General features: G+C 42.0%; 4 protein-coding genes, 1 long non-coding RNA gene and 5 other non-coding genes across 16 annotated transcripts; 8 read left to right on the plus strand and 2 right to left on the minus strand.

Moving 5' to 3' along the window:
- The first annotated feature begins 9,584 nt into the window (after positions 1–9,584).
- Positions 9,585–15,263, plus strand: FZD7 (frizzled class receptor 7). The gene has a single exon (XM_069574486.1). The coding sequence runs from the start codon at positions 11,445–11,447 to the stop codon at positions 13,167–13,169; it is 1,725 nt and encodes a 574-aa protein (XP_069430587.1). The 5' UTR covers positions 9,585–11,444; the 3' UTR covers positions 13,170–15,263.
- A 36,375-nt stretch (positions 15,264–51,638) lies between these two features.
- Positions 51,639–184,779, plus strand: KIAA2012 (KIAA2012 ortholog). Of its 2 annotated transcripts, XM_069577997.1 has the most exons (23): positions 51,639–52,105; positions 53,453–53,737; positions 69,883–70,042; positions 71,762–71,917; positions 74,986–75,128; positions 76,670–76,856; positions 77,671–77,813; positions 80,234–80,402; positions 83,699–83,848; positions 87,361–87,531; positions 89,853–89,963; positions 100,232–100,300; positions 109,358–109,434; positions 127,974–128,111; positions 137,217–137,286; positions 164,357–164,447; positions 167,207–167,372; positions 173,149–173,263; positions 175,697–176,034; positions 178,332–178,534; positions 179,478–179,650; positions 180,436–180,655; positions 182,508–184,779. In XM_069577997.1, exons 1-23 carry the CDS (start codon positions 52,022–52,024, stop codon positions 182,644–182,646), a joined length of 3,558 nt encoding a protein of 1,185 aa, XP_069434098.1. In that variant the 5' UTR covers positions 51,639–52,021; the 3' UTR covers positions 182,647–184,779. The 2 variants fall into 2 exon arrangements, with proteins under 2 accessions (XP_069434098.1, XP_069434099.1); XM_069577998.1 differs by lacking the exon at positions 89,853–89,963 and having other exon boundaries at positions 51,680–52,105.
- Positions 184,770–213,026, minus strand: SUMO1 (small ubiquitin like modifier 1). 3 transcript variants are annotated; one of them, XM_069578031.1, is made up of 5 exons: positions 211,768–213,026; positions 198,089–198,163; positions 193,417–193,494; positions 191,147–191,218; positions 184,770–185,594 (listed from the first exon to the last, which is right to left on the minus strand). In XM_069578031.1, the coding sequence occupies exons 1-5, from the start codon at positions 211,777–211,779 to the stop codon at positions 185,526–185,528; spliced, it is 306 nt and encodes a 101-aa protein (XP_069434132.1). In that variant the 5' UTR covers positions 211,780–213,026; the 3' UTR covers positions 184,770–185,525. The 3 variants fall into 3 exon arrangements, with proteins under 3 accessions (XP_069434132.1, XP_069434131.1, XP_069434133.1); XM_069578030.1 differs by having other exon boundaries at positions 211,717–211,915; XM_069578032.1 differs by lacking the exon at positions 198,089–198,163 and having other exon boundaries at positions 211,768–211,925.
- Positions 187,627–187,711, plus strand: LOC138434880 (small nucleolar RNA SNORD103/SNORD85). Its single transcript, XR_011254939.1, has one exon. It is a non-coding gene; the product is annotated as a small nucleolar RNA SNORD103/SNORD85 (small nucleolar RNA).
- A 10,456-nt stretch (positions 213,027–223,482) lies between the features above and the next one.
- LOC138434127 (uncharacterized) lies at positions 223,483–234,205 on the minus strand. 3 transcript variants are annotated; one of them, XR_011254656.1, is made up of 3 exons: positions 232,483–233,845; positions 230,003–230,084; positions 223,483–223,636 (listed from the first exon to the last, which is right to left on the minus strand). It is a non-coding gene; the product is annotated as an uncharacterized lncRNA (long non-coding RNA). The 3 variants fall into 3 exon arrangements; XR_011254655.1 differs by lacking the exon at positions 223,483–223,636 and adding an exon at positions 223,966–224,475 and having other exon boundaries at positions 232,483–234,205; XR_011254654.1 differs by lacking the exon at positions 223,483–223,636 and adding an exon at positions 226,129–228,034 and having other exon boundaries at positions 232,483–233,846.
- A 586-nt stretch (positions 234,206–234,791) lies between these two features.
- NOP58 (NOP58 ribonucleoprotein) lies at positions 234,792–258,034 on the plus strand. 2 transcript variants are annotated; one of them, XM_069578002.1, is made up of 16 exons: positions 234,819–235,089; positions 239,406–239,482; positions 241,453–241,505; positions 241,707–241,827; positions 245,192–245,313; positions 246,468–246,604; positions 248,292–248,356; positions 249,167–249,301; positions 250,317–250,462; positions 251,030–251,156; positions 252,718–252,881; positions 253,737–253,871; positions 254,312–254,373; positions 255,130–255,263; positions 257,167–257,333; positions 257,731–258,034. In XM_069578002.1, exons 5-16 carry the CDS (start codon positions 245,206–245,208, stop codon positions 257,779–257,781), a joined length of 1,431 nt encoding a protein of 476 aa, XP_069434103.1. In that variant the 5' UTR covers positions 234,819–235,089; positions 239,406–239,482; positions 241,453–241,505; positions 241,707–241,827; positions 245,192–245,205; the 3' UTR covers positions 257,782–258,034. The 2 variants fall into 2 exon arrangements, with proteins under 2 accessions (XP_069434102.1, XP_069434103.1); XM_069578001.1 differs by lacking the exon at positions 241,707–241,827 and having other exon boundaries at positions 234,792–235,089.
- Positions 240,739–240,827, plus strand: LOC138434917 (small nucleolar RNA SNORD70). The gene has a single exon (XR_011254974.1). It is a non-coding gene; the product is annotated as a small nucleolar RNA SNORD70 (small nucleolar RNA).
- On the plus strand, positions 241,601–241,687 carry LOC138434916 (small nucleolar RNA SNORD70). The gene has a single exon (XR_011254973.1). It is a non-coding gene; the product is annotated as a small nucleolar RNA SNORD70 (small nucleolar RNA).
- Positions 250,516–250,601, plus strand: LOC138434934 (small nucleolar RNA SNORD11B). Its single transcript, XR_011254990.1, has one exon. It is a non-coding gene; the product is annotated as a small nucleolar RNA SNORD11B (small nucleolar RNA).
- Positions 251,300–251,383, plus strand: LOC138434930 (small nucleolar RNA SNORD11). Its single transcript, XR_011254986.1, has one exon. It is a non-coding gene; the product is annotated as a small nucleolar RNA SNORD11 (small nucleolar RNA).
- Positions 258,035–288,358: the final 30,324 nt, after the last annotated feature.

Here is a 288,358-nt window from a genome sequence, read left to right on the forward strand (position 1 = left end):
TCATGGGGTAGCAAAGAGTTGGACACGACTGAGCGACTGAACTGAACTGAAGCCAGCTTTTTCGCTCTCCTCTTTCACTTTCATCAAGAGGCGTTTTAGCTCCTCTTCACTTTCTGCCATAAGGGTGGTGTCATCTGCATATCTGAGGTTATTGATATTTCTCCTGGCAATCTTGATTCCAGCTTATGTTTCTTCCAGTCCAGCATTTCTCATGATGTACTCTGCATAGAAGTTAAATAAGCCGGGTGACAATATACAGCCTTGATGTACTCCTTTTCTTATTCGGAACCAGTCTGTTGTTCCATGTCCAGTTCTAACTGTTGCTTCCTGACCTGCATACAGATTTCTCAAGAGGCAGGTCAGGTGGTCTGATATTCCCATCTCTTTCAGAATTTTCCACAGTTTCTTGTGATCCACACAGTCAAAGGCTTTGGCATAGTCAATAAAGCAGAAATAGATGTTTTTCTGGAACTCTCTTGCTTTTTCCATGATCCAGCGGATGTTGGCAATTTGATCTCTGGTTCCTCTGCCTTTTCTAAAACCAGCATGAACATCAGGGAGTTCACGGTTCACATATTGCTGAAACCTGGCTTGGAGAATTTTGAGCATTACTTTACTAGCGTGTGAGATGAGTGCAATTGTGCGGTAGTTTGAGCATTCTTTGGCATTGCCTTTCTTTGGGATTGGGATGAAAACTGACCTTTTCCGGTCCTGTGGCCACTGCTGAGTTTTCCAAATTGGCTGGCATATTGACTGTAGCACTTTCACAGCATCATCTTTCAGGATTTGAAACAGCTCAACTGGAATTCCATCACCTCCACTAGCTTTCTTCGTAGTGATGCTTTCTAAGGCCCACTTGACTTCACATTCCAGGATGTCTGGCTCTAGGTGAGTGATCACACCATCATGATTATCTGGGTTGTGAATATCTTTTTTGTACAGTTCTTCTGTGTATTCTTGCCACCTCTTCTTAATATCTTCTGCTTCTGTTAGGTCCAGACCATTTTTGTCCTTTATTGAGCCCATCTTTGCACGAAATGTTCCCTTGGTGTCTCTCATTTTCTTGAAGAGATCTCTAGTCTTTCCCATTCTGTTGTTTTCCTCTATTTCTTTGCATTGATCGCTGAAGAAGGCTTTCTTATCTCTTCTTGCTATTCTTTGGAACTCTGCATTCAGATGCTTATATCTTTCCTTTTCTCCTTTGCTTTTTGCCTCTCTTCTTTTCACAGCTATTTGTAAGGCCTCCCCAGACAGCCATTTTGCTTTTTTGCATATCTTTTCCACTGGGATGTTCTTTATCCCTGTCTCCTGTACAATGTCATAAGAAATCCTAAAATAACACTGGCTTAAACAAGACATAAGTTTATTTTGCTCTCATATTGGAGAATCCAGAGGGAATTCATCATAGGCTGGTATAGTGCACCACAATGCTAGAGACCAGGGTCCTTCTATCTTTTTCTCCTTTCAAGGTCACTTCATGGTCTACAATAGCCTCCAGAGTTCCAGCCTTTGAGGGGAGGGGACACAGTTCCAGGTGTGTTGTTGCACACATACAGCTGATATTCCACTGGCCAGACTTAATGGAAGGACCCAAGGGAGGTTTTTTATGGAGTCTTTATTCCAAGTGGTCATATGTCTGGCTAAAGACTGGGGTCTCCACTATTGTGAAAGAAAGGAAAAGCATATATTGAGGAGCAACTAGCAGCCTCTGCACCATGCTAAGGACTTTATATTTTTTTCAGTTCAGTTCGTTCAGTCACTCAGTCGTATCCAACTCTTTGTGACCCCATGGACTGCAGCACACCAGGCCTCCCTATCCATCACCAACTCCCAGAGTTTGCTCAAACTCATGTCTATAGAGTTGGTGATGCTATCCAACCATCTCATCCTCTGTCATCCCCTTCTCCTCCTGCCTTCAATCTTTCCCAGCATCAGGGTCTTTTCCAAAGAGTGAGTTCTTTGCATCACATGGCCAAAAGATTGGAGCTTCAGCGTCATCATCAGTCCTTCCAATGAATACTCAGGACTGATCTCCTTTAGGGTTGACTGGTTTGATCTCTTGCAGTACAAGGGACTCTGGAGAGTCTTTTCCAACACCAAAGTTCAAAACCATCAATTCTTTGGTGGTAACCTTTCTTTATGGTCCAACTCTCACATCCATACATGACTACTGGAAAAACCATAGCTTTGACTAGCCAGACTTTTGTTGGCAAAGTAATGTCTCTGCTTTTCAATATGCTGTCTAGGTTGGTCATAACTTTTCTTCCAAAGAGCAAGCGTCTTTTAATTTCACAGCTGCAGTCAGCATCTGCAATGATTTTGGAGCCCAAGAAAATAAAGTCTCTCACTGTTTCCATTGTTTCTCCATCTATTTGCCATGAAGTGATGGGACCAGATGCTACGATCTTTTTGAATGTTGAATTTTAAGCCAACTTTTTCACTCTCCTCTTTCACCTTCATCAACAGGCTTTTCAGTTCCTCTTCACTTTCTGCCATAAGGGTGGTGTCATCTGCATATCTGAGGTTATTGATATTTCTCCCGGCAACTTCGATTCCAGCATGTGCTTCATCCAACCCAGCATTTTGCATGAGGTACTCTGCATAGAAGTTAAATAAGCAGAGTGATAATACTACAGCCTTGACATACTCCTTTCCCAATTTTGAACCAGTCCATTGTTCTATTCTGGTTCTAACGGTTGCTTCTTGACCTGTATACAGATTTCTCAGGAGGCAGGTAAGGTGGTCTGGTATTCCCATCTCTTTCAGAATTTTCCACAGTTTATTGTGATCCACAGAGTCAAAGGCTTTGGCATAGTCAATAAAGCAGAAATAGATGTTTTTCTGGAATGCTCTTGCTTTTTCTATGATCCAACAGATGTCAGCAATTTGATCTGATTTTAGAGCATTTATTTCTCTTTCTTATAATAACTCAGAAGAAAGAGGTTTCCTGTGCCTTTACAGATAATTCCTATCTTAAAACTTTTGCAAGCATTCAATTGAGTCTCAAATGCTTTACTCAGGCCATTGAGCAAGATGAAGGTGACTACAAGACTGAGCCTTGTTAGTCAAGCCTGAATGGATGCCTCTCCTGGGTTGGTGCTGATACTTGGAGGTCAGCCTTCCAAAAGCTATGGGTCCATGCCCCAGGAAAAAGCCAGAAGAGACCTGTGTTTTCACCCTTTTGCAGACCCTAGCACTATGGTTAGAAAGGGTCTCTCTAGTTGCTAGAGCAGACAGACAGGCAGGTGACTTCATTAATGGGGATAGTGGAAGTCCAAGGTAAGGAGCTAGGAACCAACTCTGTTTCCTGGTTTCTGCTTATTCCTTTCTCACTGAATGTTTCTCAGCTCTTTGCCTATATGTTTTACACTCAGATTCCCCAAATGAAAGGATCTGATTGGGTGGCCAGTGGGCATATTTGTTGGACAGAGGTCTCATGCCAGACAACCTCATGGCTAGGTCAGATGCTTGCTTATTCCTGGCTCAGTCATCTGAATTGAGGGTTCATGTGATATAAGGTACAAGGATGGCAACATCATCTGAGGAAATGCTATGAGTTAGCTGTTGGGAACCGAAGCTGTTACCTTTTAGAATAGCCACTGGGAACTCATTGAGCTTCATAAATGAAGTCTCAGACCCAACATCACACCCTGCAACCAATCAACCAGCAACACACACACCCCACCCCTACCCCCGCGTTTTCTCTCTCTGTGCACAAACACACACACACACACACACACACACACACACACACACACACACCCCACATATCTCATCCTCATTATTTCATCCTTCAGTTCAAAACATCATCATGTAGAGGGAGGAGGACTCTATGCAATGCCAAAGACCTTCTATGAGCCATCAGCAACACAATACATTGCTTTGCAATATGAGTCTGGGTCAGAGGTTCTCACATCTGACTGATTCAAAAGATTCACTTGATGAGCTTTTAAAAATTAAACTCCAAGTCCAACGCCAGAGATTCTGACTCAACATGTTGGAGGTGGAGCCCAAACTTTTGAAAAAGACTCTTTAGGTGGTGCTGATGACCAGCCAGTTTTGAGATCTACTGCCCTAGCTCTCATCTTCACTTTTCTAGAAGGTACTGGGGCTTTTATTACTACTGTGAGCAATTGTTCTTGCAGCTTTTCCTAGCTCTCTGCTGACTGTCCTGGCCTGCCAAAATGGGAAGGCCTGGTACCCTGTCAAATTTTCCATCTGCCCTAGTGGGCTAGGGCAGAACACCAACATCTCCTAATCTAGAAACCCACTGGTGCAGTTTCAGTGATGGGAATTAAACTGCTCCTTGGAAAATTAGAAAAAATTAGTGGTCATTACCAAGCGGGTTTGAAACCTGTATAGGTATAATATCCAGGGGGTCATCACCAATCTGGACTTGATAACCTAGAAACCTTGATAAGCCTAGAAATTCTGGCTAGCATCTCTAAATTTTGGGATGGCTTTTGATTAGATATACAAAAGGACCAATATTAGTGAAATTTGCCATGAAGACATCAAGTAGCAGTGCAATGTGAAGTGAAAAATGTTTTATAGATCAGGTTTTAGTCCAGGCTTTGATTCTATAAAAAGGAGCTTATACCTGGAACCATGAAGGATTGTTATAAAATTTGAGTTAGTGTACCTAAAGCAACTGGTACCTTATAAATGGTTGTCATTCTATTAAAAATATAACTATTTTTGATGCTTAAAATCATCTGAACAGAATAAGTCCTACAAATCCAGTGGTGTGACAGGATCAGCACTCAGGGACTTGTGAGAGCTGATTATGTATATCTTTTCCAAACTCCAAGTTCAGTGATATTATGTGACATGAAATCAGCCATGGTATCAGTATTTACACCATGGAAATTGGCAAATGTACATAGGTCAGGGCTTTTTTCCCCTAGAGGGCTAGTTGGTAGACACTTCCCAGCATACTACTGTAAAAAATCACAACCTCAACAAAGAGCCAGCACCAGAAAATATGCACCTGACTTGCTCTTTTATTTTATATCTATGATTTGCATCCATATAACTAAACCAGGATTCTGCCCTCATGATTTTTTGCCCATAGATTACAAGCATTTTGTAAATATTATCTCATTATTTCTCACAACACCCTGGAGAGCTAGGGATGTTAAGTGACGCCTGAGGCAGCACAGGAAATCAATGGTGAAAAGCAGAACTAACCTAGTCTGTACTAACCACCTTTGGCACCCTTCCCACACATCATTATTGTCCAAACTGACCTAAAGACATGGGTAAATTCTTGCCTGGAAAATCCCATGGAGAGAGGAACGTGGTGGGCTATATAGTCCATGGGGTTGCAAAGAGTCAGACACGATTTAGAGACTAATTCCCTGGTGGCCCAGAGGGTAAAGTGCCTGCCCGCAATGTGGGAGACCTGGGTTCGATCCCTGGGTCGGGAAGTTCCCCTGGAGAAGGATATGGCAACCCACTCCAGTATCCTTGCCTGGAGAATCCCATGGATGGAAGAGCCTGGTGGGCTACAGTCCATGGGGTCGCAAAGAGTCGGACACGACTGAGCGAACTCACTTCACTTCACTTCAACAACAAAACAATTACCAGTGGTACTTTAACCTCACAACCCAGATAGCCAAAGTCTCTCTACAGATTTGGTCCAAGTCCTTGATATGTGTGTTGTGCTGCGCTTAGTCACTCAATGGTATGCAACTCTTTGCGACCCTGTGGACTGTAGCCCGCCAAGCTCCTCTGTCCTTGGGATTCTCCCGCAAGAGTACTGGAGTGGGTTGCCATGCCCTCCTCCAGGGGATCTTCTCAACCCAGGGCTCAACGCCAGGTCTCCCGCATTGCAGGCAGATTCTTTACCATCTGGGCCACCAGGGAAGCCTTTGGTCCTTGAGTACCAATCTGACTTCCCAGAATGGCTACCTTCTGCACTTGGAGGTTTTTCCTCAGGGCTGCTGATAGCCTTGTATTAATCAACTGTCCCACATTCTTTCTCCTTCTAGTCCAAAGACATGTGTTTGAAAAAACAGTTGACCAGAATTAGGATTCTGTTCTGACTTCAGCAGATGCAAGTGGCATTATAATCAACCAACTCATGTTATCTGTGACCCTTTCTCTGAACATTCCAAAGGCAGAGACCCAAGAGTTGTTTTTCTCTGAGGCATTATCTCCATAATACTTTGGGAAGGAATAAATAACCCTAGTGGTGAACCATCTCTACAATGGCTCACCCTCTAATGGGTTTTCACATTCTAGAGTAATTTCTACTACCCTTTGATTGTGGATAGGCCTAGTTTCCTGCTTCCAATGCATAGAGTAAGGCAAAATTGAGAGGATGTCACTTCCAAGATTAGATTACAAAAAGACCATGACTTCCATCTCGGGCCAGGGAGGGAAGGCAGGAGTCAAAGTGGGCCACATGAGAGGCAAACATTGTAAGGGACCACGTCTCAGGCTGACAACTAGAAAGAAGATGTGGTACACATGCATGATGGAATATTACTCAACCATTAAAAAGAATGAAATAATGCCACTTGCAGCAACATGGATGGACCTAGAGACTATCATACTAAGTTAAGTAAATCAGAGAAGAAGAGGCACTGTATGACATCCCTTATATGTGGAATCTTAAAAAAAAAATGATACAAATGAACATACAAAACAAAAAGAGACTCACAGGCTTAGAGAACAAAATTATGGTGCTGGGGGGAAGAAAGGGAGGAAGAGATATTTAGGGAGTTTGGGATGGACCTGTACATACTGCTATATTTAAAATGGGTAACCGACAAGGACTTACTGTATAGCATATGGAACTCCTCTCAGTGTTATGTGGCAGCCTGGATTGGAGGGGAGTTTGGAGGAGAATGGATGGATACATGCATAGGTATGGCTGAGTCCCTTTGCTGTTCATCTGAAACTATCACAACAGTGTTTGTTAATCAACTATACCCATACAAAATAAAAAGTTGTTTGTTTTTTTTTTAAATAAAAAGAAGCTGAGGCCTGCCAGAAGCCTTGTTATGAGCTTAGAAATGGATCTCCCTCCAATCGAGCCTTGAAATAACTGCAGCCATGACCAACACCCTGATTGCAGTCTTGTGAGAGACCTCAAGCTAGAGAATCAAGCTCAGCATATCCAGATTCCTAACACACAGAAACTGTGAGATATTGAATATTTGCTGTTTTAACCTGTTGTGTTAGGGAGTGATGTGTTATACAACTACAGATAACTAATACAGTCCTCAACCAACAAGGAAAATGGTGGAATAGACATAATCACTGAATCTGCCACACAAACCACCTCCACATGTAGGGTCTAGCATACCTGAGAGAATTTCAGCATGGCCCCCCTCTAATTCCCCTAATTCAATCTAGACATCTCTAACTTTCATTAATACTTGAAAGTCTGCCTTAGGGATCAAAATGTTCCCGTTTTTTGAATGATCCAACACTCCCAACTAAAGTGAAAAGAAGCCAAAGGCAACCTGGCCATTGGTAATCCCAAATCCTCAATGTTATAAAGTCACAAATTGTCTGGTAAAAGAGAGGCCAAAAAGTATATGCTTAAAGTTGCCCTTTCTGGTCTTGCGTGAGTAATTCCTGCAGCTGGAGCTTCACTACAACCACAGGATTGTGGCACTACGAAGGTGGCCATTTTCAAATCTGGCCTGACATCAGAATGAAATTCAACTAGATAAACCTGGGACTTGGCCAAGATAAGTAACATTTAAATAACTGGAGCCAATGAATAGCCATCACTTTTCTATGGAACCATATGACTATGATGTGAAGAAATAAAAGCCTTTGTTGTTTTAAAGGGCAGAGGCAATTGGAAGTTTTGCAGCAGACGATTACAAAATTTTCCACCCTTAGCTTTCCAAGGAAGATACCAGTTAGTGGCTTTGGGAGTTGGGTGTGGAAGGTGTTACTTGGAAAAGACAATTAAATTGATTCTGAACAGATGTGAACAAATGTTACTCCATCCATCACAGAGCCTAAAACAGAATATTTAGCCCCCTACACGATGAGCTTACTTTTCTGAACTACTCCATGTTATTACTTAGCTCCTTGAAATCAGCATTCTATGTCAGATAAGGCACAGAAAGCTACCACACCTCTCTCATAAACAGTGAATTTTTATTTTCCAGATAATTTTGGAGTGGTTTTTTTTTTTTAATCCTCCTAAAAAACACAAAACACTCCCCCCAAAATTGGCCTTTGCTTCTGTTTTTTGCGCTTGTCTACCTGAGTCAGAGCAAGACTCTTATCTGTGATACAGTTCATCAAGATAAATGGGGATGGGTTTTCTGCATCTAATACACAGATTGTTTTAAAAAATATTTCATTTGTCCCTTGAATTTTTAAAAGGCTATTTTCCCCCCTCTTTAAAAAAAAATTATCCCTATTACCTCATCAGGCAGCTGTCTGAGGCTATGAGGAGAAGCTCATAACTAAATTGGTTTTAGCTGTATTTAAGACAGTATTTTATCCTGTCGGTTTTCATTTTATTACATGACAGTGCTTGCAATTTCTCCCTCAATAAGCAAAGATGACTTAGATCAGTGGCCTGATGAATAAGCATGAAAATTTGATTTAGAAAAGGAGAATATCCTGGAGCTCACAGAGAGAAAAAAGGATTTCCAACCCCCCACCACACACACATTTTAAATGACAAAGCAAAGAAGCTGCATTGTCTTTAAACAGCATCTTTCAATGCAATCAATATCAAGGCTCCCCAATGTTAAGTGATAAGAATAATAATTTAGAAAGAAAAAGAGGAGCCCTTGAAAAATACAAAGAGAGAAGAAAACATGTTTAAAGAAAATATTATTAATCTTTCATATTACCTTGAGGCAGACTGCCCAAAAGAAAAAAAAAAAAAAAAAAGCCCTGGGTGTGAAGGGAAAACTGATCCTTTGGAAGAAAAAAGACGAGGATTCCTGTTGAGGACCAGATGGAGAATGTGAGCAGTCTGACACCCTACCTTGGCCTAAATGATTCAACCTTCCAGGCCCATTAACAAGAGTGGAGGACAAAGAACTGTGAAGTGGAAGAACAGATTCCCCATAAAGCAGTAATAGAAAAAAAAAACAGAGGAGGCCAAAGTCTCCTATGGAAGGGAACCCAATTAATTGTCTTCGGTTTCAGGATCTGTCTTTTCTTGCTGGAGAAGAGGCTCACTCCGGGCAGCAGAGACAGCAACTTCTAACTTCTGCAAACTTGCATCCTGATCAGAATCCCTCAGGGCTCTAGCGCCTGGAACTGAGCTGGCAGGAGGAAGGGCTAGGCCAGGAGTAACGTTTTTTAAGGCAGAGGATTGGGGGGAGGGCGGAGAGGGAGTGTCACAGAGAAGATTTTTCCTTGCTTAGCATGTCACTTTGCTGCATGGGAATTCATGCTATTCCTCGCGGTCCGGTGAGAAGGTAGGAACATCCCCCACCTCCACCCGCTGTAACTTCTGATTTCGCTGTGAGTAACCAGAGAGCGCGCGCCAGGGCCCAGTGCCTTCAGCGGGGCGAAGATTTGATCGAGAACAAAAGAACGCTTGCCAATCAGAAAACGCTACCCGAGAACAAGGATAACTTCTCTTTGTGTTTTGGAAACTCTTTAATTAGCAAATGCCTTTGGTTTCTAATATGCATTAAAACTTTTCTACGCAGATTCCAAGAATCAAATCATTGCTTCCGCGACGAAGGTGGGACTCCCAAGGGCCACACGCCACGGAACTAAAGAAAATAGGCAATTAAATACTCGCTGTAAACCTGTACAGTGTTCTGGGCACTCGGCAGCAGGTTTTTTTTACAATAATTTCCCGCACTAGTTTTCTTACGATTTCACTAAAGCTATACCAAATCCCTAGACTCTGGGCCGTGCGTGCGGGCAGGGTGGCCTGAAGCCTGAGTCCCCCGCGCCCGCCGCTCGTCGGCCCTGTCCCCTTGGAGGGGTCGACACTTCCTCCTGCCTTAAGCCGGCCCCCTCTGCCCGACTCCTATTTCTCTTCAGCCTGGGCCCCTCCTCCTTTTTACAACCCGGAGAGGGGGTGAGCGGGGATTGTGGCCTCACGTGGTCTAAGTCTGCCGAGAGAAAAGCAATCCGCGAGGCGCACCCATTTCTTGCCCCATTCCGAACCCCGCATTTAGGATCCTGTCACCTAAAAGCCCCCCTCCAAATCCAGCATTTTCAGCCCAAGGAGTGCTAAACACAACTCCGGGTCGCGTTTCTCTCCGGGGAGGTGCTATTCTTATTCTCAACCTCTCCATGCAAAAGCCTTGCCCGGTGCGCCCTTCTGTTCAGGAATCTGTATTTTAGTGTACCCGGAACACTAAGGAACAAATATTTCAAGCAAATTCCCTTTCTGGTGCGCTTCTCTACCCCCTCCCCCCAGTGAATTCAGGGTAAAAGTTTTTCTTAACTTTTCCCTCCCAGCCCCCTGCCCCTCCCCTCAGGAATCCGCCCAGAGCTCCGCAGACCTAGCCTCTCTCGTTCCCTTGCCCGCCCCTTCCGACTTCCACCCAATCCGAAGACAGTCACACAGAAAACAAAGGCTGCTATTGGGCCTCCCTGGAGCTCGAGGGCCCGCCCCCGGAGTGGTTTGTGAATGGGGGGAGGGGAGGGGGCGGGGCGGTCCGGAACCCTGAGAGCCCGACGCTTCTTCTGTAGAGTTGCGCGGCTCCGAGGCGTTACTCTGCGCTCCCTCCCGGCGGGCAGCGCTCCCTCACCGCTCAGAGTTGCGCGGGGCTGGAGAGGCCAGGCCCAGGCCGCGGGCACCAGGACCTCGCAGCCTCGGACGCAGTGTGACTGGATTTCTTAAAAGAACTCGCCGAGCTCTTGGCTCCAAGACGCCGATCGGACTCAGAGCGAGAATTAGCCGTTTGGCTGAAAGTTGGAGCCAAGCTTCTGGGGCTGAAGAAGGAGCAAGGAGCGGAGAAGGAGGCGAAGGAGGAGGCAGCGGAGAGCGGAGCCTCGAGGAGAGGAGGCGGAGCAGCACCGTTGAGGCGGCGGCTTTGGCTAGCAAGCGGGGGCGCCGGGGTCTCGCCTGCCGGGGCCAGACTTAGTGTGGGGGTGCGGCGCGCGCCCTATTGAGCTCAGTGAGTCGGGAGACTTGGGCAAACTTTGAAGGGTAACCGGAGACGCTTGTTGCTCCTCGCCGCAGAAAAAGCCGCACCGTTACGTCGCATCAAGAGGAGAAGGCGGCCCCCCATCTGCGCCCCCAGCCCAGCGAGACGAGTTTGGACCCCCGGCGGCTGCGCCAGTGCTGGGCGGAGGCGGCGGCGCCCCCGTGGCGGGAGCACCCCAGCTGCAGCGCCCTCTGTTCCGCGCCGCCCACGGCCCAGCCCCGGCGCCGGGAGGACTCTCATGCGCCCGGCGCAGCGGCGCCTCCCCCGATCCCAGCCTCTCCCGGCTGCCTGGTCGCGTTTCTCGGGCTGAGAGTGCCGCTGCACCCGCGGCCGGCGATGCGGGGCTCCTGCGCGGCGGTGTCGCGCTTGCCTCTGGACCTTTGCACCCTGGCGCTGGCGCTGCTGGGAGCACTGCCCGCGGGCGCCGGGGCGCAGCCGTACCACGGAGAGAAGGGCATCTCAGTGCCAGACCACGGCTTCTGCCAGCCCATCTCCATCCCTCTGTGCACGGACATCGCCTACAACCAGACCATCTTGCCCAACCTGCTGGGTCACACGAACCAAGAGGAGGCGGGCCTCGAGGTGCACCAGTTCTACCCGCTGGTGAAGGTGCAGTGTTCTCCCGAGCTGCGGTTCTTCCTCTGCTCCATGTACGCACCCGTGTGTACGGTGCTCGACAAGGCCATCCCTCCGTGCCGCTCTCTGTGCGAGCGTGCCCGCCAGGGCTGTGAAGCACTCATGAACAAGTTCGGCTTCCAATGGCCTGAACGGCTGCGTTGCGAGAACTTCCCCGTGCACGGCGCTGGCGAGATCTGCGTGGGCCAAAACACGTCGGACGGCTCCGGGGGCGCGGGCGGCGGCCCCACCGCCTACCCTACCGCACCCTACCTGCCCGACCTGCCCTTCACCGCGCTGCCTCCGGGGGCCGCCGACGGCCGGGGCCGCTCCGCTTTCCCCTTCTCGTGCCCCCGCCAGCTCAAGGTGCCCCCCTACCTGGGCTACCGCTTCCTTGGCGAGCGCGACTGCGGCGCCCCTTGCGAGCCGGGCCGCGCCAATGGCCTTATGTACTTTAAGGAGGAGGAGAGGCGCTTCGCCCGCCTCTGGGTGGGCGTGTGGTCTGTGCTGTGCTGCGCCTCGACTCTCTTCACCGTGCTCACCTACCTAGTGGACATGCGGCGGTTCAGCTACCCGGAGCGGCCCATCATCTTCCTGTCAGGCTGCTACTTCATGGTGGCCGTGGCGCACGTGGCCGGCTTCCTGCTGGAGGACCGCGCGGTGTGCGTGGAGCGCTTCTCCGACGACGGCTACCGCACGGTGGCGCAGGGCACCAAGAAGGAGGGCTGCACCATCCTCTTCATGGTGCTCTACTTCTTCGGCATGGCCAGTTCCATCTGGTGGGTCATCTTGTCGCTCACTTGGTTCCTGGCGGCCGGCATGAAGTGGGGCCACGAGGCCATCGAGGCCAACTCGCAGTACTTCCACCTGGCCGCCTGGGCGGTGCCCGCTGTCAAGACCATCACCATCCTGGCTATGGGCCAGGTGGACGGGGACCTGCTCAGCGGGGTGTGCTACGTGGGCCTGTCCAGCGTGGACGCACTGCGGGGCTTCGTGCTGGCGCCCCTGTTCGTCTACCTCTTCATCGGCACGTCCTTCCTGCTGGCGGGCTTCGTGTCTCTCTTCCGCATCCGCACCATCATGAAGCACGACGGCACCAAGACTGAGAAGCTGGAGAAGCTGATGGTGCGCATCGGCGTCTTCAGCGTGCTCTACACGGTGCCGGCCACCATCGTTCTGGCCTGCTACTTCTATGAGCAGGCCTTCCGCGAACACTGGGAACGCACCTGGCTCCTGCAGACTTGCAAGAGCTACGCGGTGCCCTGCCCGCCAGGCCACTTCCCGCCCATGAGCCCCGACTTTACCGTCTTCATGATCAAGTACCTGATGACCATGATCGTCGGCATCACCACTGGCTTCTGGATCTGGTCGGGCAAGACCCTGCAGTCGTGGCGCCGCTTCTACCACAGACTCAGCCACAGCAGCAAGGGGGAGACTGCGGTATGAACCCCGGCCCCTCCCCCACCCTTCCTTCCCGCCGCCGGGGGTGGGAAAGGGGAGGTAGGGAAAGAACTGCGGGGTGGGGGGACTTGTTTCTGGAACCTCCTTCCGCTCCAGTGAGAAGTCACCTGGAAATGAGAAGATATATGTAGATATATGTGGGTTGGGAAAAGAGGCCTGGGTGGAAATACGGTTTGGATGAAAAGACTTCTGGCAAAGACTTGCAGGATGATGCTGGTGATGGTAACAGTGATGTTAATCATGTGCGGTACGGGCCGCCTTGGGCCTGTCGGAAAAGATTGAGATCAGAAGGTTGCTGTGAGTTCTTCCCGGCTCTGGGCCGAACTGGGACTGTGAGCGATTTCCCTGCTGCAAGACAAGTGGCCTGTCCTCACTCCTGTGAGGCCCGGGTGAAAGGTACAGCTGTCTGAGGCCGCTGCTTTGTTAGGAAAAGGGAGGACACCCTGCAGTGTCCTTGTCAAGCGGTGGTCAAACCATAATCTCTTTTCACTGGGGCCAAACTGGAGTCCAGATGGGTTAATTTCCAGGGTCAGACATTACAGTCTCCACCTCTGCCTCCTCCCCGCCTGTTTTTCTTCCTCTACTCCTTTCAAGTCTTGTAAAATAACCATTTTGAAGTCTTGGGAGGCCAGCCTCCTAGAATCCTGATGTGAGGATGCAAAAGAAATGACAACATTTTGCAACAAGGAAAAGGAGGCAAGTAGTAGGTATTTCTACTACTTTTTTATTTTCTGGGGAAGCAGAAGGAAGAAAGAAGCCTGTTTTATTTGGTTTAATATCCTGAAAAGAAGTGATGACTTGTTGCTTTTCAAAATAGGAATGCATTTTTTTCCCTTGTCTTTGTTGTAAGAGACAAAAGAGGAAACAAGTGTCTCCCTGTGGAAAGGCACAACTGTGAAGACAGCAACTTTTATAGGCAAAGCAGCGCAAATCTGAGGTTTCCCTTTGGATGTTAATTTGGTTGTAATAAACATTCCTTTTTAAGGAAAAGTGAAGGGCGGTGTGCTTCCATACCCCTTTCTGTCAGAGGTACTGACTTGGCTAAAGGAAATGCAAGGGGTTTTGCTGTGTTTAAGTAAATTTAATTCAGAACACATGATCCAACAGGCTCTGTTAAAACATTCAGGGAAATCTCTCCCTTCATTTTCTTTTTCTTCCCTTAAACCTGCATTTAGGTTTTGTTTCAATTTTTTTTTCCCTCCAATTTGAATCCTTCAAGATAAAAGGAGAAGCATAATGCCTTTAGCCTCATAATAAAGGAATGTTAAATTTTTTAAAAAGTCAAAGGAGCATTTTGTCCTGTTTTCTTTGTTCCATAAATCCGTTTATAAAATATCATGTGTATGCTGACCCTGTCTTTGTGTGGCTGGGTGGGGAGGTGACCTGCAGAAATGACAGTGAGTGAAGAGGACAGTTCAAACCATGGGCCCCATTTTTAAGGAAAGTCATTAAAAGAAGGTAAACTTCAAAGTAAGTCTGGAGTTCTTTGAAATGTGCTGGATGACTTAAATTTATTAATCTTAAATCATGTACCTTTTTTTCCTCTATAATAGGACTCCAATTCCTTTGCATAATGGTCTAAAGCTGAACAGAGAATCATGGGAGCTAACCTTTACTCCACCTTTGACATCACCCTCCAATCCAGCAACACTATCCTGTTTCTCAAAACGGTCTTTAAATGCTGTTTGAAACCGTTTTTAAATCATAGAGGGTACTACAAGAGTACAAGTTGCTTTCTACGTGTAACGTTCAGTTGAGTGAAGCTGCTTTTTATATTCAAGTTTAACATTGACCTTATGTTTCTTAAACCTCCAAAACTGTCTCATTTGTCAGATTTTTAAAACTCCCACTACACAGTTTTTGGCATCTTTTGTGTTATATCTCTTGCATGTGAAATTTGTAAAATAGAGATGAGTGCAGTATGTATATTTTGTAAATCTCCCATTTTTGTAAGAAAATATATATTGTATTTATACATTTTTACTTTGAATTTTTGTTTTGTTTTGCCTTTTAAAGTCTACAAGGAAGCCCCACTTTATCACATGTACAGATCACAAATAAATTTTTTTTAAATACAAAGTGAACGTTTATTTAGTTTATAGTTCCTATATAAGCCAAAGAACAGAATTTTGTATTATGGAAAGATGGTATGGAGGGACATCCACTGAATATGTCCCTCATAAAAGAAGATGTTATATATATGAAGGTCTTTTTTCCTTGCCTTTTAAAATACAGAGTTTAATGAATGCCTTAACTGTCCTTTAATTTTTTTTTTTTCTGTTGTTGTTGCTTCCTGCCTCTCTTCCCACCACCCCAGTGCACACACACCCCTAAGCATTTTCACATCCTGCCCTGAATCATCTACTGAAGGTACAGAATAAGCATCTCTTTTAGAGAGGTGCTATCTGATCCATGTTTTTACTACACTTCAGGCATGGAGTCCGTATCTGAAAGAGGACTAGACATTTTTGGTCCACTTTTCTGGAGATATTTTCCTTGGAGAGAATTCTGTGAATGTTTTTTTCACTGGTCAGTGTCTTTATATTCTAAGGCCCCTTACTTGAATTGTTAGGGCTTAAATCCTTTGGGTTCAGGTGACTGGAAGGTCTGTAGTTGATTCCAGAGATTATAATGGGAGCATTGCTCTGGGAGCCTCCCCGGCTGTAGGCTTCACTCTCCCTTCTAGGTCAACTGAGCTGGAGGTCAAGTGATTCCCCGAGGTGGCAGTGACTCAGCAGCTCCAGCTGTAATAGACTCCACGCCTGACCCCTGCATGGCCTCAGAAGCCACTGAAACTATTCTTTCCTCTTGCCGGGGAGGCTAACTTTGGAATCAGATTAGACGAAGAAGCCTTCACTATCCAGGCACTTTGATATTCAACAGTCCCTCAGGGAAATGATAAAGGCATTCTAAATACTTCCATTTTCAAGCCTCACCAGATTCTTTTTTCCCCACTTTAATTCAGGTGTCTGTCTAGAGTCCACTCATTCTCCGCAGCCATCACAGCAATGGACAGGACGCTGCTGTTTCTCCTGCCCTCCCTCAGCTCTACATTTCTGCACTTCTAAAGCTCAACAGAAACAGTTCTGTTTTTGTTTTAATTAACAGGCTCACACACACATGGCTGGTGTGTTTTACAAACACAGGGAATAAAAACCAGTGACAGACAGTCCTCACCAGGAGGAGGAAGGCGTGCGGCTACACAGTGTGTGCTAAGCGGCTTTAAGATCCTCCTGGGTTTTGAACATCACAATGGGTGTGAGGTCATCTTAAACTGTGAAGATTTTGGCGTCTAGGGAAGAAAAAAAAAAGAAAAAAAAGACTTCAAGTCTCTTAAGGTTTATCTAGTTTTTGCTCATAAAATGACACCTTTTAGGTTAAAGCATGCCTCTTTTAACACCACACTAATACTGCCTGTTAAGAATGTTTGCTTTTAGAGTCGATGGAAGGCTCCCAATGGGGTTTTTGCTCTCAAATTAACTGCTAAAGGCACTTAGACCCTTCTGTGGGGAGAGCAAGGTGGTTGTTCCTGTAAATGTGTCCCCTTCCTCTAGTCAGCACGGCCTCGTCCTTCAGAGCTCTCGCAGATTGAAGAGCCCTGGTCTTTAGTGAGGGAACAAAGACTGCGTATGAATAAATTACTACCTGCTTTTTTGAAAGCAAAGATGAAAGTGTTCCGTTTCGTTCCTTTCACACTGTGGTGCGTCCTGAGGTAGCAGATTCTTACCTAAGAATTTTAGAGGCTCAAGGATCTTTCAGGAGGTGCATCTTCGCAGAAAATAGGTGAAAGAGAGAGTGTGTATGGAAGGGCATGTGTGGAGTTGAGGAGAAACACTGGTGGGAGTTTGGTGTTAATCCCTACGTGAGGAGCAGAAAGACTTGTGAAAATTGACTTCAGTTTATCAAACAAAATTAGTCTATACAATATGCAACACCTAATCTTTTAAAGTAGGTTTGTGAGAAATCTTGGTGAGAAACAAATAAAAGCCCTATTGACAACATCTTACCCATGAAAGGTAGGTTTGTTTTTTTTTTTAATGTGCTTGATAGAAAATAGTGATATTAGCAATAGTGATATTAGTTCTCTGGACAGAACTACAGGAGTCTAACAGCTGTAGGTTTGAACCCTGTAATTATACTGGGAAATTCTCTTCTAACTCTCCCATCTTTAATTTCACTGAAAAGGCAGGTGGCTATTTATAGATGGTATATTTTTATGTATGCATATGTGGACGGTGAATAACAGTCTACAGGGCTTCAGGAAATCCTACATGTGGGTCTGTTCTATTTTTCTCTTATTTCACTCTCAGTGACATTAATGTAAATCGATAAAACTTGGTTCTTCAACTCTTACTTTTCAACCTGTAACATTTCTTACCTCTGAATCTATATTCCTCACATTTCATACAAAAGTAAACTAGTTAAAAGGGTACCATTAAAATGTCAAGTCTTTGGTAAACACACATTGTGCCTCTTACTCTCTGGTTGAAAAAAAATGTTCTAATTGGAATTTTCTCAATTAGCACCACAGTGGTGGAAAAAAGGAATTTTGACCAAGACAATTGTTTATTATAAGTGATCCAGCCCAAGAAGTACTAACCAAACAGCCACTATAGAAAAGGTGCTATACCAGGGGCTGGAGGGATTCAGGATTAAAAAAAAGACACTCCACCTGAAGTAACCTGGAGCCTAATTCAGGGTGAATGAGCACAGCCTCCCCAGTGGAGGAATAAGTAAATAATTATCTTTCTAGACAGAACGTGGTAAATCATCACAGAGGCTCAAATGTTATTTGGAGTAATATTACTTGACATTTGGTGGCATTTACTGTTTTAAAAGCTGCTTTCACACTCATTATTTGACTTTATCCTCAAAATTATTGTAACAATCTTATGACATGGAATAAATCCTATTATAAAAATGAAGAAGCTGAGGAGCTTAGTGTGTTGAAGTGACACGGGAAGAGAAAGGGATCACATCCCATCCTTAGATTCTGAGCTCAGCCCACTTTCTGTAACATGTCACATAACCCCTCTCTAAAGGTACTATGAGGGTGAGTCATGGGAAGGACGCTTCTAATGGCAGAGGGTGGGTATCCAGAAAGACTGCCTTTCCCAAGAACTCAGATTATGTGATTCTCCATAATTTTCATCCTCTTAGATCAGTTCCTTCATCTCTGGAGGCCTTTCTTTCATTAGCTGATGAAGATGACATCTGAGATGAAGACCTTCCTCCAGGGGCCTGTGATTCCATGCAGCCATTATGAATGCCGAACTGACTCATCCATTTGTGGACTGTCCACAGCTATTTTGAAATCCCAGACTAGTTGTTTTACCCTCCTGTAGACCAGTGTGTCCCACCTCTCAGCCAGCCAAGCCAGTGTGTGCTCAGTGAAGGAAAATGAACTTCCCATTGGCCTTTTTAAGCCCAATTCAAAAAGTAAGATCATCACTGTATTACTGTACACTGAAGTAAAAATACAAGTTTGCTGCTGCTGCTGCTGCTGCTAAGTCATTTCAGTCGTGTCCAACTCTGTGGGACCCCATAGGGGGTCAGCCCACCAGGCTCCCCTGTCCCTGAGATTCTCCAGGCAAGAACACTGGAGTGGGTTGCCATTTCCTTCTCCAGTGCATGAAAGTGAAAAGTGAAGGTGAAGTTGTTCAGTCGTGTCCGACTCTTAGCTACCCCATGGACTGCAGCCCATCAGGCTCCTCCGTCTATGGGATTTTCCAGGCAAGAGTACTGGAGTGGGGTGCCAAGTTAGGGGGCTATCTAATCTCTTGAGCTAGCTACCGTGCCTTTCCTCATGCCTGTTTGTAGCAATTGCTTTCTGCCACTGGAAGCATGCCTTCCTCAACACCAAAGGGCTATGTTGAATCATATCTTCCTGGTTTCTTTCAAAGACCACATCCATATTTCCTGGTTGGCTGCAATCTTCTATCTTGGAATTCCCATTACTGGATATTTCACAGCCAAGTCAACATTCTATGTGGCTGAAATAATATGACAAAGTTTTTGATTCTGAACAGTTATGCCAGCCAAAACCTTAAATGCTTCTCTAGGTCATTGTCCCTAAAGCCTCTTTCAGAAGTCTTCAAACTAACAAAATAAAACTGAAGCTACTGTGAGGGATTCTATCGTGCCTTGGCTGGGGGTCTACCTCACTTTGGAATGGTCCTTTTGGGGAGCTCAAGTCCACCTCTTTTGCTATTGACCTTCCTTTAAACTGCTTCCCACCTACAAATCTGTTTCTGTGGTATAACCCAGGCATCAGTTCAGCTTTGAGTTCAAGAAGTGGGTCTCTAAGAGATGGGCATATCAGAAGCAAGAGAGGGCATTTAGGAGGCAGAAACAAAGGGAGGAAGAGTAAGGAGATAAAGCGCCCTATACTCCATGAATGGAAACAAACTGCTCAACTGGTTTCAGCAAGACAAACTAATATTACTCACTCTTAGAAAAAGTGATCCTTCAACTTCAGCGTGGTCCTGCAGACTCTGGAGGACAATTCACTGAACGAGAAAAGCATCTTGGGGAGGGTATGGTGGGATAGCAAATAGGAAGTGTAGTAACCAATAATGAAACATGTGTGGCATAACCTAGCACCAGTTATATATTTTCATTTCCAAAGGAAAACAAATGGCATGTAGCATTTAGTTCCAGATTCCAAATCTGGGATAACTGGAAGGAGAGATGAGTGGCAGCTGGTCCCTGAGTTGCTTTTTGCAGCAGAAGTACAGAATAAGCCCTCAAGTTAAAATCATGGATTATCTTCAATGCCAACAAATCATTTCTTGAGGACCTAGGACATGCCAGATGCTATGCCAGGCCCTGGGTATAGCAGACTGACTTCTGGAAATTGTTATCCTGAGTCTTAGCCAGAACTAAGCACACACTTCTTACCTCACATATTTCCCACCCCAGCCTCTAGAATAGGGAATAGGCCAGAAAAACCATTCTTAGTGTTTACAAATTCTTTCTCCTCACTGTACCAAAGTACAATAAGTCGTTAATGGTATCTTGATCTTGCTCTGAAGATGGAGAAACTGATGAGGCTAAAAGCAGCTTGAGTGTCACAAGTAAACAAAAGCCAGGCCATAGTGAAGGACACACTCATGATTCCCAAAGACCCTGAATGTGGCCATCTTTTCCACCAGAGCAGTGTGCTTCAAGATATGATGAGGCCAGAGGAAAGGGACCATAGGAGGTCAGGGGAGTGATGGGTGACTTCCCAGCTTTGGGAAAAGGAGCATGATTACCCAAACACATTGCTAAGGGCAGTGAAGGCTGGCTTTTTGTACTTTGTTGGTATCATCATTGTCTTTATCATTGCTAACATGTATTAAATATTGGCCATGTGCTAAGCTCTATGTACAATACAGCACAGTATAGCAGTTAAGATAATCCACACACAGCCCAGAACCACAGTACTTGACACCTAAGAAGTGATAGATAAATGTCAGCATTACTATTATTAATATATAATTATTTCATTTATTCTTCACAATAACTCTGAGAGGTAGGTATCATCCCCACCACCACCACCACCCCCCCCACCCCGCCCTCACTTTACAGGCTCTGAAAGGTAAGCCTCAAAGCAGAAAATTTATATAGCCGTGCCCCCAGTCACCCAGCTACAGATATTTACTGAGGTCTCAAAATCTTCTAAGCATCATTCTTTTTAATTTAAACCAGGATTGAAGTGAGGGTAAGCAATGAGAATAAGTTACATCAGGACAGAATGGAATCAAGCAGGACTTTTGCAGTGCTAGTCCCAGGAAGTGTTTGTTTGTTTTGGTTTTTTAGTGAGAGGCAGAAGACTCATAAGTGCTATTTAAATTCTGAGGGCTGGATGCCCCCTTGTTCTTGCCTGAGTTTCTAATTTGGGGTTCAAGGGCCTGGCAGCAAGAAGGAACCTGTGAAAGTGCTTCCCAAACCACTCCCCACCCCAGATGCAGCCCCTCAAAAGGCTGGTTTGAGTCCCTCCAGAGGCTTCCTCAACCTTCCGTGCCAGTTCCAGCCTGAGAGTTGGGACAAGGGCTTAGAGGGAAGACTCCTGCTCCTTGCTAACCAGGGGTCAGTGAGTGGGAGCATAAGGACAACAGCACTCGTGTGGCAGAGACCCCCTAAAGCCCTATTGCAAGAATCACAGGAGCCTCCACAGTACTGTTACCATGGATATTATATCAGTGTTATCATATCAAAATGATAATATGGTAGCTTACTCTGTGCAGGTTCTTTGTGAAGCACCTGCATTAACTCGATCTATACAACAACAGTATGAGTTGGAAACTATTCTTTTTCTCATTTTATAGACTCTCAGTATGGGATTCTGGAATCTCACTGAGCATCAGAATCGAATAAGAGAGCACGTGTGGAAGCATCCTACCCTAAATACCCTTGTACTGTCTCCAGGTTACAGAAGGGGCAACTGAGGCACAGAGAATTGATCTGGGCCTTAAGGATGTAGTGCATGTGTGCGTGTTAAGTCACTTTAGTCATGTCCAACCCTTTGAGACCCCATGGACTAGCCCTTCAGGCTCCTCTGTCCATGGGATTCTCCAGGCAAGAATACTGTTGTGGGTTGCCATGCCTTCCTCCAGAGGATTTTCCCAAACCAGGGCTCAAATTTGCATCTCTTATTATGTCTCCTGCATTGGCAGGCGGGTTCTTTACCACTAGCACCACCTGGGAAGCCCTTAAGATGTTCAGTTCAGTTCAGTTCAGTCGCTCAGTCGTGTCCGACTCTTTGCGACCCCATGAATCGCAGCACGCCAGGCCTCCCTGTCCATCACCAACTCCCGGATTCACCCAAACACACGTGCATTGAGTCAGTGATGCCATCCAGCCGTCTCATCCTCTGTCGTCCCCTTCTCCTCCTGCCCCCAATCCCTCCCAGCATCAGGGTCTTTTCCAATGAGTCAACTCTTCATATGAGGCGGCCAAAGTACTGGAGTTTCAGCTTTAGCATAAGCCCCTCCAATGAACACCCAGGACTGATCTCCTTTAGAATGGACTGGCTGAATCTCCTTGCAGTCCAAGGGACTCTCAAGAGTCTTCTCCAACACCACAGTTCAAAAGCATCAATTATTCAGCGCTCAGCCTTCTTCACAGTCCAACTCTCACATCCATACACGACCACTGGAAAAACCATAGCCTTGACTAGATGGACCTTTGTTGGCAAAGTAATGTCTCTGCTTTTGAATATGCTGTGTAGGCTGGTCATAACTTTTCTTCCAAGGAGTAAGCATCTTTTAATTTCATGGCTGCAATCACCATCTGCAGTGATTTTGGAGCCCCCAAAAATTGAGGCATATTTTAGGTCGTTTCCCCCTTGGAGTGCTCTTTAACAAAACGAGATTGAGTGGAAAGAATGAAAACAATTCCAGGGACTGTAGTTCAATTCTTCTTCCTCCCACACCTTGCTCTGAAAAGTGTGAATTCTCAGGGAACACTCTGTTTGTTGTTGCTGTTCTTTAATAAAAAAATAAAACAGCAAAAATAAATCCAGTGCATTTGCAGAGAAAGAAGTAAGAGAGCAGTGCCTCTGCCCTGACGGTGAACACCAGGAGCTCTGAGCCCACTGCACCTCCCCTGCCACATTTCTGCAGGCTTACGACATGCGCCTGTGAGATAACTGGATTTCCGACCGGGAGAAGAGTGTAGTCATAGGGGACTTCATAGCAGAAACTGGTAAATAAGAAACACAAACAGTTTTGCCCAGTGCAATTATCTGCCAGTCTTCTCATCAAACCCTGATAGTTAGATATAAGGAGAATCCAGACCCTCTTCATTAGTTTATGGGACTAGATGAGCTTTAGATTGCTTAGAAATTAAAGAGTCTCACAGAAAATCAAGTCATGCATAAAAGAAATGACAGGTAGGTGGTGGTGGTGGTGGTGGTGGTTGTGTGTGTGTGTGTGTGTGCACACGCAGACTATTGTAAATAAAAGGAAGCTTGCATGTGAGAGATAGTTCAAACTGAAATTTGATGCTCTAATGGGAGGCTGACTTGAGGGGAAAATCTAAATGTTAAGGTAAGATCTTTTTTAAATGTAATATGTTATTTAAAATGTATCTTAAATGTATTCTACCCCCCACCTCCTCTTTTTTCCGTTCTCAGTCCTTCTTGATTAACACTGAATACTGTGGTAATAGCTGCATTTCTCATTGTTAACTTCTGGGTCTCATTCAGTGAGGGCTGACATGGATGTCAAGTGGCATCCATTTGACACCCTCGCACAAAGGCACATACCAGCCTAGAAGGAAACTAATTTTTAGCAGAAAGGATTGTTGCCATTTTCCTCACCATCTGCACTTAGCATTTCCAAGGAATAAAACTACTAAATAACATATTTTCTTTAGGAAAAAGTCAATGCCATATTAATTTGCCACCAGTACTTCCGGCTTCCAGCAGAGCACGCATTTGCCAGTGCTTCTAGCAGCTTTCTTAAAAAAGCCAAAAGGCTTGATAAAGTCAGAAGAGCCCCAGAAAATGAGAACAAATGTTCAAACCAAATCATCCTCTCAAGTCACAAAGACGTTTCATTTTACTGCTAGAACCAGTGGCTGACAAAAAGGAAGGCTAAAAATTAAGCTTTCAAGTTCTCCGTTCGGGGTTTGGGGTTCACTTAGGGGAAATCCCTCCACAAAAGCAGATTCACAGTTCATCTAAGGTGGGAATCTATTTCACTCTAAGAGGTAAGTGAAACAGCAAGGAAATTCAGTTAATTCATCTCTGATGAGAGGAAGGCGACACACAGTTCCTCCGTTCACCAAGTGGTTTTTGGTCTACAGATTATACCAGTGTTTACTCCATATAACCAAGTTCCCTTTCAGTGCACACCACCGCTATTATGTATTTATAACTGCTCTCTGCTCGTCTCTCAGCATCGCCCAAATCTGTCTGATCCGTTGCAGTGGTGGCTGAAAAAAATCTGAATCGATCTCTGCTGTCCAATCAGAATCTACCTGAAATGCCTTTCTTATTTTGAAACCATAAAACACAATTTTTTTGCTAGTCAGACCACCAGCTTGGGAATCTGTTTATGAACAGAAATACTCAATGGGTTCCACCTCCAAGATAGATACAGCATGGGTAGGATAAACATTACGGTGTCTCTTAATCCTGGCTATTTGATTTTTAAAAATGAAAGAACTTAACCCAGGGTTAGCCTTCTGCATAGGACCAGCCTTTAAGAAAAAGCAGAATGGAGTTAGCCTCATTTTCCTCAGGGACACTTCTTTTAACCTAGAGATCCTTCTTACCTGTCACTCTGAACCAAGAAAAAGGAAACACAAAGATGGAATGAGTTTGAGGGGAAAAAAAAAAAAAAAGATCAAAGGGAAAACCCAGAAAGGAGAGAGAGCAAGATAGTAAGAGAAAATTCTGAACACAGCCCTGCTTCTGAGCCACTGACACCTCAATTCAATCATTCCTTTGACAACTACAGTTGACTTCCCATCTTTAGTCTCATCCCCTGTGCCCCCAGAATTATGATAAGCAGTAACATTGAGGGTTTTGATGTACCAAGCACAAACTCAGAGTATACTAAGCACATCTTATCTCATTTGATTCTCTCAACAACTCTCTGAGATGGATACTATTATCCCAGTTTAAAGATAGGGAAAGCTGAGTCATCAAGAGGTTAAGTTACTTGCTCAAGACCTCTTGATTCCTGTGCAGTACTGCATTCCTCTTCCTGCCTTTTTTTTCCTACCCTGATACTGAATTATTGGTGTGCATAGAATAGGCTCTGTTTCTTTGAAATATCTCTAAAACTGTGATTAGCTTTTCTCAGGATTGTGAAATATATTTATTCCAAGTCATGTGTTCCTGGTTAGCAGGGTATTAGACCCTGTTTTTTCCATGATCTATGTTTAATGACTTCACCCCACATGGCAGGGTATCACAGGAGAATCGTGGCCACCAGTGGGGGAGCTGATGACTGGTGGGGCCAGAGTGGATTTGGACTGAGTTCATCTCACTGTGTTCTTACTTTAAAGGGGTTGCAGGGGAGCCCAATAAGAGCCCCCCTTGGGCACAGTGATTCCAGAAGATCAAGATCCAAGTCCACATGACAACTGTGTGTGCTCCCCAAGTGTTCACTCTGAGTCCAGTCTCCAAACCCCCCCCCCCCATGGAAATGAGTGATTTGAGAAATAATGACAGGTTCCCTAAGGAGTTTGGGGGTTGTTTGGGAAAATGAGTTAATGGCTCCCTCACAACATTAAAAAAAAAGAAGTCAGTGCTATTATTCCAGTCTGGGGGAGTAACTTGGGCTCAGCTGTTTAGGGCATGATGCTGAGATGGTCAAAGGACAAAAGGATGTCTCCAAGCCAACGAGGCTCTGCCATCTTCTATCCTGACATATCCTCTTTCTCTACCAGAAGCATCCTGAGTAAGAGAGCACTGCTGGAAGAATAAAGTCAAGCAGGCACCTCTCTAGAGAGATATAACTAGTCATCGTAACTCCTCTATGGGACTCTCCTCAGGGGAGAAGAGGTAGTTATAAGGGAAATTGTGCTCCCCTGTTGTTGTCAGGGCTGGCTGGCTCCGCTGTCTTCTCCTGCCGTCCTGCAGGCTCTTAACATTTAAGAAGCACTGTGGCCTCCACAACACGGTCGGTATTTCGCTCTGCCAGCAGCTGCAACTTATCTTTGGCTCTATCCTCTCCCTTAACCTCGAGTCAGCCAACCAACCTGGATTCCAGTTCCCCTATGACCACCATCTCTTTCTTAGATACTGTAATGTCCCCCTAACTGGGCTCCCAGCCTTCACTGTGATCCCTCCTCCAAGTCATCTCACCCCATGCCAGAGGGAAACATGGTAAACGCAACTATGTCTCTTCCTTATTGAAAACCCTAAACTCAGCATACAAGTCCTCCGTGGTTTCTAACTCTCCCGCCTCAGCTCTCAGCATTTCAGCTCTGCGAAGAGTACACTGGTAGTGCTGATCTACCTACACCTGTCCTACACACTCATGATTCACACAATTCTTTTTTTTTTCCACACAATTATTTTTTTACTATCACTATTAGAGTATGATTGATATACAATATTGTGTTAGTTTCAAGTGTACAGCAAAGTGATTCAGTTATATTTTTTCAGGTTATATTCCATAATGGGGTTATTATAAGATATTGAATATAATTCCCTCTGTGTGTGTGTGTGTGTGTGTGTGTGTGTGTGCGTGTATACTCAGTCCCTCAGTCATGTCTGACACTTTTGCAACCCATGGACCGTAAGTTGCCAGGCTCCTGTGTCCATGGGATTTTCCAGGCAAGAATACTAGAGTGGGTTGCCATTTCCTGTTCCAAAAGATCTTCCCAACCCAGGGGTCAAACCCGCATTTCTTGCATCTCCTGCATTGCAGGCAGATTCTTCACCATTGTGCCATGCATTCCCTGGGCCATAGGGAATCCTGTACAAGTAAACTTGTTAGGGAATTCTAACAAGTAAATCCTTGTTGATTTTCTATTACAAAATTATTTGTTGATGAAAGGGAGAATTAGTAGCTATTTCGACTGCTGAAAGTTTCATGCCCCTTATTGGATGCATTCCAGCTCTCTTCAAAAATAGACAGGAATATAGATTCAGAAGGAAATCAGAGTGGAGACCAAAATACCTCCACCATCACCCTGGGACTCCTACATCACTCCAGGACAACTAAAGGAATTCCAAGAAGAAATACTGGTGGACTTTAAGCAAGGTCATTATATATTACTAGTACCTAGGCAGTGATTTGCCTTATATTTAGTTTCTGGTGCCCAGTGTAATATCCAATATAGAGAGATGCTCAGTGTACTGGGTTGGATAGTGTCCCGCAACCCAATCCATGTCCTTTCCAGAACATCAGAATGTGACCTTATTTGGAAATAGGGTCACTGCAGATGCAGTTAATTGAGTTAAGATGAGATCATACTGGAGCAGGGTGAAACCTTAATCTGGTTTGAATATTGTCCTTGTAAGAAGAAGACAGACGCACAAAGAGAACATCTTGTGATAACAAAAGCCGAAACTGGAGCGATGTATCTGCAAGACAGGAATGCCCAGGACTGCTGGCAACCACCAGGAGCCAGGAGAGGCAAGGACAGCTGTTCCTCTGGAACCTACAGAGAAAGCACGGTCTTGTTGACATCTTCTTTCAGACTCCTAACCTGCAGAACTGTTAGAGAATACATTTCTGTTGTCTTCACCCACCTAATTTATGTAACTTGTTATGGCAGACCTAGGAAATTGGTATACTCAGTGAATGTCTGTTTTGATGAAACAATGAATGAATCACAGGTGGAAAATTATTTGGAGCCAAATAAAGTGTTAGTACCCTTAGAAATATGACTTACAGGTTATGAGGCAAAATCAATTTCTCCTGCTCCATGGCCCATGATCAGAGCTGAACACATAGCTGGAACTCTACTAGTTTTGCTGTAGACTGGCTACAATACCTCACTCCAGTAAGAGAACAAAACTAAGAACTTAGAGGTCCTTTGCAAGGAAGCATAGATCATTTTGAAAATCTGATGTAACTATGGGCTCAGTCTCCAAAAAGATGCATAATATGGTCATATATGCCCAAGATTGCAGATAATCTCCGCCTACCCAAAACCCATTGAATCAAGATTAAGAACCCCTGAATTAGAAGATACAGGTAGACTATTTAGGCTTTTTCACCAGTTCTTTGGACACACTGAAAACAGAGAAAAGCAAGAGTTGTTTTTCCATTTTCAAAGGCCTTGCCAAATCTGAAGGCCTCCATCATTTGCTTGGACTTCAGGGCCTCAACAAAGAGTGAAGACAGGCTATGGGCCAGCAACCCAGTCTGGAAATATAGAGACCTGAATTCTAAAGCTTTGCCATTTAATTATTTTGTTCTTTCTCTCTTCTGTTCACACTCAGCTTTAGTAAAATGTGGATGATTTTGGGGGTCAGAGGACAGGTTAATGAGATAATGCTGGTAAAGTACTTTGCCCCAGGGAAAGGTTCCTATGTAAACATGAGATATTATTAGACATTATCAAACTTCAGCCATGCCAGCATTGACCTAGCCAGTGGTGAGTCCTTTTTCTTATCTACTGTTTGGCCAAATTGGGCTCTTTCTCTAAGGCAGAAAGTATGGGAGGTCTCCTGCAGCTAGTGTTAGGGATTCTGATAAGTGGGCCCTATCACCTCCCCTTGAGCAGTGCAAACAGCTCATTTGACTACATTTGATTAAAGGCTCCATCCTTTACTAACAGTTAGCCCTAAATCTCTTTGTGCATATGAATTAAAGCAATAATCTTTAGGGAGTTCTTCCTTTGCTGTATTAACTTCGATGCAAATTATTCAAATACATCAACAGGAAAATAAATGTTATTTCATGTTTGGTGGTTGCAATTTTTTATCACCTAAAAGGAATGATTACATAGAATTTCCCCCCTTTATTTCTGGTGGTCTTGGGCAATTTGAAAAAACAGAGAAATGTGATGACCATTGGTTTCGGGGACATTGGTTTTAGAACTAATAAGCATAACAAAAAAAGAAGAGGAATTTCTACAATTAGTAAATTGTTGTTATACTCAAATGTTTCAAGCTAACATTTTTTTACGCTCCAAAAAGAGGTAAAAGAAAAAAAGGGCAATCGCTTGAGTTCTATGGGAATTTGTTTAAAAAAAAAAAAAAAAAACCTCAAGGGAGCTTTTTTCATCATCAGAATTGACAAGGACATGGTGAACTAAGAAACCTAAAATGACAGCAGTAATTTTCATCAATATGAAGATGACATGGAATTTTAACTCAGACCCTTAAGAAATCCCACTACAAAGGGAAAAGTGTTCACCCACAATTACCCACTCCTCATGCCACATACTAAGTGTATCTGACATATGATATTAGTCAGTGCTCTGCATTTGGTCAAAATACATATTACCAAAATTCACCAGTCATGCATTTCAACCAGAAGAATGGTCTTTCAAAGAGATTATTGAACCCTAACAACGCAGAGTTTGAGCAATCTTCTCTCCTTCCTTCCTCCCTCTCTCCCTGCCTCCTTTCCTCCAACTTTCCCTACTTCCCATTATGTATCAGGCACTGTGCTAAGCAAAGGGGATTGACATACTTCCTACTCCTGTAAGATTAGGAGGTTTTGGCAGTTATCTGAAATTTGGATAGACAAAGATGCATTTTGGGATGAGGAAACTGTCTTTGATGTGGGGGGGGGGGGCGGGCAGGAAGTTGGAGGAGCAGAAGAAAGATAATTGCTAAGAATGATTGCCCTTGGGAGGTCCTATTTCAAGGTCCTATTTTAAGACAGTTTTGAAAGGCATAGTCATGATCTACTGCTCATATTCCCACCGTGTTACTTCCTCACTTTCCCTCCAGTGGATCAAACATTTAACTCAGAACTTAAATGACTCCCCTCAAAAACCTATGATATATGTTTGTATCCAGGATACATGTGTTGATATCATAGGTTAAATTATGAAGGTACGGTGTTCTCTTTTCCTCTCTGAATAGTGTCATAGGAATATTCATGCCTTATCAAAAAGGAAAAAGGATGAATGAAAAGGACCCCAAAAAGGTTTTAGAAGAGGTATACATTGAAGTTGTTCAAATACATTTTTAGCATTTACTAAAGATAGCTCTGTTTGCAGGAGAAAATAAAGTAGATGAAAAGCTTCTAATCAGATTTATGCTATCTGATCATGTAATTACACTCGGCTTTTAGGCCATTCTAACAAGTTTATTTGAAAAGGAAGAGAGATCATTGTTTATTGGAATGGCAATAATTTGGGTTTCTTTAATTGACTCCTGGTGTGAATACGTTGATGCCTGCTGTTCTCTAAGAGGCAACATGGAAAGTTTCCAGGAAAAGTTCACATTCCAGGGACAGCTTTGGAATCTACTTTCCATTGCAACCCAAGTCTGCCACTGGGGCTTAAGTTCTTCCCGAGGAAACACCAGCTTTCAAAGGCAATCTCACCAGGTGGCAGTCACTGCGGCTGAACCAGGGGTTGGACAAGGAGCCCAGCATTAAGCAGGGCCATCAAGGCAATGGAGGGCATCTCTGAAACCTCACCTTCCTGGTGTCCAAAGCACGGAGGGTGCCAGAGGCTGTGACTTCAGGAGCCAACAGTGAGCATTTGGAGACCACATTAACAATTTGACACTGAGTCAGTCCAGAGGGGCTACAATGAAGTGGGGGAGGAGAGTGCAAAATCTTTCTCCTCCCAGGGCTCTCAAATGCCCAAAAGCAGTCTTGCCAGGTGCCTGCTAAAAATGAGTACATTCCAGAGGAATTTAATAAAGTACAAAATAAAACTAATCCATACCTACTTGAAAGCAGAGGCACGTTTTGAAGTCCCTCACTGCTCTAAGCTCTAGTAAACTGACATTTTCTTTATGGGAGTTTCAGGTAAGAAGGAAGGTAGCCAGCCACTGGGGACCTGAAAGAGGAAGTGGGGGGTTCAAAGCCTGGTTTGATCCTTAAGGCCTAAAAGGTGACCGGCTCTGGACACAGTTCTAACAGCTGCCATGTGCTTGGCACACCTGTGGTGAGTTCTGCCTCAGTTCAGTCTTACAATGACCTTGCAAGGTTCACGGTATTATTGCAATTCAGCAGATACGGAAAAAGAGGTTGAAGAAGGTTAAGTAACTGGTCCTGAATCTTCTGACCAGTATTTGAGTCTAATATCCCAGTTTCCTTTTTTTTTTTTCTATTTGCTTTTACCTTTCCATTAAATGAAGAGTCATCAGCCAAAGGAGAAAAGAAAGCTTCCCCCATTTCTCCATCTGGCCCACATGGTTCTCTTGAAGGATGTGCTGAACCAGGATAGGACCAGAGCAACTTCTCTTTCCTCCTCTATTTCTCTCAGCACCTGCCAAACAACCTTCAAAACACACACTCCTACCCACTTCCGTCAGACAGAAGATGGAACACTCCTAATAGTCAGAACCGTCTTTTAAAGCACAAATTGCAAGTCGTGCTGCTGCTTCAAAGCTTTCAATGACTTCCCATCCCAAACCCCTTAACACTAACTCACAAGACCCCACTTGACCTGGGTTTTACCTCCCCCACCCTCATCCTTTACTATCCTCCCTTCGCCAACTGCTCCCCCCACCGCACACCACACTGGCCTCCTCCCCTTGGTCAGACCCATCAGACACTCTTACACAAGGCTTTCAGCGAGGGAACGCCGTGCCCCTATGGCTTCCGCTTAGCCCAGCAGTCTCCTTTTCTCTGAGGGGCTCAGCTGAAACGTCCCCTTCAAGACGATCTCACCAACTCTACTATCTAATCAGGTGCCTCCCTACCCCCTCATTCTCCATCCACACTCCCTGTTTAATTCCTTTTTGAAACTTATTATAACCTATAATTATGTATTTTTTGTTTTCTGTGTACTGATGGTCTGTCACCCCATCTGGGATCCTAACACAGTGCCTGGCACATATTAGATATTCAAAAAATATTTGTTAAATGAACAAATGTGCTAGCTCCAAAAACTGTTTTATTATTCTTGACAGAATGGCAGTAAAAACCAGTCTCCTCCTGAGAGGTTATCGAGCTCTCCAGAGAAGAGCAAGGTCTGGGTGTTTATACATGGCTGAGCACTGGTGCAGGAACACACACTGCAAACATATTCTACAGTATAGAAACGATTTTATCCTCTCAGCAACCCTCCTTCCTTCTGAGAACTTCCACCTACATGGAGTGACCGTGAACCCCCCATGTTGGTATAATGTGGACCATCACAGTCTCTTCCCTGACCCAGTCTCCATGAACATGGCTGTTCGTGGTGAGGGTGCCCATCTGACCCAAGCTGGGCATGGCACCCCACTCCAGTACTCTTGCCTGGAAAATCCCACGGACAGAGGAGCCTGGTGGGCTGCAGTCCATGGGGTCGCTAAGAGTCGGACACGAATAAGCGACTTCACTTTCACTTTTCACTTTCATGCATTGGAGAAGGAAATGGCAACCTACTCCAGTATTCTTGCCTGGAGAATCCCAGGGATGGGGGAGCCTGGTGGGCTGCCGTCTATGGGGTCGCACAGAGTTGGACACAACTGAAGCGACTTAGCAGCAGTAGCAGCAGCAGGGCCAAGTTGAGCTTTCCCTTGGGACTCAGAATGGGAACTGAAAAAGGAAATCAGTCTCTTTTGGGGTCTCTGGGTTGCAGGATGTAAAAGGCCAGAAGCCATTAGTGGCCATCCGATGGTCCTCAGAAATGAGAGGCAGCAATAGCATCCGACTGCCATTCAGATTCTGCTTGTCCCTGAGATGCAGGAACTCAATATCATCAGCATCACGTGTGCTTAGTCTCTCAATCGTGTCTGACTCTTTGTGACCCTATAGACTGCAGCTCCTCTGTGCATGGGGATTTCCCAGGCAAGCATACTGGAGTGGGTAATCATTCCCTTCTCCAGGGGATCTTCCCAACCCAGGGATCAAATCTGGGTCCCTTACACTGCAGGAGGATTCTTTACCAGCTAAGCCACCAGGGAAGCTCCATCAGCATCATAGTTCACCCTTTTTTGTTTAATCTAGTTTGCCTTAGGTTTCTGTCATTTGTAATAAAAAGAGTCCCAACTAACAAAACAAACCTTTCTTTAAAAAAAAAAAACTCTATTTAAATAAATAATTGGCACAATAAGAAAAAATTAGGATGCCTTTCTAATCATTCTCTAGGTCTGCTTCCTTTCCTCTGAGAGACTTTCCTATATGCACTTCTTACTGCCAAAAGTATCGCTCACCCTGGCAAATACCCAATGGCGCCAACTTCTAAAACACAGTGGTAATTGGAAAAGGAGTGAGAAATATCGAAGCAAATGCAGCAACAGATTTGGAACGCATTGAAGACACTCACCTGGCACCTCCACAAAGACTGGGTGTCTGTCCAGGTCCTCCAAGGAGCAGACACCACGAGGGCATTAAATGTGCAAGGGATTTATTATGAAAAACGCCTGTGAGGGAAAATGGGAAGGGAGCCAGGAGAACTACCAGGGACAGGTCTGACCACATGAAGAGGGGAGAAGAAAGTTTGCATTGGAAGCATCTTAGACTCGATGCAGTTCTGAAGAAGCAAGGCTGCCAGAAGTCCTGGAGCCAAAGTCACCCCCACCAACAGAGCCTCCCAAGAGCTAGCCTGCCTGCCACACCAACTCTGCCATTCTCAGTCCTCCACGAGGAACGGTCTGTGGGAAGCTTGGCCTCGATCCCAACGTGATGATGGAGCTCAGAGTGCACAGGCGGGGTCCTCAATCGGTTATGCTCCGCACAGTCGGTGCTTCTTCATGGCCACAACAATTGGCCTGTTTTCTTCACCAGACCCCACCCAGTACCTATTTCTCCAACCTATTTCAAGAGCACTTGAATATCCTCTGCTTCTCTGCCCTGATCCATAGTAGCTGAGGTACCCTGTCCCTCTGAATTCACATAGCATCTCTCCACTCGTCTCTTATACAACTGAATACTTTCTATATTGTCTTACTTTCTTGTAATATTTTCCATTTTGTGTTGTGTGTGTTATATGCAGCACACCCAGATACAACTAATTCCTGGAAAACATGATTCTGTAAGGGGGAGGAGGCTACTTGTCCCTTTGCTAACCCTGAGCACCAGAATCCTAAAACACATATTGCGAGTTTGCTTCCCTCAGATATCCGCCGTATTCCCTTTATTCTCAGACTCTATTTGTTCACATCTTCACCTTTCTAAAATTGGGATGCTGCTTATAACACGGCAAAGAAATTTGCCACCTGCTGGCGGGAGAGTGAGTTGAGACAGAGTTGTCATTGTCTACCCATGGGAGAGCTTAGCGAGGCATATTTACAATAAGTGAAGCAAATGTTTATTGCTGAAGGCATGACTACACTTTCATGTTTTCTAGCAAAACAACAGCCAAGCATTTCAGAGGACACAGAAAGGGGATTTGCCAGTCTACACAATGGGCACTGTAATTACATACAATAAAAACCGACACATCTCTCAGGAGAAACAGAATTTTAAAAGTTAAAGGAGGTTGGAACGATCAATTCATTCATTGCAAAGTCACCCACAGGTGCCAAATATCTTTCTGAACCTTCTGGATGACTTTCAAGACAAGCTGTTTACCTTCCAGAAAGGAGTAATTTAATTAAGAGTAGGACAAAACTATGAGTTTAATTGAACAAGAAATACAAATGAATCCCTAGTAGTCATTTGTTGTTGTTGTTATTGTTGCTTATCTCTAAGACATGTCTGACTCTTTGGGGACCCCCATGGACTGTAACCTGCCAGGCCCCTGGTAGTCTGCAATATGACTAACAGTGAAAATGCCTGGCCTGCACTTGCTCAGGAAGTCAAGATCACTAGGCAAGGTGATAAAAAGCAGAGAATCCCCATAATGCTATGTACAACTGCCAGTGGTCAAAAACGATTCAGGAAGAATCATCAGGCTGAATTTAAAAAATGTTTATCCTCATAAGTTGAATGGAGTACTGAAAAAAAATGTTGAGATAAATGTTATTTTTAGTGTTTAGACTTACAGTAGTTTTTTTATCCTTAAAACCTGTTATTAAATCAGGAATATATCTTAAAATATATGACATGTTGGAATTGAGGAATTAGGTTTAACATACTAGTAAATGGAATGGTTAATTTTTGATTCTGTGTTAACACCCAAAGAATTTGTTAAGAATAATGAAATCTACACCCTGTAATGAGAATCTGTACAGCTTACGATATTGAATTGGCAAAGCTCAGTATATGTATCACAATTTACTCTTTCTCCCTCACCTATGGAAGACATAAGTAAAATCAGCTATGGAACTCTTTTTTGCTAGGCTGGGGTCCTGTGGAATTATTTTCAATCAAGTGTTCTAGGGAGCCACTACCAACTGCTTCTACTTAACATAACAGTTAACCTATATGCCATGCCTGTGATATACTCTTTTGTAGACTTAACTCCAAAGAATATGTAAGGAGTTTTAATCCCAGTCTCCTCTTTCTCCATCCTAAGGATTAATGAAAACTCACAACAGTGTGGCCAAAAGGACCATGTGGGGATCAGCGTGGAATCTTCTTGCAAGTTCTAGAATCTCTAGACCTCATGCCCTCGTGTTGCTGTGGCCACCCCACCTTGTTAGTAACCACAAAAAATTTGTTTACATATTTACTCCTATACAGCTTTTAAGTACCAAGCACCTTTCAGTTGTGGAGTAGGAAATGGTAACCCACTCCAGTATTCTTGATTGAGAAATCCCACAGACAGACGAGCCTGGCAGGCTACAGTCCACGTGGTCACAAAAGAGTCAGACGTGACTGAGCGACTAAACAACAACAAATCTTTCACTTGATGCCTATGAAAGATTTTCTTCCTTAAAATATGCCATACTAATGCTTGTTTACTACCTGGTCTGCTAACTAATGAAAATGGCGGTACAGTATGTCATAAAGCTGACTGCACTAACCAAGGGTTCTATGTCTTTATTCTCTTGGTCTTTAACCAGTGTGCACTATCCTTTGTTAGAAAGGATAAGAATTACTTCCTGCTTATAATCCAAGCAGAAAATGTGTTCCCACTTCAGAGTGTCTTGAAACTTCCTGTGTCACACCATTAAGATTCCCCCAGGCAAGAGCAGCTTGGAGTCTTAATACTTAATCATGCCCAGCCCAGTAATGTGTAGACTCACTGAAACATGTCTTCTTTTCCATTGCTAGGATGTACGCTTCCTGAGCCCAGGAACTATATATTTGTCTATTTACCCATATCACACTATCTTTTATCAAAGCCTTCATGAAGATGCTCCATAATTTTTTCCTTGTTTTGAATGTAAAAACTATTTGGAAAAGGCTCAAAGACAGAGAACATTTCCACTGTACCAGACTACACCTCCATTCCAATCTGTTGTAAGTCCTGGATCTGAAGAAAGAGCTAAGGAATTTTGTTTCTCTTATTACATCCTCTTCATCTCCATCCCCAGTAATTCCTCAGTCTAAAAAATAAATAGCCATGGAGTCTCCTACCTGCTGCACGTGGTTCTCAATGCTGGCTGAACATTAGAATCACCTGAGGAGCTCCTGTGAATAAAAATGATCAGTGTCAGGACCCTACTTCAGAATGATTTAATCAGGATCAGTGGGGGTGGCACATCATTTCTCCTAGTCCTTGCACAGCCCCACGTGACAGATGCTGTCTCCCCATTTTCCAGATGAGGAAACTGAGGCTCAGAGATGGGAGGAATTTTTCCATTACACATCTAACAAGAGTTGGCACAAGCCTAGTCCCCAAATGACTCTCAAATATATGTTGTTCTTGTTAAGTGTCCTCAATAGCATCTTTTAACAACTTGTGAGGTAGCACCACCCAGAGCCCTCACTCGGCTAAGCTGCAGGCAGGCTGGTATCAAACACAGAGACCCATTCATCTGCACACACAGCTGCAGAGGAGGACTTTGACTTGCCAAGCAGAGCAGCCACAAACCCTAACTGTCTCTGAACTGTCAACTGTCCCATTACATCTTGGCACCATGACCAGGATGACAGTTTTCTCCTGAGAACCAGAAGGTTAGGGCAGCACAAATATTAGGATGGATGGCCAAGCCAAAAGTCAACATCTTTTCTAAAGATTACTGTGCATTTTGAACACTTTAATTCCTGAATGATGCTATGTGTTTAGATCAATAATTAATAATTATTTATATTTATAATTATTTAATAATATTAATAATTATTAATTATAATTAATTGATAATCATTAATGGTTAGTGTTTATTATTAATAATTAATAATAATTAATGTTATAATCTAAATAATAATCCTTAATAAATCAATAAATAATAATTTAGATTAATAATAATAAGAGTATAATAAGGACATGGGATGACATTTGATTAAAAAAATGAAAATGAATTAAATGGATTGGTATAGGTGAGCCAAAAGTGAGAACAGCTTGCCTTCTTCCTCATCTCTATTGATTTCATCTATCCATTCACTAGACAAAACAAGAAAACTCAAAAACGATTCTCTGTAAGATTAAAGGATTCCCCTATAAATGCCCATCTTTATCAGTTAGAGAATCTTGTCAACTTTCTTCCCCCTATATGCTGCATGAAGAGCTACTTTACCCTGTTCTTAGCAAATCTGAAGCTGCTAAGACATTTTGGGGTGGGTGAAGGAGACGCCAGGCTCCCTGGGTTCTATTGGAGGCAAACTTCTTTCCCCAGCTTGTGGCAGACTGGGGACAAGCCTTCTACAATATGGATTTCGTTGTCTGAACTCCCTCAATTCAACAACGCCCCTTGTCAAAGCACAGAGCCTGCAGTTATATCACAGATCAGCCCAGGAAACAGCGAGTCATGAATCACAGAGGCACATGGATTTCTGCCGAACAAAGAAAGCCAGCTCTGGGAAACTTTCTGGCCCTGGCTTTCCCTCTGTTCCAGTGGAAAAGCAGGTAATTTCCAACTGGTCCTGTAGAAAACCAGTACAAGGATCATGCAAGGCAGGTGTATCCAACCCAGTCCACTGCTTTATCTTCTCACATACACAAATACTATTTTTCATACCAGCTGCATCCTAAACCCCGAGTTAAGATGGTGATTAGTGGTGGTGGTGGGCGTCTCAGTAGGAGCTTTCTTAAGAAGAAAGGGCTTTGATTGAGCCAATGAAAGCTGTTGCCAGGGAACCAGATGCCATGAACAGGCCACTCCAGCAGCATAAGAATACAAGCCTGGAGTGCTGGACTGAGCATTAAGTGTACTTGGCAGCCGAGTCCTACGAGGCCAGTTAACCCTTTGTGCACCTAACCATGTCTAGACAGTGAATCAAGACGAGGATTTTGGTAAAATCTGAAAAGTTGCCCCTCCTCTCAGCCAATCCCGTTGGAATGTACTCTTTCAAAGAGGTTCTTCCTACCTAACAACTGCCCTGTGAAACCTGCTTTAAAAGGGGTTGGCATCCAGTCTATGTCTGATGCAGGATGCAGCATGCTTGGGGCTGGTGCATGGGGATGACCCAGAAAGATGTTATGGGGAGGGAGGTGGGGGGGGGGGGTTCATGTTTGGGAATGCATGTAAGAATTAAAGAATTTAAAATGTAAAAAATAAAAAACTAAAAAAAGAAAATAAAATAGCTCAACTGGAAAAATAAAAAATAAAAAAAAAATAAAAAAATAAAAGGGGTTGGCATCAGAGGTGAGTGTGCGCAAGGACTGATTAAGGCCCAAGGTTCTGCAGAGGACATGCTCACATCTAACCACACTTTTTGTAACGCTAGTGGGTCCTCTCGACTGGCAGTAGGCCTGCATCCGGGCTTTGGACTCTGAGAAGGGACTTTGCTGCTCTAGGTGGGTCTGCTCTGTGAGATCAGAAGGAAATGTATCTTCCCTCCTTAAACACCTACTTACAGAGCTTCCTAGGGCCAGTCAGAGGTTGGTAACCTCTGCCCCACTTTAAGACTGTTGCATGAAGGAGTGTAGGAACAGGCTGGCTTTCTGGGAAAATGGGGAAACAGGCAAAGCCACTGAGGATGGGCCTCGTGAACCCACTTCCCAAGGGAGACTTACCCACCGTCTTGCCCCAACTCTTCCTCTCCCTCATTTCTCCCCCACCAGTCCCAAACCCAGGCATGTGCTCTGGGTCCCCTTCCTACACAGTATGGTTAATTCATCTCTGCAGAAGGACTTGCATCTGAACTCAGCTCTCCAGAAGATATGAATGCTTTTCCAAAGGAAACTATAAAGGTTGAGTCACAGGCAGTGGGCTTACCTGTGGTCCAGGGGCTCCTGGGTTTACAAAGTGAACACTAGCAGCAAGGGCCTTGAGGGGAAGTTCTCCCAGAACCCAGGCTCCCTGATGCCCCTTCCTCTTTCTCAGACTGTCATCTCCAGCTCCCTGGCAGCTCCCCTCCTGGACTAAGAGTGAGGACACTGATTGGTACATCAAAACCTCACTAATGTAGGCAAATAGGGGGGAGGTATTTGTGTACCTTGGGTTATACAATACATATGTCCCTGGAAAGATACAAATACTTTGTACATCAAATTAACATTTTGCTAAAATGATTAGCAGACAGCTCACAATTTTCACTCCATAGTTGTTAGAAAGTGTAAAAACCATTCCCATCACAGAGTTTGAAGAGTGAACTGGGAGCCAGGTGACAGAGAAGTATCTGGTTGTGCAGCCCAGTAACTTACTGTGAACAACACATGAGATTCCCTAGTGTGAGAAAATGGCTTTCAGGGCATCCTTTTGTAAAACAAAGCTTCACCACTGTGTGCTAACGGTGGGGAGAGAATTTCTGTGTATTCTCAATTGTGTGATGCCATTCAGTTCAGTTCAGTTCAGTCACTCAGTTGTGTCCAACTCTTTGTGACCCCATGAACTGGAACATGCCAGGCTACCTGTCCATCACAAACTCCTGGAGTCCACCCAAACCCATGTCCATTGAGTTGGTGATGCCATCCAACCATCTCATCCTCTGTCATCCCCTTCTCCTGCCCTCAATCTTTCCCAGCATCAGGGTCTTTTCCAATGAGTCAGCTCTTCACATCAGGTGGCCAAAGTATTGGAGTTTCATCTTCAACATCAGTCCTTCCAATGAACACCCAGGACTGATCTCTTCTAGGATGGACTGGTTGGATCTCCTTGCAGTCCAAGGGACTCTCAAGAGTCTTCTCCAACACCACAGTTCAAAAGCATCAATTCTTCGGTTCTTAGTATGGACCTAACAGAAGCAGAAGATATTAAGAAGAGGAGGAAAGAATACACAGAAGAACTGTACAAAAAAGATCTTCATGACCCAGATAATCATGATGATGTGATCACTAATCTAGAGCCAGACATCTTGGAATGTGAAGTCAAGTGGGCCTTAGAAAGCATCACTACAAACAATGCTAGTGGAGGTGATGGAATTCCAGTTGAGCTATTTCAAATCCTGAAAGATGATGCTGTGAAAGTGCTGCACTCAATATGCCAGCAAATTTGGAAAACTCAGCAGTGGCCACAGGACCGGAAAATGTCGGTTTTCATTCCAATTCCAAAGAAAGGCAATGCCAAAGAATGCTCAAACTACCGCACAATTGCACTCATCTCACATGCTAGTAAAGTAATGCTCAAAATTCTCCAAGCCAGGCTTCAGCAATACGTGAACTGTGAACTCCCTGATGTTCAAGCTGGTTTTAGAAAAGACAGAGGAACCAGAGATCAAATTGCCAACATCCGCTGGATCATGGAAAAAGCAAGAGAGTTCCAGAAAAACATCTATTTCTGCTTTATTGACTATGCCAAAGCCTTTGACTGTGTGGATCACAAGAAACTGTGGAAAATTCTGAAAGAGATGGGAATACCAGACCACCTGACCTGCCTCTTGAGAAATCTGTATGTAGGTCAGGAAGCAACAGTTAGAACTGGACATGGAACAACAGACTGGTTCCAAATAGGAAAAGGCTGTATATTGTCACCCTGCTTATTTAACTTCTATGCAGAGTACATCATGAGAAATGCTGGACTGGAAGAAACACAAGCTGGAATCAAGATTGCTGGGAGAAATATCAATCACCTCAGATATGCAGATGACACCACCCTTATGGCAGAAAGTGAAGAGGAACTAAAAAGCCTCTTGATGAAAGTGAAAGAGGAGAGTGAAAAAGTTGGCTTAAAGCTCAACATTCAGAAAATGAAGATCATGGCATCCAGTCCCATCACTTCATGGGAAATAGATGGGGAAACAGTAGAAACAGTGTCAGACTTTATTTGGGGGGGCTCCAAAATCACTGCAGATGGTGACTGCAGCCATGAAATTAAAAGATGCTTACTCCTTGGAAGAAAAGTTATGACTAATCTAGATAGCATATTCAAAAGCAGAGACATTGCTTTGTCGACTAAGGTCCATCTAGTCAAGGCTATGGTTTTTCCTGTGGTCATGCATGGATGTGAGAGTTGGACTGTGAAGAAGGCTGAGCGCCGAAGAATTGATGCTTTTGAACTGTGGTATTGAAGACTCTTGAGAGTCCCTTGGACTGCAAGGAGACCCAACCAGTCCAATCTGAAGGAGATCAACCCTGGGATTTCTTTGGAAGGAATGATGCTAAAGCTGAAGCTCCAGTACTTTGGCCACCTCATGTGAAGAGTTGACTCATTGGAAAAGACCCTGATGCTGGGAGGGATTGGGGGCAGGAGGAGAAGGGGACAACCAAGGATTAGATGGCTGGATGGCATCAGGACTCGATGGACGTGAGTCTGAGTGAACTCCGGGAGAAGGTGATGGACAGGGAGGCCTGGCGTGCTGCAATTCATGGGGTTGCAAAGAGTCAGACACGACTGAGTGACTGAACTGAACTAGGTTGGTCATAACTTTCCTTTCAAGGAGTAAGCATCTTTTAATTTCATGGCTGCAATCACCATCTGCAGTGATTTTGGAGCCCCCCAAAATAAAGTCAGCCACTGTTTCCACTGTTTCCCCATCTATTTGCCATGAAGTGATGGGACTGGATGCCATGACCTTAGTTTTCTGAATGCTGAGCTTTAAGCCAACCTTTTCACTCTCCTCTTTCACTTTCAAGAGGCTCTTTAGTTCTTCTGCGCTTTCTGCCATATGGGTGGTGTCATCTGCATATCTGAGGTTATTGATATTTCTCCCAGAAATCTTGATTCCAGCTTGTCCTTCCTCCAGCCCAGTGTTTCTCATGATGTACTCTGCATATAAGTTAAATAAGCAGAGTGACAATATACAGCCTTGATGTAGTCCTTTTCCTATTTGAAACCAGTCTGTTGTTCCATGTCCATTATCTATTGAAAAAAATTTTTTTTCTATTTACTGAGCTGGTACTGCGTGCCAGGCACTACATCCAGTGTCTTGCATAAGTCATCTTATTTGTTAATTAAAGAAACATCACTGTGCCAATAATTAATGAAAATCAAAGGAAAAAATTTTTAAATTTTACCCACCACCATATAATGACATAAATAAAGTATTTTACCTTCTTACTCTAATATTCAATGTTTCTAAATTATCAGAATCTGTGTACTTTTGATGAACAACATTTGCTCTGAGATTCTCCACTTAGAATTAAAATCACTGTTCTCATCACCCCTCATTGCCCCTGGTGACTGAGCCGCTAGCCAGAATGATTGATTTTCCACATGCTATGAAAGAATCAAGAATGTGTGATTTTTATTTCTTCTCCAACCTTACTATCTCTCCATCTTAAATTTAAATGCTTGAAATTACTGTGACCACTCCTACTAATAAAATGAAGCCTTAAGCAAAAACAAAGCTAAATATTTTAGACTCTCAAAACAAACTGTTCAGAAAGACCTGAAGTAAATAGATCTCCAGCCCCCTAGCTCCTCAACTAGATGGACCGTGTGGTCATAACTTATCCATAAGAAAAGGAAGGGAGCAGGGAGTCATGGCTGATACTTTCTCCCTTGCTGTGATTCTAGAGTAGTCTTTATTGCCTTTTGCATTTAATTCTTTCAAACCTGATCTGGACCACATGAGAAATTAACCCTAGCCTCTGAACAAGCCAAGGAAGACATCTTCAGCAAGTCTGTGCTTCTTCCAACAAATTGAGAGCTCTGTATCTCCCGCATTAATTCTCTTGGTGCCCTGTCAGCCTCTAAATATCAAGGTTTTTGTTGGTCAGTGACTTTCACCTATGACCCTAAACTTTGTTTTTGTTGTTGTTCAGTCATTAAATCATGTCCGATTCTTTGCAACTCCATGGACTGCAGCACACCAAGCCTCCCTGTCCCTCACAGTCTCCAGGGATTTGCCCAAGTTCATGCTCATTGAACCAGTGATGTCATCGAACCATCTCATCCTCTGCCTCTCTCTTCTTTTGCCTTCAATGTTTCCCAGCACCTTCAATGTTTCCTAAGCTTTATAGTACAGGCGTATTACTAACTACTGAAACAGGCTTTAACCTAATTCTCTCCATATATCAGTCCTACTGGCTCAAAGATCATCACATATCTCTCTGTACATGTTAAAAAGCAAGTCACAAATGTTTATTCAACTGTTACTGTATATAAGGGGTGCTAGGGGAAGTACTGGTGTCCCAGACAGTAAAGAATCTACCTGCAATGCAGGATTCCTGGGTTCATTCCCCAGGTTAGGAAGATCTCTTGGAAAAGGGAATGGCAACCTGCTCCAGTGTTCTTGCCTAGAGAATCCCAAGGACAGAGGAGCCTGACAGGCTACAGTCCATGGGGTCACAAAGAGTCAGACACGACTGAGCAACTTTCACCTTCAGGAACTATAAGACGTGGTCTCTACCTTCCAAAGATTTCCAGTCTAGTCGGGAGTATAAAACACAAGCAAACAGAGCTTTTCATAATGCAAAGCCATGCTGATTGTGACATACACAGCCCACATTTTTAATATTCTTTGTTTGGACTTTCTTGGACAATTTATCTTTGGTGCTTGTGGCAGATGACCACGGATGGCTTTACCAACCTTCATTCCATGTCCCTTCAGTGCAGGATGCTGAAAAGCTAAAAATGTGATTGCCTGGACTCCACTGCAACTAGATTTGAAAGGTCAAGTGAAGAGAAGAAAGGCTGAAGAGATATGACTATTTTGAGGTTATCACAGCTGCTGGACACAAATCCAGTGTCCAGTCACCAGTTTGATGGTAGAATGGGGCCGTGTGATGGCCTCAGTTAGCAGCTTCCAGACTGGGGGATATTAGCCAGGATGTAATGTAGCTTCTTATGAATCATTGCTGCTACTCTGTTGCAGAAGCAGGATGACCAATAGGCTGGGATTAGGGTTTCCCAGGTGGTGCTAGTGGTAAAGAACCTGCCTGCCAATGCAGGAGACAGAAAAGCCAGAGTTCTATCCCTGGGTTGGGAAGATCCCCTGGAGGAGGGCATGGCAACCCACTCCAGTGTTCTTGTTTGGAGAATCCTATGGACAGAGGAGCCTGGAGGGCTACAGTCCATGGGGTCTCAAAGAGTCAGACCCGGCTGACTGACTTAGCACTCAGGCAGGAAGGACCAAATTGGGACTAGGTCTTATGTCACCTCTGGTTTGTCTGTGGCTTCGTGCAAATCATTTTTTTTTTTAAGTTTTTTTTACATGTACACACTGCTTTTTTTTTTTTTTTTTGGCTGCACTGGGTCTTGGTTGCTGTGCAGGCTTTTCTCGAATTGTGGCAAGTGAGGGCTACTTGGCCACAGTGTGGCAAGCCTGGGATGCTCAGGCTTCTCACTGCAGTGGCTTCCCTTGTCGTGGAGCACAGGCTCGAGGCACATGGGCTTCGGTAGTTGCTGCACAGGGGCTCATCAGTTATGGCTCATGGGCCCTAGAGCGTGCAGGCTTCAGTAGATGTGGCATACGGGCTCAGTTGCTCCACCGAATGTGGGATCTTCCCGGACCAGGGATCAAACCCCTGTCCCTGGCATAGGCAGATGGATTCTTATTCCTGCACCACCAGGGAAGTCTTGTGCAAACCATTTCATTTCTCTGTGCCCTGGTCTTGCCTTATGGAGTAACTAAGACAGCAGTGATGACTGCAGTCTTGTAGGCTGCCTGAGCAGGTAACTAGAATTCTTGGAGCACATTCTCATACTGCCCTTTAAAGGGAGATGAGGACCTGCACCATCCCATAGGCTACTTCACCCATGTGGCATCCATTTACTGCAAAACACTCTGGAGCAAGGGACAAATTCCTGGACGTGCTGGGGACATGGCCACTGAATAACATCTCTTTTCTTTGTTTCATGTGGTTTCTATTTATTTACAGAGCGCCATGGTTATTCGTGATGCTTTACAAACCATAAAAACAAGGTCTCCACCCTATAGAATTTACAGTGTAATTTAAACAGACATGCTGCATGGGCTGACAGGTCAGGCATGCCAGGAGATGGTGTTGGTGTTATATAACATGGGTGTGGAGGGTTTCTTCTTGAGTTATAAATACTTTCCAGTTACAAGGGCCTTTCATCTGGGATCCCCTAGCACTTTAGAATAGCAATAACCTCGATTGCTTTCTAAATGCACTTTCCATAAACTGCTGTGGGGACTGAGTAAATGCTTTTAAATGTCTATTAATTGATCTGTACATCTGTTCATTGTCTGTATTAAACAGCATGGATGTAAACACGACAGTTCAAGAGAGGCCCTCTTTGGGCTATGGTTTGGCTGCTCCCAGACTACCATCCCAGCCTTGCTGCACAGCACTGGGAGAGCCAGATGGGCTCCCGGCTATTTTTCCAGGTGAGATGTTCACTCAACCTAGGCTCAGAAAGACCACTTCCTGGGGACTGGCTTCACCACCTATGCATGAGTTAACATTTCCAAGTCAGGTGAGCTCAGAGAAAGAATTGCCAATGGAAACCTTGAAGTTATTCCATAGCCAACAACAATGGATCTCATCCAAGTTCCAATCACTCCATCACTTTCCTCTTATGCTCCTTACTGTCTCCCTTGAGCAGCAGCATTTTCAAAATGCTATTGTTCTTCTTCAGTCACTAAGTCATGTCCGACTTTTTGTGACCCCATGGACTGCAGCATACCAGTCTTCCCTGTCCATCACTATCTCCCAGAGCTTGCTCTAATTCATGTTCATTGAGTCAGGGATGCTATCTAACCATCTCATCCTCTGCTGTCCTCTTCTCCTTTTGCCCTCAGTCTTTCCCAGCATCAGGGTCTTTTCCAATGGGTTGGCTCTTCGCATCAGGTGGACAAAGTATTGGAGCTTCAGCTTCAGCATCAGTCCTTCCAATAAATATTCAGGGTTGATTTCCTTTAAGATTGATTGGTTTGATCTCCTTGCTATCTGAGGGACTCTCAAGAATCTTCTTCAGCACCACAATTTGAGAGCATCAATTCTTTGACGCTCAGCTTTCTTTTTTGTTTAATTAATCTATTTTTAAATTGAAGGATAATTGCTTTACAGAATTTTGTTAGTTTCTGCCAAACATCAACATGAATCAGCCACAGCTACACATATGTCCCCTCCCTCTTGAACCTCCCTCCCATCTTCCTCCCCATCCCACTCCTCTAGGTTGTTACAGAGCCCCTGTTTGAGTTCCCTGAGTCATACAGCAAATTTCCATTGACTATCTATTTTATATGTGGTAATGTAAGTTTCCATGTTACTCTCTCCATACATCTCATCCTCTCCTTCCTCCCCACCCCCACGCCACGTCCATAAGTCTGTTTTCTATGTCTGCATCTCCATTGCTGCCCTGCAAATAACTTCATCAGTACCATCTTTCTAGATTCCATATATGTGAGTTAGTATACAGTATTTTTCTTTCTCTTTCTGACTTACTTCCCTCTGTTTAATAGGCTCTAGGTTCATCCATCTTTGCATTCCTTTTTATGGCTAAGTAATATTCTCTTGTATATATGTACCACAGCTTCACTATTCAGTCATCTGTTGATGGACTGCTAGCTTCCATGTTCTAGCTATTATACATAGTTCTGCAATGAACATTGGGGCACATGTCTTTTTCAATTTTGGTTTCCTCAGAGTATATTCCTAGTAGTGGGATTGCTGGGTCATATGGTGGTTTTATTTCCAGTTTTTAAAGGAATCTCCATACTGTCTCTTCCATAGTGACTGTATAAATTTATATTTCCACCAACAGTGCGAGTTCCCTTTCTCCACACCCTTTCCAGCATTTATTGTTTGTAGACATTTTGATGATGGCCATTCTGACAACTGTGAGGTGATAACTCATTGTAGTTTGATTTGCATTTCTCTAATAATGGGTGCTCAGCTTTCTTTATGGTCCATCTCTCATATCCATACATGACTACTGGAAAAACCATAACTTTGACTATATGGACTTTTGTCGGCAAAGTGACGTCTCTGCTTTTTGCTGTGTTGTCTAGGTTTGTCATAGCTTTCCTTCCAAGGAGCAAGTATCTTTTAATTTCATGGCTGCAGTCACTGTCCACATTGATTTTTAAAATAAAATCTGGCACCATTTCCATTTTTTCCCCATCTATTTTCCATGAAGTGATAGGACATGGTGCATGATCTTAGTTTTATGAATGTTGAGTTTTAAGCCAGCTTATTCACTCTCCTCTTTCACTCTGATCAAGAGCCTTTTTAGTTCCCTTTCACTTTCTGCCATTAGAGTGGTATCATCTGCATATCTGAGGTTGTTGATTTTTGGCGATCTTGATTCCAGCTTGTGATTCATCCAGCCTGGCATTTCACATGATATATTCTGCATGTAAGTTAAATAAGCAGGATGACAATATATAGCATTGATGCATACCTTTACCAATTTTGAACCAGTCCATTGTTCCATGTCTAGTTCTAACTTTTCCTTCTTGACTCATATACAGGTTTCTCGGGAGGCAAGTGAGGTGGTCTGGTACTCCCATCTCATTAAGAATTTTCCTGTTTGTTGTGATCCACATGGTCAAAGGCTTTAGCGTAGTCAATGGAGAAGAAGTAGATGGTTTTCCAGAATTCCCTTGCTTTCTCCATGATCCAATGAATGTTGGCAATTTGATCTCTAGTTCCTCTGCCTTTTCTAAATCCAGCTTGTACATCTGAAAGCTCTTGGTTCACATATTGCTGAAGGCTAGGTTGAAGGATTCTGAGCATAACCTTGCTAGCATGTGAAATGGCAACATTATATTTCATTACACTTGGTATGGAATTTTCCCTTCTATGTCTCACTCAAAGGCTATTTAGCAAGTGACTATTCCTGGCCTATTTAACAAATTCATTCAAATCCAGGGGAAGTTTAGCATGGGATGCAAGGTCCTAAAAGTTCACCCAGAAGTTTATGATAAGCTAACATCCCTCATTCTATCCATCCTTTATACTGTTCTTAGAGTTATCATTCTAAGATCCAGGTAGAATCACAACAACCCCCTGTTTTCAAAATCCTACTTGAAGATTGAAGTCCAAGGTGCCTTCACAGGGACATGTTGCCTTCCTGGTCTTGGCTAGCTGGCCTGTCTTTCCAGCTTCATCTCTGTCCATGGGAGCCAAAGCTGTGGCTACAGCAAAGAAGCTAGCCCTCCTCTAGAGATCTCAGACTTTCCTGTCCACGGCTCCTGCCCCCTCACCCTCCCTGCTCACCATCCATGAATGTCCATTAAAGCCTGTCACTAGTACCCCTCCTCGTGGCCTTCTATAAGGCCCACCACCATGTATCACCCAGCCATCACCATGCATCACCCAGCCATCACCACGCATCACGCCATCACCACCACGCATCACCCAGCCACCACCACGCATCACCCAGCCATCACTACGCATCACCCAGCCATCACCACGCATCACGCTACCACCACCCTTGCTTCTTTTCCTAGAGCACCTGCTCATTTCCACCTCCAAATCACTGTTGTCACATCATCTTTCAGATGCTGGTCCCCACACGCCTGTCTTCTCACCCTGATGGGAGCTTCTTGAGGGCAGAGACCACATCTCACATGTAGAATCTTCTAGTTGAGTTTTGTTGAAAGGTCCTTTTGACCTTTCAGGGATGGAGAAGATGATGGGAGAGAACGTGCATGCACTTCAGTTGTGTCTGACTCTTTGTGACCCCATGGACTGTAGCCCACCTGGCTCCTCTGTCCATGGGATTCTACAGGCAAGAATTCTGGAGTGGGTTACCATGCCTTCCTTCAAGGGATCTTCCCAAACCAGGGATCCAACTCATGTCTCGGCAGATGGGCTCTTTACTGCTAGCACCAACTGGGAAGCCCATGGGAAAGAACATCAGTAGCTTAAAAGCACTGGAAACTATTTGGAATCTTCACTTCGTAGAATTTTGCCTCATCTGTTGTAAGGAGTTCACTCTATAATAATGCTGACCAATGGCTTTCAGATTACAAAGTGCTAAATTCAGTCTTTTATTTTCTTTGCTCTACATTTTTTTAGATTTTAGCTCAAAATCTAAAGTGTGCATAACATAAACAGTATCATTTTAATAATTTTTAAATGTCCATTCATTGACATTAAGTACTTTCACATTATTGTACAGTTATCACCAACGAACCATTGCCAGAACTTTTTCATCTTCCAAAATTGAAACTCTGTACCCATTAAACACTAACTTTCCATTCCTTTTCACACATCCCCTGGGAAACATCATTCTAGTTTCTGTCCCTATGAATTCAACTATTCAAAGTATTTACTTCATACAGTTGGAGTCATGCAATGTCAATATTTGTTCCTTTGTGACTGTCTCATTTCATTCAGCATAATGTCTTCAAGGAAATCCAACCAGTCAGTCCTAAAGGAAATTAACCCTGAATATTCATTGGAAGGACTGATGCCGAAGCTCCAATACTTTGACCACCTGATGTAAAGAGCTGACTCTCTGGAAAAGATCCTGTGCTGGGTAAGGCTGAAGACAAAAGGCGAAAGGGGTAGCAGAAGATAAAGTGGTTAGATAGCATCATTGACTCAATGGACATGAATTTGAGCAAACTCTGGGAGATAGTGATAGACAGGGAAGACTGGTGTGCTGAAGTCCATGGGGTCACAAAAAGTCGGACACAGCTTAGCAACTGAACAACAACGTCTTCAAGGTTCATCTATATTGTAGCATATATCCAAGTTTATTTCCTTTTCAAGGCTGAATAATATTCTGTTTTATATATTTGTCACACTTTGGTTTTCCATTCATCTATCATCTGTCAAGTGAACAGCTGAATTTTTCCCACATTTCAACTATTGTGAATAACATTGCTATAAACATGGATGTTCAAATATCTAAGTCCTTGCTTTCACTTCTTTTGGGTCATATACCCAAAAGTAAAATTGTTGGATCATATGGTAATTTATGTTTAATTTTCTGAGTAACTGTCATACAGTTTTTTGTTTATGTATTACGCCAAATGGCTTGTAGATGTTAGCTCCAATACCAGGGATTGAATCCGATCTTTGGCAGTGAAAGCTCAGAGTCTCAGCTACTGAACCACCAAAGAATCCCTGACATACTGTTTTCCACACCTGTTGCACCATTTGATATTCCCACTAGTAATACACAGGGATCCCAATTTCTCCACATCTTCAGAACACTTGTTATTTTCTGGACTTTTTCTGTTTGATTTTATTTTTTTAATAGTCATTCTAAGATGGTGCTAGTGGTAAAGACCCTACCTGCCAATGCCAGTGCAGAAGACGTAACAGACCTGGGTTTGATCCCTGGGTCAGGAAGATCCCCTGGAAGAAGAAATGGCAACCCATTCCAGTACTCTTGCCTGGGGAATCCCGTGGACAGAGGAACCTGGTAGGCTATAGTCCACGGAGTCGCAAAGAATCAAACATGACTGAAGAGACTTAGCACATAGCACGCAAGGACTGTAGAAGTGGTATCCACAGTGGTTTTGACTAAATTCAGTTTTGAGCCTCTACATTCACTGCCTTGATTCCCCATGATAAATCCAATCTCATTATACACCATGACCTCTATTTCTTCCTTATGAGACTTGAGACTGCCTCCCAGAAAAGTGACAGCCACAGAGGGAGATGGAACAGTGCGTGGGCCTGGGTCCAGCTGTGCTTCTTCCTCCAGGTCAGCAGGGAGCACTCCCACAGGACTGCCCTGAAGACTCTGATGACAGATGACAGGACCAGTCACTCTTCCAGACTAAAGTAGAGTCCCAGATCACCTGCAAAAGGGTCTCTTTTTTCCCTGGCCACCTCCCCTCAGTCCTGTCCTCCTCATGGTGTCAGCATCAAGGAGAACAAGCATCCCAGGCCACAACAGTGTTTCTCAAAGCTTTGGCACTCAGAGTGAGACATTTCTTCATTAGGCAGGACAGCAGACAGTCGTTGTGACAACCAAAATGCCCACTACCCACATCTCCCAAGTACCCCCTCCCTCTAGAGATGAAAGGGAAAGTGTTAGCCACTCAGTCATGTCCAACTCTTTGTGACCCCACGGACCATAGCCCGCCTGGCTCCTCTCCTCTGTCCATGGGATTTCCAAGGCAAGAATACTGGAGTGGTTTGCCATTTCCTCCTGCAGGGGATCTTCCTGACCCAGGGATCAAACCCAGGTCTCCTGCATTGCAGGCAGATTCTTTACCACCTGAGCCACTACGGAAACCCCTCTAGAGATGGGAGTTGCCCAAGTGAGACCCAGGTGTGCAGAGGAATCGCAAGAGTCCAGGTGACTTGCACTCATTCCTGCAAAGCAGCAACTACCAGAAAAGGGGGCCTCATGTCCAGCTGAGAAGACGCTGGAGCTCAGCCAAGGAAAACGTCACAGGTCACTTTAGGTGACCTAAACGACTCCTCTGAGTCTGTTAATGCTTGGTTGACAGTGAAAGGCTCTATATCCGAAGAAGGGGGAGACACTCTCTACCAGCAGGACAAGTCCTGTAACAGAAAGAATATCCCAACATGCCCCCCATCCCTGAAATCTGAGCCTGGTCTCTTCAATGTCCATTTGACCCTCCGTCCCCACAGGGTGTGAACCCTGCCCTCAACAGTCCCTGCCTTGCCTACTCCGGCTTAAGCGACTTCACGTCCCTGTGCTACCATAGCAACCAGGAAACAACCTCCGGTCACAGTGAGAAGGAGGGTGCCTGTGGCCCAGATCTGCCATTGCACACGGGCGGTACCCGAGCAACAGGACCAGGCACAACAAGGGTGCAGGCGAAGAGGAGAGAGAGGGCTGCCCAGAGAGCAGACAATCCAGGGCTTGAGGAGTCTGGGTGTGTGGTTTATTTTTTCTCCCGACAAAGACACACACTGTCTAAACTGTGTGGCTAGTTGTTATTAAGAAGCTGCTGTATGAGTGAAAAAAAATGTATTTCATAAAAGGCCCAGTGTTTGTGGTCTTCTTGGGCTCACTGCTGAGCTCAGGAAACCCTGAGGTGTGACCAGTTTTCAGCCTTCAAAAACCAAGATGAACTGCCCTTGAGAAGGGTGCTCAGAGGAAAACCATGTTCACCCTCTCCCTCCTGAGCCGGGGACATGGAAAGCTGGTCCAGGACAAACAGAAGCTAGAAGTCTATTTTGAACCAGAGGTGAGTCTTACCAACGAATAAAAGCATATCTGGGGGATGGGAGGGGAACGTTCTGTTTTTCCACTTGGGGCTGAGCCCTGTGTGTTTTGGTTGGTTTTGTTTCTGAGGTGGTGGGGGTCACCGAGAGACCATCCCTCCTCCTTGGTGAAACTCAAGAAAATAAGGTAGTTTGCTTGACCCACGGAAGTTGCCACCTGGGCCCTTGTCCTCCCCCTCCTTCACTGATTTATGGCCTCATTTGCTTTAGACTGGAAGAGATTCCACGTGGTCTAGAATTGGGGCAGTTTGGTACAAGACCAAAATTTCCACCTGGGTTCTAGGCAAGCTGATGGCTATTTGGGTTTTTAGACATCATGTTCTGTGGTTGAAATGATGAGTGTGTTCGTGCCAATTCAATGGCTTCCTTGAACCTTCTGGAATTCAACCCACAAGGACTCATATTTAATATAAGAAAAAAAAATTTTTTTTTTTTCATTTTAGAAGATTTTTAAAGAGGTGGCAAAATTCCTTTGTTGTACTGGAATTTTATTTCATTGAATCCTGCCAGGAATAAGAAATCCACTGGGGGTGCTTTGAAAATTTTTGGATCACACAGAGATTTCCATTGTCATGGTAGTTTGTCATGATATTCGACCTTCACTGTATTAAAAGACATATAAAGTTTCAAAGGACCTCTGTGGCCAATGGCATTCACTTACTTACAAGATATGTAACTGGTTTATAGGCTCCTAAACAGCCAAATTAGGTAACATTACATAGCATCTGGAACGTATAGAAATTCTCCCTGCATACAGCTGAAGCGATGAGTTGGAATGGTTTTCTCCCATTTAAACTGCCAGCTACTCCAGGTCTAATTTCAAAGTTATCTACTGCCCTTGGTAATTCTTCCTACTTCCTTGCATACCAGGAAATTTTAACTGGCCTAGAAGCCACATTCTACCCTATGCAAGCCTCTAGGCATAAAAAGGCTCTCTTGAAAGTTATATGGGGTAAAAGAGAACCATGCCCTGGGTTCTACTAACTCTGAGAGGTGGAGAAAAAAATCAGTTGCTAAGAGGAGTGTGGGGGTGTGGAAAAGAATGGATACATGTATATATATGGCTGAGTCCCTTCAACTGTTCACCTGAAACTATCATAATATTGTTAACTGGCTATACCCCAATACAAAATGTTTTCGGTGTTAAAAAATAAATAAATGAAAAAAAAAAATACTGTGTTTGTGACACCATGTGAGCAATTCAGAGAAAACCAGTCACAGACAACATGTTAAACACTTACCCAGACAGTATTTGCCGTGAAGGGGCCTTCCACAGTGGACCAATTTAAGGAGTTTTGTTTCCACTGCAGGATTACTTGAACTGGAAGTCCCCGGAAGATTACATCCTGGTCAGAAAACCACAGGATGAGGGCAACGCTGACCAGCATACATGGAGCCTCTTTCTTCCTAAAACATTCAGCACTAGAAAAGGCGCCCTCATCCTCTACTCGGAAGGTCTGGCTATTTCAGCATGGACCCCCGAAGAGAAGAGAAAAGGCCCCTACCGCCCCAAAGGCTGCAGGAAGAGGCCAGATCTTGAACTGCGCACACTGCAGGACCTCAAAGAAGCCATCCTGGCATACGGAAGGAGACAGGTAAGCAGAGCAGGGTCCAAGGCTCAGAGAAGGCCCTGTTCTGTGTGTCTAGAAGTCCAGCTACAGACTTGGGTATAACTTCTTCACAGATCCTAGGAAGCTCTGAAACCCTCAGATTTCCATTTCTTCCTCTCCAGAATAGGATTGTACTCATGGCACGCCACTGTCATGAGGCTTACATGAAGTAATCAACATGAAAGGGCTCTGGAACACATGTGAATTGAAGTGAAAGTCGCTCAGTCATGTCTGACTCTTTTCGATCCCATGGGTGGTAGCCTATCAGGCTCCTCTGTCCATGGAACTGACCAGGCAAGATTTCTGGAGTGGGTTGCCATTTCCCCCTCCTGGGGATTTTCCTCACCCAGGGATGGAACCCCAGTATCCTGCATTGCAGGCAGATTCTTTACTGTTTGACCCACCCGGACTATTTTTTTATCGTTTTGTGTTTTCCTTTCCATTATATAACACAAGGTCCTTTTCAGAATTCAGACAGGTCCTGCCAGCAGACATTTCATCAGCATCCTTGAAATCCTGTCTCATAGCCACAAGCATCATCTTCACACCTCTGATATTCTTGGCTTTGTGGAAAGGAGAATATTTTAAATATTTACCTTGAGCCCTTCAGCATCTGCAGGATAAGTAATGACTTTTTCCACCCTGAATTTAATATCAAGGGGAAACCCTTGTGCTCATTCTTCTGATTCATGCTTTCTAATCCCTTGTGAGACATATATATATCCCCTGCTTTATACATCAGCATTGCATCAGCCCTTTGGTTGAGGCCATGAGAGAGACTGGGATGACGTGCCACTTCATGAAATTTTAGGTCATAGACGGTGGGAGACTCCCTAGTTTAAAAGTCTCTGCTGGCTTTTCTTTCTCCGTAGGATAAAGTCGTTAACTTCTATGCCAGGCCCTTCATGCACTGGCTTTCTCTTTCCTTTCTAGCCATATCTGCCCCTTGTTCTAACCACCACCATGACCATGGACCCCTCAAGGCCCCATCCATGTGAAGAGCTCACCATTCCACTAATATCTTGTGCCCTTTTGTAACTCTACATTTTCGCACATGCCTCTACATCTGGAAAACTCCCCTTCATCCTTCAAAACACAACTCCACTATCATCACCCACTGAAGCTTCTCCCACTTCCCTAGACAGAGCTATCCCATTGCTCCCTCCTCTGTGAGCATTCCCATACCATCGTATATCGCAAGTCATCTCTGGTCCATCAGTTGCCATCTCCTTGAGGGCAGAAACCACATCTAAATCTTAGTTTCCAGAAAAAAAATAGCGAGTACTCATAAATGTTTGTGAAATGAATGAATCAATCATGCATGATACCCTCAATGTGTTTTAAATCATCCCCCAGTATCATTATAGAGCAATTTATCATATCCTCCAATACAGAGCTTCCAAAAGGAAAATTTCTCTGCCCTTCTTTCAAAATATTTCAAAGAAGCTTAATGACCTTGACCAAATGCCCAGTTGACCTTGATATTAAAAATCATAAATTCTTGGATGAAAGAAAACCAATTGTTGTTGAATACTTATTATTATATTACAACTATTATTGCATTAAATCTTCACAATGACCTGTGAGATGTGGTTTCTCTTGCCCTCGTTTGTAGATGAGGAAACTGAGGCTTGGAAGAGTTAACTGACTTGGCCAAATTCTCAGAGCTAGTAAATGACAGAGCCCAGATTCACACCAAGACTGCCTACCTCTCCATGCTTTGCACTTCACCCTGTTGTCTGTGGACTGGAGTGGGGGTGGGGGGCTTCCAGGAATCTGTGTCAGACCTTGGCCTGTTTGCACTCACATCCTCTCCTCACTCTTAGCTTACTCCACTCTGTATCACAGTGGGATTGGCCACAGGCTGCATGTAATTCCACAGACATCTGTGTCAACTGGCTGATAATTGAATTTGCCATTGGGTGACATTGGAAGGAGGTTGGAGAGGGAGAAGAGAAAAACCTGGGTATTTCTCTCCTCCCAGTCCACCCATGGTGGTGAGAAGTACCTCCATCACCTCTGTGATCCAGCTCCAGGAAGGCCCATTGTGGCTCCAGGTTCTTCCAGGTGACCTTGCCAGCTACTCCTTCTGTCCTTTAGCATAGGGGTCAGACTGGCTTCCTGGTGTTAGTAATCTCAGTGTTGCCTTAACATCTTTTTGGCTTCTGAGCTTTCTAGTCACTGGTGTAATCAACTCCCTGAATTAAATTCCTTCTTTGTTTAAATATTTAGAGTGGTTTCTGTTTTACTGGGTGGACACTGATATGTAGGCTGACTTACTGCCCAGAGCAAGAATACCTTCTACAGTTTTCAGATGCTCATCCATATGGCTGAAATATTCCAGGCAACAGGAATCTTATTTCTTTATAAAGTAGATGAATCTTTGGGGGATGGATTCCTTTTTAGTTAGACCTGGGCTCAATGGAAAAAAGAAGTTCCCATCTTCCTGAGGTATCCATCTACCATATTAACCACATTCAGTTCAGTCCCTCAGTCGTGTCCGACCCTTTGCGACCCCATGGACCGCAGCATGTCAGGCTTCCCTGTCCATCACAAACTCCGGGAGTTTACCCAGACTCATGTCCACTGAGTCAGTGATGCCATCCAGCCATCTCATCCTCTGCTGTCTCCTTTTCCTGCCTTCAATCTTTCCCAGCATCAGGGTCTTTTCCAAGGAGTCAGCTCTTTGCATCAGGTGGCCAAAGTATTGGAGTTACAGGTTCAACATCAGTCCTTCCAATGAACACTCAGGACTGATCTCCTTTAGGATGGACTGGTTGGATCTCCTTGCAGTTCAAGGGACTCTCAAGAGTCTTCTCCAATACCCCAGTTCAAAAGCATCAATTCTTTGGAACTCAGCTTTCTTTATAGTCCAGCTCTCACATCCATACATGACTACTGGAAAAACCATAGCCTTGATGAGACAGACCTTGCTGGCAAAGTAATGTCTCTGCTTTTTAATGTCTGCTTTTTAAATGTCTCTGCTGTCTAGGTTGGTCATAGCTTTTCTTCCAAGGAGTAAATGTCTTAATTTCATGACTGCAGTCATAAGCTGCAGTGATTTTGAAGCCCAAAAAATAAAGTCAGCCACTGTTTCCACTGTTTCCCCATCTATTTGCATGAGGTGATGGGACTGGATGCCATGATCTCAGTTCTCTGAATGTTGAGCTTTAAGCCAACTTTTTCACTCTCCTCTTTCACTTTCAAGAGGCTCTTTCTTCTTCTTTGCTTTGTGTTATAAGGGTGGTATCATCTGCATATCTGAGGTTATTGATATTTCTCCCAGCAATCTTGATTCCAGCTTGTGCTTCTTTCAGCCCAGCGTTTCTCATGATGTACTCTGCATAGATGTTAAATAAGCAGGGTGATAATATACAACCTTGACGTACTCCTTTTCCTATTTGGAACCAGTCTGTTGTTCCATGTCCAGTTCTAACTGTTGCTTCCTGACCTGCATACAGGTTTCTTAAGAGGCAGGTCAGGTGGTCTGGTATTCCCATCTCTTTCAGAATTTTCCACAGTTTCTTGTGATCCACACAGTCAAAGGCTTTGGCATAGTCAATAAAGCAGAAATATATGTTTTTCTGGAACTCTTTTGCTTTTTCCATGATCCAGCGGATGTTGGCAATTTGATCTCTGGTTCCTCTGCCTTTTCTAAAACCAGCTTGAACATCTGGAAGTTCACGGTTCACGTATTGCTGAAGCCTGGCTTGGAGAATTTTGAGCATTACTTTACTAGCATGTGAGATGAGTGCAATCGTGCAGTAGTTTGAGCATTCTTTGGCATTGCCTTTCTTTGGGATTGGAATGAAATTGACCTTTTCCAGTCCTGTGGCCACTGCTGAGTTTTCCAAATTTGCTGGCATATTGAGTGCCACACTTTCACAACATTGTCTTTCAGGATTTGAAATAGCTCAACTGGAATTCCATCACCTCCATTAGCTTTGTTCATAGTGATGCTTCCTAAGGCCCACTTGACTTCTCATTCCAGGATGTCTGACTCTAGGTGAGTGATCACACCATTGTGATTATCTTGGTCATAAAGATCTTTTTTATACAGTTCTTCTGTGTACTTTTGCCACCTCTTCTCAACATCTTCTGCTTCTGTTAGGTCCATAACACTTCTGTCCTATATAGAGTCCATCTTCACATGAGATGTTCCCTTGGTATCACTAATTTTCTTGAAGAGATCTCTAGCCTTTCCCATTCTATGGTTTTCCTCTATTTTTCTTTGCACTGATCACTGAGGAAGGCTTTCTTATCTCTCCTTGCTATTCTTTGGAATTCTTCATTCAAATGAGTATATCTTTCCTTTTCTCCTTTGCTTTCACTTCCTTCTTTTCACAGCTATTTGTAAGGCCTCCTCAGATAGCCATTTTGCTTTTTTGCATTTCTTTTTCTTGGGGATGGTCTTGATCACTGTCTCCTGTACAATGTCATGAACCTCTGTTCACAGTTCATCAGGCACTCTGTCTATCAGATATAGTCCCTTAAATCTCTTTCTCACTTCCACTGTATAATCATAAGGGATATGATTTAGGTCATACCTGAATGGTCTAGTGGTTTTTCCCTACTTACAAATGTACAAACAGAACACTGTTGTCTAACTCCAGTGAACAGAAGGAAAATAGTGTGAGGAAATCAGAAAGGAAAGAAAATGTTTGGAATAGTAATAAGGCAGGAATTTAAGATTAGAGGACATGGTAGATTAAAATAGAAGAAAAATAACTCAAGAGTGAGTTGGTATTAAAAACAATGAACACAGTCAGAAGCGGAGAGCTCTGGAAACTACAGAGCATCATCTGATTACAAAAGCTACAGCCTGGCAAAAAACTTTTAAAATCATAATATCCACTACTGAGAAGGCCATGGGGAAATGAGCTGTCTCATACAGCAGAAGTACAAATTCACGTGACATTTCTAGAGGGCATTTTGGCAAAAACCTGAAAAGGGCTAATCACTCTTTGATTCAGCATTCTATTTTTATGACGTTGCCTTAGAGATGTGGCCAAAGATTCATGCACAAGAATGTTTGCTACAGGGTTATTTATCATGCAAAACACTGAAAATAATACATAGCCAACAATGGGACATTGATTAAACACAGTCATACAGTGATTTTGGGGTCAGGCAATAAAGTCATGTATTACTCATGAATAACACGTCATGAGTAAATAATAAAGTCACGAATAACATGAGAAAATAGTGTATTTTTTTAAAGCAGGTTAAAAAATAGTACTCAGTTAATAAAAATACCAATAGGCATTAACATTTTTTAGTATTTAAAATGTTCCAGCCACTGTTCTAAGTACTTTCTATTATATAACTCAATATACCTTCTATCAATTGTAGAGGTAGGTACTATTACTATCTCATTTTAAAAGTAAGGAAATTAAACCATAGAGAATTCATGTAATTCACTCAAAGTTATACAGCCATGTAGATAATTACACCAGACTTCAAGACTAGACAGTATAGAAAACATCACCTCTCAACTATAATCCCAATTTTTTAAAATTAGTTATATAAACAGGAAGATACACATCAAAATTTAACCATGGTGGTGAGATTATGTCATACTTTTATTTTTACATATCCTTTCCAAAAAAAAATTTTTAAGTCATGGGATTTAAAAAATAAGAGCCTATGGCCTTGAAATGGTACTGACAAGTAGTCTCCAGGTTGACCGTAGAGAGCCAGGAAGGATTGGGCAGGGAACCGGAATAGAAACAGTGCTGTAAATTGAGCCCTGCGATCATCACACCATCTGTTCCCCGGGGCCAGCATTTCATCATCCAAATAATAGAGTACAAGAGTTAAAAACACCACACTCAAAGCAAAAGAGCCACAATGCGGAGGGGGTAAAAGTGAGGGTGGGCAATCTATAGAGCAGTGCTGCTCACAGAGAGAATTCTCCTGGCTGAGCTGCGAATCAGGAGAGCCACACAACACAGGCTCCACTCAGACCCATGAGAATCAAGGCTGTCGCAGGAAGGTGAAATCAAATTTTAAAGCATCTCACACCATCTCCAGTGCTATATATGTATCTAAAGACAAGCATGCAGCAATCCATCTGAGTTTTATAGCCCAACACACCTACTCTTTAACTTTCTTGACAGCCCAACTTCCTAATGAGCAAAGATAAATGCTAAGTCAAGACATTAGATGTCAGAGTTCTTACTCTTCTAGATACACACAGATACGTTGTTTTGGTTAAATAAAAAAAAAGAAGAAGGAAATACTGTTCAAATATTCTCAAAGTTAAAAACCATGAGGCTTCTAATTCATCCAGCTTCCCATCATGTATTTAAAAATCAAATAACTATGAAATCTAAATAACTGTAATTTGAAGTAGTATCTAGATAACAATCAACATGATGCTTTTGAAGCCTAGCAGAAACCTCAAGTACCTCTCAAATCATCAGAAAAGGTAACTAATTTTCATTGGTTTAGCATTTATTCTTCTTATATTTTTAGAATTTTATAAGTCCAGTAATATTTTAAATGTCTAACATGGTATTTGACTAAATAATGTATTAAAAATAATTTGTTTAAAAGTTCATTTCACAGAACATCTCATTTCTTTATCCCATTGAAGGATGAACAGGATTCAGTTTACTATAACGGGTTTCAACCAAGGTTGTATTGGGTCTGTCATCTCCCTTATAAATGTGGTTACACTCCCTGGAGGAGGGCACAGCAACCCACTCCAGTATTCTTGCCTGGAGAATCCACTAGACAGAGGAGCCTGGCAGGCTATAGTCCACAGGGTTGCAAAGAGTTGGACACGACTGAAACGACTTAGCACACACGCACACTTAAAAGCATTGTCAACCTTGCTCTGCTGATTCCACACTGCCTAATCTCTGTACTCAAGGCGCTTAACTATCCAAAGGGTATTTACAGTCAGTATGCCGCCCACAAAGGTAACTTCAGGCTTCTATTTTATCAAGTAATATTATGATAATGTTTTGTGAATGAAGTTTATTTTCCCATCCTAATCACAATGTTAGCTCGTTATATAAAATAGAAAGATACAGAAAAGTAGGAAGAATAATACATTATCCTTTCAGCCAGTGATCAGGAAAACAAAGTCCGTTTGCAAGTCCTGAATAATTACCTGCTGCTGGTTTGATGGTGTCCCTAAGAAATGCTCTGATGGCTGTTAACAAGGTGTCAAAGTGTAGTCACTTAACTCATGTCTGACTCTTTGCAACCCATGAACTAGCTTGCCGTGGAATTCTCCAGGCAAGAATACTGGAGTGGGTTGCTGCTCCCTTCTCCAGGGGATCTTCTGGACCTAGGGATCAAACTTGAGTCTCCCGCATTGCAGGCAGATTCTTCACCATCTGAGCCACTGGGGAAGCTAACAAGGTGTCAAGAGAGGCACCAAAGCAGCGAGGGGAGTATGACCTGACTTCACTTCTTCTTCTAAGTGTGCTCCATTTAGGCAGCTCCTGAGCAGCTGTACTTAGAGCTTTTAACAAACTAGAAGTAGGAAACATCAGAAGAGATGCACGGGTCATCCGTGATGAGGAGGTCAAAGGTTTTATCAATAATAGCTAACATTTACCGAATGCTTGCTGTAGGTCAGCCATTTAATCTCTATAACTACACTCAATCTGCACAAGTTTATGAGTGGTGTGCCACCATTACCTCCATAGTGTAGCAGGAGAAATGGGGGCTTGAGCTTGACTAACTCTCCCAAAGTTATATTTCTAAGTGGTGGAGCTAGAATTAGAGCTTAGACACCTGATCCAAAGCTCCACTCTTAATACCTAGAGGGCCTGATTTTGAAGATTCTACATGCTCCAAGGGAAAAAAACATCTCTCCTGCCTTAAACAGCATTTTTTTAAAAGGTCTCTGGTTCTTCCAATGCATCTTACAAAACCCTTTACTATCCTTCTAGGAACACAAATCAGATTTTCAATAAAACCAACCTGGGTTGCAGGTAACATGTTCAAGTAAGCCATACATATGACCCAGTAGGCTTGGCTGTATGTATTTCATCCATTGGCTCCCTGGTATAACCATCTGATGGACAGTATGTATAATAACAGCTAATACCTAAGTAATAGGCAAACACTTAAGTAACAGTATTGTACCCATCAGCATTCTAAGCACTTAATACTAATTATCTCATTTAATCCTCACAACAACTTTATGTGTACTTTTTATTGTTGTAAAGTATACATAAACATAACATTTACCATTTTAATCAATTTAAGTGTACAGCTGAGTGGCGGTAAGTACATTCACCTTGCTATATAACCATTACCACTATCCATTTCCAAAACTTTTTTATCTTGAAAAACTGACACTCTGTACACATTAAACAGTAATTCCCTATTTTCCATTGTTCTAATCTTTGTGTCTATGAATTTGACCATTGTATATACCTCATAAGAGTAAAATCATATGGTAGTTATCCTTTCAGTATTTTGTGATTGGTTTATTTCATTTAACATAATGTCTTCAAGGTTCGTTCATACTGTAGCAGGTATCAGAATTTCCTTTCTTTTGAAAGCTGAATAGCACTTCACTATGTGTTCAGTTCAGTTCAGTTCAGTCGCTCAGTCGTGTCTGACTCTTTGCGACCCCATGAATTACAGCACACCAGGCCTCCCTGTCCATCACCAACTCCCAGAGTTTACTCATGCCCATCGAGTCTGTGATGCCATCCAGCCATCTCATCCTCTGTCGTCCCCTTCTCCTCCTACCCTCAATCCCTCCCAGCATCAGAGTCTTTTCCAATGAGTCAACTCTTCGCATGAGGTGGCCAAAGTACTGGAGTTTCACCTTAAGCATCATTGCTTCCAAAGAACACCCAGGACGGATCTCCTTTAGAATGAACTGGTTGGATCTCCTTGCAGTCCAAGGGACTCTCAAGTGTCTTCTCCAACACCACAGTTCAAAAGCATCAATTCTTCGGCGCTCAGCTTTCTTCACAGTCCAACTCTCATATCCATACATGACCACTGGAAAAACCATAGCCTTGACTAGACAGACGTTTGTTGGCAAAGTAATGTCTCTGCTTTTCAATATGCTATCTAGGTTGGCCATAACTTTCCTTCCAAGGAGTAAGCGTCTTTTAATTTCATGGCTGCAATTACCATCTGCAGTGATTTTGGAGCCCAAAAAAATAAAGTCTGACACTATTTCCACTGTTTCCCCATCTATTTCCCATGAAGTGATGGGACCAGATACCATGATCTTCGTTTTCTGAATGTTGAGCTTTAAGCCAACTTTTTCACTCTCCTCTTTCACTTTCATCAAGACGCTTTTTGGTTCCTCTTCACTTTCTGCCATAAGGGTGGTGTCATCTGCATATCTGAGGTTATTGATATTTCTCCTGGCAATCTTGATTCTAGCTTGTGCTTCTTCCAGCCCAGCATTTCTCATGATGTACTCTGCATAGAAGTTAAATAAGCAGGGTGACAATATACAGCCTTGATTGTACGCCTTTTCCTATTTGGAACCAGTCTGTTGTTCCATGTCCAGTTCTAACTGTTGCTTCCTGACCTGCATATAGGTTTCTCAAGAGTGTATATACCACAATTTGTTTATTCATTCATCAGTTGATGGACACTTAGCTTGCTTTCACATTTTGGCCATTATGAATAATGCTGCTATAAATATGGGTGTACAAATATCTGTCAATTTCCCTGCTTTTAATTCTTTTGAGCATATACCCAGAAGTAGAATTGCTGGATCATACATAATTCTATTTTTTCGTTTTGGGGGGAACCACAATACTGGTTTCCATAGCAGCCACTACATCATTTGACATTCCTATTAGCCTTGCCCAAGGGTTTCAATTTCTCCAAACCTTCAATAACCCTTGTTATTTTCTGTGTGTGGTTTTTTTTTTTTTTAATAATAGCTCTTAATGAGTGTGAAGTGGTATCTCATTGTGGTTTTGACTTGCATTTCTTAGTAACAAGTAATATTGAACATCTTTTCATATGCTTATTGGTCATCTATATGTCTTCTTTGGGAAAATATCTGTTCAAGTCTTTTGCCCACTTTAAAATCAGATTGATTTTTATTTTTGAGTTGTAAGTGTTCTTCATACATTCCGCATATTAATCCCTTATCAAATATATAACCTGAAAATAATTTCTCCCATTCTGTGGGTTGGCCTTTTCACTCCTGATAGTGTTCTTTGATGCAGAAGAGTCTTTCATTTTCTTTTCTTTTTTTGGCCACATGGCATGTGGGATCTTAGTTCCCTGTCCAGGGATCAAACTCGTGCCCCCTGCAAGAGAACCATGGAGACTTAACCACTGAACCACCAGGGAATTTCCAGATTTTACATTTTCATGAAGTCCAACTTATCTACTTTTTCTTCTGTTGCCTGTTCTTTTGGTGTCATATACAAGAAATCATCACCAAATCCAATGTCATGAAGCTTTTCCCCTAAGTTCTATCCTAAGAGTTTTATAGTTTTAGCTCTTATATTAACTATGAGTGAGTGAGTGAATTCACTCAGCCATATCCGACTCTTTGTGACCCCATGGACTGTAGCCTACCAGGCTCCTCCATCCACGGGATTTTCCAGGCAAGAATACTGGAGTGGGGTGCCATTTCCTTCTCCAGAAGATCTTCCCAACCCAGGGACTAAACCCAGGTCTCCTGCATTGTAGGCAGACGCTTTACCGTCTGAGCCACCAGGGAAGCCCTGTATATTAACTATATTTTGAGTTAATTTTTATATATGGTGCACGGTAAGGATTCAACTTCATTTTTTTTGCATGCAGAGCATGTACTTTCATCATCCTTATTTGACAGAAAGACTGAGGCACAGATGGGTCAAGTAATTTCCCCAAAGCCAGACAGCTAGTAAATGAACCAGACAGCTACAGGAACTGAAGCTTCATATTTTCTGATTTCAATTCCAGCTGTTTTGTCTTTGCTTTTGTGGCATATGACTAGTCAAATCTTTGATACTAAATGGTTTGGTCAGGAAGCAAACCCTGTTACAACATTGCAGCTATGGGAAAATTCAAACCACTTTATGATTCTCTTCTTAACGGCCTGATATTCAGTAACACATGACCACCAAAGATATTTGGGAGAGATAGTATCATTTGCACAGACTCTCAGAAATTAAACCTGCAGAGAAAGAGCTGGCTGAAAGTGGCACTGTTTACACAAGACTGATGAAAGTCAGGCTGGGGTTGAGAAGTCTTTTCAGGCACAGCTTTAAGTGGACACACACCTCTCCCCTCCCCACCTTACCCTCACCTTGACTCTGGTTGCCCTCCCCTGGCAGCCCCAAGTCTGGCTACTACACATGTGCAACAACGATGATGGTCACTCTCTGTCCTAGGCCTTGGTCTTTGCCAGAGCACACAAACTCTACGTCTCAGAGCAGGAGACGACCGGCTTTGCTCCTCTGGATGGAAGGACTTCTGACTGGAGTGGGCAGCTTGAGGAGACAAGTTGTCAGCAGAAAAGTACAGGGATATTTGGGGGATTTCCATTCCTCTGAGTTAACATCTTGAATAGTTATTAAATAATGCCTCGAACATTGCCTGACACATGGCAAATTCTCAGCAAATAGTTGTTAGATGAATATAGTAGTTGCCAGGGTGTGGCGGGGGGAGGCCATGAACCCCTGCTGGCCCCACCCAGCAGGGGTTGGGGTACAATGTGATCAGGGAGGCAGATTTGTGCCCCCGTGACACTTGATACAAGGCAGCCTAGGAGAGGATCTAGACTACAATTTATTAATATGCACTTAACGTATAAAGATGGTAGAGACTGTGATTGCTTCTTGCTAGGAAAATCTAGAGTGACATCTTGGAGGAGGCAGAATTTGAGCTGAGTCTTGTGGTAAAAATAATTGGAGAGAGTCTCTCTGGGCATACGTCAGTGAAGGCCCAGAGAGGAGAGTGGCAGAGGAAAGTCAAGAGTAATTAGACAGGTGTGGCTCTTACCTGGAGACATGAGTAGGGTCAAGTTACAGTTGGCTTTGCCTGCCAGCCCTGGGATATCTGAACTTACCTCTTCATCTCTCTGTGGACTCCTGCACACAAAGGCTGGCCACCCTCTGTGGTACGATGGCAGCTGGCAATCCGGGTGTTTCTTGTCTTCCTGGGGACACTGGCACCCTGCCACCCCATATCTGCAAGGCGGGAGCATTGCACATATGGGCTCCTTCCATCTTCTGAAAACCCTCGCCTGCCAGGAGTGGAATAATGTGGCCAGGACAGCCAGGGGGGTGCTGGGGCCAGATGCAAGGGAACCCCCTCACCCCTCTGCACAGGGGGGCCGGAGGACACCGAGGAGACGGCGGGCGGGAATAAGTTCCTCATTAGAGGATGCACTCCTAGTGGCGTGTGGATAAGAGAGCCCTCTGGGCTTCCCTGGTGGCTCAATGGTAAAGAAGCCACCTGCCAGTGCAGGAGATGTGGGTTCCATCCCTGGTCTGGGAAGATCCCACGTGCCGCAGAGCATCTGAGCCCCTGCGCCACAACTACTGAGTCTGTGCTCTAGCGCCCTGCTCCACAATAGAAGCATCACAGTAAGACGCCTGAGCACTGCAACGGAGAGCAGCCCCCACTTTCCACAACTAGAGGAAGCCCGCACAGCAAGGAAGACCCAGGACAGTAAGAAATGAGTGAGTGGATGAATTTTAAAAGAGCAAGAGAGCCCTCTGTACACACTAATCACTCATTTCAGGAGAAACTGAAAGCTGGGGTTGATCAGCAAAGCCAAGGCAAGCCTGAGAAGTCTGGAGCCATCGGCAGACACCCTCCTGGTGCTGTGTATTTTCCCGTTCCAGGAACTCCCTTCCTAGATCCCTTCTGCCTCCTTTCATGTTTTAGAGTCGTCTTTGGTAGTTAGAGGTCCAGGATCATGTTGGAGAAGGAAGAGAGAAGTATGCAGAAACTATATAAGGGCGGTGGGTGCAATAAAATATCAATACATCAATTTTTAACATGTTTTCCATTTATAATCTATTTTATGGAAATTTTGATTCTATAAAAATGAGAGAAGAAAAAGCTATCTGCAATCTTATGCCCAACACTCTAATACCACTGTTATTAAAATTCTAATGTATTTTCTTCCAGTGTTTCCACCATGATTATACATTTATAAAATAAACTTTTATGAGATTGCCAATATAATAGACATTTACTCCACTTTTTGCCACTTTTTGCCACTTTTTGCACATGTTGGAAATGAATGAACAGGTTTAACCCTGAGTGAGCTTTTCAGTAACCTAAGCAGGTCTTAGGCCTCTGGCAGTGCTTCAATTTATGCAATGAGATGTGAACTTTATCAACCAACTTCACAGGCATAATTTGAGAAATTACCAACCGGAACCAGAAAACTAGGGATAAAAAACTTAAAGGAGCTGTGGTAGGCAGAATAATGCCCCCCCCCAAAGATGTCCACATCCTAATCCCTGGAATTTATGAATAAAGTAGGTTAGATGGCAAAGAGAAGTTAAGGTCACTAACCAGATGAGCTTGAAACAGTGAGGTTATCCTGGATTATCTGGACAAATCCAGTATATTCACAGGGATCCTTAAACATGGAAGAAGGAATCAAAAGAGAGAACCAGAGGGATGCAGCATGAGAAAGACTCAGCCCACTGTTGCTGGCTTGGAAGATGCAGGAAAGGGTCACAAGCCAACGAATGCAGGCGGCCTCTAGAAACTGGGAAAAGCAAAGGAACAGCTTCCTCTCTACAGCCTCCGGAAAGCCCTGTAACACTTGATTTTATCCCAATGGGACCCATTTCAAACTTCTAATCTCCAGAACTGTAAAATAACAAATTTGTATTGCTTAAAGCCACTATAAGGGGAATTCCTTGGTGTCCAGTGGTTAGGACCCAGTGCTTTCACTCCACTACTCTAGGTTCAACCCCTGGTCAGGAAACTAAGTTGAGTGGCATGGCCAAAAAATAACAATAATTTAAAAATAAAGCCACTGAATGTGTGGTAATCTGTTACAGCAGCAACAGGAAATGAACACAGAGGCCAAGATCAGTGTTCAAACTTGAAGCAAAAATGTACCAAGATGTGCCAAATTCCAGGATAAGGAATTTCCTAAATCTCTGCCCCATTGAGCAAGCAGCCCAGTAAAGCTCCAGAACCAAGCAGGAGCTTCAGAAATGCATACTGCTGAGAAACAAGGAGCTCTTGTCCACTTCAGACAGTGCATCGTGCAATCTGCTCAGGGCCACAGCATCTCAGAGGAGCTTTGGTCTTATCACATTTGGAGGAGAATCATTGAAAGCAAAGGTTTATGGGAGGAAATGAAGTTCCGGTTCATCCAGAAAAGGCCTTATTATGATGGCTCTATATTACAGGGTTTAACACAGTGCCTGGCACATAGAAGGTGCTCAACAAATTCTTGCTACATGACCAATGAAAAAAATGGAGTGAGTGAAAGAACTTAAGTCATTTTGTGTTCACTGACCTCCCTACAACTCACCCTCTCATGTTCTTCGGAAAAAGCCTCAAATGAGGCTGAATTTTTCAGGCTCTGTTTGCACTTGAAGTAAACTCTTTTTTTGCCATATAAACTGTCTAGACATCAAGGACCACTTGATGTTCTGTGCTTGGATTCCAAGCATTCATTTAATTAACAAATTCCAAGAAAATAGAGTTAATTGAATAATAAGCCATGTTTTCTTTTACCTTTAACTGCATTTATTTATTAGTTATCGATCTGCTTTTTTTGTTGCTTTTTCTCCAGTGCTTGGCATTAGAATTGCTTGATAAGTGAATGAATGAAAGAATGAAGGCCTTAGATACCTGTTTACCTCTTCCCAGCAGAGGAATTCCTTCATTTTATGGACTTTGGCATTCTAGCCCTCTCTTAAGCTAAAGAGAAGTCCCTGGTGGTCTTGAATCCTCAGCGATGGCTGTGGGCGTCCACTCCGTGGCATTTCCATTTCCTGAATTAATCAGAATGCGAGCAGATCACAGCTTTGTGTAGCAGGGCAAGCACCCAGACCCTAAAGACTTCCTCTTACCCATCAATCAGGTTTTAAATTGCCATATTTTTCTTGTTTCCTTTCTCTTTTTTTGTTAAACTATAAACCTTCACTGGTAAATTTGCCAGGATATAGCCAAGAAACTCAGGCCAGTATCTGACTAACCACATCTAAGAATGGTGATTACCTGGTACATATGGAGACACTGACTAGAAAGTGGCATGAGGGAATTTTCTGGGCTGATGAAAGTGTTCTATATTTTATTTTGTGTGGTGGCTACAAAGGTGTATAATTGAATTGTCAGGTTGTATTAAATTGAATATTTAAGCTCTATGCATATTATTAAATATAAATCATGCCTTAGTTTTTAAAAGAGAAGGATGCTGAGATCAAAATCAATCACTTCATCAGTCAAGAGTGCTGTGATTGATTGGTGATGTCTGCCAGGCACCAGGGGGATGAAAAGAGATATCAACACAAGTACCACATGTTTGCTATTCTTGTGCTTGAAGGAGTTCTGCCTCATCTTAGTGGTTATGATATTAACTCATCTACCATAAAGGATTATAATGAAGTAAAAGTTATTTGTATTTATATAAAGCCCTACCTAGCCAAATGTAAGATGTTATTATTCACATTTATCTGCCATGACTTACAGTGGCTTTGGCAGGTAGGTGCCCAGAAACTTCTCCCTGGCTGAAATGAAATGCTGCAGAGCCAGATATTTTCAAAATGCAGTGCTCCCCTTGAACACGGACAGAGCTTATCCGTCCCATTACTCATATGGCAAACAGAATGCTAACACTGACTTGTCAAGCTCTTTCCCACCGCTGTACAGAGCTACTTTTAAGGTACTGATTTCCACAGGCTAAACTAAATACTCTGTTTTCCTTTGAGGCTCTTTATTCTTTTCTGATGCTCTGTCTCAAGATGGGGTCTGGTAGTTCTCATTTCTCCCTCTCCTTCCAACTGCAAATCCTCAGGGGACTTTCAGAGCTTTGCTCCTTGGGCTCTTGGTTTATGTCTGTTGGCCGTGGCGTCCGTTTCTGGTGTCTTGCAGCATCTATAAGGAGTCCTCGGATTACTGATGAGGATGGTTGTGCTAGCAAGCCTGTATCACTGGGGGGCTCCGGGCTCAGCAGCCCTGCTGTTTCCTGACTGGTGTCCCCACAGAGAGAGCAGGACAGAGCCTGGCAGCCGTACCTTCACTTCCGAAGCCAACCAGAGAGCCAGGGCCTGAGGCAGATCCAACCTGGGTACTCAGCCAAGAGATACCTCCGCGGCCTCTTGCGGACGTGGCCCCCTGGCACCATATACAAGCTCCAGTGTGCAGGTCAGTGGGGACGTGGGGGGAAGTGTGCCCTAAACTGCCCCGCCCCGCATTCTGGTGCAAGCGTGTGTTTTCCATGAGTGTCTGAAACATCAGAATTTCACACCCAATTCTGTGTTAAAAGTGCTCGATCTTGTTAGCTTGCAAGCAACCATCACACCTTTCGCCTCTCCTACATTTGCGGAGGGACGGCAGCCTGAAGTCTTGCCTTCCCTCTAGCGCCCCTCAGCAGCCTCAGGCTCCTCATCCGGAGCAAAACGCGCTTCCCAGGCCTGCCCACTCAGAGACTCCATGTCCTCCAGTTCAATCTCGATCTTTTACACGAGAAGGAAAAAGAGCCTCAGGGGGTAAAGTAATATGTCCAAGGTCATTCAGCCAAAAGCAGTGCTGAGACCGGAAGCCAGGTCCTGCCCACACCTCCGACACCACAGTCTTCCCAACACCACTGCTTCCCCTTCGGGGAGGACCTCAGATCCCCTAGGACGGAGAAATGTTAGATTTTCTCCTCGAAGATGGTGGCTCTCCAGTACTACCCACCAGACAGGCACCCTGCTGCTGAACAGACACCCCAAATGCACTCTGTGAAGGCCTGAAAATAAAAGCAGGCAGTGGCTGGGAATTAGAATGGCCAGTTTAGCACCTATATATGTGCACATACACACCCACACAGGCACTAACCAAAAAAAGAAGAAAAGTTAAGCTTACAATATTTGTACATATTCCTACTTTTTAAAAAATGGTATTCGTTGTTTATCTGAAATCCAACTTAAACTGTACATCCCATATTGTATTTGGCAAACCTATTGGAGAAGACAAGGGTGAGCAGTAGGATCTGCCAAAGCCTGCCTGGCTAGTTGCCATCTCTTCAGCACCAACAAACAGAGAGGACCAGGGGAAGACTGACTCTCTTGCTTTATAGGTTTACTTTGGGAGAGAAGAGAAAACAACTCTCTCCCCAGTTAAGTGATGACTTGAAGGAAAATGGGAGTTGTGGGCTTGCCCAGTAATTGGTTTACCCTTCATGGCCGGCCCACGGTTCCAGGCAGTTCCATTTATCTAAGGCTTGTGAGAAAGAGCCTTTTAACCAGAGATATGTTTATTGTTAGGTGCTGCAGAGGGCAAGACAGGCCACTGCCCCATAGCCCAGGCCCAAAATCTTCAAGGAGGAAAGCCCTTCTTGATATCAAAAGATATCTCAGACCCTTCTGTGAAAGTCATGTGGCTACAAGGTGTGGTTTAAGGAAAGGTCTGTGTGTCTGTGCATTCTTGGGCCTCTTGCCATAGGTCCTACCTAGCAGAAGGTGGGACCATTGGTAATCCATTCTATAAATACTTATAGAATGGATTGAGAATCACAGGGGTACAGAAGCAAGCCAGGTACATCCAGGAGAAACCTTGAGACTTCATCTAAGGCAGGAGGAGCCTTTTACCCAATCCCAAAGAAACAGCCATGTTCCTTCCACCAGGGGAACCCAATTCCTGGGAATGGTGAGGTGGAAGAAGCATATATATGGTACAGAACCTGAGGCACTGAAGACATTGGCTAGAGAACCCTTTATGGGTTCTATCTGATTTTTTAATCTCTTCCATCTTCTAATTGTCTTTCTTAATGGGCAATGTCCAAAGCTAAGACTAATGCAAGTGGGGAAACCTGTAGTTACCATCAAGACCTCTAGACTGACAACCATTGTTTCTACCAATAACTCCTGACCTACTCTTCAGGATACATCAAGGATTCTGTGCTGCTTCAGGACAGTCAACATAATGTACCAAAGAATCTCAGGCCACAACAGGACCTTTCAGGTGTACCGCCCAAATACCATCTCCTGCCTGTCTTCCCTCCATTTTGGATTCAACAGGGAAAATCTTTTGGACAAGGTACATGTTGATTTTATCAAACCAGATCTCAAATATTGGGATTTTTAACAGCATAAAATGAAGTTTTTCAAAATAAGATCTAGAGAGTCTTGGTTTCCTTGTCCTCACCTATAAACGGAGGGAGTTAGTCTAGACCAGCACCATCCAATAGTACTTTCTGCAATGATGGGATGTTCTGCATATATATATATATACATATGTGTGTTCAGTTCAGTTCAGTTGCTCAATCATGTCCGACTGTTTGCGACCCCATGAATCACAGCATGCCAGGCCTTCCTGTCCATCACCAACTCCCAGAGTTCACTCAGACTCACGTCCATTGAGTCAGTGATGCCATCCAGCCACCTAATCCTCTGTCGTCCCCTTCTCCTCCTGCCCCCAATCCCTGCCCGCATCAGAGTCTTTTCCAATGAGTCAACTCTTCCCATGAGGTATATATATATATATATATATACATATATATATAGTGTCCAGTTCCAATATAGTAGTCACCTGCCACCTCTGGCTACTGAGCACTTGAAAAGTAGGTAGTATGACTATGAAAATGAGTTTTAAATTTTTATTTACTTTTAATTAATTTACATCTAAATAGCTACATGTAGTTAGTGGCTACTGTATTGGACAGTGCATGTCTAGAGTTTGGATTTTAGATTATTTCTTATGCCTTTTTCACTCTCAGAAGAAATATCAATAGCCTCAGATGCAGATTACACCACCCTTATGGCAGAAAGCAAAGAGGAACTAAAGAGCTTCTTGATGAAAGTGAAAGAGGAGAGTTAAAAAGAAGGCTTAAAATTCAACATTCTAAAAGCGAAGATCATGACATCAATCCCATCACTTCATGGCAAATAGATGGGAAAACAACGGAAACAGTGACAGACTTTATTTTCTTGGGTTCCAAAATCAGTGCAGATGGTGACTGCAGCCATGAAATTAAAAGACTCTTGATCTTTGGAAGAAAAGCTATGTATTCTTGCCTTAAGAACCCCGTGAACAATATGGGCCTCAATTTCTTCATTTATAAAATGAAGATGACCATACCCACCTTGGGACTCAAATGGGATATGCAGTATCTGGCATACAGCAAGTGCTCAATAAATGTTAGTTATAGACATCCCTACCTTGTGTTTTTTAAACATAATTGTAACACCCAATTGCCTATGATCACAAGGACCAAAAACCAACTTGTAAAGAAGGAAAAATAGCTCAGACTGTATCTCGAACCCTGACTGATGGTTTTATAGGTTTTAATTTTATCTCCCCTTGGCCTCATTCTCCTTGCCAGACACTGTACTGGAGAAAGTAGCAAAAGCCCTGGCCACAAATCTCAAATCCCCCAACAGTGTGATGTTGACTAAGTTACTTACGCTTCATGCAGCCTTAATTTGCTTATCTATAAAATGGGAGTAATGCTATCTGCATTCCACCCTCTCTGGGTTGTTGTAAAAAAAATCATAGGAGAAGACATAGGTGCAAAGCTGTCTAAGAGCTCTAAATTATTACTCCCATTCACACTGTTTGAGTAAGCTGAACCCATATTTGAGATAGAGGACATGGCGTGGTCTCCTTTCAAAACTGAAACTTCCCATACCTTGCTTGCTAACCTGTTTCTTTTAAGCGTAAACAAATGAGCCAGAGCTGACATTTGCTGAGAAAAATCTTGGTTTCCCTCACATAGATTGAGTCATATATTCAATATCACCTGGGATACAGCCAAAAGGAAGAATCCCCCTCTGTATCCTCCTACACAAAACACCCTGCCCCAGGTTAAGCAGTCTGCCATGTAAGACCATTCAGCAGGTCGGCAGCCATTTGCCCAGAGTTTCACTTTCTAAGGGTATACCCTTAGAAATGCTGGTAGAGGCTACCAAGTGCATCTGACCATAAAGGATGGCCCTGAAGCCTGGATTGACCTCAAAGGATCATTCTAAACACATAAAAAGGTCTTTAGTGCTGCATCCTATATGCAGCTTGGTCTTCTTGGGGACAGGCAGATCGAGGGGCTCCCTGAGTCACTAAGCTGAGCAGAGCCCCCAAACCTAAGCGTGAGTCTGCATCTGCTCCACCAACACTCTCAGCATCAGCTCTGAGCCAAGGTCGCCTTCAGAAGCCAGTGGGCAGAGGAAGGGGAGCTGCAAGGAGGGAGTGCTCCATAGGTGGGCACTTGGCTGTTGACCCAGTGACACCAAGGATGAGGATGATGTAGGGAATGACAAAGGTTGGGGAATACAGGGGGACGGTGAGGCTGGCCGAGAGCCTCCAGAAGTCCAGTGCTCCAACATACACAGAGCCCCTGAGGGCTTCCAGAGCCCCTGGTTGAAATACAACCTTGCATCATGCCTCAGAGCCACAAGCAGAGATTTGAGGTGTTGCTACAGCAGCTCCAAACAAGGAAGGTTTGCCAGACTATTTCAGCAATAAATCTACCTTGAGTAAGTGATGAAAATAGCTGCAGGACCCTTTAAACCATTGATGAAAGATTTGTTCACTATGCTGGAGTCATCTGTTGACTCAGATCCTTCCTGGGGGTTGCACAGACAGGGTAAGTGCAGCTTGCTAAGCAGCCGTCCCACCACAGAGGATCGTCTGAGTTTCTCCACAAGGAAACGACCAGTAGACAGCCCCAGAAATCAAGTGCTTCAGACTGAGCATCTCAGTAACAACAGAGCAGAGCTTCAGGTCATCCCACCATCGTCACACCTTGGTTATCCCCTAGCCCCTCACAGTTGGCAAAGGGCTGTCACATGCATGATCTTATTTGAGCTCCAGACAACTCTGCAGGGAAGCAAGGGCAAGAAATCAGTATCCACAACTTACCGATGAGGAAACTGAGTCCAAGAAATGACTCAACCTTGAGCTCCTGACTCCCAGAACAGTCTGTTCCACTGAGCTGGCTGCCACTTCCATAGAGACACTAGCAGAAATACAGAAATCAGGAGGGCAGAGGAACAAGGGCCTTGATCAACACTGTTGCTCTGAAAAGCAGGAAGGGAGGTAGTTTGGAAGCAGCTAAGAGCGTCATACTCGTATTTGGGCTTGCAAAGTTGACCCACTGTTCACCTTTGCAGGTCAGCAGGACCTGGATGAAGGGGAAGCTGGGGCTGGTGGACAAGTGGACACAGGCTCTGTAGCCAAGGACAGTGGCAGCCAGGGGACTTGCTTGCCACCACTCAGGAAGCAGCCCTGGCAGGAAGATGAAACACAGACAGAGGTACCGTTTCTAATGGGGGTCCCCTTTCCCTGATGGCTCAGAGGGTAAAGAGTCTGCCTGCAATGCGGGAGACCCAGGTTCATTCCCTGGGTCAGAAAGATCCCTTAAAGGAAGAAATGGCAACCCACTGCAGTACTCTTGCCTGGAGAATCCCCATGGACAGAGGAGCTCGGCAGGCTACAGTCCATGGGGTCACAAAGAGCCAGACAGGACTGAGCGACTTCACTTTCACTTTCTGTCATTGTTCTTCTTGACTTTGGAGATGACACTCTCTCCTGTCACCATTTCTTGGGGTCCTCCAGAGAAGAGAAAAGTACTAATACTTTGAGCCTATTGCTCCCTGTTTTTCAAGGTGCAACTGGTAGAACCCTAGCGCTGCCAGATGCTCCATAGGAAAAAATAAATAAATTGGGAAATGCTGTGCACCACATTCTCCTCCCAGAGAGGCACAGTGCTCATTTAGCCATGGACCATTTGAGAAGTTCTATAGTAGAAGAGCTGATTTAACTTTAACTTGTGGTTTTCCAATCTCACTCAACCACAGATCCTCCCTACACTCTTCACTCCATCTAGGCATCTCTAGCCATCTCTAGAAAAAAAAGAGCTTTTGGTCTTAGAGTTGGAAAAGCCTTGTTTTGAGTCCTGTATCTTGCTAGCTGTGATGAGCACGTCCAAGAAACTTAACTTTGAGCCTGAATTACCTCTTATGTAAAATAGAGCTGTTATCACACACACCTCTCAAGTTTGCTGTGAGGATTAAGTCAGTAAAAATGTAAAAATGCTTTTTAGGGACTTCCTTAGTGCTCCAGTGGCTAAGAAACTGTGCTCCCAATGCAGGGGGCCCAGGTTCAACCACTGGTCAGGGAACTAAATCTCACATGCTGCAATTAAGAGTCCACACGGCACAGCTAAAACTCGGTGCAGCCAAAGGGAAAAAAAATAAACTTCTGCAACTCTAAGGCCTGTGTGTGTGTGTGTGTCTGTACAACAGAGAAACATAGATAACGTGTGCTCCTATCTTGAATAAACACACATGACTTACAAGAAGGTCATGTGCCAATGAGACAGGAAAGGGGGAGAAGAGAAGTACCACCTAGTGAGAGGGAAGAGACATTTTATGATGGATAAAAACAGTGATGCTAGCATGAATATACTTGATGCCACAGAACTATACACTTAAAAATGGTTAAAATGATACATTTATGTTATGTATATTTTACTGTGATAAAAGAAAGAAGTCTGCCAAAAAGAAAAGACAATGATACTAGAGCTCCATTTTGATTTTTAATTTTTTTCAAGAAAGCACTATACATCAGGCATAGCTAAATGTCATTCTTTCTATCACCAGCAATAAAACATTTTATGAATGTAATAAACAGCATTAGAGATCTGGCCACGATAACCATGTTTTTCCTCCCAGGCTGCTAAGAAGATTTCATCCTTGGAATCACAAGTCTAGCCACAAAGTCTGACTGTTAGAGGAACCGGCTCTGTTCCTTTGCAAAACCTGTTTTCAGGAATGCATATCTGTTGTTCCCTAGGACACGTCAAAAGACAATCACCGTTGTATCCACGCTTCAAAAGAAAGCCACCATGAAAAAGCACAGCAAACCTCCAGGAGGACCCTCGGGCATGCCCTCTTCGATCACTCTTGGCTCCTGCATGACAAATCCCACACGGCATTCTACTACGGAGGCATCTTCCCCAACAGGAAGGCAGACCTCAGCGGTAAGAAGCCGAATGCCTTGCTTGTTGATCTGGGTAAACGTGATCCTGCAGAGAACATTGAGCATGCTGGGTGTCTCTTCCTCATGCCACTCACCTTAGAAAATAACCACTGAAGTCCAGCCAGAGGTGGGAATGAGACTAGCCCTCAACCACACACGTTCCACAGTCAGACTGCCTGCGCTCAAATGACCCCCACTTACTAACTATGACCTTGGGCAAGTTATTTAATCTCACTGAGGCTCCATTTTCTCATATGTGGAATGGGAATAATAATACCTTCATAAGGCTATTATGGACTTCCCTGCGTAATAGCCTGCAAGGATCTGCCTGCAATGCAGGAAACCTGAGTTTTCCAGGAAAATCCCCTGGAGAAGGGAATGGAAACCACTCCAGTATTCTTGCCTGGAGAATTCCATGGACAGAGGAGCCTGGGAGGCTGCAGACCATGAGGTTGCAGAGAGTCGGACATGACTGAGTGACTAACATATTACTATTAACACTAAGGCTATTATGGGGATTCAGTTAATACATGTAAAATACTTTGCACAATTCTCATCCCACAGTCAGCACTTAACACGTGGTAACTATTAAGATCATTATTAGTCTCTCCATCACCTGACTCAGCCATCAAGAACCCAACCCAGATCATGAGATTAGGGCTCCCTGAAGCTGCCTCAGCCACTGTGGCTCTCCAGGTGTCTCAGCATCTCCTTGCCTCTCTTCCCATTAACCCAAAGGTGATTAAAGTTGAAAGTCAACTGTTCATCCCCATGCCTACAACTAATAAGCTCTTGTTGCCATCCTATCTCTACAGACAAACAAAGGACTATGAAGCTGCACCAGGGCAGAAGCAGCCACTTGTTCAAGGAGCCTCCTGCTGAACGATGTCTTTTCCCTCCTGTAGCATCTGCTGCTGGCTCAGAAAAAAACATGCCTGGGGACATGAAGAAGAAAAAGGTGTGTGTGTGTGTGTGTGTGTGTGTGTGTGTGTACACGTGCATGCGCACACACATGCTTAAAAGATTCTAGGAACGAGTTGACTCAAAGAGACGTCTCCAAGAACTAGCCTTACTTGCTTCTGAGCTCACTGTGTGGAGTTGGGCTAAAGGGGTAGTAATTCACTAAATGTTGAAAACAGTGAATAAGAGGAATTTCAGCCACCCCCCATTAAAGCAGATGGTGTTACCACACTGATGGCAGCAGAACCCTTTGCTCTGTTAAGGGGCTGAGGGTTCTCTGTAAGCATGTAAGGACAGAATTTGAGTTTGTAAGCAGCTGACCCACTTCAAACTTAAAATGCTTGGAACCTGGCAATGGTTTTGCTTAACTGAGGGTCTGTCACCTTCGAAAATGTAGGATAAATTTTGCAGGTTTATCAACCCCTTCAGAAGTTTCAGGTGAGAGTGAAGGGGCTTTCCCCTTCAGAAGTTTCAGGTACATCTTCCTGAACTTGTGGTGAGTGAGACTGATCAGGGGCTCTGGAATGTCCAGCCATCATGGCAGCTGTATGACTTGAGCAAGTGGTTCACCGCAGAGCTGCTCCTCCTCTGTGCACGGGGATAATAATACCAGCCTCACAGGGCTGATGGAAGGATGAAAGGAAATGAAGCACTTATGTGAAAGTACCTTGTGTCTGATAGGAACCAACAACGTTAGTGGGGATTCATGCCATCTGCAGTGGCCCTGAGTAGCCGTGGGCACGCCAGGTGGTCCCAGTGCCAGTGAAGAGGTTGTTTTCCATCTGTTCAGGATTTTCTCAGATTCTCTATGTCTAAGGTGATCTAAATCTTTCCATTCACACCAGAAGGACCTCTGGCTTTTCAGGTTCCTTTGGGCCAGAAGTAAACAGCAGGCCTGACCTGCCAAGGTCACCCAGGCCCAAGGAAAGTCCTCAATCTCACACACAGATCATCCCAGAACTGAGCCAGGCTCAGAGGATAGGAATCCCTCCCATCAACCCATGTATACGATTTAGCAGAGGAAAGCAATATTTTCTACTATATTAAAACTCTGTAAATTTTTAATTACAATGGAGAAATTTAAGGCGTGGCTTGTCAGCCATATCTCACACAAACCATTTGAGTTTCCACATAGATTTCCCAATGCAAACCTTGTCAAACAAAATACAAAGGTCGGTATTCAGAAAAGGGCAGTTGGTGGGCAGCTGGCACCTGGAGAGTGGAGATCTCTAGGAACAGAAAGATCCTATGTGCATGCATTGGGTTAATCATTTTCTTAACGTCTCAAAACTATACATATTACCCTGAATGTTGCTGGGTGAATTTCCTCCTCATTCAACTCTAAACACGTAGGATGCTTGTGTGTGTGTCTGATCTTTTTTTCTTTTTGAACACTAAAAAGTGAGAAACGTTTTTATTTTTCCTCCTGTGAAATTGAACTCCCTGAAACCCAGCACACATATACATTTCATAGAGCCGAGTTCATATGTTAAAAGCTGCAAACTAAAAGGAAAAATTTTTAGCAACTTCTGAATAATTGGAAACAGGAAGCTCTAAGCACTACCCCTAGTGCCTCTCTCTCCCCCCACCCCCACCCCCACCGTGCATACACACACCTATGTTTTGGAGCTTTTTGGACATAAAGGAAACTGGGTTAAAACTGTGGTTGATCCTGACACACAGTGATTTTCTTTTTCTAGATATCTTCATGTTTCAGATGTGTGGAGACACCTAGGTATTCTGCTAGTGGCAAGATTCAGTATTAAACCCTAATGACAGAAGAGTCTTCTCTCAAAGAAATATTATAGAAATAAGCCTAGTTCCAAACACTATTGTAACTATGTATAATTAACTCATTTAATCCTCATGGCAATTTATGAGGTGGGCAGTATGATTACCCCCATTTTACAGAAGGAGAAATTGAGGCTTAGAGAGATTACACAAGGCCAGCAAGTATACAAATGTGTGTTCCTATTTCTGCCCTTTCTTACCTGAAAGAAAAGTCTGAGCCTTGCCTTTTTCCCCATAACGACACAAGTTAAGATTTTTCCCTCTCCAGACATGGAAATCTCAGCTCCAACATGTAAGTCCGGCTGTTTCTGGGCTACAAGAGAAAGAAAGAGCCTTCCTCACAAAGGCTCTTGAATTTACCACATTTATACTTCTCAGAGCAGTTGGAGACTGGGTTAATGGGGACATAACCGAGTCCCCACCAAGCAAAGCAGCCCCACTCTAATGAGTTGACCGGCTTCCAGGTTGGTCAGTTTTCCTTTTCAGCCCTGGATACAGAAGCAATATCACACCCAGCAGCTTCTGATACTGGAGAGTCAATAAGATACTATATCATTTGTCCCTTGCAGGCAGCAGGATTTAGATACCTGCCATATTGGGGTCTGTTTGTTTTTACATTTTCTCCAGGCACCTAAAGCTTTGAAATTACCTCTTATCTCAGAAGAACCACCCAGAGTTCTGGACCCCCTGAGGAGTCAACTTAAAGCCAGTGAGCCCCCAGCAGAGCTCTTCATCTTCCCTGTGGAGATTCATTATCATAGCCAACACCCGCCAAAAGGCAAGGCACAAAGAAGAGGTGGGTCCCTGTGGACGGGTCTCCTGAGGGAATGAGGCAGGCCAGGAAGGACTGGGTTGTGGGACCCGCCCATGCGGGTCCTAAATCACAGCTGACCCTCTCCAGGGTCACCCCCTTATGAGAACTCTTTTAAAAAGAAACAAAAAGGATAAATCTGCAAGTAGATCTCTACTGGTCATACTCAACTCAGTTTTTAAAATATGCATTGAGTCCTTCATTAAGCAGAGCATTTTGCTAAACTGTGGAAGAAAATGGCAGTCAGCCATACACATAAATAAGTCCAGGGCATCATAGATGTTATAAAGGTACAAGAATTTTCAGGCAGTTTACAATAATTAAGTGCCATATATAACTGAAATTGAAAAAATAAAAATCTGGTTAAAAAGAGTAGAGAAATAAATTTTATCAGACATCTGCAATGAATTCATTGCCTTTGATAAGCACTGGATTTAGATGAGCTACCTGGCAGCCAGGATATTTGGATCTTTGGACTTGGTTCTATGAAAGATCAAAGTTTGTCTGAAGAGCCACTTTCCTGATTTTTTGTAGTTTATTTTATTGAAGTATAGTTGATTTACAATGTTGTGTTAATTTCTACTGTACAGCAAAGTGATTCAGTTATACGTATATATATATAGAGAGAGAGAGACATTCTTTTTCACATTCTTCTCCATTATGGTTTATCACAGGATATGGACTGCAGTTCCCTGTGCCTTACAGTAGGATCTTGTTATATATTCATTCTATATATTGCAGTTTGCATCTGCTAACTCCAGACTCCCACCCCATCCTTACCCAACCCCTTCTCCCCCTTGGCAACCATCAGTCTGTTCTGTATGTCTCTGAGCCTGTTCCATTTTCCTGATTGTGAATTAGGTAACATTATTATGTAACATTAGATGATTTCTACAATCCTTGTCAGGAAAGAGATTTTGAGCTTCTAAGCGAAGTGCTGAAAGAGTGCGGGTAAGGCAAGTCAGTTCCAACCTACGACTTAGAAAGAGGCTTCTGAGTGACCACTCAGTTCACCCTGCACACAAGCAGAAATTCTTTCGGATCTTCCCAAGGCATTCCACAACACCCTGGCCAAAGACACATTATTGCCCCTGGGAATTTTCTGGGCAGCCTGAGGCAAAAGGCAACTCTCTAAACAGCTGACTTCAATTTTGAAAAGTCCTAGTTCTGAGCTTTCTAGAAACTTCAAGAAAAACTGCCACTGATTTCTCAGTTTTCACTCTCCAGCTGTTTGGAATTCTCACTATGAAGAATGTCATAACTGTTAAGCTTAAAAGACTGGTCAATGGGAGGATGCATAAAGAAACTTTCTGAGATGATGAAAATGTTCTAAATCTTAGTTGGTTGCATGGATATATACATTTATCAAAACTCATTGAACTGTTTACTTAGAATCTGCTTGCTTTCACTGTATGTAGATTTTACCTTTCAAGAAAAAAAACTATGTAGCTCCTTAAAACACACACACACAGTATTACAGTATTTTTAAGTGCAGAGTTTATTAAATTATTATTCAGGTCTAATGAGGCCAATAGATCAGGAGACACTTGCCAGTGAAAAGATAGTCTGTTATTCACAGTTCCCAAGAGCAGAGGGCATGCCATGTCCCACAGGGCCACATGGAAAGAACCAGGGTCAGTTAGGAGGCAGAAGTGCTGGCGGGGGGTGCACAGTGTGTGTGTGTGTTGGCAGGGGGCAGGGGGCAGTACAGGGAATGAGCAAGAGTTTTTATTCCATTTTTGGCAGGAAGAAATGGGCGAGGCAGGGCAAGCAGGCTAAGCAAGTTTGGCATTGGCTAGTTGGAATAATTTGGGCAGTGCATCAGGGCTGTCCCTGGTTGTTGGATACCTGGCCCTGGGGTCATAAAGGCAGGGTGATAGTGGCCTGGCAGGGACAGGGAGGCCTGGCGTGCTGCAGTCCATGGGGCTGCAAAGAGTCAGACATGACTTGGCGACTAAACAAGGACAACATAGTGTCCTGGAAGTGTAAGAGCTGTTTAAAGGGGGTCATGCCTGGGGAGAGGGGGGAGGGGCTCTACACGGGTTAGTTGCCATAGGAGATTTGCACTTGCCTTTACTATCTCAAGGGCCTGGCTAGCCCTGGGAAAGACAGTCTCCCCAGGGTCAGTAAAGTCCCAGAAGTCAAAACACTAGAATAAAAAGACATGCTCACTGATTCACTCTGCTGTACACCTGAAACTAACACAGCACTGTAAATCAACTATACTCTAATTTTTAAGAGCACATGCTTAATGCACGTAAAGACAGGACTATCAGCAGGATTCAGTTGAACCCTGGTTATCTTCCATGATGACCCTGGAAGGAAGGTCACCAGGACATCATGCACCAGATTCTTAAAGCTATTAGATCCACTGAGCTTGCCAACACACTGCCAAATGAAAACCAGGAATAAAATACACAGAAAGTGAATCCATTGAGTTCTTCCTTCTTGTGTACGTCTGTGAGGGCTCTTTCAGTAACAAGTGTTAGAAGCCTAACTCAAACTCTCTTAAGCAAAAAAAAAAGAAATGTATTCGCTCATGTAATTGGATAGTACAAGGATCAGCCAACTCCAGGCTGAACTGGATCCAGGTTTCAGAAAATGTCCTCTGGACACTATTTGTCTGAGTCTCTCAGCTCTGTTAGTCTTTCCTCTCAAGTAGGTTGTCCCCATGTAAAGATGGCCTCTTGCAAATCCATGATAGCTTGTTAATCCCAGTAGGATGGATATACCTCTTAAAAGCTCTTGAAAAAAGTACCAAAATTGCCTCTGATTGGCCAGGCTTGGGCTCTGTGTCCTCCCTGGACTCAATCACTGTGGCTAAGACAATGAGATGCTCTCATAGCCAGGCTTCAGTCACATGCCCATCCCTAGAGTCAGAGAACAGACCACCCAAAACCACATGGAGTGAGTGACAAAGAGATGGGTCCCCAAAAGAGAAGAGACAGGGACTTCCCTGGCAGACCAGTGGTTAAGACTCTATGCTTCCAGTGTAAGAGGTGTAGGCTTGATCCCTGGTCAGGGAACTAAGATCCCTCATGCTGTGGCCAAAAAAAAAATTTTTTTAAAGGCTGAATGTTTAAGAATTTCCTGGTGGGCCAGTGGTTAGGACTCTGTGCTTCCACTGCTGGGAGCATGGGTTCAATCCCTTCTTGGTGGATTAAGAAAAATAAAATAAAAAGCATTGAAAAAAAAACAAAACAGATTTTTTTTTAAAAAGGAGAGACAGCTGGCAAAACCCACGGATGTCTGCACAACTTGGCCTTCTGTCTGTCTCCTAGGTGCTCCACACCCTGAGTCAGCACCAGAAGCAGAGGAAGAGTGCGGGCCGTCGTGGAGACCTCCCCTGAAGCAGGTGTCCCTAAGGAGGTCAAGGGCGTTAAGAGTGCATCTCCCAGTGGACACAGACAGGGACACACTCTCGCCTCAAGGTAGCTACTCCTTCCCTCCAGCGTCCCACAGGATCCTGCTCCAGAGGAGAGCAAGGCAAGACATGTCAGGGTCCCCAGCCACGAAAAACGAAGCTAGAAGGGACAAAGCTTCTCCCCAGCTACTCGAAGGTTCTTCTGCTCAGACAGCAGCTGCCGTAATCAAAGTGCCATAGTGAAAACAACGTCGTATCTAGCTCACTAGTAACTAATGAAGCCCCCCTAAGAATATATTCTATGGGCTCCCCAGGTGTCACTGGTGGTAAAGAACCTGCCTGCCAGTGCACGAGACATAGGAGACGTGAGTTTGACCCTCTGTCAGGAAGATCCCCTGGAGAAGGAAACGGTAACCCACTCCAGTATTCTTGCCTGGAGAATCCCATGGACAGAGGAGCCTGGAAGGCTACAGTCCATGGGGCTGCGAAGAGTCAGACACGACTGAAGAGACTTAGCACACAAGAATATAATCTGATCGCAGATGTAAAACAGCACCAAATTACTAAACATTCACTGCATGCTCTATAGCTTCTCCTATCTTTTTAACCTAATCTACTTAGGAATATGTGTTTATTCATTAAAAGTTCATAATATCAATAAATGTCTTCATTTTTTTCAAAACATCATATGAACCTCTGAACTTATGTATATATCAAAGTATATATTTTTAGGTGTGGATAGGTTGGAAATAATGGGCCATATTTAGAAAGCTCTTCACTTTTAGAAAACAACCTCCTTCCCCAAGGGCAAGATGACAGGATCACAGATGCTAGGTGATCTCTGACTGGTGGTAATCAGAATAGAAGGAGGCACATTAATATTTAAGTTGCTCCTCAGTACCAGGCACGCTCCTCAATTTTTAACACCTCTCATCTCATTTGCTCCTCACAATAGTCCTACCCTCGCTTCACAGATCAGAAATCTGAAGCCCTGGGAGATGAGGAACTTGTCTGAGGTCACACAATTACAAGTGGCCTCACTGGGCTCGGAGCTGCCTTCCAGGCTCAGCACCTGTGCTCTTACTCATCACACTGCACTGCCTCTCAGAACAAACAAAGCAGTGAACCCAGGTCACAACATTCTTGACACACTTCAGTTTTGAGAATGGTCCTTCGGTTTTTCTAACTGTGTATTATTATATATATTATTTTATTTTGTCATTTTAAATATTAAGACAGTAATAGTATATAGGTAGTTTCTTTATTTTTAATGTTCAACTTCATTTTTTTAATGAAGTATAATTGCTTTACAATGTTGTGTTAGTTTCTGCTGTACAAATGAAGTAAATCAACTATATGTATACATACATCCCCTCCCTCTTGGACCTCCTTCCCATCCCCTCATCCTGCCCCTCTAGGTCATCACGGAGCACTGAGCTGAGCTTCCTGTACTTTAGCAGGTTCCCACTAGCTATTTCAGTTCATGGAACTCAAAATCAAAAAGGCAAACAACCCAATCAAAAACTGGACAGAAGGCTTAAATAGATATCTCCCCAAAGAAGATACACAGATGGTTAAGAGGCACATGAAAAGATGTTCAACATCACTAATTATTAGGGAAATGCAAATCCTTTGATTTTTGAGGCAGGGGCTTGTTTACCATATTTCTTAAATGAGAGTTAATCATCCTAAAGAATTTGAAATTTTTTGTAAAAAATCCCAACACGGCAAGCGTCACTCTGTGAGCAGACAGGTAAGAAAGCAGCTTCCCCTGTGCACCACAATGTTCAAGGCACAGCCTGAGCCACCAGGATGGATGGCAACACCAGGGAATTTTGTCTTCTGTGCTGCTCACCTCACCAGCCCTCCACTTGTTTTGAGCTGCTGTGTCCACTGGGGACAGAGGATCTAGAACTTGTCCATCCTCTAGATCTACGAGGATCTACTACCCTGCCAGAAGGAAGTTGGCTAAGAAGTCCCTGATCTCTTGATTAGTTAATATGTTAGTTCAGTGTGTAACTCAACTGGGTAGCAGATGCATTAAAAAAAAAAAAGGATGCGGGGGTTCAAACAGGCAAGATTTCCATGGAAATCTTTCTCATCCAAGGGTCCCTGAGGCAAAGGTGTTTAAAGCTAGTAAGTGAGACTATTCCACTGTCCAGAGGTTGCACAGACCCGTTTACTTGCCTAGCCCTGGATTGTTTCACTTCTCATATCAAAAATGAAGCCAGATTTTATATATGCTCATACACACATACATATTTTATTTTATTGCTGAGCCATCTGAGACTTAACTGCAGACTTTGTACAATTCATTCCTTATCAGCATATGTCTCCCAAGAGCAAGGATTTCTCCTTCATAACCACAGTGCAATTATCACATTCAAGAAAATTAACATCGATGTCATACTATTTTCTAATATATAGTCCACATTCCAATTTCTCTAATTATACCAGTAACATTTCTTATAGCTGTTTTCTTCCCAATCAATCCAGGATTCAACTCAGAATTATGCGTTGTATTTAACTGTCACATCTCTTGAGCATCTTTTTCTTTAGAACACTTCCCCAGTCTCATTTTTCATGACACTGACATCTTTGAAAAGGATAGGCTAAGCTGCTTTACAGAATTATCCTCAATTTAGGTTTGTCTGTTTCCTCATAATTAGATTCAGATCAAACATTTTGGACAAGTATACTAAGTTGGTTATGTGTTCTTCCCAGTGCATTACATCAAGGGACATAAATATCCCTTTATATTTATCCCATTTGTTATAATTTGCTCCATTATAGGTGATGTTAAACTTCTTTATTTGGTTAAAGATGTGTCTGCTAGATTTCTCCATTGTAAAGACACCTTTTCCCTTTGTAAAAAAGTGGCTTATGGTACTTTGAGACTGTGTGTGAAGCCAGCTTTTCAATATAAACAGCAAGAGTGCGTTGAGCATGAAATAAAGACCACTCTCTCTGAGATTAAGACAAGGTCTCAATCCCTTTTAGATTCCTGGGTTTCACCCTCCCTAGAGTAGTCCCTGCTGACTTTAAGAAAGAATAAAAGAGAGAGATGGAGGCCAGGATGTGCTTTGTGGAGTGTTATCGTCCCTGCTGTTACCCTCTACCATCTGGAAGGGGCCGCTGTGTGCTTTATGACCCAGAGGAGCCATGTGATCACTGGTCTGCTTAGGAAAATTGCTTTGTGGTTGAAACTCTGTAGCCAATAGTCCCATGAGCTTGGAGGCTGGGTCTCCCCAGTTAGGGAAGGACCTTGCAGCCTCCTTCGCCTTTCTTCTATCTCAGGAGTCCATCAGCAGAACAAGAATAAGAACCACTGTCCGGCTCCTCCCAGTTCTTAGAGGTTCCCCCCAAGGAAGGGACAAAAGTAATCCCCCCTTGGCTATGGGAGATACCTGGCCTCTGCTCCTTAGCAGGGCTGGAAAAAAGAGAGACCAATGTGAGAATGTGGGGAATAAACAATTCTAGACACCAGGAACCTTCACTCGGAGAGTTAGCAAAGAGGTTCCCTCTGCTTCTTGCTGATCCTGATTCTCACTCATGCTTCTTTTCCTTTTGCTTTTGAAGAGGATGTTGCTCCACCCCAGAAGGGGACCTCATCACCATCCCTGAGGAAAGGAAAGAAAAGTCCAAAGAGCCAGAGAGGCCCAGACAGCCCCAGGACATCAGGCCGCAGCAGCCCCACAGGCCCCCAACGTGAGAAACCAGCTGGGGGGCCACTTCCAGCAGCAGGACAAGGTACTCACTCCTGGGGTATACGGATGCGCCCCTTTGGCTTGTCTGTGACTCTGGGCTCGTTTTAATCACCTTCCAGGGCCACACATAAGCTGTCTGAAAGCCACCCCACTGAAGAAGGGAAATCAGCAGTTTCCGACCATGTCAGTGGGATTAACGCTCACCATGCTTATTCCTCAAGAGTCAGTACACATTTTTAAAAAGGGTTTTCTGCACCAGCTCGCACTGCCAAGCTGTTTTGTGTTCCCTCCCTCCTGGCAGCACCCGTGATGACGCTGTTCCCTGCACTCATCACAGAGACTCCCTACTGGGTTTACAGGGCATTCTCCACACTGAGCCATCACCCTGCCTGCCGGGGGACCTGGCTAAGAGGAAGAGTCCCCGGGAAGGAATCACCCTCCCCAACCCAGGGCAGGGCCTGAGGCCTGTGAACAGAGAGAGGACTCCAGATCTCTTCTGAAGGGTGAGGCAGGCAAGACCACACCCTCTGTGCTTTAGACTGACTTCTCATCCTTAAGAGCCGACAGCTCAGGAGGAGATAGTGCAGTGACAGCTTCTGTGGGGGCGGCACACAGAGCAAAAATTGCTTAGAGTCCAAATCACCCCTGAAATTCCCTTAGGGAGGGTCCAGGCTCGAGACCTATGAACCGACAAACTTCTAGAAAGTGCAGCCCAACCAGCTGTTCCTCCCTCATCGGAGGATGGGCAACTTTCTCAGGTTGAGCAGCAGATGAAGGAGATGGAGTGTGTTTGGTGAAGAAAATGCCTCTGTTAACAGTAGAGCCTCACTCGGGGCTTCTAGAAGCTCACACTCAGAGAGGAACATGGCAACTGAGAGCCACCAAGAAACAACAGGCACCTCCACTTTCGTCCCATCCCACACTCACTCAGGGACAGACACCTCGCTGTTCAAACCCTGCTCGCTCTCGCTCTCCCTGCCTCAAACCCAGCATGTATATTTGAAGCCTTGTAAGCATAAATTCAATACATGGATCAATAACCCCATTATGTGCTTGCAACTTCTCTGTTTAAGGCTGAAATGGTCAAAATCAAATCCTGTCTCCCCCCCCACCCCCCGACCTCTTTTCTTTCACCAAAGAGACTTCCAAACTGTTTCAAGGTGGAACGTTTTCTTACAATTCCCTCCCTTTTATATTTGCAGGGCAATGATGCTGTCTTAATTTGGAGCTAATTACCTAAACTTTAGGTACCATAATGTCACCACCAAGGGTATTCCTAGGAGGTTTCGTTGCCCAGGACAAATCACACCAAACACACAGACAGACAGACACACACACACCCCTAATCGGACACCCTTACAAAAGGAGACTCTGATTAGAATAAACAACAGGGCCGTGACTATGAGAGAGGTGTAGCCGGAAGCCTCAAGGGCATAGGTTGAGTGTGTGTAAATGAATGTGCGGACAAGGGCACACGTGTGTCTGAGGGCATGTGTGTGCTTATATAGCTATGTGAGTGCATGTATGTTCTCGTGTGCTCACGTGTGTATGTGTGATTAAGCAGGCATGCATGTTTGCCTGTGCTTGTGTTGCTGTGCGTCCCTGTCCACGCATACACACCTGCATGTGTGTGCTAAGTGTATGTGTACACGTGCATGCAGACCTCGGTGTAAGTATGTGTGAGTGTGTGTTCCCATGTGTATCAGGCCTCAGTGTATGTGTATAAAAACACACTTGTAAGTGTCCACTGTGATTGATTGCCAGCTCTTCTCCTGACCTCTTTGCCTTGGAAATGGGGAAAGTCAAGTCATAGAAATATCTTCAATCTTTCTAAGCAACAGGGAGAAATACAGTTGTCTTCTCCTCCTTGGCCGGAGCCCCTGGAGTCACTAAGAGTGGCAGCATTTGACCGTCAGGGCACAGCTATGCTGCCGAGTAGGACACAAAGGCACATGGCAGAGCAGGAAGCAGAGGCTGGAATCTCTGATACCTGCACCGAGGGTCTGGGCTGCATAGATGCTTGAAGGATGGGGCTCCATTTCCTTCACAGAAGATGCCCCCACCAGCCTCACCTTGTCCCTGCAGTGATGCCTGAAACCAGAGGACCCCCTCTTTTCTAGACCTTCACGGTCTAGAAGTGAAGTGGCAGCCCCACCCCATTCATCCCACACTGACTTTAGACAATGGGGCCCAAACATGGCGCAGCTCTGGAGAACCCCAGGAGAGAGGGGGCGGCTCTGCACCCTGGCAAGCTCCTGAGCATAGCCACCAGCAGCTCCCCGCTTGGGAGAGCAGGCCGCATTCGGCCTCCCTCCCCTGCTCCAGTGCTGACACTCACTGCTGGTGCCTGTGCTTATTTTCAAGAAAGATCCGGAGACCCTACGCCGGGACACTTCTTGCAAGGTCCAGGTGGAGAAAATGTCTGTCTGTCCCTCCCAGGGCCCACCCACACCCAGGAGCTTCCGTCAGGGGAAGGTAAGATGAGACAGCCCAGGTCAGCCCTGTTTCCTTGGGGGAAGATTCTACCTGCAGCTTCCAAAACTTCCCAGCAGCAGAGACATCATTAAAAACAGACGCAAGTCAGCCAGTTTCTCTCCTCTCGCTGACACAGAGGTGCTTCTGTAGTTCAGACACAATAACCCAATGTTTGCACAACAAGTTCGCTCTTGCATCAGGAGAGAGACGTTCCTGTGGAATGGCTCGGAGGAGGCCTAATGTGCTGTGCTGATGCCTGGATGAGGATGATAAAGCCCTCTTGGTATTTGCCCAAACTAAACACCATCTTTCCTCTTCTTTCCAACCACCCTCCAGAGGTGGAGGTGGCTAATTGGTAATCCAATCAGGTCTCCTTGTTATGAGCATTGGTTCACTGCTGCAAATCATCTGGCTCCTGACAGATACCAAGGCAGTTTCCAAAAACCCTTCTGGCAATGTTCACTTTTTGGAAAAGGGATGTTGGCTCTGAGCAATAACCATCTTGCAAAGGGGAAAAAAAAAAATTGAAGTCAGAGGGTGATGAGTGTCAACCACCCAGGATCCCTGATGATGTGTATGCATGAGTCGTACAGCCATCAGGCCTCTTAATGAGGAAGATTAAAATCTGCACTTGTTTCCTGGGTGATGTCATGACTGCCTCAATAAAAAGAGCACGGACTCAGAGGCAGGAGATTTGAGTAACCCTGGCTGGTCCTCTGTATTTTCAGACGACTTTGGGTCCAGTCCTTCCTTGTGTCCAAGGCCCCTCATCCCATTGAAATAAAGGGATGGACTCTGCCACCTGCAGCTCTTGATTATTACTTCATGTTATGTGTTGTGTCTGTTGCTGTGGAAGTAGCCACTTAGTATTAATACATGGATTTCTAGAAACAGGAATGCATTCGTTCCAAATTCAGCATTGAAGAACTTCCATCACGACTTAGTCTGTCCCATGATATAAGCATAAAAATAACTTGGTTCTGAACTAAAGGAAGCAGGAGTTAGACAGGTGGAGGCCAGCGTCAGTGCCACCCAGCTGGTACAACAGCTGGAACGCAAACGCGATTCTGTTCATCTGCTGCACATTTGTCCACTCTCTTCCAAGAGAAGTAGCCCTCCTTCGGGCAAAGCAAAAGCCAGAAGCAAAAGGGGACATCTTCAAGTTACATATTGAAGTGTGTTATCACATTGTCAATATCCTGTTTCAGTCATTTTGGTGTCCCTGGCACTTAGCGCAGTCCCTGACACCAGTGTCACAGGGTCACAGCAAATGTTTACTGAAAAAATCTTTCAATGATTACCACACAAAAGAAAGAAAGAACGAGAGAGAGAAATGAAATCTATGCTGAATAAATCGAGACTTGCTCTGAGCAATAACCGTCTCGCATAAGGAAAAAAAAAAAATCTACTAACTCGTCCTACTCCCATGAACAGTGTTATTTAATCCTACTTGCCTCTCAAACCTAGAGACATCCACTGTGAGCTAGCTAGCTAATGAACAAATGAACCATCAGTCCGTCAGTCAGTCGCTGGCCTCTCTCTATCCCATCCTCCATATACTGCAGGCTGGTGGGCCTGCAGTCTTGATGGTGACTGGCTGGGGCCCAGGGTGGTGGACGAAACCCTTAAACCCACGTTTCCCACAAGCGCCCGTAGAACAGGTCCAGCTCTCTAAGAGTCTCTGCTAATGGGAAAGCCTTGTTGTTTTATTTTGAAAAGCAGTATACTGGAAAAAAAATTTCAATTCCTGCAAAGGATTTCCTCCAACCACACCAAATTCTTTGCAGCTGTTTATTCAAATTCATCTTGATCACCATCCCCATCCTGCTCTTCCAATCTCACCTCCCACTGTATTCAGGCCCACCCTTTTCTCATCTGTCCAATGACTCAAACATTCAGTCTCCCTTCTCTTATCTCCCAGCCTTGCCTAAACTGCCCTCAAATATTTAGAATTATTTTAAGTTCCAGAGGAAGGCTCATCATTTCTGGGATATTGTCCTAAATAAATCCTCCTCAACTCACTGAACTGCCCCAGTGTAGCCTCAGTCCATTTCTCTCTCTCAACCCCACTTTTTTGATTACTGCATTTATCTACATCTGTTTTTCCTTTGAGCTCCCAAATACATTAGAAGAGTCCTAGAGAACTTATCTTTATCATATGTCCAAGAAATGCATGTTGATTGACGCAATACCCCAGGTGCCACAAAGTTTTTGGAGATCATAGTTGTTGTTTTTTAATTAAAAAAAAAAAAAAAAACCTTGGGTAAAAGTGGGAATATGATCTGTCTGATCTTTCTGAAACTTTCAGACTCTGTCAACATCTATTTGGAAATAAATTCTTAAGCAATTAGATCATGATATCTTGCTTTCAGATAGCATAGGGAAATGAGTATAAACCTTCAGAAGAAGGAAAAAAAAGATGTGAAGACTTGAGCTGGAATTTGACCCTCTTGGTCATGTTGAGATATTGCTACACTGAGAAAATTCAAAGGCTTAAGAAAGGAAATTTTAACTTGGAAGGATACAAGTCAAAACATTGGATATTCACTTCAAGTTGCTTATCCTTGATTCAAGTCCTTCATTTATTCCCGTAGTCACAATGGCAGCAATAGAAGTTTTCTTTCAGAAGATCTTTAATTGAGTTCTTTATTGCAAGAAGTTCAATGATCTCTGTGCCCATGATTCAGTATGGGACTCCAAGCCCCATGCAAATGTAAAATTCTTCATTTCTTTCAGAGTTTTCAGTTAACACTTTCTTTTGTCCTAAATGGATTTTCACCCCCAAATCATGTCTTGGTTTTTGGCCATTTAATTAGCATCTTTCTCTCTTGCAGCTCTTTCTTGGTGTGGTGGTTTGAAAATATGTCTCCAAATTCTTTGACACTTGTTTCTTCAAAAAGGGGAGTCCAATTTTCCTCCCTTTGAGTGTGGGCTGGACATAGAGTCTCATTTCTGATAAACTGAAGTGATGGTGTGTGACTTCTGAGACATGAGCTACACATGAGAGGAGATGGTCATGCCCCAGTGAAACTTCCAGATGACTGTACCCCTGGTTGATACTGTACTGAAGCCTCACAAGAGACTGTACCAGAATCACAGCCTAAGAGTTTCCTAGATTCTCATAGCAACTGTGTGAGATATAATAAAGGCTTACTATATCACTAAATATAGTAAGTCACTAGATTTGGGGATAATTTGTTTTCATAATAGATTATATACTGGTGCCATGTCCTGATGGTCTGCAATTTGGTAAACAGAAAGAAGGGTCCAAGAATATCCCAGTTTCTCTCAAAACACTGATTATTTGAAGGCAAACATATGCAAAGTGGTTGACTTTCTCTGTGTTCTCCCCATTTGTCCTTTGTTATAAGGTTGGTTGTAGGGACTCATGGATAAAAGGATCCTTCCACATGGGTGGGATATTTGACAAAATGTTCTTTTCCCTGAGTAGCCTATCTCTTAGCAGCTATTGCTTTAGCAAAAATGCCTGGAGACTTGAAAGTGGAGAAGTCCATTAGATGAGACAGCATGAAGAAGAAGAAAGAACTCTGGACTAAATGTCCACAGTCTTGGGTTTTATCCGCAGCTCTATCACCCTGATTTCTGTGATCATTGCAAATGAATTCACTGCTTTGGCACTCAGCTTCTCTGTATGGAAAAAGAGGAACTGGAATTCAATCCAGTTCTCCCAGTGTATGTCCCATAGAAATTCAAGTCCTCAGAAGGTTAGCAGGCATTCTGTTTTTAAAAAAAAATTCTGAGACTAAATAAGTTGGAAACCAGTGGGCCAAAGTGAAGCAGATTCCTCCCTGCAGGAGCCTCTACTATGTTAATATGGGTTATGGCTCCTCAAGAGGAGAATATGCAGTGTTTCCCAAATTTATTTGACCATTGAATTCTTTCTTGTTTGAGTAAAGCGTCATGCACATCTAACTAGTTTTTGGAACACACTTTGGAAAATGCTAAACTGATGATTTCTAAGGTTCTTTCCAGGTATAATGCTATATGTTAGTAAATAACCCCATTTCCCAAGGAGACTCCCTCCATAAAGGAGTTCTGTTGTCTAAATCCTAAAGCAGGATATCAGCTATTCAGTAATTCATGATTGTTCTTGTTTTCATTTCCCAAACCTCAGTTCTGAATCCACAATCCTTCCATCTCCATGTAAAAAGGAAGGTGGAGGAAACCTGGGTGGTGATAAGGCCCTTTTGCCCAGTCAGTGTTTGTTAATAAGCAATCATGTTGGTGGATTTAGCAGATCTCAGATGTTGAAATAAAGGAAAACATGGTTGGATGTGGTTATTTGGCACCCAACAGTTCCTTCCAGGGCACCCTCCTATACTCCGGAGGCTGGCAGACTGAAAACCACGTTTCCCAGATAACCTTTGCAGTGAGGGAGGCTGAATGCAAATTGTGTGTGTGTATTAGTCGCTCAGTCATGTCTGAATCTTTGCAGCTCCATGGAATGTAGCTCACCAGGCTCCTCTGTCCCTGGAATTCTCCAGGCAAGAATACTGGAGTGGGTTGCCATTCTCTTCTGCAGGGAATCTTCCTGACCCAGGGGTCACACAGGTCTCCCACATTTCAGGCTGATTCTTTACCATCTGAGCCACCAGGGAAGCCCTGAATGCAAATTGCTGCTGCTGCTGCTAAGTCGCTTCAGTCGTGTCCAATTCCGTGCAACCCCATAGATGGCAGCCCACCAGGCTCCCCCAGTCCCTGGGATTCTCCAGGCAAATTAGGTTCTGCCAGATAGATGCACTTGCATGAGGCTTGAAGGGCAGAAATGAGGCAGAGGCACTTTGGCTACTTACTGCCAGCAAGCCAGCTGGTGAAGACTTGGTATCAAGAGGCAGCTGCTGCAGCAACTTTGGAAACACCAAGTTTTCTGTAGCAGCTTCGTTTCCTCTTAAAATACCTGGTGGTTTCTGTTCTCTACTGAGTCCTGACCCATATACTCTCCTCCCCTTGCAGAAATCATGGGCAGTTCCCGGGAGGCCGGGTGTGAGGCTAATTTGGGTCTGTCCCATGGACCACAGGGCAGTGATCACTGGGTTTGTTAGGACTTCAGAGAGAAGCGGAGTTCCTTGCCTCACCGCAGTGAACCCAGTGCAGCCTCAGCAGCCCACGCTGGACGGTGCTCTGCTGGCCACCTGCAGAGAGCCACTGAAAACCACTGGGCGGTCTCCTCTCCTTTGACAGAAACCTCTCATGCTTTCTCTAAGTACAAAGACTCCCCTCCCTTGTATTTGGCTGAAAATGTGATATTATCACCACTTTATGCCTTCCGGAGAAGAAAAATATTAAAAATAACAGTTCTTTCTGAATCTGCTGGAAATTCTCTTTTTTTAAGAAGAAATTCAATATGAAGTGTTGAAGAATACTTAATTCCTCTTTATTTTTTGCATATGTACTTATATGTTTCTTTCAGGGCCTGCGAGGCTGTAAATTCTACTCCCCTCCCAGTTTTTCATAGAACCTTAGGGTTGAGAGGGAATGTAGGCATTACGTTCATCAGCGTGTAAGTAGGGATGCATTTTATCAAACAGATTTTTCTGGGGATACCTATAGAGAAAACAGGTAGAAGCAGGGCTGCCTGGTTAAAGTGAGGATGGCCTGACTGTGCGCCCACCCCCACAACTTCTTCAGAGCCCAGCTAATTCTTTCCCTCCTAAATGATTCCTGGCTGTGGGGTCTGTGCAGAGTCACTAGAACTATGAGACCACAGTTGAAAACTCATTTTATGGAAGGGAAACGGAGGCCCAGAGAGCTATGGCGACTTGCTCAAAGTCGCACAGATTCTATGTGACAAATCTAAGGTTCAAGCCAAGATCTTCCTGCAACAACTTAGGCCAAAGGTCTTCTCCTTAAAACTTATTGCCTCTAGTTTCTAGGCTTTAAGGACTAGGTGAAGTCCCGTCTTCATTACACCACCTCACCTGACCATCAAAGCCCACACCGACTGCTACTATCTTAGGTTCTGCTGATTCTCACTACCTGGGTCTCTCGCCAGGCATTCCCTCACTTTTTTATCTTTTTCACTCTTTTTCTTCATTCTCCTCTGAGATTTAAAATTCCTGTAGATATCTCCCCCACATCTACTTCTGAATACACCAGAGAAAACCGTAGGTACTCCCAGAACACTATCCATAAATATTGATTAAAACCATGAGTAGCAAAGATTTTACCTGTTCCCCAATATATATTTTTCCATTATTCCTATTATTTTTAGAATCTCCTACCATGAAGTTGGCTTCCCTGGTGGCTCAGACAGTAAAACATCTGCCTGCAATGTGGGAGACCCAGGTTCGATCCCTGGGTTGGGAAGATTCCCTGGAGAAGGAAATGGCAACCCACTCCAACACCCTTGCCTGGAAAATTCCATGGACAGAGGAGCCTGGTAGAGTTGGACACGACTGAGTGAATTCACTTCACTTTCACCATGAAGTTTAATTGAACACATGGCTGCCTAGTTAGAAATTACATTTCCCAGCCTCCTTTGCAGCCAGGTATGACAGGTGTGGCGATGAAATGTGAACAGAAGTAATGTGTACAATTCTGGGTCATCTCCTTAAAAAGAAACCACTGCCCTCCTCCTTCTCTTCCTCCTCTTCTTCCTCTTCTTTCCCCTTGGACTTGGTTGTAGTGGTGAAGGAACTTCAAACATGTGGAAAAGGGCAGTGCTCTAGGGGATGATGAAGCCAAAAGATATAAGGAACCACAATGCCCAGATAACTTCGTGGAACAGTGCCACCCCAGTCTACCCACCTCCCTCAGGACTCTTATCTGAAACAAAAAAAATGTTTATCTTGTTGAACCTCTTTGTTATAGCAGCTTGCATGTGTGCTCAGTCATGTCCTAGTCTTTGCAACCCCATGGACTGTAGCCCGCCAGGCTCATCCATCCATGGAATTTCCCAGGCAAGCATACTGGAGTGGGTTGCCATTTGCTCCTCCCAGGGATCTTCCCAACCAGGGATCGAACAAACATCTCTTGCATCTCCTGCATTGGCAGGCAGATTCTTTACCACTGTGCCACCTGGGGAGCCTACAGCAGTTCACTACCTTCCCTAATATAATGCAACTATGACAATACCCACCATCCTAGTTTGCTTTGCTTTGTGATAACCAAACCAGATCATACATACAGTACATCTTGTAAAATATTAAGTAAAATTTCAATATAAAATGTCATTGGACCTAAAACAGAAAAGACACATTACATTGTGCCTGACTCCTCTATCAATGGACAGGATGCCTACCATGTTCAAGGGATGGAAAAGGATGTTAATACCAAGAGCAGACATCCTCAGGCATCTATGTCATCTCATTCCATCATCCCAATAATCCGATGAAGGGAGTATTTTCATTCACATCACAGGTGAGGAAACTGAAAGACAAGGTTAACCCCCTTGTGCACATTAATCACCCCTGGGGAACAGCTCAGCATAATTGTTCCTAGGCCCATCTGCTCCAGAAACGGTGCTCTTCTCTTCCCACTGCCCAGGGCTCAGCACCAGGCCTTGTGGCTGCTGCCTTCAAAGACCTCGCAGCCCACATGAAAACAGATTCACACGCAACTGACTCTCCCACAAGGCAGAATGAGGTGAGCATTGTAACAGAGGCCTAAACAACAGAATGCAGGGGCCTTGGTGGAAGGTGTGATGGATTCTAACCTGGGGGATGAGAAAGGATTTTTGCAGAGGAATTCCCATTTGCACTGACCTTTAAGAAACTGGTAGAAGTAGATAAACAAAGAAGAAAGACATGACCCAGTGAGGGACCAGCATGAACCAAAGAGATAGGAAAGCAGAGTCCATGCGGGAAATGATGAGTGGCCTGTAAGAAGGCTCTGTGGGGCAGGGGTAGGGGGTTCACGCAGGGATATGAGGCTGAAAGGTAGGCCAAGACCAGGCCAGGGAAGGCCTTGTGCACCAGAAAAGAGCTGAAATGCTGCTTTTTAGGCAACAAGAAACTACAGATGCCTGAGGAGGGATGTCAGGAACAGGGGTGCCAGCAGCAGGCAGGAGAAAAAGCCAAGTGCTCAGACGACTACAGAGCCATCCAGACAGCAGCTGCCAGGGGCGTGGATGGCAGGCAATGGGCAGACATAGCAGACGTGGCCCCTCAGGGCCACCAGCCGCATATGGGGAGGGTCACTGGCACATTGAATCTGAGCAGCCAGTGACAAGCCTGTGTGTAGAGTCTCTTCACAAAATTGGCTACAATTCTCATCTCCCAGGTGGCACTAGTGGTAAAATACCTGCCTGCTAATTCAGGAGACTTCAAAGACTTGGATTTGATCCCCAGGTTGGGAAGAGCCCCTGGAGGAGGGCATGGCAACCCACGCCAGTACTCTTGCCTGGAGAATCCCCTTGGACAGAGACACCTAGTGAGAAACAAGTCCATGGGGTTATAAAGAGTCAGACACGACTGAAGCGACTTAGCACATCCTCATCTCCAATTATCTACTCAAACTACCATGTTCTGTTTTCACTTTCAGTTAAAAGGATTACTTTGGGCTTGGGGGGGATGCACATGCATCTTGTGTGCTATAATTAAGGTAAAACAAAAATCAAGACCTTGGAGCCCGAGTCTCCCCACGGGGGCACACACAGACCACAGTCCTTTCCCGTGTGGCCCTCAGTTCCCACAGCTTCCTTGATTTAAAGTCAAACTCCCACCAACACACATAAAAAATAAATTCCACAGTAAAAATAAACTGCCTCTCCACTTGTCATGCACCGTGGCTGTTTTGAGGCGTGTGTGCTCTTGGGGAACTGGTTGAGCATCCCTACAGAAGACTGTGGTAAATAACAAGAGTTCTAAGGAAAGCCCTGATCACAGATTCCCTGGAGCTGTGAGTGAGGAAGGGGCAAGCCGTGATGGAGAGTGTTTGTATAACCCTCCTGCACCCTCTCACCCTGACACACATTGAGCTTTCTCTTTCATGATTGTTTTAGCCTCTTTTTCCCTTCCAACCACCGACCACTCAATTCTTTGAGGGAAAATTAACATTCATTATGCAATTTATCTCTCTCCTTTTAATCCAGCGTGCCTGTCTCCAAGGTCCCTACTCAATAATTAATGTTTGTTCTCATTTCCCATTCTCCAGAGCATCTATTCTTGAACTGTAGGGTCAACAATTAACACTAATTATGGCTTTTTCTCTCTCCAGTGTTGCCTCTCAGAATCCCAAGTTGCCCTGCTCAGCCTAGGATATGTGCATGCTTGTGGCTGCATGCGTGCAATGACGGGGTGGGAAAGCGCCAAGGAGCAGGCTTTTCCAAGCCCCACCATGGTTTAGCAAATCAGCAAAACCAAACATTCTCTTCTGGCAGTGTCTCTGGTATATGTATTATCAGTAATGAGATGATGAAGCATATAAATACAAATATGTATAGGGAAATGAGTGGGGGCGGGGGAGTTAGATAGGTCTCAAAATCTCTTTCAGATGTGTTTGATTCTCTATGACCTTCTTCCTCCCTGTTTCTATCTTTCTGTTATCTCACACCTTTGTCTCTCTGACAAAGAGACACACACACACACTTCTCATTAAAAGACCCGTTTCCGATCCACTCAGCTGATCTCCTTGCTATCCGTTACCTCTGCCCTAACTGCCTTTCTCTGGCCAGTTATCCTAACCCTCTTCAGCCATTGTTTTAACTAGCTTTCATTTTGACTGACAAGGGCAGCTAGGAGAATATTTCTCATCCAGAGTGACTCTGAAGAGATTGCAAAAAAAAATTCATCAGGGCTGTACAAAAGCCTGTCTTGTCTTTCTGGCTGGGATCAGATGGGCTAGAAGCCCTCCTGTCTCCCTGGTCCAACCCTTGAATTTGGCTACAGCTGGAGGCGGGGGCTCCTCACGCCTGTCTGTCATGCCCCCATCGCTGTCTGCACTGGGGCCCCCACGGCACATCTGCTGTTCAGATCTGGGCATCTCCTCACAGCGTGTGTCAGGAGTTAACTGTTTCATGTTCTTGTTCTGTTGCAGGTTCGCCTCTCCGAATTTACACGTCACAGTACCTACAGCGTTTCACCCCCAACACCTCAAATAAAAATATTATTATTTCTTCCATGCTTTTTAAATCCTAGATCAGCCTTCCCTCAGTGATGGCATCTAAGGGTTTTCAAAACTATTTAATTCATTAGGAGACCTAGACATCAAGCCATCCCACTGTATTTTCCCCTGTCTTGGGGTAAGGAAAATAGCTTTTTTGCAAGATTTTTTTCATAGACTTAGGTAAAACCCTTATTGTTTTTCAGCCTATGAATCTGTCAGTTCAAATGCCGGCCACAGAGAGGAGGAATCTAGTATTCAACATCTACTAAAAGGTAAGATTTTCCCCTAAAGAGTCACTTCTACTCCTCTGTGTTATTGCACTCATATACATTTTATTTCATACCCAGGCCTCCAGAAGCACACAGTTTCTCCTCAAATATAGCAGTAAGTAGGAAATAATATTCCTTTCATAGAAAGTCTGAGAAATACAGCATCCTCTAGAGTTACTCATGGGCAGTCTTGGTGCTGTGGTCTGAGTGTAAATATTAGGGGAGAAGAAAAGTCAGACCAAATGCCTGTGCTGAGCTGGCTCCCAAAGGAGAATTTGCACACATGTCCTGTAGGTTTCGCAGACCAAACGCTGCACAGTTCACGTTATAACAAGGTGAGTATAGCCTCCCAGGGTTGGGCACGGTTCAAATTTCACATCCACAAACTAAAAAACTATCCGGAAAAGGTTCTCCGGCTTGTGTTCTAAATGCAGGAGTGAGGTCAGTTCTGCCTCTTCCATGCTTCCTTTTCGATTTCGTTTCCCCCATGGAGAAATAAGCAAAAACTGGGGGTGTAGGTCTGACTTTGAAGCTCATCTTCCAGCTGCTGCGACTGCTGCTTCTGCTTCAAACTAGGGGGAAGGATGATTATGTAAAGATTTTTCTCTCACTCCTAAAAATAGTCTTTGATTAATAGAGAAATGTGTGTGGTCTTCCTCACTGCTTATTTTGGGACAGGCAGGGATGAATCCTGCATGAGAGACCTGCTATAGCAACAGGAAGCGAGGCCACAGACAGAGGGCTGGAGCCAGATGGGTGGAGGGCACTGGTTTTGCTAGAGACGGCAAAATTTGAAGGAGAAAAGCACTGTCACATGCTTGCCAATGTCAAAATAAGTAAGCAGAGGAACACCAGAGAGCCCGGCATTAGTCCTCTCGCCATTCTCCTTGGGGGGACATCCTGATCATGGTGGGAAGAGTGCCAGGGCCAGTTCTGTTCATTCTCACTTGCTGGGCTGGAATTGGGCCAAAGCAGCTCTTCAGGAGCCCTCCAGGGCAAGATGAGGACGATGAAGATGATAACTACCATGGCTGTCTATCTTCCACACGCCGAACACTGTGATGAATGTTTCACATTCATTAGACCACTTCATCCTCAGAGCAATGATAAGAGGTAAATTCCAACATTGTCCTCACTTTTCATCTAAGACAAGGTGGCTCAGAGAGGTGAAGTGACTAGCCCAAGGTCATACACCTAACTGGTGAAGCTGGAATCTGAACCATAGGAACCTGTATTTTTAAGACTATGCATGGTTAGTGGTGACGTCAATCTAAACAGGCATGTTTCCCAGACTTACAGGTACAGAGAACAGACTTGTGCTTGCCAAGGGGGAGCAGGGGTGGGAAAGAAGGATTGGGAGTTTGGGATCAGCAGAGGGAAGCTATTGTATAGAGAGTGAATAAACAACAAGGTCCTACTGTATAGCACAGGGAGAAACCCTGTATAATCTATGAGAAACCGCAATACAAAAGAATATTGTGTATGTATATATATATAAACACACATATACAATCACTTTATTGTAAGGTGGAAATTAACACAACATTGTAAATCAACTATACTTAAATAAAATGTAAAATAGAATAGACAGGTATGTTTCCACCTAACATACAAGAGTTTAGGAAGTTCCTGACTTAATAATGACTCACACTAATAAATGATTTCTGTTGCACATCCTTTTCACCTTTCAATGACCGTTACTCAGCATCAGACACTTTTTTGTGGATAACACCAAAAATGATTTACAACTTTTAGAGATATGGAAAGAAGTTGAAACAAAGTCAGAACAGTTTGGAAGAACCAAACTCCCAAGATAGATTATCAAGCCAGATAAGCCTGTTTACAGGGTAGCTCTCCAGATCAAAAATATTCTTCCTAATAAGGCTGAAAATGGTACAGTTTCACTTCATACTACTGTTAAAATCTCACTAATAATAGATTCACTTCGAATTCTGAAGTAGTCTCTTGAAAGGTTGATACTTCTGAGAAGCTAACAGTCATTCACACTTTAGTAAAAATGTGTTTAATCAGGTAACTGTCCTCTCACAACCTGGTAAGAACAGCTGCCCTGAGGGACTAAAAATTCTGATGAGATGGAAACAAGGTTGGAGAATTTGGGAATAAGTGGAGCTTTAAGAGTTGAAACATTCCTGGTAGTTGTGGTACATTGGAGGGCTTGGATGAATAGGAAAATATTAGCTAAATGGAAGAAGAGATTCAAAAAGAAAAGTATAGGAAGGGAAATGGTAAAGTGCCAAAGACAAACCTGAGCTATTTCAGAACAGCCCCATGGCAAGCTTTGTATCCAGAGGAAGGAAAGAAAACTTTTAATTCCTTCTCTTCTCTATTGCTAGTAACTGAAAGACCTTAGGCTAATGCAAATCTCTTTCTCATTTCCAAGCTTTTGAACACACCGTTCCCTTTGCCTGGAGCATAATTCCTCATCTCCTTCTGTCCCCTGACATTTGTTTAACTGTGGCAAAATACACATGAAATAAAATTTGCCATCTTAACAATTTTTAAGTGTACAGTTCAGTAGTGTTCAGTAGATTCACATTGTTGTGTAACCAGTCTCCAGAACGCTTTTTATCTTGCAAAACTGAAAGTCTATCCCTATTAAATGACAACTCCCATTCCGATGGGCCTACCCATAGAAGCACAGAGTACCTGCTTTGGGGCTTAGAATAGAGGCAACTTATTTGTTCCCTCGATTTGCTCAAAGACCTTAACAAAAAATTCTTACATCTCTTTAAGCCTAACACTGCCCATTTGTTTTTAAGGAAAGGGATGTAACGCTACTCTGAATATACCAGATACCCGCTGGGATTGAGTTTAAAGAGCAATTTAAAACATCTATTTATTGGAATCTATAGAGCTTTAACAACTTTTTGTTTTGTTGTCCATTTGGTTTTAAGGAATAGTTTTTATGATAATTGTTCCACATATAGATGTAGTTTTGATGTGTTTGTGGGAGAAGGTAAGCTCCATGTCCTTCTTTTCTGCCATCTAGATCTCCGCCCCAAGGAATATTTTCAGATAAAAATGATAAGATTTTTAAAAATTATATAGATGACAGACTTCAGGTATTTGTGTACTTGAAGGACAGTTTTGACTATTTGCAAATGACTTCAGAAGTCAAGGACACATACAATCTATCATTTTACAGAGGTAAGAAGTCAAATTATAGATATGGCCAGGCTAGGAGACAGAAGCTAGTGAGTACGCTAAAGCAATCTCAGCCTTGTGGTCTATATTCATTGTAACATCTGCAGGAGCTCTTGGAAAGTTAATTTTTTTTTTAAAGAAGAACATTGTTTGCTTGTATGGGGCTGTATTGGGTCTTCGTTGCTGCCCACAGGCTTTCTCTAGTTGCGATGAGCTGGGATTACTCTTCACGGTGGTACACAGGCTTCTCACTGAGTGGCTTCTTTTGTTGCCAAGCACATATTCTAGGCTTCAGTAGTTGTAGCACGTAGGCTTTAGTTGGGATTCTCAGGCTCTAGAGCACAGGCTCAGTAATTATGGCACATGGGCTTAGTTGCTCCAGGGCATATGAAATCTTCTGAGACAAAGAATCGAACCTGTGTGCCCTACATTGGCAGGTGAATTCTTTTATCCACTATACCACCAGGAAGTAAGTTCTTGATTTTTTTTTTAACGGCCCTAAAAAGTATACCAACTGCTGTGACTGGTAATGGGATTAAGAGAAAGTGAAGTGGTCTAACAATTTGATGATTCTCTGCCAAATAATAGTTTTATAAATCATTCAAACCCTATATATCTATCAACTCATTAAGAGTCTGAAGAGCTCCCCCTCTTTCTTCATTTTTAGTTTAGTTTTACTGGGGATGTGATACACACTAGGAGCATTCACAAATTTAAGGATTCTTGGAATGCTCAGGAAGTGTCCTTTCTATAGGAGCAGGATCCACTGTCCATTAAGTGTATGACATGCATGAGGGATCAGGGGCTTGCTCAAGCAGTGAAGTCATGCTTAGCACAATGCACTTTAAGGCTGGTATGGATTTCAAGATGTCTGTGTGTATGTGTGTGTGTGTGTGTGTGTGTATCGGCTATAATAAAGTTAAGAATATTAAGTTTTGTCCTGTCAGAGTGATAAAAAAATGATAACTTTTATTAACTAGTAATCCATAAATACTGTTTTCTATTTCATCACTCTCCAGACATTTGTGTTACCTTCTCATTAAAAAGATGATAAAGAAGCATGAGGTTTTCTTAAGGATTTTTTTCCTCCTGGTTTCTCTCTTGCTTCTTTCACACATCTCCCTATGGCCTGAGGATTTACATTTCCAGTCATCTTCATTCCTAGAAATCCCTCATTTGAAAATTAATGAAGACACCAGCATCAGAATATGTCCAATGGAAAGAATTAGTGCATCTATTTTATAGGACACATAAAGATTGCTCATTCATTCATCCAACAAACACTAATAGACCCTCTACTAATGCCAAATAATGTGCTGGGCATAAGAGTTGAGAGATAAAGTCCATGCCTTAAAGTCATCCAGACTAGTGGAGTGTGCTGAGAGCACATGAGGGAGTACATGCTAGCTCCACCTGGGGGTTAAGAAGGCTGAGTTTCTAAGGATATAGATAGGAACTAGCCATATCAAAGATGAAAGAATGCTCCAGGAAAAGGGACCACAAGAAGGTGAGAAAGCATGGTGGCATGGGAGAAACGTAAGTAGCTTGTAGTGCCTGGACCTCAGGGTACATTTAAGAGAGGAAGTGGTGAGAAATGCAGCTGGTGGGATAGACAGGAGCAGATCAGGAAGGCTCATAGGTAGCAACTGAGAAATTTATCCTAAAGGCTGTGAGATCCTGTTTACACACAAAGTGACATAACCAGGTTTTTATTTTAGAGAAATGGCTCTCCCAACTATGCAGACAATGGATTGAGCAGGGTAAGACCAGACATCTACACTTGCTTGAGAGCAAGTGTCCAAGGACAGTATTTTCTGCAGAATATTGAACAGAACTGATTGGCCGCTCTGTGTGTAGCTCCACCTTCAGCCTTTTCTCTGAATTCCCTTCTTGCATGCCATCTTCTACCACAAGTATCCTTATTAGTCATATGATGTATGTCAATTGGAGGATTTCTAGTGCAGTTGATATTTTATTGCTACACAACTTGAATTTCAATTTGCCTTCCATCTGGGGCTTGGTAAACTGCCACGCACCTTTGGACCTCTCCATAAAAAGTAATTTATGAACTTTTGAGAGAAGTTAGTATTCCCAAAGCTAGACTCTTGAGACTGAGTTAGCCTTGGTCTAAGAAGATATAAGTAAGTAAAAGAAGTTATTTCAAATTGGAAGAAAAATAATGTCCTTGCATTTAACTAGACATTTCCATATTTAAACCCAGACTGACTCATATCTTCTAGATCTGTCTACTTGGCTCCTTTAATAGAGCTCCCTGGGGTATGTCTTTAGGCTGGAGACTTTAACAGGTCTTAAACAACTGTTTGATATGCCCATCTCATCCTCCTCCTCATCCAGGAAGATTTAAAGTGAAAATGTGTAGCGTAAACAAGACCTTAAATCTTGTTCCAAGAATTTGATAATGACAATACCAAAAGGCCATCTTGGGTCTTGATCTCCTGCATTAAACAAACAGGTTCAAGATTTATTATAACACAACAAAAGCTCTACAGGTCATAGGCATCTTGAGTCATATCATATAAAATAAAGTATTTTTAGATACTATTCTTAAGGAAAGGTCAGCAGGGCTATGTAAAGGGGCCAGTATTATCCTTCCTTTTATGGTTTCGTTTATACTGGAAAGAATGTTTTTTAACAATCTGGAATTTGCCTTTGCATTTTCCATTTTTGACCAAAAACACAAAACCATGAAGGTACGAAGGCTGACTTTTAAGCCTCCTCCCACTGGTTTCTGCTGCAAGTCCACATGCAAAGCTGTGGGAAGGCAAAAGTACTTTCTGAGATCTGTTTGGCATTGGATACATCCCCTCAACGACGAACCACTGCAAGTTATAGGGGCAGTTCCATGAGTGAACATTAGCGGTCAAAGGGTACTCGCCTCAGGAACAGCATGGTGGAAAAAGACGCTATGCATAATTTAAAAGGCTCCCGCCAGCACTTTTGATAGCTCCTGCCCTTGTACCCACCAAGCGTTTGACCCCTTTGGAGCCTGCAGGTCTGACATTCTCTCACAAGAACTGACACACAACTGGGAAGGAATCAGGTGGCCCACTCTGCCTGATAAGGTGACTTTCAGTCTCTTGATATCAGATGAGCATCCTATACCAAGAGAAATAAGTATTCTGAAACAATCAGAATAAATATAGCCATGTTTCATTTTTATTTAAAACAATAAACAACAACTTGGGAATTAAACATGGCCAACATAGGTTGAGAAGGCAGTGGCAACCCACTCCAGTGTTCTTGCCTGGAAAATCCCAGGGACGGAGGAGCCTGGTGGGCTGCCGTCTATGGGGTCACACAGAGTGGGACACGACTGAAGCAACTTAGCAGCAGCAACATAGATTGAACAGCAACAACAATAACATAGGTTGAAATTGCAGGAAATTTTTAATATATTTTTATTTGTAATTGAAGGATACTTGCTTTACAATATGATGTTGGTTTCTGCCATACATCAACATGAATCAGGCATAGGTATGCACATGTCCAGGGCTTCCCAGTAAAGAACCCACCTTCCAATACAGTAAACATAAGAGACGTGAGTTGGATCCCTGGGTTGGGAGGATCCCCTGGAGGAGGGCACGGCAACCCAGTATGCTTTCATAGACCATCCCCACAGAGAAGCCTGGCAGGCTATCTTTGATAAGGTTGCAAAGAGTCGGACATAACTGAGCAACTAAAACTTTCACTCACTTTCATCTGTTTTACCTATGGTAGCGTACAGTATATATTTCCATTCTACTCTCAAAATTGAGGGAAATTTTAAGCCACCTATACTGCATGCTAGTATCAGATGCTCTTTGCTGCTTTTCAAGTTTTGAGTGCTTGCTGAAGGATCCCATGATTTGAAGAAAGCAGAGGAGGTTTAGCATGAGACCCCACCTAGTAAGGGTCATCTCTGAAATTGCCTGATTATCTGGCAGGAATGCTATCTCCTTGCTAAAAGCCTGCCGCTAGATTAATGCTAGCATTTGAAAATCTACTTGGGCCCAATGGTGGGCAGCAGGCGAAGGAATGTGTTTTTTGTTTCTCTCTTTAGTGGCAGAAATGGTCACCACGAAAAGACTCTGGGCTCCCAGTTTCAGGCAGGTCTGGAAGTTGTGTAGTCTGTGGTCTGTGAATGTACACACCAGCTCAGGAATAATGGGATAGAACTGTGCCTGTATTCACAGCCAGTTGCCTGCGATGGTTGATGGGTTAGTCAGTTTCTTCAGCTTGATAAGATCCCGCAGATCCCGCAGGTCCCGCCACATGGTTCAGAGAGGAAGTGTTACCACCCCCATTGCTCTATCTCCCAGGAATGCAATTTGAGTTGTGTCTCCTCGACAGCTTGGACCTCAGTAAATTACCAGGGTCTTGACCCAAGAGATGGAGAAGTCTTAAGCAATTTTTCAGTCTCCTATCTAAAAACGTGTTTACATTTCTTGAACTCTGGCTGACTGATTCATTCTCCTGGTGTTGCAAGAACTTTCCTTATGCATTAGTATTTATAAGTTTCTTTTCTAAGAGACTCATGGTTCCTTCCAAGCCACGGTCAAGTGAACCTCATCGCAACGCAATTTTGTTGGGCTGGATTTGTCCAGAGGATGGATCAGGGCCAAACAGCTGTGATGTGGCAAGATCAAGTGAGGCTAACAGGAGGAGGCATGAGGTGGAGGGGAAAAGTAGGAGATACTAAGTCAGGAGGTCTGGGTTCAAGTTCTGGTCCCGCGCTCTTTCAAGGTATGGCCTTGAGCCAATCACATGAAATCACTCTCTGGGCCTCGGTTTCCCTAGTTATCTCAAATAACAAATGTTTTCAGTCTGTGCAGAAGCCATTTTCCAGCAAGATAGAACAGCTGAGAAACAACAGAAAAGGGAAACGGAGTCAGCCCACAAAGAAAGAGTAGAGGCTTCAGGTCAAAGAAGCAAAGATGCAGAATTGCATGTGGCCAGACTCGTCACAGAACTACTTAGGACTAGCAAGTATGTAAAGAAGCTTGTGCTGGACGCTAGTCCAGTACCAGAGACTAAAATCCTTTTCAGAGGAGCCATGCACTTAGCTGAATCTGTTCCTCAAATAAACATTCCTTTACAGACATGAAATTTACTTTCTTAGGGGAAAAAAGGAAAAACAAAATAAATCCTATCCTCTAGCAGCATGAAGTTTGAGTCTGGCAGTCTTGGACTCAAATCCTTACTCAAAACCTCACTAGTTGCACACCCTTGGGTGGATTACTTTATCTTTTGAGCCTCAGCGTCCACACCTACAGAGAGTATGACAGCACAACCATGGAGGAGAGTCGTGAAGGTTACATGCCAGCTCCATGTGGTTGTCCGTATGTGCCTGCTTCTGGGTGAGCGGCAAGATTTCTGTTAGTCCCTTCCCACCAGCCCCGTTTTGACCTTTGCCTTTGTTTGCTTGTGTTTCCACCTCTCCTATTGCCCCTCCACATAATGAGGAAAAGGGAAGGCTCTGATCTCTCTATCTGGAAGGTTGCAGAAGCATTTTCCTACTTCAGTGAAGTAGGATCATACAAAATTTATATTCAACAGTATCAGCAGATTTTTTCCATCAATATTTCCTTTTTAATTTCAGCTTTATCTGAATTTTAGTAGCACAAAGAATTTACTTTTGTTCTTTTAAAGAGCAACCAAAACAAGAAAAATAGAAATTTGAATATAAGGTCTATAACACTTTATTAAATGGAGCGTTTAGACTGTGCCTATAGAGGTTACATGTGTTATTTGGTAAGTAAATACGAATGCCATAAGCATGTGTGTGTTTATAGTCTTACACATATGAACTAGGTGTGTAGGTGTATGTTATATATAAAATTTCATGAGACCTATATCTGACAACCTTGACCCTTTTCCCTCTGATTTTCATCATAGTAAACACTGAGTCCAGAACAGATCTTCATATGAATCTTAATGAGACCTCACCTTTGACTCAAAAGCCCGAGAATCAGGTACAGTATTGATTCTTCATGAGCAAGTGAGTGGGAGTCGGGACTTTGAGCTTCTTGTCCCTGCTTGCTGTGTGACCCTGGGTGAGATTCTTCACCTCTCTGGGCCTCATTTGCTTCATCAGTTAAATGAGACAAGTAGACTATAAAATCACAGAGGTTCCTTAACTCATAGACTTGGAATGTCTTAACTCAACTTGGACTGTTTTGTCTGGCTCTTCATAAGCGCGAATAGCTGAATAGGCCTTTCCCTGACTTCTGCAAAGTCAAAAGGGAACAGGAAAACACAGAAAGGCATCCTCCATGGAGGCAGTGGGGACTAAGACTTTGTGCCAATGGGCCCGTTTTTTTCCTACTCTAATTCTCATTCCTGAGAATGAGAAAAAAATAGCAACCAAGAAAAAAATGCAAGGAGACTGTGAAGAAAGGAGAAAAATGCTTTATCTGGGTGGATTAAGAATACTTATTAGTGATTCGAGGACATATGTTCACAAATATTTATAAATTGGTTCCTTAAAATTAAAGATTTGAAGCTGGCACTGCCTTGAGATTCACTCTAGAGAGACAACTCAGGGTATTTCCTAGAGCTCTGTGGGTCTCAGCAGATGCAGCACAGCCCAGGGCTCTCCCTGCTGAGTGACAGCAGCTGGGGAGGAGGGGGTGGTGGGGGAGAGGCGGTGGGGGGGAGGGGCGGGGGAGGGGCGGGGGAGGGGACGGTTGGGGGGGGCGGTGCTGGTGGTTGAGAGATGAACCAACATGGCCTCTATTTCTCCCTTATCTCCAACTTCCTGGCTTTCTCCTCCTCCCTCACACTCATTAAAAAACAGTAAAAATAAAAGTAGCTTTGTTTCCCTGTGTGTGCCTAGTTGGTTCTGAGGAAAGACCTGAACTCTCACTGTTAGGACCCCAGGCCTGGGTCAGGCCTCCCCTGAGCTGAAACACAACCGAGTCAACCCTTCCTGCTACTGAGGAGCCACACAACCAACATTTGCATTTTTTTTTAATATGCCTGTTTTGAAGCTACCCTTTATATGGAATGTGAAAGGTTTTCTTCTTCAAGAGAGGCTGTGACTGAGGAAAATATGCTGTATTTCAATAATTCCACAATTCCAGAGGCCTTGCAAACACCTCATGTACTCCAAATTCACACAGCCCCATCGTTATATTCCAGGAGACCTCATATCACCTGCAATAAGAGTGGCTCAGCTATGTCAAATTAAATCCTAGACTGAATTATTAACCTTGCATCCAGAAAGAGGAACACCAGACCCAGGGTCTTCAACTCTAATCCTGGGTTTCCCCTGTGAGGCTCTGGCAAACCCACTCACTCTGAGACCTGCCCGCATCCCTGCTTTGTGAAAGGATGGGAATTGTTCCCACCAGAACCTGTTGGATTGTTCAAGTTGCAGTAGTCTTGCTTCCTTGAGAAGTAATACCAGAAAGGAAAGCCATCAAGGAAATGTCTAGGCAGTCTCAGTTCAGTTCAGTTCAGTCGCTCAGTCGTGTCCGGCTCTTTGTGACCCTATGAACTGCAGCACGCCAGGCCTCCCTGTCCATCACCATCTCCCGGAGTTCACTCAAACTCACGTCCATCAAGTTGATGATGCCATCCAGCCATCTCATCCTCTGTCATCCCCTTCTCCTCCTGCCCCCAATCCCTCCCAGCATCAGAGGCTTTTCCAATGAGTCAACTCCTCTCATGAGGTGGCCAAAGTACTGGAGTTTCAGCTTCAGCATCATTCCTTCCAAAGAAATCCCAGGGCTGATCTCCTTCAGTATGTACTGGTTGGATCTCCTTGCGGTTCAAGGGACTCCCAAGAGTCTTCTCCAACACCACAGTTCAAAAGCATCAATTCTTCAGTGCTCAGCCTAGGTAGTCTCACCAGCCTCCAAATCCAGAGAAAATGGGGGTAAGGTCTGAGAGGGGGAGGTGCCTTCCATGCCTTCCTCACCCCCTTACTTCTTGAGGCTAATGGCTCTTTATTAGATTAATCACTGACTTCAACTTTAACTACTTCCTCAACCTACTCCATGTAAATGGCTAATTTCATGTTTACTATAAAGCATCTGGAAAGGATTTAGAAACAAATTTCTGCCCAGCGGATTTCAGTTATGAACCTTGATGGGCCACTGACAAACATGGTAGATTCCTTCCACTGTCGCCTTCCCTCTCTGAAGCAGGCTAGGATATCACACAAAATTGATCTTTATCAGCGCCAGCCGTTTGTGCTCTTCTTTCCTCTCCATGAATCCCCACTCCCACCCCCGACTCCCGCCCCCTACCCCGCCCCCTCCCACCACTGGGATCTGACCATATTAGGAGTTCAGTCACATAAGATACTTTTACTTTTTTATCAGTGTGCTGAGAGGAGGAGGGAAAAACCCAAAGGTGGAATCTTTTGGCATCACCGTGCTTTAAATGAGAAGTCACACACCTCGATTTGGAAAAAAATTTCTGACGGGTGGGTGAGAAAGACAGACAGACAGCGCTTTGCAGGACATGCCTGGGTTCCTGGATTTACCCAGTTCTGGATGCTGCCTCTGGTACCCCCTAGTGGTTGGATTTTAAAACCTCCGCTGTGCGTTTCCGAAGAGGCGGTGGACGCTATGAGGATAAGAAAGAGGCAGAGAGCTCTTGCCTCTAGCACACAGGATGGCAGACCGTGGGCTCGCTCCTGAGGCACCTCTTTCGCACCTGGCCTAGGCGGTAAATCCATAAATAGAGAAGAGTAGCAACCGACATCAACAACTTCCTAGGAGCTGAACGAGGGGGTTTAGTGGGGAAGAAACAAACCTACAAGAGGAAATTGGGAGATGAGAAATGAAGAAAAGAAAAAGGAGACAAGCAGGCCTGTTTCAACTCCAAGCTCCTATTTCCTCTTTCAAATGAGCTGCTTCCCCACTGTGAACAGAATCAAGTATTTATGAAGGCATTTTTTGCATATTAATAGCTGCATGTGGAACATTTCCAGTTCTGAAGTCCTAAAGGTATGGTGCCCTTTTTTTTAATGCAGGTCCTTCAAACTCCTCACAGAATTTGGTATTCGTCTTCCCATGTATTTTCCTTTCTGCCTTGTGGCTCCTCCTAAGGCATTTCATTTGATTAAGGGAAATTAGTTCCTGGGATACCATCAGAAACGAAGCACTGCTCTTACCTCGGTGGCTCACCTCAATCACTAGAGATTTTCCTCTTCCCCAGGGCCTCTCTATGTAAGAGGCCAAAGGTTGAGTGAGGTGAGCAGAACCTAAAAAGATTATTAAACGTGTAACTTGAAACTCTATAAGGAAGGGTTAACATATCTATCTTGAGAGGGGAGAAAGTAAAACTTTCTTTAAAAAGTAAGAAAAATACTTAAAATTGCAGTAACTACAACAGTATTACTATCTATGCTTGGTAAAGATCACATTCAATTTTAAAAGAAAAACATTGGGCTTCTCTGGGAGTCTGTTGGTTAAGAATCTGCCTGCCAATGCAGGGGACACAGTTTCAATCCCTGGTCCCAGAAGATCCCGCATGCCGCAGAGCATATAAGCCTGTGAGCCCCGGCTACTGAAGCCTGAATGTCCTAGGGCCTGCGCTCCGGACAAGAGACGCTGCCGCAATAAGAGAAGCCCGAGAGAGAACCGCAACTAGAGAGTAGCTCCGGAAAGTCTGAGACTCAAAGCAGCCAAAAAAAAATAAGTAAGGCTTTTTTAAAAATAAGAAAACAAAACCAATTAGAAAAATAAGCAAAAGACATAAATAATTCATATCAAAAATGATAGTAATAGAAAACATATATGGAAACAATATTCATTTCTGAGTAGCAATTTAAATTCGAATTGAGGCAAACTGGAGGTGCAATTTTATATCGGAGATATGTGCCTCCTCTCACCTTTTTTTAATGATAACACGCGGTACTGTTGAGTTTTTGGCAAAACTGGTACACTTATACACTTCTGGTGGGTTGTAATTTGATTCAAACCATTTGTAAGGAAAAATGGCAGTATAACTTGTATAACATGAAAAATATTCATACCCATTGATTCAGTATTTCTGACTTTTGGGGACTTATCCTAAGGAAATAATTCAGCGGGGGCGGGGGGGGGGCGGGAATCGAGTGAGGATGTCCTAGAGAAAAACTGGAAACAATCAGAGAAACGATTCAATTAATTGTAAGGGGTTTAATTCGACATTAAAAAAAATGATGCTTGTTCATCCTAGAAATGTGATTTAGTACAAAAGGTTTAACACAGGGTTTCTCAACTTCAGCACTTTGAGCCGGATAGTCTTTGTTGTGGGGCACTTTCCTGGGCATCGTAGGACGTTGAGCAACACCACTAGCCTCCACCCACTAGGTGTCAGTAGGACAACCCATCATCAGTGACAGTATCTCCAGTCTTTGCCAAATGGCCCCACGTAAGGTGAAAATTACACCACAGCCCCGACTCCACGTTGAGAACTACCAATTTCATTTTAAAAGTGGAAATCAAAGTGATGTCAACTATGACTGCAACTATATTTTAAAAATTACCATATCTATAAAGACTTGCAAATAACACATGCAAAAGAGCACAGTCATACTTGTTTGAAATTAGGAATATGTTGGGTTTTTTAATTTTTATTTTATCTTCCTGGTTTTTTTTTTCTTTCTTTTCTATTTTTTCAAAATTCTTGCTATAAGGAGGAAAGGTGCGACTATGAGCAGAGCTGGTTTTTTTCAAGCCTAGCTTAAAATGATCAGGAGTCACAGTAAACAGCAAATATACAGCAAGTGAAACAAGGGTCAACACTGTAGTGCCATTATTAACTACTGTTAGTTGTAGTTATTTAACATTAATTAGGTTTTCATTAGATTATTAGATAGGACCATCAAAATTCTCCTCTTAAGAATCTCAAGCTCTTGTCAGCATTTTATCCCTCTGATCCTAGACTTTGGGGAGGCAACGAAATTCACCTATTTTTCTGAAAGGTCTGGATCTCAAAGTATCAAACTCTAATCATCCAGATCCATCTTTTTAAGCTGGGATCTAGACAGGCCCTGAGCCCACTGATTTATGGAGTTGTCAGGGCAGAAAGGTTGTCAGTAAAAGAGTATCAGAGTACAAGCTCAAACTTTATTAGATTCTCCAAGAATCACTGTGTCTCTGTTTAAAATAAGAAAGAAACCATCTCACCAGTTTTGACATTGTCTGTTCTCTCCCTTTGTTAGGGAGAGCAAACATCCTTTCTCACTTGCTTTATCTTGGGTTTTGTTGTGTTGCTTTGTGGGGATTAGAACTTTGGTAGTATCCTAAAAATCCTGTTAAACAAGAATTATGTCTCTTTTTCCCATTTCACAAAGCCACTTCTATTTCCACCTATACTGTATTCTTGAGTTCAGATTTCACGAACGTACGACAGTATAAATTCATATTTGATCTTGTGTGTCCTAAATTTACCTCTTTCTGATTTCAAAGAGCAGCCTGTAATTCTAGTGCACTAAAGGATTTAGGTTGAATAAACCTATGTTTACCCCATCTGCTTCCTTGGTGGTTTCACAGATGGTGTTCATATCCCCTTTCAGCCTTCCTCTTTCAGGAGAAAAAAAGAACACCTGTAGACACACTAAGTTTTTGTGCAAGGGTACAAAGGTAACCTTTTGTTTCAGTGTCCTTCTGAACCATAGCCTGCCTTTTGTTGAGCTTTTTAGCTGTCGTCTTAGAGAACAAGCTACTACTCTTTAAAGACAGACTTTTATTTTTGTATTCTGCTCTACTCACCATAGCATCTCACATGTTTAGGACAGTTCTTGGCATATGCTACCGCCTCAAAAAAAGAAAAATTGACAAATAAATCTCTTACTGACATTAAGGTCCATGTCCTAGATGGGAAAAGCCTCTAAATAGGATTCAGAGATTGCAGGGTTTTTAATACTTATTGATGTATTTTATTTGGCTTTGGCTGTACCAGGTCTTAGTTGCAGCATTCAGGATCTTCCATCTTTCATTGTGGCATGCAGGATCTTTAGTGACAGCATGCAAATTCTTTTAGTTGTAGTGTGTGGGATCTAGTTCCCCAACCAGGGATCAAACCCAGGCCCCTACCACTGGAGGCACTGAGTCTTAGCCACTGGACCACCAGGGAAGTCCCAGGTTGCACTTGTTTTATTTCCAAGGAAATGATATGGAAGTTCAGCTCCCATTTCTCTAATAACTCACACCATCTCAGAATACTTCCTGCTGTTGGTTGCCATGATTTGGCATTTCATGCTCTGAAAACTTTTGGTCCTGTGCACATTGGAGATGTCACTAGGCATACTTCTTAGAGTCTTTTTGAGGCTGAGAAGTGAGATTGGACCTAGCAGGAATGCCTGGGAGAATTAACCATCTGTATCTCCCCATCCAGAAAAGCACACTTTACTGCTCACCTTCTGTTTCTCATTTCTGATGGCATGGCACAGCATTTCCGGAGCTCCGTGCTCTTCCTCCCCACCCCAGCCAGCCCCTCTCTTTTTCTTCCTGCTTTCGTTCTCCCTGGCTTTGTAAATGGCTTTGGTTAGGAAACTTGATTCAAAGGGTTTTGTGTTTTTTGTTTTTTTTAATCTAAGCGAACTTCATCTTCTAGTTCAGTCTTACTCACAGGATTACTTTGTCAGCCCAAAAACTCTGTTGACAATGTAAGGATAATTTACTGAGAGGGATTTGTTTTTAATTACCAAACTGAGGCTTTTGTTTGTTGAATTATCACTGCAGCTATTATTTATTCCAGTAATTCTGTATTTATTGATATGTTGGCTACTAGCCTGACCAGACTCAATATGCGTCTGATTTTCTTTTTTATTTTTATTATGGAAAATTTCAAATGCAGGGAAAAGTAGAGAACAGTATAACAAACCTCCATTTACCTATCATGCCTGCATTCATTCATGCTTAGTCATATCCAGCTCTTTGCAACCCCATGGACTGTAGCCCACCCAGCTCTGCTGTGCATGGAGTTTTCCAGACAAGAATACTAGAGTGGGTTGCCATTTCCCAGTGGTCATGTATGGATGTGAGAGTTGGACTGTGAAGAAAGCTGAGTGCCAAAGAATTGATGCTTTTGAACTGTAGAGTTGGAGAAGACTCTTGAGAGTCCCTTGGACTGCAAGGAGATCCAACCAGTCCATTCTGAAGGAGATCAGCCCTGGGATTTCTTTGGAAGGAATGATGCTAAAGCTGAAACTCCAGTACTTTGGCCACCTCATGCGAAGAGCTGACTCATTGGAAAAGACTCTGATGCTGGGAGGGATTGGAGACAGGAGGAGAAGGGGATGACAGAGGATGAGATGGCTGGATGGCATAACTGACTCGATGGACGTGAGTCTGAGTGAACTCCGGGAGTTGGGGAGGGAGGCCTGGTGTGCTGTGATTTATGGGGTCGCAAAGAGTCAGACATGACTGAGCGACTGAACTGAACTGAACTGAACTACAACTGTACCTGTCATAACCTTCAACAATTATCTCTCCGTTATCAAGAGGGTCTTTTGAAATGGTCATAGCAGCCAGCGTTTTTGAGGTTTACTATGTGCAGGATTTAGGATTATCTCCCTTAATCCTTACAACAGCCCTATGAGATAGGTGCAGTTATTGTCCCCATTTTACAGATGAGGAAACAGATGTCATGCCAGACACGGCCCCATTTAACACGCAACCTGCAGTTGCCAAAAGGCCTACTGGTTTGGGAATCCCTAAAAGCTGCTTTTGATGCTTGGACAGCAAGGAGATCCAACCAGTCAATCTTAAAGGAAATCAAGCCTGAATACTCATTGGAGGGACTAATACTGAAGCTGAAGCTCCAATACTCTGGCCACCTGTTTCGAAGATTGGAAAAGACCCTGATGCTGGGAAAGATTGAAGGTGGGAGGAGAAGGGGACGACAGAAGATGAGATGGTTGGATGGCATCACCGACTCAATGGACATGAGTTTGAGCAAACTCTGGGAGATGGGGAAGGACAGGGAAGCCTGGCGTGCTGAAGTCCGTGGAGTCACAAAGAGTTGGACACAATTTATTGACTCAACAACAACAAAGCTGATTTTAGATCCCAGCTTCTTCTATACTGTCTGTGACTTCAGGGGGGTTATTTAACCTCTCTGAGGCTCGATTTCCTCATCTATAAAGGAAAATGACAGATCTTCCTGATGACCGGGTGGTTAAGACTGTGTTTCCAATGCAGGGGGCGCGGGTTTGCTCCCTGATTCCATATTCTGCACAGTGTGGCAAAAAAAAAAAAAAAATTAAAGGACAGTGGTAGTTCCCTCATGGGGTCATGGCAAGGATTAGATGAAACAACATATGGAAAAGGATTAGCACAATGTTGTCACTAGGCAATCCTGATAAATTACAATAGTAATTATTACTCTAGGCCCTTGTTCTCTGCTTGAAAACTGCTATACAGCTGAATTTGGAGCTTGTAAGCAATCTAAGTGTTCACGTGTGGAAAAAGAGAAGTTTGAATGGCAGAAATAACCTAAAGGACTATGAGTCAATCTAACTATGGCTTACCCACTCCACGCACCTTCAACCCCCAAGGCCAGACACCCCCAACCCTGCAAGTATCCTCCATGCTGTCTGGAATTTTTTGTTTCATTCCTTTATGTAATCCCAGCTGTTGCACATCCCTTTGGGTGTCTCCTATCCCACTGTGGATTACTATTTATTTGTTCTCCCCCCTGCACCTAAGGGAGCACAGCAGAATGCCAGGGGGAAGGGGAAGCAGAGATTTTGTAGGGGGGGTGAGGGATCCTGTATCCAGCAGGGCCCCAGATCCCTCAGAAGGTGGCTGCCCAGAAACATTGAGAGGTCAGAGGTCAGGAGGGCAGTGGAGGGGAAGGGGGCAGGAAAGAAAAGGAAGGATGCCTTTCTCTTCTCCCAGCCCCGGGCTGTACCAGCATTACTAGACTAGTTCAGCTCCTCAGCCCAGCTAAATTATGGGTTAAATAAGTTTTTATTGGATCCACGTGGGAATCAAAGCACCACAGGTAACATTTCTTTTTTAGTGAAAGTTTCAGTTTTTACAATGAAATCAGTTTGCAAGTTGAGATCCCCTGTCTCCCAGCTGCCAGGTTGGAAAAGACACACCACGGTCAACATAAGACAGAAGGCACACAGTCGGGGGTTAAAGTTTGGGGTTAGAAGGAGCTCGGAACTTCTTCAGATTGCCTGCCCCACAACCCACCACCTCCCATCTTCCCATCTAAGTCTAAAATAGGATGTGTCATGTCTCAAATACAGGCAGAGTTCCAGCCTGAATGTGGCCAGACATCCCCTCACAGAAAAAGCTAGTTTCCATCTCCCTTGGGGCAGAAGAGATCACTATTTTGGCTTAAATTTTTTCTCCTCCAACCCCTGCTAAGCCAGATAAACAATGATTCTGTTGTGTCAACAAAGCACTTAATTAAACTGAGGACAATATCAATTAGAACTCCCGGATAAGATTTTCTTCCAGATAGTTGAAGCCTTGGAATTCAAGGGTCCTGTGTTTCATTATTCCAAAGCTCCTTGAGAACTGAGGTAGGGAATCTGAGGCACAGAAAGCTTAACGAGTTGACCAAAGTCACCACCAGTCTCTCCCAGAAACTGAACTAGACATTGCTGTATTCTCTTCCTGGTCTGCTGTTTACCAGCTCTCAGGCTAATTTGTAAATGCGTGTGCTCAGTTGTGTCCAATTCTTCGAGACCCCATGGACCCTGCCAGGCTCCTCTGTCCATGAAATTTTCCAGGCAAAAATACTGGAGCAGGTTGCCATTTCCTACTCTAGGGGATCTTCCCAACCCAAGGATCGAACCGCAGTCTCATGTGTTTCCTGCATGGGCAGGTGGATTTTTTTTTTTTACCACTGTACCACCTGGGAAGCCCTGTAAATGCTTCAGTTCAGTTCAGTCGCTCAGTCATGTCCAACTCTTTGCAACCGCATGAATTGCAGCCTCCCTGTCCATCACCAACTCTAGAGTTCATCCAGACTCAAACCCATCGAGTCAGTGATGCCATCCAGCCATCTCATCCTCTGTCATCCCCTTCTCCTCCTGCCCCCAATCCCCCCGAGCATCAGAGGCTTTTCCAATGAGTCAATTTTTCAGATGAGGTGGCCAAAGTACTAGTGTTTCAGCTTTAGCATCATTTCTTCCAAAGAAATCCCAGGGCTGATCTCCTTCAGAATGGACTGGTTGGATCTCCTTGCAGTCCAAGGGACTCTCAAGAGTCTTCTCCAACACTACAGTTCAAAAGCATTCTTTGGCACTCAGCTTTCTTCACAGTCCAACTCTCACATCCATACATGACCACAGGAAAAACTATAGCCTTGACTAGGCGGACCTTTGTTGGCAAAGTAATGTCTCTGCTTTTCAATATGCTATATTGACCATGCTATATATGACCATGCTATGCTATGGTCATAACTTTTCTTCCAAGGAGTAAGCGTCTTTTAATTTCATGGCTGCAGTCACAATTTGCAGTGATTTTGGAGCCCCCAAAAATAAAGTCTGACACTGTTTCCACTGTTTTCCCATCTATCTCCCATGAAGTGATGGGACCAGATGCCATGATCTTCGTTTTCTGAATGTTGAGCTTTAAGCCAACTTTTTCACTCTCCTCTTTCACTTTCATCAAGAGGCTTTTTAGTTCCTCTTCACTTTCTGCCATAAGGGTGGTGTCATCTGCATATCTGAGGTGATTGATATTTCTCCCGGAAATCTTGATTCATCTTCTGCTTCTTCCAGCCCAGCATTTCTCATGATGTACTCTGCATAGAAGTTAAATAAGCAGGGTGACAATATACAGCCCTGACGTACTCCTTTTCCTATTTGGAACCAATCTGTTGTTCCATGTCCAGTTCTAACTGTTGTCTCCTGGCCTGCATACAGGTTTCTCAAGAGGCAGGTCAGCTGGTCTGTTATTCCCATCTCTTTCAGAATTTTCCACAGTTTATTGTGATCCACACAGTCAAAGGCTTTGGCCTAGTCAATACAGCAGAAATAGATGTTTTTCTGGAACTCTCTTGCTTTTACCATAATCTAGCGGATGTTGCCAATTTGATCTCTGGTTCCTCTGTCTTTTCTAAAACCAGCTTGAACGTATTGCTGAAGCCTGGCTTGGAGAATTTTGAGCATTACTTTACTAGCATGTGAGATGAGTGCAATCGTACGGTAGTTTGAGCATTCTTTGGCATTGCCTTTGTTTGGGATTGGAATGAAAACTGACCTTTTCCATTCCTGTGGCCACTGCTGAGTTTTTCATATTTGCTGGCATAATGAGTGCCACACTTTCACAGCATTCTCTTTTAGGATTTGAAATAGCTCAACTGGAATTCCATCACCTCCACTAGCTTTGTTTGTAGTGATGCTTTCTAAGGCCCACTTGACTTCACATTCCAGGAAGTCTGGCTCTAGGTGAGTGATCACACCATCGTGATTATCTGGGTCCTGAAGATCTTTTTTGTACAGTTCTTCTGTGTATTCTTGCCACCTCTTGTTAATATCTTCTGCTTCTGTTAGGTCCATACCATTTCTGTCCTTTATCGAGCCCATCTTTGCATGAAATGTTCCCTTGGTATCTCTAATTTTCTTGAAGAGATCTCTAGTCTTTCCCATTCTGTTGTTTTCCTCTATTTCTTTGCATTGATCACTGAGGAAGGCTTTCTTATCTCTTCTTGCTATTCTTTGGAACTCTGCATTCAGATGCTTATATCTTTCCTTTTCTCCTTTGCTTTTACATACTGTACTAACAGTATGAACAGTATGTAAATGCTTAGGAAGATGTAAAATCTCCTTCCACAGGAGTGAGGATAAAATGAATGAAGACAGGCAGGGAACAAGAAAGCTCTTCTCTGGCCTCCAACAAAACTGTACCTCCACCATGCCTCCTTGTGGAGAACTAGTAAAATACCATCCACTTGGCCCGTTTCCCCAGCACAAATTGCCTTGAGAATGTAAAAAGAGGGCCAGGATGTCAAGTGGCCCAGCTGGGCAGGATGACCACAGGTCACGGGCACGCGGACCACTGAGCAGACTTGTGGTGGGTGGAACCACGCTGCCATTTGGGGCCCCATGTGTTCCTCAGAAAGAGGCTGTGCAGGCAGACAGGGTTGTTCAGGGGCTTTGGGGGCAGGGGTCTGGCCATACACCATGTGGGCTCTTTGTTCCCCAACCAGGAATCAAACCCTCACCTCCTGCAGTGGAAATGCAGAGTCTTAACCACTGGACCACTACCAGGGATGTCTCACAGCCCGGGTTGTTGAATTGAGAGTCTGGTGTTTCCTCTGGCCTCCTGAAGATCGAAGGTCTCCCCATCCTCCAGGCCAGGGAAACCTAGACAGACAAGGTCTCAGAGTGGGACTTGGGGAGGCCGAGTGGCTGGCCTTACACGGCTGGGTCCCTCTGCGTCACCCTGAGTTGACAGTGTATACAGGGCTCAGATCCCTCCCCAGGCAGTCCAGCCATGGGGGGCCCCATTCAGCCCCACCTGTGTCCCCATTCCTACTGCCTGCTTTTATAATAGCTCCACAGGCTGCCAAGGGCAAGAAAGAGCCTGAGAAGGCCAAATGCAGGGGAACTCGCCAGGCCCTTCAGCTCATAACTCCAGGCAGGAGTGACCTTTTCCAGGATTTGGTCCCCATCCCCAGTGACTTACCCATCCCCACTGGGATTCAGAGCCACCCCCCACCCCCACCTTCCAGGGAAGCGGAGGGACAGATTCTCGGCCAAGGAGGGGGCCTGGTGGTCCAAAGGAGCCTCTGACTCTTTTCCTTTTGTTTGCTCACAGGAGGGGGACAAACGCCCAGTGTGCAGAGAGGTTTGATGTGACAACTTGATAGACCACATGAGGGTTTCAGCAAAGGCCTCCCGACCCCGCTCTCCATGCACTAAGATAATGCTGGGGTGTGTAGCATATTTCAGATCTTGCCTACAAAGGCCCTCCTTCCTTCTGTTTTCCTTCTCCAGCCCAGCTGGCCCACAGGTTCCCAGAGACTCTTGGCAGCTTGCTCTCAGGCAGAACTGAAGTTGTGAACTGCGTGGGAGGCGGTGAGACAGCCAGAGTGTTGCAGCCTCCTTAATGAGGGACAATAGCTCCTCTTGGAGCCACAAAGCTGCAGCTACAGAGATGGGGGACCCCAGTTAGGTAGGAGTGGGAGAAGTGAAGAGACGCCCCCAACAGACCTGAATCTGTGTGGCTCTGTGGGACCTATAGAGGGCGGGACAGTCTAGCTGGCTGTGTTAGAATCTCCTTCCCTTCTTAACATAAGACGTTCCTGTGGCTGCAGCCCATGGTAGTGAACCCTCGAAAAACAACTTGAAAGGAGGAAGGAAATTATCTAAGAGAGGGTTTCACCTTGAGTTTGTGGCTCAGATATTATAATCCCAGAGTAAGAAAGGAAATGATATTTGTTTTATTTGATGGACGTCCTTTGTTGGTTTTCCTACTTTATATGTGTGTGCAAATGGATATTTGTACACAGCCAATAGCTGTCTTTTGTTCTGGCTTTCAAGTGACTCCCATTATGTTTACAGCATGATAATAATCCTGGATTTTCTATGGCTCAGTCTGTCAGAGCATAAGATTAGCTCTTGAATTCATTAACAGTCATCTCCTTTTAAATGTCAGATAAATTCTTAAATGCCAAGCACTTAACACAATGGCTTCTGTGCAATTCAAATCAGCTTTACCAAATTAGCTCATTAATCTTTATTATTTCATTTCCTGAAGAGAAAGGCTTCCTGGGGTTTTCAGCAGAACATAATAATATTAAAGTATTTACAGTACAATACAGGTGAAGGAATGGGTTTTGATTTTCTGCTAAACATTTCACCCTTGCCTCAGTTTTGTAATCATTCTCACTGAAGCAGACACATTAAAAAAAAAAAAAAAAAAGCTTCAGGCATCTCTGCTTTCTTCTGCTTGCCCTGTTTTCCTTCTCTCAATTTGTGTTTTCTCCTCCCCTCTACTCCCTGAGACCTTGATTCCCTGTGACTATTTATTCTGTGATCTTTAAGAGCCTAGCGTGTGACTCTACCACCCAGAAAACAGAGCGGTGCCTCACAGGGTCCGGATGGAGTCAGAAGGCTGGGCCAAACAGGCCTGGATATCAGGAACTCTCCTTTCCAAAGAACCCTTCTGAATAATCAGATACAGGCTATGCTGACTGCCAAAGATAGATCCTTCCAGGACTGGCTTCTTCCTGTCACCCAGCTCTCTGCTCAAATGTCATTTCCCCAGAAAGGTCATCCCTGCTCACCCAGAGGAAAACCCCACTCCTCCCCCACCAACCTCCATCCTATCACCATTTCATTGTCTTCATAGATTTATCACCATCTAAAATCACTCTGCTTGTTTATGTGTTTTTCTGGCACACACAGTATCACTCAATAAATAACAGTTAAATGAATAAAGCTTTCAAACTGTGGTACTAGAGAAGACTCTCTAGAGTCCCTTGGACAGCAAGGAGATCAAACCAATCAATCCTAAAGGAAATCAACCCTGAATATTTATTGGAAGGACTGATGCTGAAGCTGAAGTTCCAATACATTGGCCATCTGATGCAAAGAGCCAACCCATTGGAAAAGACCCTGATGCTGGGAAAGATTGAGGGCAGGAAGAGGAGAAGTTGGCAACAGAGGATGAAATGGTTGGATGGCATCACTGACTAACTTGATATGAGTTTGAGCAAGCTCTGGGAGACGGTGAAGGACAGGGAAGCAAAGCCTGTTGTGCTGCAGTCCATGGGGTCACAAAGCATCAGACATGATTTAGCAACTGAAAAATAGCAAATGAATAAAGTGAAATGAAAAACCACCCCAATGCATAGCTTTCCTTTTCCTCTTATCACTACTTTCCAGAATTCTATTTATGTATTTAATCTTCTTTCCTCTCATCTCCCAAACGCCCTTTCTCTATCATGTATTTGTTAGAATACCTGAACGTAATAAGCAAAAACAGTACTGCGTGGACTTCCCTGGTGGCACAGTGGATAAGAGTCATCTTCCAAAGTAAAGAACACAGGTTTGATCTCTGGTCCAGGAAGATTCCACATGCCGTGAAGCAACTAAGCCCGTGTGCCACAACTCCTGAGGCCCACGCACCTAGAGCCTGTGCTCCACAGCAAGAGAAGCCCTCACACCCCAGCTGGAGAGGAGCCCCCGCTCTCCGAAACTAGAGAAGGCCTGCGTGCAGCAGCTGAGGCCCCGTGCAGCCAAAAAACAAATAAATTTTAAAAACCAGTACTGCACATTCCAGTGACTGCAGAGTCTCACTGGAAACATTCCATCAAGCTAGAATTGATGGCCCCTGAACCTTAGGGAGATGAGCCATACAGTCAAGAAACTTGTTTTATCAAATGATTTATAGGCTAAGTGATTTGGAGAGACTTCTCAAAGTCTCTCAGCTCCCTGCTCTTTAATCTGAGCACCGCATAAGGAGTTAAAATAGTTCCAGCCATTGGATCGAGTCTTGGCTGTGTCTTTTGTCCTCCAACCTAACACAAAACCTCTTGAAGATCATGAAGAAACTTCCCTCAAAATCAGTGTTGTCTGATTTCTGTTATTCCACCCAGTGACTCATGTATGGTTTTGGAAGCTAGAAAGCTTCAAATGCTTTGTTTGATTCTTATTTGTACCAAATGCTTTCATTTGATCTAGAAACGGGGAGGGGAGGTCTCACTTGGAGAAGCTAATCAGATATATAACTGAAATGACACGCACACACACACGAAGCGTATATATTTGTCCAAAAAAATCTTTATCTCTAGCCCCATTTCAAAACAAAGGAAAAGGGTGTGGATGTTCATCGGAATGATGGCTGCTTATGGGGGTTCACTGACTGTTAATTCATCATTAACACTTAAAAGTAATACAAATGTGATGGGAGGGAGAGCTATGCCCAGAGACAGCCTTCCGAGAGTTAGTCTCTTAGAAAATATGGAAATGATCAAATCCACGCCCAGGGTGATCTCATAGCACACTAATGTATGTGACCCCAGGAAATCAGCCCTGAAAAATAACACGTCACTTTCCTCTGGGAATGAGGAAGCCAGTGCTACGCAGAGGACAGTCCTCGAGGTCAGCACATGCTTCCTGGATGTCTCTCTTGCCCTCCCCAAGCAAGTTGGGCCATAACATGTAGCTTGTGCACAATGTTATCCTTACTTTTTTTTTTTTTCCCATGCTTTTTTATGGTGGTAAAAGTCATATAATATAAAATATACTTATTTTAACTGTATTTAATTGTACAGTTCAGTGGCACTAAGAACTTTCACATTGTTGTGGAGGTCTCACCATCATCCATCTCCCAAATTTTTCACCTCTCCTAAACTGAAACTCTGAGCCATTAAACACTAACTCCCTATCCCCCACCCCACGCCTCTACTCCCCAGCCCCTGGCATCTACCAATGTACTTTCTGACTCAATGAATTTGTCTATTCTAGGTACCTCGTATGAGTGGAATCAAACCTTATTTGTGTGCACCTAATGTTTATTGGAATGCATTTTAAGGTTAATTTATGTCCTACAGATTGTACCTTCTTTTTCTGTGGTAGGTTCTCATTAGTTACCTATTTTATACATGAAGTAAAGTGAAAGTCGCTCAGTCATGTCCGACTCTTTGCAACCCCATGTACACAGTCCATGGAATTCTCCAGGCCAGAATACTGGAGTGGGTAGCTTTTCCCTTCTCCAGGGGATCTTCCCAATCCAGGGATCAAACCCAGGTCTCCCACATTGCAGGCGGATTCTTTACCATCTGAGCCACAAGAGAAGCCCTATGTATGTATTTTATATATAGTGTATATGTGAATATATATATATAAATCTTAATATCCCAATTTATCTCACCACTCTCTCTCCTCCCTTGGTGTCTATACGGTTGTTCTCTTTGTCTGTGTCTCTATTTCTGCTTTGCAAAAATGTTCTTCTGTACTATTTTTCTAGATTCCACATATACGTGCTAATATATTTGTTTTGTTTGGCCAGTATGTAGCAAGTGTGTATTCATTTCCTGACCCTGTGCAGGGCACAGCAGACACCTGGGAACAGGACAGCCATGGTTTCCGGCCCTCGTGGAGCTTACAGTCAGTCTGGCGGGGAGGAAAAGGTGGCTGCACATGCATGAGCATCTCTCTGGGCAGTGGTGGGAAGAGCTGTGTTCTTTAAGATGTCACGGGAGGCACAGATGAGCCAGACCCAAAGGATGGGGAGGAGTTAAAAGGGAGGGGTGTGTTCCCCAGAGATGGGGGGCATGTGGGCAGCCTTGCTCCCAGAACTGAAAGGTCAGAGCTAATGGCAGCCCTCTGAACTTGCTTTTCCCACAGTGAGGTCAAAGCTTCCTATAGAGAGCCCCACCAAAATTCCCCTCACCTCCTTCAGAGTTTTGCTCAAACACTGCTTTCTTTAGGGGTTATGGGGGTTGGTGGGGGGGGGCAGTCCTTGACTACTTAAAATTGCAACCTCCGTCACCTTGCCCAGCTGCGCCTCACTCCCCTCTCTGCTTTATTTTTCTCCATATCACAAGTAACCTTCAGATGTAACTGATGTTCCACCTATTTTCTTGTTATCTCATTTCTCTCAGTGGAATGTATGTGCAGTTTTCCTGAGAGTGAAGCCTCTGTCTGCTTCTTACACTGCCCTATGCTTTCTCCTGGGCATAGAACAAGCACACAATAAGTATTTGTTGAATGACTGAATGAGATAGGAAAGATAGTCCAGGGCCAGGCAAGAAGAGTCATGTAAACCTTTTAAGTGGGTTGGCCTGCATCCTGAAGGGAAGGCCTTTGAAGGTCTTAAGCAGAAGAATGATATGGTCCAGTTTGCACCCGGGAAAAGCACCTAGGTTGCAGCACAGAGCATGGGCTGGCAAGCAAGTTTAGGCTATACTTTGTCATGCTCTGTGGGGTGACAGCATTTGCATGTTGTAGCCACAGGAGATCAGAAAAGCCCCCGGACACCTCCACCAGCCCATTCTTCCTTCCCTCTCTGCTAGATTTGTTCAAATCACTCTTTCTAACACATCAAATACATTTTAAATTTGGAGATAAACTGAAGTTTTTATATAACTGTGTTTGCTGAAAGGCAGATTTAATAATTGTTTATGGAAGCTGTAGAAGTAGCAAAAAAAATCTCATCAAAAAAACGAGTTTGAAAAAAAAAGGAGTTCAGGGCAGTCCATGATTTCGGCTCTGTATTTACCTGCTGTGTGACTTTGGGCAAGTTACTTAACCTCCAAGAGCCTCCAGTTCCTCATCTGCAAAATGGAACTAGCAATACATGCCTCACAGAGCCGTTGGGAGGATTATATAAAGTGACTCCTACCCAGCAATACAGTAGGGTGCCTTTTCCCAATTTCCCATCATGCCGACTCCAGGTGTGAATTCATAACCAGCCTCAAGTTAGCCTCCACACATATGAGCCCCCTGTCTCTTCCATGGTAAAAATAGGTGTTACTATTAGTGTTCCAACGATGAAGAATTGCTTTCTATAAATATTTGGGAATTCGGACGAGCTCTTGTCGCACTGTATATCATTCCTATGAACGCTGGGCTTTCTGCTTCTCTTCACAGGGAGCCCAGCAGTCCTTGGAGGCAGCAGCTCAGAAGACAGGAGAGCCTCAAAGTTGTATAAATAAAGGGCTGATATGTTCAAACAGAAAAGAATTTTACACGCGCAAGCTGCACCTCGACATGACGCCGTTCCTGAAGGTGATCTCACACTGAGAAGACGAGGGGTTTTATAGACACATACACAGGAATTCCAGTTAATACACTTCTGCATGGTACAAAAAAACAGCTTCAGAAGTCCCTCAGAGTTCCTGCTTTATCAGAAAGGACAGAAAATAGGCAGCTTGTAGCAGAGGAAGATAGAACAAATTAGGACAGTAATCACAGGCAGCCATCGGGGACAAATCAGTTGGGTGTCTGGTTTGGTTGGTGGAGGACAGGGAAGAGAGAGGAGAAAGGATAACCTTGAACCACTCATAAAACAGGTAAATATAACTCATTTTATCTTGATAGTCGTTACAATAATTGTTACTGTTTTACCACTGCAAGTGGGTAGAGCTGATAATCCTACCATAGAGAAGGCTAACTCTTGAGTTAACTATTTAGAAGGCAGCAGCCAATCCTCTTCTGGATGTCTGACCCTGTTTTCCGCTCACTAGGAGTTCATTACTTTCCCAAGCTCAGCTTCAATTCAGCTAAGGGTACTGAGAGTTCCTGTGGTGGGGATGGCACTTGTCCATCTTTGCAATACACCCTCCTGCCCTGGGATCTAACAGCAACTGGCTCATGGAAGATGCTTCCTAAATGCTCCATAAGTGGATCCCTTTTTAATCCCACAATCCTCTGGCTTAAGAGCCTCTTTCTCCCCATTATTTGCCCCCCTCAGAGGTGAATGAACAAGAAATAAATGACCTAGGAGTGAAAGAAACTGATCAGGAACAAAGCAAGTCTTGGCCTGGAAGGATCTCAGATCCTTCATACTGCCCTCAAAAAACAAGATCCCGGGTCCTTGATAAGAAGTGGTGACTAAGAAAGACAGAAACAAAGGTGAAGACGTCAAACATCATGGGGCTCGTGATGGGAGCACTTCCCCGTGCTGTAGACTGGCAGGGACTTCCAGGTTCACGTGGGTCACCCTCCTAACCTCACTGGTCCAGAGTTCTTAGGTTCCAACTGCTTTGAGTGGTCCCAGTCCCAGCTCTGCCAGGTGGGGCTTTGATTCAGAGTCACGCATTTGCCCCAAATCTGTCTCTCTCCATGGCTGGGCTCTTCTTTCCTATTTCCTCTTAGATAGGCTCTTTCCCCATGGTTTCAAGATAGCCATGAGCTTCTGTTTTCTAAATCGCTGGCCCAGCTTGAGTCACATGGCCATGCACAGACGAATCACTGTGGCCAGAGGAACGGAAGACACTGACTTTCCCAGCCTGGAGCCACAGGAACGCAGAGTGGGGAGGAGAGGAGTGTTTCCAAAACGAAAACTTGAAAGTAGAAGAAGAGAATGGTTCTGGGAAGCAAAACTAAAGATTTTCCTAGAAGTATTCAAAATGATTACTTTCACTCATTACTCATCGTATGCCACCAAAACAATGTACCACAGTCTGGGTGGTTTAAACAACAGAAATTTATTTTCTCACAATTCTGGAAGCCAAAAGTCCAAACTCAAGGTGTCAGCAGAGGTGATTTATTCTGAGGTCTTCTCATTGCTCCAGAGAGCCATCTTCTCTATGTGTCTTTACGTGATCTTTCCTCTACACATGTCAGTGTCCTAATCTCTTGTTTAAAGACACCAGTCGTATTGGCTTATAGACCATCCACACAACTTCATTTTACCTCTTTAAATATCCTATCTCCAAACACAGTCACATTCTAGGGTACTGAGGGTGGACTTCAACATACGAATTTCAGAGAAACACAATTCATCCCCAAACACTTATATTAATGAAACTATGTTTTTCTTTTCCTTAGCAATGCTTTAGTTTCCCTTAGGGCTTGATGAATTATGGTTGATGCTTCCTGGGAGGTGATATTGTCATTAGCACTATTCATTCATTCAACTCATAATGAGCATCCACTACCTACTATGTGTCTGGCATTTTCTGGGCCTTTGAGATATATCTACAAACAAAACAGATAAAGCCTTGTCCAGGCAACATATACAGTACATTAATAACTGCTATGTAAATAAGAGAAGAACACATTTATGGAGCCTCCAGAAGCTGCAAGTGAGGGATTTTACAATATTTTTGTATTTAGTGTCCACAGTGCTTTCCTGTTACACGTTTTCATTCAGCAATTTTGGCACCATGTAATAGAAGGAAAGGCATTGTCATCCCCAAGGCCCACTTTCTAGTCTATCCTTTTCAGGACTCACAGAAATTATAACTCAGTCTGCTTCTGCATGAGACTGATGGGGACACTCTAGACTTTCTGACTCCCAGACCAGTCCTTGCCCCTCATACGACATCTTTCCTTGCAAATGTTCAGTGTTAACAGCTCTCCCTAGATAGACCTTCTGCTTGCTGATGTGGCAGCTGCCAGACTCTTAGGGGCTGCCTCGTGGAAAGACTCAAATCTCAGGATGGTACATCAAAGGATGGAAAGCTCAAATCAAGAAAGGCACACAGGCTGTTCAACTCAGTCTATACTTTTCATCTCTGCACTTCCTGCCTAGTCACAAGGCATTTCATTCATTTTTGGCTGGTGCATGTAGGAAGCAGTATACATTTCAGGGGATGAGGGTAAGAAATAAAAATATTGGAGCAGAAAAAGGAAATGGAAAGGGATATAAATAATCACAATTGCTAACATGAATGAACAATTATTCTGTGCTAGGCTCTGTTATAAGTTTTACATGCAAGTACTCATTTAACTCAAAGTGAATCTAAGAATGAGGTAGCATTCTCCCATTTTACAGATGAGAAAAGTAAGGTCTTGAGAGGTGAAGTGAGTTCTCAAATGTCATACAGTTGGTCAGGCAGCCCTGCTCCAGAGTCCATGTTTTGTTTGTTTGTTTGTTTCTTGGGCACACACATGGCCTGAGTAAACTAGCACCCTCTGTAGTGAAAGTGTGGTCTTAACCACTGGGCCACCAGGGAAATCCTGGGACCCATGTTTTCAACCACTTCGCCATGAAACTTCCCTGCACACCTCAGCTGAGTCCTATCCAATCAAAATCAGTGCCTACCAAAGTAGATAAGCATCCAACACAGCTCCTTCTAGAAAATTCCATCCCTAAGCACTCATCCAGTCTTTTGCAGGAAGATTTTCTGATTCTGCGGGACTCGGCCATTCCCCTCCGTTTCACCTGCATTCCGTGGAGTCAGCGTAAAGCTTTCTCTCCCCCATGATCGCTCATTTCCCTTCAGACAGGATACACTGAGCGTCCACTGTGTATCAGACACTGTTAGGCACTAAATGTACAGAGATGAATCATCGCCATCCCTGGCCTTCCAAGGAGTCTGTAATCTAAGAGGCAGATAAACAACTAAGTGGAGAGTATCCGCCCAGTTTTGTGCAGAGGTCGGCCCAGGTTGCTACAGGAGAGACTCCTTCATTTATGACATGTGGAATCCTTTAACACTGAAGGCAATGCTGTCAGCCCATTTTATAGGATAATCTGTATCAGGCTTAGATTTGGGGAAACATGATCAATCTAGAGTACATCTGGGTTCACATAAAAATTGACCCATGTTTTTTCTTTTTAAATCTATTTTTTGTAAAAGAAATGGTAATTGATGAATAAATTGAGATAGAGATTTTTTTCCCCTGGGAATTTTAATAAATTACAGGGTTAGGTCATGGTTGTGGGGAAGAAAATAGCAATAATGGCAATTAATGATAGAGACAGAATTGAATATGCTTAAACTTGACACTGACATCAAAGGGTATGTACGTTATGCCCAGAAGATATGAAGAATGAGAAATAAGCCTTCGCCTCACAGCCATCACACAGGCAGTCATTGCTTGGTGCCTTTGAATCCCGACAGAGGGACCTGCCTGAAATGGGGTACCCTGAGTTGTCGCCTGTCCTCGGTTGGGAGTCAGGTGCCACCTGGATGTGACTTACGCAGGCAGGTGTGGGTCCATCCCACCAAGATGCATCTGGCTGTCACTACCCTGCACCCTGTGGCCACGTGGGGAAGAGACAACGTGGATTTCAGTGAGGAGAAGTAACGGCAAAACAATCCTGGGCTCGGGACGCTGTCCAGAGGTGGAGTGGGCCCCTGAGGAGGGAAGTGCCGGTGCCCAGAGTCATTGAAACCTGCTTTGTTGACCACCAGCAGGCAAGCTGCAGATGAATCCCAAGCTGGTTTCCAGATGCGATGACCCCAGGACACTTGAAAATGATTTTGCCAGCAAGAATATTCAGGGCATTGAGTCTGTGACAGTTCCCCCAAAAAAACAAGCCCGAATTAAGTGGACTCTTATCAACATTAAAGTATCTGACCAGCAGTTGGGAAGCCCTGGGTGTTCTTGGACTCTGAGCAACCTTGCCACGCCTGTGGGACTCCTCTTCAGCTGCCTCTTCAGTAAGATGGAAATAATAATACTGGAACCTCCCTACCTACCTCTCAATGGTGAGGTGAGAATTAGATAAAATAATAATTTTCAAAGAGTGTTCACATCTATAAAGGATTCAATTCACAAAGAAGAAAGAACTATTCACTGATCCCTGCTAAGAGCAGGCCTCCCACATATTAAACCTTATTTAATTTCCCCCACCCCCTTCCTGGGGGTGGTAGAGTTCACCACTGTGCAGATGAGGAAACTGAGGATTGGTGAGGTGAGCAAACCAAAGGGTGATGTAACTGGCGGGAGAGGGAGCTAGTTTTCAAAGCCACCAAACGCACAATTCCTCTTATTGATGAGGTTTACCTGTGCTGTTCCTGAGAAGAATTTAATTGTAAATCTTTGTGCAGGCTTTCAGTACCTGGAAGAGGAACAGAGATTTAACACTTTCATCTTAATAATGCAAGATACCTTATGATTTTCATAAATCCATTCAGGTTATTAAAGAATGAATATGAGATCTTTTTAATACATGAGAAAAGTTGAACAACCTTGCAGTTGAAACTCACAAATGAGACCTTGATTTCCTTCCAGCATCAATAAGACATTGAAATTGGGTCATGTAGATGCATGTGTTAAATGATATGTTACAAAGAATTTCCAAATACGTTTTCCTAATTTAGCTTTTCAAGAACTCTCTACAAAATGTATCATTACTCCCACTTCACAGATGGAGAGGCTGTGACCGTTCATTCAGCGCGAGGCCAGCTGGAGCCCCACCTCTGGCTCCTGCTCCCCAATTCGCCCTGTAGTTCTTTCCTGGAGCCTGCCATGGGCCTAGAAGTAACATGCTCAGATAGTGGGCTGGGTGTGAGGGGAGAGGGCAGGGCCCGTAGAAGTTTCTCCAAGAATAGCTGAGACCTTCAGGACACCTGGCCCAGCCCCTGTCTGTTGCAGAAACTGAGGCTCAGGAAGTAAGTACCTCCATGATCTGTAAGGCCTGAGATGTAGGATCCGAGCTTCAGCGCACAAGGTCTGAGTGCAGGGCCTGCATCCCAACCCCTCAGGCAACTGTCTCTCATCTGGTTTTAGCGCTGCAGTTGTGCTTACCAGGTGTCTGTTACCATCCTCTCACCCGCACCCCTCCTCAACCCTAGAATGCCACGCTGTTGCCAGCACTCTTTCTAAATACAGCTCAGTCATGCCACTGGTTTGCTTGAAATTTCCTACCACGTCCCCATTGGCCTTCCGGTTAAATCCTGGCATCAAAAAATGTATTTCTTTTATAAATAGAAAAATAGAGCAAACGAAAAATTTTTTTTAAAACTCCATACTGCAATATGCAAGATCTGGCTGGCCAGAGTCTGATCCCCACTGTCTGGGCACTGAAGCCATGCCGACCATCCCTGGCGCCAGCACAGCCTCCTTGCTCCACGGGAACTGCCTGCCTCCCCTTCCCCGCAGGACTTAGCACCACGTCCACTGGTAAACAAACCTCCCCAGCCTAATTTAGCTTCACCTCCCCTGAGGTCCTGCAGAAATCTGTCATATCACTACATTTATCATACTGCATGGCAACGGTGAGATTTCTTGTTTCTCTACTGAGAAACAAGCTACTGAGCTTCTCACAGATTTTTTCAGCTCGGTGCCCCCAGTGCCCAGCACAGTCCCTTGCACACAACAGACACTCAATATATAGTCGTAAGCTGAATGAACAGATGAAGAGTGAATGACTTGGCCAGAATAACTGAGCTGGGATCTGAATTTTCTTTCGGTTTGTTTGCTCACTTAACGAGTACTATTGCCTGTGTTTCAATCATTGCCTTTGTAACTCATTAAAAGCAACGGCATTTTATTTAGTTTTAGTTTTTTCAGTTCAAATCTTGAATTCAAAATATATTCAGGAGGTTTAAAATATTTAACTATTAAAGGGCATGTCTCCCAGCTGGGCTCCCTCCCCATCAGACACCACTATGGCCTAGTTTCCTGTGTACCCTTCCTGGGGTAAAGACATATTTTATATATGTTTTCACATATTGTACTGGAGGAGGAAATGGCAACCCACTCCAGTATTCTTGTCAGGAGAATCCCATGGACAAAAGGAGCCTGATCCATAGGATCAAAAAGAGTCGGTCAATACTGAAGTGACTTGGCAGGTTACATATTATACACATTGCTTAGGGTCTTACTTTTTTGTTTTACTTAATATATCTTAGAGTTCTACTTAAATTCATTAAGAGATCCTCTTTAATGGTTGCATTGTATCCCATCATGTAAATTACCATGATTTACTTAATACCTCCCCAGTTGATGAGGCATGTAAGTTGTTTCCAATAGGCTGCAATGAATGATCTCAGATGTCTTTTCACATGTGTGTTCATATATGTAAAAAATGATAGGTTTTTGACACCTTTCTAAGCAACAGGCAGAATTTTTTTCTTAAGGCCATACCACATGGCTTGTGGGGTCTTAGTTCCCAGACCAAGGATTGAGCCCACACTCTTGGCAGTGGAAGCAGGAAGTCCTAACCACTGGACCACCAGGGGACCACCACCCCGCCCCCACCCCCCGAACAGAATTTCAAATTAAAACTATTTTTCTAACAGGGACTCATCAGAAAATTCTTTCCAAATCCCCAATTCTGTCTCCATCTCTCCATCTGTGAAAGGAGAAGAGTATTTCTCGCCCCTGAAAGCTCATAGCTGCTTGCTATTAAGACTGAAGGTTTATTCTTCTGGGTTTTGAAATTCTTCCAAAAGAGGAAGCTTGTTTTTCCCTTTTAATCCAATTTCCTGTTAGACTAAAAGGATTTATAAACAGGATTTTTTAAAAATTTATCTCTTTTCTAGTCTTCTAACTTAGCAGTTTACTAGACTGAGGCAGGTTTTTCCTGCAATCTTTTTTTAAAAAAACCTTTCCATTTACTCAGGGATGAATTTTTCTTTTTGTCTTTTTTTTTTTTTTTTCACTGCATCAGGCCAAATCTGCTTTGTCTCCAAAAGGACACATGCAAAAGAAGGAAAGTTACTTACCTTCTGTAGGTTTTCTTAGTCAGAATAGCTTAGCAGCCACAAACACTAAGGTAACAGGTGAGAAGCACACAGGGTGAAAAGCCACCAAACAAGCAGAGAATGTCCAAACAAATTAGCAGATAACTGCCTCTTCTCAAAGCAGCTTAGGTATTTGATAATAAAGTGGAAAACTGACTGTCAGCTAAAGGGTGAGGAACTTGAGTCCCAGGGGAGGCTTCTAGGCCCTTCAGATTCCTTCTCCATGGCTGAAGTGAAGCTGTGTATTAAGCAGATTCAGGTGACAAAGGCCAAGAGCTGGCCTTATAGGACACTGGAGGCTTTATTTGAGTCATTGACTCTACCAGCCACACTTCCTTGGCAACTCAAGGACTGCTCTTCCTGCCCTCTAGAGAAGACCCATGGTTCTCAATCCTGGCTGCATATTGGAATCAGCCAAGAAGTCTTAAAAATGCTCTAGCTCCAGAAAGTCTGATTTTAATGTTTGAGGTTAGGGCCTAGGAATCTTCAATCCTAAAGGAAATGAGTCCTGAATATTCATTGGAAGGACTGATGCTGAAGCTGAAACTCCAATACTTTGGCCACCTGCTGGGAAGAGCCAACTCATTGAAAAAGACCTTGATGCCGGGACAGATTAAAGGCAACAGAGAAGAGGGTGGCAGAGGATGAGATGGTTAGATGGCATCACCAATTCAATAGACATGAATTTGGGCAAACTCCGGGAGATGGTAAGGGACAGGGAAGCCTGGCATGTTGCAGTCCATGGGGTTGCAGAGTCAGACATGACTTGGAGACTGAACAACAACAACTGCCTAAGAATTTTTTTGTATAAGTTCCACAGATAATTCTCAGATGCAGCCAGTGTTGCTGCTGCTGCTGCTACTGCTAAGTCGCTTCAGTCGTGTCCGACTCAGTGTGACCCCACAGACGGCAGCCCACCAGGCTCCTCTGTCTCTGGGATTCTCCAGGCAAGAACACAGGAGTGGGTTGCCATTTCCTTTTCCAGTGCATGAAAGTGAAAAGTGAAAGTGAAGTCGCTCAGTCGTGCCCGACTCTTTGCGACCCCATGGACTGCAGCCTACCAGGCTCCTCCGTCCATGGGATTCTCCAGGCAAGAGAATTGGAGCGGGGTGCCATTGCCTTCTCCTCAGCCAGTGTTGAGGACCATCATTATAGAGATTTCTGGGTTGTGGGACTGCAAGCAGCTTGTATCAGTCAGAGAAAGAAGAAAGGGTTTCATGTGATAAGAAATTCAATCCATAGTTATCCTGGAAACCCTACAAGCCTGACCCTTTCACTCCCTCACTTCAATCCCTCAGTACCTTCCATCTGTTTTCAAGGTAAGGACTAAGGTACTGAGAGTCGGACTTGTCCCCAGCCTTTCCACTTTGCCCCATCTCTGCAGTGGTCACACTGGAACCCCCTGGAGTCCCTGCGGGTACCTCGCTGCCTTCTGTCAGTCAATCTTTGCCAGCAACATTCTTTTCCCCAGGTATGCCAGGCATGGAGCACAGCTTGGACACATAGACAAGCCTTCCCCAGAGAATGACAGATGAAGACAGTGCTCAAGGTCACTGCTAAGCCCACCTGGCTCTTCAGGGCCATTCACCCTGGCAGCAGACTTCTTGGACACTTAAGTTAAAATAAACTGACAAAGGAGGAGAAGAGACCACTAAGAAAGCTGGATTTGTTGTAGCAAAGGGCATGGACCCTAGGAACACTTGCATTTATTGGATCTTATGTGTCTTTTGTTGTTGTTACCTAACAGGCAAGTAGAGAAGAGATGGACGATCATGAGGAAGGCGGAGAACTCAGAGAAAATCATCCAGACGCTCCAGGTAGAGACAGTTGGGTTGGGTTTTATCATAACTGATTACGATAATTGTGGGATGAACTGTGCATCTGTGCATTGTTCAAAGATGTCAATGAGGAATGACCGTTCCATTTCCTGTCAGGCCATGGGCTGGAAGTCAGAGTATAGACTCTGATGCACTCTTAATGCATCCCAAGCCAACTGATAATGACATGCTTTTATGTCCTTGGACTTGAGAGATTTATTGCCTGCCAGCGGCTGCAGATTGATGGAAGGCAGTGGAGACTTTGGGGCCTTACAAAAAGACCCCACATGCACGTCTGTCTCTGGCTTCCCCTGCTTTCCCCAGCACCTGGGTATACAGGTGAGGGACCTGAGATTCCCTGTCTGGAGGGATGACCTTACAACAAAGGTAGACCAGCCTCTTTGGAAACCCAGCCCCTGACACCCACGGCTCTGGGTGACCAGAGCTGTTTGAATGTGGCTTCCTCCAAAAACGATGCTGCATTTGATAATGATGATGACTCTGGGAAAGACTGGGCCCAGAACTAGGCTTTGGGGCATAGCTCATATTCTGATACCCTGAACTGGAAGCTCTTCCCTGCGGGGGAGCACCTGGGCTTGCTACAGGATGCTTCAGTTAGCTAGGCCCAGGTCCACAGAGGTGGTATTTATCTTGCAGGAGTGGAAACAGTTGTGTGAGAAACACTTGTATTCTCAAGGAGTGGATGCAGGGTCCGCCAGAATTGCTTTCATGGATTGCTGTATAAAAGCGTCCAGCAGAGGGAGCGAGAAGGTGAAAGTGAAGTCGCTCAGTCGGGTCCGATTCTTTGCGACCCCACGGACTGTAGCCCACCAGTCTCCTCCATCCGTGGAATTTTCTAGGCAAGAGTACTGGAGTGGGTTGCCATTTCCTTCTCCAGGGGATCTTCCCAACTCAGGGATCGAACCCAGGTCTCCCGCATTGCAGGCAGACACTTTACTGTCTAAGCCACCAGGGAATCCCTAGGGGGAGCCAGGGGGGGCTGAAATCCCGCCTCTGCTCTGTTCCCAGGCGCTCCACCCCTGGGTGCATCCACCCAGGGGAGGCTCCTTTCCCTACTTGGTCCTTCTACTGGGACACCTTTCTGTAAGTCACATAAGGTTCTCTGGATAGCCGGTCAGCAGCAGATCTGAGCAGATGAGTGGAGAGCCTGGACTCTGGAGATGGACTACCTATTTCTTAACCTCCGCACCTCAGTATCCTCAGTATCCTGTTTTCAGAGATGAATAAGGGACTGCCCTTGGACTTCCCTGGTGGTGCAGTGGGTAAGACTCCTAGCTCCCGCTGCAGGGGCTGCGGGTTTGATCTCTGGTCGGGATACTAAGATCCCACATGCTGCATGGCTTGCCCAGAAAATTGTCAGAAAAAAAAAAAAAGAAATAAAGTACTGCCCTGCCCTCATAAGTGTGTATGAGGGATAAATGAAGTAATTCATGTACCATAGCCCTTTAAGGAATATGAATCTCAACTTGGATATCTCAGTGAGTAACGATGTACGTTCTCACAGCCACATTTTCAGTTCAGTTCAGTCGCTCAGTCGTGTCTGACTCTTTGCGACCCCATGAGTTGCAGCACGCCAGGCCTCCCTGTCTATCACCATCTCCCAGAGTTCACTCAGACTCACGTCCATCGAGTCGGTGATGCCTTCCAGCCATCTCATCCTCTGTCGTCCCCTTCTCCTCCTGCCCCCAATCCCTCCCAGCATCAGAGTCTTTTCCAATGAGTCATCTCTTCACATGAGGTGGCCAAAGTACTGGAGTTTCAGCTTTAGCATCATTCCTTCCAAAGAAATCCCAGGGCTGATCTCCTTCAGAATGGACTGGTTGGATCTCCTTGCAGTACAAGGGACTCTCAAGAGTCTTCTCCAACACCACAGTTCAAAAGCATCAACTCTTCGGCGCTCAGCCTTCTTCACAGTCCAACTCTCACATCCATACATGACCACTGGAAAAACCACAGCCTTGACTAGATGGACCTTAGTCGGCACAGTAATGTCTCTGCTTTTGAATATGCTATCTAGGTTGGTCATAACTTTCCTTCCAAGGAGTAAGCATCTTTTAATTTCATGGCTGCAGTCACCATCTGCAGTGATATTGGAGCCCCAGAAAACAAAGTCTGACACTGTTTCCACTGTTTCCCCATCTATTTCCCATGAAGTGATGGGACCAGATGCCATGATCTTTGTTTTCTGAATGTTGAGCTTTAAGCCAACTTTTTCACTCTGCTCTTTCACTTTCATCAAGAGGCTTTTTAGTTCCTCTTCACTTTCTGCCATAAGGGTGGTGTCATCTGCATATCTGAGGTGATTGATATTTCTCCCGGCAATCTTGATTCCAGCTTGTGTTTCTTCCAGTCTAGCATTTCTCATGATGTACTCTGCATAGAAGTTAAATAAGCAAGGTGACAATATACAGCCTTGACGCACTCCTTTTCCTATTTGGAACCAGTCTGTTGTTCCATGTCGAGTTCTAACTGTTGCTTCCTGACCTGCATACAGATTTCTCAAGAGGCAGGTTAGGTGGTCTGGTATTCCCATCTCTTTCAGAATTTTCCACAGTTGATTGTGATCCACACAGTCAAAGGCTTTGGCATAGTCAATAAAGCAGAAATGGATGTTTTTTCTGGAACTCTCTTGCTTTTTCCATGATCCAGCAGATGCTGGCAATTTGAGCTCTGGTTCCTCTGCCTTTTCTAAAACCAGCTTGAACATCTGGAAGTTCACGGTTCATGTATTGTTGAAGCCTGGCTTGGAGAATGAAATAACGGCACAATTCTTTCTATCCTGTCTGGACCCTCCTAGGGTGAGAGACACCATAGAGCTACTGGAGATAAAAGTGCAAGTCATGGATTTGGGGGTTGCACCCTAACTTGATCTTTTTCTAGTTTACATCTTTTGCTATTTTTTTCAAATGACACTCCACTCCTCAAATTAATTTTAATATTCATTATAATTTTATACTCATTTTAAAAATTTTCATTGCTTCTGAATATCAGACAATAAAATATTACAGTAGCCTGATCCCTGTGTTCAGTCAAACTTTTAAGCAAGGTTTCTGCTGACCTACATCTCCTGCCACCTCCATTTTAAAAGCTGAGTAACAATAGCCAGGGAAATGTATTCCGGTCTTCAGATCTTCCATATCGTAAATCGCATGTCCAGATTGTGAACACTGATGAGGCTCCAAGGTCTTGGCCAAGTGCAGTGGAGGTTTTACGCAGTGCAGAACATGGCCAAATCTAAGCAATGACCAAGTCAGTCAAAACAGATTTCCTGGGAGGGACAGGCCCCGGCTCAGTTCCATAAAGATTACTCAGACAGTCTTTAACCCAATGAAATATCACCACAGAAAATTAAAGAAAGCATTTGCCTGTCCCAAATGATAAATGCTGATGTTCAAAAAGGATTTCAAATCTTTGAAGGGAAATAAAGGAGGGAATGCCAAGGAATTTTTTTAAACTATTTAAGGATCAGTTTTCCCCTCATAGGTCTTATAACTAATTGTCAGGACTTTTTTCCTCCTCTAAATTAAGTAGTAGGCTGCAAGATTAACTATAAGCAATGAGCCAGGGCCATATCCAGTGAGAATACCCTGAGTCTTGGACTTGCTGAGAACACAGCATGCAAGTTTTCACAAGACAGGTCAAATCAGCAACCCCCAAATCAGAGAGGGCTTGGGAAACAGCTCTTATTTTAAATACGAAACTTTTCTTTCTGCCTCTCTTTCTCACCCCCAAAGTCCAAGGAAGGAATGAAATTTCCATTCTTTTGTTTTCTTTGTGGCTGCACTGGGTCTTCTCCCCTGTGCACAGGCTTCTCATTGTGGTGGCTTTTCTTGTAGCAAAGCAAGACCTTCAGTAGCTGTAGCCCAGGGTCTCAATAGTTGTGACTTTCGGGCCCTAGAGCATGCAGGCTTCAGTGATTGCAGCAGGTGGGCTCAGAGGTTGCGGCACTTGAGCTTAGTCGCTCTTCTGCATGTGGAATCTTCCCAGACCAGGGATCAAACCTGTGTCCCCTGCATAGGCAGGAAGATTCTTATCCACTGGACCACCAGCGAAGTCCAAAATTTCCATTCTTCTTTCAATTCTTGTTTATTTCCTAGGCCAACTGCTCTCAAACTTCAGTGTGCCTCAGAACCATGTGGAAGACTTGTAAAAATAAAGATGTCTGGGCCTCCAGAGTTTCTGACTCACTAGATCTGGGCTGAGGTCATAGCATTTACAATTTTATTAAGTTCCTCAGTGACTCTGAGGCTAGTTGTCCAGGGACCACACTTTGAGAACCACAATCTTGGGCCTTGCTTCGAGGATTTATCTCTCTGAATTTTGACAGTGATTCCGTTTAATCTGTTCTTTTGGACATGATAGGAGTATAAACATTGGAGGGCTCTGTTTAGGCAGCATCACAATGATCAAGAGCATCTATTATTGGGAATTCCATGGTGGTCTAGCAGTTGGGACCGTGGGCCGTGGGCCGTGGGCCTGGGTTTAATTCCTGGCCAGGGAACTAGGATCCTGCAAGTCTCACAGTACGCCCAAAAGAAAAAAGAGCACCAATTATCAAATCTGAGTCCCAGCGTTCAAATCCTGGCTCCACCATTTACTAACTGTGCAGCTTTGAGTAAGTTACTAAACTTCTCTGGGTATCTTTTCTCTTCATCTGTAAAACGGGGATACTATAGTACTTCTCTTGTGGGGTGGTTGTGACATACAGGAGTTAATACATATAGTGTGCTTGCAAGAATGCTCAGCCCACAGTGAGTACTCACTGAAGGTTAGATACCAGGCTACTTCTTAAATACCTTATTTTAGTAGCCCTATCAGGAAAGACTTGTTCTCGGTTTAATGTGATGTAACACAATGATTTACTTACTTTCCAAATCCATCTCATTTGCAGGGAGGCAGGGTGGGGTTGCTGGCTCTCAGGGGCTGACTGAGTCCTCTTTGAGAGTCCTTCTTCTGCTGAGGTCCGGGGCTAGGTAGCAGACCCAGTCTGAATGAGGTCATGTTGCAGTCGTGACAGAACCCCTCGGAATGTGGCAGACCTTAAAATAGTCTCAGGAGCTTTGAAAGATCTGGGGAGCCCCTGCATGAGTGCAGGGGCTCCCCAGTGACTAGCCTGAAACAATATAGGGTGGGAGACAAAAGGCAGATCTGGCAGAAAGCCTTAGAGACCAACCATTTCTATTCTACCAGGAAAAAAGGCCCAGAGCATCATTGTTCTGTCATGCAAGAGATAGACGCGCAGTAGTTAGGATGTTGGTTCTAACAAAGACCAAACAAGAGGGAAGGCTTATTTCTCTCTCAGGGAAGAATCCGAGCTGGCAGGCAGGGGGTGGGACAGCTCCGCTCCACAGGGCTGTCCAGGGACCCAGGCTCTTTCTTATCATCTCTCTGGCACTCCATTTGCTGTCACCCCTGTCTGCCTGGTCAGAGCTGGCTCAGCTTCCCCCTCACCCTGCAAGACACGGGAGGGAAAGGCTCAGCTGCCTTGTAAGAGCCTAATTCAGGAATTGCACCTCTTCCACCTCTGCTCATATCCCGCTGGCTTACCTGGCTACAAGTGAGGTTGGGGAATGAAATGTCTTGCTGTGTGTTCATGTGTCGAGCTAAAATGTGAGGGGGTCTGCCACCCAAACACAGGGCAGAATCGACATTAGGTGGGACTTAGCATCTCTGCCAAGGTGGGTAGATGGCTCTGTCTGGCAGATGCTACCACTTCCCCTACCTCACAGACTCAGAGTCACCATGGTGGGCCATTTCTTTCTTCCTTTTTTTTTTTTTTTTTGGCTGTGCCACACAGCATGCGAAATCCTAGTTCCCTGACCAGGGATTGAACCCATGCCCCCTGCTTTAGAATCTCAGAGTCCCAGTCCCTGGACCGCCAGGGAAGTTCCATTTCTCTCTCTGCTGCAGACACCATACATGTTTTAGCCACCTCCTCTGTGACTGGCCTGAGAAGAGGAGCTTGTGTATCCCTGTTTCCCATTGGTCTTTACAGCGTCAAAGGGAAAACTAAAAATTACAATGCATTTGAGAATTTGCCTGATAACTTTCAAGTGCAGAGACTTCAGTAAGGCTTCAGTGCTCTCATTTCCAGCAACCCCAGTAGGAACTGCCAAAGGAGCCAGACCTCCTTCTTTGAAAATAAGCCCCTTATTAGGGAGCGGCCAACACCAGCTGCTCTCCTTCGCCCTCTCTATCATTTGATGACGCTGCCACTTCCCCCAGAGCACTGAAGTCTAATCCAGTTTCACACATACTTATTGCTGCTGCTGCTGCTGCTAAGTCGCTCCAGTCGTGTCCAACTCTGTGCAACTCCATAGACGGCAGCCCACCAGGCTCCTCTGTCCCTGGGATTCTCCAGGCAAGAATACTGGAGTGGGTTGCCATTTCCTTCTCCAACATACTTATTGAGCAACCTCTAAGTACCACATTATAGCCCACATGTTAGGTATATTTCTTGAAGGCAAGGATGTGCATTATTTAGCCAGGCCTGAAGCGACTTAGCAGCAGCAGCAGCAGCAGCAGCAGCAGTTCCATAGATGCATCAGTCCAGTAAATGGAGGAATGAGTGCCTGAGCATTCAGGAGATTCAAAGAAGACAAACCAAGCTCCTACCCTTAAGAGCTTACAAGGAAGACTCAACTTTGGGCTTGGCATACTTGCTGTGAAGAAACAGTGCCTGCAGGGGCTAGTAAGGTCCAAGTCCTCCAGAAGGACTGCACTTACATACCCACAGCCACCAGTCAGGACCTGCATCTGCACAGAAGACACAGAAGCAGCCAATAGGGGTGACCAATAAGGATGAGCCAGTGAGGAGGACCTGGCCCCACTGGCTTCTGTGTGAAGGGCCCTATAGCTGGCATGCTTTCATTAACCCAACAGTCTGGTCTAACTAATGGCTAATGCACTGAGTAGTTATATCATAGTAGAGCTGGCCTTTCTAGCCCTGGTTTTTGTGAGAATCACTGGCCTAGACCCTTTCTAGCTAGAACCTGGGACTTGTTTGAAATCTGGGCAGAATTTGGGGTCTCCTCCCAGACCTTGCTGTTGTTCAGTTGCTCAGTCCTGTCCAACTCTTTGCGACCCCATGGACAGCCAGGCTTCCCTGTCCTTCACCATCTCCCAGAGCTTGCTCAAATTCATGTCCATTGAGTCGGTGATGCCATCCAACCATCTCATCTTCTGTTGTCCCCTTCTCCTCCTGCCTTCAATCTTTCCCAGCATCAGGGTCTTTTCCAAGGAGTTAGCTCTTCACATCATGTGGCCAAAGTATTGGAGCTTCAGCTTCAGCATCAGTCCTTCCAATGAATATTCAGGGTTGATTTCCTTTAGGATTAAAATCCACCTGGGACTTATTAGAAATCTGGGCAGAATCTGGGGTCTCCTCCCAGGCCTACCTGTGCCTTAACAAGATCTTCAAGTGCTTCGTGTGTCCATTATTATTTCAAAAACCCTGGAATAGCCTCATTGAGGAGACTGAGTTTCAGATTAGAAAGATATGGATTCAGTTACCAGTTCTGCCTTTGATGAGGCCCCAGAGCCTAGAGAACATCAATTCTCTGGGCGGTAGATTCCTTTCCCTTAAACCAAGGAGGAGGGCTGGATAATCTCTGAGTCCATGTCCCACCCTCACTCTCTCTGCATCTGTGAGTCACCAGGCTTGGTGATAAGTGATAAGGAGCTCTTCTTGGGAAGAGCTCCTTCCCAAGCTCTTTCCACCACACCCACTCCCAGGGAAAGCCAACCACCATTCAACACATAAAGCTCTGCCGCCCAGTCAACCTTGGGTGGGCCCTGACCCAGAGAGTCTGGGAGGAGACCAGCAGCTCCCGTGCTGCACAAGGAGCCCAGGCTCAGCCACAGCAGCTGGTGAGTGAGAGCCCAGCAGGTCAAGAATGAGAGTACTGGCTTCACCATGGTCCTCCTGTACCAGCGTGAGGCAGCCAGGAACCTGCTGGCTTCTAGGCTTTGACTTCCTCCCTCATCAGGAAATACCAGGGCTCACCTTTCAATCTCTACTGCTCATTTCCTGTGATTCAGTGATCTTGGGATTGTTTCTATTAAAGCGAAGAGCGGAAGTCTCAGTGTTACCACCAAGAAGCTCCAGGGTTCAGACCCCAGATTTGGGCCTTCTTGAGTCTTCAAGCACTCACTACACAAATGGGGATTTCCTTCATTTACTTAGCAACTATTTGCTGATTAGCAGGGTGCTAACTGCCAGGCCCTCCATGACTGGATAAGACACACTCTTTATGGAACACCTACTCTGATAGAGGACCCAGACAGGTGCAGGCATGGTTTAAACCATCTGTGTCTTCAATGTATTTAGCACTCCAAGAGAGCTGGTGCAGACCAACATGGCAGAGATGGGGAAAAGTCAGGGAGGGCTGCCTGGAGGAGGTGATGCCAGACATGCTGGAAGGAGTTTACTGAACCCAGAGTGCATTCACCCATTTGCAATGAAGCCAGTGAGACAGGGGCAGCAGTTTACTCTCACTGTGTGCCAGGCATCAGACTAAGCATTTTCTGCAAATTGCTTCATTTAATTGTTATAACAATCTTGTAAAGAAGGAGCTCTTATTATTTTCATTTTGCCAAATGGGAAAACTGAGGCACAGCGAAATTAGGGAATATGTCCTTGCTCGCGGGTCATGGTGGAGAGATCTGACAGAATGTGGTCCACTGGAGAAGGGAATGGCAAACCGCTTCAGTATTCTCGCCTTGAGAACCCCATGAACAGTATGAAAAGGCAAAATGATAGGATACTGAAAGAGGAACTCCCCAGGTCAGTAGGTGCCCAACACGCTACTGGAGATCAGTAGAGAAATAACTCCAGAAAGAATGAAGGAATGGAGCCAAGCAAAAACAATACCCAGCTTTGGATGTGACTGGTGATAGAAGCAAGTTCTGATGCTGTAAAGAGCAATATTGCATAGGAACCTGGAATGTCAGGTCCATGAATCAGGGCAAATGGGAAGTGGTCAGACAAGAGATGGCAAGAGTGAATGTTGACATTCTAGGAATCAGTGAACTAAAATGGACTGGAATGGGTGAATTTAACTCAGATGACCATTATATCTACTACTGCGGGCAAGAATCCCTCAGAAGAAATGGAGTAGCCATCATGGTCAACAAAAGACTCCAAAATGCAGTACTTGGATGCAATCTCAAAAACGACAGAATGATCTCTGTTTGTTTCCAAGGCAAACCATTCAATATAACAGTAATCCAAGTCTATGCCCCAACCAGTAATGCTGAAGAAGCTGAAGTTGAACGGTTCTATGAAGACCTACAAGGCCTTTTAGAACTAACACCCAAAAAAGATGTCCTTTTCAATATAGGGGACTGGAATGCAAAAGTAGGAAGTCAAGAAACACCTGGAGTAACAGGCAAATTTGGCCTTGGAATGCAGAATGAAGCAGGGCAAAGACTAACAGTTTTGCCAAGAAACTGCACTGGTCATAGCAAACACGCTCTTCTAACAACACAAGAGAAGACTCTACACATGGACATCACCAGATGGTCAACACTGAAATCAGATTGATTATATTCTTTGCAGCCAAAGATGGAGAAGCTCTATACAGTCAGCAAAAACAAGACCGGGAGCTGACTTTGGCTCAGATCATGAACTACTTATTACTAAATTCAGACTTAAATTGAAGAAAGTAACCACTAGACCATTCAGGTATGACCTAAATCAAATCCCTTATGATTATACAGTGGAAGTGAGAAATAGATTTAAGGGACTAGATCTGATAGACAGAGTGCCTGATGAACTATGGAATGAGGTTCGTGACATTGTACAGGAGACAGGGATCAAGATGATCCCTATGGAAAAGAAATGCAAAAAAGCAAAATGGTGGTCTGGGGAGGCCTTACAAATAGCTGTGAAAAGAAGAGAGGCAAAAAGCAAAGGAGAAAAGGAAAGATATCAGCATCTGAATGCAGAGCTCCAAAGAATAGCAAGAAGAGATAAGAAAGCCTTCTTCAGCGATCAGTGCAAAGAAATAGATTAAAAGAACAGAATGGGAAAGGCTAGAGATCTCTTCAAGAAAATTAGAGATACCAAGGGAACATTTCATGCAAAGATGGGCTCGATAAAGGACAAAAATGGTCTGGACCTAACAGAAGCAGAAGATATTAAGAAGAGGTGGCAAGAATACACAGAAGAACTGTACAAAAAAGATCTTCACAACCCAGATAATCACGATAGTGTGATCACTCACCTAGAGCCAGACATCCTGGAATGTGAAGTCAAGTGGGCCTTAGAAAGCATCACTACGAAGAAAGCTAGTGGAGGTGATGGAATTCCAGTGGAGCTGTTTCAAATCCTGAAAGATGATTCTGTGAAAGTGCTGCACTCAATATGCCAGCAAATTTGGAAAACTCAGCAGCGGCCACAGGACTGGAAAAGGTCAGTTTTCATTCCAATCCCAAAGAAAGGCAATGCCAAAGAATGCTCAAACTACCGCACAAGTGCACTCATCTCACACGCTAGTAAAGTAATGCTCAAAATCCTCCAAGCCAGGCTTCAGCAATACGTGAACCATGAACTTCCAGATGTTCAAGCTGGTTTTAGAAAAGGCAGAGGAACCAGAGATCAAATTGCCAACATCCGCTGGATCATGGAAAAAGCAAGAGAGTTCCAGAAAAACATCTATTTCTGCTTTATTGACTATGCCAAAGCCTTTGACTGTGTGGATCACAATCAACTGTGGAAAATTCTGAAAGAGATGGGAATACCAGACCAGCTGACCTGCCTCTTGAGAAATCTGTATGCAGGTCAGGAAGCAACAGTTAGAACTGGACATGGAACAACAGACTGGTTCCAAATAGGAAAAGGAGTACATCAAGGCTGTATATTGTCACCCTGCTTATTTAACTTCTATGCAGAGTACATCATGAGAAATGCTAGACTGGAAGAAACACAAGCTGGAATCAAGATTGTCGGGAGAAATATCAATCACCTCAGATATGCAGATGACACCACCCTTATGGCAGAAAGTGAAGAGGAACTAAAAAGCCTCTTGATGAAAGTGAAGGAAGAGAGCAAAAAAGTTGGCTTAAAGCTCAACATTCAGAAAACGAAGATCATGGCATCTGGTCCCATCACTTCATGGGAAATAGATGGGGAAACAGTGGAAACAGTGGCAGACTTTATTTTTGGGGGCTCCAAAATCACTGCAGATGGTGACTGCAGCCATGAAATTAAAAGACGCTTACTCCTTGGAAGGAAAGTTATGACCAACCTAGATAGCATATTCAAAAGCAGAGACATTACTTTGCCAACTAAGGTTCGCCTAGTCAAGGCTATGGTTTTTCCTGTGGTCACGTATGGATGTGAGAGTTGGACTGTGAAGAAGGCTGAGCACCGAAGAATTGATGCTTTTGAACTGTGGTGTTAGAGAAGATTCTTGAGAGTCCCTTGGACTGCAAGGAGATCCAACCAGTCCATTGTGAAGGAGATCAGCCCCAGGATCACTTTGGAAGGAATGATGCTAAAGCTGAAACTCCAGTACTTTGGCCACCTCAGGTGAACAGTTGACTCATTGGAAAAGCCTCTGATGTTGGGAGGGATTGGGGGCAGGAGGAGAAGGGGATGACAGAGGATGAGATGGCTAGATGGCATCACTGACTCGATGGACGTGAGTATGAGTGAACTCCGGGAGCTGGTGATGGACAGGGAGGCCTGGCATGCTGCGTGCGATTCTTGGGGTCGCAAAGAGTTGGACACGACTGAGCTACTGAACTGAACCGAACTGTCCTTTCTCACAGAACTGGGCAGAGGCAAGGCTGCAGACTCCATCTGTAGAGATCAATTCTCCTGGTTGTTAACAGTTACCAAAAGGAACGTTTGCAGACCCTGGAGTGCTGGCAGGTAGAAGGGGAGAAAGCAGAAAGGTCAAGGGGAAACGGAGAAGAAATGCTTCACACACACACCCAGGAGAAATTGGAATGAAGAGAGTCTTCAGGCCGGGGAGAGGGAGGAGAGGCCAGAAGGGCCCAGCAGCAGCTGTCTCTGCCTCCCAGGGTGTGGCGGCTTCTCTGGTTCCCGCCCGGTGCGCCCACCAGAGGCTCCCGGACCTGCAGTGCCGCCAGCATCAGGCCTTCCCCACCTGTCCTTCCTGACCTCCTTGCAGCGAGGCCGGGACTGCAGGCTTGCTTGGCCCCTGAGGGTCTGTGCTCCAGGCCTCCTGTGTCGGTTTTGTCCTCTCCCAGCTGTGGTGTGTGATGTCTCTCCCTGCCAAGACCTCCTGCAGATCCCAGGCCTGGGTGAACACCCTCAGAGCCAGACGGTCTCAAAATCTGCCCAACAGGCCGACTCAGACTCTAGGAAGAAGGTGGAAGGCAGGCAAATGGGCAACACTCTGAAGTGCCAGCCACAGTAAAAACTTTGCCATTTATAAAGTTTATCTTTTGGCTAGCTTTCGGGACATCGTCACTTGGGTAGAGAAAAGGGAAGGAATGTTTGACACTTACTCTGAAGCAGATCACTTTACAAGGTGCTTTTTTTTTTTCTTTTGGTACTTTTATCTCATTTTATCCTCACCATAACCGTATAAGATAAGGTGCTTTATCCCTGTTTCACAGAGGAGGCAAATGAGGCTGAGAGGTTAGGTAACTAACCCATGGTCACACAGCCCTAAGTGAAGGAGCTGAGCCATGAACCCAGGTTTCTATACTCCAAGCCCCTGGCTCTTTAAAAGTGGTAAAAGCCGTCCATGTGTTTCTGATTAGGAAATAATTACAAGGTCGGAGAAACACCACAAAATTATGGAAGCATTTTTTCTTTTTTAAGCCAGCATGAAACTTGGAGATTATTTAGAATCTCTATTGAAGGTAAAGGAACTTGAGGTCTAAAAGCTAAGAGAATCATGCAAAACCGTGGCTAATAATGAAAACCCAGGTAACCCAAGTCTGTCTCAACTCAGTGTCCCTAGGTGTTTCATTTAGTTTAGATCAATTTAGTTTGGTTTTGAAGGCGTTTCCTCAGGAGCAGTTCCCAACCCAGGAATAAACAGCTCCGAAAGGAACAAGAATAACGACTACCTAATCTGTGCCAAGAAGTGAAGCAGCCATTGATGAAAAGTTTCTCTTACCGCTGGGGATAAAATAGGGAGACCAGAAGGATGTACCCAGGAGAGGAGGCACTGCTCCTGCACCAGCATCCATAGCCTGGAAGGTGCTTCCCACTGCAAAAGGGCCGCCTCGCAAGGTGGGTCTCGGCTCCTCACTTCCAGAACTGCTCTGCCTTGGTCTGCACAGTCTCCCTACACTGCCAGGCTCCGCTGCCTGGAGCCCTGGCACCTGGTTCAGCGTAGTCTGCTAGCTCTTAGCAGCCTAGATGACCTGCACACTCTATCACTCCTTTATTTTTCCTTCTGGAAAGGATTTCAAAGTTCTCTTCTATAGTGAGAAGTGGCTCACTATAAAAGACCGTTTCTGGCTCACTCCACTCAGCCCAGGATGGAAACCCTCCAGAATCCCAGAATATAGCTGTTGCCCCTTGATCCTGAAAATCCTCTTCACCTCCCAGGAAGTAAAGCTTATTTCTAACTTGACACTCAAATTCATCAAAACCAAAAAGAAGTTGAAACTAGAGACAAGAACAGCATAAGAAAGAACATTTATAGACCAGTCTCACTCATATACGTGTATCCAAACCTACCACAACTGAATTCAGTTTACCCCACAAACTGAAAATGGTCTAACACTCAAAAATCTGTATCTGTACTTAGGATCATCTCAATAGATGCAAAAGGAAAAATCAATTTATAAAATTCACCCATTTGACTGAAAATGATCAAACTAGGAATGAAAGAGGAATACCTGACTTTGTTAAAGAGTAGTTTACATCACACTTGAATGCCTCATTAGAGGCAAGACTAGGATAAGGACGCCCTCTATCACTGCTTCTCTTTCACCATCGTTCCAGTACAGTAGAGAAAGCAAAATAAGGGAAACAGAAGAGAATACAAAGGAGGAAATGACACTGTCATTATTCTCAGACAATAGTACTACTTAGGTAAAAAGTCTGAAGGCCTCTAAAGACAAGCTATTAAAAGACAAACAAAATTCAGCAAGATTACTAAACGTAGTTGTTCAGTCTTGTGTCTGACTCCTTGCAGCCCCATGGCCTGCAGCACACCAAGCTTCCCTGCCCTTCAATATCTCTCTGAGTTTGCTCAAACTTATGTCCAGTGAGTCGATGATGCCATCCAATCATCTCATCCTCTGTCACCCCCTTCTCCTCCTGCCCTCAATCTTTCCCTAACTATAGATCAATATACAAAAATCAATTGTGGAAAACATTAGTGTTTGCAAAATAAAGTACAATTTATAATGCAATTTTAAAATAATTCTTATTATAAAAAAAGTCAAACATGCACAAAGATGGACAGGACAGTGAGTCTCATGTACCCATCTCCTGGCCAATACTGTTCACCCATACTCCCAATCCCTTCTTCTCTTCCATAGTATTTGAAACCAGTTCCAGGCTCATACCCTTTTACTCATATACATGTGAGTACATATCTCTAAAAGACAAGAAAAGACTCTTTTGACATAACCATAATACCACTGTTGTTCTAAAAATTAGAACTATTCTTTAATATAATTGGATATCCAATCAGTTTTTTCAACATCCTAATTATCTCAAAATTATTATAATTGTTTTTTATTTTGTTTGTGGTTGGTTAATATGACTTTTTTTGGTTGACATATGGCTTTATCAGTTTTCCTCATTTATTTTTCTCCCTCATTTAGTTTATTTTTAGGAAATTGGGTCACTTGCCCTATAGAGTTTCCCACAATCTAGACTTTGCTGATTGTGTTCTCATGGCACAGTTTTCCATGCTTCTCTGTCTTCTGTATTTTCCGTAAATTAGTACTTAGCTCTAGAGACTTGATCAGAGTCAAGTTTGGTTTTTCCATTTGACAAGACGACTTTACGGAGGAGGGCACTGTGTTCTTGTTCTTCCCTGGGGAGGCATGGTGTTTACTGGTCTCTTCATGATGCTAGCAGCTGCAGATCCCTTAATTCATCAGAGGTTATGGAATAGTAATATTGAAATCCTATCATACTTTCTTCTTTTATTACTTGGGAAACTCCTGCCAAAATTTTTTTTCCTTCTACTGTTTAGTTGTCCAGTGGTATCGATTATAAGGGAAGGCAGAATAAATGTAATTTTAAGACATATATAGTATGTATGTATTTTATATTAATATACATATATAATTATTATAATATAAAATATTGTATATATCCTATGTATATAAAATACACACATATATATATCCTAGCAATAAATCAATAAATCTAAAAAAGTATTAGACTTTCATGAAGAAATTATAAATTTTATTAAATTAACTAAAAATAGGCCTGAATAAATATAATATTCTGTATAATGCTACATATAATATTCATAGATTTGAAGGTGACAGTTCTCCCTAAATGTATCTATTAATTAAATGAAACTCCATTTAAAAAAATCCCCAATAGGGTTTTTGGTGGAAGCTGATCCCAAAATTCATAAAGAAGGGCCCAAAATAGCCAATACAATTTTGAAGAAAAGCAAAGAGGAAGAGTTTTCCTAGTCAAATATCAAAAATTACTTTAAGGTTGTATGATGTTGACTTAGGGACAGACAGAATAAAAAATCTAGAAATAAATGCACCCCTATATATTGGAGAAGGAAATGGCAGCCCACTCCACTGTTCTTGCCTAGAGAATCCCAGGGACGGGGGAGACTGGTGGGCTGCCGTGTCTGGGGTTGCACAGAGTCAGACACGACTGAAGCAACTTAGCAGCAGCAGCAGCAGCATATAGAAATGATATGTGGAAAAGTATTATAAAACAGTGGGGAAAGCAAAAACTATTATTCACTATATAATTTTGAGATAACTGGTTATCCAATTTTTAATCCTTACTTCACAAAGTATCAGATATATTCAGGATCTAAGTGTGAAAAGCAAAATTCTTAAGCCTTAGAAAATATACAAGAATATATTTATGAATTCAAGAAGGGAAAATTTTCTTACACGTGATTCAAAATACAAACCAGAAAGAAAATTATTGACAAGCCCAATTATATTAGAATTAAAGTTTTTGACATGTTACAGTTGAAAAAAGAAATACAGAAGACAATTTCTGTAGTGCATTTAACCAACAAAGTATTAGCACCCCAAATGCACCAAAAACTGCTACTAATAAAGAATGATAAAGACAATGAACTCAAATGAAAAATGGGTTGTTGTGGGGTTTTTTTGTTTTTGTTTTCTTTAGGGGGGAACCTAAATAAATAACCATTTATTTATTAGTCAAGCTTGCTAATCAGGAAAATTCAAATTAAAACAAAAAGAGATATCATTTCATAAAGATCAGATTAGCAAAAAAATTTTAAGTCTCTAAACACTCATTATTTATAAAGGTATGGAGTTTTAGAAACTCAGAGCAATTTGGAAATGCCCAATAATACCCAATAAATTGAATGGATGGACAGAGGATGAGATGGTTGGATGGCATCACCAACTCGATGGACATGAGTTTGAGCAAGCTCCAGGAGTTGGTGATGGACAGGGAAGCCTGGTGTGCTTCAGTCCATGGGATCACAAAGAGTCAGACACAACTGAGCAACTGAACTGAACTGAACTGAATAAATTGAAGATGCATGTACTCTGCAACCCAGCAAGTCCACTTCTAGATATACCTTAGAGAAACTCACATGTAAACAGTTACTCACTCAAGAAGGTACCTTGCAGCATTGTTTGTAATCACCAAAAAAAAAAAAAAAAAAACAAAATAAAACAGCCATCAACACCAAAATGGATAAATAAATTGTGGTAGGTTTATACAACAGAATGGGCTTCTGTGTGGCTCAGACAGTAAAGAATCTGCCTGCAATGCAGGAGACCGAGCTTCTATCCCTGGGTCAGAAAGATCCCCTGGAAAAGGGAATGGCAACCCACACCAGTATTCTTCCCTGGAAAATTCCATGGACAGAGGAGCCTGGGTCACAAAGAGTTGGACACAACTGAGCAAGTAACACCATACAATGAAATATGGCTTCCAAGGTGACACTAATGATAAAGAACCCACCTACCAATGCAGGGGACATAAGAGACATGGGTTTAATCCCTGGGTTGGGAAAATCCCCTGGAGAAGAACATGGCAACCACTCCAGTAATCTTTGCCTGGAGAATCCCATGGGCAGAGGAGCCTGGTGGGCTACAGTCCACAAGGTCACACAGAATCAGACGAAACTGAAGTGACTTAGCACGCACATATACAATGGAATAAGGTACAGCAGCTTAAAATAAATGAATGGAAACTACGTGTATTAACAGGGATTAATCTCAAAAACATGGACTTCTCAGGTAGCTCAGAAGTACAGAATCCACCTGCCAAGCAGAAGACACGGCTTCAATCCCTGGGTTGGGAAGATCTCCTGGAGGAGGGCATGGCAACCCACTCCAGTATTCTTGCCTGGGAAATTCCATGGACAGTGGAGTCTGGCAGCTACAGCCCATGGGGTCACAAAACAGCAGAACATGACTGAGTGACTAAACAACAATAACAATCTCAAAGACAAAATGATAAGCAAAATAAAGCAGGTTTCATAAGTGATATAATACTATTGATACAAAGTTTTAATATGCAAAATAACATCATCTGTTGTTTATAGGTACATTTATATGTGGTAAAGATATAAAAATAAACATAAGGACTGTGTCAATCAGTCCCCTGGTCTCACTTGCAGTCAATACAACAGTACTATCCAGTGTAGCTCTGCTGCTGCTGCTGCTAAGTCGCTTCAATCATGTCCGACTCTGTGCAACCCCATAGACGGCAGCCCACCAGACTCCCCCATCCCTGGGATTCTCCAGGCAAAAACACTGGAGTGGGTTCAGTGTAGCTCTCAGTTCAGTTCAGTTCAGTCGCTCAGTTGTATCCAACTCTGCGACACCATGAATCGCAGCACGCCAGGCCTCCCTGTCCACACCAACTCTCAGAGTTTACCCAAACTCATCGAGACAGTCTGTCCCCTTTTCCTCCTGCCCCCAATCCCTCCCAGCATCAAAGTCTTTTCCAATGAGTCAACTCTTCGCATGAGGTGGCCAAAGTATTGGAGTTTCAGCTTCAGCATCAGTCCTTCCAATGAACACCCAGGACTGACCTCCTATAGGATGGACTAGTTGGATCTCCTTGCAGTACAAGGGACTCTCAAGAGTCTTCTCCAACACCACAGTTCAAAAGCATCAATTCTTCGTCACTCAGCTTTCTTCATAGTCCAACTCTCACATCCACACATGACCACTGGAAAAACCATAGCCTTGACTAGACAAACCTTTGTTGGCAAAGTAATCTCTCTGCTTTTTAATATACTATCTAGGTTGGTCATAACTTTCCTTCCAAGGAGTAAGCATCTTTTAATTTCATGGCTGCAATCACCATCTGCAGTGATTTTGGAGCCCAAAAAAATAAAGTCTGACACTGTTTCCACTGTTTCCCCATCTATTTCCCATGAAGTAATGGGACCAGATGCCATGATCTTCGTTTTCTGAATGTTGAGCTTTAAGTCAACTTTTTCACTCTCCTCTTTCACTTTCATCAAGAGGCCTTTTAGTTCCTCTTCACTTTCTGCCTTAAGAGTGGTATTATCTGCATATCTGAGGTTATTGATTTCTCCCGGCAATCTTGATTCCAGCTTGTGCTTCTTCCAGTCCAGCGTTTCTCATGATGTACTCTGCATATAAGTGAAATAAGCAGGGTGACAATAAACAGCCTTGACATACTCCTTTTCGTATTTGGAACCAGTCTGTTGTTCCATGTCCAGTTCTAACTGTTGCTTCCTGACCTGCATATAGGTTTCTCAAGAGGCAGGTCAGGTGGTCTGGTATTCCCATCTCTTTCAGAATTTTCCACAGTTTATTGTGATCCACACAGTCAAAGGCTTTGGCATAGTCAATAAAGCAAAAGTAGATGTTTTTCGGGAACTCTCTTGCTTTTTCCATGGTCCAGCAGATGTTGGCAATTTGATCTCTGGTTCCTCTGCCTTTTCTAAAACGAGCTTGAACATCTGGAAGTTCACGGTTCACATATTGTCGAAGCCTGGCTTGGAGAATTTTGAGCATTACTTTACTAGCATGTGAGATGAGTGCAACTGTGCGGTAGTTTGAGCATTCTTTGGCATTGCCTTTCTTTGGGATTGGAATGAAAACTGACCTTTTCCATTCCTGTGGCCGCTGCTGAGTTTTCCAAATTTGCTGGCATATTGAGTGCAGCACTTTCACAGAATCATCTTTCAGGATTTGAAACAGCTCCACTGGAATTCCATCACCTCCACTAGCTTTCTTCGTAGTGATGCTTTCTAAGGCCCACTTGACTTCACATTCCAGGAAGTCTGGCTCTAGGTGAGTGATCACACCATCGTGATTATCTGGGTTGTGAACATCTTTTTTGTACAGTTCTTCTGCGTATTCTTGCCATCTCTTCTTAATATCTTCTGCTTCTGTTAGGTCCATACCATTTCTGTCCTTTATCGAGCCCATCTTTGCATGAAATGTTCCCTTGGTATCTCTAATTTTCTTGAAGAGATCTCTAGCCTTTCCCATTCTGTTCTTTCCTCTATTTCTTTGCATTGATCGCTGAGGAAGTCTTTCTTATCTCTCCTTGCTATTCTTTGGAACTCTGCATTCAGATGCTGATATCTTTCCTTTCCTCCATTGCCTTTGCTTCCCTTCTTTTCACAGCTATTTGTAAGTCCTCATCAGACAGCCATTTTGCTTTTTTGCATTTCTTTTCCATGAGGATCGTCTTGATCCCTGTCTCCTGTACAATGTCATGAACCACCATCCATAGTTCATCAGGCACTCTGTCTATCAGATCTAGTCCCTTAAATCTATTTCTCACTTCCACTGTGTAGCCATGAGGGGATTTGGTTTAGGTCATACCTGAATGGTCTAGTGGTTTCCCCTACTTTCTTCAATTTAAGTCTGAATTTGGTAATAAGGAGTTCATGATCTGGGCCACAGTCAGCTCCCGGTCTTGTTTTTTGCTGACTGTATAGAGCTTCTCCATCTTTGGCTGCAAAGAATAGAATCAATCTGATTTCGGTGTTGACCATCTGGTGATGTCCATGTGTAGCGTCTTCTCTTGTGTTGTTGGAAGAGGGTGTTTGCTATGACCAATGCGTTCTCTTGGCAAAACTCTATCAGTCTTTGCCCTGCTTCATTCTGCATTCCAAGGCCCAATTTGCCTGTTACTCCAGGTGTTTCTTGACTTCCTACTTTTGCATTCCAGTCCCCTATAATGAAAAGGACATCTCTTTTGGGTGTTAGTTCTAAAAGGCCTTGTAGGTCTTCATAGAACCGTTCAACTTCAGCTTCTTCAGCATTACTGGTTGGGGCATAGCCTTGGATTACCGTGATATTGACTGGTTTGCCTTGGAAATGAACAGAGATCATTCTGTCATTTTTGAGATTGCATCCAAGTACTGCATTTCGGGCTCTTTTGTTGACCATGATGGCCACTCCATTTCTTCTGAGGGATTCCTGCCTGCAGTAGTAGATATAATGGTCGTCTGAGTTAAATTCACCCATTCCAGTCCATTTTAGTTTGCTGATTCCTAGAATGTTGATGTTCTCTCTTGCCATCTCCTGTTTGACCACTTCCAGCTTGCCTTGATTCATGGACCTGACATTCCAGGTTCCTATGCAATATTGCTCTTTACAGCATTGGACCTTGCTTCTATCACCAGTCACATCCACAGCTGGGTATTGTTTTTGCTTTGGCTCCATCCCTTCATTCTTTCTGGAGTTATTTCTCCAGTGATCTCCAGTAGTGTGTTGGGCACCTACTGACCTGGGGAGTTCCTCTTTCAGTGTCCTATCATTTTGCCTTTTCATACTGTTCATGGGGTTCTCAAGGCGAGAATACTGAAGCGGTTTGCCATTCCCTTCTCCAGTGGACCACATTCTGTCAGACCTCTCCACCATGACCCCTCCGTCTTGGGTGGCCCCACATGGCATGGCTTAGTTTCATTGAGTTAGACAAGGCTGTGGTCCCTGTGATCAGATTGACTAGTTTTCTGTGATTATGGTTTCAGTGTGTCTGCCCTCTGATGCCGTCTCGCAACACATACCGTCTTACTTGGGTTTCTCTTACCTTGGACGTGGGGTATCTCTTCATGGCTGCTGCAGCAAAGTGCAGCTGCTGTTCCTTACCTTGGACGAGTGCCCCTCCTGACCTTGAACGTGGAGTAGCTCCTCTCGGCCCTCCTGCGCCCACACCGCCGCCGCTCCTTGGACGTGGGTTAGCTCCTCTCGGCCGCCGCCCCGACCTCGGATTTGGGGTAGCGCCTCTCCGCCGCTCCTGCGCCATCGCAGCCTGGTAGCTCTACTGGTTGTTAGAATCTGGAAGTTCTGTTAGTGTGTGCAATCAGTGTGTCCAACTCTTTGCCACCCCATGGACTGGGGCCCGCCAGGCTCCTCTGTCCATGGGATTCTCTAGGCAGGAATACTGAAGTGGGTTGCCATTTCGTCCTCCAGGGGATCTTCCCAACCCGGGGATCGAACCCACGTCTCCTATGTCTCCTGCATTGGCAGGCAGACTGTTTACCACTGAGCCACCTGGGAGAGACCTGTGTAGGAGAGGAAAAACTTTTCTTCTACTCTCTTTGAGGCCCTCGCTGGGCCTGAAAAATTAAGATGACAAAGACAGACTAATAAGAGAAAAGCACACAAATTTATTTGATACAAGCTTTATGTCACAAGGGAGGTTTTATTAAGAAATAAGGACCCGAAGAAGTGGTTAAGCCTAAGCATTTTTTTAAGTAGGTTTGATGAAGAGTGGAAAGTTGTGGGAAAATGTGATAGGAGAAAGGGGTAAGTACAAAGGGTAATCAAGTGGAGGAAAGAGAGCAAGGCTTGTTTGTCTGCTTTCCTCTCAGAGTCCCTCTGTCTTCAGAGATAAGGGTGCTCCCTTCCTCCAGATATTGAGTTGGCCAAAAAGTTTGTTTGAGTTTTTCCATAACATCTTACAGAAAAACCCAAACAAATTTTTCAGCCAACCAATAGAACCTACCTCTTACATGAGTAGCAGGTCTGATAATTTGCACTCCCCTTTCTCAGATTCCTTCAGCTTAAAGTAGTCAATATGCCAAGGTGCAGTGTTTAGGGGGTAGCATATTCTGAACTCAGTTGATAAATCCCAAATTTAAGGGCTTCCATGGTGGTTTAGTGGTAAAGAATCTGCCTATATTGCAGGAGATGGGGGTTCAATCCCTGGGTCGGGAAGACCCCCTGGAGAAGGAAATGGCAACCGACTCCAGTATTCCTGCCAGGATAATCCCACGGACAGAGAAGCCTGGCGGACTATAGTCTATGGGGTCACAAAGAGTTGGACATGACTTAGTGACTCCCCTCTGGGGAGAGAGTGAGAGAAATAGGATTTTATGTGATACAATAAAGTCTTAGGTGATATCTGAATTGTTTTATCTCTTCAGAAAAAATGTGCATCGAATACGGCAAAATGTTAAGATTTCACAAAGGTAGGTGGTAAGTACATGGGTAATCATTATACAGCAGTTTTTCTATGCTCTGCTGTTCTAGATTTAAAAAAAAAAAAAAACAGTTAAAATTGTACGTTATTAGTCAAAGTGCTGACTTGGTTTATTCCAATACTTCCTAAAGATAAGGTTGTTTTACTAGAGAAGCAAAACAAAACATCCTTCTATGGTCCACACCGCAGTGACAGGATATCAGTTCTAATCAAAACCGTGAAATCACACCAGTTGTAAACCCTCAGCTTTTGGTCAATACAAAAGCGCCCTCTGCTGGTCATTTAGTGCTTTGTCCCAAATTTCAAAACAGTGGTGAAGAGCAGTGAAATACGTTCCAGGAGACAGATTTTACTGAGCCGGCAAGTTAGGGAAAGAAACCCTCACAGACTTCCTCTTAATCACAAAAATACTTAAATCAGTTCCCACTCTCTATTAATATTTACATGTTATCCAAGACCAAATAAATTCTGGGTACCAAGCCAATCAACCTTTCCAGCTTCCTCAACAACCTCATACATTGACAATTTTGTCCCCACTCCAAAGTCTGGAGATTGATGTATGAGACAGTAGATGCCATCCTTAACATTTGGCAATAGCAGAAAGGAACCCAAGTGCCTCTGCATGGCAGTGCGGACACCACTGAACACTGAAAAATGAGTAAACTATTACTAGTATTAAGGGAATAATGCTGGTGGGATAACAGGTACATTTTTTCTTTTCAAATCCTTTTTTGAAGTTACCAGTTCAGTTGCTCAGTTGTGTCCGACTCTTTGCAGCCCCATGGACTGCAGCACACCAAGCTTCCCTGTCCATCACCAGCTCTTGGAGCTTACTCAAACTCATATCCATTGAGTCAGTGATGCCATCCAACCATCTTATCCTATGCCGTCCCCTTTTCCCCCTGCCTTCAATCTTTCCCAGCATCAGCGTCTTTTCCAATAAGTCAGCTCTTCTTATCAAGTAGCCAAACTATTGGAGTTTCAGTTTCAGCATCAGTCCTTCCAATGAATATTTGGGACTGATTTCCTTTAGGGATTGATTGGATCTCCTTGCAGTCCGAGGGACTCTCAAGAGTCTTCTCCAACACCACAATTCAAAAGCATCAATTCTTCGGCGCTCAGCTTTCTTTATGGTCCAACTCTCACATTCATACATGACTACTGAAAAAAACCATAGCTTTGACTACATGGACCTTTGTTGGCAAAGTAATAATGTATCTGCTTTTTAATATGCTGTCTATGTTGATATAGCTTTTCTTCCAAGGAGCAAGGAACTTCTAATCTAATGGCTGCAGTCACCATCTGCAGTGATTTTGGAGCCCAAAACAATAAAGTCTCTCACTGTTTCCATTGTTTCCCCACCTATTTGCCATGAAGTGATGGGACCAGATACCATGATCTTAGTTTTCTGAATGTTGAGTTTTAAACCAACTTTTTCACTCTCCGCTTTCACTTTCATCAAGAGGTTCTTTGAAGTTATGATATCTTTAAATAAACAAAGTTGAGGAAAAATCAATTAATTCATGCAAGAATCTACTGCTCAAAGAGAGAGGGGATTGAATAGTAGAGTCTTCCTTTCAAAAAGTTTTTTAACTTTTTAAATTATTTCATTTTTCTTTGCTTTACTTTGTGCTAGTATCCATCTTCCCCACTAAAATTTAAGCTTCCTGAGACCAGGGTGTGTATCCATCCTACTCACCACTATATTCCCAGCACCTAATATAATGACCATCATGTAGCAGGTATTTAATAAACATGGGATAAATGAAGGGATGAATGACCATTTCTTTGGCATGTAAATTGGTACAAATTTTCTGGGAAGAAATTCAGCAATAGACATTTTACCCTTAAGCCTGTACACTCTTCAATAGTAATAGATGTGGACAAAGAATTAAGTCCTCTGGTAAGCAGAAACATTCCTGATAAGTATATGCTATATAAAGTACATTTTAGTTATAAAAATTCAAAACAACTTGAATTTTAAAAGCTACATGTTTGGTTAAGTCAATTAAGTTATCCATAGGATGAAATGCCATACTGGTATTAAAATCATTTTTAGAATATTTAATGATATGGGAGATTCTAATAACATAAAAGTTGATTTGAATTATATGTATTATTTCATTAACTTATTAAAATATGAGTGTATATTTACTATATATGCATGAAAGTATATACACCAAAATATTTGCTGCAGTTGTATGTAAGTAGAGGGATCATGAGTCAAGGTTTTTTGGGGTTTTGGGGGTCTTGTTGTTGCAGTGGTTGGGTCTTTTTTTTTTTTTTGATTCTTGTTTTTAGCAGGTGCCAGCACTGTTTTAAACACTTTATTTGTATTAATATATCTTCAGTTCAGTTCAGTCGCTCAGTCGTGTCCAACTCTTTGTGACCCCATGAACTGCAGCACGCCAGGCCTCCCTGTCCATCACCAACTCCCAGAGTTCACCCAAACTCATGTCCATTGAGTCGGTGATGCCATCCAGCCATCTCCTCCTCTGTCTTCCCCTTCTCCTCCTGCCCTCAATCCCTCCCAGCATCAGAGTCTTTTCCAATGAGTCAACTCTTCGCATGAGGTGGCCATAAAACTTCACTTTGTTAAGCTTTTTAAACAGCCTTATAATAAATTACACCTATTTAAATTGTACAATTAGATAAATTATCTTTAAGTGTTAAATATTGCTATTTTTCTATAATGATTTTAATGCAATCAACTTCACTTTTCCTTAGATTTTAATTATATATAATTATTTAGCAGAATATAAAATTATTCAACCATCAGTTTTCTTCTATAGAAACATTAAATACTGCTATGATTTGAAGGGGCAGCTTCTAGTTTTCTGGAGATATAATTGACATATAACATTATAATTAGTTTAAAGGGTACCACATAATGATGTGATATATATTGCAAAGTGGTTACCACAGTTAACATCAGTCAGCACACATAGTTACTTTTTTTCCTTGTGATGAGAACTCAAGGTCTACTAGGTAAGTTCTGATACATGTCTGTACTCATGAAACTCACCACAGTCAAGACAAAATATTTCATCTTTTCCAAACGATTCTTCTGCCTCTAGTCTCTAACACCAGTCTCTCTCATTTCCAAACCAATCTGCTTTCTGGCACTATAGACTGGTTTTCACTTTCTAGAATTTATATAAATGGAAGCATACCATATATACCATTCTTTGGTTGCTTTCACTCCACATAATTCTTTTGAGATTCATCCATATCACTGAGTGTATCAATATTTCCTTTCTATTTGCTACTGAGTAGTATTGCATTGTATGTATATACTAGCATTTTATCCATTCACCTGTTGATGGGTATGTCGGTTGTTACAAGTTTTTGACTATTGCAAATAAAGTTGCTATGACCATTTGTGTATAAGTACTTATGTGGACATATGCTTTCATCCTTTTTGAGTAAAATACCTAGGAGTATAATGGTTGGATGATATGGTATATTTAATATTTAATTTTTCAAGAAACGGTCAAACTGTTTTCCTAAGTGATTGTACCATTTTACATTCTAACCAACAGTGAATTTGCATTCCGGTTCCTCTGGATCTTTGTTAATTCTCAGTATAGTCAGTCTTTTTAGTCATTCTAATAATTACATGTTGATGGGGAGGGTTCTTATTTATACTTGTGTTTTCCTATATTCTTCAATGAAATATATCTTTCATAATTAAAAATTGTTTAAAGTAACTGAAATTAAAAGTATCCTAGTCTAATATGAAGTCAGTCTGGAGACTCTTCTCATTCTAAAACCTATCCAGTATGGTCTTCAGAGAACCCAGCAATAGCTGTGTAGCCTGCATAAACCTTCCTCAAAATATAAGAATTTTTTAATCAATTTTCTTTTCAAGGTTATAACAATGCTGGGGTTTTAAGAAAAAATTTAAACACCCATAAACCCCTTTAACATATTATTTCCTCCTTCTGTTTTCTCTTCCAGCTCTTATCCATCTACACACATATTTTATAGAGCTTTAACACACAATTCTATAGTCTACTATTTTTCACTTGTCATTATATCATATTTTCCATACTGCTGATTTATCTTTTCAACCATAATTTTAAATGTCAAAATAATGCATTGCAAATTTCCCGTTGTTTGGCTGTTTCTAATTTTTTATTATTGGTGATGTTGTAATGAACAACTTTGTACAAAAAGCTTGTTTCTTCTTTTAAATTATTTCCTTATGATAATACCCAGGAGTGAGATTCCTGATCAAAGACAAGAACGTTTTTCTAGATCTTGGTATGTACTGTCATATCGCTTTCCCAATGGGGCTTACTGATTTTAATATCACTTGCCATGTGTCAGCTCTAGTTTCTGCAGTATTTGTGAATTTCCTAGGTATAACATACCCTATTGTTCTAATGGGCATGCTGTTGACTGCTCACCAGGTAGATGTATTTTCGTGTCTGGGATCACGGCCTGCTGTCCTTTGCTGATTCAGGATGCTCTTTGTCTTTGCAGACCCAGTGACGAGGAATATGACCCTTGACCCTCTTTGTGCTTCCCTGGCTGAGCACATGCAGACCCCTGAGGCAGATACTGTCCAAAAGGCGTAAGTATCCAAAGGCATCCTAACATGGACTTCTCAACTTTTGGTTTTCTTTGCTTTTAATGAACCTCATTTCTGTTTTTTCCTAAGACATGAAGATTCTCAGCTAACCAACCACAGGCTCTGGCAGCCAGAATCAAATTACTGGCTAAGAAACAAAGATTTGGGGGAAGGATTATATCGTGATGTGTTTCCTACTTTTAAACCTGTTCTTTGGCTGGGTGGGTGAGAAGCAAAGTTGAACTCTAAACCGTGTGGAAGCTGCTTTCTCCATTTCTCCACGTCTGAGCTCTGCGGCCATGCCCAGAAAGCATGGGCAACTCAACCTTGGTTTCTCCTCTCAGCATTCACCCAGCCCTGGGTAAAATCAATAATACCATTAATACTAATAAATTGCTAACATGTATTAAGTGCTTCCTACGTGCTGACTATGTGCTAACTATGAGCTCCTCAGCCAGCAGCTCAGCCAGTCAGGCTTAGTCACTTGACCTAAGCCTTGTTTGGCAGAAGCAGCTGGAACGACAGCCTCTTGTGACCTCCCATGAGCCTCAGTGATATGCGAATCTGCCCTCACCTGCTTTGTGGTATAAGGATTCCCTCCTGGGTCAAAAAAAGGCTGGGTGTTCCCTAGGAATAAAGAAGGACGAGCACTTGGGTGGTGAGGCAGCTATCTGAAGAATTCCACTTTTTAACTTTTGTATTTCATCTTCTCCAAAATGGATTTAAACTGCTTATAATAACACACACCCCCAGCCTATCCACACACACAAAAAAAGACTAGATAATACCCCCCCCCCAAATTTTTTTAATCTGGAGGAAAAGAAAAAAGGACATCAACAATCTTCAATAAGTGACTAAAGTTCAGACTTTCAAAAAAAAGAGAAAACTGAAAATTTGAAAACTTCAGACTTTCAGACTGGATGTGAACGCAAAAAAAGCCAAAAAGGAGCAACTCAGTCAGGTTTTGTGGTTTTCATTTGCAGCATGCTTATTCCTCAGGGGAAATAAAAGTTTTCCTACCGCTAAATTCTAAAGGATACTTCTATGGGTTTTTATAGAGTGACACTGAATGATTTAAAGACTCCTATATTTATAGGAAATTCCATTTACCTCATTTGACAAGTATTTCTCAAGTTTCTATAGTAAGGCACTGTACTAGCCCAGCACAGTAAATATAATACTGATTTAGCTAAAAAATAAAATATTCAGGACCAGGCCTGACACAACTGTAGCTGCTGCAGCAGCTGTTACTGAATCCATGTGGCTCTGTCGTAGTGACATTTTTACCTGGAGAACATAAGTCAGCTGCCCTCCAGGCACATGGTCTATGACAGTGGTTCTACACAGGATCATACTCAAACAGCAATGACCTTTGGTGGCTGAATTTGATCAAGAATAGAATTCAGAGGGTGTAAAAAGTGGATATACAGGTAGGTTCATGTTCTGATGACACTTTCTTAAAGGTCACTTTTTCTTCAACTAAGCCACTGATAAAGATGGTAAAGCATCTGCCTACAATGCGGGAGACCTGGGTTCAATCCCTCGGTTGGGAAGATCTCCTGGAGAAGGAAATGGCAACCCACTCCAGTATTCTTGCCTGGAAAATCCCATGGATGGAGGAACCTGGTAGGCTACAGTCCATGGGGTCGCAAAGAGTCGGACACGACTGAGCGACATTTACTTTACTTTACTAAGCCACTGATAAAAGAAACTTGAGCCTGAGAGAACCCCAAAAGTGAAGGCTAAACTTTCTAATCTCCTTTATTCAGGGATGTGTTGAGAAAAAGAGGGCTGATCAAGTGTGTAAAATGCCCGCCACAGTGCAGTGCCTGGCAGAACACAGTTGTTCAATCAGTGTTCGTTCATTTTCCCTCTTCCTGTTCACTAGAGTTTTTCTTTTTCTTTTTAATTGAAGTATAGTTGATTTATGATGATTTTGAATGGTTTGCTTAGAAATTACCCGAGCTCATTCTGTCACTTTTGAGGTTGTACCCAAGTACTGCATTTTGAACTCATTTGTTGTCTATGAAGGCTATTTCTTCTAAGGCATTTTTGCCCACAGTAGTAGATATAATGGCCATCTGAATTAAATTCTCCCATTCTCGTCCATTTTAGTTCACTGAGTCCTAAGATGTCGACGTTCAATCTTACCATCTGCTGCTTGACCACGTCCAGTTTACCTTGATTCACAGACCTAACATTCCAGGTTCCTATGCAATATTGCTCTTTACAACACTGGACACATCCACAACTGAGGATTGTTTCTGCTTTGGCCCGGCCGCTTCATTCTTTCTGGAGCTATTCGTAATTGCCCTCTGCTATCCCCCATAGCATATTGGACACCTTCCAAACTGGAGGTCTTATCTTGCCGTCACATCTTTTGCGTTTTCACTGTTCGTGAGGTTCTCTAGGCACGTATACTGGAGTGGGTTACCATTTCCTCCTCCTGTGGACCACATTTTGTCAAAACCTCCACTCTGACCCCCCTGTCTTGGGTGGCCCTGCAAGGCATGGCTCACAGCTTCATGGGGTTATGCAAGCCCCTTCGCCAAGACAAGGCTGTGGTACAGTTTCAGGTGAACAGCAAAGTGATTCAATTGTACATAGCTCTTTTTTTCTGCTTCTTTTCCGTCATAGGCTGTAACAAGGTATCGTCTAGAGTTCCCTGTGCTATACAGCAAATTCTCTTGTTTATTTTACATATAGTGGTGTGTACACCAGAGTTTTTCTTTAGTTTGGTCCTGTTTTACTTTTTTTCACAGGGGCAAAGATTATAATGTACACCATCGGCACAGAGGACTTCCAGGACATGGGCCTGACTCACCAGAAGGGCTGGATCCTATAGACACATCTTTTCTTCTAAGAGGAAAAGAAGGGAAGACTGAGCCAAGGCTGTTCAACCAGCAGACATCAAACGACGTCAGTAACGTGAGTGCAAACACCTCAGTACATGCTTGGTCCAAAACCCCACCTGGAAGGTGCTCCCAGCAGGGTTGCCATGTCCAGTTGTATAGACTGCTTAGTAGACAAGGGCACCTGCAAAGGGGGCAGTGAGACCTCAAATCCACTCTGTGGTTCACTCACCATGCCCTGCATCCCAGTAATGGGTTGCATCTTTCTGAAGCATGGGGTACCCTTTTCTAATTTCTACAAAGGTACTAGAAGAACGTTTAGTTTTCCTACACTTTCATATCACTTCTGACATGAAATGTGTGAAGGGTTTTCCCACATCAACCAATTCTGCAGCTCTCTGGACACCAACCAGGGGTCCTACAACTCTACTCTGACGCTGACTACCAGGAATTAGCACAGGCCCCACAGGTGAAGGGTTCAGTCCCACATGCCTGTTCCACTTCAGCCATCAAGTCCCAGGTTGTCACCTATACTTCTGATCAAAAAGCTATACATAGGGGGTTCCTACAACCCATCCTCAGGTTCAGTAATTTGCTAGAACAGCTCAGGAAACATTTACTTACTACTACTGATTTACTACAAAAGATATTTTAAAGGATACAGTAAGTCCCCTACATACGAATGAGTTCAAGAGCGTGTTCATAAGTTCAGTTTGTTCATTAAGTCCAACAAAGTTAGCCTAGGTACGCAGCTAACACAGTCAGCTATATAGTACTATACTGTAATAGGTTTGTAATATTTTTCACACAAAGTAAAGTGAAGTCGCTCAGTCATGTCCGACTCTTTGCGACCCCATGGACTGTAGCCTACTAGGCTCCTCAGTCCATGGAATTTTCCAGGCAAGAGTACTGGAGTGGGTTGCCATTTCCTTCTCCAGGAGATCTCCCCAACCCAGGGATCGAACCCAGGTCTCCCACACTGCAGGCAGACGCTTTACAATCTAAGCCACTAGGGAAGCCCTTTCACACAAATAATACATAACAAATACAGAAACAAAACATTTTTAATCTTCCCTAAAATTGGCCTGCAGTCCTGTAGACGTGGGTTCGATCCCTGGGTCGGAAAGATCCTCTGGAGAAGGGAATGACAACCCACTCCAGTATTCTTCCCTGGAGAATCCCAAGGACAGGGAGGAGCCAGGTGGGCTATAGTCCATGGTGCCCCAAAGAGTCAGACACAACTGAGCGACTAACACTTGAAAAGTAGACTAGTACAGTGCTAGCGTACAAGGGCTGGCATTGGGTGAACATCCTGGTCTTGAAGTAAAGATACTGTACTACTCTATCAAATTGTCAAGTACACCAAAGCACAACCACTTGTAGAGGATACATGCATGTGACAATGTACACCGGACACGTGAACTACCTTATGTGATTGGACATGCAAAGGCATGTCCACATCTTTGGAAGTTCACAACTTGAAGGTTCATGTGTAGGGGACTCACCGTCCAAGTGAACAGCGAGGAAGAGACACACAGGGCAAGGCCCTGACGGGTCCCAAACACAGGTGTTCCCGTCCCCTTGGAGTTTGGGATGTGCTACCCTCCTACCACACAGATGTGTTCACCAGCCCTGGAGCAGTCTGAACATGTTTGGTTAGAGCTTTTATAGGGGCTTTGTTACAAAAGCACGATTGATTAAGTCACTAGCAAATGGTGATTAATGCAACTTCTAACACTTCTCCCCTCCTCTAAGGTAGTGGGAGGGGCAGTGGCTGAAAGGTCCAACATTCTGATCATGTGATTGGTTCTCCTGGTAACCAGTGCCCCTTTTTAGGGGCTTTCCAAAATAATGGTATTAACATAATCTCAGGTGTTGTTGAAAGGGGCTTGTTAATGAATAACAAAAGACAATCCTTTCATGCTTATGCTCCAGAAGTTACAGGCAGGTCTCTCATTTTATTGTGCTTCACTTTATCGGCTTCACAGATAATGTGATTTTACAGATTGAAAGTTCAAGCAAGTCTATCAGCACCATTTTTTCAAACAGCATTTGCTCATTTCATTCTGTGTCACATTTTGATAATTCTCGAAACATTTCAAGCTTTTTCATTATTATTGTATTTGTTTTGGTGATATATGATCAGTTCAGTTCAGTCGTGTCCAACTCTTTGCAACCCCATGGACTGCATGCAGCACGCCAGGCTTCCCTGTCCATCACCAGCTCTTGGAGCTTGCTCATACTCATGTACATCGAGTCAGTGATGCCATCCAACTATTTCATCCTCTGTCGTCCCCTTCTCCTCCTGCCTTCAATCTTTCCCAGCATCAGGGTCTTTTCCAAGGAGTCCGTTCTTTGCATCAGGTAAAAAAGTATTGGGGCTTCAGCTTCAGTATCAGTCCTTCCAATGAATATTCAGGACTGATTTCCTTTAGGATGGACTGGTTGGATCCCCTTGCAGTCCAAGGGACTCTCAAGAGTCTTCTCGAACACCACAGTTCAAAAGCATCAATCCTTTGGCACTCAGCTTTCTTTATAGTCCAACTTTCACATCCATATATAACTACTGGAAAAACCATAGCTTTGACTAAACAGACCTTTGTTGGCAAAGCAGTGTCTCTGCTTTTCAATATGCTGTCTAGGTTGGTCATAGCTTTTCTTCCAAGGAGCAAGTGTCTGTTAATTTCATGGCTGCAGTCACCATCTGCAGTGATTCTGGAGCCCAGAAAAATAAAGTCAGTCACCATCTCCACTGTTTCCCCATCTATTTGCCATGAAGTGATGGGACTGGATGCCATGATCTTAGTTTTCTGAATGTTGAGTTTTAAGCCAAATTTTTCACTCTCCTCTTTCACTTTCATCAAGAAAATTCTTTAGTTCTTCTCTTTCTGCCATAAGGGTGGTGTCATCTGTGTATCTGAGGTTATTGATAATGATACTGAAGTGTGATCAGTGAGTGATATTTGATGTTACCATTGTAATTGTTTTGGGGTATCATGAACCATGCCCATATGAGATGGTGAATTTAATCAATAAATGTGTGTGTTCTGACTGCTCCACCAACCAGCCGTTCCCTCTGTTCCTTTCCTCAAGCCTCTCCCCCACCCCCATTCCCTGAGACACGACAACATTGAAATCAGGCCAGTTGATAACCCTGCAGGGGCCTCTAGTTAAGTTAATTTAAGTGGCTCAGTCATGTCTGACTCTTTGAGACCCCATGGACTGTAGCCCACCAGGCTCCTCCGTCCATGGGATTTTCCAGGCAAGAATACTGGAGTGGGTTGCCATTTTCTTCTCCAGGGAATCTTCCCAACCTAAGGATCGAACCCAGATCTCCCACATTAGAGGCAGACGCTTTAACCTCTGAGCCACCAGGGAAGCCCATAGGGGCCTCTAAGTGTTCAAGTAAAAGGAAACGTCTCACGTGTCTCACAACAGCCAACACCAACTCATGTTTCCCAATTTATATCAAAAGCTAGAAATGGTTAATGAGGAAAGCTGAGAGTGGCCAAAAAGCTTGGCCTCTTGCACCAAACGGTTAGCCAAGTTGTGACTGGAAAGGAAAAGTTCTTGAAGGAAATTTAAAGTGCTACTCCAGTGAACGCATGAATGGTAAGAAAACAAAATGGGCTTATTGCTGATATGGAGAAGGTTTAAGTGGTCTGGATGGAAGATCAAACCAACCACAACGTTCCCATAAGCCAAAGCCTAATCCAGAGCAAGGTCTTAACTTTCTTCAAGTCTATGAAGACTCAGAGAGGTGAAGAAGCTGGAAAAGAAGAATTTGAAGTGAGCAAATGTTGGTTCATAAGGTTTAAGGCATGAAGGTGAAGCAGCAAGTTATCTAGAAGCTCTAGCTAAGATAATTAATCTTCTATGTTGATGAACAGGCTTACATTGAAAGAAGATGCCATCTTGGACTCTCAGAGCTGCAGAGACATCAATGCCTGGCATCAAATCTTCAGAGGACAGGCTGACATCATGTTAGGGGCTATACAGCTGGTGACTTGAAGTTGAAGCCCATGCTTACCATTCCAAAAACCCTAGGGCCCTTAAGATTTATGCTAAATCTATTCCACCTGTGTTCTGTACGTAGCCCAACAAAGCCTGGATGACAGCTTATCTGTTAGCAATGTGTTTTACTGAGTATTTTAAGCCCAGTGTTGAGACCTACTGCTCAGAAAAAAAAAGATCCATTTCAAAATATTACTGCTCGTTGGCAATCAACTAGCCAGCCAAGAGCTCTAATGGAGATGGACAAGATTAGGGTTGTTTTCATGCCTTCTAACACAACATTGTGCAGCCCACATATCAAGGAGTCATTTTGACTTTCAGTTCTTATTTTTTAACAAATACACTTCTTAAGACTATAGCTGCCACACTTGGTGATTCCTTGGATGGATCTGGGTAAAGTCAATTGAGAACCTTCTGAAAAGTATTCAGCATCCTAGATACCATGAAGAACATTTGTGGGGAATTCTCTGGTTGTCCAGTGGCTAGGACTCAGCACTTTTACTACTGTGGCCCAGGTTCAGTCCCTGGTAGGGGACCTAAGATCCCACATGCCTTGTGACACAGCAAAAAAAGAAAAAAAGAGATTACAATTTGTTGAAGGCTCAGATGATAGTTAACAGTTTTTTTGCAATATAGCATTTTCAAATTCAGGTATGCACACTATTTTTTTAGACATAATGCTACTGCACACTTTAATAGACTACACAAGTAAACATAATTTTCATATGCCCTGGGAAACAAAATATTCATGTGACATGCTTTATTTCCAGTATTCACACTGTTGGGGTGGTCTACAACCAAACCCACACTATCTCTGAGGTATGTTTGTGCAAGGGTTTTAGGAGCTCTGTGTCAGAGGCTAGGTTCAAAGACCAAACATATATTTCTTATTTTGTCACAATATTACAGGTACTGAGGGGGTAGTCATGGCCTGACTGTGCCATCCCCTGTTAGGAAGAAACACTATATTGTCCCAATCCTTGGAGAAAGGCGAAAACTGACATAGCCATGGTCATAGGCTTGAAGTTTCCCAAAAGCTAGCAAATGATGCAACAGGGAATAAAGCTGGCTTTGATTTAAACCAGTTAATCATTAATTGTGGCAACAGCAATCTGTCAAAGGTGAAAACTGCTTCACTTTGATCCAGCTCTGTAGATGATGGTTTAGCATCAAAAAAGGGAGCAGGTCTTCCCTGGTGATCCAGTGGTTAAGAATCCTCCTGCCAATGCAGGGGACATGGATTGGATCCCAGTCCAGGAAGATCCCACATGTCACAGGGCAACTAAGCCTAAATACTGCAACTACCGAAGCCTGCACTCTGAAGCCCAGCTCTGCAACCAGAGGGGCCACCCACGAGGAGCCCGCTCTCTGCAACTAGAGAAACACCTTTGCGGCAACGAAGACCCAGCACAGCCAAAAAGATATAACTAAATAAAATTATCCTTTTATAATTATTTAAAAGGGGGGGGGGAGGCAGATCATCAAGTACGTTCTATTTCTCTTTTCTTCTATGAAATTATACCTGAAATTATATCAAAGGATGAATCTTAGGATCTCCCCTCCAGCTCCACACTGTCTGTCTCATCCATTTGCTTCATCTGGAACCCATATAAATTCCATTCTAAGCCATTCTGTCTTGTTCAACATAATCTCCCTTTTCTTCTGTTTTCTATTTCTGTTTGTTGGCAATTGGGATCTTAGTTCCCTGACCAGGTATTGAAAGTGCTGAGTCCTAACCACTGGACTGCCAGGGAATTCCCAAAATAATCTCCTTTTGATTTTTTTTTCCCTTGCTTTCTACTTTAAAATGTTCCCTTTCCTTAATTTTTCCCCTTTAGGAGATGGAGTTGATTGAAAAAGCCAAGAGCAGGAAAAGGGCCAAGACAGATAAGTCCAAGGCACCCAAGAGGGAGAAAGAAGGAAAACTCCATGAGGAAGCAGAGGCTGCTGTTGGTAAGGGTCCATCCGGGAGAAGACACCTAATGGGAGCTGGAAGGTGTTACGGTGAATCAGCATGGATCCTATCAGACAAACTGTCTGTGCTGAGTCTCCTTGACGACCACAGCTAAGATGGTGTTGAGGCCTTACTTGATGTCAGTATCTTGGGAGACAGGGATAGAGGAAACTGGGGGAGCCTGGAAGCCTGTAATTAACAAGAAAGGAAATTACAATAATAATACCAACACCTACTAAATGAACTCGCATTGTATTAGTGATAGCTTACGGTGAACGGTGTCGGATTCTTGATCTCCAAAGAACACTTAGCTTCAGGACCAGGGACCAGGCTTGATCACTCAAAGAAACAAAGAAAGCTTCTGACATAGACATCAGAAGGGGGATGGAGAGTGCCCCACTCACTAGTCTTAGGAAGGGAATTATATACTTTTTAAATTAGTTATTACAATAAATCAAACGAATATCTCATGGTTGTAAAGATCTTACTAGACCCACTCCCACAGTATACATTTTAAGATAACAGGATTAGTCAGAAGGTTTTCAGGAAGGAGAAACATGTCCTCAAGCAAGATACATTATTGTTATATAGTCTTTACTAAGGAATGTAGAAAAAAAGTTGTCCTTTCCTCCTCCTTGAGAATTCCAGGCCCCTGTCTCCTCCTTGAGAGCCCCAGACCCCTTTCTCCTCCTCAGGGACCCCAGACTTCTTATCAACCTGCCTAGGAATTGACTCTCTCATTAGGAGCTCTGCATTTATGATGTCATGAAATCCCCACACATCCTTAATCACCATTATTATATCATGTGGAGAGGCTGGCTGATTTGAGTAACATCGAACAGTAAAAAGTGGTGGACCCAGGGTCTGAACCTGCCATTTGATTCCAAATTCATGCCTTTCAAACCCTGCCTCTATGAATAATAAATAAGTCATAAGCTGAGAATTGGGCCATGAGAGCATTTGGGAAGAAGTTTGCAGCATGCTCTGAATGGTTACCGGAGAAGGCAATGGCACCCCACTCCAGTACTCTTGCCTGGAAAATCCCATGGACACAGGAGCCTGGTGGGCTGCAGTCCATGGGGTCTCTAAGAGTCGGACACGACTGAGCGACTTCACTTTCACTTTTCACTTTCATGCACTGGAGAAGGAAATGACCCACTCCAGTGTTCTTGCCTGGAGAATCCCAAGGATGGGGGAGCCTGGTGGGCTGCCGTCTATGGGGTCGCACAGAGTCGGACACGACTGAAGCGACTTAGCAGCAGCAGCAGCTGAATCATTACTCCAGCTACCATTTTTCCTCTTGGTTCATTGTGTTGCACCTCACTAGGAATTCAGGTGCCTATGCTTCTGAGGACCTTCTTTCCTTTTAATTTTTATTGAAGTGTAGTTGATTTACAATGTTGTGTTCTGAGGACTTTCTTTAACCTGAAACCTACACTCATTCTTTCCTGGCCATATAAAGACCCTCTAAACAAATCAAAGGCCGTAGCAAGAAATGACACTGGATAGCCAGACTCCTGGGACAGATTTTTTTTTAACTGAAGTGTAGTTGACTTACAATGTTGTACCAATCTCTGCTCTACAGCAAAGTGACCCATTTATACAATATAGACATTTTTAATATTCTTTTCCATTATGGTTTATCACAGGATATTGAATATAGTCCCCTGTGCTATACAGTAGGACTCTGTTGCTTATCCAGATCTATTTTTGAGGTCTGCTTTTTAAAGTCTTGCTGAGTTTACATTGCTGTAGCCTGTAACTTGGATAGCATTGGCAGGACTGGAAAAAGAAATACTTGTGGCCCTGAGCAGTGAATTGAGAAAGAAGCCCTAGAGTATGGAAGACTCAAACTGTGCCAGGTTACAAAGTTGCAACCTCAAGCCAGACTCTTGAGGCATGATTTTCCAGCTGTGTCTATAGGTCGTCTTCCTTCCAGAGAGTCTTGTCCCCACCACAGGTCAGGGTGAGTCAAAAGTCTTTTTAGTAGCAAGACTGCCAATCACAGTTGAGGCAGGTTCTCAAAGGGTGGTCTATGGGCTGTGCTGTGCTAAGTGGCTATAGTCATATCTGACTCTTTGTGACCCTATGGACTGTAGCTGGACAGACACCACTGTCCATGGGATTTGGGTTGCCATGCCCTCCTCCAAGGGATCTTTCTGACCCAGGGATTCAACCCACGTCTCTTATGTCTCCTGCACTGGCAGGCGGGTTCTTTACCACTAGCACCACCTGGGTCTATGGACTACCCTTCTCAAAATCTTTGGAGTGATAGCTAAAATGCAGATTCCTACAAAATCAGACTCTAAGGGCAGGGCTCAGGTATCTGCACACAGATGATTCCATTGCACATGGGAGTTTTAAAGTCACTGAAAAGGATACAGAGATCATGTTTATTAGCTATGTCTCTATCCCCAATTGTTCTCTCCTAGGAAAGTCAAAGGAATCAAAAGCTGAAAAGAAATCACAGCTAATTCCCAAAGGAAAAAAAACAGGAGCCAAAGGGAAAAGGACACGGAAGGAAGGGAATCTGGAAACAGCTGTGGAGCTGAGTGGGCCTGCTGTCATTAACTCTAAGGAAACCAAAGACCGCTCAGGTGGAGGTTTCTTCCGCTCAGGCTCTGGGGTAGAGGACCCTTGGCTCTCTTCCAAAGTTGAGGCTCCTGAGAGCCAAGTTTCTATAGATGGAAGGTCATCACCCACCCAGACTGCAACTGTCCCTGGAAACATGGAACCTGAAGAAGAGAGAAGCCACGAGGACCCTTCCAAGGTAGGCTTCAATATTCTCACCCTGGCCAAAGGGATCTCTGTCCTCACTGGTACAACTGCAGAGGTGGGGAAAACTGCCCTGGATTATATTAAACTGCCTAATGATTTTATTTATTCTACTTTGTTTTTTTCTGACCCTTTAAGATGCCAGATCTGATAAAAGACACTAGGGTGGCAAAGTCCCTCTGAAATGAGGCATTCTGTGAGGCTCCTGAACTGCCAGGGCATGTACCCACCCCCATGAGCAGAAAGGCGGCACAGCACTCGTCTGTGAGAAGTACAGGCCTCACAGTTAAAAGGAAAGGTGAATTCAGGCCTCAGAGCCAAGCACATATTCTTGACTTAGCCAGGAGTTTATGCATGGCTTGCCTACCCAACACTGTAGAAATTCCTCCATTCCTAATCTGCTTTACTGCGGCACAAAGCTGGGCCACAGGCAACTTACACACACACATCTATCTGCCTTTTTTTGAACACTGCAAACATACCCACAGCTAAACCACTATGGTTAAACTCACAGAAGTTACGTGCAAATAGGAACAATTCTGCTGATTTTCATTTAATCTCTACAGCCACACTCGTGACCCAGGTATGATGCACCCCGCTTCATACACCTACAAGCTAAGATTAAAAGGGTTAGATGTTTGCTGCCAGAAGTTGGGCAACCATCAAGTGGCAGCGTCAAGACTTAGATCTTTTGACTCCAAAAGAGCTCCAGAGCTCTTGCACTATTTTTAATTATTATGTATGTACTTTATAGCCCCTGGTCTTCCAAAAAGGATTTCAGGAAGCTTTTTTCCTTTCTGGTTCTCAGTCTTCCCAGCTGCCAAGGCTACAGCATTCTACTCCATATAGCAGATGAAAATTTTAAGCTGTGGGCAGAACTTCTCTGAGCCTGCTCTAGACTCAGAATTTCTAGATTTATTATCAATATACAGTACTGCATTGCCTCTGCAAAGGCTAAATAAGATAAGGAAGTACCCACCCCCATACTGGATACACAGAGCTCCCACGGGACAGCGGCCATCCAGTGTTCCCCTCAGAGGCATGCTTCTGACTGAGGAGGAGGCATCAGGAAGAACAAGAAATCTAAGACACTCTTCACAGAAACTGAGAGAACGTTTCATTAGAAAAGTAGATTTGCAGAGGATTAAATAGGAGTCTGACACATCTACACCTAAGACTGCTCCTAGAGGAGCCTTTAGCTAGAACCTGTGGTTATGAGCCCTGGCTTCACATTAGCATCACTGAAGATGTTTTTTAAAACCACCAAGAAAAATAATATATTTTTAAGTAGGTGGTTGGGGTGGAGGAGAAGTTTCCTGGCAGTCCAGTGGTTAGGACTCTGTGCTTCTACTGCCAGCCATGCTCAATCCCAGGTCAGGGAACTAAGATCCCACAAGCCTTGCTGAGTAGCCAAAAAAAAAAAAAAAAAATTTAATTAAATTTTAAAAACCTGCCAAGGCCTCCCACCTGAGTATTATTAAATTGGTCCAGGTGGGGCTTTGGCCTCAAGTAATCTTTAAAAGCTCCTTGGGTGATTATTAGACACATGTAGCAGACATGGTCGGAGAAGGCAATGGCACCCCCCTCCAGTACTCTTGCCTGGAACATCCCATGGACGGAGGAGCCTGGTAGGCTGCAGTCCATGGGGTCGCTAGGAGTCGGACCCGACTGAAGCGACTTAGCAGCAGCAGCAGCAGACATGGTAGCTCAGCTGGTAAAGAATCTCCTGGGTCAGGAAGATCTCCTGGAGAATGGATAGGCTACCCACTCGTTTTCTTGGGCTTCCCTGGAGGCTCAGATGGTAAAAAATCCGCCTGCAATGTGGGAGATCTGGGTTTGATCCCTGGGTTGGGAAGATCCCTTGGAGGAGGGCATGGCAACCCACTCCACTATTCTTGCCTGGAGAATTCCATGGCCAGAGGAGCCTGGCAGGCTACAGTCCATGGGGTCGCAGAGTCTGACAACTAAGCGACTAAGCACAGCACAGCAGGCATTATGTTGGCACTTTCACTGTTTGAGTTAATTCTGGTAATAGCCAGCCAAGAGGAAGATAGTTCAGAGAAATTAAGTTGTTACCCTTGAATTCTGAAGCAAGTAAGAGAGAGACTTGGATCCAGGTCAGTCAGAGCCCAGAGCCCGGGCCAGTGGTAGCAGAGTTAGTACGACTGTGGTCAGAGTGTGGAAACCACCTTACCTCTGATTAGAGGCCATGTGGTGGGGGTGGAGGAGGGTGCGCTGCCAAGACGAGGTCACCCGCGATCACTGCTCGCTGACAACACTCTGGCTCCTCAGGCCTTCCTCATCACGAGGGAACAAGAGAAGGCTTCCCGGGACAGGCTGCGAGCAGAGCGGGCTGAGATGAGACGGCTGGAGGTGGAGAGGAAGAGAAGGGAGCAGGAGGAGCAGAGGCGGCTCCAGCAGGAGCAGCTGGAGAGGGCAGAGAGGATGAAGGAGGAACTGGAGCTGGAGCAGCAACGCCGCGTGGAGGAAACCCGGTGGGTGGCGAGGTCGTGGCCAGGGCTGTGATGGGACGCAGAAGACAAGTGGGGCTGACCTCCTCTGGGCGTACATTGGCTCTGAGGCTCGTTGTTGTCATTCAGTCATTTAGTCATGTCCAACTCTGCGACCCCATGGACTGCACCACTGCCAGGCTTCCCTTCACCACCTCCCTGAGCTTGCTCAAACTCATGTCCATTGAGCCTGTGATACCATCCAACCATCTCGTCCTCTGAGGTTCCCTTCTCCTTCTGCCTTCAATCTTTCCCAGCATCAGGGTCTTTTCCAATGAGTCCACTCTTTGCATCACATGGCCAAAGTATTGGAGCTTCAGCTTCGGCATCAGTCTTTCCAATGATATTCAGGGTTGATTTCCTTTAGGATTGACTAGTTTGATCTCCTTGCTGTTCAAGGGACTCTTTAAAAGAATCTTCTCCAGAGGCTCATGCCCTAAGGGAAAACAGCACATTTCATTTTATCCTCAGTTATCCCAGGGACAGTCTGGACCAAAGATAAGACAGATGTTTGTGGATCTTCCCGGGAAGGCTTTGAGATCCGTTCCAGCAAACATTTGTTATGCCTCTTGCCACACTGTCTGCATTGCGCAAGGCCCTTCCATAAGCTTCTGGGCTCATTTAATCTTCCCAACAACCCAGTGAAACAGGAACTTCAAAATCCATTTGATAAGAATGGAAAATGAGGATCTGGGAACTGAAGGCCGGGCCCCAGAGCACAGAGCTGTCGAAACTTTCAGGCTTCTAGTCTGTCCTGTTGTGTTCTGGCTTCTGCTGTTCAGTCAGGCTTCCCTTGGAAAAGGAGTCTCTGCATGAGATGCTGTTTGTGAACTACAGCCTGCAAACCCTTCACCAGAGGCACAGCTTGTCCTGTAAGGACACTGCAGTGTTTCTGCCATCTCCCTTACCTGTTTATGGGTTTTCTCAGCTTGAGGAAACAGAGACGTGAGGAAGAACGACAGCGGCAGGAGGAGGAGGAGAGAAGGCAGTGGCTCCAGTTGCAAATGGCCCAGGAGAGAGCTCGGCAGCAACAGGAGGAGTTCCGGAGGAAATGTCAGGAGCTGCAGAGAAAGAAGCAGCAGGAGGAAGCTGAGAGGGCTGGTGAGAGGTGCTCCGCTCTCTGCAACTCCCTCTATCTGGGACAGAAATATTTTTATCCCCCTGTGGGTGTTCAGTTGATTCTCCCCAGTTATTCCTATCCTAGGTCTCAGTGTGAAGCACTCTAAATGGGTAAGCTGATTTTTTTTTCAAAGTGATCAGTAGGTGTGACTCTAGTGAGCTGAGATAGAAGATCAAAATAAGAAAGACTTGTTTGTAGCAATGACTCTTGTGGTCCCAGTGATCTCCTGGAGTGGGACCCAGCCCCTTGCACTGCCCTTCCAGCATTGCTCAGAAGCTGCCTAAATTTCAGACACAGCTCTCCTTGCCTGCTTCCCTAGAAGATGGAAACAAACACCTGGATGGCTGCTGGGCAGCCTTTCAGGTGATGTATGGATTTTCTGTAGCCTCATATTTGAGGAATAGGAAAGTGCTTCAGCAGATGATGCCACTGTAGAGTGGTCAGACCAGCTGAGTAAGCACCAAGGTTCTCCAGACCCTGCCCTGACACCTGTCTCCAACCCATCTGCATGCCAGATTCTGGAAGATTCTTCCCCAAAGTTTTGTGTTCATTGCACAGTGCACTGCACACAGTAGGTACCTGATAAAGGATTCAAGTTAGTAAATGAACACAGGGTAATACCCACAGAAGATCTGGCAACCAGCTCTCAGGTAAACCATAGAACATCTCATTGGGAGTCCCTAGGAATCAGACTTGAGAGTCAGATCAGAGAGTTGTTTTCTTGAATAATGAGACCCCTGCTGAGCCTACCTGTTCTGTTCTGCAGAGGCAGAAAAGCAAAGGCTGAAGGAGCTGGAAATGCAGTTGGCAGAAGAGCAAAAGCACCTGATGGAAATGGCTGAAGAAGAACGGCTGGAGTACCAGCGGCAGAAACGGGAAGCAGAAGAGAAGACTCGGCGGGAAGCAGAGGACAGATGGCAGAAGGAAAAGGAAGCGGCAAGGCTGGCTCAGGAGGAAGCCATGAAACAAGCCCAGGATCAAGCCAGGTATTTGACATTTGAACAACAGTTGCAAAAGTGGGATTGTTCAAGGACTTGACTGCCTGCTTCTAGTACTAGCTTTGAGCTGCTTTTGGACACGTGTTTTCCCACTTCCCATAGTATGTTTGGAAGAACTGAAGATTCTCCTGCTGCAAAGGTGATAGAATTTTTTGATAACTTAAAGAACTGGCATTGAAGCTAGACAGGGTTTAGAGAGTATCTAGCTCAGCCCTTTGCTTCACAGATGAGAAAAGCAAGTCCGAGAGAGAAGGACCCTGATCAGGGCTATCAGTGAACTAGGAGCAGTACCAAGACTAGACCAAAGACTCCACCCCTACCCCTGATTCTGAACCACTGCCTTTCTCAGTATGTATTTACTGGGTACCTGTTATGTGCCAAACATTGTTCTGGACACTGGGAACTCAGGATGCAGACAGACAGACATCTCTTCTCCCATGGCATTTACATTCTAGGGATGGGAATGGGGAGACAGACTCTAAACAAAGGTTAAGTTGGCAATAAATGTTATTCAAAAATTTTTTAAAGAGATGTAATAGGATTGCGGGAGGTTTGGTTTAGACAGGTTGGCCAGGGCAAAACCTTACCAGAGGCGATATATAAGGGTGGGACCTGAATGACAATGAGTTAGTCACATAAACATCTGGAAGAAAAATATCCCAGGAGGTAAACACCAAGTGCAAAAGTTCAAAGAAAAGAATCAGGCTGGGATGGCGAAAGAATAAAAGAAAAGTTAGCATGGCTGGAACCAAGTGAACAAGGCACAAAGAGTACTTGTAGATGAGGTCAGAGAGGTAGGCCTTTTCAGTAGAAATAGCTCAGAATCAGCCATTACAATAATGATTATTACATCTTTCTGATAATAGAATCTCTTTAGTAATGTGCTTTCAATTGACTCCTTGAAAACCAGGTCCTCCATAGTGGCTATTATCATAAATTTCCCCTCCTTAGTGAAAGCAACAAAGTCATCCTTGTTTAGAACCATCACAAGTGAAGTGTAAAGAAGTCCGACAAAGAAAACCATGTGATTCCAATCTTAACTGTAAACAATTTACCCCCTTGAAATTTATTTTCTACAACTTAAGCTGAATCTAAGCTAATAAATACTCTTCAGGGGACAAGAAAAAAAAAGAAGGAAACCAGAATAACTCTATTTCAGGGGTTTCCACCTTACCTTGAGTTGTTCTCCTGGATGTTCCTCAGCTGTTATGGGAATTACAAAATAGATTAAGGGAAGTCTTGATTCAGTTTCAAAATTATGTGTTCACGTATCACAACAGTAGGACTGGTTCATAAGTATGGAAACCAAAAGCAAAGCTGAGTTGCAATTTTCCTCAAAGAAAACTGGCTAGAAATACAAGGGGGAAGTTGAGCTACTGTGCAACGCTAATCCAAGTTGCTTTGAAGAAACATCTTCATCTCCACCAAGAATAAGTAAGTAAAGGGGTATATGAAGGGTGTGAAAGAGCCTCATTCCAGCAAGTGTTAGAACTTAATGCCAGCTGGCTTGATTTCATGTTCACTTGTGTGACATTGGCCCAGGTATACTTTCTCTGGCCTATTTCTTCATCCCTAAGACAAGAGAGTCCCTTCATGAATACAAATTTAAGAACTGTTACACCCTTCAACATTTCTAGTAGGAAGATCATGATCCTTGAAACCTCATATCTAAAGTTACTGTATGAAGACAGTATGACCTTCCACTAAAATGCAAGTCAGTAGCCCCAAGTCTAATGATGATTACTGAAATTCTTAGTGAAAATTATTCAACTATCTTATAAAGACAGTTTTCTAGGATGGTTTATCAGTGCTGTGATCATGGGTGTGAATTGTTTCTTAGGCAAAAAGATGCTTTGAAGAAACATCTTCATTTCCACCAAGAACTCCATAAGGAAGCCAGTGGCCTACAGTGGACACACAACATTTCCAGACCATGGGTCTACTCTTACTTCCACTTCCTACAAATACCAAGACCTTGAAGAAGAAAACTTAAAAGTTGAAAGACAGTGTTGGAAAAAAAGAACCTTCCTTCTATAATGAAGTTCCATACTGAGCTCAATTAGTTCCATTTCATCTGGTTCACCCCACTGTACAGCTAACTTCACTCTAGGACTTCCATCCACACCACTGTCCAGTAAGCAGCCACATGTAGCTATATAAATGTAAAACATTCAGTTCTCCAGTCAGACTAGTCACATTCCAAGTAATCAATAACTGAATGTAGCCACTGGCTACAATACTGGACAGCAGATACAGACCATTTTTATCACAGAAAGTTATATTGGACAACACTGTATTCTTGAGCCCTGAAAATTAACCAGCCTTGAGGTTTTGCTCCTAACTGTGCCTTGAAAAACCAGCCACTCACATGATTTCCCCATTTTAAAAATCACACTGACTCTATCAAGAGTCTTGATTAGATAATTTATCTTTAACATCTCTTTAATAAGTATCTACTACAGATCTATCATTAAAGGGGATGAAGAACCTTTAAGATACATAAAGCAAGCAGTATCTGAAGCAAAATTTTCCCACAAATTTCCTTTAGCCCTACTCTATACTTCAGTCTGCATTTAAAAACTTAATACTTGCAGATATTCCCTGGAAATCTCACACTAATGCTTGTAAGGTGCTTTCTACAGGAGCTGCCACTTCCACAAACCAGAAGTCAAGCTCTGTGTCTGTCCTGCTGTGTTACTGGACTTGCTTAAATTTGATATTCAACTCCTTGCTTTATGTAACATAGAAATAAAATGGCCAAAATACTGGCTATCATAGTGAATATGTCACAGTCTTCCTCAAACTTGTTGACCCTACTCGTACATTCATTCACTATTCAACTGATTCAATAATACTTAGATGAGAAACAAGCATCTCAAATAATTCAACCAAGAGAAGAAAGAACACTCAAGGGAAACATCCTTGCGGGGAAAATTACCATTCCTGATTTTATTTTCTCTGTTTTACAAATTTCAGAAGTTGCAGTCAAGCACCAGGTAAAGTAGCTACACTGTTATTCGAGGTGCCTTCCAAATCCGATATTCTATTAAACTGTTGCTGTTAAAGGCCTATTTTATCAGCACTACTAACCAGATAAGCACATTTTTCAGTTAACCATAGCAGAATGCACAGCATTTTAGAAGAATCCGATAAACTAAAATCAAGTATCCCCCATAGCTAAGCTCCACCACCTAAATGCCAAGTCTTCAGAGATGCAAACAAAGCTAAGATCCCAAACTACATACACACGCATTCTGGATAGCTCAAAGAGCCTATCAGCTTTCTCAGGCCTGACAGAAACATGCAACTCAATGAGGACTTTCTGGAAATGGGCCTTATTTCTATTTACTATTCAATACAATGGTCTAAAAGTTCTAATTTACCTAGACTATATATATATGTACAATACAAATAATTTTTCAGGTATGGTCAAATAAGAATTTATATGACAAGCCAATTATTTTTCAACAGGAAATTTGAGAAGGTATTCAAACTATAACAGTTTCCATTAGAGATAGGTTTTATTTGCTCTTCTAAGGAAGCTTAGATGACATTCTATTTGGAATAATATGAAATTGGATTACATATGTGCATATATATTCTGAATTCTGTGATTCATTAAGGAGTTAAAAGAAAAAGTTAAGCCCTCTAATTTAGGAACTAATTTAGTATTTTAATTTTACAGTTGAAAAGACGATATAAAGAAAGAAAATACAAACAACCTTAACTATAGAGAACATTTTGAAACTTGTTAAGGGAAAAACTGAAATTATCAATATCAATTAAGAATTTTTGATGTGCCCATTTATTCAACATATTGGGTAACTGTATCATACAAATGCACCATACAGGAATATCAAGTTTTTTTAAAAAACAACAGTGGGTATTTAAGAAGGTATTGTGACCTTAATTAAATCCTTAATTCTGAAGGCACTTCAGTAACTTTCAGTGCTTCAAAGTCATGATCATCACCGCACAATCCGGAAAAAAATCTGTACCATGTATGAACAATAATTGCCAGTATGATGCACAAAAACCTTATGTTTTAAGCATTTTCTTTTTTCCTTCTGTACAATTAAAAATAAAATAAACATGGGTACAGTTTTTACAAATATTTTGTTTATTTTAATGAAGCTGGTACAGACACTGTCCATTTAAAACCCATATCCCAGGCCAAAAAGTACAAATAAAGTCAAAAAGAGCAGTGTTCTGTTGTATACACTTCTGCATGAATAACTTTAACTGCTAATGAAAATTAGATCTTTTCTGGGATCTTCTGACAAGACTTTTCTTTCACCTTAAAATGCTTCTCTTCAGTGAAGCCATCTTTGGAGTTAGTCATTATTCTCTGTCATTTTGACTCCAACTGGATATTCCTCTTCTTTTGGTCCAGACCCTCAGATTTTAAAAGTAGCTTCAAGTTAAGGAAAGGTCATTTTTCCACAGTTCTGTTTTCCGAAAAACTTCCATCTCCCACTGAAAGTCATAGTCCAGGAGTGAAGCAATCACATGCTAGAACTTCAGGGCCAATTGGAAAGTCATTAAGAACACTTGCATTAGTTGATCTTATTTATCACAAGCCTGCAAATGCACAGTCCTGGAAAAGGCGGGCTCTCTATGCACACATGTAATTTTTAAAAAGGAGAGAGTGATATGAAGGGGGCTGAGGTTTGATCACCAAAAATCAGCACAATGAAAAGAAACAATAATGAATAATGGGCACTAGAATTCAAATTACCAGATGTTTTAAAGAGATGGGGTGCCAGTTTTCAATTATGTTTTGAACACCACATTACAAAAGAACTATTTTTAAAAATAAAAAAGGATTAAGGGGAAAGAAAAAAAATAAAAAGAATATCTAAACCGTTGAATGACCCCCTGTTTGTTCCTGATAAACTTCAATCACATCTTCTTCCTCCATTCCCAGCTGTAAGAGGAAAGAAAAGTGTTAGTAGTAGAATAAAAAGTACTATTTTTTTAACTGGCTGCAATTAAGTGGCAACTGTGCAAAAAAGATACAAAAATAATCCATAGTTATCCTGTTCTGAAACTAACAATCTTGTTTCCTTTAATCCAAAGAACAGAAAGGTATATTCTTTTCTTCTGATACTATGTGGATATGAAATCATTCATGTTACTGTGCTGAGCCAACTTCACTTCCCAGTTTATTCACCATGTAAAACTTAAAGTACCTTAAAGGAGTTTTAAATCTACTGAAACATGTATAGAATAGTTTTTAAGTAATAGTTTGATGCCATATTTTCTAAAAATCATTTTACTTCCAGATGTAATTACTCGATAGAATCTCTTTCTTCTCTTTCAAAAAACCTGACTTCAGTTAAAATTTATCTAGGTTTTGGCTAGAAAAATACTGTCTAAGGGTTCATTTCTATTATTTTCTTTGATAGTGACCACTCTCAATGAAGAGTTACTATACATCTACTTTTGACACTTCAATTCTATAGGCTTGATTTTTCAGGCCAATTCTCAATTCTTATAGAAAAGGGGGAAAAAAAAAAAAAGACCCTTTAAAATGCCCTTTACAGAACATTAAGCAAAATATATGCAATTTTTTTTATATGCGTGAAATATTCTGGAATGTTTTCTTAAAGACATTATTAATAATGGTTGCCTCTGAGAAATGGGAATGCAGAGATATCTAGAGTGTATTTCCCATTTTATATACTTTGGTAGTTTGGTTTTTTAATACTTTCGTTTTTAACTACAAGTGTTCCTTATTTAAAAAATAAAAGTGTACAGAAGGGGGCTGGTGTTGCATAGAAACCCATAGACCCCTCAATGAGGCTTGTAAAGAATTGCAAATCTATTGATTCTGGTGTGCAGCCAGGTTAAAGAACACTGAAACAGGCAGACTGAAAACAAAACTCAGCATTGTTTCCAATGAACTACAGTGAATCACAAAAGCAAATGAAGAATAACAGTTCAAAGGAAAGTTCAAGTAATCTCTAATGAGACAAGTTCTATATTTTATACAGGACAATTTTATGCAGAATACAAAATATGAAAATTAAAATATGCTAAGAAATCGAAAAATAAGTGAGTTCAGAATTTTTTAAAGTGATTAATTGGTTCTGGTGTCACAGATATCTTGACTGTGATAAAACATATGAATGTTAAAATAGTTATTAATTAAAGGTGCTATTAAAATTTAATTTTAATTGCACACATAGCCTGGTAAACACTGCAAGGACTAGAATTCCAAATATTACAAGGAACCCTTGAATTGGGAAGGTAGCATATGTCCTTAAACTATGGTGAATATGAAGCCATCAGCTTTAAGTACATTGGCGGATAAGAGTAAATAAACAACAGTACAAAGAGGTCACTCCCTAAATACCTACTCTCTCCACTGCCCCATTATTCTTCTAAAAAGATAAATCTTTTAATGACAGTAAGGGAGGTGTCACTAAAATGTATTAAATAACCTTCTGTGTTGCTGAGATTATGGCAAGCTTTTGTTGTTCAGTCACTAAGTCTGACTCTGCAACCCCGTGGACTGCAACATGCCAGGCCTCCCTATCCCTGTGCCTTAGCCAAATTAAGACAGGGAAAATATAAAATGAGTTTGGAATATCTTGTGCCAGACAGTAAGGAAGTACTCAAGAAAGTAGGTGGATACTAAACCAACAGGGGAAAGTTTGATGAGAAAAAGGGTAGTCACATAGTTTCAAAGTATGTGCCCACATATTACTCAATTACAACAGGAAAAATGGTTTAACTACACAGGGGAAAAAAAAAACAAAAACGGTAACTGTTAAATCCAGTGATAAAGGACTTCAGATACTCCAGATATTACAGCCTGAGAAAGACACATCACCATTTACATAATAATCCAGCCAAACACACGTGATCCAAATCTAGTCATAAGTTAACAGAACAGCCCAAACTGACAGTCTTTCTGGAAAATAACTGGTTTGTACTCTTCAAAAATGTAAATGTCTGGCAGTGATGAGCCACTTGCCCTCTCTGAGAACAGAGTTCGGTAATGAGAATCTTTACTCTGGACTCAAGTTCTGAGCCAGACGAGGCACCCACCACCTCCAGTTCAAAACAAAACACCATGCTGGTGTTGACAATGGCAGTTGAAGGCTGGCGAGTCAAGTCCTTAAGCTGTGAGACTCAGATGGGCCTGTCAAAATACTGGTGAGGGCAGAGGGAATGTTGAAGACTCACAGCAGGTTGGGAGTTCATTCCATTCAGTGCCCAGCGCAGGAGGTACAGAGGTAAGAAGAGGATGTTCTGTGTACGTGATCAGAAGCAGGGGTGAGGCTACTAGTTTGTTTTCTCCTAATGTTCAGATCGTTATCAGCTTTAATTTTCCCTGGGATGTTCCAGGATGAAAATGTGATAACTGAATCTTTCCTTGTTAATTTTCTTGTTTCTTTTGAACATGGAACTTTTTCCCCTCTCTTGATCATAATGCCCGCTTACTGAAATCAAGCAGGAAATTTTGATTTCCCAGGTATTTTCCACATCTTTGCTCTCTCCCACGAACATGACACATTGTTGATTTTTATATTTTACTATATTTTTGTGTTTGTTTTCTGATCCAGTGGCTACATTGTAGTAGTTTTTTTCTCCCTTCTCTTCCCTGCTCTCTACCCCTCGCCATTGTTCTTTCTACCCTATATATTCCTGAGTACCTTCTCCTGATCTGGTTTCTCTGGGATTCCTGTTCTGGGTCTAAACTACCTTTCCCAGTACAAATAACTTAGTGTTTTCCACATGTAAGTGTATTTTAGGTGAAATAAATTGATCTCCAGTCGAGCCGGGGGGGGGGGGGGGGGGGGGGATATGTAAATGTCATGAAGACAAAGACAGTCTGAAGAACTGTTCCAAGTTAAAGATAATTAAAGTGCAAATGAAAGTCACTCAGTCATGTCCGACTCTTTGCGACCCCATGGACGATAGCCCACCAGGCTCCTTCCTGTCCACGGGATTCTCTAGGCAAGAATACTGGAGTAGGTTGCCATTCCCTTCTCCAGAGGATCTTCCCAACCCAGAGATCGAACCCAGGTCTCCCACACTGCAGGCGGATTCTTTACCAGCTGAGTCACCATGTGTTCATACTGACCTTGATCCTACAATGAGGGAGAAAAAGGGAAAATTGGGACAAATGACAGAACAGTATTCTAACAGTATTAAGTGTCCTGAATTTTAACAACAGTACTTTGGTTATGTAAAAGAAAATACTTGTTCTCAAGAAATACACATTAAAATATTTAGTAAATGGCCATGGTGTATGCAACCTACTCCCAAATGGTTCAGACGATACACATACACACACATATGGCGGGGGGGTGGGGGGGGGAGGCGAATAATAAAGTACAGGTAGCAAAATGTTGAAAACTGGTAAATCTAGGTAGAAGAGAGTACAATGTTTTGCACTATTCTTGCCACTTTTCTATAATTTGAAAATCATCACAAAATAAAAACTTTTTAAAAAGATGAAGGGATGTCAAAAAGAACAGATGTGCCACCTTGAAGGGTTTCCCACTGGCTAATATCTAAAGAACATCACTCATACAAAGTATCTCCCCACAAATTACTTATTAATTACAAAATAACTTGGATAAATTGATACAATGCTACAGTGGATAAAATGATACAATGGATAAAATATCTGGCAGTTACCATCTTAACTAAGTGATCAAAATTAGTATTACCCATAGAAGACATGGAAGTGAAGTGAAGTCGCTCAGTCGTGTCCGACTCTTTGCGACCCCATGGACAGTAGCCTACCTGGCTCCACTGTCCATGGGATTTTCCAGGCAAGAATACTGGAGTGGGCTGCCATTTCCTTCTCCAGGGAGTAAGACATGGCCATCATATAATTCCTGACATGATGCACTTGGATTTCCATAGCTTCACTCGGTGTTGCTCCTACCAAATGTTCAAACCTGAATCTAATCATGAGGAAACAACAGACAAACCCCAACTGAAGGACATTCTTTTTAATTAATTTATTTATTTTAATTGGAGGCTAATTACTTTACATGCAGGACAATCTAAAACACAGTTGGCCTGAATTCTTTTTTAAAATGTCAGTGTAATGAATCAGTCAGTCCTAAAGAAATCAACCCTGAATATTCATTGGAAGAACTGATGTTGACGCTGAAGCTCCGACACTTTGGCCACCTAATGCGAATAGCTGTTCACTGGAAAAGACCGTGATTCTGGGAAAGACTGAAGGCAGGAGAAGAAGGGGACCCCATAGTTGGATGGCATCATCAACCCAATGGACATGAGTTTGAGCAAACTCCGGGAGACGGTGACAGGCTGGGAAGACTGGCGTGCTGCAAGACTGTTGTGTGCATGGGGAAACAAAGAGTTGGACGCAACTTAGCGACTGAACAACAACAGTATAATGAAAAACGAAGGCTGAGGAACTGTTTCATATGAAAAGGAAGCTAAGAGGCATGATAACCAGTTAGAATGCATATCCTGATGAGATCCCAGGTTAAGTTAAAAAAAAAAAGGCAGGTGAGCTATAAAGGACCTTACTGAGACAAACTGCAAAATCAGATTATTTTGATTGTATATTCAATTACAGTATTGTATCAAGGTAAATCACCTAGATAATTTAACTGTGACTCTGAGGAGAACAATAACACTGAAATATTGAGGGGTAAAGAGCCATATCACCTGCAAATTAATATCAAACAGTCCACCAGTAGTGAGAATCTGTACATACAGAGAGAATGATAAATCAAACACAGCACAACGTTAATAAATGAAGAATCTACAAAAAAGGTTATACAGGAGAATATTGCACTAGTCTCATTATTCAATAAGTTTGAAATGTTTTTAAATAAAAAGCTAATAATGACCATATATCGTTCCCACTATCAGAAATACCAGAAATGTTATTTTGTATGTGGAAGAGGGGAATCTGTATAATTGTAAATACACACATGCTCTTTTTCTCACATTTTATTACTTTCAGATATCTGGGGGTGGGAGTGAGAATAAGGGTAGAGAGGGTGAAATATAGAAACAGGAAATTAAAACAATATATTCAATAAAACAAATGAAGGCATAGAAGCATTAAAAACCATAACCCAAAAGGACAAAGCCAAAAACATATATTAAGCTTCTATATTAAGTTCTCAAAATGGGCCAAAAGTCAAAATCGAACTCTAAAGATCACTATCACCATGAAAATGTACCCGAAATCTGCCAAATTTGAGAACCATCTGTCCATCCTTAAAAAGGCATAGTATGTGCCTTGTAACAATTTAAGCACTCAGTCCCTACTTTTCACCTCTTTTTACTGGCATATTTGAAGGCACTAAAAGGGAAATTCAACCCAAAAGACTGTGTTTCTCTCTGACAAATAATATATCACTTAACTCAGAGAATATTCAAGAAAAGGGCAGTTTAATGGTACCAGCGAACCACATCATTCAATGCAAAATTCAAAATATGTCTTGAATTCAGAGAAGAAATTATACTCACTTCTTTTGGAGTGTGATTATCAGCAATTCTCTGACCTTCAAAGAGAAACCTGAGTGAATTCATGGGAACTCCCTAAAAAGACAGAAAATGTACAAATACAAACCTTACAAGAGATAAACTTTGATGCACAGAAAGCAAACATGAAAGCTTCAACAGAATGTGTAGAACATAAAACTAGACAGCTAATTCTATTATTATTACCTTTAACTGAGTAAAAACTATTTGCTAGGTACTCCTGATACCAAATATTTTATATACAGAATCATAAATTTTTCATCACAGCAGCCCTAAAAGGTAATCATTATCACCTTATCTTCATTTACAGCTAGAAAATCCAAGGTATAGAGAGGACACACAAGCTCGTCAGCAACTGAAGGCCAAATCTGTTCCCAACCCTGCGTATTCTTAACCACTATTCTATACAGTTTCCTCTCAAATCTATAAGCTAACATAAAAATAAAATCAGATATTGGATGAGCACCAGCTACCAACTGTACAAGCAAAATTGGTTATAAACAGACTAAATCATAGAAATTTGGCAAAGCACAGTAGCAAGCCAGATAAACTACAGAAAACCTATGATGGCATTTATAGCACTGTAAGTATCACAAAAGGTATTAAAATATATGTTTCTAATCACTTATTCCACAAAAATGGCTAAAAGAGAACAGATGGTTCATTTAAAGAGAAGTAACTTCACTAACAAGTATAAATCAAGAATCATTTATTTAGTCCACAAGTATCAGAAAGTTCTGCTCAATAACTAATGTGTTAAGATTTCCGCCATGTTTAAGTACTATCCCAAAAACATCATAAAAAACTCAAACTATCTTCCCAATATGTACTACACTTATATATACAAGACCGTGCAAACTTACCCTGGAAGTGGTTTTAAACTTTTTCTTAGTTCCCTGACCAGGGATTGAACCTGGGCCCCAGCAGTCAAACTGCAAAGTCCTAAGCACTGAACCACCAGAAAATTCTCTACTTTTAAATTATTTCCAGGGTTATACTAACTAATAAACATAACTGACAAGGAAAAAATATTCTTCGATTTTAAATACAGGATCTTTCAAAAAGTAAGTATCTTATATTGGAGTTATAAAAGTTTCTACAGAAGCAAGTCTATAATATCAAAATAGAAAGATGATTCAATCTCTCTTGTTGGGTAAGAATTCCATACTTCAGATAAATTAAGTGTCCCACTGTGTGTATATCAGCAAACATAAGAAAAAAAATTATCAAGCCTTTGTGAACTGAGTATAGAAACTTTTTCTAAAGACTATAAACTCTGAAGCATAAAAAATTATTCCAACTTGATGTTATATTATCTCCCCTGGCACCTTAGGGCTTCCCTGGTAAGCTCAGCTGGTAAAGAATTCACCTGCAATGCAGGAAACCTGGGTTTGATCCCTGGGTTGGGAAGATCCCCTGGAGGAAGGCATGGCAACCCACTCCAGTATTCTTGCCTGGAGAATTTCGTGGACAGAGGAGCCTGGTGGGCTAAAGTCCATGGGGTCACAAAGAGTCAGACACAACTGAGTGACTAGGCACAGCACGGCAATTTCAATTCTGAATCAGTTTAGTTTCCACTTTTGCACTTTCTCCTCAATAATCAACTCCATTATCTACAGATGAGGTAAAAGATTACATATTTTCTTTGGAGTTATTGTGAAGAGTAAATGACAATGTATCTAAGTACCCATTAGCACAGTGCAGTTAATACATGTTCATTTCCAGTTTTAGTTCCCATCAATATTATTGCAAACGTGAGCTAGTTGAGCCCCAATTAATAAGACTTTACTGAGCTTAACAATTAACATCAAAAACAGAAACAGGAAATTCCCTGGCAGCTCAGTGGTGAGGACTGAACTTTTACTGCCAAGGGCATAGGTTCGATCCTTGGTCCAGGAATTAGGATCCCACAGGCCATGCAGCACAGCAAAAAAAAAAAAAAAAAATGTTTATTGGCTCACTTATCCTAACACTGGAGTGGGTAGCCAGTCCCTTCTCCAAGGGATTTTCCTGACTCTGCAGGGATAGAATTTAGGTCTCCTGCCTTAGAGGCAGATACTCTAATGTCTGAGCCACCCAGGAAGCCCACTGTTTTCCTTATCCCAACACCTAAATGATCTCTTTTTCTTCTCGTAAAGTCCTAAATACTAGACTACCAGAGAATTCCCAAAAGATTACTTTTCTTTTGACAAGCTTTCTTAAAAGAAAAATGAATGATATATAAAGCACTGAATTTAATACTACAACATACAGACCTGTCTTTGACAGTATGATTCTTTGAGTTTCTTGAGATGTGTCGTCATTTTCACTTTGAAGTGAATCTCACTGCTATCCTAAGGAGATAAGAGGAAAAGGATTATCTCTCTTTGTGTAAGTTACTTGCTTTGCCTGAAACAAATTATTTAATTATACATATACTACATACAAAAACATACAACTTGTCACCTATATTTTCCCGCCAAAATATTCTTTTTAGCATTCCTAACAGGTTTTATTAAAATAATCATCCTCAAAGTTGCTTTATACTCATTTCAAAGCAAGTTTCAGTTCAGTTCAGTTGCTCAGTCGTGTCCGACTCTTTGCGACCCCATGAATCGCAGCACACCAGGCCTCCCTGTCCATCACCAACTGCCAGAGTCTACCGAAACCCATGTCCATTGATTTGGTGATGCCATCCAACCATCTCATCCTCTGTCATCTCCTTCTCCTCCCGCCCTCAATCTTTCCCAGCATCAGGGTCTTTTCAAATGAGTCAGCTCTTCACATCAGGTGGCCAAAGTATTGGAGTTCCAGCTTCAGCATCAGTCTCTCCAATGAACACCCAGGACTGATCTCCTTTAGGATGGACTGGTTGGGTCTCCTTGCAGTTCAAGGGACTCTCAAGAGTCTTCTCCAACACAACGGTTCAAAAGCATCAATTCTTCGGTGCTCAGCTTTCTTTATAGTTCAACTCTCACATCCATACATGACTACTGGAAAAACCATAGCCTTGACTAGATGGACCTTTGTTGACAGAGTAATGTCTCTGCTTTTTAATATACAGTTTAGGTTGGTCATAACTTTCCTTCCAAGGAGTAAGTGTCAAAACATAATCTATTTTAGGTATTAAAATCAGCAGTATAAGTAAAAGTATGTATGTCAAAAATGCATTCCTTCACAATTGCATACCTATTCTATTTTCAAAATAAAAACCTAAACTATCACAAATTCCCAAAGGCAACTCAGAATAAAAAGTGCCCCCTATAACTGAAGTGCCATTAAAGACGGTCAAAGCTATGAGAGATGTATACCATAAAACAGCAGACTGAACAATTCTTCCTGCCGTAAAAAGTCACCATACAGAGTCTGGTTTCTCTTGCATGAGTAAAATGAATAATCTAAGTCACTCAAATTGAAATATGGGACCACAGATAATTTTCTTCTACCTAGACTGTCAAGTAAACTATCAGGCAACCATCAGAAAAAAATACTGGCACTTGCATGCTGTAAAAATTTCAAAGCCAATTCTAATGATTACATAACACATTCACAGATATATATTAGCAGAAGTTGCATGTTTTGTTTATAATTATTTTTTTAAAAAAAGGAATTCCCTGGCAGTCAGTCCAATGGTTAGGACTTGGTGCATTCACTGCCAGGACTCAGTCTGATCCTGGTTGGGGAACTAAGATCCTGCATGCTGTGTGGTATAGCCAAATTTTCTTTAAAAATAGTAATAAATAAATTCTTATCCTGTGGATAATTTCAGGAACAGACAAAATTTCTAGAGCAATACCTTACTCCATCAGCTAAAATCATTTCTAGATGAATTAAACAGCTTAATTAATGTTTAATAATTAATTAAAATATTTTTTAAAAATTTAGTTATCTTCTCCTCTTCTTTGGGAAAGACGTTTTCCCTAATCTTGACATTAGTAAATCCTTACTTTAAAGCAAGATTTTAACTCAGAAAACATTAAAAAAAAAAAAAAGGAGACTGATAAAGCCAAGTTAATAAAAACATAAACCACCTATAAGTAAGTTAAGAGACTCTGAAGAAAATATCCACAACATATGTAGCAGACAAGAAAAAATAAGTAAACATGAAGAATTCCTACAAATTAGTAGTTGTTAAAAAGGTAATCCATGGCATAGGACAAACGTACACAAGCACAGGGGCTTTACTACACTGCATTTTCTTACTTGGCTATGCCAGATCTGCTGTGGTGCACAGAATCTTCAGTTGCAGCACATGGATTCACGGTTCCCTGACCAAGAACCGAATCTGTGCCCGCTGCACTGGGAGCACAGAGTCTTAGCCATTGGACCACCAAGGAAGCCCCTGTGCTCTCTTTATTGAATTTTGCAGGTACTGTGTTTTTTACAAATTGAAAGTTTGTAACAAACTTGCATTCAGCAAGTCTACCCGCACCATTTTTCCAGTGGTGTTTGCTCATTTCAGGTCTGTGTGTCACAGTTTGCTAATTGGTACTTTAGTAATTCTCTCAGTAATTCAAATCCTACCCCAACAGAAAAAGCTCACGGAAGGCTCAGATGATGGTTAGTAATTTTTGGCAATAAAGTATTTTTAAATTAATGTGTGTACATTGTTTTTTTTTCCAGACATAACACTATTATACACTTAAACTACATTATAGTGTAAACATAACTTTCATATGCACTGGGAAACAAAAGATCCATGTGATTCACTTTATTGCAATGGTCTGGAACCAAATTCTCAATATTTCTGAAGTATGCCTATAAATCAACGGAATAAAATTGAGAGTCCAGAAATAAATTCATATATATTTACGGTTAACTGATTTTGACAAAGATGCCATGTAATTCAATGGGAAAAGAACAGAACTTTCAATTAGCGTTCTAGGAAAAACAGATAGCCATATGCAAAAGAAGTTAGACTCTCCTTCAAACCCGTACTAAAAGCATGCAAAAAGCACTCAAAATGATCAAAAACTTAATGTAAGAGTTAAAACCATAAAAACTTTAAAAGAATCTATAGCTGTGAATTTTTGCGACCCTGATTGAGGTAATAGTTTCTCATATATGACACTAAAATCACAGCAAAAAGAGAAAAAAATAGGGATTTCCTTGGCGGTCCAGTGGTTAACAACCTGTCTGCCAATGTAGGAGACACAGGTTTGATCTCTGGTCTGGGGAGATTCCACATGCCAAGGAGCAACCAAGCCCGTGTGCCACAACTACTGAGCCTGTGCTCTAGAGTCCGGGAACTACTGAGCCCCAGTGCCCAGAGCCCATGCTCCACAACAAGAGAAGCCACTGCAATGAGAAGCCCACGCAGCACACAGAGAGGTCCCCACTCACTGCAACTAGAGACAGCCTGTGCAAAGAACGAACAAACACCCAGCACAGCCAAAAAGTTTTTAAAAAGATAAATTCAATTCACTGAAATCAAAAACTGTTTGTGCAAAGGACACAACCCAGAAAGTGAAAAGACAACCCAAAGACGGGAGAAAACATCTGCAAACCATCTAACTGATAAGGATCTAATAACCAAAATACATGTGAAAAGTTATTACAACTCAAAAATAAAGACAAATAATCCAATCTAAAAATGGACAAAAGATCTGAATAGACACATTTCTCCAAAGATGTGCAAATGGCCAATAAGAACAGGAAAAGATATCCATCATTAACCATCAGGAAAATACAAATCAAAAACACAATGAGATACCACTTCACACTCACTAGGATGACTGCTGCTGCTGCTGCTAAGTCGCTTCAGTCATGTCTGACTCTGTGCGACCCCATAGATGGAAGCCCACCAGGCTCCCCCGTCCCTGGGATTCTCCAGGCAAGAACACTGGAGTGGGTTGCCATTTCCTGCCCCAATGCATGAAAGTGAAAAGTGAAACTGCAGTCCCTCAGTCGTGTCCAACTCTTTGAGACCCCATGGACTGCAGCCTACCAGGCTCCTCTGTCCATGGGATTTTCCAGGCAAGAGTACTGGAGTGGGGTGCCATTGCCTTCTCCGCACTAGGATGACTATATATATTTAAACAACAACAACAACAACAAATCCTGGGTAAAATGTAAAATAACAAACCTTCATTTATTGCCAGTGAGAATAATGTATAAAATGGTACAGCCACTGCTAAAAGCTGTTTGAAGGCTCCTCAAAACGTTAAACAAAGTTACTACTATATTAAACCCATAAATTGCACTCCTACATTCTCTATGGAGAATTGAAAACATATCCACACAAAAATTATAATGAATATTCAAAGCAATATTATCACACTGGCCCAAAACTGAAAGATTGGTATAATAATATCCCATGTTTCAGAGAATGTGGGAAAATGGTACTCTCACACTTCCATGGTGAGAGTGTGCTAGTTCTTCTGTCCCTTAAAAAAAACAACAATGACGATTCACTCCTCCACTAATTTCCAGCTAACCTTTGTTATCTATTAGCATCTCACACAGAGAAGGAAATAGCAACCCAAATCCCAGGGATGGGGGAGCCTGGTGGGCTACCGTCTATGGGATCACACAGAGTCGGACGCGACTGAAGCGGCTTAGCAGCAGCAGCAGCAGCATCTCAAAAAGGGTCAATAAGATAAAGATCAGAGTCTGGAGAAACAAGGTGCCAACAGAGAGAAAGGGATCAGGAAAAGGCCTGAGAGGCCCTTTTGTGTAAGGCCTCTAGCGTTATCACTTAATAGTAGTCACTGTATTTGCCACTGAAGCATGCTAAACAAGAAAAAGTTCTACTAGAAGAAATTAAAGTGATAAGTTGCCTAGTGGAGCAATTTAAAAAGACAGTATCACCCTCTCCTACCTCTACCAGATGCACATACAGTAAACGAAACTCCACTTTTCAATAACTTGCCTTAGTTGAATCATTTTTTCTATTTCAGAAATCATTCACACATTCCAGAGTCAAAGGAGAAAAATAATGGAACTCACCTGTCCAATGACTTTGAGTTTAATATATTCTCCTTCCTTCTTATCCCCCAAGTCCTCGGTTGAAGGTTTTGCTTCCTGAAAGTACATATAAATATAAAAGTTTCCATTGCTATTTTAATTACTCATCCATTACTTTGACTTAGGGTACAAAATTTGCAACTAAAAATACAGCAAGCATTTATTTTCTCTGCCAGTCAGTCAAGCAAAAAAGGTTCTAAGTCAATTACTCTCTCAAACAGTTCACTGAAAATCAAGAAAGAAGTCTCTTTTATTACAATCCTACAGTAAAGGTTCTAAAACTTCCCGGTGCTTCAGAATCATTGGAAGGACTTGTTAAAAAGGTGGCTGGGTCTCACACCCAGCTTTTTATTCAGGAGGTCTCAGGTAGGGCTGTAATATGCACTTCTGACTAATTACCAGGCAATACTAATGCTTCTGGGCAAAGGAACAACCTGGAAGCCATTATCTTACAGTCAACTGCTATCAGTCAGAGGAAGCTCATCCTCCAGGAATCCTTGACCAAACATTTTGAATCCAAGATTATTTTCTTACAACCCAGTGGGAGAAGTTAAATACTCCAATTACAAAACTGAACTAAGAAACATAAATTAATCACATTAACACAAGCAAAGGTCTTTTTAGGAAGGAGAATCAAACAGCAAAGTATTGGCTTAATGTACTTGAGTCAAAACAAATCATTTTATATCAGTTATTATTTTAGACTATCTGAAGCAATATATGCAATTTCAAAAGATTAGGCTTGGGTGAAAAAAAAAATTAGGAGAATTAAACTGGAACAAGAAAAAAGCCCAAGCAGGGTAAGTACTAACAGCAAAGAGCAAACAAAATTGGAAGACAGAAGGAAAGAGTATAACCCTCTCACAAATTATACCATAAGAAAATGAAGTTAGAATAAACTAGTTGAAACAACTTTGCCATGAAGTATTAAGAAAGGTAAGCCATTTTTAGTAAAAGGGTAGCTTGGTAAATTTCACTCAATGGTATGATAAAAGTAGCTCTCCCATGCATTTTACCTTAGTTTGGCAACCATATTATTCACTTATTTAAATATATACTTCTTTATTATTCACAGTAATTTCAAGCTGTTAATCTACTCTCGATAAGAACCGTTGCTGTTCAGCCACTAAGTCATGTCTGACTCTTTGCAAACCCATGGACTGTGGCCCTCTGGGTTCCTCTTCCTGTGGGATTTTCCAGACAAGAATACTGGGGTGGGTTGCCATTTCCTTCTCCAGATCTTCCTCGTCCAAGGATCGAACCCGAGTCTCCTGCATTGGCAGGTGGATTCTTTACCACTAAGCCCCAGGGAAGCCCTTTGGTAAGAATACAACCAGCTTACTTAAGAATATAGAATAAGAATCTTGTATACTTAATAACATACGATCAGAATATTGTGTATTCTTAACAATTTAATATACAATACTTCTGTAATTCAGAAGTAACAGGGGCTTTACCTGTTTATTTCATGCTAGTAACTAAAAACTAACAAACTCTTTAACATTCAAAATTTAACAAAATATATTAAACTAGAAGTAGCTTTCAAATTTAAGATACAGGCTAGAGTCCAGGGAAATGCTTAGATAACAGAACTGACTTCATTAGTATGAATTCTTGCCTGTTTATCATTCTGCACTACTTTCAACATTTGCTGACTACTACATTTTATGGCAGCTGGCAAAATTAACCTTCTTAAATGAGACAGTATTTCACCTGAAAACTAGAAGACTGTCTTCAAACAGTCCCACAACCACATTTCTCTGAATTTATATTCAAAGTAAACAATTCCTTCTTCCTTTAAGTACTGAGAGAGGACAAGGACAATTTATTCCATGCAGTGAAAGGCAATAAAGAGCAAAGAAGCCCTGCTGCTGCTGCTGCTGCCGCTGCTGCTAAGTCGCTTCAGTCGTGTCCAACTCTGCAACCCCATAGACGGCAGCCCACCAGGCTCCCCCGTCCCTGGGATTCTCCAGGCAAGAACACTGGAGCGAGTTGCCATTTCCTTGTCCAATGCATGAAAGTGAAAAGTGAAAGTGAAGTCACTCAGTCATGTCCAACTCTTAGCGACCCCAAGGACTGCAGCCTACCAGGCTCCTCCGTCCATGGGATTTTCCAGGCAAGTGCTGGAGTGGGGTGAAAGAAACCCTGAGTCCTCTTTAACTGAGAGAAGGTGTGTTAAGCTTTATCTGAGTTTGCACAAGGAAGAAAACATCCCCCTCCAAGAGGATCAGCAATACATCAGCACAATGGGACTGACTGTGCTCCAGTGTTTCCTAGACAGAGGATACTCAGAACAAAAGAGTTCTTCCCTCTTCTCCAATCCATCCTCCACATTGCTTCAAAACTCTTTCCAAAGCATAGCTTCTCGGACTGTATGTTTGTTTGCGTGCGCTCAGTCGTGTCCAGCTCTTTATGACCCCTTGGATTGTATGTAGCCCGCCAGGCTCCTCTATCCATGGGATTCTCCAGGCAAGAATACTGGAGTAGGTTGCCATTCCCTTCTCCAGGGGATCTTCCTGACCCAGGAATTGAACCCGCGTCTCTTGTGTCTCCTATATTGTCAGGCAGGTTCTTTACCATTAGCGCCACCTGGGAAGCTCCCCTCTGACTATATAACTACCCCTATCAGGAAGCATTAATAGCTCCCAGCACTTTAAGGCCTAGAAACAAAGTCCACAACACGGCATTCAGTTCTGCCAGTACCAACCTTAACTCCCATTTTTCTCTCACCACTTTCTTTACAACCCAAGGATTTTGTTAAATTGGATTTGTGCTGTTCCCTGAACATGTCTATAAACTTCCTTCCATCCTCAGCCCTCTACTGTCCTCGTTTCCTTTACCTGTAATACACATCCTCCCTTTACCATAACCTCTCTTGAAATCATCTCACAGAAGTCCATCATCTGAAGTCCAGTATGTAAACAACTCTTCTGGGAACCACATCTCCCCTCAACTTTCCAACTGGGATTAATATTTTCCTTTAATGCTCCTATTGACAGTGTATTCATATCCTTTAAAAGGCATTTATTCTCAATTTAAAAACATTCTCCCTTTACTGTCATCTCAAGTTGTCCTCATATTTTTCTTCAGATTTCTTGTAAGTTCAGTTCAGTCGCTCAGTCGTGTCCGACTCTTTGCAACCCCATGAACCGCAGCACATCAGGCCTCCCCGTAAATCACCAACTCCCAGAGTCCACCCAAACCCATGTCCATTGAGTCGGTGATGCCATCCAACCATCTCATCCTCTGTCATCCCCTTCTCCTCCTGCCCTCAATCTTTCCCAGCATCAGGGTCTTTTCCAAGGAGTCAGCCCTTCTCATCAGGCGGCCAAAGTACTGGAGTTTCAGCTTCAGCATCAGTCCCTCCAATGAACACCCAGGACTGATCTTCTTCAGGATGGACTGGTTGGATCTCCTTACAGTCCAAGGGACTCTCAAGAGTCTTCTCCAACACCACAGCTCAAAAGCATCAATTCTTCGGTGCTCAGCTTTCTTTATAGTTCAACTCTCACATCCATACATGACTACTGGAAAAACCATAGCCTTGACTAGACGGACCTTTGTTGGCAAAGTAATGTCTCTGCTTTTTAATGTGCTGTCTAGGTTGGTCATAACTTTCCTTCCAAGGAGCAAGCATCTTTTAATTTCATGGCTGCAATCACCACCCGCAGTGACTTTGGAGCCCAGAAAAATAAACTCAGCTACTGTTTCCACTGTTTTCCCATCGGCATTTGCTATTTCCACTTTTACTCTGAACTCACTGCCATCAGGTTTATATAGTACCCCACCATTCCACTTGACACTTCTTTCACCAAGGTTACCAGTTCAACTTCTTACTGCTAAACCCAAAGGACAATCTAAAGTCTCATCTTTAAATAGACACTGATGACTCCTTCAAACTCTCTACCTTTGGCCTCTAAGATTCTATGTCCCCTCATCTTGAACACTTCTTTAAATGCTGGTGTGCCTCTGGGTCCTAAGTCTTTAAGCTTCTTTTTCTTCGTCTTCCTGGGTGACCTACAATTCCAACTCTCTCTCAGATACTAACCATTCTCAAAAACCTGACCACTTTCCTGAGTTTCACTCAATTTATCCAAGAGCTTGAACATTTATCTCCACTCTGGATGTCTCCATGGGTAGCTCAACTTAAGTGTCCAAAACTGAGTGCATTACTTCTAGCTCCTCTTCCTGAAAACCAAAACCCAAAAAAGACTACAACTCCTCCTGGATTCCCAATTACAATAAATGTTTAACACACACTCAACTGCACAGAACAGAAATTTAGTAGTCATCTTTGGCTATCTTCCTCTCCTAAATCTCACACTTAATAATTCACCATTCTGACAACTATATCTCTTAGTGACTCTCATTCTCTATCCCATTGCCTTATTTCGGGCAGTCACTGTTGCTCATTAGCAATACCAAAATGGCATAACAGATGCCCCAAGTTTAGCTCCCTCAATTTAATTCTTCCCAACTACAACCAGAGCCGTTTCTCTAAAACGCAATCTGATCTGCCCAGAATCTTCAGGATTAAGTTCAAACTCCTTAGCTAACACATATTGGTCCTCCATGTGCTGGTCCCTGCCTAGCAATCAAGCCTTATTCTCCTACCTATCTTGCTAATAATATTCTTTGCTCCAGCCAAACTGAACTATCTACAGCTCCTTAAACATGGCACTCTCTACCTTATCTCCACTATCCCTGTACATATTACTCACCTCTGCTTGGTATGCCCGTTCTTACCCTATTCCCCTTTTAAGACCACTCAAGCATCACTTGCCACAGAATCATTTCCCTGATCACCCTCTTAAATGTTCTCATACTGCTTAATTTTATTATAACCACATGTCTGCATATCTGTGTTTCCCACAAGACTGAGTTCCTTATTGACACATCTTATTCTTTGTATTTCTGGTCAAGTACAGTGTCTAGTATTTTAAAGATACTCAATATGCTTGTTAAATTAACATTTTCTGTGACAGTTTTGTATGTCTTGACTTTCCTACAAGTTTACAAGGAGGAGGTCCACATTTTTCATCTTTATAGTCTCTATACTGACAGATACCAGGCAATTATTTAATGTTGGCTGAATTAAGTTGATAGCACTATCATCTGTATCATACCACAAAATCTTACTAATGTTTCATACTTCTACCATACACAGCAGTCAATACAAACAAAATCCTTTCAGCATTTTATATTCACAGTTGGGAAGAAGAGGTAATTCACTTCAATTTCACAAGAACATGTGAACACTAAAATTTGAAATTTCCAAAAATACTGCCACTTTCCTTAGTCACTCCATTTTGGCAATCTCTTCCCAACTCTGAAGCACAAGAGCAATGCCATCTGTACCCACGTGTTTAATAGCCTCATGCTTGTCCGATGCAGTCATCTAACTTTTCATGTGTTTTTTCCCCTTCAACAAACTAGTCTGGAAAATGAGAAGATCTTGTACAGAGAAAGGCCAAAGTTTGTCTCTAGCTATCTCAGTGTCTTTCGTATGCCTTCTTTCCTTCTTCTTTCCTTCTCTCCTCTGTTTAAAAAAAAAAAGAAGCTGCCAATACAGAATGGTATGGCACACTAGTCACAAAACACTAAAAGCATTCAGCACTGGACCCAGAACAGTCATCAGAGAAAAGATAATCCCAGAGAGCCTGGCCGATTAGGCTGGGAAGGTTACATAGCCCCAGAGCAGAAGAAACTGGCAATGTAAAGAAAAGTAAAGGAAGGTACAAGATCAAAGGCAAGAACTGGAAACCTCTAAATTTCCAGGTCTGTGTCATCTAGAGATTGAATCATGGTAACTAGAATGGTAGAAAAGAATTTATCAGACACCAGGCACTATCAACTCTTCTTACCAAGATATAAGTGTAACAGCCTAGAAATAGAAGATGGCTGGATCTGAAAAGAAGAACAAGACAGGAAAGGACACAAAACCCAACAATCCTCATTTACAAATGCACAGAATTCAAGAAAATAATTTTATTGTGCCATTTCAAAGTCAAAAGAACAAAAATTTTGCTAAGAATCTCTATCACAATCTGTATGTTGACAATTCAATCACAGGGAAAGAGCACCACACTTAACTACTCCCAGCCTGAAACTGACCCTTCCAGTTAGTTGTACAAGGATTGTTCATTCTTCTGAAAGAGGGGGGATTCTGGGGAAAACCAAAAACAAAGACTGCATTTACTCTTATTTGATGACATTAGCAAATCTGTTCAATTTTAAAGGTGCAACAACAGTATTCTGTTTATGTTAAAAGAAAAAAAGTCACATACTGAGTGACTTCCCTGGCAGTCCAGTGGTTAAGAATCCAAGCTCCCAATGCAGGGGGCTCAGGTTTGATCACTGGTCCAGAAACTAACATCTCACATGGCATGGCCAAAAAAATAAAGTAAATCTCTGTTAGAGATATATATTGAAATATCTGTGGATGAAATAATACAATGTCTGGGACTAGTTTCAAAATAATATTATGAAGTGGTGTGGGGTCATGTAGATGAAATAAGATATGGGTATAATTATATATACACTAAATTTGTCCATAATAAATCACTTAAATGCCTTCAAAGTTTCCAAAATTTCTGTAACTGTAGTTCTTACTATATGTCCATTTATTTCATTTTATTTCCTAATAAAGAAAGCTCAACAAAGGATTAAACTGGATGATTCTAACAATTGTATCCACTGTTAAATGATACAAAAACCCAAATTACAATACTTCAGTAGATTTACCACAATTCTAAAAGCACACACTCATATAGTTTCAGTTCATGCTACCTATGTGCAAACTTAAGGAGACACTACTAGACATTTGGACTAAAACTGACCAGACTTAGCTCTATAACTTGGAGGTTTATGTCAACCTGTCGAGACGCTGGGACTTGTGTAAATTTACATTCAACCCTACAATTGCAGTTTAACACCAGACAAACACAGACAACTTCTCAAGAACTGAAAATTATAACTGAAAATCCCACTGGTTGTATAAGCCCTACTCTCTGCAGCCATACTGTGGACCTATGCAAAGCCTAGAGCAAACTGGGTCCACTGTATCCAGAAGTATAGCATGCAAATGTAGACAGGTATGGCAGACATTGTTAATTACCTATCCAATATCCATGTCCCCCTTCTTCCTAAATTTGCCAGCGGGGGGGTGGGTGGAGGGAATTCTAAGCTTCTCTCATGGCCACGTGATGAGGTGCTGGCCATGGAGATATAAAGTGACATACTTTTCCTGGTATATACTTTTTGACATACTTTTTCCCTTTTCTCCATTCCTTTTTCCTGCCTGGCATAAAGAAACAAAGTAATCTCGCCCAAAAGGAGACTATCTTTTCAGCGAAGACATCTGCTAAGGAGACAGGAGTAAGAAGGCATAGTGGAACTGTCTTACCATCCCTGAACTAATTATGTCTGGACTTGTTTCATTAGAAAAACAAACTGCATACTTGTTTAACCTACTCTCTATCAGATTTTCTGTTATTTAGTCCAGAAGCAATCCAAATTGACATAGGAGGTGGTCTAAATAGGAAGCATTTGGCTTACGTTAAAAAACAGCTAGAAAACCACCTCTGTGTGTATCGAATTGCAGAAGAGATAAGTAAATTGTGGTATATAGTCACACAATGGAATGCAACATAGTAATGAGATTTAACAACAAACTACACACAATAATCCAAAAAATTTCCAAACAATGCTGAGCAAAAGAAGCCATACACAGAAGCACTTAGGGGAGGAAATGGCAACTCACTCCATTATTCTTGCCTGTGAAATCTCATAGATAGAGAAGCCTGGTGGGCCACAGTCCATAGGGTCACAAACAGTTGGACATGACAGAGAAACACACATACACACACTCAGACACACACACACACTCAGGACAGTCATTCTTAATCTGGGTGTTGGCTGCATGGACGTGATCAGTTTGTGAAAATTTAGCAAACTGCACATTTATGTACATTTTTTTATATATGCATTAATCTTCAGTAAAACCTTTCAAAATATCTGTCCTTAGCTATTGAGCACAGTGGGTCTAGCAAATAGAACTCCACCCTAGCTTCCTTCGAGTCTTTTTCTTCAGATTCTCACTAGCTCAGTAAAGGCAATCAAATATAAAAAGAATGGTCAAAATATGAAAGTATAACAAATACAACACATCTTTAAATAAACTTAAATCATGTTGCAGGAATTTCAAAATAATTTAAATTGTAAGACTAAGTATTCAATAATAGGATCTGTGCCACTTTACCCACATGACTTCTCTAAAGTAGAGTATCAGAGAATTAATTACCAAAAAGAAAAAAACACAATTTCAATAAATTCCAAAATGAGATACCAAACATAACACTGAGAAAATTATCCGTGGGGAATTCCCTGGTGGTCCACTGAGAAAATTATCCGTGGGGAATTCCCTGGTGGTCCAGTGGTTAGGACCTGACGTTTCCACTATCCTGGGCCGGGGCTCAATCCCCTACTGCCTTACTCAGGGAACTAAGATCCTGCAAACCACGTGGGATTATTATTATCCATAACAATCCCAATGTCCTGGAAGAAGCAAATGATTCAACTTTAGAGATAAAGTTACTAGTTCTATTGCTAATAGAAGTAAAGACCAAGAAGGTAAGCAAACATCATAAAAGGAAAACTACTGCATGACAATCAATCCTTCATCAATAACAAAACATAAAGGGAATTAAAAGAGGAGGAGGAAAATACCTGCTGGTTCACATTTTTGAGACAACCTTCCAGTTCTGGGGCTTAGAATGGTGCCTGGAACATATTGACATTCAATAAATACTTGTTAAATGAATGACTCTTACCACTCATTCCTTTAAAAACTTTTACTAAGTATTCAGTCACTGCTGGAACTTCAGGAAAAAAGGGTGAGTAAAGCCTGATTTCTGACCCTGGAAAGCAAACAGTGTAATGGAGAAAGGTACTTAAATAATTGTAACACTGTATATAAAAGCTATAATATATAATATTATTCTAATTGGTATGGGGGGAGGCTAATGAGTATCAAGAGATATCTGACAACTGCTTTAGTTTTGAAATCTGAACTACTCCGCTAACACTCATAAATACTCTAATCATAATAATCATACTCAGTTTTAAAAATACTATTAAATATATTCACATTTTATTTGAAATGTTTTATTATAATCAATATGTTTACAACATCTACTAGCAGCACTTCATGTATCTATCTGTCAGACAGAAACAGAATATAACATTCCTCTCCTGGGGCAGGGAATACTTAGTATCAGTTCAGTTCAGTTGCTCAGTCCAGCCCAATTCTTTGCGACCCCATGAATTGCAGCACACCAGGCCTCCCTGTCCATCACCAACTCCCAGAGTTCACTCAAACTCACGTCCATCAAGTCGGTGATGCACACGTATCAGCAACTAAATGCTCAAATCATAGCATCAGTATAACATATTTATTCTATGAGGTAAGTAGTACACATAATTATGAAATTCAATACACACCTAGTTTATCATATTCTTCTGCCATCTCAGGCTATCAGGGAGATCAGCAAACACCAAAAACAGGGAGATATAAATAATGCTGCAGGGAATAATGCTATCCTAACAAAAGAAATACAACTAGTGTGGTAGATTAAAGATAACTGCAAATTCTTTGTTACTCTTCCCATTAAGAAATGGAATCTAGATGTCTTTTCCTCGGTGACTATAGTTAATAATACTGTATTGTATATTTGAAAGTTGCTGAGAATAGCTTTTAACACAAGAAAAATTTGTAACTGTGTGTGTTGATGGATGTTAACTTGACTTATCCTGGGGACCATATCACAATATACACAAATCGTTACATTGTATAACCTGAAACTAATATGTCAATTATATCTCCACTGAAATAAATAAATGTCTTTCGCTTGAATTTGAGTTGAATTTAGTGATTTGCCTGACAAACAGAATGCAAAAGTGACTTCCAAAGTTAGGTTCTAGGAGGCTTGGGGTTTCTACCCAAGTAGAAACCCAGTGTTCACAAGAACACTGTCTTGTGAGCCCTGAGCTGCCACTAAGTCTGAATATCCTGGGGTCCCTGTGCTGAAGAGAATACATGACAAGACCACTCAGAGAGGCCTTGAGACTATATGAAGAACCCATCCATTACAGCCCACAGTCATGGGAGTAATCCCAGCAGAGGCCCCACGCGTCAAGGAGCAGTGATGAGCCCAAACATTTATGAGCAAAACAAGACTGTTGTTTTAAGCCATTACGTTTTGAAGTAGTTTGTTAGGTACCAACAGATAGCCAAAATTACAAACGGTTTCCAAATCCTCGACTAAAGATAAAAGGAGCTCAGTCAATCAGTATCTGTCTCCCTCTGCATCCCTCCTTTCTCTGAGGTTGGGATGGAGAGAGTAAATCTGCTGCAACAGATTCAGTTAGCATTTGAATCAAACCAGTCATCCAATTATTACAAATTAACAGACCTAAACTGAAGAGCTGAAGTCCATGCTGTCTTTCAGGATTTGAGTATGGAAAAGAAACACTATAAATGTGAATACAGAGAAGAAAGAAGGAAAAATATTTGTACAAATTATCCTTACCAGTTTGACACTGGCATCTGGGTCTATATATTGTGCTCAGTTTTGCTGCAAGGTGAAATCAGGCTAAAAGTAAGCACACCATCGAATCTCTATTATTGGTTAAAGGCTAGGCCTTAACCTTTTTGAGTGATCAGGTACCCCTAATGAAACCTATGGATCCTTTCTCCCTAAACAAATACACAAGCAAAAAAAACACAGACTGCCATAAAATTTCAGTGGATTTTCAGCCCTGAGGATTCATGATCCTCAAGTTCAGAATCTGTATTAGAGGATTATTCAAAAATGGTCCACTGGACAATGCTAGCATTGTTAGAATTATGAGAAATTATTTCACTCAAATTCCAAAAATAATCATTTTCCATTAATCAGTGCAGAACCCAGCAACTGAAGTCTTGCATGACTTTAACATCCACCTATTTTAACTTGAAATTATTGCTTAATTCCAGTATCTTCAGCACAGACAAAAAACTCTCGGAGAGGTGCCTCAGAATATACGTCATTCTAAAACAACTTGGTTGATGTTAAGACTGTCTTCTGAGGACTGTGGTCCAGTCTCACGCTACTGGTATGGTGCAGGAGTAACTCGGGATTCTCACTCATAAGCTTCATCAGGGTAAGAGTTCTGCTTCTTATCTCTTTAAATCCTTAGCACTACAACACTAAAATTGTAATGGCTCCTGATTATTAATAATGATATTGGTTGATCAGCATAGAGCAACAGTTCTTAAACTTTATAGTCTCAGGATTCCTCTTAAAAATAATTTAGTACTCCATAAAGCTTTTGTTAGGTTGGTTGTATCTACTGCAGTTTATCTGAAATATGTTTTATAAACATATAATTCATTTTAGGATAATAAATCACACTGCTACTTATGAAAAGTATTTTAATAGTAACAATATGAAACACCTGTAAGGATATGATGATACCCTCATTAAATGGTACTGTGTATATAAAATACAATTTCTTAAAAGTAGCAATAAAGCATCAATCTTAAAAAAACATTTTTTTAAAACAAAATTAATAAGAAAAGTTGTAGTGTTTTGCATTTTTTGCAAATCTCTTCAATGTCTGGCTTAATAGAAAGCAGCTGGATTTTCACATCTGCCTCTATGTTCCAATCTGTTGTGATGTCCCAGGTCATGTCAATCTTTAGAAAACCCCATGAAAGAATGAGAGTGAAAAGACAATGTCCCAGCATTATTGTGAAAATAGTTTGGGCCACCTGTTAGTGTCCTAGGTCCTTTATTTCTTCAAGTTTCTCTTAAATAGCTGGAATTGAAACTGGAGCAATAAATTCTACAATTCATTTTATAATCCCTTCTGTACACTGCTCTTTCCTCAGACTACATGGTAAATCTCAACATACTTCCTGGCCACTTCTGAGCATCAAAATAAAAGGCTGATGAAATAAAGCATTTACACCTTTCTTTCCTCCCTGGAAATCAAGTAAACAACTACCTAGGGAGATAGTTATAACTCCGTTCCCATTTCAATTTGGGAGTTAATCTAGACTGTTAGTAAGAAGATCCACTCAAAACTAATCTAGATTATGATTTAACCTTATAAATGTACGTTTTGTGCAACAGTACAAACCCACAAAAGCCTCACTTTCTCTCACCAAGTGGCACAAAACTGAACTGGGTTAAAAGCCAAGGGAATAGTGTTAAATTTAAAACTTCAAGTACATTGTGGAGTTGAGTGAGAAAGTTTTCTAAATAACTATCACTAAACAAGCAAAAGGTTCAATAATACTTTAAAAAGTCAAAGTCATCTAAGCAAACAAAACGAAGGCCAGACAAAAACCCTATTTAAAAAAAAAAAAAAACCTATAAAGTAAAAACTAGCCATAAACATTTTGTTGTTGTTTAGTCGCTTAGTCGTGTAGGACTTTACAACCCCATGGACTGTAGCCCTCCAGGCTCCTCTGTCCATGGGATTTTTCCAGGCAAGAATACTGGAGTGGGTTGCCATTTCCTCCTTCAGGGGATCTTCCCGAGCCAGGGCTCAAACCCGCATCTCCTGCATTGGCAGGCTGATTCTTTACTCTGAGCCAACAACGAAGCCCACCAGCCACAAACAAGGTTAACTAGAAACGAATGAGGAAGAAAAACTCACCACAGAAAATCGAACACTCCTGATTGAATGCAAATCCCAAGTAAACTCCCGCTAATAACACTGAGATGAAGCACTCTGCTATAACACGAAGCTTTCTGCAAATGTTCTGCAACTGCTTCACCGCACACGAAGTTTTCCTATCCTTTTCCTCAAAGGTTATCAGTCATCTTCAGGTTAACTCCCAGATGAAATGCTTTCTGTAGCTCTAGCAGTTTCGTTCTACTTTGTTTCTTGGTTATTCTGAGTGCTCTCTTCCAACTGGAGAGCTACTGAACCAATCCCGAGTGAGAAATGGGAAAGTACAAGGAAAGAGGCGACAGCTCTGCACCCCCACACGGAGAAACACTCAGAGCAGAGCAGCGGCGGCCTAGCTGCAATCCAAATGGAAAGCGGAGCTTTCGAGGTTCTCAGCAACACGAGACAATGTCTCCCTCCCTCCGTCCCCACGTCCCACTTCGCGACTATCTAAAGACCAAGAATCAAGGAGTGGAGTCCACCCGCTTTTCAGGGCCACAGAGCCTCCGGGGCAGGGATTCTCTCCCGTTACATAACTGGGGCCTAGGGCCCTGCTTCTGCAGTGAGTCCTCCGGAGAGGCAGGCGGGCGGAATCCTCAGGGACCCTCTTGGGAAAGTGGAAGCTGGGCTCTGCACCTGGTCCGCCTCGGAGAAAAGACAGGGACGACTAGAGGGAGGCCGCGACCAGAGGCGCTGGGGCACAGGGGGTGATGAGCCAGCCCGGAGAGGGGCAGGGTGGCTCCTAGAGGCCCGCGGCAGGCCCAGGCGTCTCCTGCCCTAGTCTACTCCCCTCCCTCTTCAGCCCAGTCCCCACCGGCCGCCCCCTCCCCCATTCCGTGCTCCCCTCCCCCGCGCCTCCATCCCCGGCCCCAGCCGATCAGCAGGCGGACCTGCAGAGTAAGGCCTCGGCCACCGCCATCGGTTGGCTCCCAGCTCGGTACCTGGTCAGACATGGTGACGGTGGTTTCCCCCGGGGTCTCCGCACACCAGGGGCCTCGGGTAGGTAGAACCTCGCTCCGGGGTTTACAAATCCGTCTCTCTACCCGACAGCACAACACCGCGGCTGGAGGGACTTCCGCTACGCCTTGCGTCACTTCCGCTACGCGCAGTGAGGACAGAGAGGGGAAAGAGGAAAGGCGACGCGGGAAAACTAGTGGGGGGCGGCGAGGGGCGGCGGATGTCGGGGGCGCTCCCCGAGGAGGGCTCGCCGCAGGCTGGAGGACTGAGGGCGGGCTTTAGTTGCGGTCGCACAGATGAATTAATGACCGCAGCACCGAGATAGGCCTTGTGCCTCGGGCCCGAGCCCATCCTCTGAAAAGTTTCCAGTGCCCAGTCTCTGTTTGGAACCGTACTGACAGGCCAGCCTCCTCCCGCCGACACCTTGCGCGTTTCTGAAGGCTGAGCCAAAGTACTTCTATTGTCTGCTTCTGGCCTTGCTCATCTACCTCCCTAAATAAACTGGACTGAATACCAGTGATTCTTAGCCTGGAGGTAACATTTTCGGTTGACCAACCCTGGCCAAACACACCTTAATTTAAACAAAACAAAACATAATCGCATTGGGCGGGATTTTGATGGCTGCTGATGAAAAAGATGCTCCTGAAACTTTAGGAGCATCTTTAGCTCCTAAACTGGTAGTGCGAAGAAGCTGATTCCCACTCTTGACTTGGTTGTTTTGAGTTAATGAAGGGTCTTTCCATGAGTTAGTTTAAAAAAACAAACAAGCAAACAAAACTAGTGGCCCTACTGGCAAAAGCATAGAGCATAAGGATATGGATAAGCGGAATTGAATTGAGATTCCAGAATAAATGGATAGGCTAAAAGAGAAGTTACTTGGACAACTGGATAACTAACTCATAACATTTGAAAAGTTAAAATGAATCAAAGGCCTAAATGTAAGAGCTTAAACTTTAAAATACTTTGGAGAAAACATAGGTATAAATCTTCTTGACTTTGGATCAGCCACAAGCCACCAAAGAAAAATAAATAATATGGACCTCATCAAAAGACAATATAAGGGATAGGAGAAAATACGTGCAAATGATGTATCTCATAAAGGTCTAATATTTAGAATACATAGAGTGAAGTCACTCAGTCGTGTCCGACTCTTTGCGACCCTGTGGACTGTAGCCCACCAGGCTCCTCTGTCCATGGGATTCTCCAGGCAAGAGTACTGGAGTGGGTTGCCATTTCCTTCTCCAGGGGATCTTCCCGACCCAGGGATCAAACCCAGGTCTCCTGCATTGCAGGCAGACGCTTTAACATCTGAGCCACCAGAGAAGCCCTAAAGAATACATAAAGAACTATTATAATTCAACAATTAAAAGACAGTCCAATTAAAAAATGGACAAACTATCTGAATAGAAATTTCTGTAAAGAAGATAGACGAATGGACATGAAAAGATGCTCAACATCATTTGCCGTCATGGAAATGCAAATTAGAACCACAATGAGATAACGTTTCAGATCCTTTAGGATATATGTCTATAACTGAAAAGAAAAATAAGTTCTGAAGAAATTGGAACTGTTGTACTGTACTTAATGGGAGCATAAAATGCTCTGGAAAACACTTCATTTGAAAAACATTCCTGCCTTCCTCAAACTATTATGTATAAAATTACCATGACCCAGTAATTCTAATAGATATACACCCAAGGAATTGAGGACATATGTTCACACAAAAACGTACACAAATATGCACAGCAGCCATATTCATAGTAGAAAAAGAACCCAAATGTGCATTAGCTGACTAATGGATAACCAAAAGTGGTATAGCTATACAAAGAAAAGTTATTAGGCACAAAAGGAAAGGAATGAAGTGCTCATACAAGGTGGATGAAACTTGAAAACATTATGCTAAGTGAAAGAAGCCAGTTCCAAAGTATGATTCTGTTTATATGACGTATCCAGAACAGGTAAGTCTATAGATACAGAAAATAGATTAGTAGGCTACTGCTTCAGTGAATTCTACTAGGGCTGGAGAATTGAAGGGAAATGGGGAGTGAGTATTAAAGGGCAAAGTTTTTTTTGCAGGGGGTGATCAAAGTGCTTTAAAATTGAGTGATGATTGTATAGCTCTGTAAATATACTGAAAAACTACCAATTGTATAAATAGGTGAGCTGTATGATATGTTAATTGTATTTCTCAAACTATTATATAAAGCAAAAAATACAATGCTAATAAATGAAGTATAGTGTATTATTAAAGGAGTATATAGGATTTTCACATCCAATAACGATTGTCATGAACAGCTTCCCCCCCAAATTTTTTTATTTGAAAAAAAAATTTTTTTATTTGAAAAAAAAGATTTTTAATAAAACTTTAAAATCTAAATTAAAATCCAGAGGGGAAGTTGAAATAGGCTAGAGCATTGGTCTTAAAACGTTTTGATCATAGGACTTCTTTAAACTTTGAAATTGATTGAAGACTCTAAAGAGTTTTCCTTTGTGTGTTATATCTATTGATATTTACCATATTAAAAATTAAAACAAAATTTTAAACTATTAACTCATTGAAAGATAATAAATCCTTTATATATTAGCATAAATAACATATTTGTATGAAAAACGACCATATTTTCCAAAAACAAAAAATAACTAGTGAGTAGAGTCACAATGTATTTCATTTTTGCAAGTATCTTTAATTTCCTTAATGCCTGATTTGTAGGAGACAGCAGGATAGTTATATATACTATTTCATTCAATTGTTACCATACTGGTTGTGGTTGGTCGAAATATGTAACAAAAAAAATCCAACCTCATACAGGCATGTATGTAATTGGGGGAAGGGAGAAGACTATATTAGTAGCTAAACGTAATATTTTCTTCAGTAGCACACCAAACTTGACATAGTTTCTTAATTGAAATGTAGAATTTGAAACTGTATCAATGAACTTTTTGTACTCTGTTACAGTAAAAATCCATTGGTTTGTCTTACACTTCAGGAAGGTCTTTTTTCCATGAATAATTTTGTAACATGGTGGGTTGGTCATTTAGAAAAACATTGATTTGCTGAGTTATACAGGTTTCCTAAATGTTGACACACTTCATTATATAATATATAAAGATCATATTATTTTCACAGACATAAGAAAAAGTCTTTAAATACTGAGAAACTGTCAAATTCACAGTGATGAATACAATTTTTCTAAAATGCTAATTTTTGTGTGAAAGGTCAAATTTTGTCATTGTCAGTTGTTTTCTTTAAGTGTTAGGCTCATCTGTTCATTTTTTGAGAAAATGTCTGCTATATTTCCATTGGTTATTCCAATAATGAATAACCATTATTGACCTGTCATTCATTCTGACAAAAAAAATACTGTTCCTTTTTTTAAAACAGCTGAATAAGCTTATAACTCAATCTCTTGTGAGCTTTTTTTTCCCTACATATAGCCACCTTATGGAACAGAAAAGACTGCTTTTCTTCACATAGTATATTTTTTAAACATTACTCCAGCATTCAGTTCAGTTCAGTCTCTCAGTCGTGTCCAACTCTTTGTGACCCCATGGACTGAAGCATGCCAGACCTCCCTGTCCATCACCAACTCCCGGAGTTTACCCAAACTCAAGTCCATTGAGTTGGTGATGCCATCCAACCATCTCATCCTCTGTTGTTCACTTCTCCTCCTGCCTTCAATCTTTCCCAACATCAGGGTCTTTTCAAATGAGTCAGTTCTTCGCATCAGGTGGCCAGAGTATTGGAGTTTCAGCTTCAGCATCAATCCTTCCAATGAATATTCACAACTGATTTCCTTTAGGATGGACTGGTTGGCTCTCCTTGCAGTCCGAGGGCCTCTCAAGAGTCTTTTCCAACACCACAGTTCAAAAGCATCAATTCTTCGGCACTCAGCTTCCTTTATAGTCCAACTCTCACATCCATACATGACTACTGGAAAAACCATTGCCTTGACTAGACAAAGCTTTTTTGGCAAAGTAATGTTTCTGCTTTTTAATATGCTGTCTAGGTTGGTCATAACTTTTCTTCCAAGGAGTAAGCGTCTGTTTATTTCATGGCTACAGTCACCATCTCAAGTATTAAAACTTAGCAAAATTAATGTTTGTTTCCTATTGCTGCTGTAAGAAATTCCCACAAACTTCATGGCTTACAACAATATAGATTTATTTAACATATAGTTCTGAAAGTCAGAAATCCTAAACTCAGGGTGTTGCTGAGTCAATATCTTCTGGAGGCTCTTGAGGAGAATTGTGAGGTGTTTTGTTTTGGCCATGATGAGGGATCTTAGTTCCCCTACTAGGGACTGAACCCATGCCTCATACAGTGGAAATGTGGAATCCTAGCCCTGAACCACCAGGGAAGTCCCGGGGAGAATTTATTTTCTTCTCCAACTTCTAGAGACCGCCTGCATTCTTTAGTTCATGGCCCCTTCCTCCATCTTCAGGGCCTAGCTGGATCTTTCACAACTCCCTTCCTCTCTCCCCTTCTCCCTCTCTCTCTCTCCTTAGCTTCTGTGATCACATCTCCTCTAACTTTGACCCTTTTGTCTCCCTCTTTAAACAACTCTTAGGATTACACTGAACTACCCAGATAATCCAGGGTAGCCACCCTATCAAGATCCTTAATTTAAATCACATCAGCAAAATATTTCTTTGCCAAGTGAAATAACATATTCACAGGTTTCAGGGATTAGGAAGTAGACATCTTTGGGATGCCATTAATTAGCCTACTATAATTAATTTACTGTTTCATCAATGACATTCTCAAGTGAAACTTTAAGTGCATCACAGTGAGGAATACAATGGATAATAGTACAGTTGGTGTCACTGTCTTGATTCATGCTAAAATGCCAAAAGTTTTACAAACCATTGGTTTTGCACTATTAGTGCCTATGTCCACACAATGGAAAAAGGAAATAATGTCTTAATATTATGAAAACCATCTTGACCTTGCAGACCTCCGTAAAAGTCCCAGGTCCTCCAGTAGTCCAAAGACTATATTTTGATCTAGAAGAAGGGAAGTAAAGGTTTTCCCTAGCCTAGACAAATGACAGGACATAAAGAAGCAAGCATTGCAAGTTCTCTATAGTAGGAGCATGGTTTGGAAAGAAGGAGTTAGAAGAAAACACCAAAAAGGAAAGTAAGGGCCCATAAATCTAGTAAAGTAAGCCTGATGCTGCTGCTGCTGCTAAGTCACTTCAGTCGCGTCCGACTCTGTGAGACCCCATAGACGGCAGCCCACCAGGCTCCCCCATCTTGCCTGTTCTCCAGGCAAGAACAGTGGAGTGGTTTACCATTTCCTTCTCCAAAAAGTAAGCCTAGTAAACCATTTTAAGAAATTTGGACTTAAACCTGAAAGGCATAATGTTGGCAGTGAAGGGGTGTGGGAGGCATAAAGTGTTTCTAATCAGTGGAAGCAATAGGCTTGCAGTGTGAAAAATAGACAAAATAAGAGGGAAATAAGGAAACTGCAGCAGTAGTCAAGAAGAAAAAAAAGAGAATGACAGAAAATCAGATCAGTGGTAGTAGAGAGGGAAATGGATATGATACAACCAACAGGTTTTGGAAATTGATTAGATTCTTTTTTTTAAATTGGAGTATGTGTGCTAAGTCACTTTAATCATGTCCAGTTCTTTGTGACCCCATGGACTGTAGGCTGCCAGCCTCCTCTGTCCATGGGATTTTCCAGGCAGGAATGCTAGAGTGGGTTGCCATGCCCTTCTCCAGAGTTGCTGGAGTATAGTTGCTTTCCAATGTTGTGATAGTTTCTGCTGTACAGCAAAGTAAATCAACTCTATATATACATATATCCCCCCCCTTTTTTGGACTTCCTTCCCATTTAGGTCACCACAGAGCATTTTTTTTTTTAACCACAGAGCATTGAGTAGAGTTTTCTGTGCTATAAAGTTGGTTTTCATTAGTCATCTGTTTTATATATGGTAGTGTATATGTGTCAATCCCAGACTCCCAATCCATTCCACCACCACCCCTTTTTCCCTGGTATCAAATGTTTGATCTCTACATCTGTGTCTCTTTCTGCTTTATAAATAAGTTCATCTATACTATTTTTCTTTATTAGATTCTGACGGGTAATTTGATGTGATGATGCATTTTGAGATTTGATAGAAAACCTTTGAGGAGAGGAACAGATTTAAAAAGAAAAAAAATTATAAGATTTAAATGTAAATGTGAAGTGCACAGAGTCACTCAGGAAAACATGTCCAGCAGGCAACTGATACAGTTTGAAGCACTGAGAGAAACCCATGCTGAAGATAACAGATTTGGAAATCACTGACATAAAAATGTTGATAATGATGATCATTCTTAACATTTATTTACCGGCAGACCTTCTTTCAAGTACTATATGTTTGTTATTTTACTTAATCCTATAAGGTAAATGATAATACTATCCTCATCTTATATTAATAGATGCAAAAACAGAAGCAAGAGAGATTGAATTCACACAAATAAGTGACATGTCAGTATTTAAACCCAGCTAGAGAGGGCAGGATAAATGCTACCTGTAGGATGCCCATCAAAGTCATCTGTGGAGGTTTTCAAATTAAGCAAACCTCCTAGATTCAGATGAATGCACTTAGGAGTTAGTTCCTTTCTTCTTCACTCCTCAGCTTGAGAATCACAGACAAGGTAATCCACAGTTATTGCCAGGAGGCCTGACATTCCTCAGGTGTGTTATGGCAATAATAGAGTGTCTTAAGATTTCAGAGGTGAGAAATTCTTGGTTATAACAAGGAGTAGGGTGTGGTCTTGGAAGTGAGTGGCTAAAGTGTTCTGAGAAATGAAGGGATAGAGGAATATAAGATTAGGGTGTTATAAAATGAATTATAACATAAAAATTAAAGCCACTCTAGAGGACAGTGGGTTTCCTAGGTGGCGCTAGGGGTAAAGAACACGCCTGTCGGGAAGATCTCCTGGAGTAGGAAATGGCATCCAACTCCAATATTCTTGCCTGGAGAAACCCTTGGACAGAGAAACCTAGGAGTCTGCTGTCCATAGGGTCGCAAAGAGTCAGACACGACTGAAGCAACTTAGCCCTAGAAGACAGCAGGGCTTGGGGAAGCCAGTGAACCAGTGACCAAGTTTAGTGTAAAGAGGAAGAACAAGTTTAAACTAAAGAATGCTTGTCTGAAAGTACTATTGGAAAGACTGGGAAGTAGGAAGAACTTTGACCAATCTTTTAGTGTTTCTCAAACAAAATTCTTGAAGAAATTAAAATGAAACATTACCTGCAAATCTATTCTGTACCCATGCCCCGGGCCATTCTTTTTTGTCACCAGCTCTCCTTCCCTTCTCCAGAAAAGAATGACAACAGTGGTTTTCCTACACTAGCAGGATACTCTGGATGAAGCAGAATTCCACAGCTATGTTAATTGATGGACAAACCAGCCAAGAATAAATTCCTGAGGTGAGGGATAAACAACTTCTTTGCCATTTGAGGGAATTAAGCCCTATCTGTGGAAGCCATTGCTAGTTGGAACATTTTTAAGGGCTGGAAAAGGCATAAAAAGTAAAAGTAAGAAATGGTGGGAAAATGGCCTTTGTTAAAATGTGGTACCTTTTGCCTCAGGTGCAAGAGCAAAGTAACACAAAGTGGAAGGATTTCCCATCCATTGGCAGATCAACAGGCTTATAACTTCAACTATTCCTGTTTTTCTAATAATTCCCCTATTATCTCTGAAGATGAGGCTTTTCAATAAAACTATATGTTTGATATGAATAAAAAGTGCCTAAAATTAGAAACTGGTGAAATCTGTAATTGCCACACTGGGGAAAGAAGTCAGAAGATAGAGAATTTTCTTTTTTCTTTTAAGAAAAGGAAGAGAAAAAAAATTGAGTCAAAGGGGAAAAAACATAGAATGACAAATTTGACTTCTTTTCCACTTGCTTTTTAGTGTCAAAATATGACTTAGGTGCTCTTTGGAGTGATTTTTGGACCTAGCCTATTTTCTGTTTCTGATTTCAAAATTTTAAGTATATTGTATTTATTGCAACAAATCCATTTTTAAAAACCTGTTAAATATTGACTAATGTCAGAGTAAATTTTTTTTGGAAATCAAAAGGAAAATAGCCTCCTCAGATAAAAACAGATGAACTTAACAAGGGGAAGCATTTCTAAACAAAATATTTTACTTAAGTCACTATATCTCATAAAAATTACAAAGTTGGGACATAGTATCAGTAACATGTCTTATATTTTCCTCTTTAAAAAATCAGTTCACCCTAAACTGTGTGAAATTAATGACCTAACAATTAGTAAAGAATTATTTAAAGGACAATAATTTGATTGTACCCAGCAAATGGGCCATATTCTAGAGACAAAAAACACAAATCTTAAATGAATTTAGTATTAACAACAGTGTTACCAATGTTATTCTGAAACAGTGCTGTGCTTAGTCACTCAGTCGTGTCCAGCTCTTTGCAACCTCATGGACTGTAGCCTGCCAAGCTCCTCTGTCCATCGGGATTCTCCAGGGAAGAATACTGGAGTGGGTTGCCATGAATCTCCCCAACCCAGGGATCAACCCAGATCTTCTGCTTTGCAGGCAGATTTTTTTTACCATCTGAGCCACCATGGGAAGCCCAAGAATACTGGAGTGGGTAGCCTATCCCTTCTCTAGGGAAACTTCCCAACCCAGGAATCAAACCAGCGTCTCCTGCATTGCAGGTGGATTCTTTACCAGCTGAGCTACCAGGGAAGCCTTATTCTGAAACTATTATGTATCAGATGTAAAGTATATAACTATTTTGTTATCTTTTTAATATCTGTAAAATCAGTTAGATGCCCGCCTTTTTATTCCTAATATTGTTTGTTTATACTTTCTCTATTTTTCTTAAACAGTCTCATCAGAGTTGTATTAATTTTATCAATCATTTCAAAAACCAACTTTTTAATTTCTTGATTCTCTATGTTGTATGTTTCTTGCTATTTTATTTCTGCTTTTATCCTACTTCCTTCCTTCTGCTTTCTTTGGGTTTGAAGTGAAGTGAAGTCGCTCAGTCGTATCCAACTCTTTGCAACCCCATAGACTGCAGCCTGCCAGGCTCCTCTATCCATGGGATTTTCCAGGCAATAGTACTGGAGTGGATTGCCATTTTCTTCTCCAGGGGATCTTCCCAACCCAGGGCTCAAACCCGGGTCTCCCGCATTGTAGACAGACGCTTTACCGTCTGAGCCGCCATCTGTTCTTTTTCTAGCTTCTTGAAGTTAATACTGAGATTACTGATTTTTAACTTTATATTCGTCATCATCTATAAAAGGTTTCACTGTATATGTAGCTTCAGCTTCCTCCCACAAAATTTGACATATAATTTTCATATTTCCATTATTATTTAACTAAAAATATTTTATGTTCACTGGGATTTCTTCTTTAACTCATGGATTATTTAGTTTATTCCTTAATTTCAAAATGTGTGGTAATTTTCTACTTATCTTTTTGTTACTAATATCTATCTCAAATAATATCTCTATTAATGTCAGAGAATATTCTGTACACAACTTCTGTGCTTTGGAGTTTGTTGAGACTTGCTTTAAGGCCTAGCATATGGTTAGCTTTGATAAGTGATACCCTGGAGAAGGAAATGGCAACCCATTCCAGTATTCTTGCCTGGAGAATCCCATGGACAGAGAAGCCTGGAAGGCTACAGTCCTTGGGGTCACAAGAGTTGGACACAACTTAGCGACTAAACCACCACCACCACACATATCCTTGGAAAAAAACGTTTCCTTCAATTGAACTCTAGTTTTTGACCCCTCACCCCCAGAGCTCTGTTTAGCTTCCCTATCTCTCAGCCACTGCTTTATGTTTACTTTCTCATTCCCATAGTCATCACCTTTGGGTTAACAAATTCTACAAAGTGAGAAATGACACCAAAGTAGGGGCTCACTTCTCTGGACTTCCCTCTTCTCTGGCAGCTTCTCCCCGAAAATCCTCACTGCCTAGGTAAGCCTCAGACACCTTTTTTTTTTTTTTTGCTTTGGTGTCTTTGCTGAAAAGTAAGTTAACTGATACATGTCAGACTTTATGATATCTTGAAAGCAGATAAGTCCTTGAACTTTGTTCTTCATTTTATTTTATTTTTTAGTTTTATTGGAGTATAGTTGACTTACAGTGTTGTGTTAGTTTCTGCTATACAGCGAAGTCAATCAGTTACACATATATGTGTGTGTGTGTGTGTGTATCCACCCTCTTTTTAGATTCTTTTCCCATATAGGTCATTAAAAAGTATTGAATATGGTGGGAGGGGGGTTCATGTTTGGGAATGCATGTAAGAATTAAAGATTTTAAAATTTAAAAAATAAAAATAAAAATAAAAAAAAAATAAAAAGTATTGAATAGAGTTCCCTGTGCTATACAGCAGGTCCTTATTAGTTATCTAGTTGATATATATAGTAGTACGTATATGTCAATCCCAATCTCCCAGTTGATCCCTCTGCCCCTAGGGTCTTAACCTTGGGGCCCCAACATTTTATGAGCAGAAAATAGGTTGACAAAGCAGAGCAAACTACCCCAAAATACATGAAATGTCCACTTCACATATGACCAAGAAGAATAACCAAAAAACCTCCCAGAATGGATCGACAAGAAGCCTGGAGAACAATGGACAAGGGAGTTCCTCCCAAGGACTAGAATTAGACCTAAACAGGACCATATTCCCCACCACAAGGATCTGGGGTCCTTGGACAAATGACTACTGTGTATTTCCCATCCTTCCCCACTTGCCAAATAGGAACTTTATTATATTATGTATACCCAGTCCCAGTACCCAGTCCTTGCTACACCTTGGCATTCTGAGTATGTGGGTACAGATACCTTGCCCCTTTAGTTCATAAGTCTCTAGATCAAAAGAGACCTATGTCAATCAATGAGGGATAAGATTAAAAACAATTATGCCACATCCTTAGATTTACATGCCATCATTTTTAAAAATAAGATTAATCTGTAGAGACTGACGTAGGAAAAATGTCCAAGCTATACTTAGTGTTAAAAAAAAAAATTGTATGCTTATTACGATTTCCATTTCTATGAAGAAAAAAAAAACTGCTATACCACTGCTAACTGTAGTACTATTGCTAACAACAGCAAACACCATTTATAAGACAATGCCCTATGTGAAATATAAATTATTTCATTTAATCTTCAGAACAACCCTATGAGATAACACTATTTGAAGATAAGCAAAATGGGGGACAAATAGGTAATGTAAGTTACCCAAGAATTCATAGACAAAAAGCTGGAATTTGAACCCTGGCAGTCTGGCTAAGCCACTATGCCAGGCCACCTAATGTTTGTATGTAAGCTTATACACACACAGTTTACAATGATATACATCAAACTCTAAACAATAGTTCTTTATCAAGGAGGGATTACAGTGACTTTCAAATTCTGTCACTTTTGGGGGGTAATATTTAGACTGTTTTTTACACCATGGATATACTACTTTTGTAAACAAAATTATTTAGTTCCTGCCATGAGCCAGGAAATGGCATGAGCCAGGAAATGGCAACCCACTCCAGTATTCTTGCCTGGAAAATCCCATGGATGGAGGAGCCTGGCGGGCTACAGTGCATGGGGTCGCAAAGAGTCAAACATGACTGAGCTGCTAACACTATGAGCCAGGTACCAGGGAGAGCAGTATTTTAGTAATAAGGTAGTTAACTACTAACAAATAACTCAAAGATCTCAATGTCTTAACAAAATTAAGCTTTCTTTTTCACTCATATCACAGCCTGAATTGGGTGCTCAGCAGGCAGCTTTTTATATTTTGATTCAGAATTCTGCCTCCAATCAACATGTGATGGCACCATCTTCTCAAGCAGAGACCTGCAAATATTTTCTGTAAAGGGACAGATAGCAAATATTTTAGGCTTTGTGGGGCATATTGTCATAACTACTCAATGATCCCATTGTGTCATGAAAGCGACTATAGACAATATGTAAATAAATGGGCATGTTCCAGTGGGGCTTCCCTGGTGGCTCAGTGGTAAAGAATCAATGCAGAATATTCGAGTTTGATCCCTATATCAGAAAGATCCGCTGGAGAAGGAAATGGCAACCCAATCCAGTATTCTTGCCTGGGAAATCCCATGGACAGAGGTGCCTGGTGGGCTGCAGTCCATGGGGTTGCAAAAGAGTCAGACACAACTTAGCAACTAAACAACAATGTTCCAATAAACCTTTATTAGCAAAAATGTATAGTAGGCTAGATTTGACCTATGGGCCATAGTTTACCAACCCTGTTCCAAAGTCTTCTCAGAGTCCTAAATTGAATCCTCTCTGCTTTCAAATGGTCAAGAGAAAGAATGAGGAAGGCCTAGAAATGGGACATGATTTCAACCCATATCCTGTTGGCCAGAATCCACTCACATGGCCTCAGCCAAATGAGTCTAGGGTATGTAGTTTTCTATGACTCAATGCAAGGAAAAGCCATCGCTCATCTGCTAGCAAGGCTGTGGCACTGTCAGCTCTTTTTGTCACCATATATTGTTTACTATTTTTTCTTTGTACAGATAATGCTTTCTGCAAGAGGACAGCTGAAAGTCCTCCTCCATGCCCTCCTCCCGCCCCCGCCCTCCCCAGTAAATACATCCAGCTCAAAGTCCAAGCTCTCCAGGTGGTGTTCAGTTTTCTTCATCAGGCTCAGATATGACTCTTTATGGTCCAATGACCTATGAACTAAAAAGATAAGTCATCTTCCCAGACACACCCACTGGTAACTCAAGGAAGACTGAAGACTGTGAAAAACATTTTTAATCAGAACAAGGAAAAACTGAAGACACACAGTATTCACTGGGCCACAGCAATTCTGAAATCCCACTGGGTAAACACATGAAGGTCTCCTTCTCTGGGGGTAGGTCAACCCCTCATGTGGTTCTGATACCTCACAACAGCCTGCTACCCTACAAGGATGCCCTCATGCCCCTCAAGCTCTAATATCCTGCACTGGGTAGTCATCCACAGGGAAGTCTCCCTCCCAAGTTCTGACATCTTTTTTTTAAAGTATTTATTTGACTGGGCCAGGTCTTAGTTGCAGCATGTGGGAAATACTTCGCTGACCAAGGATCGAACCTGAGACCCCTGCATTGGGAGTGTGGAGTCTTAGCCACTGGACCACCAGGGAAGTCCCAAGTTCTGGCATCCCTTTCTAACCCTCCCCTCTATAGGACATCCTTCTCACCCCAGGCTCTTCACTCCTATTCAAGTAACACCAGGACATTAGTTAATGACTCTACCTAATGACATAGTTCCAGAAGGAAAAGAGAGAAAAAAGAAGAGAAAGTGAAGGGAAAAGAGGAAGAGGAAAAGAAAAAGCTCAAAGACTTCTTATCTCTTGCTATGGAAGTCTAGAAGTAGCCACAGCTTTTACTTGCAAGGCTCTAAATTTTTGCCTTGGTTTTCTTCTATTTCCTACAATCCCATGAAAGAATTCTTTCCTGATCTCATCTCTTTCTTATAATATCTTGCACACACCACTAAAAATAACCTCTATTAAATTTCTGTTTTCTCTTTTGGTCACCCAGGACTGGGTAGACACATGGTCTGCTGCTCAAGTAACCTCAGGCAACAATGTTGCAAAATGTGCTGCTGCTGCATCTCCTGGCTAACCATCTTTTCAGCCACTAATACTAAGTTTGTTGCAACCCACCTGCTCTGTAAATGCCACATAGGTTTTTGGAGTTTTTTTGTTTGTTCCGCAGTAGTGTTCCACTTCAAGCAGAGAACAAAACAAAGTCCACCCCGTACTTCCCTGGCGCTCCAGCAGTTAAGACTCTGCACTTCCACTGCAGGGGATGTGGTTCCCACCCCTGGTCAGGAGACAGTGAGTTCCTGCATGCCACATGGCATGGCAAGGAAACAAAACCATAAAGTGTCTTCTCTCCCTGAGCTTACACTCTATGGTATGTTTTTGTTTTAATTTTATTTACTTACTTATTTTTAGCTTTGCTGGGTCTTTGTTGCTGCATAGGCTTTTCTTTACTTGTGGCAAGTGGGGGCTAATCTCTTGTGGAGCACTGGCTCTAGGGCACAAGGGTTTAGTAGTTGCAGATCCCAGGTTCTAGAGAACAGGTTCAGTGCTTGTGGCGCTTGGGCTTAGTCACTCCACAGCATGTGAGATCTATCATGGATTAGGGACTGAACCCGTGCCTCCTGCATTGGCAGGTGGATTCTTTACCACTGAGCCACCAGAGAAGCGGGGGTTTAGTTGCAAAGTCATGTCTGGTACCCCATTGACTATAGCCTAGCCTACCAGGCTCCTTCCCAGGCAAGAATAAAGTATGGTTTTATTTTGGGAAGGACATGCTTGTTTTAAAATATGCTCCAGATTTGTTTGTTTCTTTTGTGTCTTTTTTTTGTTTTAGGATTCGTTTTAATCAGGTATAGCAAGATGTTGTTCAGTCGCTCAGTCCTGTCTGACTTTTTGCAACATGCAGACGAAAATGACTGTCATAAAGGAAGAAGTTTGTATACTCATAGATCCCTAGAAGCAGGAGACATGGCACACCACACAGGACCACATGCGGAAGCACCGTGAGGCACAGGAGTGAGGGGAAAGCATGGGCAAAAGACCTTATTGTGGTTTTCACAGGAAGGAAAGGGTGAGGCAGGGTAAGCAAGCTGAGCAGGTTTAGGATTGGACAGTTTGATTTTGGTAGAGAACTGCAGGGGTGGTCCCTAGGTGTTTGTGTCCCATATCTGGCCTGGGAGTGATTTAAGGCAGGATGGTAGCATCCTGAACTGCAACAGCCTGATGAAAGGAGATGGGTGGGGCTGTGGACTCAGGATTGACTGGCTTGTCTGTTCCCAAGCAAGTCCTTTACTATCTCTAGGAATTAAACAGGGAGGGGCAGCCTTCCCTTGGTCCTTAAGGTCACCATAAAATTTGGACTATTTAAAAAAGTGATTAATGCAATCACTGACTAGAAGAGAATCCTATCTCCGTCCTAGTTCATTTCACTTGGAACATTTCTATCTATTTCAGTTCAGTTCAGTTCAGTTCAGTCGCTCAGTCGTGTCCGACTCTTTGCGACCCCATGAATTGCAGCACACCAGGCCTCCGTGTCCAATACCAACTCCCGGAGTTCACTCAAACTCACGTCCATTGAGTCAGTGATGCCATCCAGCCATCTCGTCCTCTGTCGTCCCCTTCTCCTCCTGCCCCCAATCCCTTCCAGCATCAGAATCTTTTCCAATGAGTCAACTCTTTGCATGAAGTGGCCAAAGTACTGGAGTTTCAGCTTTAGCATCATTCCTTCCAAAGAGCACCCAGGGCTAATCTCCTTCAGAATGGACTGGTTGGATCTCCTTGCAGTCCAAGGGACTCTCAAGAGTCTTCTCCAACACCACAGTTCAAAAGCATCAATTCTTCGGCACTCAGCTTTCTTCACAGTCCAACTCTCACACCCATACATGACCACTGGAAAAACCATAGCCTTGACTAGACAGACCTGTGTTGGCAAAGTAATGTCTCTGCTTTTCAATATGCTATCTAGGTTGGTCATAACTTTTCTTCCAAGGAGCAAGTGTCTCTTAATTTCCTGGCTGCAATCACCATCTGCAGTGATTTTGGAGCCCCCCAAAATAAAGTCTGACATTGTTTCCACTGTTTCCCCATCTATTTCCCATGAAACTCAAATAGTATCTCAGTCAGCCACCTTATCTCTAGCCCAAATATCCAGATTCAAAAATCTCATACATCATCCAGATTCAAAAATCATTAAGATTTTACACAGTTCTTCCCTCTCTGTCTCACTATCCCTTCTCCAGGGGATTGTTCTGAACCAGGAATCAGACTGGGGTCTCCTGTGTTGCAGGTGGATTCTTTTCCAGCTGAGCCACCAGGGAAGCCCACTACTGCTATCTAGGAAACTTCAAGTAAGGCTTAGGTATAAAAGTCATCTGAACAGTTTTATCATTTTGAATTTGGGATTTGAATTGGAGAAGGACCATAATTAAAAACTTATCAGAGGAGACAATATGAATGTAAGTCATATAAGTAACTATTAATCTCTGTAAGCCAAATAAAACAGTGAAAGTGAAGTTTCTCAGTTGTGTCCGACTCTTTGCAACCCCATGGACTGTATAGCCTACCAGGCTCCTCTGTCCATGGGATTTTCAAGGCAAGAGTACTGGAATGGGTTGCCATTTCCTTCTCCAGGGGGTCTTCCCGACCCAGGGATCAAACCCAGGTCTCCTGAGTTGTAGGCAGATGCTTTTTCTGTCTGAAACAGAGGCCCTGTTAAATTTAAGATAATTTTTAATACTTTTATTCTGGAGCTAGGCAAGAGTATACTAACATCTTTACTCAGAAAATATTTCACACACACACAAATTAGTAGAATCTTACTGAAATCTTGGGCAAGCAAGGGGTTTCTGAAGAATATTCTCACTGGATCTCTCCCCAAGTCATGCACTGTGTTTTGTAATATTTGTTTGGATTAATCTAGGTTATGGATTAATCCAGGGGCATAACTATAGGATTTATTAATACTTTGTTTATACCTGTAGCTCTCCCTCACAACTTGACTTAGTTCATTTGTATATTTATATGGGAGTTTCCTGACTTCCCTGGTGGCTCAGACGGTAAAGAATCTGTCTACAATGCGAGAGACCCGGGTTCAAGCCATGGGTTGGGAAGATTCCCTGGAGAAGGAAATGGCAATCCACTCCAGTACTATTGCCTGGAAAATCCCATGGACAGAGGAGCCTGGTAGGCTACAGTCTATAGGGTCACAAAGAGTCGCTCACGACTGAGCGACTTCACTCACTTATGGGAGTTTCCTATTTACTTTCAAGAAAGGGGAGAGAAAAAGTCATGCCTCCAGAACCCTTTAGATTTCTCAGGAGATGGTGAAATTCCAGACAAGCCTTAAACAGTAAGTCCTCTATTTAGATTTCCATTCTATCACACATTCATATACTTATTCATTCCTATACTTTGAATCCATTTTAAACTGATTCTTTTCTTTATTATAAATCTATATGCCTGAAGTTAGCCAAACTGAAGAGTTTAGAGTCATCTGTCCCGTTTAGAGAGTACTCAGTCCTCCACAAGATTGCCCTCACTTCAGACACTAGCTGCAAGTTGAGAGGGTTCCCAAAACCACCCTCAGATAATTCACTAGAAGGACTCACAGAATTTACTGACAGCTGTTATACTCATGCTTACAATTTATTACAGCCAAAGTATATGGGCTAAACTAAGATCATGGCATCAGGTCCCATCACTTCATGACAAATAGATGGGGAAACAGTGGAAACAGTGGCTTAGTTTATTTTTCTGGGCTCCAAAATCACTGCAGATGGTGATGGCAGCCATGAAATTAAAAGACACTTACTCCTTGGAAGGAAAGTTATGACCAACCTAGACAGCATATTAAAAAGCAGAGACATTACTTTGCCAGCAAAGGTCCATCTAGTCAAAGCTAAGGTTTTTCCAGTGGTCATGTATGGATGTAAGAGTTGGACTCTAAAGAAAGCTGAGTGTCAAAGAATGGATGCTTTTGAACTGTGCTGTTGGAGAAGACTCTTGAGAGTCCCTGGGACTGCAAGGAGATCCAACCAGTCCATCCTAAAGGAGATGAGTCCTGGGTGTTCATTAGAAGGACTGATATTGAAGCTGAACCTCCAGTACTTTGGCCACCTGATGGGAAGAGCTGACTCATTTGAAAAGACCCTGATACTGGGAAAAGATTGAGGGCTGGAGGAGAAAGGGACGACAGAGGATGAGATAGTTGGATGACATCACTGACTCAATGGACATGGGTTTGAGTAAACTCTGGGAGTTGGTGATGGACAGGGAGGCCTCGTGTGCTGCAATTCGTGGGGTTGCAATCTCCCTTTGTTCCTCAACCAGGGATTAAACCCACACCCTCAGCAGTAAAAGCACAGAGTCCTAACCACTAGACCACCAGGGAAGGGAATTCACCCAGTTTTTCTTTCATTGTATACATTTTCTCCCCTTTGATGGTGATTTTCCTGATTGCATACTAATGACAGATTTTTACCACCAATTAATCTGTAATAGTTTTTAGAGAAAGGGTAGACAGCAATAGATACAGAAATACAAATTAACCACCATAAAAGCTATCTAAACTTTTTGCAGGGAAGGAAAAGGCTTTTTTTCATTCATACAGAAAAGTAAACCAGTAGTCATAGTTCAACCTTAGCCACGGGTTGAAAGGAAACAGAACACAGTACTCACCAGTTGGTTATAGCAGTTCCAAACTTCAAAAAAACTTTCTCTTCACAGATACATTAATTTCAGTTCTGTAATTCATAATGACCTACAAACAAGAAAAACAATACAGAGTGCCAAACCAAACAAATAGAAAAACCAACAAGAATTTTAAAAAAAAAAAACTCAACATAAAAAGCAAGATACTTTGACTTCTGCTACCCAATCATGACCAGATTCCCTCTGGCTGTCTGCCATCTGGCGTAGACTGGTTATATCATAAACAACTAAATGCCAGATTTAATGTTTCTGCTACCAGTTGTACACAAATCAAAACCAGAACTACATCAGACTTTACCACTAACTAGAAACACAGAACCAGAAACCCAGAGATTTAGTCCAAGTAAACTCTGTTCTCACATGAGAGTGAACTCAGGAGTCAGCAAGATTATGTCTAGTGAAAATAGCCCACTGGTTCCCTTCTCTGGCAATGCAGTGTACTCATATCTTATAGGTAAAATGCACCTGGAATTCTCAGTGGAATCTGAAACTGCCAAAAGAAGACTAGGGAGAAAGTAATTTAGAAAAAAAAAAATGTTACTTGCCAAGAAGTTATTAAGGGGGCCAGTATTTAAAAGGCTGGCTCACCACAAAACAAACCAGAATAAATGAACAAACATGTATTAAAAGGAAAATACTCAAAAAGTTGCCAAGTTTATCAAGTTAACAATCTGTAAATAGAGGAAAAATAACAATTTTCTCACACGATTATCTGTAAAGCTTCCCCTCATATCTTCAGATAGTCTCACTGCAAAAGTCAAAAACAGAATTGTTTTTGTTTGAGAGTCAGGAAGTTATAGGACAGCTCAAGGTTTCATTTAATTTGGGATCCAGAGCTGGATCCTGGCTTCGTCCCGTTTTGTTTTTGTTTTTCCAGTGTGCAAAGTGGTGTATGTGCTGAAAGGTAGTCATGGGGGGTCCGGCTGCTTGCTGCTTCAAAGACAGTAAACAGGTCAGATTGTGGAAAGGAAAGTTTGCTTTATTTCAGATGCCAGCAACTGGAGGGGCAGGTGGAGGATGACAGACATCTGTCCAAAGGCCGACTCTGCCCTGCACCGCCCCCCCACCCGCCCACAAGAAGAGGGTGAGAACTTTTATAGACAGAGTGTGGGGAGATGGTTACATGCAGAAACAGCACAGTCATCTCTAACAGTCATCTTCAAATTGGTCATCACTGGTCTGACTACCATCATCTTGGTTGTTTTAGGTACAGTTAATCTTTAGTTCCTGGGTGCACTTGTTCCCATTTCTTTGCAGTCAATTCTCAGAATTGTGGCAGCTCAGGTCCTGGGTACAGTCTGGTCATCAGGTAATTAACTTCTCCACCTGAGGTTTTAGTATCCATAAGACAGCTCACAGGATATGGCTCAGAATATTATCTACAGCCCTTGAGAAAGAACTGAAGATCCATGACCATGCTTAATGACTACATTATTATTTAGTCTTCTTTGCTGGTTTTCCTGTGTTTCAGCATTTCTTACTTCTCTGATTAAACTTATTCTTTGACTAAAGTTTTCCACGGGCAAAAGGCAGGCAGAGGACATGGTGGGGGGCAAGCACCATATGGTTCTGCTCCGTTTCATGTGTGTATGTTTATTTCCTATCAGGGGGATGCAGTATGTCCACTTATCCTTAGTAGAAGCAGTCAGTGTCAATTTAGTTTCACATTTCTTTAGTTTCCTTCTTGACATCTCCCTCCACTAGTCTATCTGAATTATTATTTTAACTTAACTGAATTGCATGGTAACAAAGGCCATTTACTGAGCATTTATGTCAAACAAAAATATTATCTTATTTAACAGTCACAAAAACTCTGTAAGGTAAATGTTATTCTTATTTTATACACACACAAAAAAAGTACCAAAGAAGTTAAATCATTTACTCAAGGACCCAAAGACCTATAAGTAGTAAGAAGCAAGACTGAGCTTTAGACTCTTGCTTACTTCTGTTGTATCATTTTTATATTGTATTAATTGTCTTTCTCCACCAATCATAGGCTCCTTCACAGCAAGGATTATGTACTTCATGTCTTTGAATGACCAAAACAAAATATATGATCTAGTATGTAGTAGGTATATCAAAAATTATTTATCTTTTAGAATTTTATAATTGTTTAACACACATAGGTCTTATTTTTGAAAAAATAGTAAGCTCCCTGCAGGCAAGGAATGTAGAAATTAAAACAGAAATGGTAATGTCAAAGGTAAATGCCAGCTGATGGTCTGCCTGGGCCCATATTAAGATGTGGTTTAGGATTCGGACCTTAGCTTTACAAGTCAGTTCAGTTCAGTCACTCAGTAGTGTCCGGTTCTTTGCAACCCCATAGACTGCAGCACTCCAGGCCTCCCTGTCCATCACCAACTCCCAGAGTTTACTCAAACTCATGTCCATTGAGTCGGTGATGCCACCCAACCATCTCATCCTCTGTTGTCCCCTTCTCCACCCACCTTCAATCTTTCCCAGCATCAGGATCTTTTCAAATGAGTCAGCTCTTCGCATCAGGTGGCCAAAGTATTGGAGTCTCAGCTTCAGCATCAGTCCTTCCAATGAAAACTTAGGACTGATATCCATTAGGATGGACTTGTTGTATCTCCTTGCAGTCCAAGGGACTCTCAAGAGTCTTCTCCAACACCACAGTTCAAAAGCATCAGTTCTTCGGCGCTCAGGTTTTTTTATGGTCCAACTCTCACATCCATACGTGACTACTGGAAAAACCATAGTCTTGACTAGATGGACCTTTGTTGGCAAAGTAATGTCTCAGGTTTTTAATATGCTGTCTAGGTTGGTCACAGCTTTTCTTCTAAGGAGCAAACATCTTTTAATTTCAGAAACTCAATTCTGGCCATGTATTCAGAGCTGATTAGTTAGAGGGAATGCTCATCCTTAGACTGGTTTGTCACCAGAATACAGATCACCTTTGTGTTCTCTGGAGAGAGTAGTCCCCAGAGTTTGTGTCTCAATGTTCACGAAACCCTAGAATGGACCTAGATAGGAACTCAATTGAAACAGATGCATTTGATTTACATAAGGCCCATGGGTATGATAAGGGAAAAACTTGGGTTGGGTTACTTAACTTTTCTGAGAAGGAAAATGATGCTTACAATAAGAGTATCTACTGCCCAAGTTTCTTATGAAGACTATATCATATGACCAGCACTGAAAACCAACAAATATACTCGTTGTTACATTGATAAGAATTCTAATTCATTAGGTCATTTGGAGTCACTCCAATACTGGTCCTACAGTTTTGAGAATGTACCAAGGGAAGGCACCCTCTCGCCTTGGTGACTTTGAATATGCTGTTCTGTTTGCCTCTTTTCCTCTATGTGTCCTCATTTATTCAAATGTAATCTTCTTAATGAAGCCTTTCCTGACTACCCTAAAACATCTACTTCTCTCCTGCTTTTCCTCTGTACTATCTATATCATCTACTACACTAGATATTTATGTATTTTCTGTTTCTTCTTACTAGAATGAGCTTCCCTGATAGCTCAGTTGGTAAAGAATCCACCTGCAATTTAGGAGACCCTGGTTCGATTCCTGGATCAGTAAGATCTTCCTAATGAATATTCAGAACTGATCTCTTTTAGGATGGTCTTGTTGGATCTCCTTGCAGTCCAAGGGACTCTCAAGAGTCTTCTCCAACACCACAGTTCAAATGCATCAATTTTTCGGCGCTCAGCTTTCTTTATAGTCCAACTCTGACATCCAAACATGACTACTGGAAAACCTTTCAACATGTTGCCAACTGAACATTTATAAGCAATCTGCCTACAGGGCCTGGGAAGTGGGAAGGAAATTTTATTCCTATTGGAAGCCACACTGGTGGAATAACTGAGGTACTGAAACTGAAAAGACCCAGAAAAGCAAATTATACTAAAACAGGGACATAAAGTCTAAGCATACTAGAGTCCTTGCAGCAAAAATGGGAATGGCCCACATATATTTGAACATCTAGTTTATAAAAATCAGTTTGGCCAGAGAAGATTACGGTTATGAGCGTTTCCAGATAAACTGAGAGTCATGGCACTCTGAGGACTTCACATCAAGGCACGCGATCGGGGAGTAAAGTCTAGTGGCTAGCATTTCCCAAATTCCAATTGCTTAAGGCAAACACAGGAGACAGCTCCGCATTTCTCTCAAGGTAAAATACATCATATATGGGAGTTCAAAAATCAGTAATCAGAAGCGAAGTTTTTCACTTTCAGAGTTCCCCGAGTCTAACTGTAAATGGAGAGGGCAATGGCACCCCACTCCAGTACTCTTGCCTGGAAAATCCCATGGACGGAGGAGCCTGGTGGGCTGCAGTCCTTGCGGTCGCTAAGAGTCGGACACGACTAAGCGACTTCACTTTCACTTTTCACTTTAATACATTGGAAAAGGAAATGGCAACCCACTCCAGTGTTCTTGCCTGGAGAATCCCAGGGACGGGGAAGCCTGGTGGGCTGCCGTCTATGGGGTCGCAAAGACTCGGACACAACTGAAAACTTAGCAGCAGCAGCAGCAGCAGCAGCAAGCAGCAGCAGCAAGCAGCAGCAGCAGCAGCAGCAGCAGCAGCAAGCAGCAGCAGCAAGCAGCAGCAGCAGCAAGCAGGCAGCAGCAAGCAAGCAGCAAGCAGCAGGCAGCAGCAGCAAGCAGCAAGCAGCAGGCAGCAGCAGCAAGCAGCAAGCAGCAGCAGCGTAAAAGCTCGTTTTGTTCGGAAGAAATCTCGCGATATTTTTGTGATTCTCTGTGGCGGGAACATACCGGAAGTCAGGGCGTTCTATGTGGTACGTAATCTGGCGGAAGTGAGGTCATGTCCCAGAAGCCTTAGCGAGGAACTCTCCTGTTCGAGCGTTCTGCTTGTAGTGTGGTGTGGAACGTTTAGGCAACGTGGTTTGCTTCTTTGCGGGAAGGCTGGTCTTTGGCCGGCTACGGCCTTACGGGCCTTTGGGGACCGTAGATTTGGTCTTTTTTCACTGGTAGGAGAGCTCGCGGCGAGCCGCGCAGCGCCCTGACCCGTCCTCACCATGCTGGTGCTGTTCGAAACGTCCGTCGGCTACGCCATCTTTAAGGTCGGTGGGAGATTGAGCTCTTGGAGGGGGAAGGCGGATTTTGGGCAGGAGATGAGAGGGAAAGCTGTAGGAGAGGACGACAGTGTTAAGAATCGCGTGGGTGCCTTTTCTGTCTCCCTGCTCTGAAAGGAAGGGGAAGACTTTGGGCCTGGGAGGCGCATGTTTCACTGAACACGTGGCTGCGCTGTTGGGGGCGTCGGGTTCGGTAAAAGGTTTTGGCCCAGATAGGTGAGCAAGAGCCGTGTTAGAATTTTACCGGTTCTGAGAGTTTTGAGGAATGATTGGAAGGTTTTAACAGAGAAATGACCTCATCTAACTTTGTTAATGAAGTTTCTTTGCGGAGAATAGGAGGTAGAATTGACAGGATTGGCTGACGGATTTTGAAGTATGCGAGATTTGCGTTTAAAAAGTTGAGTGTGTGGAGGTAGGGAAGGGAAGAAAAGTTTTAGGGATTTGGGGGCTGGGAGAGGGGAGGATAATAGAGTTCCAGTTAGGGCTATGTGAAGCTTTCGCTGTCTGTTAAACTTGGAAATACAATGGTCCTTTCAAGTTTGAAGCCCAGAGAAGAAATCTGAGCTGGAGGTAACCAATTTGAGTTCGCTGTTTTAATAAGGAAGGTTAACTTTCAGTTCATCAGCAAGAAAATAATTGAACAGTGGGACGTGCATATAGTACGATGCTGTTGAGATGTTAGGAAGAATGAGGTAAATTAGGTGCCACCCAAGTGCCTGGCACTCGAGCTCTAGGAATATAGCAAAGCAAAAAATTTTCGTATGTACTGACAAGGCAAAAGAAGTGCTAGATAAAATATGTGGTATGGTTATGAATTTTAAAACTATATGGTGTGGTTGCAGAGAGTCTGGAAGGGTATATACCAAAATACTTGGGGACATTTTTCATTTTATTTTTCCAAGATTCTTTTGACATTTGAAAATATACCTCTGTTTGCATGTTAAAGTAAATGTTTGTTATTTTTAAGAAAACCAATAAGATAATTAACCCAAAGCTGATTTTGCTTATTTTTCCTCTCACTATTGTCTGAGATTGTAATATTAGCAATTTTAAGAGACTAAAGTGCCTTAGAGCCTGTCAACAGCTCTATTAAGCTTTTTCCCAGCTTCCTGCAGTCTTTTCTAAATTCTTAGAGTTTCTGCACATGCCCCCAAATTCTCTTAGCCAACACAGTCTATTGTATTTTGAGTCAGTGTCTGTGGATGAATTTCATCTAAAGTGATGTTAATGTGTACTGTCCTGATCTGGATGCTAAGAGGGGAGGGTAACTTTGCACTGTTAGTTGCCTCTAATGGTGGGGTGGAATTGGCTTAGCAGTTGTATGGTTTCTAGATCTGGGTCATAAAGTATAAAGTCATATGATGAATTGTTATTTCTGTTAATAAAGAGAACTCTCCATAAAACTAAGTCTTGAGTATTCTATTGCAGTTTTTAATGTTTATGTGCAAGTTGTTTTGTTCAAAATTGTTAAATTTTCTTTTCTGTAATGTAACCCAATATTAGAAATAACTAAAGGCTTGAATATATTGAAATGTGCTTCATTTATAAATATTCAGTATTAGTAGCAGTTACTGATTCTGAATAAAATAGACTTCCAGAATATTCTGGATAAGTGACGGTTGCACAATTTTGTGAAAATTCCTAGAAAGTAAATTGTACACCTTAAAGGGGTGAATCTTACTGTATATGAAATATCTATGTGTAAATATGCAATACAAAGTTGTTAGCTCCCTTTCCTATCTTTCAAAATGCTGGAGTATGAAATTATTAATATATTGGTTGCCTAAAATTCATCCTTGAATGAGAATCCTTTATGAACATTTTTTCAGACTTTTTTTTTTAAGGAATACATTTTATATCATGACCCAGTAAATGCATATCCATATATACAGAGTGATTCAAAAAGAATTTAAAACTTTAAAAAATTGTTACTCCTTAATAAAGTTATATATAAATGCAGAGACAGTACCTAAAAGAATTAGTATTTGTAGATAATTGCAAAAACTCAAGCCTGTGTTCCTTATGTCACATGGCACACAGAATAAGACTCAACATTCTCAAGCCTTACTATCCCAATCCTTTACTATCCCAGATCTTTCCTAGCTGTGCTTCCCAGTGTGGTAGCGCGAGCTTGCTTAGTTGCTTCAGTCGTGTCCGACTCTCTGCGACCCTGTGGACCATGGCCTGCCAGGCTCCTCTGTCTATGGGATTCTCCAGGCAAGAATACTGGAGTGGGTTACCATTCCTTCTTCGATTCAGCTATGTAGCACTTGAAATGTGACTGGTAAAGCTGGGGAAATGGAATTTTTAATTTTAATTCATCAGTCACATTGTACAGTGCTGCTGTGTAGCATAATGTCGTGTATTCCTTTATTTTTTGAGGAGCTCAAAATTTTTTATGTGAATACCAAAGTTCCTATATAACATGATTACTAAGCAATGTATTTTTCCAGCTTTATTGACTATAATTACATACTATGTAACTCACTTTCATAAATGTAAATAAGTACATATAGTGCTTTTTATAGTAAAATAATATAACAGCAGTGCTAAAGATTTTAGTGGTAACAATAGCTAAGCTATTCATTCCATCTTAATTCAAAATGATAAACTCTAAATGAATTTTGCATACTAATGTTTCAGATTTCCTTGTCTGGAAATGAATGATTAAAAATTTGAGACAGATGTGTAACAGAAAATGTCGCCTAATTTTATTTTTGTTCAGACTTCATGTTTGTTTCAATATGTTGCCCGCAAATGGGAACATAACTGTAACCAAGGTTTAGTTTGAAGACCTTTCAGTGGTCATCAATTAACATGATTTCATTACATTTCCTTTGGTGCTTTAACTTAGTGAGTACTGATAATATCTCTTAAATATGTCAGTTTTGTTATCCAAATATTATCTTCAAATATACTTGCTTTTTAACTAGAAAAAATATCAGTTTTACTCATGAGTCATATTCCCTATTTGGTGGTACATATCCTCTCAGCAGTCATTGGACTTTGGGTATAGTAGATCACGTTCTGAGTGAACTATTTTCAAAAACCACAACTATTCTGTGAATTATTTCAAAAAAGTAACTTTGAATTACAAGTTTCAGTGCTTTCTTGAGATTTGATGAAATGTCTTTGGGTTTTAAAGTTTTCATGACAAAAATAGAACAGTTCACAGCTCGTAATTTTTTAATACAAAGTGTGCTTTGCATTTACTGCTTCATTACTCTGATTCCTGTTTTTCCAGTTCTGTAAATGTATTTGGTTCGACTCTGTTGGGGGTTAAATTTAAACAATGCAGATCCTTAAAATCATCTTGCCACTCTGACGGAAAATTTCTTGATGTTTTATCATGAAATATGTATTAGGCTATAACTGGGAAATAAGTCTTACTCTATAAATTTTCTGTGATGTTAAGGATTTGATGAAATGTAGTTTAGCAGTAAAGCATAATTTTTCATTGATCAGCTTACTTTCCATAAAACAACATGTGCAATATATATATCTATAATACTGTATCTCATCAAATATAATATGCCATTATTTTACACTGCTGATTAATCTGACCTTCTATCAGTTGTAAGACATCCCAGTTTCAAGGTGTTAAATATGGGGGAACTGCATTTTAGGACTGATACTACCTTAGCTTATATTTGAACCATTGACTTCTCACCTCGTATTGGTGAGGAAAATAAGAACTTACATTCATCCTTGATTTAAGTGAAACTGTTAGAAGCTCTTGAAGGCATTTTGACAATATGTCTGTCAACATGTATTTCTTATATGATCGTTTAACTCCACTTTCAGTAATTTGTCCTATAGAAATACATGTATACATATACAAATACATAAAGGGTATAAATGATGTTATAGTCATACAGTGCAATTCTTGTTAAAACCTAGAATTACGTCCATGATATTTTAAGTGTATAGCACGATTCCCAAAAGTACACGTTAATAAAATGTAGCATAGACAGTCAAAAAATCTTTAAGAATATATACCTAAATGTTAGTGACTATGTTTCATAGGCAAAAGTGCCCCTTTTTCCCCTTCCCATGTTAAAATTTCTTATGTCAGAATGTGTCTTAGAACTAATGGTATCTAAGTTTTAGAGAAATCCTTAATAATTTCATATTAGGGAGATCATAGCAATAAATAACAAATTTTCTGTAGAAAGTAGGCAAATTTTTTATTTTTTTGATTTGTGAATATGATAGGCTTTGTGAAGGGGTCAAGGGACTCTCTAAAAATAGAAAGTTTTTAACAAATATCCAAATTGATTTAAATTCCATCCATTTATTTGCAGGTTTTAAATGAAAAGAAACTTCAAGAAGTTGATAGTTTATGGAAAGAATTTGAAACTCCAGAGAAAGCAAATAAAATGTAAGTCTTCATGAAACTAAGAACTTACCAGTTAACATTTAGAGGTGTTTGTTTTTGTTTTTGCCTTGTTCTGCGAGTTTGTGTGTCCCCCTCATTCATATAATATATCCATAACTTTTTGAACTCAGCTTCAGGAGTAACAGTGGTATGAGCCTAATTATTAGATTGTTTATCTGGAACATAGGCTGTCTCAATTAATTTGTGTTAATTGCAGATGAGATTGGAAGCACCCCAAAATCACTATTTTATAAGGTGTTTTAAACTGTAAGTTGATTGTGAATTAAGTATAAAGTTTAAAGTAATAATTGTTAAAAGCGTGGGCTGTGGGAATTTCCTGGTAGTTCAATGGTTAGGATTCAGCACTCACTGCCAAGGGCCCAGGTTCAGTCCCTGATTGCGGAACTAAGATCCCACAGGCCACAAGGTATGGCCAAAAAGGAAAAAAGCATGGACTGCTAATAGACTTAACTTACAGATTCTCTTAGTGATATTCAGATGTTTTTGAACTTAGTGTATTTACTCTTCTTGGCTAATATTTTCTAACTCACCCTGAAGTGGTTAAATAACTAGCTTATAAATCCTAGAAAGACAGGCTTGTGTTCCACAAGGTCTCTGGACAAGAAAATAGAGTATGATAATCTTCATACCCAGATAAAGCAATGAGTGGTGGGGGAGAAAGCTGGCTTTTCCTCAAGGTAGAGTCAAGAAGGCTGTTTCAACACCTTGTAAAATAGCCCATTTGGTGAACGTCGTCCTTAGTAAGGACCTAACTAATCTCTTGATTGTGTCCTTGAATGCCAAAGCATATTTGATAATTCATCTGCTAATGCTAATAAAAACTCACTAGAATTGAAGGAAACTACTTAAGCTTGCTAAAGAGTATTGAACCCAAAGAGGTCATACTAAACTATTACAGAAACATGGTGTACTGGAAAACTATGCTTCAGAGTAATACATATAACATGATTGCATTTTTGTACAGCTATATATGTGTTTATGCAGATATAGAGATATGAATAGATGCCACTTCAGATGAGTGAAATTGGTGGTGAGTTGAGGTAGAATAAGGTGAAATAACCGCTTTCTTCCTAAAATCTTTGTATTGTTAAGTGTGCATTTGAGGTGCCACTAGGATGTTCCCCAACTAGGTAAGGGAACAGTATTGCTGAAGATAATACTGCTTTAGACTCAGCGGAAGACTGGTTTTGGTTTTCCCTTTTAAAGGGCTATATGGTTTAGTTGTTTGAGTAGCCTGATTCATTGTTGTCGATGATGTATCCTTGTTGAACCTGAATTTGCATGATCTAACTCAAATATTCGTCACTACCACTGAGACAACAATGGGTTAACAATGTATTTGTTTTGATATAAAACAATGTTGCCTTGCACATAAGTGAATAGGGAGGAGGAGGGAAAGTGAGGTTAGCAAAATTTAGATCTAACAGTTATTTTTTCATGGCACTTATACTAAATGGACAAATCAGTGTCATGAGATTCTCAAATTAAGAGGGACCCTTACACTTTTTCTATCCTGTATAGTAAAAGGCATCTGTGTCTAGCTTTAAGCAACAGAAGTTATGTTGAAGCTTCAACATCTTTCCTGTTTAGATACGGTGGGATATTTTTTTGCTATTGTTCTAAAGGAAAGGAAAGTGAAGTCGCCCAGTCGTGTCCAACTCTTTGCTACACCATGGACTGTAGCCTACCAGGCTCTTCTCCAGAGTACTGGAGTAGGTTGCCATTTCCAAAGCCTGTAATATCTGTAATAGTTCTCTGAATGTTACTAGCCTAGCATTTAGAGAAATTGGTTATTTTATGAAGTGTCTACCTTTATAGCAATATGCAGTGGCAGGAAAGTTTCTTTTATTGGTGTATACCTTGGAAGCAGTCTACTACCTCTTCTCCTAAATGTGTGGCATTTGCAAAATCAGTGTGCCCTCATAACATATTTTTTTTTCCCTTAATTCTAGAGTAAAGCTGAAACATTTTGAGAAATTTCAGGATACAGCAGAGGCATTGGCAGGTAAAATCAAAGACTAGCTTTTTTGTTTTTTAAATACTGGTAATTTGTTATTCTTATTAAGAAATTGTTTGCTTTAGTTGCTTAAGTTAACCTTATTCAATGTTGTCAATGATGCATTCTTTTTGAAACTGAATTTAAGTGATCTAACTCAAATTCGTCACTACCACTGAGACAACATTGAGTTAGCTTTTTTTACTATAGGGCTGGTTTTTCCCCCACATGTGATGAGAGGTGAGAAGTGGTTAAGTTGATCTCCCTGTGGAAACCCAACAGCGTAATGCTGAAGCACAATTCAGTAAAAGCTGTTCTACAAGGGATCAAGGTAATGTCAAGTACATGAGTTTTTGATTTTTTAAATTCAGTGATAAAGTTGGGAATAGCTAGGATTTGGAGTTGAAATAATAAGGCAGCTCTCCAGGTATATACATTTTTAAAGTTCAAAAAAAAGGCACAATATTATTAAAAGATTTAAGAAAACTAATACAGGTGGGGGGTCATTGTGGGTTTTTGTTTTTTAAAACAAAAACTGGAGAAGCATACATAAGAGTTTCCCTAAAAGAGCATGATTTTTTTTAATGATTTAGAAGAATGGGTGATGACTGTTACAGCTTTCAACTAGTCCTAGTGATGAGACAGCAGATATAGAGTAGAGCCTACTTAAGTAGGCTTGGCAGTAGGCACTTGCTTTTCTTTTTTCTTTTTGGCCATGTTGGGTGTTTGTTGCTGCACTGCAGTGAGTAGGGGCTATTCTTTGTTGTGCTTATTTAAGAACACAGTCTCTAGGGCACATGGGCTTCAGTAGTTGTGGTGAAGAGACTTAGATGCCATCGGCACATAGGATCTTCCCAGACCAAGTATCGAACCTTTGTCTCCTGCATTTGGCAGGAGGATTCTTTACCGCTGAACCACCAGGGAAACCCAGCACTTGGGTTTCTAATGTTCTTTTAATGCTAGGGAAAACAGGAAGATTGAATATAAAACTAATCATGAATTTTTCAGTTGCTTGAATTCTGTATCTCAAGTCAGCTGACTACTTGGTGCTATATTTTGAAAATGAAGGATTGTAAGGAAGAATATGACTTAACAGTTAAGCCGTAAAATTCATTTGACTGACCAAATAATTTTTGTTCACCCCACAAGAGAAGGGTAGTTCCCTTATGTAGTGAAAATTAGGAATCTAATGAAGTATGTTGGCATATCAATGGACTACCCCAACCTTGGCAGAGGGGTAAGCGGAAGGAGGGCCAATTTTTAAAATAGTTCTAGGGCTGCATAGATCAATTCATTAAAGCCTCAGAGAGTCATAGAGCATAAATATAGTCATTTTGGCCTGGGGAAAAAATTAAAAATGTAAAAAAATTAAAAAAAAATTTTAAGATAGTTCTGTTCATCACAGTTTTAAAAATAAGTAGAATTTTGGTAATGTCCCAAGTGAAATTGTGTTAGCTTTTCTCCAAATCTGGGGGGTATTATTCGTATAGACTGATTTGAATAACTCCTCCTGGAGTTGTAAAGGGCTGTACCTCTGATCTCAAGTGCCCTTGGTGAGAGGGAGCACCGCACAATTGTGGGATCTTAGTTCCCCAACCAGGGATTGAGAGGTTATCTCATACTGACTCATTTGAGAAGACCCTGATGCTGGGAAAGATTGAGGGCGGGAGGAGAAGGGGACGACAGAGGATGAGATGGTTGGATGGCATCACCGAATCAATAGACTTGGGTTTGGGTAGGCTCCAGCATGTTGGTGATGGATAGGGAGGCATGATGTGCTGCGGTTCATGGGATTGCAAAGAGTTGGACATGACTGAGTGACTGAACTGAACTCTGACTGAGCTTTTGGTATTCCTTAAAATAATGTCAGATAGATGGAGAAAATGCCATGCTGGATGAGAATTTAAAGTCAGTCCCAGACTCTCTCACTCTAAATTCCATGAGGGTAAAGGCTGTGTTGTTCACTGTCAAATCCATAGCGCATAAATATTTTTGGGTAAATGAATGAAAGTAGTGAGCTCCGCCAGGAATCTGGTCTTAGAAACCTACAGTGCCTTTTCCCATCTATTTTTACCAGAAAGTTGAACTTGATCACCTTATTATTAGAACAATCCTTCCTAGGAATTAACTTCCCACTCCTTGTTAAAAGGCAGTTTTGATATTACAGAACTGAAACTGAGTGATTGTAGGTGTCAGGATATACATTTAAAACTTGTAGCCTAAGAAAGAGTCTGGGGTGTGATGTCAGTTTTATACTGGTCTCAGAAGCTAAAATGTGCTATTTGCATGGCAAGGTTTATTTTTAGTCTTGGTCGCACTTTGAAGTCTCATGTCTTAGAAACAGCCACAGTAAAATTTGGGGCCAGCCTAAATTTGGATGAAGGGAAAGATGCTGAGGGATGCTGAAGAGTGCCTAATAGAGAAAGGGAAAGATTCGGCTTCTCCTTATCCCTGTCACGATCTTTGTATACCATCTTTTTAAAATACATATTATGAAGAGTGATTAACAGGGTTTTTGATACACGGAAGATAATCGTGAATGTTAGAATAGGATCTAAAGTAGAAATTTTACTTTTAAGAAATCTTAAAAGAGAGCACTAGGTTAGGTTAAAGTGTGAAAGTAAATGATAGGAAAGATTGAGAGCTAGAGGGAGGACATTGAATACAAATTTTAAATTATGAAAGAAACACTTCTAAGGAAAGATTTCAGTTATTAGAGAAATGTAAATTAGAAAGGAATCAGGGTTTCACGATATGTAAATTGTTAGAACCCAACAGGAGTAGTTTGAATCTTAGCTTATTTGTAAAGACCTCTCTGTGAGATGTGTGTGCTGGCTAGATTACTTTTGTCCTCGCCTTTCATCTTCCAGATACGAGATGAAATGGATTTGAAATTCAAATGAATGGAAATTTGGTCAGGAGGAAAGAACAAGTACCTGGCTGATTGAGCACAAACTGCCTGACCTTTTAGAAATTGTGACAGACTTTCTATCAGGCATACTTTAAATTTGGCTAAAACCCAGACAGATAACAGAAGAGATGTGGGTCCAGAGAATCTCAGTACAGTTCTAAGAAAGGGTGAGAGTTAAAAGTAGCACATTTAGAGCTTGCTAAAAATGAAAACACTCTCCAAATCAAATTGGCTGCCCTCAGTAGTAATTCCCCAATCACTGGACATTGATTAGTAGTAGAGGCCTGTTGGGACATCTGGATCAAGGACTGGCAAAGATAAGACCTCCACTCAGGTCTTAAAATGTGGCAGAACCTTCAAAATGAATAAACTCCTTTTTACCAGTCGTGACAGGATTTTTATGGTATTTCACAATCTAGAACATCAGATCAGTTGATGCATAGTAGCATAGGGGAGTGAATCTATTTGCTATCACAGAACAGATTGTTTCTAACATGTAATTCTGAGCTCAGAGGGATTGAGTGAAGGGAAGGAATGTTGGATCTGGTTTAACTCCTGGTTCTGGAGTGCAAATGAGGGTGGGAAGATCAGATGAGATTGTGAAGTTTGTAATGTTTATCATTTCATTTCAGAAGTAATGTTATTCAGCTTTTTTTTTTTTTTTTTTTGTTATTCAGCTTTTGAAGTGCGTTGTCTTTTTGGCTTTATTTATAGAATTTAAATAAGATCATGAGCTTTGAAGATAAAGTTTCGAGTTAGCTCTTTTGTTTTTCTTCCTAACAAGCATTCACAGCTCTAATGGAAGGCAAAATCAATAAGCAGTTGAAGAAAGTTCTGAAGAAAATAGTTAAAGAAGCCCATGAACCCTTAGCTGTGGCTGATGCTAAACTAGGAGGGGTTATAAAGGTAAAGTTACAGTTTTCTTTAGCCTTTGTAATGAATGAAAAGGCCTGACCTTTGTGATGAATTGTTTTCTTATAAGTTCTCAGGATTGAATTCTTGATCTTTTCCCCCATGCTATGTAATAATTGGTTTTCAATGTGATTGTCAAAACTAAGGATATATAAGTAATACCTCAGATAAAACACTCTATATACCCTGCCATGTTTTTGTTTAGGGACTTTTTTCCTTTCAATATAAATGAGATCATATCTTTTTTAGTGTATATGTTTGTTAGAACACTTTACTGGAGGTAGAGTTGTTAAAAATTAAATATAAAGTAAGAATAGAAAGAAAGAGTGGATAGGTAGGCCCCAAAACATGAAAATCAAGACATTTTAGGAGCCAGTTGTGATGGTTTGATTTTCAGTAGTTACAATAGGTCTTACAGTGCAAGCACGTGAACATACCTCTCATTTTTTTCTTATTTTAATTGAAGTATAGTTGGTTTATAGTCCCCTCATTCTTGAAGTTCAGAGAAGGCAATGGCAACCCACTCCAGTACTCTTGCCTGGGAAATCCCATGGGCAGAGGAGCCTGGTAGGCTGCAGTCCATGGGGTCGCGAAGAGTCAGACATGACTGAGCGACTTCACTTTCACTTTTCACCTTCATGCATTGAAGAAGGAAATGGCAACCCACTCCAGTGTTCTTGCCTGGAGAATCCCAGGGACAGGGGAGCCTGGTGGGCTGCCGTCTCTGGGGTCACACAGAGTCGGACACGACTGAAGCGAGTTAGCAGCAGTAGCAGCAGCAGCAAATACCCTACAAAGTGAAAAAAATGAAGGCTTGCAGGACAGATTCATTCTGTTTGTATGAGGTATATAAAGATTTATGTATATTTGTACATTAGTGCATATTTTGAAAGTACCTCAGGGACCCTGACAGTAGGGAAAGGACCTGAGACCAGATCTAATTATGGCTTCGGATTCATGTACATAGGCTGCCTCCCTAGAAGCTTAGGCCATCTTTGACCTCCACCAACAGTATGTTCAAATGGTCTTCCCACACACATACCCAAAACTGCTTTTATGAAACTGAGAAATGTATATGTTTAACTCAGTGCTGTTTTAATATTTAGGAGAAGTTTCTGTATTTAATACAAATGTTCTTGTTCATATAGGAAAAACTGAATCTCAGTTGTATCCACAGTCCTGTTGTTAATGAACTTATGAGAGGAATCCGTTCACAGATGGATGGATTAATCCCTGGGGTAGAACCACGTGAAATGACAGCTATGTGTCTTGGGTTGGCACACAGGTGAGATTTACTGGAAGATAGTCGTCTTATTTTTACTTAATAATTCTATAGCACTGTTCTAGGTATGTTACAAAAACTAATGTAATCCTCAAGAATCTAAAGAGGAACATAGTATAGGATCCTCATTTAACAGATGAGGAAATTGATGTACAAAGTCATAATAGCTGGTAAGTGATGAAGCCATTATTTCAACCCAGGCAGTTTGGCTTCATTGTCTGGGCTCTAAACCTCGTGATGGCACTCTCTACCTCTCTAGCATTAGATGCTGCAATTCTTGGGCTTTTTCCCTCTCTGTTTTACATCTTCTAATCATTTGCTACTCCATTTACTTGGCATCTCCCTGAACTTTCTCGTCTGCTAATGATCTTTCTCTCCTGCTTTGTGTGTGTGTGTTGTTTTACTGTGATTTTTATTCAACTTTTTCTTGAGGCAAAGAGAAACATCTTAACCTATCATGTTAAACAAGAGGTCCCATTAGAACAGGCATTTCTGCTATGCTGTGATATATGTATTCATGGCATTCAGTGAAATTCAGTGGCATTCAGTGAAATTCATGGCATCCAGTGAAATTTCACTACAATACTAGGGTTTGTGAAATAAAAAGATTGTGGGTAAAAGACTGAAATCCTATGTAACTTTGTAATCCGAAAGAAATGTTAGCAGTTAAAAAGACGTGTTGGAACTTCCCTCCATGCTTCACTCCACAGGGCATAGGTTTGATTCCTGGTCAAGAAAGTAAATTCCCACATGCTGCCAAAAGAGAAAAAATGACAAGTTTATATTAAATAAATAGTAAAGGGACTTTCTTGGTGGTCCTGTGGCTAAGACTGTGCTCCCAATGCAGGGGCCCTGGTTTGATCCCAAGTGAGAAGTAGATCCTACATGCCACAACTAAGACCTAGAGCAGCCAAATAAAAATACTTTAAATAAAAAGAAATACTACATAAATGAAGGTCTATAGCTTTGAATAAATAAAATATGAGCATAGATTAATGAAAGGATTAAAGTGAGTTTTATAAATGAGCAGAATGCACAAGAGTCAGGAAAGATTTTTTAATAAACATTCCTAAGAGAGAACAAATAACTAAATTGAGTTAGGATCCAAATTAAGATTAATTGGCATTGTGCACAGTAGTCGCTCTCATCTAAGGCAGTCAGATACCCCTCAGAAGACAGGTGGCAGTTGGGTTGAGGCTGGGGATGTTGTTGCACGTCAGACAGTGCCCAGAATAGCCCCCACAACAGTAATCAGGCCTCTGTGTTAATAGTGCCAGGATTAAGAAAACCCATATTTATGATATTGTTCCATGGCTTTCTTCTCTTTGGGTGTTTATGAAGAGAAGACACTGCCGTAGTTTTTCTTACTGGTGGCATAAAACATTAAGAATGCTGCAGAAGTCATGTCATATGAACCAGTATGACTTGGACTATTTGTCATTCATTAATGAATTCATGTCACAGAAATGTAGGTTATAACAGGACAGATCTATTATTTTCTTTCTAAATGTGTGCTTTGGAATCTTGAATGTTATATTCTTGGTTAGCTGATTTTTCCCATGTAGAAAAAATAATGTAACTCCAAGAGATGGGTTTGGGTAAAAGGTTTTTTTTTTTTTTTAAGATGTTAATTAAATGCTTTTCCTAAATACTATTTTAGTAATTCATATTTTTTTTCCCTTCTCCCCAGCTTGTCCCGATACAGATTGAAATTTAGTGCTGATAAAGTGGACACCATGATTGTTCAGGCAATTTGTGAGTATAGGACATGTGAGGTCTAACCTGTCTCTTCATTGTGGTTTTTTCCTACAATTAAAATTGTATCTTTTATGATTGTTGAGGAAGAAAAAGACCAGCTAGAAGTTTAGTAAGTAAATTGGGAAATGCAGAATCAAAAATTGGAAAACTAATTATAATTTGACTACTTGGGGATAATAGGAATTACGGTACACTATTAATGTAAGCTGATTGATCTTTTTCCATGAAAAATGATAAAACCTTAAGATACGGGTGTGGGGTTTTTTTTGCTTTATATATGTAATAAATCATTTGGTGATTTTTGGACATCAAAGTCTCGACAATTTCCAGTTTTAAACATTTCTTTAAATAGCAATTGTATTTCTAGGTGTGTATGCCCCCCCAAACTGAAAGGAGTTAGTCAGTTACTTAAGCAGCTATGTTCATAGCATCATGATTCAGCTAAAGGGCAGAAACAATCCAGATACCTATTAACAGATGAAGGGATAAACAAAGTGGTATACAATGGAATATTATTTATCCTTACAAGTTCTAATATATGGTACAACATAGATGAATTTTGAAAACACTGTGCTATGGTGAAATAGACTACTTTGAAGAAGACAAATACTGTGTGATTCCCCTTATGAGGTACTTAGAATAGGCAAATTCATAGAGGGGATAAAAGAGAGGCTGGAGTGGTGAGAATGAGGAGTAATTATTTCATGGGTGCAGAGTTTCTGTTTGGGATGATGGACTATTTCATCACAAGTGTTTTTTAAAACCCTTTTAAGTTCTTGTTTTCTTTTTTGTTTTAATCTACTGCAGCCCTGTTAGATGACTTAGATAAAGAACTAAACAACTACATTATGCGGTGTAGAGAATGGTATGGCTGGCATTTCCCTGAGTTAGGAAAAATTATTTCGGATAATTTGACATACTGCAAGTGTTTACAGAAAGTTGGTGAGTAACTTTATCCTTTAAGGTATTGAAAATAGTGATTTATTTAAATCCTAAAACATGAGTTACTGGTTTTTTTATTCTCTTCCCAGAGTTTTTAGTCTTGTGTGTTTGAGGAGTATATCCATATTAACATCTGCTAGATTTCAGAAACAGAATTTTATTTCAGTGGCCTGTACAGTAGAGGACATCGTTCTCTAATTTGGTTTTCCTTGGGCTTCTTTTTTTAAAAAAAATTTGGAGTATAGGTGGCTTAGTGGTGAAGAATCTGTCTGCCAGTGCAAGAAACACAGGAGACCTGGTTTGAATCCCTGGGCAAGGAAGATACCCTGGAGGAGGAAATGGCAACCCAATCTAGTATTCTTGCCTTGGAAATTCCATGGACAGAGGAGCCTGGCAGGCTATAGTCCATAGGGTCACAAAGGATGTGACTAAGCACACACACTCATTGTGTTACTTTTTTCTGTACAGCACAGTGAATCAGTTGTGTATACATCTCCACTCTTTAGACTTTTTCCATGTAGGTCATTCCAGAGTATTGAGTAGTTTTCTGTCCTATGTAGCAGGTTCTTACTAGTAATCTGTTTTATATATCATAGTGTGTATATGTTGGTCCCAATTTATCTGCTCCCCACTCCCCTGAACTGGCTTCTTACAATGATTGTGTCTCACTGAAGTTGCCGTTAATAAGGACAACTGTGTGACTGGGAAGTATCCTGAAATACATTAATAGTGATTAATATTAAAAATAGTATTGCTATCTATACTCTTAATATTAAATTGTATACTATTACTATAATATATAGTAGAGGAACCTGAGGACTGTTCATAAAATGAGTTAATCTCTAAAATCAAGCCCTTACATGAGTAAAGTTACTTGGTCAAACTTGTTTACTTTTTGTTTTGTTCAGGCATCCCTTTCATTGGCTTATCTCTACTTTTTCTTTTGACTGTTTGGTGGATTTTATATAATTTACTGAAGAGTGATTCTCCCTCATCCTTTGCAAACATTCCATAGGCGACAGGAAGAATTATGCCTCAGCTCAACTTTCTGAATTACTGTCAGAGGAGGTTGAAGCTGAAGTGAAAGCGGCAGCAGAGATATCTATGGGAACCGAAGTTTCAGAAGAAGATATTTGCAACATTCTGCACCTTTGCACTCAGGTACACTATGCACATAGGGAAATTCGTGGTGGTGGTACCAGCTCTGTAATTTCTGATGGCAGTGATGATTTTTAAATGTATTGTTCACCTGATGAATAAATATGAGGGTGTTCAGTCACTACCTCATCTGATGCCGTCTTGACTTACAAACTTGCAGGGAGAAAAATATCTTAAAATGAGGTTAAAGGAGTACTGTCTAGTTAATTTCTATTGTTAGCAGTATCTGAATGTGTATAGCCTGTAATTTTTACCCCTCATTTGAAGATAGCTATATGACAATCACAGAGGATGACACAAATGTCTAGTCTTTAGAGTTTTTTTAAACAAATGTTGATTAACATTTTTAAGCAGTGTATTAGGTTTACATATATTGCTTAATTTTTAAATATTAAAATTTCACAACAGCCGTTTTATAGAAAACTGAGGTAAAGGATGGCTAATTTTCCTGGGATTGTACAACTAACTGCTCTGTGATAATTTGGGGCTCTGATGTTTTAGACATGTGAATTTTACACTGCTTTTACTCTTAAACTATTTATGATTTACTCATTTTGTTTCTTAAACTAGGTGATTGAAATCTCTGAATATAGAACCCAGCTTTATGAATATCTGCAAAATCGAATGATGGCCATTGCACCCAATGTTACAGTCATGGTTGGGGAATTAGTTGGAGCACGACTTATTGCTCATGCAGGTGATGATTTTAATATAATTTGTAAACATGGGTATTGAGAGTTGTTTTCTAGGTAGGATCTTATTTTCTTTTAAACTGGAGTTTAAAGATAAATCTGGGTAATAAAAAGAAGTGAATGTTTATGTGCGAGGACTAAGGACCAAGTGTTCAATGATGATTTTTATTTGTATGCCTGATTTCCTTTCGGATAGTGAAGGCATCTTTAGTCACTACCTCTTCTGAGACACTGGTGGTCCATTGTCAGAAGTTTGTTTTGGTTAATTAGAGTAATTGGATGAATACAGGAGGATGAAATCAGGTTTACCTCATTTTACTGTGCTTCACAGATACTTCGTTTTTTAAATTCATAGTTTGTGTCAGCCCTGTGTAGAACAAGTCCATTGACATCATTTTTCCAACACCACAGTCTGTCGCATTTTGGTGATTCCCACAATATTTCTAACTTTTCCATTCTTATATTTGTAATGTTGGTCTTTGGTCAGTGATCTTTGATGTTACTACTACAACTTCCTGAAGGTTCAGATGATGTTTAACATGTTTTTAAAAGTAAAGCATTTATAAATTGAGGTATGTACATTGTTTTTCCAGACAATGCTATTTCATACTAAGTAGATTACCCATAAGAATATAACTTAAAAAAAAAAAGAATATAACTTCAATAAGCACTGGGAAACAAGAATTTGTATACTTAGTTTATTGCAACACTTGCTTTATTGTGGTAATTGGGAATGAAATCCACTATATCTTGATTGTGCAGGTATATACTATTGATTGAGAATTTATTTTATTTACATGAAAGTGTTTAAACTAGAGTACTTCTTTTACCTGCATCATTAATCAGAAAAATAGGACATTCACATCTCCTCACCTTCTAGGTTGCTCATCTGGGCTGGTTTTGTTGTCTACATCTGAAATTTCATAGATGTAGCTAAATGTGGAGCAGGAAGAGATGCAGGGATTAATATAAATATATGTTTCTTGAATTTCTTGAGCGACTATTGATATTCTCTGACAGAAAATCTGTGCAGCATATCGGACAAAGCAGCAGCTTTTGATGCCTGATTATTGAGTGTGTTTATATCTCCTCAGCCTGAATTTATCACATCATTTTACTGAGATACCTTAATAATAAGTTTTTCATTTACCTATTATTTTAATATTTAAAGGAGTAGAATATTTCATGTCTAAAATAAGTCTCAGAAAAATAAGGGCTATATTGGATGATGTCTGTGAATACATATACTTTAACCCTCCCATGATATGCTACTGAAATGTGAGGTAGTAATACCATCTCTTCAGGCAAATAGGTATGATTAAACTAATAAGCTCCAGTTTGCCATAGACATTCATCACATACCTCTGCTTGTGATGCTGATGGATGAATGATAAATGCTGAAGTATCAGGAATTTGGGCTAATTCCTAACTATAAAATCCTATATTATATCTGATTTTTATATACTCTGTGGCTATAATACTTAGACTGTAGATCTTTTGTATAATACATAGAACTTTCAAATATTTGGAAGTACTTTCCTCAAAGTTACTACTTTTCTTTTGAAGGTTCTCTTTTGAATTTGGCCAAACATGCAGCTTCTACAGTTCAGATTCTTGGAGCAGAAAAGGCACTCTTCAGAGCCCTCAAGTCTAGACGAGATACCCCTAAGTATGGTCTCATTTATCATGCTTCACTTGTAGGCCAGACGAGCCCCAAACACAAAGGAAAGGTGAGTTACAATTTTCTTGGCGTAGGCCTTTTTTTCCTCCAAATGATTTTGATCTTATTCTACAGTGGTCAGTAAATCTGTTGTTGCTTTTTCATCATATAGAGAATTGTGAATTCTTTAAACTCTAGTGTTCACTGAAAGAAAAGGTTAGAAGATAAAGTGTTTGCTGTTTTAGTACTTTTCCAGACTCCCATTCATTGGTGGGCGGGGGTGGGGTATGGCCCATCTGTTTTCTGTGCGGTGGGAAATCAATGTAACATCAACGTTCATGACCCATTTTAAAATGATATCACATACACTGTGCTAAACACTGGATAGGCCTTTGGTGGATGCTTTTAATAGCCCTATAAGTTGTTAGTGTCTGTTTTATAGAGGAGGAATCTGACGCTTAAAAGTACTTTCAAGACTTTATACATACCTAGTTTAACAGAAATTTTATAAAATTTAGAGCAGAGTGATGAAAGAAATAAATGGAAATTCAGTAAAATGAAATGTTATTTAGCTTAAAAGGGGGCAATACTTACTGTGGATGACCTCATAATGTAGGTCTAATATCACATAGTAAAAACGAAAAGATGGGAAAATGGCTTGAGCTAGTTTTAGACATGAACTACTGGCAAGATCTTTTCAGTTAGCCATCATACAGTGGCAGAGGTTCTGATAGAAGGTAAACGGCTTAAATATGGTTTACAATAAATATATTTGTAATTCCTGACTTAAAAAAAAATCCTAGAGTGACTCGTAAAGTCAGTGCTTGAGCTGTAGTGTTCTCATGAATAAACACTTGAGTGATTTTTTTTTACATCTCAACTTGGAGTATAGTCTGAATGCATCTAACTTCAAGTTCTTTGTTAGATTTCTCGGATGCTGGCAGCCAAGACTGTTTTGGCTATCCGGTATGATGCTTTTGGTGAGGATTCCAGTTCTGCAATGGGAGTTGAAAACAGAGCGAAACTAGAAGCCAGGTTGAGAACGTTGGAAGATAGAGGGGTAAGAATCATGTTCTGCATATTGTAGAAATGTTACCTGTCAAAAATTAATAAACCGTAGCTTATGTACATTTTCATTTCATCTGCAAATCAGTTTTACTTTATGATACATTTTAGTATGTCTGTTATTGAGATATTCTATTTCTGCTTACTGTTAAGAGTTTCCCTAGTGGTTAATTAAGGTCCACCTGCCAGTGCAGGGGACATGGATTTGATCCCTGTTTCGGGACAGTCCACATGCCATGAGGTTAACTACCCCATGCACTGCAGAGCCACAGCAAAAGAAGCCACTGCAATGAGTAGCCCACACTGCAACTAGAGAGTAGCCTATATACAGCAACAAAGACCCAGAGCAGCCCCCAAAATAAATTATTGACATATTAGTTATATTTTATAAAGAGATTATGCCTTAGAAAACATTAATAATTTTTCTTTTCTTAGATAAGGAAAATAAGTGGGACAGGAAAAGCATTAGCAAAAGCAGAAAAATATGAACATAAAAGGTAAGTTGAGTGTATTTGGGGGAAGCATGTATGATTAATTTTTGCTTAAAAAGAGTCAGAAGGCAAGAGTCTAAAAGCAGCTAAGAAGCATATCAGACCTCACTATGAAATTATAAAAAATTGTTTTTGTTCTTATTTGAAAAGTTCCATACTGATGAAGTAGGTGGTGATGATGCAAATAGAACATGGGTAACAATTTGAAAACGTGTGTCAAGAGCCTTAAGAATGTTTGTTTCTCGTTTTTTGTTGGTTTTTTTTTTTTTTTTTTTAAAAAAACAGTGACAAAATTTAGTAACAGGTTTGTTTACCTGGGATAGACCTGGGAGAACCTAGTCACTACTTTGTTTCATGTTTTTAACCTGTAAAAGTTAATAGCCATGAGCCTACAAGACAGATTAATAAAGCATGCCTTAGCTTGTTTTAATGTTCTCCTGCCATTTTGCTTATGACTTAAAACGCCAATTATGAGATTTAGTTCACATTTTTGACACTGAATATTTTAATTATTTCTTTCTACCTTGTTAGAACAAAAGCAGGTATCTTGGTTTTAGGGACTCTATCCATATGTATCCCTTCTTATTCCTCTGCCTCTTTTACCTTTTGGAGACTTGACTTTGATAAACTTCCCTAAAGTCACTAAAATGAAAGTGTGGTATGCTCATGTATTACCTAATGACCATTTCCTTTAAATCTCTTTAGAATTAATTTGATTATAAGCATTTGTAAAGATTTTCTAAGATTCTGTGGCTCTTTCAGTGAAGTGAAGACTTACGATCCTTCTGGTGACTCTACACTACCAACCTATTCTAAAAAACGCAAGATTGAAGAAGTAGACAAAGAGGATGAAGTTACTGAAAAGAAGGCCAAAAAGGCCAAGGTTAAAATTAAGGGTTAGTTTGAATTTTGTTAATGTCATTTATATTCCTGTTGGATAAGAAGTATGGAGTTCTGTATGACTCAGGGAACTCAAACTGGGGCTCTGTAACAACCTAGAGGGGCAGGAGGTGGGAGGAGGTATATGTACACTTAATGGCTAATTCATGTTGATGTGTGGCAGAAATCAAACCAGTATTGTAAAGCAATTATCCTTCAATTAAAAATATATTAAGAAAAATGGGGAAAGTGCATACAATAGAACTTTATTATGAAACCACCATATTGAAAGCTAATTCTATTAATAACCATCTTCTCTAGGGAGTTAGAATATTGTTAAATTTATCATATTTCATAAGAGAAAGGGGAAAAGCATCTCTTTGAATATATAGGGTTATATTAAGTGTATCAAAACTTTAATTTCTAACGTGAACTATTTTGAGAATCAGCTTAAAAGAGAAGAAAACAAGGTATGTGGTTTCTAAGTTAGTAGCTGAAATATTTTGGTTGAGCATAGAAGTGATGCAGCAGTGCTTCATTATTTCTGTTACATGAAAAGAACTAGAGTAATGACCCGGTAGCTACCATCAGAGTGATCGTTAACAGGTGCTCCCCAGTGAACTAGGCTCTCTTAAGTTGATAAGTAAATTCCTCCATTTGTTAGCTGCACTTGTGTTGAGTGATTAGCATTAAAGAAATTACCATTTAACTTTGTTTCTAAATAGCTTAGAGGTCAAAAAGCACTATCAGCAAATGTGGATTCTGCCCTGGGTGAAGAAAACATAAGCAAGTTATTTAACCCCTGTGTTTCATTTTCCCTGTTGAACAAAAAGAACTGTAAACCCATTAGTAGATTTGAATCTTGACTTGTAATATTCATTAAGCTTTTCAAACTTAACCTTCCTGGATCTTTGCCACTCCCAGTCCATTTCTACATGATATTCTCCATCTTATAAATGGGAATCCTAGTTGCTTTGGCCTTTAACATTGACTTGTCTTATCATTCTGGTAGCACATCCTCTTAATTCTACGTGGAAAGTATTTCTAGCACCTAACCATTTATCATACCAATCACTGCCGTTCTTAGTGTAGCAGCTGCAAGGGCACTCCCATTGCCTTCTCATCTAATTCTATTCCATTGGTCACTGCTCCAGCCGCATTAGCCGCCTTGCTACTCCATGAACCTGCCAACTTCCCTTCTTTCCTGAAATAACCTTAGTATTTGCTCTTCTCTTGATGTGAGATATTTTCCCTCAATATAGATGAATTGTTCACTTCCTTTTCTTTTTTAGGTGTTTGCCTAACTACCCTGTATAAAATGTCCACAGGAATTGCCTTCATTTGTGCTCCTTTCTTTGTTTGCTTTTATCCTTTGGACTGTTTACTATGTAAAATATTTTATGGTGTACTTTTTTTCTGGTTTTTGGTCTGTTTCCTAGTAAAATAAAGGGTTTGTAAGGGCAAGAATTTTTATCTGTGCTATTCCTTGCTGTATCTCCAGTTGTCTAGAACAAGCCCTAGCATATAGTAGGTACTAAATAAGTGTTTGGTCAATGAATTTCTAATGATAGCTACCCATTATTGAGTCCTTATTTTAGTGTGCTAAGCATTTATGCTAACCATTTTGCATAAATTTTCATGTGTTAAATCAGCAAACCCTAAAAATAGTCAAAAGAGATAGACGTTACTAAATTTTAAAAGAATGAAGAGGTTGGGTTTACAGAGGTATTAAATTGCTTACTATCATTTATTGTTAGTACTATTATACTAGGTAAATATTTGAAGGACCTTTACAGCTATTAAATTACATGTAACAAACATTGGAGAGTTGACCAGAATGTTGGGAAAAAAGACTCAAAGGGGGTTGAAGGGAGAGAAGCCTGATACAATGTTAATTGTAGTATTTTTACACTTGTTCAGTTGAAGAAGAAGTAGTAGAAGATGCAGAAGACACAGAAGAAGAAGTAGTACAAGTTGTAGAAGAACAGGAAACATCTGTGAAGAAGAAGAAGAAAAAGGACAAAAAGAAACACGTTAAGGAAGAACCACTTTCTGAAGAAGAGCCATGCACCAGCACAGCAGTTGCTGTATGTTTGTTTTTAATTATTAATATTTTGTTGACATGGGCAGAGTTTCCATATTTTATTCTACTCTGTATGTTAGAAATTAACAGGTAGTTTTTTAAAAACCATTTTTTAAAATGGTTTCATTTAAGAGAAACAATTAGAAAACTCACTGTTTGGAACTCCCATGTTACAAAAAGCCGCTTCCCAAACCTAGAATCTTACTACAAAATGGGTTTGGTCTGAAATGGAAGAGAGTATCATTTGCTACAAGTCACAAAGGTGATTTTTAGATTTTAGTCTTTCTTCCAAGCTTGTTTTCAAGAGAAATAAAATAGACTGCTTTTTATAAAGAAAAGTTATTTTTAGTCACTTGTACATTTCCAGCTCTTTCAAAAGCATTCTTGTTGATTATTTTCAGAGTCCAGAGAAAAAGAAGAAAAAGAAAAAAAAGAAAGTTAATGAGGACTAATGGAAGGAACCATTCTTTCAAAGAGTTCATAATTGAATCACCTGGATACATCATGCTTACGATTCAGTCAGAAATGTACGCAAGATACTCTGTAAAATAATTGATGGGAGGTTTGGTGAGAAAGAAAGATTAATCATTAATAGCATTTCATACCTATTTGTGTCTTGACATACTTTAACTATGTTAATTTTATTATGTCATCATTTCTTAGGATATTTGTTATACAAATAAAAATATTTTCTTTGTATTTTAAGGCAGTTCTGTGATTTCTCTACTTTAGGTCGAGAATTTGGGGCTCCTTATGTTATGTAGCATTGATAATTAGTATTTTGATAATTATACCTGAAAAGTGAGAGCTGTGAACCATTAATTTGAAATTTAGCCTTTCGGAAGACAATAATTAGATGGACCAGTTTAAGAATCCCACTTAATGTGTTTCTCTTGCCTTTTTGGACTGTCTTCTGTTTTTCTCCTACCTTTCTGTTTTTGTTATTTAAGTAAAGCTGTCTATTGTGTTCGAAGCTTTAAAATTAGGTGAACAAACTTTGTTTCTGTCTCTTTAGGAAGAAAAAAACTGTCCCTAACTTAATTTGCATTTCTAGAATGTGGAAGAAAATCATTATTAATCTAGACCCTGATTTGTTTTTAAAGTAATCTAAAGTGGTGTTTTAAAAAGATAATACAAAATAAGTGAAGAATGGGGGTGTATAAAGGAAAAACAAGAGGAGAAAAAATAAAATGTCAGTAGGAGTGAAGTATAAACCAGGACATAGAACACCGAAGATGCTGCTGCTGAGCCCACATGCTGCAACCACTGCAGACCTTGTGCCTAGAGCCCGTGCTCCACAGCGAGAGAAGTGACTGCAATGAGAAGACAGTGCACTGCACCTCGAGAAAGCCCACACAGCATCAAAGACCAGGCGCAACCAGACAAGAGAAATCTTTGTTTCACAAGACAGTATTTAGTAAGTGAATGTCAGCCTTACAGTCATGACAGCTACAAGTTTCATGGGCTTTTGTTTTGCATCTTTGTGTATGCCAGAGGCATGGTGCTAATAAGTAGCCCAGTTTTATGAAAGGGTTCAGCAGTGAAGAAGCTATATTGATTGTAAGCTTTTGATTTCCACCTCTGCTTTTCCTGTAACATTGAGCAAGTCAGTAGCTCTTTAGTTCCTCATGCAAATCAGAGGTAATGGTCAATGTTACTCCTAACAGTGGTTTGCAGGAAATGAAACTATATAAATTTTCAAAGATGAAAATGAATTTTTCATACAGACATTTTAATTGAAGTAAATGCTACGTGAAGTACATGTAGCCATCTCTAGAAAATTTGGCCTTGTGGAGAATATTGCCATTTTATGTCGCTCCACAGTACTCCAGACACATACTTGATTCAGACCATAACAGACGTGTTTTTAATGAATTTTGGTGAAAGGGGTTTGTCAACCAACAAGGGCTATATTGTAAATCCAGAAAGGCTATGTCTGAAATGATAGACCTTAAGAATACTAGTTACTAACCTCCTAGTCGTTTTGAGTGGTCTCCAACAAGCCTGGGTAAAACCTAGATGAATCACAGCTATGTGCTAACTGTTTAATATACTAACCAAGTTAATTTCCTGGCAATGCAGTGGTTAGGGCTCAGGTTCAATCTTTGATCAGTTAACAGATTCTGCAAGCCACTCGCTGCGACCGAAAAAAAGAAGAAAAATCTTGGATACTTAGGCTGAAATCGAAAGCTCAGATGAATTGTATGTACCTAAGTTTGATTATCAGATCTAAAGAACTTCTTTGATAAGAGCACGTAAAATATTACATGCTTAAAAAATTTTGATTCTCCATTGTACTCCTTTTCCATTCAGAAATGCAAATTTCTATTTTCTGGTTTAAAGGACTGTTGCCTGCTGAGTCCTCAGTGTGCTTACTTAACAAAACCTTGGCTGAGCTCTGCCCTCTCCAGGGCTCCAACCTCAACACTCTGCGTTCTTGAATTCTGTTCAATCCATTTGTTGCCTTTTTAAGGTCATCTTTTAGAATGTGGCTCTGGCTCATCCCCTATGCCAGCTCTACTGCTGGGAAGCTATGCATCAGGGCCAAATATCTCAAGCTTTAACATGCTTAGGAATCACCTGAGGCTCTTGGTAAATTGTAGATCTGAGTAAATAGGTCTGGGATGAGGTCCAGACCTCCAGCAAGCTCTCCGATGATGTGTGGAGGTAACATTTAGGGTAAAGTATTCAGAGTCTGTATACTTACCTGAAACTGGATTTCTCTGAGAATTAAATGAGAGAATGTAAAGGGGTTTTTAAAAGCCATTAATTTCCTTCTACATTCCTTGAACATTCCCTTTCCAGTTGAAGACCTTTCTGTGTGTTCTGTCACTAATGCCAGTAGTAGTAGGGACTTAGTATTTGTTTAGTGATGAATGAATGGCTTGTGGAGGAATTAACTAGGCTTATGTGTTACTCAGATGAAAGTAAAATTAATGCTACTTCTGATTTTATGAATGTTTTAAGTGATAGATCCAAGTTTTGGAACACTGAACATAGTTTTGTGTCTATTTTGTCCTATGGCCATTAACTGTGAGCTCTATTACCAAAAGTCAAAGACAACTTTGTAGATTATTCTCAATAGTTTTTTGTTAAAAAATGTTTTTGGCAGCAAGTGTAAAATAGTAATTCTTCTGGAGCATTTTATACTGAGTTTGGTTTCAAGGAGAAATTAGAAGTACAGTTGTCCCTTAAACAACATGGGTTTGAATTGCACAGCTCCAGTTACATAGAAACTTTTTTCAGTAGTACATATTACAGTACACAGATGTGGAAACGCAGGTATGGTGGGCCAACTGTAAAGTTACATGCAAGTTTTCAACTATGGGGGTCAGTGCTTCTAACCCTTGCTATTGATCAAGGATCAACTAATTTGAACAGTGAATATTATTACTAATTTGTGGGAATTACAATCACCTGGGGCTTCCCTGATGGCTCTGACAGTAAAGAATCTGCCTGCAATGCAGGAGACCTCTGTTTGATCCCTGGATTGGGAAGATCCCATGGAGAAGAAAGAAAATGGTAACCCACTCCAGTACTCTTGCCTGGAGAATTCCATGGACAAAGGAGCCTGGCAGGTGACAGTCAGGGGTCACAAAGGGTCAAACACAACTGAGCGACTAACACTTTATAATCACCTGGAGAACGCTAAAAGGTAAATTACTTGGGTAGATCTAGGACATAGTGCTCAAGAATAGTGCATTTTCACAAGTTCGCAACTGATGATGGGTACAACTTGACTTCTGGGTGGACTGCCTTCTGTTATTTTGCTGTCCCTGTGGTACTCCAACTAGAACCTAAATTGATAGCCAAGAAGTCAGGCCTGTGTACTTTATTAAAATAAGGACCAAGGACTTTGCTAGCAGTCCAGTGGTTAAGACTCCCCACTTCTGGAGAGAGCGCTGGTTCAGTTCCTGGTTGGGGAACTAGGATCCTGCATCTTGTGCAGCATCACCAAAAAATAAAAATTTCTAAAAATGAGGACCACCAGAATATCAGCATCAGACAGTGGCTATATTGTTGCAGTGTAAGTAGAGGAGGCCCTGGGGCTGGGCATTTAATCAGGTCAGTGCTCTTGCCACACAAATAAGGCAAGGTTTGAATAGATACAAGAAATACAATTATCACAATTGTCCCCTGTCCAGAAGAATTTGCATTCAAAGAAATGAATTTAGATGCTGATTCTGCAAGTGTTCTGTGCCTATTTGGTATATGGAAAAGTGAAAAAAATTTTCCTGTTTTAAGTTTCTGAGACCAAAACACCAGATACAAAGCAGTACACAACATATTGCAAAATGCATAGAAAAGCATCTTTTGAAAGAAACATCAATGAGATAAATTTATGAACTAGTCCCAGACATGCAAATGGCTGCATATTTCTCAGTCTTCCTTCGGCTATCAGCATACTAAACCAATGCTCATACCGGCGTCACCATTTTTGTCTATTTAGTATTTTTCTTTGGCATACGTAGAGTTTCTGTTCTTGCTGGTTTGTTTTGCTGTTTTATTACAAAGCTGCAGTGAATGTTTTTTGCACGTTTATCTTCATGTACTTATGTTTCTGTAGGATAAGTTTCTAGGTGTAAAATTACTGTATCAAAGGGATTAAGTGTAAAATAGTGCCAGTTTGCTTCCAAAATATTGTAGTAATTTATACTCCAGTAGTGTTAAGGCTGCTGTTTTAGGAACAGTCTCATAATTGTCTTTTTGTTATCATCTATCCCAGTCTCTTTCTTGCTAACACAATTTTGCATACGGTTTTTTAAAATATGAATTTAAGTGGCATTAAATTAGATAATTTTCCCTTTCTACCTTTTGAAATTCAGTAGTCTAGATGTACAAGAGAATTCCATTTTATCAGAATAGAACTGACTCATACACACTTGCATCCAACCCTCCAAAAGGAGAATTTGAGTAGAAAAAGGTAAATTTTCTTCAACAACTATACCACTAGGTGCCAGAAAATACAAATTAATGACTCCCACCCCAGGTTTGTGCAGAGAACAGCTTGCACAGTTAGAAGCACAGCCCTGCATCTCTGGTTCTTTATAGTTGACTATCATTTATTGGAAAATATGGACAGGGAGGCCTGGTGTGCTGAGGTTTATGGGGTCACAGAGTTGGACACGACTGAGTGACTGAACTGACCTGAAGCCTAAAATGATAATTATTTATTGAACACTTATTGTAATGTGTTACGTGCTGTTAAATTTTAGTCAAGCAATTTCTAACAAATACTCTTATGCCCCCTTTACATGTGAGAATGCACAGAGAGGTTTAGGGATTTAGTCAATACCGTTGCAATCATTATGAATGCTTCTTGTTGAAAAAAATGAACAATGTGAAAGTTTCAAGTTAAGTTTTATTTGGGGCAATATGAGTACTGCAGCATGAGAGACGGGTTTCGGATAGCTCTGAGAAGCTGCTCTGAGTGGGGAGCTAGGATTTATAGGGGTTTTGCAACAAATGGCAGGTAGTCAGAAACATCAAAAGGTTGTTAATTAAAACTAGATAGAAATTTAGCACTTTACTATGTATGGAAATATGCAAGAGTCTCCGGTTACTGCAGTTATTCCCTTGACAGGCACCTCAGCTATCTGGGGCCAGTATCCTGTGTTTTGATATCCTGAGTTTTCCTCAGGGCTCACCATAAGGAATGGCTGCAGTCTGGTGCCTGCTTAATAGCAGGTATTTTCTTTCCTGCGCTTCCTCAGGACTCACCAGCTCAGATTGGAAGGCTGTTATAATTGCTGACTCTGATGACTGTGACATCCTTGTTTACTGATAGAGCAGGACATGTTCCATTTCTCACTCTAATGCTACTGCTATGATTCTGAAAAGTGCATGCTGAAACATCTTCTTAGTAGCCTCAAGATAATTGGAATCCTGTTGAAATATGTGCTGGTGAGTATATGGACATTATTTTTTTCCCCTGTGTGCTTGAAAATAATTGTAATTAAAAGTTTTAATTTTTTAAAAGCAATAGCATGCTTTTTTTTTTTTGCTTTAATTCTGTGTTCTTTATCACTGAAAACTTTTAAGATTGCTACAGCATTGATGGTCAACAAGCAATTGGGGAAACCCACTACAGTCCAGGCACTTAGATGGCCAGAATCAAGGAAACAGATTCAGCAGTGGCTACCCTCAAGGAGTTTATAAAGTTAGCTTCAAGCCTCACACCTCTTCAGATGAAGGTCATGTTCTCTTTTAAAATCTTTTCTGTTCTAAGGGAGAGGAAATTCAGGGAATCAACAAGCAGAGATCTCAGTAGAAGAGGAGAAATACAGAAATTAAGATAGAAGCTGGAAAATGGAATTTGCCTTTATGGAAATTCTGAAGAAAGTAAAGCACAGCAGAAATAACAGCAGCAGAGACCTACCCTTTGGCAGGTAATAGAGTTTTTAGTGGGTTTCCCTGGTGGCTCAGATGGTAAAGAATCTGGCTGTAATGCAGGAGACCTGGGTTCGATCCTTCAGTTGGTAAGATCCCCTGAAGGAGGGCATGGCAACCCACTCCAGTATTCTTGCCTGGAGAATCCCCATGGGCAGAGGAGCCTGGCGGGCTACAGTCCGTGGGGTTGCAAAGAGTCGGACACAACTGAGGGACTAAGCGCACAGAGTTGTTAGTACAACTGCATCCTCACCCTAGAGCTGCTCTCCAGCAGCATTTGAGCCTTGGCGATTTGGTACTCACTTGGAGCCATGCTATGACACACAACTGTGGAGAAGCCATCCTGTGAGTTCCTGGGACCTCAAAACTCCTGCCTTCTTAACCTGAACCAAGAAGCAAGTATGTGTGTGCAGGTGTGCTCACTTGCTCACCAGTGTCCAACTCTTTGTAACCCCATGGACTACAGTCAGCCTGGCTCTTCTGTCTGTGGTAAACATTAAATGTACCTGACTTCAGGAAAAAAAATTGGTCAGACAACAAATCCATCTATTTATATCCTATAATCTGCTAGGCCAGCAACATGCTAATAACCAGCTGGGCATGATAGGCCACAAGCCAGCTGTCAGAATTGGAATATCCCTAAACTAGTGGTCAGACAAAGTAATTCACGTGAAAGTGCTGCTTAAGCCAAAAAAATACTGTATTAATATCCTTCCTTTTAGTATGAGCTGTTCAGTTGCTCAGTCATGTCCGACTCTTTGCAACCCCATGGACTGCATACAACAGGCTTCCCTGTCCATCACTAGTTCATCTTCTTGGACAAGTCGACCTATGCCCTCTTGGAGCCTCAATTTCTGCATCTATAAAATGGAAATAATAGTTAACTATTTATACCATTTGTGTAAAATTTTTGAAAGGATATGTATGTAATTTTTTTTCTCCAATGGACCCATATATAAGAAACAATTATTAACATTTGACACCTTTTGAGAGAGTGATTGGAAATTTGAGGATCAGAGGATAAGGAGAAAGATTTTTGCTTTCCATTCCTTCCTGTATGGCTTCATTTTATAAAAATCATGCCCTTGTGTTGTTTTTCACATGTATTATTTTTATATTCTTTAATATAAAATAAATGAAGACATAGTCCAAAGCTACCGCAATATATGTTGTATCTAAAGCCATGATTAGGGCTATTTATTTTGTTGTTTATTGGTTTAGTTTTTTCCCTGCAGAGAGCCGGAGACCTATATATTTTTTTGTTAGCTTTGTGGTTTCACCAGTGTAATCACCAAGCCTTTTCAAATAAAGAACAGAGTGGGGAGCATAAAGTATGAAAGAACAAATTATTTCAAATGCATCAGTTGCCTGTACATGTTCTCCCTAAGCCCCCAATTACTAGTTTTTACACTTTATGCTGAGAAATCACCCTATGATTTTGAAGATATTAGGGTCTCACCCCATTTTATAGCAGAACTAGAATCACAGAAGGGTCACCTGTTCAATATAATGGGAAAAACCAATCTTTATGAAATGCTAGTCTCTGAACCAAAGGGTTGTAGTAAATTAAGGCAGATAATCTGATTTGATCTTAAACGATCGGTCATACTTTGGAAGAAAGCTTTTGTTATCCAGCCTCTTGTTCTTGTGCTTTTCTTTCTCATGCTCTTACTTAGTGCTTTCTCCCATCTCTCTCATCAGTTCTTAGCGTTGGATTTTCTTTCCTCTTCCCAAATCACAGATGTTTTCCCACCCTGTGAAATGTAGTGACTGGCTGGCCAGAGCATTACCACAATTGTGTTCTTCTGAAGGAAATCCTTTTTTTAACTGCCAGGAATTTCAGGCTCCAAACTGGGAGGTGGAAGGAGGATGGAAGGGGGAATTTTGGCATACCGCCAGGTAACTGCCTTCTTTTCCCTTCAGCCATCTGAAGGCGACTGGCTGGAGCCCAAGGATAAAACCACAGCCTAGCAGGGCTGGAAGGGACAGACTTTCAGGAATCCTGGGAGGTTGAGACCAGTCACTTCCCTCCTTACAGACAGGACCTCTTTAAACCACAGCCTGCTAACCCCAGTGCTTTCCAAAAAGAAAAGTCATATAAATTCTGTTGATCACATATTCCAGTGTTGAAAAACAATATAATAAAACCTTTCTTTCATCTAAATCAGAGTTTGGCAAACTTTCTGCGAAGGATCAGTAAATATTTTGGACTTCACAGACCATGTGCTCTCTATTGCAACCATTTAACTCTACTCCTGTAGAGCAAAAATAGCCATGGACAATATCTAAACAAGTGAGATTGGCTATACTCCAATGAAACTTTATAGACATTGAAATTTGAATTTCTTCTAATTTTTACATGGCATGTAAAAGAATCCTTTTCTTCCTCCAGCCATTTAAAACTGAAAAAACCGTTCTTGTGGTAAACTGGAAAAATCATTCTTAACTCATAGTCCATACCAAAATAGGCAGCCAAGTAAGGTTTATTGACCCCTGATTTAAGCCACTAGTTTTCCAGTTGCTTTGGCAAGTCCTCTGAGGGGTGAAAGAGCTGGTGTGCTAGGCTGTCCCCACTCAGGCTTCCATTAGTCATTCTCCTTTTCTCTGTTTTATGATGGATTCTTAGGTTTTATTTTTTTAATTTATTTTTTAAATATAAATTTATTTATTTTAATTGGAGGCTAATTATTTTACAATATTGTATTGGTTTTGCCATACATCAACATGAATCCGCCATGGGTATACACGTGTTCCCCATCCTGAACCCCCCTCCCACTTCCCTCCTCATACCATCCCTCTGGGTCATACCAGTGCACCAGCCCTGAGCATCCTGTATCATGCATCAAACCTGGATTGGTGATTCATTTCGCATATGATAATATACATGTTTCAGTGCCAGTCTCCCAAATCATCCCACCCTCGCCCTCTTGCACAGAGTCCAAAAGACTGTTCTGTACATCTGTGTCTCTTTTGCTGTCTCGCATACAGGGTTATCATTATCATCTTTCTAAATTCCATGTATATGCGTTAATATACTGTATTGGTGTTTTTCTTTCTGGCTTACTTCACTCTGTATAATAGGCTCCAATTTCATCCACCTCATTAGAACTGATTCAAATGCATTCTTTTTAATGGCTGAGTAATACTCCATTGTGTTAATGTACCACAGTTTTCTTATCCATTTGTCTGCTGATGGACATCTAGGTTGCTTCCCTGTCCTGGCTATTATAAACAGTGCTAGGTTTTGTTTTTTTTTAAAGAAAGTGTTCTATTGCCAAGAGTTTAAAAGTAACTGATCTAACCAGAATCTCCCCTTTTCAGCTTAAGCCCATTTTCTTTTTCTCTTCCCTCAGTGGAGACAAAGAATAGTTTGCTATCTAACTCATTTTAAGAGCCTCTCAAGAAATAATCTACCATTCAGTCTTAAATAAGCCTTGTCTTTTCATCTACTCCTTAAGTCTATCCTATTTTGCCAACCGTTTATTTTGTATATGTGATCTTTTTGTCCAAGTTCTCAAAGTCCTATAGAATTCTAAAATATGAAATAATACTTCACAGGGAAAAGCACCTTGCTGTACCCCAGCCTCTTTTCTCTATCATTCAGGGTGGCCAGCAGCACCATGGCCTATGGGAGAGTCCAAACTGTGCCAGAAGGAAGAACCAAGTGGCAAGGCCAAAGAGACTGTGCTTGGAGTTCAGTCTGAGGACAGAGAGAGCCCTTACATGGGGGAAAAAAGAGTTCCTGATGTCATAATCTAGAAGTCTTTTCTTTTTAAAAGAAAAATTATTTATTTTTAAATGAAACAAAGATGAATATTTTTAATGATAAAAAGTAGGATTCATAAAGAAGATAGACATCATAAACCATTAGACACCTAACAACAAGAGAACAAAGATACACATAAAGCAAAAATCAGAAGACATATAAGGGAAAGAAAAAATATATAATCATAGTGAGACATATTAACATTTCTCTGAGAATATTTTATCAAATGCAGAAAAAAATAAGAATACTAACATCTTGAATGATGTCTTCAAGAAAATTAGAGATACCAAGGGAACATTTAATGCAAAGATAGGCACAATAAAGAAATGGTATGGACCTTCCAGGTGTTCAAGCTGTTTTTAGAAAAGGCAGAAGAACCAGAGATCAAATTGCCAACATCTACTGGATCATGGAAAAAGCAAGAGAGTTCCAGAAAAACATCCTTTTCTGCTTTATTGACTATGCCAAAGCCTTTGACTGTGTGGATCACAGAAAACTATGGAAAATTCTTCAAGAGATGGGAATACCAGACCACCTGACCTGCCTCTTGAGAAACCTGTATGCAAGTCAGGAAGCAACAGTTAGAACTGGACATGGAACAGCAGACTGGTTCCAAATAGGAAAAGGAGTACGTCAAGGCTGTATATTGTCACCCTGCTTATTTCACTTATATGCAGAGTACATCATGAGAAACGCTGGACTGGAAGAAACACAAGCTAGAATCAAGATTGCCCTGAGAAATATCAAATAACCTCAGATATGCTGATGACACCACCATTATGGCAGAAAGTGAAGAAGAACTAAAATGCCTCTTGATGAAAGTGGAAGAGGAGAGTGAAAAAGTTGGCTTAAAACTCAACATTCAGAAAACTAAGATCATGGCATCCTGTCCCATCACTTCATGACAAATAGATGGGGAAATGATGGAAACAGTGACAGACTTTATTTTGGGGGCTCCAAAATCACTGCAGATGGTGACTGCAGCCATGAAAGTAATAGATGCTTGCTCCTTGGAAGAAAAGCTATGACCAAACTAGATAGCATATTAAAAAGCAGAGATGTTACTTTGCCAGCAAAGGTCCATCTAGTCAAGGCTATGGTTTTTCCAGTGGTCGTGTATGCATGTGAGAGTTGGACTATAAAGAAAGCTGAGCACTGAAGAATTGATGCTTTTGAACTGTGCTGTTGGAGAAGACTCTTGAGAGTTCCCTGGACTGCAAGGAGATCCAACCAGCCCATCCTAAAGGAAATCAGTCCTGAATATTCACTGGAAGGATGATGCTGAAGCTGAAACTCCAATATTTTGGCCACCTGATGTGAAGAACTGACTCATTTGAAAAGACCCTGATGCTGGGAAAGATTGAAGGCAGGAAGAGAAGGGGACAACAGAGGATGAGCTGGTTGGATGGCATCACTGACTCAATGGATGTGAGTTCGAGTGAACTCCAGGAGTTGGTGATGGACAGGGAGGCCTGTTGTGCTGCAGTCCATGAGGCTGCAAAAAGTTGGACATGACTGAGTGATGGAACTGAACTGAATGATGTCATTAATAACAAATATAATATATTTATATCCATATTAATCATATCCTACACAAATAATTTAAAATTTTGTATCTTATACATTGTTATGAGATGTCCATAGAACATTTAGAAAAACTGGCAAAAAGATAAACATTACTAAATTTCAAAAAGTAGAATTCCTTTTTGTGTATGTGACTCAGTTATACATACACACATATATTATTTTTGAAGTTATTTTCCATCAGAATCTAAAAAATCTTGAATGGACAAGAAACAAAGTGGAAAGTAGATTAAGAGCAAAGAATTGAGAAGGAAATGGCAACCCTCTCCAGTATTGTTGCCTGGAAAATCCCATGGACGGAGGAGCCTGGTGGGCTGCAGTACATGGGGTCACATGACTGAGCATGTGTGCATGAGGGTGGAGGGAGACAGGTTGGTAGCAATAAACTGGTAGAACTAAAAAAAAAAAAAAGAGCAAGGAATTTAGGATGCGTGCCCTGAGCAACACAGGGATGCCTCATGATCCTCTGCTATGCCTCCTTGATACACAGATAATACATGTTCATCACAGCACATATACAATAAAAAGAATTAAAATCACCCATAATCCTGCCACTCAGACATAATAACTTAAAACTTAGGAGTGTGGCTTTCCAGAATATTTTCTATGAACATACATATGTATAAATTTTATATACTCATCATTGCTACTTAGATGTCTCCAGGGCAATTCAAATTCACCGTGTGCCAAAAAAAGTTCTTCATCTTTAAACCTGCTTTACTCACACCCACTGCCCATTTCAAAACCTAGGAAGGCATAACTGACCCTGCGTCTACCTCAGCACCAATCCATGGCTCACCAGCTTTCCTTGTTAGCTCTTTTCTTCCTAGTGTCAGAATACTCATACTCTGACCCATTCTTTTAAAACCAATATCTGATTCTTAAGCAAATAGAAAACATGTTTGTTTCAAAGAGAGTCTTTCCATTTGCATAACTACAAACCAGGCATAGATTGGGCAGTGTCTCTGTCAGATAATATTCTGCTTACATCTGAAAGTTGTCTTTGTCAGGGAAACCAATAAAGACTGATGCAAAGCTTTTTTCGAGACATTCCCTAGTGACTCAGATGGGAAAGAATCCGCCTGCAATACAGGAGACCGGGGTTCGATCCTGACTTGGGAAGATCCCCTGGAGAAGGGAATAGCTACCCCCTCCAGTATTCTGGTAGAATTCCAGGGAGAGGAGGAGCCTGGCAGGCTATAGTCCATGGGTTGCAGAGTCAGACACAACCATGCGACTTTCACTTCACAACAGAATGAGCCAGTCTGGGCTGTTGAAGAGACTCCTTCCTAGTGGCCAGTCTGGGCTGTTGAAGAGACTCCTAGTGCGGAGTTAGCTGCCCTGGACATTAAAGCCAGAAATCTGCCAGGTATCCAGTCTCCTTTGTCAACCACTCTGCAAGTTCATCAGCTGATGCTCATCTCCTAACTTAATAATCCATATGCAGAGTTAACGGAAACCTTTAGGATTACAGAAACACTGTCAGGAATCCCCTGGTGGTCCAGTGGCTAAGACTCTGCACTCCCAATACAGGGGAGCTGGGTTTGATCCCTGGTCAGGGAAGTAGATCCCATGTGCCACAACTAAGACACTATGCAGCCAAATAAATAAAAATAAATATGAAAAATACTGTCATCACATATAGCACTCACTTCAATAAAAATTGCCCTTGCAAGCCACCAAATGCCTGAAGTCAGTTATGTACTCATTCAGCAACTACGTATTGAGCACTGTGTTTCAGGCATTGTGTCAGATGCTGGGTACACAGTGAAAAAGAAAACTAAACTCTCTCTTTTCACAGAGCATAGGAGAGCTTCCCAGCTGGCTCAGTGGTAAAGAATCCACCTACAAATGCAGGAGACACAGGTTTGATCCCTGAGTTGGGAAGACCCCCTGGAAAAGGAAATGGCAACCCACTCCAGTATTCTTGCCTGAAGAATCCCATGGACAGAACAGCCTGGCGGGCTACAGTCCATAGGGTCGCAAAGAGTTGGAGGCAACTGAGCATGCATGCAAGGGGGTAAATCACTCGGTAGAGGAATGCTGTGATGGGAAAGTACAGGACTCCAAGAAAACACAGGAGGCCAGGGAAAGTCTCCTTGAGGAAGTAACTTTTAAGTTCAACCCTGAAGAAATAAATATTGGCCACATGAAAGAGGAGGTAATAAAAGGTAAGCAATCTAGGCAGAAGAAAGCCTAATGGCAAGGATGCAAAAAAGCTGCCAGAGAAGAGGAGAATAAGAATGGAAGGGAAAGTGAGATCCAGGGAGAGGTCATTGTTTTTCTTATTTGATTGTGCTGGGTCTTAGTTGCAACACACAGATAGATCTTCAGTCTTCGTTTTGGCATTTGGCATCTTTAGTTTCAACATGTGGAATTTAGTTCCCTGACCAGGGATTGAACCCAGGACCCCTGCTTTGGGAACACAGAGTTTTAGCCACTGGACCACTAAAGAAATCCCAGGGACAGGTTTTTGCTGTTGGTATATTTGTTTACAAGATGGGAGAGGTTTTATAAGATGTGACAAAAACAAATAAGGATAAAATATAAATAATTGGTTAGGGACTTCCAAATGTATAAATATTAAAAAAAAAAACAGTTGGTGAATTTGAGTAAAGGTATATGGAAAAGGGGGCTTCCCTGATAGCTCAGTTGTAAAGAATCTGCCTGCAGTGCAGGAGATCCAGGTTCAATTCCTGGTCGGGACGATCTGCTGGAGAAGAGATAGGGTACCCACTGCAGTGTTCTTGGGCTTCCCTTGTGGCTCAACTGGTAAAGAATCCGCCTGCAATGCAGAAGACCTGGGTTTGATTCCTGGGTTGGAAAGATACTCTGTCAAAGGGAAAGGCGACCCACTCCAGTATTCTGGCCTGGAGAATTCCACGGACTGCATAGTCCTTGGGGTCGCAAAGAGTTGGACACGACTGAGTGACTTTCACTCACACACTCACTCATATGGAAAAGGATATATTCTCTCCAAAGAAAACTGATCATGTTGGTCCCCTGGTAGTAACTCTCTGATGGCTTCCCAAGATGTGAAAATGAAGACTCATTAGGACATACAAAGTCCCTGAGAAGTGGAACCTGCTTATCTTCCAGGCCTTATCTCCTGCTGTTCTTTTAACACAGCCTTCCAGCCGCATAACTCCCTGAGTACTTTACGCTCATTCCTGCCTCAGGGTCCTATGATTTCTGGTTCCCTCAGTCTGAAAAATTCTTTCTGCAACTCACCAGGCTGATTCTTCATTCAGATTGCAGTACACGCGTTACCTTCTTAAAGAGCTTTCTCCAACCACGTTTCTTACATTAGTCTCACCCCTCCACCCCAAACTTTTCAGAACCTCAGTTCTTTATCGATGTTACTTGTCTAAGCTTGTGTCCTTTGGTACACTGTAAATTCCCCAAGAGCAGGATCTGTTTCATCTTGTCCATCACCGTATCTCTTGCACTTAATTCAGTATAAGAGGATGTGCTCAATAAATAGTTTTTTAATAAATAAATGAACAAACAAGGGAGGAGATTGTGGCCAAAGAGCACATTAGTGAAGGAAGTAGAGCAGTCCTGATGATAAGGTCCGGATATAAAAGTGGGTGTGAGTCCCTGAAGTGCAGGGGAGGCTCTTCAAGTGCTCTTTGAATGAGTGAAGAGAGCAGATGTCTATGAAGTAAGGAACAATGATTTTGCGTAGAAAAAGACAGTTTCTATTGTTTCCCCATTTATCTCCCTTCCTTGGAAGCTGGGAAAGAGCTGCCAGGGATTAAGGCATTTGCTTCTACTCACTGTTAAAGCTTCATCTGAATCTTTGCAGCACTCCTAAAATGTAGAAGCTGGAAAACAGCCCAATAGAGTCAAAATCCTGACTTTGATTCATACACATGTTTTAAAAGGGTGGAGTGAGGGGGGATGGAGAAAGAAAAGAAAAAGAGAAATTATAGATATGACCTAACTGTAGTCAAGAAATCTCTTTGACTTCCATTGGTTTGGTGTTAATGGAAGCCTTTTATCTTCAGAACTTTGTACTTGTGCTGCCAAGCGGAGAAAGAGAAAATGCAGAAAGCTTAGTCTGCATAATCTACCCCCTACTGGCCCTCCCCAGATTCAGAGCTCCACATGAAGGCTCACCCCCTGGTTCTCAGAGGCCCCAGGCTAGCATGAGAAATCAGTGGGAAAATGTTCCTTTAGATGTCAAATCCGTACTTTCTACCAGAGAACAAGGACAGATGAATAGGCCTCAGGCAAGGACAGGCAGGCCCTTATGGCACTTCTGTGAACTTGCCTCATAAGTGCTTAGCCTGGAGTTCTTAGACCAAATGCTAATATGTTCTGACCTAAAGCACAGTTTATAAAATTAAAGGATCTTTTCCAAGGGTGCCTAACCTTCACCTTCATGGCCACTATTTCTTGCTTGGTAGGACCACTTTTAAGAGGGAATAATTTATACAAAACCATATTTTACAACCTGAGGCTCCCTCCAAAAGATAACCTTTCCTAGTAAGAATTTTTTAAATAAAAGCTTTAATTTGGAAATAACATCAGACTTAACAGAAAAGTCGCATCAAAAGTCACATCAATGATACAGTTACCATAGACCCCTCATTCAGTTTCTCATATCTTTAACGTTTTATGTTACTACAGGACTCTTGTCACAGCTAAGGAACCAACACTGGTCCACAGGTATTAAGTAAGCCCCACACTTTGTAGATTTCACTAGTTTTCCCTTACTGTCTTTTATCTAGCCCAGATTTCATCCAGAGTACCACACTACATTTGATCATCATGAATCTTTAGGCTCCTCTGGGCTATGAAAGCTTCTTAGATGTTCCCTGTATTTTGATGACCTTGATAGTTCTGAGGAGTACTGGTCAAATACCTTGTAGAATGTCCCTCAAGTTAGGATTTCTCTGTTTTGGGTTGTTTTTTTTTTTCCTATTGTAAATAGATTGGAGTTATGGGTTTTTGAAACTGAACACTTTAGAGATGAAGTGCCTTTCTTATATCAAGGGTAGATGACCTTAGGTAACATCACTAGAGAAAGTAACCATTATCACTAGGTTGAGGCAAAATTTGCCAGATTTCTCGACTATAAAATTACTTTTTTTCTCCTATCTATTTTTTTTTTTGAAGCAAGCCAATAAATCTAGACTACTCACAAGAAGGTAGAGGAGGAACAGGATGGGGGAGGAGTAGAGATTAGGCTCATCTGGAAGAGGGCCAATCTATATATATATTAAATGGAATTCTGTCAGGAAGATGTGCTTCTTCTCCATTCATTTACTTATTCATTAATTCGTTTGTATCTGTATGGACTCATATATACTAAACTTTACTCTGAGTTATATAATCCAACACTATGTTATTACGCTGCTAACATTGTCCCAGTTTTGCCTGTCTGGAGTTCTTTCAGTTTATCCCTTTGATGTGCTCCTTTCCTGGGTGTTGTAAAGCTGGTGCTGGTCTGCTAGTGACTGGGGCTAGATCTCTCAGGTCTTTTGCTTCAGGACCCTGGGGTCCCAGAGCTGGTATTGGCATGCTGGTGGGCAGGGCCAGGTCATAACATGGCTGGCTGCAACATCTAATATGTCCTGATGCTGGTGTTCATTGACTATAGGTTAGGCTGTTCCTGGTGCTGGCAGATTGGTAGGTGGAGCCAGGTCACAAGGTCTCTGGCTGTAGGATCCTGGGGGTCATAGAGCTAGTGCTGGAGCACTGGTGCGTAGGGCAGAGGTCTGGGCCATCTGGTGGACAGGGTTGGGCCCCATGCTAGGTGTGAGCCTAGAGGGACTTAAGACAGCAGGCCCACTGACATGTTGGTGTCACATGATTGCCGATGTGTGGCAGAGACTTGGTATTCACCCATAATTGTGTTCTTCTTTTCCTGACTGCCTAGCTAGAATCCATTTTCCAACTTGCACTACACCTAGATGTGACTGTGTTCTGGTCAATGAAATGTGAGCAGGCGTGGTAGGAACAATGTCTGGGTCCATTAAAACCTCCCAAGCACAATCCTCCTTCTTTCACTACCCATTCTCCTGCTGAATGGAGAGGACTTTAAGGACAAAGACATGGGTGGAAGGGGTGTCCCCCATGGCTCAGCTGGTAAAGAATTTGCCTGCAATGCAGGAGACAGGAGCCGTGGGTTTGATCCCTGTGTTAGGAAGATCCCCTGGAGAAGGAAATGACAACCCACTCCAGTATTCCTGCCTGAAAAATCCCACAAACAGAGGAGGCTGGTGGGCTATAGTCAATGGGGCTGCAAAGAGTTGCAAAAAGCGACTAAACGCAGGATAGAACAAGGTGGAAAAACTTATCCAAAACGTGAACGTGCCAAAGATAGCTTTGCTTATCTCCAGTAAGAGCTGGATTAATACTCAGAAAATGTCTGGTACTTGTTCTATGCATGAAGAATGATGTTGACACTAATCTGAAGGGCAAATAATGCATGCTAGATTATCAAGACTGGGTGGGAAAAAAAAAAAGAAAAAAAGAAAGACTGGGTGGGATGGGAGAGCTCATGGGGGAGGGGATATATGTATGCATATAGCTGATTAACATTGTTGTACAGCAGAAACTTAATAGAATGTTGTAAACCAATTATACTCCAATTAAAAATAAGTATTAAAAAAAAAGACTGACAATAATAGTGATTTCAAATTAAAAGAATAATTAGGGACTTCCCTGGTGGTCCAGTGGTTAAGACTCTGCACTTCCACTGCAGGAGTCAAGGGTTCTATCCCTGGTCCGAGAACTAAGATCCCACATGCTACTCGGCTCTACCAAAAGAAAAATGAATGAAAGGAGAATGTTTTTTTTAAAAAAAAGATGAACAATAGTACTTTACCTTTATAAGAGCATCTGAGAATGTGCAAAGCATCTGTGCATACATTAATTTATTTAGACCTGAGTGAGATAATGAAGAAAAAGGACAGTGAGGTTCTGAAAGAGTTTTGATCACTAGCTCAAGGATCACTCTCATAACTATCTAAGCTCAACTAGACTCCAGGCATCTTGACTAGGACTAGCATCTTTTCATTTCACTTCTGGAACAAATCTGACCCTCAGGGTGACATGATGAGAGACTTTCAGAAGAATCCACAGGAAGGGATATTACAATAATAGAGAGTTCAAAGCAAAGATTGTGAAAAATTACAGTGTTCTGAAAAACAAAGGCCCAAACCATGTAATGTTGGATGATTGTTTTTGAATTCCCTTGATTCCACATCAAGTTAGGTCCTGCACAGACATTCAGGTTTACTCTTTGTTTATTACTTGGCTGGAGACACTAAAGTCAGATTACACAGTTATACTGTGCAGTCCAAACACCTGAGGGCTGATTTTCTTCCCACCTCTGCTTTGTGATGAAAATTTCTCAAGTGAGTAGGTGTTATTTGCCATGATGGAACTTCATTTAAAAATGCTTAACAGGAGTGAAGAGTCCTAGTTTCTTCTTAGGAAATTTTTAGGTAAATTAGTAGGGAAATTTAGTTGAAATCTTTTAAAAATACAATTCATTTGGGTGAAACTGTATTATTTGAGAAGTTTACTTCCATCACAGCATTTCCTATTCAAGAGAGTTCTTTAACTTAAATCATTTGGAAGTCAGTTAGAGTAGTACTTCTCTGGGTTATATTCTACAAAATGTGTGCCATGCTCAGTCACTTCAGTCATGTCCATGTGAGACCCCATGGGCTGTAGCCCACCAGGCTCCCCTGTTCATGGGATTCTCCAGGCAAGAATACTGGAGTGGGTTGCCATGCTTTCATCCAGGGGATTGACCCAACCCAGGGATGGAACCCAAATTTCTTGAATCTCCTGCATTGGTAGGCAGAATTCTTTACCACTAGCACCACCTGGGAAGCCACAGAATATACATGGAGAGTATATTTTCTGGCCCTTGAAAGAATGAAGAACGTGTGAAAATACTTTCTGTTGTACAGCGTGTGAAGAACCACATAGCTGGAAATAGACTGTTGGATCACAATCATTTTCCCTCAAATTTTGTGGGTATTACTTCACTGTATTCTGCTACTTGTTGTTAAAGGGGAGGAATGTGATTATATTTGATGCATTTTCTTCGCTGTAGCTTTTAAAATAAGTATCTCAATATTTGTCAAGTTTCTTTTATTTATCGGAGAAGGCAATGGCACCCCACTCCAGTACTCTTGCCTGGAAAATCCCATGGACGGAGGAGCCTAGTTAAGAAAAAAAATTCTGATCATGAAAGTGAGATTGGAGATTACAGAAAATTTGGAAACTACAGAAAATTTAAAGAAGAACATTAAAAATAATCAATGAACCTACTATCTCAAGATAATTTTGTTAATTTTTTAAATTAAAAAAATTTGTTTTTTTACATTAAAAAAAAACTTATTTTAATTGGAAGACAATTGCTTTACAGTGTTGTATTGGTCTCTGCCATACAACATTGTGAGTTAGGCATAAGTAAATAAATATATATTCTCTCCCTCTTGAACCTCCCTCCAACCCCTCATCCACCCCCCTCTCTCTGTGTGCGTGCTCAGCTGTGTCCAGCTCTTTTTGACTTCATGAACTGTACCGCACCAGGCTTCTCTGTCCATGGAATTTTTCAGGCAAGAATACTGGAGTGGGTTGCTACTCCAGGGGATCTTCCCAACCCAGGGATTGAACCAGTACCTCTTCTGTTTTGTGCAGTAGCAGGTGGGTTCTTTACCACTGTACCACCTGGGAAGCCCCTTCCACCCCTCGAGCTTGGCACCAGGTTGAGCTCCCGGTGTTATACAGCAACTTCCCGCTGGCTATCTGTTTTACATATGGCAATGTAAATCTTTCAGTGCTGCTCTTTCAGTTTGTCCCCCCTTCCCCTGCTGCGTCCACAAGTGTGTTTTCTATGTCTGTGTCTCTATTTCTGCCATGTTTCCTTCTAGCCTTTATTTTTAGTGTGTTTTTAATACAGTTAATCCTTGAACACAGCTTTGAATTGCTGGATCCACTTATGCACAGATTTTTTCCAATAAGTATATTGGAAAAATTTGGGGACATTTGTCACAATTTGAAAAAAATAAACTCCATACTCTAAAAATTTTGAAAAAATTAAGAAAAAGTTAACTATGTCATGAATGCATAAAATATATGCAGATACTAGTCTATAGTTAATATAAAATTAATAATATTTGAGTTTCCTTAGTGTTTTATAATTTTGCTTTGAAAAAATTTAATTGCTGCACAGTATGCTTCTCTCTGTCTGGTCACTGGAGAAACTGTATTTCAGCCTGTCTTCACAGTAAGTGTTTTTGGTTTAATTTTTTTAGAGTAATAACAGTTCCAATACTGTATTATGAATATGAGTGTAATACTGTATGCCATAAAAATGTTATAACAACTCATTCATTATTGTATAGGCTGGCTACCATTAAGCAATCATATTGGTTATACTAGGCCATGGGAAAGTAATCATATTGCTACTTCTTCATTATCAGTGAATGAATCTTCATACCTGTATATAAATACAAATTTCTTTTTCATATTATCTTTACATTTTTGATGTCTAGTGTTAGTAATTTGTATAGCATCTATGATGTTTTATATCATATAAGACAATATTGATGTAGGTAATGACAGATGACTCATCTTATAAACAGTGCAGTTGAAACAACTTTTAACCTCAGTTGAGAAAGTTCCACATCATGCTGCTACATCTAGGCTGACCAAGAAACCAGATATAATAGTGACCACCACAGTTTGGAGACTGTTATTCTGAGCTGTACCATCACTGCCTTGTCATGGCAAAAAGGACTTGCTTAATTCAATGAAGCTAGGAGCCATGCTGTGTAGGACTACCCAAGACAAGTCATACTGGAGAGTTGTGATAAAACGCAATCCACTGGAGGAGGGAATGGCAGCCCACCCAGTATACTTGCCGTGAGAACCTCATGAACTATACCATTAATAGAGGGCTAAAAAAAATTGCTTTGAGGTTCTTGGGTGCATAAAGAAACCAAATGTTGGTGATTATAAAACAGCACCCAACTTTTTGGAACTTCTCCCATTCATCAGTGAAGTCTATGTCTTTCCTTGAGATTGGAGAAATGGATTTAAAGGACAGAACATGAAAATGGTAAGTAACTAACTCTCAGCACTGGATCCTTGTATTACTTTGTTGATAAGTCTCTCCCTTATTCACTTAGTCTCATTATAGCCTATGCCTGATTCTGTCAAGTTACTGTTGAATGCATTTCTAAAGTTTGGAGATGTTCATTCATGTTAATTTTCTGGCTGCTCAGACATTTTTATTTATTTATTTATTTCTGGCTGCACTGGGTGTTTGTTGCTACACATCGGCTTTTTTTCTAGCTGTGGTGAGCAGGGACTGCTCTCTAGTTGGGGTGCTCTAGCTTCTCATTTGGGTGCCTTCTTTTGTTGCAGAGCATAGGCTCCAGAGTGAGGAGGCTCAGCAGTTGTGGCTCATGGGCTTAGTTGCCCTGTGCCATGTGGAATCTTCCTGGATCAGGGATCAAACTCAGGTCCCCTACTTTGACAGGTGGATTCTTAACCACTGGACCACTGGAGAAGTCCTGGTAAAAAGGTTTTTGATTTGGAAGACAAAGCACAATGAAATATAAGATTAGATTAACTTATTTCCCTTTTATTTTGCTTTCCAGGCTTTTGAGATCCTAGTTCCACAATCAGGGATTGAAAGTTTGAAGTCCTAACCACTGAACTGCCAGAGAATTCTTGATTAACTTTTATTTTTAAATTATTGGTTAGAAAGATACATCATTAATGGTAATTGGGAAGACTTGTACTAATGAAGCCAGTAAACATAAACAGTAGACCAGTTTGCAAAGAAATAAAATGCGTGCTACAAGAAGATACTGTCAGTTATGACTAGGACCCAAAGGTACGACTGGCATAAATGTGTCACACGGTGTTTAACCCAAGTATCCTAAAATGAATGCCACACACATGATCTACATTTGAAATTAGATGATAAAATAGGGAATAGCTCTCAGAATTATAATATTGGCCAGGGCAGTTAAAGTCAAATCTATCATAAATTCATTTTTGTATTACACTGAGAATTTTGGTATTGGAGAAGACTCTCGAGAGTCCCTTGGACTGCAAGGAGATCAAACCAGTCAATCCTAAAGGAAATCAACCCTGAATATTCATCGGAAGGACTGATGCTGAACTGAACTTTTAGTACTTTGGCCACCTGATGCAAAGAGCTGACTCATTGGAAAAGACCCTGTTGCTAGGAAAGATTGAAGGCAAGGGGGAAGGGGGTAGACAGAAGATGAGATGGTTGGATGGCATCACCGATTCAATGGACATGAAATGAGCAAACTTCTGGAGATAGTGAAGGACAGGAAAGACTGGCGTGCTGCAGTCCATGGGGTTGCAAAGAGTCAGACATGATTTAGCAACTGAACAACAATAACAAAGAAGTGTTTCATGAAATAAGATATAGAATTTTCTTATTAACTAGAATGTCTTGCTTTGACTTTATCATGCTACCAGGAATAAATGAGCAGAAATGAGCAAGGTACTGATAGACATGAATTAAAGTTTCAGTCATTTGGCATATGGACATAAAAAAGGAGGAAACTTTTCAAGGAAGCAATAGAAAACCAAGTATGGCAATACAAGATTCATAACCTGGTTTCTGGATATGGGCACAGCACTAAGCTGTATTTATATTTGAAATTAATGATACCCTATAGGTAGTAACCAAATATTTTGGTGTTTGGCATCTCTTTTGCCTAACTGGACAGAGAAGGTAAGTATTCAGAGAGCCAGGAAATTTTTTTGTCTTTTTATTTGTTTGGCTGTGTTGTGTCTTAGTCGTCGCACACAGGATCTTTGATCTTTGCAGTACGTGGCGTTTTTAGTTGTGTGTGGTTCCCTGACCAAGAATTGAATCCAGTCTTCCTGCATTTGGAGCACATAGTCTTAGCCACTGGTCCAACAGGGAAGTCCCCCAATTCTGTATCTTTTCACAGCCTCTTTCTAGATGGCAAGACTGAAGTCAGTAAGATGGATTTCGAGGGATTTGGGGATAATATTGGCATAGCAAAAGTCCTAAAAGAAATCATGAGTAAATATATTAACAAAATTTGAAACAGAACAATTCAAGCTGCTTCTTTTATGCAGAAATTGACAAGTTGATTCCAAATTTCCTATGGAAATGGAAGGAGCCCATTAAAGCCAAAAACAATCTTGAAGAACAGGGGTAAGAGTCACACTTCTTGATCCCAAAACTTACTACAAAGTGACAGTAAATCAAGACTCTAAGGAGTCATAAAGCAACCCAAATTTATTTATTTATATAAATATTTATTCTCATTTATTCATTTGGCTGCATCAATCTTACTTGTGACACATTAAAAAAAAGACTCTGTTACTGGCATAAGCAGAAATATTAAGATCAATGGAATAAAATTGAGAATTCAGAAATAAACCCATACATGAAGGATCAACTAATCTTTTAAAAACAATATATGTATTTGTTTGCTCAACTCCAGGCTTGTGAGATCAAAACAGTTCCCTGTCCAGGGATCAAACCCATGCCTCCTACAGTGATAGTGCAGAGCCTTAGTCACTAGATTGCCAGAGAATTTCCAGGATCAACTAATTTTGTTTCTTTTGGCTTTTTAAAATATTTGTTTGTTTGTTTGGCTGCGCTAGGTCTTAGTTGCGGCATATGGGATCTAGTTCCCTGACCAGGGATCGCATCCAGGCCCCCTGCATTGGAAGCCCAGGGTCCCCAGGATCAACTAATTTTTTATAATAATGCTGAAACAGCTCACAAAATAAAGAATCCTCTTTTCTGGGAGCTTCCCTGGCATCCACTGGTTAAGACTCCAAGCTTCTGCTGCTGAGGGCACAGGTTCCATACCGGGTCAGGGAACTTAGATTCTTCATGCCAAGTGGCCAAAAAAATTTAAAGAAAAAAATTTGTCTTTTCAAGCAGTGGTGCTGGGACCAATGGGTACGTGTGTGTGTGTTCTCAGTCACTCAGTAGTGTCCAACTCTTCGGGACCCCATGGACTGCAGCCCACCAGGCTCCTCTGTCCATGGAATTTTCCAAGCAAGAATACTGGAGTGGGTGGCCATTTCCTTTTCCAGGGGATCCTCGCAACCCAGGGATCAAACCTGTGTCTCTTGCATATCCTGCATTGGTAGGCAGATTCTTTACCACTGAGCCACTTGGGAAGCCCAGGACCATTGGTTACCTATACATAAAGAAGGAAATTGGACCTCTACCTCACTTAATACACAAAAATTAATTTAAAATGAGCCCCAAACCTAAAACTATAAGAGCTAAAACTATAAGAGCTAAAACTATAAGAGCTAAAACTATACAACTCTTAGGAGAAAGTTCAGTTCAGTTCAGTCGCTCAGTCATGTCCGACTCTGTAACCCCATGAATCGCAGCACGCCAAGCCTCCCTGTTCATTACCATCTCCCGGAGTGCACTCAGACTCACATCCATCGAGTTCATGATGCCATCCAGCTATCTCATCCTCGGTCGCCCCCTTCTCCTCCTGCCCCCAGTCCCTCCCAGCATCAGAGTCTTTTCCAATGAGTCAAATCTTCGCATGAGGTGCTCAAAGTACTGGAGTTTCAGCTTTAGCATCATTCCTTCCAAAGAAATCCCAGGGTTGATCTCCTGCAGAATGGACTGGTTGGATCTCCTTGCAGTCCAACAGACTCTCAAGAGTCTTCTCCAACACCACAGTTCAAAAGCATCAATTCTTCGGCGCTCAGCCTTTTTCACAGTCCAACTCTCACATCCATACATGACCACAGGAAAAACCATAGCCTTGACTAGACGGACCTTAGTCGGCAAAGTAATGTCTCTGCTTTTGAATATACTATCTAGGTTGGTCATAACTTTTCTTCCAAGGAGTAAGCATCTTTTAATTTCATGGCTGCAATCACCATCTGCAGTGATTTTGGAGCCCAAAAAAATAAAGTCCGACACTGTTTCCATTGTTTCCCCATCTACTTCCCATGAAGTGATGGGACCAGATGCCATGATCTTCGTTTTCTGAATGTTGAGCTTTAAGCCAACTTTTTCGCTCTCCTCTTTATATGAATAAATATGATCTTGGATAAGATAATAGTTTCATGGATATGATACCAAAAGCACAAGCAAGTAAAATAAAACATAAATACTTGGATTTTATCAAAATTATCAAAAGTGGATTTAAATTTTGATATAAAAATTATCAAAATTCAAAAATATTATACTTTTAAAGTATAAACACTACTTTTTAAGTATGAAGAACACTACCAAGGAAAAGACAACCCACATAATGGGAAAAAGTACTTGAAAATAAGCTATATAATTAGGCTCTAGTATCCAGTATATATAAGCTTATATATTCCTGGAACAGGAAGATCCCCTGGAGTGGAAATGGCAACCCACTCAAGTATTCTCGCCTGGAAAATTCCATGGACAGAGGAGCCTGGAAGGCTGCAGTTCATGGGGTAACAAATGCATGGGGTTCACTCATGCACACACATCCAGGGTATATAAAGAACTCAAACCAACAACAACAACAAATCCAGTTAACAAATGAGAAAAGGATTTCAATTGAACTTTGTCCAAAGAAACTAGACAAATCACCAATAAGCACATGAAAAAATGCTCAACATTATTACCGTTCAGTTCAGTTTCTCAGTCGTGTCCGACTCTGTGCGACCCCATGAACCGCAGCACGCCAGGCCTCCCTGTCCATCACCAACTCCCGGAGTTCACTCAAACCCATGTCCATCGAGTTGCTGATGCCATCCAGCCGTCTCATCCTCTGTCGTCCCCTTCTCCTCCTGCCCTCAATCTTTCCCAACATCAGGGTCTTTTCAAATGAGTCAGCCGGGAAATGTAAATCATAACCATGATGAGAGACCACTTCACACCTACTAGAATGGCTAAAATTTAAGTGGCAGACAATAAGAACTATGACAGAAGTTCCCTAGTGGTTCAGTAGTTGGACTTAAGAGTTCTATTGACATGGCCCACGTTCAATACCTGATGGGGAACTAAGATCCTACAAACCAGGTAGCATGGTCCAAAAAAAAAATTGACAAGAATGTGGAGAAATTGGAAACGTAATATTAATACATTACTGGTGGGATTGTTAAATACTACTTCTGCTTGGCACACAGGAAGTTCCTCAAAAATGTCAAACATAGAGTTACCAGATAACCCAGCAATTCTACTTCTAGGTATCTACCCAAAATAATTGAAAATAGCTGTTCAAACAAAAATGTGTATACTGATGTTTATAGAAGTTTTTTTTTTTTCTTTTGGCTGCAGGTCTTAGTTCCCTGACCAGGGATCAAACCCAGGCCCTTGGCAGTGAGAGCTCAGGGACCTAATCACTGGACTGCCAGGGAATTCCTGCAGCATTCATCACAATAGGCCAAAAGTGGAAACAACTAAAATATCCATCAATTGTTATATCTGTAAACAATATTATTCAGCTGTGTAAAGGAATTAATAACAGATACACGCCACAATGTGAATGTAACTTGAAAACATTATGCTGAGGGAAGGAAGCCAAGCATAGAAGGCCACATATTGCATGATTCTATTCATTTGAAATGTCCAGATAGACAATATATAGAAGCAGAACTAGGTTAGTGGTTGTCAGGGGATGGAAGGAGGGGGCAATGGGGTAGGATTCCTAAGGGGTATGGATTTCTCTGTGCAGTAATGAAATGTTCTAAAATTAGATAGTGAGGACAGTTGGACAACTCAGGGTTATACTGCTGCAACTGCTGCTAAGTCACTTCAGTCGTGTCCGACTCTGTGCGACCCCATGGACGGCAGCCCACCAGGCTCCGCTGTCCCTGGGATTCTCCAGGCAAGAACACTGGAGTGGGTTGCCATTTCCTTCTCCAATGTATGAAAGTGAAAAGTGAAAGTGAAGTCGCTCAGTCATGTCCGACTCTTCACAACCCCATGGACTGCAGCCTTCCAGGTTCCTCCATCCATGGGATTTTCCAGGCAAGAGTACTGGAGTGGGGTGCCACTGCCTACTAAAAACCACTAAACTGTGTATTTTAACAGAGTGAATTTTATGGTATATGAATAAATCTCAAGCTGTTATAAACATTGTTTTGAATGAGAAACGGCTTTCTAAACGTGTAATGCGACCCAGAAGCCATAAAAGAAGACTGATGTGTTAGACTCCATCAAAATAGTAGAACTCCAAAAATGAAGACAAAACAAAACAAACAATAAAACCAAAAAAACTGAACAAAATAAAAAGACAAAATGACACGAGATGGTCTGGGGAAAAGTATTGTCAAAATAAATTTAGAAAAAGTTTAAGATCACTAATATAAAAACATGTGATAAAATTTCAGGGAAAAACAATTTGGGAAAATTGCCAAAGGGCAAGATGAGGCAATTCTCAAAGAAAGTCATACAAATTGTAAATTAAGAGTAAAAATTATCCCACATCATTTAAAGAAATACAAGTTAAAATTAAAACAGGCTATTGAGCTTCCCCGGTGGCTTGATAGTAAAGAATCTGCCTGTCAATTCAGGAGACACAGGTTAGTTCCCTGGTCTGGGAAAATTTCACATGCTAAGGAGCAACTAAGCCTGTTTACCACAACTATCAATAGTTGTGCTCAAGCCCGCAAGCCACAACTACTGAAGCAGGTGTGCCTAGAGCCTGTCCTTCACAACAAAAGAGGCCACTGCAATAAAAAGCCCATGCAGTGTAAGTGCAGAGTAACCCCGACTCGTGCCAACTAGAGAAAGCCCGTGCAGCAGAGAACACCCAACACAGCCAAAAATAAAATAATTAATTTTAAAACCCAAGCTATTATTTTTATCTATTCGACTGCCAGAGCTTTTAAAAATGAATAATGTCCAAGTTGGTCTGAGCGTTAGGAAACAGGCGTATATGATGAGTATAAATTGCCAGGAGAAATATCAGTAACTTCATATATGCAGATGGCACCACCCTAATGGCAGAAAGTGAAGAGGAACTAAAGAGCGTCTTGATGAAGGTAAAAGAGGAGAGTGAAAAAGCTGGATTAAAACTCAACATTCAAATCATGAAGATCATGGCATTGGTCCCATCACTTCATGGCAAATAGATGGGGGGAAGAATGGAAACAGTGACAGACTTTATTTTCTTGGGCTCCAAAATCACTGGGGATGGTGACTGAGGCCATGAAATTAAAAGATGCTTGCTCCTTGGAAGAAAAGTTATGACAAACCTAGACAGAGTATTAAAAAGTAGAGATATCATTTTGCCAACAAAGGTCTGTATAGTCAAAGCTACGGTTTTTCCAGTAGTCATGTATAGATGTGAAAGTTGGACCATAAGGAAGGCTAGGCGTCAAACAATTGATGCTTTTGAACTGTGGTGTTGGAGAAGACTCTTGAGAGTCCCTTGGACTGCAATGAAATCCAACTAGTCCGTCCTAAAGGAGATCAATCCTGAATATTCAGTAGAAGGACTGAAACTGAAGCTTTTATACTTTGGCCACCTGATGCACAAGAGCTGACTCACTAGAAAAGATCCTGATGCTAGGAAAGATTGAAGGCAGGAGGAGATGGGGATGACAGAGAAAGAGATGGTTGGATGGCATCACTGATTCAACGGACATAAGTTTGAGCAAACTCTGGGTGATAGTGAAGGACAAGGAAGCCTGGCGTGCTGCAGTCCATGGGGTCACAAAGACTTGAACATGACTGAGCTACTTAACAACAGTGAACAACAAAATTAGAAACAAATGTCCTTGAAAAGGCGATTGGGTAGGGACTTTCCTGGTAGTCCAGCGGTTAAGACTTCACACTGTCAGTGCAAGGGGCTTGGGTTTGATCTCTGGCCATGGAACTAAGATGCACAGCCAAAGGATGTTTTTAAAAGGTGATAGGATAAATACGTTTTGATCTATTCATAAACGGAAGGTTATTCAGTCACTGGAAGGAGTTCTATATGGAAAGATACTCAAGACAAAATAACTACAAGAAAATAAAAGGCCGTTTGCAGAAGGGACTGGAACTAATTGAGGCAAGACCTAGGCCTGGTGCACAATACCTAAGGAGGCACACGCCTTTAGCACAATAAGAGTGCAGGGTTGGTCCCGGAGAGTGATGAGTCCTTAAATTTTACTTTTTAGTCTCTCTATTACTTGCCTCATTCTAGTCTCAAATCTGCAGTATAGTACACATAATATAATCCTATATCTTTAAATAATTATATATCTATGTATATGTCATTGTGTAAACTGGTACAAATTTTTTGGAGGATGTATACACACACACACACAGTTGACTATTGAACAACTGGGAGGGGTGGTTAGTGGCGCCAACCCCCTGTGCAGTTGAAAATCCAAGTGCTGTAATCTTGCCTCAAAAACAAAGGAATCGGTAAATGACTCATTCAAGGGCAGGAAGCTGAAACAGTTTGGATTGACTCACGACTCAAACCCTAGTTGTTTTGATTCCACATATTGTGATCTCTAATCAGACACAAATTGTCCCTGCACACTTAGTTAATTTAAAGGTCTATAAACAATAATACTAGTACTGTATTTATTGAAAAAAATCCTCATGTAAGTGGGCCTGTGTAAGTCAAACCATGTTGTTCAAGGTTTAACTGTATATACACATATACACATTAGTTCTGTAATATATATTAGTTGCCATGTTTGTGTGTGTGTGTGTTAAATGGGAAATAAAAAGAAATATATACCAAACTACTAGCAGTGGTTTTCTGGGGCATGGGATTATAAGGGACTTTATCAGTCATATACATCTTCTTTTTTTTAATTCACTTCTGTGTTTGGCTGTGCCAGATCTTCACTGCAGCATTTGGGATCTTTCACTGTGGCATGTAAACTTCTAGTTGCAGCATGTGGGATCCAGTTCCCTGAACAGGGATCCAACTCAACCCTCTGCGATGGGAGTGTGGAGTTTCTTAGCCACTGGACCACCAAGCAAGTCCCTATATTTCTTTATAAAAAAATTTTTTTTTTGAAGTATAGTTGATTTATAATGTAGTGTTAATTTCTACTCTATACCAATGTGATTCAGTTACACACACACACATACACACACATATATATATATTCTTTTTCATATTCCTTTCCATTATGGTTTATCACAAGCTATTAAATATACAGTGCTATATAGTAAGACCTTATTGTTTATTCATTATATATATAATAGTTTGCATCTACTAATCCCAAACTCCATTCCCTTGCAAAGCCTGTTGTTGTTGTTGTTTTTGTTTTACCTCCCTGTGGGCAGGCAGTATCTTAATTCTTGGACCAGG

The sequence above is a fragment of the Ovis canadensis genome, chromosome 2 (genome assembly GCF_042477335.2).
Source record: "Ovis canadensis isolate MfBH-ARS-UI-01 breed Bighorn chromosome 2, ARS-UI_OviCan_v2, whole genome shotgun sequence".
NCBI lineage: Eukaryota > Metazoa > Chordata > Mammalia > Artiodactyla > Bovidae > Ovis > Ovis canadensis.

What these genes read in the sequence shown, in the direction of transcription:
- FZD7 (XM_069574486.1), top strand. Translation starts at nt 11,445, where the DNA reads ATGCGGGGCTCCTGCGCGGCGGTGTCGCGCTTGCCTCTGGACCTTTGC.
- KIAA2012 (XM_069577997.1), top strand. Translation starts at nt 52,022, where the DNA reads ATGTTCACCCTCTCCCTCCTGAGCCGGGGACATGGAAAGCTGGTCCAG. An exon ending in GGGAAAATCTTTTGGACAAG is followed by an intron (nt 71,918 to 74,985) that starts GTACATGTTGAT and finishes TCACCTTTGCAG; the next exon opens with GTCAGCAGGACCTGGATGAA. An exon ending in GCAGATACTGTCCAAAAGGC is followed by an intron (nt 164,448 to 167,206) that starts GTAAGTATCCAA and finishes TTTTTTTCACAG; the next exon opens with GGGCAAAGATTATAATGTAC.
- SUMO1 (XM_069578030.1), bottom strand. Translation starts at nt 211,779, where the DNA reads ATGTCTGACCAGGTACCGAGCTGGGAGCCAACCGATGGCGGTGGCCGA. An exon ending in GCCGAGGCCTTACTCTGCAG is followed by an intron (nt 198,164 to 211,716) that starts GTCCGCCTGCTG and finishes ATGTACTTTCAG; the next exon opens with GAAGCAAAACCTTCAACCGA. An exon ending in AATCATACTGTCAAAGACAG is followed by an intron (nt 191,219 to 193,416) that starts GTCTGTATGTTG and finishes CTGTCTTTTTAG; the next exon opens with GGAGTTCCCATGAATTCACT.
- NOP58 (XM_069578001.1), top strand. Translation starts at nt 235,045, where the DNA reads ATGCTGGTGCTGTTCGAAACGTCCGTCGGCTACGCCATCTTTAAG. An exon ending in GAACGTTGGAAGATAGAGGG is followed by an intron (nt 253,872 to 254,311) that starts GTAAGAATCATG and finishes TTCTTTTCTTAG; the next exon opens with ATAAGGAAAATAAGTGGGAC. An exon ending in GCACCAGCACAGCAGTTGCT is followed by an intron (nt 257,334 to 257,730) that starts GTATGTTTGTTT and finishes GATTATTTTCAG; the next exon opens with AGTCCAGAGAAAAAGAAGAA.